Source organism: Mesocricetus auratus, unplaced genomic scaffold (genome assembly GCF_017639785.1).
Source record: "Mesocricetus auratus isolate SY011 unplaced genomic scaffold, BCM_Maur_2.0 Super-Scaffold_100004, whole genome shotgun sequence".
Taxonomy (NCBI): Eukaryota; Metazoa; Chordata; class Mammalia; order Rodentia; family Cricetidae; genus Mesocricetus; species Mesocricetus auratus.
In genome coordinates this window covers 85581079-85867264 of record NW_024429189.1, presented here as the reverse complement: position 1 = coordinate 85867264, position 286186 = coordinate 85581079, and the positions used below count along the sequence as shown (strand labels likewise).

At 43.7% G+C, this 286186-nt stretch overlaps 10 protein-coding genes and 1 non-coding gene across 16 annotated transcripts in view; 5 read left to right on the top strand and 6 right to left on the bottom strand.

Annotated features, from left to right (window-relative positions):
* The window catches only part of Ppp1r14d (protein phosphatase 1 regulatory inhibitor subunit 14D), a 13607-nt gene extending 752 nt beyond the window's left edge, over positions 1–12855 (top strand). Inside the window, exons 2-5 of the mRNA XM_005064726.4 lie at positions 1–45; positions 12075–12155; positions 12352–12384; positions 12582–12855. The exon at positions 1–45 is cut by the window's left edge and continues 232 nt beyond it. Coding sequence (XP_005064783.4) covers positions 1–45; positions 12075–12155; positions 12352–12384; positions 12582–12647 — 225 coding nt within the window. The 3' untranslated portion in view covers positions 12648–12855. The remainder of the gene's footprint in view (positions 46–12074; positions 12156–12351; positions 12385–12581) is intronic.
* Positions 12856–13898: 1043 nt separating this feature from the next.
* Zfyve19 (zinc finger FYVE-type containing 19) lies at positions 13899–20099 on the bottom strand. The gene is made up of 11 exons (XM_005064729.4): positions 19820–20099; positions 18571–18692; positions 18354–18404; positions 17913–18031; positions 17670–17815; positions 17227–17335; positions 15513–15722; positions 15075–15154; positions 14665–14763; positions 14472–14572; positions 13899–14384 (listed from the first exon to the last, which is right to left on the bottom strand). Exons 1-11 carry the CDS (start codon positions 19871–19873, stop codon positions 14306–14308), a joined length of 1170 nt encoding a protein of 389 aa, XP_005064786.1. The 5' UTR covers positions 19874–20099; the 3' UTR covers positions 13899–14305.
* A 49-nt stretch (positions 20100–20148) lies between these two features.
* On the top strand, positions 20149–55819 carry Dnajc17 (DnaJ heat shock protein family (Hsp40) member C17). Of its 2 annotated transcripts, XM_005064731.4 has the most exons (11): positions 20159–20312; positions 43629–43698; positions 43973–44031; positions 44286–44373; positions 45749–45834; positions 46069–46165; positions 46691–46734; positions 47751–47828; positions 48310–48390; positions 48912–49022; positions 55626–55819. In XM_005064731.4, exons 1-11 carry the CDS (start codon positions 20235–20237, stop codon positions 55743–55745), a joined length of 912 nt encoding a protein of 303 aa, XP_005064788.1. In that variant the 5' UTR covers positions 20159–20234; the 3' UTR covers positions 55746–55819. The 2 variants fall into 2 exon arrangements, with proteins under 2 accessions (XP_012976990.1, XP_005064788.1); XM_013121536.3 differs by lacking the exon at positions 48912–49022 and having other exon boundaries at positions 20149–20312.
* Positions 50688–54632, bottom strand: CUNH15orf62 (chromosome unknown C15orf62 homolog). The gene is made up of 2 exons (XM_013121541.3): positions 53451–54632; positions 50688–53380 (listed from the first exon to the last, which is right to left on the bottom strand). The coding sequence occupies exon 2, from the start codon at positions 53136–53138 to the stop codon at positions 52611–52613; it is 528 nt and encodes a 175-aa protein (XP_012976995.1). The 5' UTR covers positions 53139–53380; positions 53451–54632; the 3' UTR covers positions 50688–52610.
* Positions 55820–56124: 305 nt separating the features above from the next.
* On the bottom strand, positions 56125–60438 carry Gchfr (GTP cyclohydrolase I feedback regulator). Its single transcript, XM_005064732.4, has 3 exons — positions 60306–60438; positions 58201–58295; positions 56125–56557 (listed from the first exon to the last, which is right to left on the bottom strand). The coding sequence occupies exons 1-3, from the start codon at positions 60339–60341 to the stop codon at positions 56434–56436; spliced, it is 255 nt and encodes an 84-aa protein (XP_005064789.1). The 5' UTR covers positions 60342–60438; the 3' UTR covers positions 56125–56433.
* Positions 60439–72733: 12295 nt separating this feature from the next.
* Positions 72734–94695, top strand: Rmdn3 (regulator of microtubule dynamics 3). Of its 3 annotated transcripts, none has more exons than XM_013122112.3 (13): positions 72734–72831; positions 73111–73304; positions 76875–77067; positions 77357–77500; positions 84956–85241; positions 86084–86186; positions 88784–88844; positions 91116–91191; positions 91330–91407; positions 92118–92216; positions 92641–92694; positions 93187–93267; positions 93945–94695. In XM_013122112.3, the coding sequence occupies exons 2-13, from the start codon at positions 73118–73120 to the stop codon at positions 93996–93998; spliced, it is 1416 nt and encodes a 471-aa protein (XP_012977566.1). In that variant the 5' UTR covers positions 72734–72831; positions 73111–73117; the 3' UTR covers positions 93999–94695. The 3 variants fall into 3 exon arrangements, with proteins under 3 accessions (XP_012977566.1, XP_021086557.1, XP_040601986.1); XM_021230898.2 differs by having other exon boundaries at positions 73111–73316; XM_040746052.1 differs by lacking the exon at positions 92118–92216 and having other exon boundaries at positions 73111–73316.
* Positions 94696–96320: 1625 nt separating this feature from the next.
* Positions 96321–127140, bottom strand: Rad51 (RAD51 recombinase). Its single transcript, XM_040746051.1, has 10 exons — positions 126908–127140; positions 122156–122244; positions 115846–115983; positions 108155–108272; positions 106846–106937; positions 104033–104127; positions 100333–100446; positions 97646–97775; positions 97381–97502; positions 96321–96795 (listed from the first exon to the last, which is right to left on the bottom strand). The coding sequence occupies exons 2-10, from the start codon at positions 122240–122242 to the stop codon at positions 96672–96674; spliced, it is 1020 nt and encodes a 339-aa protein (XP_040601985.1). The 5' UTR covers positions 122243–122244; positions 126908–127140; the 3' UTR covers positions 96321–96671.
* A 10761-nt stretch (positions 127141–137901) lies between these two features.
* Positions 137902–199768, bottom strand: Knl1 (kinetochore scaffold 1). 2 transcript variants are annotated; one of them, XM_040746050.1, is made up of 26 exons: positions 199660–199768; positions 193587–193638; positions 193167–193206; positions 192122–192181; positions 190588–190649; positions 185035–185087; positions 183310–183343; positions 179739–179776; positions 178068–178120; positions 172639–176445; positions 166870–167008; positions 165734–165801; positions 163346–163444; positions 158595–158710; positions 157601–157691; positions 156513–156629; positions 154997–155084; positions 149841–149918; positions 149562–149601; positions 147514–147615; positions 145964–146064; positions 144490–144558; positions 143491–143600; positions 142277–142395; positions 140523–140645; positions 137902–139000 (listed from the first exon to the last, which is right to left on the bottom strand). In XM_040746050.1, the coding sequence occupies exons 2-26, from the start codon at positions 193619–193621 to the stop codon at positions 138901–138903; spliced, it is 5742 nt and encodes a 1913-aa protein (XP_040601984.1). In that variant the 5' UTR covers positions 193622–193638; positions 199660–199768; the 3' UTR covers positions 137902–138900. The 2 variants fall into 2 exon arrangements, 1 of the variants encoding a protein (XP_040601984.1); XR_005877337.1 differs by lacking the exons at positions 137902–139000; positions 140523–140645 and having other exon boundaries at positions 142380–142395; positions 143491–143550.
* A 321-nt stretch (positions 199769–200089) lies between these two features.
* Positions 200090–200171, top strand: Trnas-gcu. Its single transcript has one exon. It is a non-coding gene; the product is annotated as a tRNA-Ser (tRNA).
* Positions 200172–207071: 6900 nt separating this feature from the next.
* On the bottom strand, positions 207072–211605 carry Rpusd2 (RNA pseudouridine synthase domain containing 2). Its single transcript, XM_005064736.4, has 3 exons — positions 210943–211605; positions 209235–209531; positions 207072–208476 (listed from the first exon to the last, which is right to left on the bottom strand). Exons 1-3 carry the CDS (start codon positions 211585–211587, stop codon positions 207754–207756), a joined length of 1665 nt encoding a protein of 554 aa, XP_005064793.1. The 5' UTR covers positions 211588–211605; the 3' UTR covers positions 207072–207753.
* A 5162-nt stretch (positions 211606–216767) lies between these two features.
* Ccdc32 (coiled-coil domain containing 32) lies at positions 216768–228067 on the top strand. 2 transcript variants are annotated; one of them, XM_013117844.3, is made up of 4 exons: positions 216768–216907; positions 218932–219175; positions 223383–223539; positions 227132–228067. In XM_013117844.3, exons 2-4 carry the CDS (start codon positions 218944–218946, stop codon positions 227268–227270), a joined length of 528 nt encoding a protein of 175 aa, XP_012973298.1. In that variant the 5' UTR covers positions 216768–216907; positions 218932–218943; the 3' UTR covers positions 227271–228067. The 2 variants fall into 2 exon arrangements, with proteins under 2 accessions (XP_012973298.1, XP_012973305.1); XM_013117851.2 differs by having other exon boundaries at positions 216827–216907; positions 218937–219175.
* The last annotated feature ends 58119 nt before the right edge of the window (positions 228068–286186 follow it).

Genomic DNA, 286186 nt, shown 5'->3' with positions numbered 1-286186 from the left:
GAGATGGAGCAGTGGGTAGATGCTCAAGTTCAGGAACTTTTCCAGGTGGGTAGCTCAAGGGAGGCTGCAGGAGACAGATGCAGAGAGCTTGCTTAGAGACTTCCAGAGGAGCTGGGGGGCTGATGTGAGATGCTCTCATGGAGTGTGCTGCTTCTTCAGATGGAAGAAAAGTCTTGGCTATGTCTTTAACCTCTTTGTGCTATGGAAAAGGCCTTTTAACATTGTCTGGACTATTTCTGAGCTACACAATGGGGCTATCTGTGCCTGATGTATCTCTTTGCTAAGACTTTCTGAGATTCAAATGACAGATGAAGAGTAAATCCTTGGCCAGACTGTTTTTATGTCTCTTTGACGCATAGAGCTACATTGTCCAGTACTGTCCCTATCAGTACTATGACTATTAGCTTTTTTTTTTTTTTTTTTTTTTTGGTTTTTCAAGGCAGGGTTTCTCTGTATTGTTTTGGAACCTGTCCTGCCTCTGCCTCCCGAGTGCTGGAATTAAAGGCGTGTAGCACCAACACCCGGCTGACTATTAGCTTTAAATGAATTAAGATGAAGTGAGCCGAGCAGTGGTGGTGAACGTTTTTAATCCCAGCACTTGGGAGTTCAAGGCCAGCCTGGTCTACAGAGTGAGTTCTAGGACAGCCAGGCCTGTTTCACAGAGAAACTCTGTCTCCAAAATTCAAAACAACAAAACAAGATGAAAGCTATGAAATTTAAAATTTAGGTCCCGGGTCACATATACTGTACGTGACTGCCTCATGTACCACACTGACAGCACAGAAGCAGGTCAGCTCCACTCTCTGTAATGGGCAGGGCAGAGCTGGAGGAGAGAACAGGGGAAGCACTGGTAACGTGACCCCGGCTGGCTCTGATGTGTGGCTCTGACTGCTTCTCTTCAGCAGAAGCCTGGGAGAGGAGGGGTCTTGCCCTTGGTCACAGGAAGGAATACTCTTTTAGACTCCGCTGTCAACTCTGATCCCAGAGCAGTAGCAACTGATTCCTCAAGAATAAGATTTTGACCTTTTAACTTAACTGCAATGCAAGCCCAGGCAGGCATTATTTGATTTAACCCTCCCCCCACAACTCCATCAGGTAGGTGCTGTCTTACAGCTGAGGGAGACTTAGGGCTGGAGAGTTCAGTTGGTAGAGCATGTGCATGAAGCCCTGGCTTCAGTCACCAGCATTGCATTCATGGTTCATGGTGGCACGTTCCTATGGGAGGTATAAGTTGGAGGGTCAGAAGTTCATAGGTATCCTCAGTCAGCTACCTGGTGACTTCAAGGCCACCTGGGATACATAAGTGACTTGTTCAAAGTCATACAGCTAGGATGCCATGGGACTAGGAGTATAGTTTGACTCCTGACTGGAGAGTTTGGGCACTTATTTGAACAGGCAGTGAGAATTTAAATCTACTAAGGAGGGTTCAAGCATGGGGCAGTTATAAACCCCAAGGTTGGTTCTAGGAGACCAGGAATTCTCATTGTTCACACGAGTATTTGTTAGTCTGCCTGTCTTCCTGCCTGCCTGCCTGCCTGCCTGCCTGCCTGCCTGCCTGCCTGCCTGCCTGCCTGCCTGCCTGTCTGCCTGTCTTCCTGCCTGCCTGCCTGTCTTCCAGCCTGCCTTCTGGCTGTCCTCTTCCTTACCCTGCTCCCTTCTTTCCTTCTTTGGGTCCTGTGATTCTTGCAAATAGAAGGCTGTTCTACTATAGGAATAGGAAAGGATGGCAGATGGGGTCTGGTGAGTCTTGCAGCTCACTGTATCCTGTGTCCATTTAGCCTACTCGTAGACGGTAGTGATGCCCCTGACTTGGGACTAGAGAGTTAGTCTTTCTTGGTCCCCATCTGTGTGGTTTTGCAGGGCACCTCTGGCCACGCCCACTTTACTACTCCAGCACCTCCCCACTGGCTAAGTTTCCATTTCAAAGTGTTTCTTGTGTACTCACATGAAAAGTCTCGAATTTCACACACCTCAGGGCAAGTCTTGCCCGGTAGCAGAGGAAAGCAGCAGCCAAAGAACCTCGTTTTATAGGGTGAAGATGGAGGTGGGGAGGGAGGAATGTACCCATTAATACTGGAAAACAAGCCTGTGGGAGGACCGCTCCCAGGCAATGACAGGCATAAACAGCCTGGTATGTGGTTTCCATGGCAACTGTCCAAAGGTGCCAGCAGGAAGCAGCTAGGTGCCTGGGAGCTCCAGGTGGCATCTTAGGCAGAGGTCAGGGTGAAGCTGGGTTTCAGTTCTACTGTCACTGCGCCACTGCCTCCACGGCTCTGACCGCCTTGTCCTGCTGCACCAGTGGGAACCGTTACAGGGATGTGGGTGCCACTCGTGTAGCTTAATGACACTCAACCTTCCTCAGAGGGCCAGTGTCCCCCTGGGTGTGGCTTGGCCTGGGGTCTGTGGGGAACTAAATCTGGGGATGCACACAGATTTAGAAGTAACCTGAGGATTTGGCTTCTAGGCAGGGACTTCTTAATCAGCTGTACATTTAAAAAGACCCCTGTTTGACACCTACCTCCAAACACTATTTCTATCCCCTTGAAGGGTTTGTCCACATTCACTACCGTTACTGACTTTTCCCATTCCCCCGTACCACACAGGTCCCCGAAATCTATGGAGAGCTCTGACTCAGGTCGCTATCCTCTGCATTAGGGCTAAATCTAATGTACGTATCAGTAGGGGACACCATTGACCAGTAGTGAAATATTTCCTTCCTTCCTGCAGCTTCCTTGATACTGGGTTTTCTTGGTGACAGCAACAGCACATTTCAGTTGAGATGGTGGCATTTTAAAGGAACAATCTATTACAAGTTTTTACTCTTCTTTTCTTTTTTTTTTTTTTTTTCTTTTTTTTTTTTTTTTTGGTTTTTCGAGACAGGGTTTCTCTGTATTGTTTTGGAGGCTGTCCTGGAACTCGCTCTGTAAACCAGGCTAGCCTTGAACTCACAGAGATCCTCCTGCCTCTGCCTCCCGCGTGCTGGGATTAAAGGCATGCACCACCAACGCCCGGCTACTCTTCTTTTTTTTTTTTCAAGACAGGTTTCTCTGTGTATAGCTCTAGCTGTCCTGGAACTCTGCTCTGTAGACCATGTTGGCCTTGAACTCACCTGCCTCTGCTTCTCAAGTGCTGGAATTAAAGGTCATGTGCCACCACTGCCCTATTGGTATATCACATTTATAAGAGGATAAAATTTCATAAATCTTCCCGAATGCATGTTTCTGCTTTTCTCAACATATATATAATGCAAATGGTCTTTTTGTAGTCCCAGTCCAATTAAAGATTAAAGTTGGCTTTGGAGTTGGAGCATGGCTCTCTCCTTCTCTACACCAAAGTGTGCTTTTAAAGTAAGATCCACAATCTCTGTCCCATGTCAGAAGAACCACCTGATATGGGACAGAAGAAAATGTTTAAGGACTATTTTATTGCCACTAATGTCATAATCCTTTGGTTTTATAATACTATCTCAACATATATATATACACATATATATATATATATGTTTTTGTCATGATATTACTGGCCACATAGAATACTAACTAATTCTAGAAAAGGGTTTCATCTACTTCCCTGTACATGATTTCAGGTTTGAGTCTTTGCCAGTTTTTAGCATTGATCCGTGAACTTGCCTGGTAGTGATCTTTGAAGTCTTCAAAAAGAGACTGGGGCACCACAATGACAATTCCACCAGGACTATGATAATACCCTTAAGGTGAACAATACCAACTAAAGATCAACTTTAGACTACAAACTGCTCAGGACAATTTTGAGGTGGCTAGCTGAGATGATCCAGCCTCACAGAGTGCTCTAGCCAGGACTTGCGACAAGCCCTGCACTTTCCCATTATGACTAGACTGGACAAAGATGAAACAATTTGACAGTTAACCCCAATTTTTCTTTTCAGGATCCCCTAAAGATGCCATCACCCCCAGACAGCAGGAAGTAACTTTAAGAACATGACACCCAAGAGGTGGGGTGGGTGGTTTTGGGTCACTCATTGGGTTATGGATATTTGTCATTGTTTAGGAGAACTTGTTACAAAATATTGTTGGTTACAGTCAGGAAGAAAGTTGAACAAAAATGTTTAGATTCAAGGATTTTGTTTTTTAAAAATATAGATATGATAGGATAAAAAGGGTAGATTATTGAATCTACTCTGAAAAGAAAAAAGGGAGGCTGTAGATATAAGATAAAAGGTAGATTAATGAATCTACTTCTTCTTTTTTTTTTTTCGAGACAGGGTTTCCCTGTGGCTTTGGAGGCTGTCCTGGAACTCGCTCTTGTAGACCAGGCTGGCCTCGAACTCACAGAGATCCGCCTGCCTCTGCCTCCCGAGTGCTGGGATTAAAGGCGTGCGCCACCAACGCCCGGCTTAATGAATCTACTTCTAAAATCTGATAAGATAAAAAGGTAAATTATTAAATCTACTTCTAAAAAGCAACGACCAGTTTTAAATATTTTACATTGGATTAGACTTCTGTATATTGTATACAAATACTATATATTGATACAAATTTGAGATTAATTTGGTTAAAACATGTTGTACATATGCTTCTAATATTGTTCAAGATATTGTACTTATACAGCTCATTTAACAATGTAATGCAAATTTCTGGTCCTTGAAAGTTATTATTACCAACTATATAGGAGAATAAGGAAATTTGCCTTAGTAATTAGTCAACTATTAATCAAACTTGTAGTGATATTAGGTAATGTTTTCAAGGTCAAACAGATATATATTTTAGAAAGACAGTCATCTTTCTTTTTTTTTCTATTTTATATTATTTATTTATTTGTTTTTTTTTGGATTCTTTTTTATTTTATTTTATTTTCCAGTTTAAATTTAGATAAGAAACAAGGTTGCTTCACAATCAGTTCCAGGTCCCTCTCCCATTCCCTCCCGACAGTCATCTTTCTAAATTACATTTTTAACTTTTTAGAAAGTGTGGTTGCCATACCTGGTGGCATAGGCCTATAATCTTAGCTTTTGAGGAGACTGAGGCAGAAATATTGCAGGTTTGATAGTTAGGGTAACTTCGTGAGACACTATTCTGAAATACAAATGCAAAAAGAGCTGGGCTCAGTGTAGGTAGGGCACTTGCTCGGCATGTGTGGGACTTTGGGTCTCATGTCAATCCTGAGAACCACTGAATACATAAGGAAACGAAAAGTATTGTTGGGGCCACTGAGGTGGCTAAGCAGGTAAAGGGGTTACACAAGCCTGATGACCTGAGTTTGATTCCTTGCACCCCAAAAAGGTTACAGGAGAAAACCAACTCCACAAAATTGTCCTCTGACCGTGGCACATTTACTCCCACAACAACAACAATAACAATAAATTGTCAGAAAGTATTATTAGCTGATAGTGCATGCCTTTAATCCCAGAACTCAAGAGACAAAGGCAGGCGGATTTCTATGAGTTCGAGACCAGTGAGTTTACGTAGTGAGATCCTGTCTCAAAACAAAACAAGCACTGTCAGTGTGGCAGACACTGTTAGCTCATCTGGGCTGTTCTCCATTGCCAGCCTTCATGGTTTGGGTGTGGAATGAAGGTGAGAAAGGGATTCAGATCAAGCTGGCAAGAAGCCGCCACATGTGACAGTGTCACATGTTTATCACACTTGTTCTCAGTGAGGTTTTTCTCTGGTAATTACATTGAGGGGTTTGGGTGTAGCTCAGTGGTAGAGCATGTGTTTAACGTGTGCAAGGCCCTGGCATTAGGGGTGAGGAGACTTGAAGGAAAAAGGATTGGGCTATGATACATTCCTTTATAATCAACATTTACTGTAGTGTCAGTCGTGGTCAACATTTACTGAATACATAAATGGTATAGTAATAGTTTGGAGTCAGGAGTCTCTTTATAGAAGCGAATTTCTAAACTCTTTAAAAATTGTGGCTGGACCTGGTGACTCACACCTTTAATTCCAGAACTTGAGAGGTAGAGGCAGGTGGATCTCTGTGAGTTCGAGTACAGGAGCTAGTTCCAAGACAGGCTCTAAAGCTACACAGAAAAACCCTGTCTCAAACCCCTCCTCCCACCAAAAAGAAAGAAACCAAAATAATAATAATAATAATAATAATAATTGTATATGTATGCACACATGATGGATATATTGGGTGTTCATGCCATAGTATGTGTGGAGGAGGCAACTTTGTTGAGTTTGCTCTCTCCTTCCATTTTTAATGTGCATTCTAGGGATCAAATTAGGGCTGTCAGACTTGTACAGCAAGTGCCTTCAGCCACTTAGCTATCTCAAGGGCCCCAAACTTCCAATCTTTATAACTATTTACTTAGTTTGGAGACAGGGTCTTCCTGTGTAGACTAAACTAGCCTTGAACTCTAGACTTGAGAGTAGCTGGAATTACAGGCATGTTGTTTTAAGATAGCATCTAATACAGCCCAGACTGGCTTCAAACTCTCCGTGTAACTGAGAATGACCTTGAACTCCTGCCGATGCAAGCTCCAGTTCCTGAGTGCTGGATTACAGGTTCGTGTCCCCGTGACTGGTTTATGTGGTCCTTGGGATTCCAGCCAGAGCCTGTGTGTGCTGCGTGAGCACACTGCCACTTGAGCTGCATTCCCAGGCACACTATGGCCAGTTTTTTACTTTACGCTTTGAAACAGGGGCTTGTTAAATTCTCCAGACTGGCCTTGAACTCCTGATCCTCCTGCCTCAGCCTTTCTGAGTGCTAACATTTTAAGCAGGCCCCACATGCCTAGGCTCCATGTGGATTTTCTTATCTTCTATATTTCTTTTTTCCATACCTGGAAATTATCTATCCTTTCTGAGATTAGTGGTGTGTGTGTGTGTGTGTGTGTGTGTGTTACTGGGAATCAAACCTAGGACTTTTCACTTGCTAGTCAAGTGCTCCACCACTGAAGTTACACCCAACTTTAGGAGTAGACACTGGGCTCTGGACATTGGGAATTGAAGGTCAAGTAGCTGGATATGTTTTAAGAGTTATTCTTTTTTATTTTTAATTGTGTATGTGTCTCTGTGTAGGTATATGCACATGAATACTGGTGTGCTCAGAGGCCAGGAGCACCAAACCCTCCAGAGCTAGAGTCCCAGGCAGTTCTTAGTTGCCCAATGTAGACTGAGCATGCCTCCTCTACAGTAGCACTGTGTGCTCTTAACCTCTGAGCCATTGCCCCGGTTCAAGTGGTTGCATTAAAAAAAAACCCAAAAACCAAAAACCAAAACTTTGTTCAAGTAGTGTTGGGTTTTATTCTGTTCATTAGTAAAGTTATTCATGATTCAGTTTCGTCTATCTGACACTTGTTTCTAAACTTTGTTGGGATGAGTCCAAAGTTGCTTTTAATCCAGGGAACCACTGACCCTCTCGGTATAGATAGACCTTTTTGAGGTCTCTATTGAATCCGTGTATGATCAAAAATGACTGTTCAGCTCATTGCTCAGACTTGACTTGTGTGTCCAGTCCTAGTGAGACCTCTGTGCCTGTAGTGCCTCACAGTTGGTCCTGAATGTGCATTTAGTGCTCAGCGGAAACTCAAGAGTCCCTTCTGCCCATCACCCCAGCTCTTCCTGCGTAACCTAGACCTTCTCCAGGTATCATCTGTTACATGGCTTCAGTGACACCACTGTGCTTTGCTTGGATCTTCTGGGAAGAAATATTATTTCTATTCTTTTTTGGCTCACAATCCCAAGTTCCTTATTGTGCAATGTCTGAAAACATTGTTCATTTTTGTTTTTTTCTTTTAATTGTTACTTTATATGTATGAGTGCTTCTGTTTTGTGCCTGGAGAGGCCAGAAGAGGTTATTGGATCTCTTGGAACTGGATTTACAAACAACTGTGAGGCACCATGTGGGTTTTGGGAATTGAACCCAGGTAGTCTGGAAGAGCAAACAGTACTCTAAACCACTGAGCCATCTCTCCAAGACCGGTTTTGTTTTTTTGAGACAGTGTCTCCTTCTGTAGCCCAGACTGGCCTGGAACTCATGATGTAGCTCAGGCTGGCTTCCTGTTTTAGCCAAGTGTTGGGGTAACAGGTATGTACCACCATGCCTGACATTTAATTAATTGTCATTACATTATTGTGGTGGTTTGAAAAAAATGGCCCCTAAAGGGAGTCTGACACTATTAGGAAGTGTGGCTTTGTTGGAATAGGTATGGCCTTGTTGGAAAAAGTGTGTCACTGAGCTTTGATGTCTACTATGCTCAAGCTATTCCCAGTGTCACAGTCTACTTCCTGTTGCCTTCTGATCAAGATGTAGCCAGCATGTCTGCCTGCACCCTGCCAAGTTCCCCACCATGATGATAAAGGACTGACCTCTGAGCTGTGTGCCACCCCCTCAATTAGATGTTTTCTTTATAAGTGTTGCCATGGTCATGGTGTCTCTTCACTGCAATAGAAACCCTATTGTGTGTGTGTGTGTGATTTGTGTCTGAATATGGGCTCACATGTGTCATTCATGCACTTGTAGAGAACAGAGCTTTCTGGGAACTGGTTTTCTCCTTCCACTGTGGGATCTGGGGATCATACTGAAATCATCAGCCTTGTGTGGCAAGTGCCTTTGTCTGCTGAGCCATCTCTTTGCACCTCTCCCTTAGCCCCCCTAGACAGAGTCTCACTGTGCAGCATTTGGCAGCCTAGAATTCACTGTATAGAGCACACTGGCCCTGAATCCAGACAGATCAGCTGTCTCTGCCTTTGAGTGCTGGGACCAAAGGTGTGTGCTACCAAGACTGACCAGATTTGTTTGTTTGTTTGTTTTTGTTTTTTTTAAAGGCAAATGTTGCCATGTAACCCTCACGTTATTTCTTTATTTATTTTGGACACAGGGTCTCATTTCAGGCTTAGTAGCCAAGGATGACCTCCTGTGTCTACCCCAGGTGTTGGAATTACAAGTGTACTGGGTTCGTACTGGTCATGTGGACTAAATCTGGGCTCGTGCATGCTAGACAAGCACTCTACAGGCTGAACTACCTAGTATCTGGTTAACTTTTACTCTTCAGATTGCAGAGGCTGCTTCTTCCAGGAATCTGTCTTACCCCTGGCTTGGTGATCTTTCCTTCTCACGTACTCCATGGTCTTTCATCAAGGCATCTGTCTGTCACCATCTGTTGTAATTGCTCTTTCACTTGTCTGTTGGCTTTTCAAGGGCAGGATCATGCTGCCTGTCTTGCTGTTAGGGTCCTAAGACTTGCTGTCATCTTTGACACACAGCATGCCTTTAATAAGCAGGCTGAGTGCTGAATAAGATGAGTTATAGATTGGAAAGGTGAAGGGGTCCTAGAGCCTGGGGGAAAGGAGAGAACTCAAGCAATATTGTTTTTAAAAAAGTGCAGAAGTCGGGGGCTAGAGAGATGGCTCAGCGGTTAAGAGCACTGACTGTTCTTCCAGAGATCCTGAGTTCAATTCCCAGCAACCACATGGTGGCTCACAACCACCTTGAATAAGATCTGGTACCCTCTGCTGGCCTGCAGGCAGAAGGCTATATACACAATAAATAGATTAAAAAAAAAAGTGCAGAAGTCCCCAGGTGTTAACAGTATTACCTGTTAGTGAGAGGCGTGGGGAGGCAGATGAGTGTTCTTTTCCTTTATGTTACATCATGTGTGATCCATTTTACTTTTAATTTACAAAGTCAACTTTTTTTTTGGTGTTTTGAGACAGGGTTTCTCTGTATTGTTTTAGAGACTCTCCTGGAACTTGCTCTGTAGACCAGGCTGACCTCGAACTCACAGAGATCCTCCTGCCTCTGTCTCCCTAGTGCTGAGATTAAAGGCGTGTGCCACCAATGCCCTGCTTACAAAGCCTACTTTGTTGAATATAAACTGACAGAGTAAAATGTGCTCTTTTGCAGTGTGCATAAAAATACAGAGGGGTCAGATGGTGGTGGCTCACACCTTTAATACCAGCTCTTGACAAGCAGAGGCAGGTGGACCCACCACCACCACCAGGCTTTTTCTTTTGTTTTGAGACATGGTCTTGCTCCATACCCTGGTGGGTCTTATACTCTACATATAACCCAGGCTGACCTTGTACTCACAGCAGCCCCATCTCAGCTTTGTAAGTGCTAAGATTACACTGGTGTGCCATTTGGTCTGACCTCTTATCTGTTTATGCTATGACTCATTAACTGCCAATAATACGGAGGCTGTGTGAAGACAAGATCTTTGTTCACTGAGGTTCCCAAGTTCATAGTGCCAAGTTCACAGCAGCTGCTAGCCACATGCCTGAAGAAAGGTAGATTCCAAATAGTCAAATGGAAAAATAGAAACTTTGAAACCACTAAAGAAAAGTACAGATGGGGCTGGCGAAGGGTTTAGTGATAAAGGTGCTTGCTGCGCAAGACTGGGTACCAGAGCTTGATCCCTAGAATCCACGACAGAGGGAGAGAACCAAGTCTGCTAGCTGTCCACCGACCCCACAGCATGTGTTCCTGTGCGTACACACACACACACACACACACTCACACACATGCACGCACGCACACACACGCACACACACACTCACACACACTCACACACACACGCACACACACACACACACACGCACACACACTCACACACACATACACACACACACGCACGCACACACACACACACACTTTTTAAAGATGATTATAAAATACCCAGCTGGGTATTGTGGTATACACCTATAATTCCAGTACTCAGGAGGCTGAGGAGAAGGACAGAAAATTAGGGGTCATCTTGGGCTATCTAGGACTCCTTTTGTTGTTTTTTGAGACAAGTTCTTACTATACAACTGTAGTTGGTCTAAAACTAGCTGTGTGGCCCAGGCTGGCCTTGAACTCTCAGGGATCTGCTTGTCTCTGCCTTCTGAGCACTGGGATTAAAGGCCTGAGCCACCACACTGAGCTTTTTTCCTCCCCAAAAGAGAGGGTCTTTCATTGGCTTGAAACTGACATGTAGGCTAGACTGGCCAGCAGCAAGCCTCACAAATCTACCTGTCTTGCCTTCCCAGTGCTGGGATTACAAGCACTCACTGCCATTCTCCAGGCCTGTTTTAACATTTATTTATTTGCGTGCATCCACACATCTGAGGTGCACATATAGAGATCATAGGACAATCCTTGGGAGTTGGTTCCCTGCTTCCATTGTGCAAGTCCTGAAAATCGAGTCTGAATCATTTGGAAGAGCAGCCAGTTCTTTTAACTCTCCCCCTGCCCTTTAGATGGGGTCTTATGTAACCTGGGCTAGCACTGAAGTGGCCATATAGCCAGGGGTTTTCTTGAACTCTTGATCCTCTGCCTCTACCTCCAAGATGCTGGGATTACAGGCATGCACAACCATGCCCAGCTCCCATCTTATTTTGGGGGAGTTTTTTGTTTTGTTTTGGTTTTGGTTTTTAGAGACAGGGTTTCTCTATGTAGTTCTGGCTGTTTTGGAACTCCCTCTGTAGACCAGGCTGACATCAAACTCACAGAGTCACCTGACTCTGCCTCCCAGGTGCCACTACCACTTGGCACTTTTTTTTCTTTTTTTGAGACTGGCCTCTCTACATAGCTCTGGCTGTCTAGAACTCATTGTGTAGACCAGGCCAGCAGGACTCGAACTCATGGAGATTCACTTGCCTTTGCCTCCCTAGTGCTAGAATTAAAGGTGTTCACCACCACACACAGCAAGTATCTTATTTTATGTGTACAGGTGTTTCACCTGCATGTGTATCTGTTCTCCAAATGCATGCCCTAGAACTGGAGTTGTGGACAGCTGTGAGCCTCTGTGTGGATCCTGGGAATCTAATCCAGGTTCCCTGGAAGAACAGCTAGGGCTCTTATCTGCTGAGCCATCTCCCCAGAGCCATTCCCCCTCCTTTCTGAGACAAGGTCTCACTCTGAAGTCTAGGTTGCTCTGGAACTCATGATCCGGGCTTCCCTCCGCCTAAGCACTGGTGAAGATGCTCTTCCTGAGTAACTTCACACTTCTGTGTAGAACATAGTAGCTGTTTAGTAAATGCTTGTTGGATAGAAAAATTGATGGGCAGAGGAGGGGATCCATGCGGAAGTGAGCAGATGCGGATGGGTCCTTGACAGGAACTGCCATTCTAGCACCGGGTGGTCAGGTCTCTGTCACTCTCAACTAGGGTCAAGAAGCTCCTGAGCCCGAGATTGATCTGGAAGCTCTCATGGAACTATCCACAGAGGAGCAGAGGACTCAATTGGAGGTAGGACGGGAATCTGGGGACTGGAAGTTGGGCTGGGAACCTAGGGACATGAAGAACACCAGCTCACAGCACCACACTAACCACCCGAGCTAACAGCCAGCTGCAAAGAACCAAGTTACAGGGGCGGGATCTTGGGAGACTGATGGGCGCTTGTGGGGAAGTTGCATGTCTCTTTACCTGGCTCTTTTTCACCCAGGCCATTCTCCAAGACTGCCCCTGCGACAGAGAGGTAAGACATATTCTGCTTCTGCAGTACGAGGAGGCCTGCTGGGGGAGGCTAGGATGAATAGAGCAGCATTTGAGAGGAAAGCTTGGCCTTAGATAATTCTTTCCTTTTCTTGCTCTGGGGACATTCGAAGACAGATTAGGGAGAGCAGCATAGTGACTGTGATTTCCTGTTTGATCTCACTGCTCTTTCTCCCTCAGCCGTTCATCTCTGAGCTGCTCAGTCAACTCAAGAAGCTTCGGAGACTCAGCAGGCCTTCAAAATAACACTGGAGAGACCATCTTCTGTAGCCTTAGCCCTGTCCTGGATACTGGCTGAAAGGTCTCCAATATAGACAAGGGATGCCGAAGAGACACTTGTACAGCCCAAGTGTGTTGCAGCTACAGCTGGGCTCTCTCTGCTGGGCTCTCTGCAAGTCAGTTGTGGCTGTTACTTCCCTTGGCAGCCAGGATAAAAACTTTAGGAGGAAACCAATAAGTGTGTGGAGTGTGGTGTCTGTCTATGCTGGGGGATGGGAGAGGGAAGCGGTATTTGGAAGACCAACATCGTAAGTCCCTGGGCTGTGCCCACATCATCCATCCATCCATCCACCACCCTCATCCCCACGCCTAGGCCAACTGGTGTTGGGAATTCAGAGATCACAGCCTGGCTTTGAAGAGGCTGGAATAGTGAGGCCCAGAGGCATGAGGCTAAAGCACACAGCACCGGGCAATCACCAACAAGAGGGGCCCGACTGGTAAAGGTGATCTTTGAATTTCACCCAGGAGGCAACAGGAAACACCTCACTGGATCTGCAGTGTTCAAGGAGGCCAACCCCTCCTCCACTCGGTGTAGCAGGGTCTGCATGGTGCTCTAATCTTGGATTGGTTGCCCAGTCTCTGCCCTTAGTGAATTGTGGAAAATGAAAAAGCAGAGGATATGTAGAGTGAAAAGGAGTGCCAGGGGTTGGGCCAAGTTGTTGGAAGACAGATATTAGGTCTTTGAAGTAGGCAAGATGGGACAGGAATCAGGAGGTAGGTCCTCTGTGAGGCAGGAAGCAGGGCATGTATGGAGTGTTCCTACATTCATTGTTTGAGTACTAGATAGGCAGATATCCAACATGGAAGGGTCTTATGACTAAGCTGAACTGTCCTGAGCAGAAGGTACAATTCACTAAGACAAATATTCATACTTAGTTGGTATGAGGCCAGCAGGATGGTGGGACTGTCCTTACTGGGAGCTTACAGCACAGCGCAACCTTTGCATGAATCACACAGCAGTCTGCTTCTAGCCTACTGTGGTTTAGAGGCCGCAGGGTTCTAGATAAAGATGGTGTTGGGTGCCTGGAGTATAGGTCAGTGGTAAAACACACACAGAGTATATATGAGATGTAGGTTCATTCCCAGTACTGCCAGAAACAAGTTCACAAATGAAAAGGGTCTGGAGCTAGGGATATAGCTCAGTGGCAGGATCCTTGTCCAGCATGTACAAGGGCCTGGGTTCAATCCCCCAGAACAGACAAAAAATTCTGGGGCCAATGACTCAACAATGCATTTTATTTATTTATTTTACATTTTAAATTAGAATAACTTATCAACAACATCTTTTATTAGTTCCACTATAGGCCAGGGCTGGGCCCTGGAACTGGGTTTCAGGGCTCATCCTTAGGTTCAGTCTGGTCTTCCCTATCTGCCTCTCAGTTTCATGCCAGCCTCCAGGAGGGGGCCCTTACTCCTCCTTCCCTCTGGCTCCTCTAGGAGTCATGACCTTCAATGGACTCTTTCTTCCTTACAGGGACTGCAAAGCTCAAAAAAGGGTGTGTTTACCATCAGTAGAGCTGGATCTGCTACCCACTGGATGCCCTGACACTGGGCCTGGGTAGCTGTCCCAGCCTGCTGGCTGCTGCCTGTGGCACTGCCATCTCAGGAAGGCGTCAGGGTTTTCCTCAGTGTTCTTGGCCAGGAGGTCGGGGGTGGTAGGCGGAAGTCTGATGCTCTTTAAGATCAAAGTTATCGTGGCCCTCCCTGGGGAGCAAAGGGGTGAATGGCAGAGATCTTGGCGGCTCTCAGGCCAAGATCAATCTAGCCTCAGAATGTTCTACCTGCACCCACCGGAAGCACCGGGCACAGTAGAGGTCTCCATCGCAGCCGGCACAGCGCAGGACAGCATCCTCATTGCAGATGCAGCACCAGGGGAGCTCTTCTCCCTCAGCCTGGGGCCCAGGAAGAGAGGAATGGGGAGACAACTACAGATGGGCAGACAGCCAGGTGCAAGCGTGGGGATGCCTGTGCGGGCTTTTCTCACCTCAGTCTCTGCCCTGCAGGTCTGGGCCCGGGGTCGGGGAGCTGGTTCCACAGGGATGTTAAAACCACTTGCCTCATCCAGGGCAGCTTCTTCGGTGAGCTGTGAACAGGGAAGAAGAGAACTGCTTCCTGCTCTAGGTCAGGCTGCACTCCTGGCATTTCTGGGTTTTGTGGCCTAACTTCTCAGCTCTTCACCCTTTACCTCCTGCTGTTTCTTCCTGGTTTCCTGAGATAGGACTATGGACCTCAAGTAAAATTGGAGCTGTGGAATGACCACTCATGGGGCCCTAAAGGCCAGTGAATGAGAATGCAACAATGAGGCAGAGGGCAGAGGGCAGGGGGCAGGGGGCAGGGGGCAGGGGGCAGGGGGCAGAGGCAGAGCAAGGGGTGGCGGGTGGGTCACAAAGCTACCTGCTGCAGCACTCTCTGAATGGCTGTCTCTTCATCCTCCTCCTCATCACTGTCTGGTAGGTGATAGTCCTGGAGGGTCACTTGAATGGGGGACAGGAACAAAGGAAGGAGTGAGGTGAGCTATTTCTCCAGATGGCTGCCCTCTTGTCTTCTGAACTGCTGGCCCCTATTCAGAGCTGAGAACCAAGCTCTGTGACTCCCGCCCTACTCTTGCAAGGCTGGGCCATCAGCCCTGAGAGAGGAGGGCAGTCTGAAGGTCCCGCTGCCTCAGAGCCTCATTCTTTACTCTGCCCCATCATAGCTCACGACTCTGGATGGGGCAGATCCTTTGGCACAGGGACCCTTAGTACCCATTTTAGCACTGGCAGGGAAAGTAGTCTGAGGTGGCAGTAGGCCTTGGACAGAGGCCTGAATAAGGAGGCTGGCTCAAGCCTTTACCTCTGTTGGGGTCCTGTCCCTGAAGGACAGCCAATCTTTTGGCAAGAGCCAGGATCCGTTCCTGCCTGGTGTTCTCTTCCCGTAGCTCAACTGCTGCCTGGGCCAGCAGCCTGCTCTTCTCCTCCTTCAGGGATGGGCTGGCCTGCCCCTGGGAATTCGTGTGCTGGTTCCTTGTACCTCCCTTGTTGAGGTCATTCTGGAGGGGGGCCACTGGAAGGGGTAATACAGTTAGGGAGGCAGAAGAGTTCCAAGATCTCACTCCAGAAGCCACTGAACCCATTTCTCAGCTGTTTTTTAACCATATGCTACCAATTTTTTGATCAGTACTAGTCTTATATTTCTTACATTTTCCCATAGATAAAATAATTTGGGGCTTTTTATTGCTTTGATTTTTTAAATTATTATTAAAGATGGGGGTTTGCTATAAAGTCCAGGCTGGCCTGGACCTTTCGACCTTCCTGCCTCTGCCTCACAATCCCTAGGATTACCGGTGTGTACCATCATGCCTGGCAACACTAGTAATTTTAGTTGTGTGGAGGGGGTTTAGCTAGCCCGTCTTTCAGGGCTGGAACTAGTATTTTCTGGGAGCAGAGTGAGAGATCCTGAAGGAAGCAGCAAGATAATGGGCAAGAAGAAATTTTATCAGCATAGATTTGGCTCTGACGTGGTCACCTTGACTCTAGAGTTTCAGAACTGGAGCTTTAAGACTAAGTCGGCCATGACAGTGCACTCTTGTAATGACTGCAGTTGGGAGGCGGAAATAGGAAGATCAGGAGTTCATGGTCATGGCAAGTTTGAGGCTAGCTACATGGAGGCTACATGAGGCCCTGTCTCACAAAATAAAACAAAAACAGTGTTACGTAGAAGGCCAGTTAAGGGCTGAGTTCCTGTGGCAAGTCCCTGAGCTTACCGAGTCGGTTTCCTCCCTTATACATAAGGGTAACAGTCCTCGTCGGATCAGTGAGGGAACCCACTGAGACTGTGCCTATACAGCAGTTTATCAACCTCAGTTCTTTTGATAACTCTCCTTTAGGGGGTGGGGAGCTGGCAACTGCACACTGGGTGCCCAGAAGCATTCCTGTCTTTCACCTACAGATGCCAGTCGTACCGTGAACTGTGATAACGAAAATGTCCTTCAATATTTCCAAAAGTGCCCTAAAGGTACTGCCCTGGAGCCTTCATATACCACAGGAACCTCCTGTGATGTTGGGAACATGCCACAGCATGTCCTAGATTCATGCTGCCCGTATGTTTGCTGCAAGCTCACGTGGGGACCCAATAGTTGAGATGTGACTGGCAGGAGAAGGCAACTGAGCCTTAACTCTTCTAATTTAAGCCTCTTACCCATGATCAGTGTCTTCACCGCAGACAATACTCGCTAAGTCCTTACTATGTTGGGCAGTCCCAAGCCCTTACTGCGCTGTTCCATTTATCCCTCATGACTTCTCCCACAAGACAGGTTTTATCACACATTGCCTGAGCTTACAGATTAGAGATTTAGACAGCTGAAGGAACACATGGAGGGTGGTGGGACTGGAATTCCCCATCTGATTCTAGAGCCAGTGCAAGAGGCCTGCACTGGCTCCCTTTGGAGTAAGCACTCAGTACACAGAAGCTCTTCAGTGTTGGCCATTCTCTGGCTCACATTCGCCTCCCAAGAGGGTGAGCAGAAGAGGCAGGGCGTGACCATGGAGAAGCCAAGTGGACAGGTTACCTGGGGCTCCTCGTTCCCAGCCGTCATCAATAGCCATCTCAGCTGCCAGCTGTGTTAGCAGATCCTGCGTCTGCTGAGCTTGGGTCCTGGCATCTGGTGCCTGGTGTGCCTGTGCAGAGGAGGGAACCTCAGTGGGGAACAGCGGTATGGGGAAGGCCACACCAGAAGTCCAGAAGAGGTCTGAGTCGGGGTGGATGCTGAAGAGTTTTCAAAGCCCAAGGAAAGGGATGAATTCAAGGTCCACACAGGTGAGTAGACTCTTTGCTGACGCACTCAGTCCTGCTGTTTGGCATTTGTCTTTGGCTTGAGAGCAGGCCTAAGGCTCGGGAGGTAGGGGTGGGAGGCTTTACTAACTCCTGCAAAGCATATGATCATACATGTATCTGGGCTTCTGTAGGGTGCTTGCCCTAGGAAACCCTTCTCTCCCAAGCCACAACACTCACCGGTCTCACGGTGTGAGAAGGTGGTACCCTGCCCTGTAATGCTGCGAGCCGATTCTCTATCTCCTGTGTAGAAGGGATGGTGCCCTGGACTTCATCCTTGAGTGCAGCTAGCCGTGCCTCTATCTCTGCCTGTGAGGGTACTGACTCTGCAATTGGCAAGCAGAGTGTTAGTAAGGGCTGGAGGCAGCTCAGTCCCAAGCCCTGCACCCTGACTTTGAGGCCCACCTGCCCACTTAAACTCACTGGGCTTATTTTCCTGACGGAGCCGAGCTAGGCGATCAGCGATGGCTTGGTCTTGCTGGGTCAAGCCCTGGTTCTGGGAAGCACTGGGCTTTTTCTTGGCTTCCAAGGCTGCCACATGCCTAGCAGGGTATGAGGCAGACACTCTTAAGGCAAAGGGGAAGACTGAAGCACCCATCCAAATCAAATGGGCCTCTACAGCCGTCTTCTGTGGCCTCTAATTATGTAGTACTGCAGCCCAACCCCGCTGACCAGCTGTAGGGTACGCCTGACAGAAACAGCTCCCAAATGCCGTTTCTTAGAACAGATTAATGAGCTGCTTTCAGAATCCAAGAGGGAAGCAGGGGCTGAAGGTGGGCATTGTTTTTACCCTGACCCTGTCTGGTCCTGCTGCTGGTGTCCTTACCCTTTGCCATCCCCACCCGTCTTCTCTTCAGTACTTACTTCTTGAAGTTCTGAGGCGGTGACCACTTGGAGGTGTTGTCGGAAGGCCCTCTAGAGAAGGAGCCTGGTGTGAGAAGTCCCATCATCTGACCCATCAGTGATTTCAACCCTAAAGGCTTCCTAGGCAGACCTCTGGCCAGGGAGCACACGGTCACAAGGCCTGGTCACATGCTCACTGTCATGTCTGTCTGGACCCTTGCCCATGCCCATCACTCACCTGGTCAGGACTGTGTGGCACTGCTTGCAGACTTTCTGCTGAGTGTTGCCAGCCCGAGGTACCAGAGCGCTGAAGCTAAGACAGCCATTACAGAAGGCCCGGCCACAGTTCTTACAGCCGTACTATAAGAAACATGGAGCATGAGGATCTGTCTCTCACCCACCCCTGTTGGCCTGTCTCTGGGGTGATGAAGAAAAACAAGCAAAGCCCTGTGAGTCAGGTCACTGGTTAGTCAACCGGAGGGAATCAGACAGTGTAGATACCATGCTTTCTCTGCTCGGGCAAGACGGTGGAAGGTTCGGCTCAGGATAGGGTGGTACCAATAGCTTCAGTTATTAAGTACTTAGTGTGTACCAGGCACACAGCCTGAATCTTAAAATTCATCATCTGATCTGTCATAATTTATACACAGTATCATATTTGATCCTGATGCCCACCGTCAGTATCTCTATTCTAACAGGGGGCAGAGAATTACACGACTTGTTCAACTTAGGTCTTAATGTGCTTAAGGCAGGACAGCTGACTTTGAACCCCACTCCTGAAGTGCTCCAGTCCTGTATACCGTGAACTCATCCCATTTATCCCCACTGTCTGCCCAGACGCTTGCAAGGAGAATCGGGTGAGCCTGTGCTGTGAACAAGAAAGCCTTTCCATGGTGCCCCAGGCAGAGAGGAGCTTTGTAATCCACCTGAGGGTAAGAGGAGGCTGTGATGCTCGGCGGTCACAGGCTATTAAAGGCAGACGCAGAAGAGGGGAGCAGAGAGAAGCAGAGGTAGGTGCCCCACTGATGTAAAGAAGAAGAAGAAATCCGTAGCTTGTGGAAACTGGCAGCAATAAGCTTTATAATTTATGGGGTACTTTCAGCTCCACACCTCACCAAACCCCCTTACAATTTTAATTTTACATTATTCCTTTGTGAGTGTGTGTGTAGACAAGTGCATGCTATGGCACATGTGTGGAGATCAGAGGGAGTTCTCTTGAGGGAGTTCTCTCGTTCCTGGGGCTTGAACTGAGGTCATCAGGCTTAGCAGCAAGTGCATTTACCCGCAAAGTCATCTCACTGGACCTCATCATTCCATCGTCTTAACCCCGAAAGCGAATGGGCATTTGCACCACTTTACAGAAATGTTAACTGAGTTACTTCGTCAAAACCGCATCCCTAGAAAGAAGCCGTCAAACTGGGTCTTTGGCCTGCAAGTCCCTTCGCCCCGCGTCCTCCCTTGGCCCTCCCGCTCCTTAGGACACTCGCCTCCTTCTTGAAGAGGGTGAACTTGACAGCACAGCCGTAGCACCTGCTCTCCATGGCGTCCCTCAGTGCCGCAGATCCGTAGGATAGCCTCTCACCCACGCAGTGAAGGCCTCTTAGACCCTCAACCTAAGCTGCCCAGCACTACACGCCCACCTGAGCCATTCAGCGGCGGCCCAGCGCGGGGAATTCTGACTCTCTCTGCTCGCCACCGCGCAGGCGGCGGCGGAGTGTGGGATTCTGGGAGTTGTAGTTCTTTTTCTGCGACGCGCTCATCCACAGTCAGTCAAACCTGAACCGGATCACGCCGATTCCCAGGGGCCTTAGCGCCGTTGGGCCGGCTCCAAGCCAGTACCTCCTCCCCGCACGCGCTCAGACTCCTGGGAATTGTAGTACCAATTCGGCCAGGGCTGGAACCATGGCGGTGACTAAAGAGCTCTTACAGATGGATCTATACGCGCTGCTTGGCATTGAGGAGAAGGCGGCAGACAAAGAGGTGAGAACCTGAGAGGCACGGCGGCTCTTCGGTCCTCGCGCCTGGCCCGCGCCTAGTCCCGGCTCTCAAGGCTCCGCCCTATACCGGACGGGAGCGAGTACCGGCCTAAAGCCTAAAAAGGGGGGCCTCGGGGCTTTTCCTGAAAGGCTTGAGGACCTCGTTAGGGAGGGAGGCACTGAGGACTCGGAACTGTGTGACTGAGCTGTCCTAGGCCACGGTGTGTGGACGCCGGTTCGAATCTGAGAGCCGGGCCTGCTTTGTTGCGCCTGCGCAGCAGCAGTCTTACCTATGTGTGGAGGTGTTTCGTTTCAGTTTCTAAACTAGTTGTTTTAACTTCAGGTTGATCCTGGGAGGGAAGAAAAGTTAGCTCTCTAGGCTCTTCACTCCCTCCTCAGCATCTCCTCCTTGGATTTGGCGTTGAGATCTAGTACCCAGAGAGCTCGGTTTTCTCTTTCCGCCTTTTAAGTATCAGGCTCCGGTACTGCTCCTCATCGTGTGCTACTTAGTGGGTTAAACAAGAGAGTGAGAAGGTCGAAGCAGGTGGTGTGGCGTGCCACATATTTTAAGTGCCGGTGCCCGGGATGAGACAGATCAAGATGTACTTAAGGTTTCTGTTACTTACCCCTGGATCGTGGTGGTAATTCTAACAGTATAGGCAGGGAGTTCATCAGATAAAAAGTAATGCCCACCGGGTTGGGCATGGCGATGCAAACCTGTAAAGCACTGGGGAGTTGGAGAGAAGAGAATCAGGAGTTTACAGTTAACTTCAGCTTGTAAAGTTCAAGTCCAGCTGGATTTACCTGAGGTCTGTAAAAAAAAAAAAAAAAAAAAAAAGAGGGAAGAGAGAAGGAAGGCGGATCAGGAGTTCAAGAGCTCAAGGTCATCTTTGACTATGTTTAAGGAGTTCAAGCCAACCTGAATTCCAGAGACCCTGTTTAAAAAACAAAACAAATAGTAGAGAGAGGTTACTTAGTGACAGAATTATGTGAGGACTAAAAGCCAGGTCACCTGAGGAACACCAGCACTGCATTTAACTTTCACTTAGTTCTTTCTCTGAATTTCAAAAACATAAATCCACTTGGATGTTTCACACGTAAGCATTTGGACAGATCCGATGGGATGGACAGGGATGGATTAAGCACTCGGGAGCCAAAGTATACTGAGTGTTACAGCTCAGATGGAAAGGTATTCTGGCACTCGGGAATCACAGAAAACTGAGTGTTACAGCTCAGATGGAAAGGTATTCTGGCACTCGGGAGCCAAGGAATACCACATGTCACAGTAGGCATAGCAGCTTACAGCCCTGTTTCAGGGAAAGGCTTCCCTAGTGTATCAGCTCTGCCCCAGGGGGAGAGGGTTTCCTAGCTGGCGATGTTTCTCCAGTGTAGCAGTTTTGCTCCTGCAGAAGAGGGAAGGAGGGAGAGGGTTTCCCTGGTGAAGTTGCTACAGTTCAGCTTTGCTCCAGGGAGAGTGGATAGCAGAGTAACAACTCCACTTTGCCAGGGGAAGGTTGCCCCGGCAAAAGTGTTTCACCCTGCTTGCTCAGCTCTGCCCAGGATCGTCTCTGCTCCTCTGCAAAGGAAGGTCTTCACCCAAAGCTCATCCAAGGGGCTTATTGGGGGGGGGAAGCCTCCAGGAGAGTGGCAGAGGATAGCCAGGCAGCATGAACAGCCACAAGCTGAACAGATACAGGGGGCGGAGTTTTCCAGGTTGGGGATTGGTCAGCTTTCCATCTCTTGCTCAGGGATTAGCTAGTTTTCTGCATAGGGTTAGGGTCAGATTTGGCTCTGGTTTCAGGGCCAAAGTGTGTTTCTTTCTCTGGTCCTTTTTAGTCTTTTTGTCTAGTTTTAGGTGTATTTCTTTCACTGGCTCTGATTCCAGGGACAAAGTGTGTTTCTTTGGCACTGGTTTCAGGGTCAGGGTGCATTTCTTTGGTTCTGGTTGCAGTGCCAAAGTGTTTTTTTGGCTCTGCTCAAGGTGTGTTTCTTTGGCTGACCCCTTTTCCCTACATCACAGGAATCTTCAATCTTCCAATGTCCAAAACTGAACTTTTCCTGCCCAAACCTGTACCCTCCTTGGAATTCACTATCTTTGTAAATGCCACCACCACGTATCTACTCAACTAGGATATTTTATTTATTTACTCATTTTACATTGCTGAGAATTAAACATAGATTCTTTTACCTGTTAGGTAATACTGTACCACTGAGCTGTGTTCCTAGCCCCAGCCACTCTGAGTCACTCCCTATTTATTTATCTATTTATTTATTTATTTAGAGACAGAGTTTCTCAGTGTTGCCCTGGCTGTTCTGAAACTCTCTCTGTAGATCAGACTGGTCTGGAACTCACAGAGATCCGCCTGCCTCTGCCTCCCGAGTGCTGGGATTAAAGGTGTGCGCCACAGCCGCCCAGCCTTTGATGCCTCCTTATCCTCTCACCGCTGTCCTCTTGTCCATTACTGGATCCTAATTATTTAGCCTTCTAAGGGTTCTCACACTTGCTCACCATCTCTGCCTTTTCCACCATCGCTCTAACCCACTTCCCTGCTGCCCGTCTATTCTTCTGTAATCTGTCATGCCTCTCGATCCATTCTCCTCACAGAAAATTAAATGATCCTAATACTTCCTAAAACCCTATAGTTATATGCCTGTAATCCCAGGGTGAGAGGATTTGCAATTCAAGGCTGGACTGGTCTACATAAGGAGACTTTGTCTCAGTAACAATAATAAAACAGAACCACACAACTGTCAATACAATTCATCTCTCTCTCTGTCTCTCTCTCTGTCTCTCTCTGTCTCTCTCTCTCTCTCTCACACACACACACACACACACACACACACACACACACACACACGTCAGTAATGTTCTTCTGTAGACCACGCCAGCCTTGAAGTCCTAGAGATTCACCTGCCTCTGCCTTCTGAATACTGGATTAAAGATGTGTCACCCCATCAGATTGTTAGTCCATCTTGCTTTTACTTATCCTTTAGAACTCAGTTTAAGGTTGAGAGAGTCTTTGCCTAGCATGCTTGAAGCCCCAAGTTTCCTCCTTAGCAACACATAAACTAGGTACTGTGGTATATGCCTGTAATCTCCACATTTGGGAGGTGGAGGCAGGAAGATCGGAAATTCAGTGTCAGTGTCATCCTTAGCTATATAGCTAGTTTGAGACTAGTCTGGGTCTATTTTATGTTAGTCTTCCAGGTAACATTGCTGAGGGGAGTGAGAGCAGGAACTTAAGCAGAGATCATAGGAACATCACTTGTTGGCTTACCCCTTCTGGCTTGCTCGGTTTGCTTTATTATACAACCCAGGATCACCTGCCTAGGCCTGGCACCTCCCACAGTGGGCTGAGCCCTTCCACCTCAACCATCAGTGAAGAAAATGACCAACAGGCTTGCCTACAGGTCAATATAATGGGGGCATTTTCTCAATTGAGGTTTTCTCTTCTCAGTTGTCTCTAGTTTTTTTTTCAGGTTGGCCAAAAAACCCAAAACAAAACCCTAAAACCAACCAAACAACAACAACAAAAACTAACCAACACAGAGACCCCATCTAAAAACAAATAAAAACAACAAGGGGGCGGAGAGATGGCTCTGGTTAAGAACGCATACACTGCTCTCCCAGAGGATTTAAGTTTGGGGCATCTTAGCTGATAGTCTCTGCAGACATCTGCATTCTTTTGCATACATAAGCCCAAGTACACAGACATAAATTTAAAAAAAGAACCCAACTCAGTTTAATTGGCTCCCTCAGAAAGGTTTTGCCTGTTATTCCTCGACCCCATGCTGGATGTGAACCCAGGACCTTGCTAGGCATGTGTTGTATTGAGCTACACCCCAGGCTTTGCTTGTTGCTTTCTTTCATAGCAGCTGGCTCCCCTCCTTTTCAGCACTTTATATTGGCTTGCAATTAGTATTTAGTTGTGTCATTATTGACAAGCCTTAATCATTTCTATGCTTCTGCCTCTGAGAAGCAGATCTGGTTGATCAACTCTCTTCAGTAGTCTGGTGATCGGCACTTAGTAGGCTCTTAATAAATGTTTGCTGAAGGCATAAAGAAAGCACTATAGAGACCACCATAATGACTTGAGAGTCACAAGACTGGAACAGTCAGTGTTGCTCCCTGGAACTGGTTTTTCCCAAATGTAAAACGAAGCATTAGGGCCAGTGACCTGGTCAGAGGAAAAGAATACTTGCTGCCAAACCTGATGATTTGAGGTCAATCCCCAGAACCCCATGTTGGAAGGTGAGAGCTGACTCCTGAAAGTTGTCTTCTGACCTGCACATATGTGCACATACACACATACATAAGTAAATGTAATTTTTTTTTTTTTTTGGTTTTTCGAGACAGGGTTTCTCTGTGGTTTTGGAGGCTGTCCTGGAACTAGCTCTTGTAGACCAGGCTGGCCTCGAACTCACAGAGATCCGCCTGCCTCTGCCTCCCGTGTGCTGGGACTAAAGGCGTGCGCCACCAACGCCCGGCAGTAAATGTAATTTTTTTAAGCAAAGGATTAGGAAGGCTGGAGACATGGCAGAGGACCTGGGTTTGATTCCCAGCAGCCACGTGTGAGCTCACAACCATCTGTAACTCCAGTTCCAGAGGACCTGACTTCCCTTTCTGCCCTCTGCAGACAGTGCATAGATAGATGTACGTGCAGATATACACGCAGGGAAAGCGTTAACATATAAAATAAAATGAGTAAAAATGAAGGACTAGGGCAAATTATGGTTTTAGAGTTCAAATAGTCCATTACTATTTTTAAAAAGATTTATTGGTTTTTCAGACAGGATTTTTTGTTTGTTTTGTTTTTGTTTTTCAAGACAGGATTTCTCTGTGGCTTTGGAGGCTGTTCTGATAAAGTGTTGTTTTTTTTTTAAGATTTATTTATTATGTATACAGTGTTCTGCCTGCAAGTATGCCTGCAGGCCAGAAGAGGACACCAGATCTCATTGTGGATGGTTGTGAGCCACCACCATATGGTTGTGGGAATTGAGTGCAGGTCCTCTGGAAGAGTAGCCAGTGCTCTTAACCACCGAGCCATTTCTCCAACCCAAGACAGGATTTCTTTGTGTAGTCCTGGAACTTGCTTTGTAGACCAGGCTGGCTTTGAACTAATGTAGTTCCACCTGCCTCTGCCTCCCAAGTGCTGGGACTAAGGCTGTGTCACCACCACCCGGCTTATTTAAATGTTTTCTTATTCATCTTTTTTAGTTTTTTTTATTTTGCTTATTTTATATTGAGTTTTATTATTTTTAATTATGCATGTGTGTCTGTGTATAAGTATGTGCCTATGAGTGCAGGTATCCACAGAGGCCAGAGGGGTTGAATTCTTTGGAACTTGAGTTACAGATGTTTGTTAAGTCACCATGTGGGTCCTGGGAACTGAACCAGTTCCTTGGCAAGAGCATCAAGGACTCTTAATTGCTAAGCCATCTCTCCAGTCCCTATTTTAGTACTTTTAATTATGTGTATGTGTGTATGCATGTGAGTGAGATCTAGAATTACAGTTATGAGTCACTTGAGTGGGTGCTGGGAACTGAACTTGTGTCCTCTAGAAGAGCAAATGTACTCTCTTACCTGCTGTGCCATTACTTCAGCCCCCAATGACTGCTTTTTAGTGGATATGTATTCAGAATGGTTTTTACATGTTGAAAGCATTGTATTGTAACAAGAAAGCAAAGAAAACAACCAAACATACCAAACAACTCAATTTAAAATTTAGGTTAAAATGAGGCTGGAGAGGTGGTTCAGAGGTTCAGACTGCAGAGGACCTGATTTGGCTCCCATCACTCATGTTGGGTGGCTGACAACGGCCTATAACTAGCTCTAAGGAGACAAGATGCCTTTGGCCTCCTTGGGTACCCACAGCTCTGTGTGCATATCCACACTCGGATACACCCAGGCTCCATTGGTAAAGTGCTTACCACACAAGCACCTGAGTTCAAGCCCAGCACTTATATAAAAACCCAAGTGTGCCAGTGCATACCTGTAATCCTAGTGCTGGAGGTGCAGAGAGGAGGATCCTGGGAGCTTGCTGCCTAGCCAATCTAGCCGAGTCAGTGAGCTCCAGGTTTAGAGAGACCTTGTCTCAAAAAGTAACTCAAAAAGTATGGTGGGACAGGTCTTTAATCCTAGCACTTCAGAGGCTGAGGCAGGTGTGTCTGAGTTTAAGCCCAGTTTGGTTTACATGGTCTGCATGTCTCAAATAACAAATTATTACTTCCTATCAACTAGGATAGCTGTTATAGAGAAGTAAAACTCCAAAGTCAAAGTAAATACACAGCTGAATTGAAGGATGTAGAGAAATTGGAACTGTTGCATGTTGCTTGTGATATGGCTATTGTTAAATGGTATGATGATTTCTCAAGATGTTAAATATAGGGTTGCCATATGGTAATTTGGTGTCTTTAATGAATTGTCCCTAGTCTTTGGCATTTGAACACTTGGTCCCCAACTGATGGCACTGTTTGGGAAGTTTAAGAGATGTGGCCCTGTTAGAGGAAGTGTGTCAGTGGAGGCAGGCTGCAAGAGTTAAAATACTGGTCATCAACTGGGCAGTGGTGACACACGCCTTGAATTCTAGCACTTGGGAGGTAGACCTCTGAGTCCAAGGGTAGCCTAGTCTACTGATCTATGGAGCAAGTTCTAGAATAGCAGGACTACACAGAAAAACCTTGCCTCAGAAAAACAAAAAATAAAAAACTTCAGTCACTTCAAATGTGTTTTCTCTGCTTCCTGCTTGTACTCACAGTGTGAGCTCTCAGTTTGTTGTTCCAGTTGCCATGCATGCCCGCTGCCATGCCCAAGATGGTGACAGACTCCTAGCCCTCTGGAACCGTAAGCCCAATAAATCCTTGCTTTTGTAAGTTGCCTTAGTCAGGGTGTTTTATCAGGTTCTCATGGAGCCAAAACTGTTCTTGAGCTGATCTTCCTTCTTTTTTTTTTTTTTTTTTTTTTTTTTTGTTTTGTTTTGTTTTGTTTTACGAGACAGGGTTTCTCTGTATTGTTTTGGAGGCTATCGGTCCAGCCCAGCCTCGAACTCACAGAGATCCGCCTGCCTCTGCCTCCCGAGTGCTGGGATTAAAGGCATGTGCCACCACTGCCCAGCGAACTGATCTTCCTTCTACCTCCCAGGTGCTGGAATTCCAGGTGTATGCCTAGCTTCTTTTTTTTTTTTTTTTTTTTTTTTTGGTTTTTACGAGGCAGGGTTTCTTTGTATTGTTTCGGAGGCTATCGGTCCAGCCCAGCCTCGAACTCACAGAAATCCGCCTGCCTCTGCCTCCTGCCTAGCTTCTTTTTATGTTTTAAATTGTGGCAAACAAAGGCGGGCGTTGGTGGCGCACGCCTTTAATCCCAGCACTCGGGAGGCAGAGGCAGGCGGATCTCTGTGAGTTCGAGGCCAGGCTGGACCAACAGCCTCCAAAACAGAGAAACCCTGTCTCGTAAAACCAAAAAAAAAAAAAAAATTGTGGCAAACATAGAAACATAACATAATATCGAGCATTTTATTCCTTTTTGAATAGAATTTTCAGTGGTATTAAGAACCTTCACACCAGGTGGTGGTGGTGCACGCCTTTGATCCCAGCACTCAGGAGGCAGAGGCAGGCAGATCTCTGTGAATTCAAGGCCAGCCTGGTCTACAGACCTAGTTCCAGGACAGCCAGAAGTGTTTCAATGAGAAACTCTGTCTTGGAAAATAAAAACAAACAAACAAAAACTCACATTGCTATCATTTTCCATCTACAGAAATTCTCCATCATCCCAAATAAAACCTTGTACCAAATAAATATAACTCCCATTTCCCCCTCATCTAACCCGTGAGATCCTAGCTGCTGTTCTCCTTTGCTCTGTGAATATGATTCTGTGTACATCCAGTAATATTTGTCATTTTATATATGACTTATTTCACTTAGTGTAGTGTTTACAGGAGTTAACCATGTTAAGGCTGAATTCCATCGCATGTATTTCTTTTTTTTTCTTTTTTTTTTCCGAGACAGGGTTTCTCTGTCTGGGTATTTTGCCTGCATGTGTGTCTGTGCACCGCATGCGTGTAATCCTTGAGGAAGTCAGAAGAGGGCGTCCAATCACCTGAATTGGAGTTTTAGTTGGGAGCACCTTCAGGTGCTGGAATCACACCTAGGTCCTCTGCAAGAGCAGCCTATTTTTATTATTTTGTTTTAAACTCACTTTAACAGACATGTTTCAGGGAGTTTTACATCTAATACTTCTGCTAGAACATTCTTTGCTCTCGGTCGTCTAATTGACCCCTGGAAGAGACTTTTCACTTAGTTGTCCCACACCTTCAATGAGCCTTGTCTGTCCAGGTGTGAGACCTCACAGCTGCGTGTTATGTTAATGTCATTTGCTCACTTTTGGCCTCTTCCATCAGGGTGTAAAAAATCCTGGCAGAGACTTCCTGATTTTGTTTTTGTTTTTTTCTGCAGTTACTGCTTCTAGAACAATGCCTAGCTCTTGACAGATGTTCAGTAAACACTTGGTGAATGATTGAATGAGCATACAGTGTTGTTTTCAGGCAGAGTGAAGTCAGTAGACCAAAAGTTAATGTGTTTACAAGATTATGATTCATACGCAAACTGCCTTGCAGAAAGATTGCAGTGATTTACATTCCCACCAAGTAGGTATAAAGTCACCCATCTCTGCTTGAATCCCTGACATTTGACAGTAGTATACCAGGTACCTAGTGCCTTGCCAGGGCAGACACACCCTGAATCTTCACAAAGTCAAACTTTCTTTTCCTTCCTTCTTGTGTGTTTATAGGAACACACCGTGTGAGGAGGATAGAAACATTTTCTGTGAACATTATTTCTGGTCCTGGGAATCAAACCCAGGACCTTGTACATACTAAGCCTGCAGTCTTCCACCAAGCTGTCTTATAGCCTGGAAATATTTTTGCTAAGTGCCTACTTGGTGTGAAGCTGTACCTGGTGATGATACAAATGTGAACAGAAGCTGACCCTTCTGTTTTGTTTCTAGACTCTGTTGTTTCTGGGTGTCATCATTTTGAAATTCAGAGGCTAATGGTGATTTTCCTCGAAGCTCACATTTTCTTTTTCCAAGGTTTTTAATCATGTGTATGTGTCTGTTTGTTGGGCCTGCACACATAGATACAGGTGCCCAAGAAGGCCAGGGATCCCTGGAGCCAGATTACAGGTGGTTGTGAGCCACCTGATATGGGTGGTAGGAATCAAACTCAGGTCCTCTGCAAGATGAGTAAATGCTCTTAACCACTGAGCCATCTCTGATCCCAAAGCTTACATTTTCTAATCAGATGATGATTTCCTACAGACAAGTGCTGTGCATAGAGTAAGAAGTTTTCTAACTTATCTTCAGTGAGGTCAAGAATCATTGCCTGAGATAGCTGCCGTGGTTTGAAGGTGGATGGATATCAGTGTAGAATGCCCTGCACTGCTGTTAGTTGTGGATGTGTCAGTAGTCTTTGTCCTCACTTGCAGTTGTGGCTAAGGACAGCCTGAGTATGGCTCGTGACTCACCTCACTGGTAACTGAACAAATACTTAACTCTCTGTGCTGTGGCTTCCTCATCTGCCCAGTGGAAATAATGGCAGCCCCTCCTGACTACATTGCTGTGCATGTGGATCCATCCCATGGATCTCAATGGAGGTAGAGGTCAGGATAGAGGGGAGGCAGGATCAAGTGAAACAAAATTGAGCATTACCAGAGTTCAATATTTCATGCAAATCAAATTGATGGAGTTTACCACAAGAGACAGGTGGGCATGTGGGAGGTGAGAGCTGAATAAAATGTCATTTCTGGTTTCTGTCAGCTCAGACAATGTAATAACTCATGAGCTCTGAGGTAGAAGGAGGCTCAATAGAACTATGCCAGGGAAATATTGTAGGAATAAAAAGAAAAACATGATTGACAGGATCAGTGAAGGCTTCCTTGAAAAGGTGTTTTTGTCCAAAGCTTTAGGGAACAAAAGATTATCAGTAGAGTTGGGGTCTTGAGAGATGGCTCAGTGGTTAAGACCAATTGTTTTGTGTAGGACCTGGGTTTGGTTTTCCACACTTATGGTGACTCACAACCATCTATGACTTCAGTTCTAGGGGATTCAGTGCCCCTTTTCTCACCTCCACAGGCACCAGGCATGGTAGGTACGCAGACATAAATGCAGACAAAACCACCCTAAAATGTGATAATCAAACCCAGCAGACAAACCGAAAACCAGAAGGGAATCCTCATGATTATTTACTATGTCATTGATCTACAGAGACTCTGAAACATGTCCAAGACTATCCAGTGAATGTGTGTCAGCCTCAGACCAGGCCTCGGTGTCATATTTTCTCTGGTCACTGTGAATTTTTCCTTTTGTTTTTAGCAGCCTGGCCTCTCATTTGAATAGGTAAAGCACATTTTGATTTTAGTTATTTTATTATGACAAAGTCTCATGTAGCACAGGCAGTTCTAATGTCGGAGACTGACTTTGAATTCCGGATCCTCCTGTTTCATACTCTTGAGTGCTGGGATGACTAGTGTGTGCTATCCTGCTCACCAACCAACTTTCTGTTAGAGATATTTTAAGATTTATTTTCATTTTATGTGTATGTTGCATGTTCACCACATGTATGCCTCATGTCTGTAGAGACCAGGTGAGAACATTGGATTCCCTGAAACTGATTGGAGCTTCCGTATGGGATCTGAGGCCTGAACTCCAGCTCCCTGCCAAAGCTGCTAGCACTCTATACTGCTGAGCCATTTCTCTATATGCTCACTGAAAGTTTTATTAAACCACATATTTCCCTTGTATTGTAGAATGCAATGCATTTTGAAACACATTCACTATGTGGCTCTGGCTGTCCACATAGTTCTATCTGTGGAACTTGCTATGTAGGACAAGGCTGGCCTGGAACTCACAGAGATCTGCCCGCCTCTGTCTCCCTAATACTGAGGTGAAAGCTGTGCTCCACCATGTCCATTGTTTGTTTGGAATCTCCAGCTCTCCATTGTTTGTTTGGAATCTCCAGCTCTACTCCACTCCTCTCTCCAATCCCTGCCCTCTCAGTAAAACCACCAAAAGTGACAGTGACTCTTCCCCTGTAGCTGCTAGTTGCTCAAGACCACGCCTACAGGGTATTTAAGTCCCTTCCTTCAGAAAGGTCATGTGATGTCTCTCCTGCTCCCTTCTCCCACCTCATGGGGGGCGGTGACTGGAAAGGTCACCCAGGAGTACTTTGCCCAATAAAAATGTGGTGGGTTTTGACCTAAATTGGATTCTTTCGATATCTTCAGGTCATTTGTGGATTTGGGGTGTGTCTCCAGAGAGCCCTTCTAGGCTAGGTACTGAGAACTCTTCACTGGAAGACACTGGTTCTTCGTCAAGGTTCGGGCATGGTGGATGGTACTAGTACCTAGCCTCCAGGTCCTAGTGGTCTCTTTGTTTAACTCAATTCTGGCTGAAGTTCTGGAGTTTTGAAACTACTCAGCTGCCTGCTAAAAAAGCAGTGATTCGTTTGTGTTTGGAAGCTGCTCATTAGCATTCACAGTGATGCCTCTCATTTATGATACCAGAGAGCTTTCCCATGTCTAGTTCATTTGATGTGATCTTCAAAACAAGGCTGGGAGGGAGGAAAGGACTATTAACTCCAATTTATAGATGAGAAAGCCAAGTCTCAAAGGGGTTAATTGATTTGCCTGGCATAGGGTAACTAATAAAGGCAGAGCCTCTGCCCAGACCTGGATGCTCTACTTGCTACACTCCAGGAGCAATTATGGCAACCAGAGATGGTCTGTGGGTCCCAGAGATCCCCCCAGCTCTGTATGAGGAAGGTAATGATGAATTTGCTGTGGGGATGCTCAAGCTCAGAGAGAGTGGAGTTCTACCCCCAAGAAAGGCAGAGACTAGGCAGAATGGCTCTTGGTCTGGGGGCCCAGCTCTATAGGGGAGGGATGAGGGTGACAGCAGGCAGAGAGGAAAGTGGTAGCAGCCAGACCAGGATGTCTTGTGGCTCTGGAATTGACAGCCTGAGGCAAGAAGATGAGAAAGGTTTTGGGATCCAAGCTTGAGCCTGAGGTGCTTTAGAAGAGGTAGGAAGAAAGATATGAGGTGGCTTCTGAAGGAGGAAAAGAGGGTCCAGGTGGCCACCTGGAAGTTGAGGACCAGGAAGGAGTGTTGGGAGGGCCAGAGGAAGGGAGAGCCTACAAGCGAAAGCAAAGGAATGGGGAGACCAGAGAAGATGGGCTGAGGACCCTGACCCTGAGTGCCATAGAGGCCAGGCCTCAGGAAAGCCAACCAGGCGGAGCACATACTTTGGTTCCTGTTGGAATAAAAGGTTGCACATGGGCCGTGCTAGCATGAGAGGGCCTTGGTGTGAGGTCCAGGCACCCAAAGAACCATCTGAAACCCACCATGGGCTCACATTTTGGGGACATTGAGCTCAGGAGGCTGTTGTGGAGTTGCTGCTTCCTCCTTGTGTCCAGTAGGAGGGGTCCACGGTCTCTGAGTGCCCAGAAAGTTGAGGGTTTCTAGTGACCAATACTTGAGGCAGAGGAGACGGTTGCTCATTAGTTTCCTTTGTTGTTCTTTTGTTTTTTGAGACCAGGTCTAATAGCCCAGAGTGACCTCCATATGTAGCCAAGGCTGGCCTCGAACCTTTGGTCCTTTTGCTTCAGCATTCTAAATGCTGATAGTACATGGGTGTACCAACATGCCAGCACTCCAGGGGCACAGGCAAATGGATCTCTGTGACTTCAAGGGCAGCCTGTTTACACAGCAAGATCCAGGCCAGCCAGAACTACACAGTAAGACCGTGTCTCAAAAAGAAAAAGAAATCTGTATCTATATGTATGTATTATGTATGTATATTGATGTTTTACTTCCATGTTTGTCTGTGAACCACATGTATGCCTGGTGCCCACAAAGGCCAGAAGAAGGAGTCAGATCCCCGCAACTGGAGTTGCCATGTGGGTGCTGCGATTTGAACCTGAGTCCTCTGTAAGATCAGCCAGAGCTTTTTTTTTTTTTTTTCCTGGAAACATGGTTTCTCTGTTAAATATAGTCCTGGCTGTCCTGGACTCACTCTGTAGACCAGGCTCGAACTCACAGAGATCTGCCTGTCTCTGCCTCCCGAGTGCTGGGATTAAAGGTGTTGCCTCCCGAGTGCTGGGATTAAAGGTGTGCACCACCACCACCACCACCACCACCACCACCACCACCACCACCACCACCACCACCACCACCACCACCACCACCACCACCACCACCACCACCACCACCACCACCACAGCCAGAGCTTTTAACTCCTGAACCATCTCAGTCCTTGTTTTTTGTTTTGTTTGTTTTTTGTTTTTGTTTTTGAGACACGATGTTGGCCTTGAACTCTGGAGTGGGGGGCAGGATTCTTAGATCTGTGTGCCCAGAGCCCTGTGTTGCTTTTCTGCCTGTGACATCAGGCAATCATGTAACCCTGGTGTTCCTGCAACAAGGGAACAAGGAGATGTCTGCTTCTCCAGGCTTGGGGAGAAATAAGTGCCTCGGCTGTGACCACAGACTGTTTCTGAACTGGGGTTGGTAATGATTCATGATTCATCCAGATGGTTTGTTCATTCTGTCCCTGTAGTCTCTGCCTCCCTCTGTGTCCTTGTCTGAGTGCTACCTATTGGCCTGGCTTTTGAGAACTGGGTCTAATTATTTGTACCTCTTACTTACCTGGCTCCAAGTTTTACTACAAGAAAGGACAGCCGCCTTTAAAGAAATAATGATCTGTTCTTTGTAGGGCATCTTTCTTTTTAAGTTAATGATGGCTGTTTCTATTTATTGGATCCTTAAGCCCTTGCTTTTCTGGCTGAGTCAGGAGATCCGTCCCCTCAAGAGACGAAACTGGAGACAGAAAGATTGTCAGAGTCCTGTTGGGTGCCAGGGGCAAAGCACCCTGAAGGTGGCTGGAGGTCCAGCTTGTGGCCACCTCTGCTGGCTGCTGTAATTGTGGAACCAGTTATGGACCTTTGGAAGGGGTTTGAATGCTATTGATTTTTTATTCCTTCTGCCCCGCCCCCTACTCCTGTGATGTGAGCTGTGGGGTTCCCACTGTGGTTGTCCTGGTAGTCTGCGGCAGTAAGTTGTCTTTCCTAGACTTTTTTGGTTTTGTTTTTTGAGACAGGTTCTCACTGTGTAGCCCTGGTTGTCCTGGAACTCTCTTTGTAGACCAGGCTAGCCTTGAACTCATAGAGATCTGCCTACCTCTGCCTCCGAAGTGGTGAGATTAAAGATGGGGGACACCATGCCTGGCTCAGACGTGTTTTTTTTTTTTTTTGGACAGGTTTTAGCAGGTAGAATGGGAATTTGTGAAATAATGGGGAGGCCAGGAGAGCACCCATCTCTTTCTCTTCATCTTTGAGCCTGAGCTAATTGATTTGGTTGAGGCTTTCTAATTGTTTTGGTTGTAAGCAAATGAACATTTGCCCCTTTCATGCAACAGATATTTATTGTATGCTTACTAGATGCTATTTGTTTCATTGTTGTAGGCCCTGTCTGAAAAACAAAATGAACTACCACTGTTAGTTAAACCTGAGACTCTGAAAGAAAAACCAGTTCTACAGTTTTGAGCCAAATTTGAAGTAAGCTTTAATTAAATATTGGCCAGGATGATGGACTCTAGCCAGGTTCATTCTGGGGTTCCCAGGGAATGGTGACGAGTCATGTTTTTGCAGAGGCTTAAAGAAGGTAAAACCATAGAGCCACCGTATTTCCCACCTGGTCCAATCAGGGGCAAGCATACATCCTGATGTATTTCCTTCCCATGCACCTCCTGCCCATATCCAAGCAAGTACATCCAGTGCAAACAAACTTGTTTAGGGGAATGAAATCATGTGGCTTGTTATTTCCCAAGAAGCATAGCCCCAGCATTCCAGGAAGTTATCTGTCCTTGGGTAGTGGTCCTTACAGGTTACTGTTGGTTCTTACTCTACCACCAATAACAATAAAAAACTTAGTAAGGGTCCCTTCCTGGGGGACTGGAGAGATGGCTCAGTAAGAACTTTTTGTACTCCTAGAGGACCCCAGTTCTCTAACAGAGGGTTAACTGTAGCGAGCTGGTGTTCACGGTTTTACAGCCCTGCAACACTTCACAACGATCTGATCCAATCCAATCCGAACAAAGGGCTAAGGATGTAAATGAAGACAAAGACAGCGGCTCACTCTTACAAGGAGAATGGCGTTTATTTTAACAAGAGCAGAGCATTATATACCAGTGGCAGGCGTGGTGGAAAAACCAAAGTCAGAAGCCTACATTCCCAGGGCTGTCTGGCAAAGGGTGGGCCAAAACCAGGGATTAGCATTTAGACGATAAGATGGACAGAAAACGGGAACTTGCATGCAGGCCTTACTGGGAGGAGGGGACGAGAAGTGTTTTGCTAGAAGCTTCTAGTCACAAGCAGGTCAACAGACCCCATGGGGGAAGGGTGCAACAGTTAATGAGCTTGGTTCCTAGCACCCACGATTGCCTGTAACTCCTGCTTCGAGGATCTGATGCCTCCAGCCTGTACAGATACCTACACTTGTGCAGATACATGCTCGGATACACACACAAATTAATAAATAATAAATGATTTTTTTTTTTGGTTTTTACGAGACAGGGTTTCTCTGTATTGTTTTGGAGGCTATCAGTCCAGCCCAGCCTCGAACTCACAGATATCCGCCTGCCTCTGCCTCCCGAGTGCTGGGATTAAAGGCGTGGGATAATAAATGATTTTTAAAGGCACTTGGGAGATGGAGTAGAAGGATCAGAAGTTCAAGTTCATTTTTTAGCTATGTAGTTGAATTTGTTGTCAGTCTAAAATTCATGAGACCCTGTGTCAAAAAAACAAAACAAAACAAAACAAAAAAAACAAAACAACCCAAATCTTCTGCATTGAAGTTCCCTGGGCACGGTGGTGTGTTCCTTTAATCCTGGCACTTGGGAGGTAGAGGTAGGTGGATCTCTTTGAGTTCTAGGCTAGCTTGGTCTACAGAGCAAGTTCCTGGCTAGCCAGGGCTAAATATAGTAAGGCTATGTATCAAAAAGAACAGGAAAGAAGTTTGAAGTCACCTGAGACCTTGCCATTCTGGAGCTGTGCCTGGTAATGGTTGCACAGGGGGGACGGGGACGGGGGGGGGGGGGTGGGGGGGTGGGGAGAGGGTGGAAGGCGCCTGGCTGGAGAGACCAGGAGAGCTAGAGGAAACCTATAGATAGGTAAAAATGAGTCCCCAGTAGCTTGTTGTGCTTGGAGTCCTGCTTTAGCCTACGTCCTTACACAGTGACACCTGTTTCCTTCCGGACAGCTCCTCTCCTTCCCAACCTGCCCAAGCTTGAGAAAAGTCTGTTTGGTTGAACTCTTTCCCTTTTTGGTGTGTGTGTGTGGGGATGCTGGGGGTTGAACCCAAGGTGTTTGTTTGGTTTGGGTTTGGTTTTTGGAGACAGAGTTTCTCTGTGTAGTCCTGGCTGTCCTGGAACTACCTCTTGTAGACCAGGCTGGCCTTGAATTCACAGAGATCCTCCTGCCGACTCTGCCTCCTGAGTGCTGGGACAAAAGGCATGTGCCACCTACCCTCTGGTTGAACCCAAGGTGTTATACATACTAGGCAAGTGCTCAACCAATGAGCTACATCCTTAGTCCTTTGTTGCATTTTAAAAAATTATTTTATTTATGAATTACTTGGGAGACAGCAGATGGATCTCTGAATACAAAGCTAGCCTGGTCTACAGAGCGAGTTCCAGGATAGCTGTTGTATAAAGAAGCCCTGTTGAAAAACCATAGGAAATACATATTTTTTTCGGTAATATTTTTGTATCTGTGAGTATGGACTCACTTGTGCAATTTTGTGTGTGCCTGGATATAGGAGAGAGAGAGAGAGAGAGAGAGGGAGGGAGAAGCAAGCTCCTGTAGGTTCCAGGGATCAAACTCAGGTTGTCAGAATTGCTTGGCAAGTGTTTTTGTTTTTATCCAGTAAGCTGTCTTGCTGGTTAATATTGACCTTCTAACTTGAGTATAGTCAGCCTTCCCTCCTTATTTGCTGCTGGGGATTGAACCGAAGCACCCTTGCATGCTAGGCAAATGTTCTACCACTAAGCTGTATCTGCAGTCATTCATTTTTTTTTTCCTTTTGAGAGGTTTCACAAAGTTACCCATTCAGACTTTGAAATGTATTTTGTCTTTATGAGACAGGGTTTCACTTTGTAGTTCTGAGTCCTGGAACTCAGAGATCTGGCTTCTGAGCACTGAGATTAAAGGCATGAACCATGACACCCAACTATGCCTTGAATTTTTAATCCTTCTGCCTCAACCTCTGAAGGCCACCAGGCCCAGTTTGAATAAGCAGCATTGAGAATTGAGACCAGATGACTTTAGGAGAGTTGAGTTTACCTGGTGACAAATTCTTCAGCTACCAGTCATGTTAGGAGGGCTGGACAGAGCTGGGATCCAGTTTGTAAGAAAGCACCAAAGTCCAGGCCAACTGGTTCACAGTCAAAAGTAGCCTGCCAGCTTCAAACCCAGGGCAGGCTTAGCAGCTAAATATAGTAATAACTAGTTAATCCAGACAGGCATACTTGGCTAGCATTCTTAGACAGTGGGAGTTGGTTCTTGGCCACTTTGGTCGATCTCATACTATTCCTAAGCTCTCTGCTATTTTGGTTAGAGCATTTCAGAGCTTCTGGGGGCCAGCCACAGACTGAACTTTAGGACTAGCTCCAGCAGACTTGAAATCATTCCTGGCCACCCAGACCATGCAGATTGGGGTCACCTGTGTGCTGGGTCCATTCTCAGAGTTCTGCAGGTGGTCTTGCTCCTGAATGGATGAGGACGAAGTTTGAGAACTTGTTTTTTCTTTGTTCATTTGTCTGGGTTTTTAACACTGTGTCACTTTGTAGCCTTGGCTGGCCTCTGCCTCCTGATTACCGGGATCAAAGGTGTGTGTCACCACACCCAGCGCTTCCTTTGTTTATGAAACTATGGTTCAGGCTGGCCTTGAACTTGCTCTTTTATGTAGGGTTACCCTGAACTTCTGCTGGTGTAGGGTGATCCTTCTGCTTCAGCTTCTCAGATGCTAGGATCATAGAGATGTGCCGGCACACCATCTTTGGACTTAGGAGCTTGTACGGAGTGTTAACACTGTTTAACCTCTCTAGTAGCCTAAGGTGTCGGCACTTTAGAGCTGGAGTCCAGGTGAGATTCAGTGATTTGCCTAAAGTCTTGCTGTTAGTATAAAGAAGATTCTGAATTTGGAAATACATGTCACAGTTCTAGAACCTTCTCTTGCTGAAACATGTTGCCTCTTAGAGTAGTGTGGCAAGAAGGCCTATTTAAGTTTTTTCTTGTATTATTTAAACTAACTGTAGAATGTAAATATCAACTGTAACCCTTTTTTGTGTATTTTTTGTATTTTTATCTGTCAGGGGTAAAGGAATGAATGGGCTGGGATTCATTAGTGTTTCATTGGAATAGGTTTTGTGTATGTGTGATCCCAAGGCCTTGCCCATGCTAGGTAATCATCTGCCACTAAGTTCTATCTCCAGCTAGAATAGGTTTTGTGTATGTGTTATCCCAAGGCCTTGCCCATGCTAGGTAATCATCTGCCACTAAGTTATATCTCCAGCTAGAATAGGTTTTGTCCAATATAGTAATTGCATATTTTTTACTGATGAACTTTGAGAAACTGGTATAATGAGAGCTTAGTTATTATAACTATGTACTGAAAATAATTAAGTCCTCATTATCCCAGTTTCTTCATGTGTTACATGAGGGTAATAATATCTACCATGGGGATTTTTTGTTATTGTCCTTGGTGATTCTTTTTTTTTTTTTTTTCCGAGACAGGGTTTCTCTGTGGCTTTGGAGGCTGTCCTGCCTTGGTGATTCTTAATTGTTGAATTTTTAAATAGTTTATTTATTTTTACTTTATTTGCATTGGTGTTTTACCTATATGTATGTCTGTATAAGGGTTTCAGATCTTGGAGTTAGAGACAGTTGTTAACTGCCATGTAGGTGCTGGGAATTGAACCCAGGTCTTCTGGAAGAGCAGTTAGTGCTCTTAATCACTAAACTATCTCTCCAGCCCCTGCTTTTCCATTTTAAACCCAAGCCAGGTGTGATGGCGCACATCTTTGATCCCAGCACTCGGGAGGCAGAAGAAGGTGGATCTCTGAGTTCGAGGCCAGCGTGATCTACAGAATGAGTTCAATACAGCCAGGGATACAAAGAGAAAACCCTTTTCTTGAAAAACAAGAAAAGATAGTAATAAAACGATTTTAAGTGTGTGGGTGTTTTGTTTTGCTTGCATGTTATGTCTGCTTACCATGTACCACCACTGTGTCTGGTGATCTCTGAGGCCGGAAGAGTGCCTGGAACTGGAATTACAGATGGTGGGAGCTGCCTGACATGGGTGCTGGGAATCGAGCCACCGTCCTGGAGGAGTGGCAAGTACTCTTAGCTGCTGAGCCATCTCTCCAGCCCCAGTGTTGACTTCTTAGAGAAACAGTTCCTTGGCCCATATATTCATATTTTATAGTTTAGGATCATAGGTTAGTTATAATAAACATCCATGGTGCTCAATCCAAAAAGTTCTTTACAGTCCAAAATCACTCTGAAAGGTACCACCAAATTTTTCATGGAATTATAATAGAAATCTTGATACACTTCCTTTCCTGGTTTACCCATACCAGACTAAACACGAATGAATGCTCTTCTCAGCTGTGGAGAAGGGATGGCATGTCAGTCAGCAGCACCCAGGTTCCCAAGTGCCCTTCCCAGCCACCCTTTGGGTTAGGGGAATGGAGATGTGTGAAGCACAGAGAGGCCTCTGTGTAAGTCTTAGATAAGCACAGGCTACTACTTCGTTTTGTTTGGTTGGGTCGGTCCCATCCCGTCCCCCCACCCCCACCCCGAGACGGGAGCAGCCCTAAATGTCCTGAAACTCACTCTGTAGACCAGGCTGGCCTTGAACTCACAGAGATCCGATTGCTTCTGCCTCTCCCGAGTGCTGGGATTAAAGGTGTGCGCCACCATCACCTAACTAATTGCTTTTATTCTTTGGGAATTTAAATGATTTTTACTTTCTGTTATGAATAATGCTGTGAATTAACAGCAGCACTAGAGACATTGTATGATTTTCTAGATTCTAAAATCATACTGGGCTGACTGGGCTGAAGAGATGTCTGAGCAGTTGTGTGTGTGTGTGTGTGTGGGTGTTTGGGGTTGGGGGGAATCTGACATACAAATAATTTTTAAAATCTTAGACTCTTAGAACAGGTCTTGCTTGCCAGGCATGGTGACACATATTTATAGCCCTATTACTTGGATCCCGGCTCCAGGTACATGGTTATTGTGAGGCCCTGTCAGAAAAACAAACAAACAAGGAGCTGGAGATGGCTCTGCTGGTAAGAGCCATCTGGAAAGCCAGACTAGCCCTGGCAGGTGTGGGTGTGGGATTGGCCAGCAGGTGGCAGCACAACCCTACAGATTCTGGGCTCCATGACAGATTCCAGAGGTAGTTTGTGTCAGGTACCAGCCTAGCAGCCTCTCCTGCCTGCCTGCCTTTGAAGTCCTCACTTGGCTAACTTGAGTGTAGAAGTTGTATTAGTTCCCTCTGAGAAATCAGGAAGTCAGAGTGTTGAGCTGCTCCTCCAGGAGTTTAAGCAGCAGGCAACCTGTACAGAACACAACTGAGAGGCAGAGACCTCAGAAGCAGAGGCAGATTCTGTACTGGTTTAGTGGAAACATCTAAGCAGGCCATACGGGAAAGAGCCTCTTGGTTTACTTGCTTTATTTTATATGTATGAGTGTTTTTCCAGAAGAGGGCTGGGGGTTTGTTGGGGGTGGGAGGAGGAGGGGAGGGAGAGGGAGCTGGGATTGGCATGTGAAGCAGGCTTGTTTCTAATTTAAATAAAAATAAATAAAAATTAAAAATAAATCAGGATCCCGTACAGATTACACAGCATAAGAGTTCAAGTAAGTAAAATCATAAACATCTTTTTTTAAACAAAACAAACAAAAAGAAATGCTAGAGTTTGACCTGATGGTACACATGTATAATCGAAGCACTTGAGGATCTGAGGCAGGAACAGGTTAAGTTTAAGGTCAGCATGGACTATAGTTGTAAACTCAATCACATCAGACACTGTTGGGAGAAAAAAGAAAGAAAGCACCCCCATCTACCCCCATCCATCCATCAATCTAGAGATAGCCTTTTTGGGGGACGGACAGAATCTCTGGAACTCACCAGGTACCCTAGTCTTGCCTCAAACTTGAAACAACCCCTCTCCCTTAGCCTCCTAACTGCTTGGTTACGGGCCCAAGCTATCCCTGCTTGTCACTTTCTCAGAGCTCTTCTGATCAGATGTCTGTAACTGTTTGATTGCTTTTAGATGTATTTAGATGTATTTTACTCATGGGAGTGCTTTGCCTGCACTTATGTCTGTGAACTACATGCATGCCTGGTACCTGAGAAAGTGGTGAGGCTCCGTGAGAGCCGGGACTCAAACACGGGTCCTTCACAAGAACAGGTGCTCTTAACGGAGCCGACCCTCCAGCCCCCTGGTTGTTTTATTTATTGATTTATTTTCTTTTTAAAATTGTTATTTTTGTTTCATGTGCATCGATTGAGCGCTCTGCTAGGGCCAGGCCCTGCCTCTCTGTTGGGCATCAGTGGTAGCTCCCTCTAGCCTGCATGTCTGTCTGTCTGTGTGAGGTGTCAGATCTCTGGAACTGAAGTAGCAGACAGGTGTGAGCTGCCATGTGGGGCTGGGAATTGAACAGGGGTCCTCTGGAACAGCAGCCTGTGCTCTTAACTGGTGAGCCATTCTAGCCCCTTGATCCCAGCTTTTATGTGGGTGCTGGGGATCTGAATTCAGATCTTCATACTTGTGCAACGGCATTTACAGACTGAACCATATCCGCAGCCCCTATAGTGGTTATTTTGTTTGTTTTGTTTCAATTTGATTTTGAGATAGGACCTAATGTAGCACAGGCTGGCTTGCAACTTGTTATATAGCCCAGGATGAACCTTGAACTCTTCATCTCCTGCTTCTGCCTCCTTAGAGCGGGTCTTACAGACATTTACCACCACACCAGGCTGTTGTAATGTATTTAATGGGCCCCCTGGTGATAGAGGCTTTGCTAGTTCCACTAACTGTTGCTGCATCGATCATCTTTATATATTATTTTGTCATTACTCTCAAGTTCAAATTCCTAGCCTAAGTCAAAGAGAAATATATTTTAAAATGTAAAGATAAAGTCACCGAGATGTCTCAGTGAGTAAAGGCACCTCCCTGACCATCTGGTTTTCATCCCCAGAACCCACATGGTGGAAGAAAAGAGCCAACTCCACACACACACACACACACACACACACACACACACACACACAGGGCTACAAGATAAATTAGAAATAAATAGCCAGGCATTGGTGGCATACACCTTTAAGCACTTGGGAGGCAGAGGCAGGTGGATCTCTGTGAGTTTGAGGCCAGTCTGGTCTACAGAGCGAGTTCCAGGTCAGGCTCCAAAGCAATACAGAGAAATCTTGTCTTGAAAAACCTAGATAGGGGGCTGGAAAGATGGCTCAGAGGTTAAGAGCACTGACTGCTCTTCCAGGGGTCCTGAGTTCAATTCCCAGCAACCACATGGTGGCTCACAACCATTTACAATTCAGTCTGGTGCCCTCTTCTGGCATGTAGACAGAACACTGTATATGTAATAAATAAATGCATTTTATTTATTTGTTTGTTTGTTTCGAGGCAGGGTTTCTCTGTATTGTTTAGGAGCCTGTCCTGGAACTAGCTTGGTAGACCAGGCTTGTCTCGAACTTACAGGGATTCACCTGCCTCTGCCTCCCGAGTGCTGGGATTAAAGGTGTGTGCCACTAACGCCTGGCAATACATCTTTAAAAAAAAAAAGAAAGAAAGAAAAACCTAGGTAGGTAGGTAGGTAGGTAGGTAGATAGATAGATAGATAGATAGATAGATAGATAGATAGATAGGTGATAACGTAGCCTAGCAGCTAAAGTTTCTTCTGAAAGGCTGCTGTGGCTTCCATGCCCACCACAAGTGTGTCTAGTAGCTGTTTGCAAGTGGCTATGTTGAGAGCAGGGTCAAACGCTGAGACTAAGCGCTCTGCCTTTCTGTTGGGCATCAGTGGCAGCTCTCTCCATAGCCTTCACCTTCTTTGTTACAAGTGTCATGGTGGCTATTAAAGGGAGCCACAGACTCTTTTAGGTGTCATGGGATTGATCACCACATCTCTTGGGAAGGCATTCCTGTTGTCCTTCAGAGAGGGTGACAGATTATGTTTCTGACTCTTCTAGGTAAAGAAGGCATACAGGCAAAAAGCACTTTCCTGCCACCCAGACAAAAATCCAGATAACCCCAGAGCAGGTGAGGCCCTCAAGGACCGGGGAGGAAGAGGCCTGCTCACCTGACGTGGCTCTCTGTGTCTGCGCTGTGGGTGTAGACACACATGGTCTGCCTTGAGCAATGGTTCAAGGGCATGGCTTCCTATGTGTGGTGTCCAGTCGGTCGTGGATGTACTTACCATTCGCTGTTGGCTGCCGTGTGCTGATATTGTCTTCCTTGACGTAGTCCCCTGAGGAGCACACGAGCATCGCTACCCAGCTTCATTTTATCCTGTCCTCTTGCTTCTCTTGTGTAGCGGAGCTCTTCCACCAGCTTTCCCAGGCCTTGGAGGTACTGACAGACGCTGCAGCCAGGGTAAGTGGCACCTCCTTTACCTGAGTCGTGCCCAGTGATTCGAGACTGCTGCTAGCTTCCGCATCCCCAATCTCATGCACGGGGCCGGCTCTGCTAGCTAGGACGTGAGAGACCCCAACCCTCTGCCCTGTGGAGCAGTACTTGTTGCCCAAGCCCTGGCAATCCTGATGACTGGGTTGGGGAAGGGGCCAGGAAGATGCCTGGAGCTTTCTTTTTTCTCTGACTGACTCTGCTCTGTTATCCTTTTTTTCCAGGCCGCATACGACAAGGTGAGGAGAGCCAGGAAGCAGGCAGCAGAGAGAACCCAGAGACTCGATGAGAAAAGGAAGAGAGTAAAGCTGGGTAGGTGGCCTTGTCAGGTTGGTGAGCCTCCGGCTTCCCTTGTCAGGTTGGTGAGCCTCTGGCTTGCCTTGGCCCTGGCCATTGGTCTCCCTCACTTGTCTTCTTGGAGCCTTTGCCCAGGTCCTGCCAGAACTGTCTGGGAGGCTGGGTCCTAAAGGCACTCTCAGGAATGATGCCAGTTAGGAGATTTACTATTAAATTTAAGAAACTGAGGGTTCAGGAGCCTGCCTGAGTAAGGACTCCCACTGAGTTTGGTAGGTGAGCTGTGTTCACCTCCAGGCCAGGCTAGCTCTTTCCCACTGACTCCAGCCTCTTCCTGCTGAGTCTCCACTCTGGGAAGCTTCCCCAGAGCTTAAGCGAGCAAATTACAGCTCTCTCACATGTATTTATTTAGTGTGTGAGTCTGCACGTGCATGCCATGGAGTCCTTGTGAGGTCCAGAAGGCAGCCTACAAGAGCTCGTTCTCTCCTCCCACCTCAGCAGCCCAGTACAGCCACTTTTCATGAGTTTACCAAAGAAACAAATGGGCTAGCCGGGCGGTGGTGGCACACGCCTTTAATCCCAGCACTCGGGAGGCAGAGGCAAGCGGATCTCTGTGAGTTCGAGGCCGGGCTGGACCGATAGTCTCCGAAGCAATACAGAGAAACCCTGTCTCATAAAAAAACAAAAAAAAAAAAAAAGAAAGAAACGAATGGGCTAGGGTAGAACATTTGCCTAGCATGGACAAGATCAAACCTGGGCTGGGAGGTGGAGGGATACAAGATAATAAAGTGTAGGCAGGGAGGGAAGCTGTGAACCCTAAGTCTGAAAGAAGGGTTTGTTACAACAGCTGGCTGGCACAGGGCTTGGGGTGTGGGAGTGTACCCATCTGCCTATCTGAGCAGAGGCCACTGGAACTGGGGCCACAGTGACGTTGTCAGAGGAGAGTGAGGAAGGAAACAGTGAGAACCTGACATCAGTGATGGGAACTGAATCAAAGCCAAGGCATAGCCAGGTCAGGCCGTGGTGCCAAACCCCAGTGACAGGGGCTGGCAGCTCCACCCACGGGCATCTTTGACACAAGGCCCTGGGCTGCTGACACAGCACCCACCTGTATGTGCTCTGCTCACTTCATGGAGAGAACCTGCTTGGTCAGTGTGAGCTGTTTTAATTCTTCCAGTCCCATGGCTGCTTGGCTGGAGCCCATATCTCTTCTGTGTATGTCCCTTTGCAATGTAGAGTAACTGGGGCTGTATGGGCCCAGCAAGACATGGGTGGGGTTACTGTGTGGTGCTCATCTTGTTTGAGGTGTTGGGGAAGCAGCCAGAGCTGTGGTGGGCTCAGGCCATAGTAGACATGCAGACTAGAAATTGCACCATTCAACCCTTGTGCCTAGACCTGGAGGCCCGGGAGCGGCAGGCCCAGGCCCAGGGGAGTGAGGAAGAGGAGGAGAGCCGGAGCGCCACAACACTAGAGCAGGAGGTGAGCACCCACATCCCCTGGCCGGAGGGTCATTGCAGCGGGGGAGGGACCTGAGTAGTTGTTGTGTGGGGACAGCTTGCTCCTTTTGTCTTGTGTGGGAGCTGGGCGATTTGTCCCACCCACAGGTTGCTGAGCCCTAGCGTGCAGGTGGAACCTCCCAGGGACCTTCACAAGTGAGCCACCCTGGCATTGGATCTGCACACAATTGTCACCCTCCGCTCCCCCGCCCTGCAGATTGCGCGCCTTCGAGAAGAGGGCTCCCGTCAGCTGGAGGAGCAGCAAAGGCTGGTCCAGGAGCAGATCCGCCAGGACCGAGAACAGAGGCTGCGAGGTGAGAGTGCACGCTGTCCTGTGTCTCCTCCACAGCAAGTGTACCTCGTGGGACTGAGCGGCCATGCTTGCTGCTTCACGGAGTGGCTGTAGAGGTTCCACCTACCCGAACCCCGTGAATACCCACCCCATGGTACTCCACAGCACCCTGTTGTGACACACCAGCTTGTGGGAGCCTGTGTGCTTTTTACAAGTCTCAGTCCCAAGCAGAGGGGGCTCTGTTTTGGAGCAGATTTTGAGGGGAAAGGCCTTGGGGTACTTGGCCTCAGTGGAACTGAATGGTCTGTGTGTCTGTCTCTGGCCCCTACAGTGTGTTCCCAGCTTTTCATTTGAGAGAGCTACTAGATGACCTTCAGGAAGTGGCTGAGCAGGCTGCCCAGGGATGGGATGGGATTGCATCCGCCTCCCACCAGACATTGCCCTTGGATATGAGTAGCCTTTATAGGTCAGGCCCTGGCTTGGTGCCACCTCTCCTTTGGGAGACCTTGAACTCTCTGAAATTTTTCTTATCTTTTTTCCCCAATAGGAAGAACAGAAAATATTGAAGGCCAGGGAACCCCCAAACTAAAGGTGAGTCTGCATGATCGGTGATCACAGCACAGTGGTTCCCAGTAAGACTAGGTGTTTCCTGTGGGAAACCAGCACCACTATCGCATCCTTCCGTTGACCCAGGCCTGGACCCTCCCACTGCCTCTCAGAGCTCATCACATCAGGTGGGTGTAACATCCATAGAAGCCCATTGAATGGGTTCTTCTTTTCCCCGAGACAGCGTTTCTCTGTGTAGTCCTGGCCATCCTGGAACTCACTCTGTAGACCAGGCTGGCCTCAAATTCAGAGATCTGCCTGCCTCTGCCTCTGAGTGCTGGGATTAAAGGCATGAGCCATCACCGTCTGCTTTAGATGGGTTCCCAGAGTGTACAAAGTGTCACTAAGACTAATCAGGCTGCCTCCCCCTCAGTTTCCACAGGAGGCATAGTTTGGGTAGTCTTAGTTTCCAGAGCCTGGAGAGCAGCAGGGGTCTGCTCAGAGTGCATGCTCACTTGTAGAGTCTGATGGTGACAGAGGGTGTGCTCACTTGTAGAGTCTGTGTGGCTGATGGTGACAGAGGGTGTGCTCACTTGTAGAGTCTATGTGTCTGATGGTGACAGAGGACAAGCTCACTTGTAGAGTCTGTGTGTCTGATGGTGACAGAGGACAAGCTCACTTGTAGAGTCTGTGTGGCTGATGGTGACAGAGGGTGTGCTCACTTGTAGAGTCTGTGTGGCTGATTGTGACAGAATGTGTGCTCACTTGTAGAGTCTGTATGGCTGATTGTGACAGAATGTGTGCTCACTTGTAGAGTCTGTGTGGCTGATGGTGACAGAGGGCGTGCTCACTTGTAGAGTCTGTGTGGCTGATTGTGACAGAGGACAAGCTCACTTGTAGAGTCTGTGTGGCTGATGGTGACAGAGGGTGTGCTCACTTGTAGAGTCTGTGTGTCTGATGGTGACAGGGCAAGCTCACTTGTAGAGTCTGTGTGGCTGATGGTGACAGAGGACAAGCTCACTTGTAGAGTCTGTGTGGCTGATGGTGATGCTGTCTTTTAGCTAAAGTGGAAATGCAAGAAGGAAGATGAATCCCAAGGTGGCTACTCCAGAGATGTCCTCCTGAGGCTTTTGCAGAAGGTACTCTGCTGACATCTGCCACTTCCTGTCATCGCAGACCAGAGAGCTCAAATGCCCCTGTGCTTCTAGTGTGGCTGCCTACTCTTTTCTTGTCTGTCTCATAACCATGGGTCAGTCTAGAGATGCCGCTGGCCAGTTCTCCCATCATTTGTCACGTGACCCTTCTTCCCTGTCTAAGCCTAGCCCTTGGCTTGAAGTTCAGGGTTAGCTGGATGTGCAGGGAGAGGAGGTGTCTGTCTGGAATGAAGCCCCTCCTCTTCCTGCTTCCAGGAGCTGAGACAGCTGTGCTGCGCACTTGCCTGGTCTCAGTACGCTGCCCATCTCACCTTTGCTGTCCTGTATACCTCAGGAAATGAAAGCAACTACTCTCCAACCTTGCTTCTCTGGGTCCCTAGTAGTAATTAATCCCAGGGTTGGGCTGAGGTAGAATGGGCTTGCTGTGTGTCCAGGTATACTTACTGTGACTCTCTTGTCTCCACAGTATGGAGAGGTTCTCAACCTGGTGCTTTCCAGAAAGAAGGCAGGCAATGCCATAGTGGAGTTTGCAAGTGTCAGGGCTGCGGTGAGTGCTCTATGGGGTTTGGGGGCCACTGACAAGTCCTGTCATTCTGGGCAGGGGCCCAGTTTCATGGCCCCACACTGCCAGTAGATCTTTAGGCCAGTCCTAGAGTTGGATCTCCCCAAAAGGTCTCCTGGCTTCAACATTGCATGGGACAATGCTCTGACTTATTTCACTCTGTCTGGCTCCGTACCACACCCCCCACCCTGCACCAGCATGTACCTTCCCCTGCTTGCACCAACATGGTCTCCCACCCTGTCCCAGCATGGCCTCTCCACCCTGCCCAAGCATAAGCATGGCCTCCCCACCGGAATATTCTTTTTTGTTTCTCCAAATCAGAAGGTGCATTTCCTCCACACTCCCACAAGAGTCAGAACTTCAGCACAGCATTGTTTGCAGGATGCTAAGGTTGCCTAGATCTGCTGAGAGGAGGCCTGAGATGTTGGTTTTTGTCTTTCTTGGGGTAGAGAGAGCCCCTTATGGCTAGATCAGATGGGACAGAGACTAGATACTCTGTTTGGCAGGAGCTGGCTGTCAGAAATGAAGTGGGCCTGGTGGACAACCCTTTGAAGATTTCCTGGTTGGAGGGACAGCCCCAGGGCACAGTGGACCCCAGTGACACAGGATTAACAAAGGTAAAAAAGCCAGGAGTCACCCAGCTGGATCTGCTTGGGGTCTGGGACCTTCTTCAGCCACTTTCTCAGGCCCTTTATTACCAAGTCCAGATAAGAATAGAATGGGGTGGGTGGGCTTCCCAGCCCAGGCAGGAGGGCTGACTCCCTGCTCTCCCTGAGGTGCCAGAGCCTCTTATCCTAGAGTCCTTCCTTCCTTCCTTCCTTCCTTCCTTCCTTCCTTCCTTCCTTCCTTCCTTCCTTCCTTCCTTCCTTCCCTCCTTTCCTTCTTTTCTTTCATTTTATGTTTGTTTGTTTGTTTGTTTTGGAGATAGGGTTTCTCTACATAGCCCTGGCTGTCCTGGAACTCTATAGGCAGGCTGGCATCAAACTCAGAGATCTCCCTGCCTCTGCCTTCCAAGTGCACCACCACCCGGCAGGTTTTTTATTCATTTTTTTCTGGCACTGTATCAAACCCAGGGTCCTGCTCATAGTTAACCCATATGCTTCCACTGAAGTACACCTCTAGAACTACACAAAAGTTGGCCCACACCAGACATGGTGGCACATACCTTCAGTCCCAGCACCCAAGAGGCAGAGGCAGGTAGATCTCTGAGTTGAAGGCCAGCCTGGCCTACAGAGTGAGTTCTAGAACAGCCAGGATTACACAGATAAACCCTGTCTTGAAAAACCAAAAAGAAATAAGGAAGTTGTCCCTTGCTTACCCTTCATGTGTGTGTCTCCTGTTGGAGCTCTCATCCCTACCTGGGGGGGCTTCTGCCTTCTGCTCTTGGTCATGGTGTAAAGGATCTGGAGACTAGGCAATCTAGTGTTGGGTGAAGAGGCCAGAAGGCAGGTGACTAGAGCGACGGTGTCAGGGGTGTCTCCACTCCCGACTCACAGTGACTCTGACGGGCACGTCTCCTCTAGAGAGAGCGCTGTGTCCCTGATAGAACCTGGAGCGCTCTATCTGCCAAGTCTGCCCTTCCAGCCACTGTGCGCCCAGGGCTGCCTCTTAGTCCTTACAACTCTGTCCTTCATGGTTCAGTTTTTTAGAGTGACCAGCATAGGCTCCTGGAGCTTCACTTCTCTGAAACAGCCTGGGTACCTGCTGGCATGTCCCCAGCCTCCCAGAGTTATCAGGGTCTCTGCCAGGTTACCTGTCCCTGTACCAGCCTGAGAAATTGGGAGCTGCTGGGGAGTGTGCCTGTCTTAGTTACTTTTCTGCTGCTGTGACAGTTTTGTCACCATGACCAAGGTAACTTGCAAAGGAAAGCATTTAATTTGGGGGCTCAGGGTTCCAAAGATTATGAGTCCATGATCATCAGGGTAGAGGGTGTGGCAGCAGGCAGGATGCTGGAGCAGTAGCTGAAAGCTTATATGCACAAGGCAGAGAGAGCGCTGAGTGGGAATGGCTTGGGCTTTTGAAACCACAAAGCCCACCCCCCAGTGACACATCTCCTCCAACAAGGCCACACCTGCTAATCCTTCCCAAACAGTTCCATGGGCACCAAGCATTCAAACATATGGGTCTATGGGGGTCATTGTCATTCAGTCACCACAGTGTCCCAGACCCTGGCTAGAGGAGGGACATGAAGTGGTGTAGGTCAGCTCAGGATCTTGACTTAAAAGAAGCCTTGTTCCTGTGCCATTCAGTTTCAGCATTCTCCATCCCAGGCCACACTCTAGTTGTTTTAGAAAACCTTTATTCATTGCCTCCTGTAGCCAGTGCAACCTCTCAGCCTGGCGCTCTGCACAGGAGCAGGAACGATATCATGGATGTGGCTCTGTGGAGGCAGCGTGTGTCACAGTGTCCCTCTACCCTCCTTTCCCATCAGAGAGATCTGGGGACCAGACCCACATGGCCCAGTGCTTCTGTATTCTGGGTTCAGATGTGGCCAAGCCACAGACCGGGCAAGGCAGAGCTCCCCAGGCCTGGCGGAGGGTTCCGGAGCTGCTTGGTGCTTTGTCCTCTCCCTGCTCTGGCGTCCCCCTGCTGGGAAGGAAAGCTGCTGCTTTTAGAGCCTTTCCCAGAGGCTCCCATACATAGTACTTGTGGGAGTTCCCAAAACACCCCTCTGCAACCTGGTGATTCCCTGAGCTGCCTCCTCCCTCACAGAGATTGCTTGGGGGTCTGTGGGATGCTGGAGTCTCGTGCTGTTTTGCTAATGATTGTTGGGCATTTCCCCTGCTTTTTCCTCTGCCTGCCCCTCCTGCTCTGTCAACCCCTCCTGCGCTTGAAGCTCAGGGCCAGCATCTTCCTTTCCTTATCCTGGCTTCTGGCATTTCCACACTGGTGTCTGGACAACACTGTCCAGTGGACTTTGGTTTATTTTCTGTCGGCCAGTGTGGTAACTATGAATCAGATGTGGTTGCCTGTTGGTTTTAAATATGGCTAGGTGGGCTGGAAAGATGGCTCATTAATTAAGAACACATACTGCTCTTCCAGAGGACCTGAGTTCAATTCCTAGCAACCATATTAGGTGACTCACAACTACCTGTAACTCTAGTTACAGGGGCATCTAACACCTTTGGCCTCTGCAGCCACCAGTATATATTTGCATACACAATTAAAAATAAAATTTAAAAACATCCTTAAAATGTGGCTAGAGTGCTGGCATGTGGCTTGTTTTGGTAGAGTACTTGCTTAGCATGCATGAAGCCCTGAGTTTGATCCCCAACCCCACTGGGTGTGGTGGTGACACATACCTGAAATCCCAACACTCAGGAGGTGGAGGTAGGCGCATCATAAGTTTAAGGACACCCTCACTACATAAGAGACCCTGTCTCAAAAGTAAACAAAATTGGCTAGGATGAAAGGGAACTGAATTTTTCTTTTTACTTGTGTCTATATGGTGGGTGGGTGTGTGTGTGTATCTGTATGTGTGTGTGCGTGCAAGTGGAGGCCAGAGGGTGATGTCAGTTGCTCTCCACTTTTTATTACTGATACAGGGGCTCTTGCTCTTGCTGGACCTGGAGTCTGCAAATCTGAGTAGTGTAACCAGCCAGCCTGCCCCTGGGATCCCATGTGCCTGCATCCTGAATGCTGGAATTCCAGGCAGACTGTCACACCTGCACAGCTTTTTATGTGGGCGCTGGAGGTCTGAACTCAGGCCCTCCTGCTCACAAGCAAGCACTGAACTTTCAGTTTTTGTTTATTTCAGTTAAATCAGTCATAGGAAGTGAGTGGCCGCTATCTATCTCTGTCCTCTCCGGCCTCCCCACGTTCTCTTAAACTCAGATTGCTTCTTCCTAGAGGTGTTTTATGATTGCTCTGTTGACAATGGCTTGGAGAGGCTGGTGCAGGGCACTGTCTGTCCTGTCCAATCAGAGTCCTACTCCCTGACTTGCCCCATGCCACCCTGTCTCTCCACTGACCTCTGACCGGTTCCTGTGGTTGCAGGTGTGGCTTCCTTTTCCTGACCTTCCCAGCTTCCTTCAGGGCTCCTGCCAGAAAGCGACCCCATACATTCCCAGCTGGCTTCTGTCCCTTCACTCTGGGTGCCTTGGAGGATTGAGGGCAGGCTGAACTGCTTCTTAATCCACACTGTGCCTTTCTCCCCTAGGTCCCCCAGGCTTCAGTCACCCCAGTTCCCTCTGCCCTCACCGGGGTCAGAAGTGGGGCTCATTAGGGAACTGCTCCCTTAGCATCTGTAGGACTTCCTCCAGAAGTGAAATCCCCAGGTCCACTTTGAAGGAAAAGAAAGGGTCATTGAGGTCTGGAGCAGGTGTCCTTGGGAAAGGGGGAGTGTCCAAAAGGTTCTCATCTGAGCATTGGTGGAGGGGGCCTGTCAGGGAGATTGCTGAAGGCAGGGTGGCCGAGTAGGCAGTGCTGTAGGTTGCTGGGGGCTCCAGAATGTTGGGGCAACTGGAACTCTCTCGGTAGAGACGTGGGGGCTTGGGTGGGGCCAACAGGGTGGCTCGGGGCTGCTCATCCCCCCACAAGGGCAGACGCCTGCCATCTGGCCTCCCTTGAAGTTCCCGGATGACCTCTCGGTTGCTGTACTCTTCGTGGTCACCACCAGCAGTGCTGGCCTGGCTGAGTATGCTGCCCTGTCGCCGCAGTCGCCGTGGCCGCCCCAGGGTCATCCTCTTGAAGAAGGAGGCATTACGGAAGGAGCCTTTCCGCCAAGTCTCCATAGAGCTCCTCAGCCAGCCAGCAGGTCTGGCATCTGAGAAATCCCAGAGGGACTCAGCGGCAGCTTGTGACCATTTGCTAGAGTGCTGGAGGCCAGGAAGCGGGGAGACAGCCCTCAAGGGCTAGAAGCAGAGGCTGTAGGTCTCTGCTCAGTGTGGCCCTTGTCTTGTTACATCTTGGATGGGGAGACAGGACTAGCAGGAGGGAGATTTTGTCCGGGAGATCAGAGTGCTGGGAGTTCCACCTAGGTAAGAGTGGCCTGGTTACTTGATCAGCATGTAGGGAAGAAACACAAAGGAAGCAGCAGTACTTACAGAGCACAGCAGGGGTAAAACAAGGCTGAGGGCCGGTGGGCAGGGCTGGACCTCCGGGGAGGAGCGGCACTCCTACAGGCAGGCGGCAGCTGGGTTCTGTTCACCCTCTCGCTGGTGGCTCTGGCCTCCGCCGATCTCCTGGCAGTGGAGGACTGTGCTCTCCCTGCCAGCATCTGGGGACTCTGATTAGTGGCTTGGGCTGTTTGTGCCAGCGTGTGGTAGAGATGTGTTTTGTTTTCAGCTGACTCAGTCAGGTGGGAAGCTGGTTTCATGCTCTGAGGTAATTGCAGCATCTGCTGGCTGGGATTGGGGCAGCTGGGACCAACACCCCAGGGCAGTAGGACGCTTCAGATTCTTCTAGGGACTGGTCTGGGTGTGTCACTAGATTACTTCCTTTCTAGTCAAAGCTCCATCGCTGTAACCCCAGCAGGCCTGCCTGCCTCTTTAGCCCCAGATGTCTCTGGGAAGAGCCCAGGGAGCTAATTGAAAGGCAACTTTCGAAGCGATTGTTGGGGAAGGAAGAGGGGAGGCCTGCTGGTGTGGGTGACTCACCCTTGGGCAGGCTGACAGGCTCTCATTAGCCAGGCCACAGGAATGGTGGGGAAGGATGTGGAGGGTGTGTTAACAGGGAACGGCCCATGCCTGTGCAGGGCTTGCTCCTCCCAAGGTGCTGGGGCATGCCAGGGGTGACTTGAAGGTTTCTTGGTAGAGCAATATGAACTTGAGGAAGGAGCAGTGCCCTCCCTACAGTTGGGACATCAGTATGGCCTCCCAGCTTTTTACTCCTTCTTCACCCCAGAAGGCCAGTGCCCCGTGCTCCTATGATGCTCCAGTCCTTTCCCTCTGGCTGGTGGCCTCCTTTGGGGACCTTCTTGGAGAGGGGCCAGGGTGGGTGAGGCTGCCATGAATTGCCAGCGGTTGGGGAGAGGGTGGCTGGAAGGGGGCATTCCTAGGGGTCGGGGAGGTATAAGGACAGGGTACCAGACTGGGTGTCACTTCCTGTTTATCTGCACCCCAGACTCCAAATTAGCCAGGGCCTGGCAGCCTAACTTCAGCCACTCCCGTGTTATTCCCTGGGTCATTGACTCCCAAGCTTTTTTTTGTTTTGTTTTGTTTTTTTTTTTGGTTTTGTTTTTCGAGACAGGGTTTCTCTGTGACTTTGGAGGCTGTCCTGGAACTCGCTTGGTAGTCCAGGCTGGTCTCGAACTCACAGAGATCCGCCTGCCTCTGCCTCCCGAGTGCTGGGATTAAAGGCGTGCGCCACCAACGCCCCGCTGAAAGTATAGTCTTTACTCCCAAGCTTTCCACCAGTGTGGGGTGCCCAGCAGGACTCCACGACCCTTGTCACAGACGGGCCACCACACTTGCAACCGCTGTCCTGGCATGCCTCGTGCCAACTCTGGTGGGTTTCCCACCCTCTATCAGCTGTAGGCTCAGAAGTGGTGTCCCAGCCCCAGCTGTGCTACAGGAGGAAACGGTCTCTGATTCATACCGTGGCCCTGACAGACTGTGGGCTTGGCTGCCTCACTCCACAGCCTTGGCCCAGTGGTGGCTGTCTGTTGTTCTGGGGTGATTAAAGCTACCCTCCTCACTCCCCTGCATGGCTGGCAAGGTCAAAAAGGAGGGTTTTGTGTCTTTGGAGGCAAGTGGGCTCATGCTTGCTTTTCTAGAGCGGGGCCATTTGAGGCTTTGTGGGGGGCAAGGCCCCCTTCTGCATGCTCAGCAGGAGCCAGACCACAGGGGGCAGTGCTCTGGTGAGAACCCCTGCACCTCACACAGCCTCTCTGTTGGGAACCTGCCAGGCGGAAGCCATGGGTGGAGGAAAGAGCATCAGATAAGGGCTGAGGAAGTGACGTGGGAGGCCAGGCCAGCGCATAGGAAAGTGAGTCACAAGGAAGGACTGAACCAGAGCAGGATGCGGATAGATGGGACATCCTGGGTAAGGGGACACTGGAGGAGCGTAGGGATGAGCTGAAAGGAGCCGGTGGAGAAGCAGCCTGGGGAGGGCAGGCCTGCTTTCTCTGAAGGCTCCGGGATCCAAGATGTCTGGGTCCTTCCTCTGCACTTCTTCCTCTTGGACTTTTAGACTTGGCTCTGTCTGGATCCTATACAGAGTCTGTAATCTGTGGGGCTGTGCCCGCTAGCGTGACTTCTCTCTGTCCTTTCTGTCCCCAGGGCTCAGTGCTGTCAGAAAGGGACTATGAGAGTCTCGTCATGATGCGCATGCGTCAGGCAGCTGAGCGCCAGCAGCTGATCGCCCAGATGCAGCAGGAAGATGAGGGGCAACCCACGTAGGCCCAGTTCCTGCTCTCCCACCCCACACCCTTTACTGAGTCATCACCAATAAACTTTTTTAAATTAAAAAAAAAGTCTACTTTTCTTATCTTGTGCTGGGCTTTATCTGAGAGAGCTCCACTGGCGCCAAGGGCTTCACCTGTGGATAGGAGCAGACCAGTAAAGAGTGTCACATTTCAAGAGTCACTGCACGCTGGGCAGTGGTGGCTCACGCCTTTAATCCCAGCACTCGGGAGGCAGAGGCAGGTGGATCTCTGTGAGTTCGAGGCCAGCCTGGTCTACAGATCGAGTTCCAAAACAGCTTCCAAAACAATACAGAGAAACCCTGTCTCGAAAAACCAAAAAAAAAAAAAACAAAAGAGTCACTGCACAGCATAGCTGAGGGACATCCACTCATGAGAGCCTTTAATTGGCTTGGACTACCTGTGCAGGATCCAGGGTGCGTCCTCTGGGTAGCCTGCCAGAGCCAAGGTCAGACCTGGGGGGGTGTGCTGAAAGCACCAGGGCAAGGGCCCGCTGTGCCCAGCCAGCTGGATCAGGTTCCTCAGCTGTACAGCCCATCAGGGTTGCACAAGGAAGTTGACGATTTGGAAAGAGATGGCAGGGTAGACAGTGTTGCAAGGATCGGGGGTCAGGGCACATGCTAGGTCCTCCAAAGAAGAGGTGCCCTGTCCACGGCTCAGCCAGGTCACTCCTTGTGCAGGCACCACACCAGCGTCTGACCCACCCCCGTCATGCTCAACACACGGAAGCCCCTGAGTTCCAGCTTGTCCAGGACTATTCGAGGAGGGTCGTTGACATAGTATTCATAACTGCAAAGAAACCGGGAGAGCAGGGTGAGGAGACAGTGCAGGCACGCTTACAGAGCTAGTTCTCTTCGTGCCAGGCCTGTTTGCTGGACACTTGCTGGTGACAGGCTAAATGTACACCTCTGCTCTGTCTCTTGCTACACACTTCATTTTCTTCTCACCCCATCTGTTCCTGCCGATACGTGAGAAAGCAGGCTGGTTAACTCTGCCGGTCGTGAATAGCAAGCCCATGGTAGCCCATTCTGTGTGTGTTAGTCTAAGCACCCCACTAGGCAGTCTGCCCTCTCTAGCTGCCCTGAAATCCTGGAGCAGCAAATAGGTTAGCACCTGATAGCGCCTGGATCCATGTGCCCTTTTCTGGCACAGAAAGTCTGATTTCCCTTGAGCTGTAAAAAGTGTGAGGTGAATAAAAGGCCCAAACCCCAAGCTTAGCATCCTTAGCATCACGGAAGAGATGGGATTGGCGCCTCCCTGCATCGATCAGGGGGCTGCTTGTCTTCCCGCCCCTTCCGGCACTCGGGACTCTGGCAATTCTGAGGACCCTTGAACCCACTTGGTTTTCTTCCTCATAGTAGGAGAGTGTTGGCTTGAATAAGAATGGCCCCCACAGGCTTGTATAATTGAACATTTGGTCTCCAGCTAGTGGAACTGTTTTGGGAAGCATTAGAAACTGTGACCTTGCGAGGAGGCGTGGCACAGGAGGTGGGCTTTAGTTTTCAAAAGGCCACTCCAGGACCAGTGTCTCTGCTTTCTGCCTGTGGATCAGATGTGAGTCTCAGCTACTGCTCCAGTGCCGTGCTGCTGCCATTTGGGTTATGGGTTCACTCAATGCAAGTCCCCAATTAAATGCTTTCTTTTATAAGTGGCTGTGGCGGCTTGAACGAAAGAGCCTCCAAAGCCTCATATGTGAATGCTCAGTTACCAGGGAGGGAGTGGAACTGTTTGAGAAGGATGAGGAGGTGTGGTCTTGACATTCTAAAGCCCATGCCAGAGTCTCTCTGTCTCTCTGTCTCTGTCTCTGTCTCTGTCTCTCTCTCTCGCCTCCAAATCAGGACATAAAGCTCTTCCCTACTGCTCCATCACCTGTCTTCATCCTGCCACGCTCCCACCACGATCATCATGGACTAACCCCCTAAAACTGTAAGCCAGTCCCCAATCAAATGCTTTCTAAGAGTTGCCTTAGTCATGGCGTCTCTTTACAGCAGTAGAATTCTAAGACGTAGAATGAGGAAGCAGGAAGGGAAGTGGTGTCTAGACACAGAGATGATGTGAAGGATGCTGAGGGGAATGACCAAATGCCAGGCAGCCAGGAGCTGCAGAGAGGGCCCAGATGTCCTGCTCTGTTTCTGGGGCTGGGCTCTGTTACTCAGCCAACTCTTAATGGGATCCGATTTAGAGCAGAGAGGGCAAAGCAAGGAACAGTCATTTCTAGAACCCCAGACTGGGGACGGGCTGTCCCAGACTTCCACTAAGGATGAGCCACTCTGTGAAGGAAGGCTGGGGGCGTGTGGGAAACTCATTAAGCTTAGGGCCCTGTGGGGGATGATAGGTGAGAGCAAGCCCTACAGTAGCTTGATGATGGCTGTGAAAGGCAGGAGGAGGCACTGCCGGGGAGAAAGAAGGTTCTGCAGCACGCCACTACTTACAAGTTGTTCCCCAGGACACTTCTCTTCGAGGCCCCCAGGTGCTGCATCAGCTCTGGATCCGAATGCTCATCCCCCACCAGGGTGGGGCCCACCTCCTGTAAGGTAAGCCACAGGAGTTGCTTAGCCGGTGGACAGTCCTCCTTGTTTCCCCTCCCCACTGGCCTTGGGGAAGCTATCGGTAAAGGGGAAGCAGTACTGAAGGCCAATGGAGGTGCGGCACAAGCTAAGAGGAGAGCAGGGTGAGTCCTCCCTGACTTCCTAAACTGCTGCCTATTGGCACCTTCAGGGTGAGTCCTCCCTGACTTCCTAAACTGCTGCCTATTGGCACCTTCAGGGTGAGTCCTCCCTGACTTCCTAAACTGCTGCCTATTGGCACCTTCAGGCCCAATGCCACCAGTCAGGTTTCCTGTGTATTGGTATCACCTGGAGAATGAAAGTACATGTCCACATAAAAGTTTATGCACAGGCATGTAAACTTCCCAATTTACAGCCACCACCAAAATGAAAAACAAAAGGACAACAACAAAGAACTACTCATAACAGCCAAAAGGTGGAAACAATCTTGCAGTGCTTGCCAGTTGATGACCACAAAAGGAAAATGTGACAACTCTTAGCCCGGCAGTGATGGCACACACCTTTAATCCCAGCAAGAAGCTGGTGGATCTGTGAGTTCCAGGTCAGCCTGGTCTACAGAATGAGTTCCAAGACAGCCAGAGCTATCACAGAAAAACCCTGTCTCAAAAAAACAAACAAACAAACAAACAAACAGCGAGCCTGCAATTCTAATAGAAAAGGGGGCAGCAGAGAGAAGAGGAAGCTAGCGTGGAGTGCAGCCTGGGCTACAAGGTGAGACTGTGAAAAAAAAGTGGTGTAGCCTTATGATAGAATCTTATTCGGCAACAATGACATCCTGATACATGTAACAATATGAACGGGCTTTGGAAACATGGACATGAAAGCAGCCAGGCCTAGGAGAACACACAGGCTCAAGTAAAGCTAGTAGCTAGAGCTCATGGACACATGTTAAAATGTATTCCAATGATGGTGCACAACTCTGAATATACTAAAAACAAAACCCCTCACAGACATCAAATGGTATGTTTTCAACCAATGAATGCTTTGGTTGCATATCAATAAAACTATACTTTGGGGCTGGAGAGATGGCTCAGAGGTTAAGGGCACTGGCTGCTCTTCCAGAGGTACTGTGTTCAATTCCCAGCAACCACATGGTGGCTCACAACCATCTATATTAAGATTCGGTGTCCTATTCTGGCATGAACATGCCAGGACACTGTATACATAATAAATACATCTTTTAAAAAAACTATAATTTAAGAGAGCCAAGCCTGGTAGGACATGCCTGTAAATCCAACACTTGGGGAAAAGGCCAGCTTCCAATGCATAACAAATTTGCGGTCAACCTGGGCTACAGGAAGAAAAAGGGAAAGAATTAAAAGAACTATTATTTGAGGGGGACATTTCCAAGCTTGGATTCTCACATCCTCCAGAGTTTCTGAAGGTCTGGGAAAAGTGCCCAGCAATCCATATTTTAACAACTGTACAGGTTCTCAGACCTCTGCCCTGGGCTCTGCCGAGACCTCTCCTGCGACATGAGCCCTGGCTTCCTGCTTCATCCTGCTGGAGCGCTGGAAGGGGACGAGAGCGCGCCCTGCTGTTCATCTCGGGGAGGGGGCATCATGTAGCCTTTGAAAGTTACAAAGGGGTTTTTGAAGCATCCCGCACAGCACCTTTTCCCCCAGCTGAGGAAACTGCATCTAGAGAGGGTGATCTCAGCCTCCAGGCCACCTGCAGCCCTCTCCTTCCCCCAAGCCCCGAGAGGTCTTTGTGCTTCAGAACTAGACCTGCCTAGTAGGAGCTACAGGTGCAGCCGCGGTACGCGCGGTAAGCTTGGCCTTTGCCTTCGTGCGGGGCCCTGGCTGCAGCACTTGTGCAGCGGGTCGTGGGTGTCTCCGCGGAGCTCCCCGCCCACCCAGCCGCCTGACCCTGCTCGGAGTTCGCACCGCGGGGGCGTGGCGGGCGGGTTGCGCGGCTATCAGGGAAGTCCGGCAAAGTGGCTGCCGCAGTCACCCACGCCGGGTACTCACCATGCGGATCTGGGTGCTAATGAGCAGGTAGGGCATGATGCGTGGCTGGGGCGGCCGGCGACAACAGTCCCGTTATCCCCTTCTTTGTCCGCAGGCGGCGCTTGGAGGCGGTGCGGCCACTGCGTGGCCCAATCAGGAGCGCGTGCCGCGGTCCCGCCGCCCGGGAGACCTGGAGGCGGGTGTGTCCCCGCGGACTCCTCCACTCTCAGTTGTGGCCGTGGCGGCCAGGGCTCCTGTCGTCCCTTTGCCCTCTTCCTGCAACATCTCCACGCTCAGGGTCCAAAGTCCGGCGGATGCCTGCCGGTTCCCGCCTGTCCCTACAGTGGTGCAATGTGAAAACTGCTGTGGACCCGGCTGCAGCCAACTGGACTGCGTTCCTTTACCAGGAAGCATCACTGGAGAACTTAAGTGCACGAGGCTAGGCTAGACGCGAGAGTGTCAGGTTCCTGCGCCGTCGCACGTTCCGAGCTCTGTCATTTTCAGTGTGGCTGAGGATCGTTGCACGCCTTCGGCCCTGTACCTTAAGTCTGTGAAGCAACTGCGCGCTTGGCTGGGCGCCAGTCCGGCCCGTACTTTAAGGTCCTTCTGCGGGGAGCCTCGGGAGCACGCACCGATCACAGGGTACCACCTGGGGCAGAGAAACACAGATCCTTGAACCTGATACCCAAGGGAGGGCGATGGGTTCACAGGCAGCTGGTCCACGCCCTCATCTAGATGCACCAGAAGCTGACGGTTCAGCATTCTTCAATCCACACCTTGTGATTGATTCCCTAAAAAGCAGAGCAGAGCAAAACACCGGCTGGAAACTTGCGATTCTTACCTAACTGGTCTGATTTATTTATATCGTCCCTTCCTGCCTGGGACCAGCTCTCTAACCCTAATGATTTAGCTAGAGGAGTAAGGCACATCCATGTTTAGAGTTCAATCCTCAGTATTGGAAAAATAAAAGCCTCATCATAGGACCTAGAAAGAACTCCTACAGGGGCTGGGGATGTAGCTAAGCCGGTTCAATGGTTCAGTGAGTTTGAAGCCCTAGCACCACACAAGGCAGGTAGGGTGGCGCTTGGCAGACTGTGACCTAGGATCAGATAAACCCTTTCTCCCCTAAATTGTTTTTATATCAGAATATTTTATCACAGCAACAGGAAGAAAACTAGGAGAGACGGGAGAGGGGAGATAAGAAAAAAAAGCCTTAAAATTTATTAAGATTGCCAGCTGTGGGTCCTGCTACTTCAGAGACTGAGGCAGGAGAACTTTAAATTAGAAGTTAAACACCAACCAGGGCAACATAGTGAGAGCCTGTGTGTGTGTGTGTGTGTGTGTGTGTGTGTGTGTGTGTGTGTATGTGTGTGTGTATCCTAGTAGTCAGGAGACAGGATTGCTTCCAGTCAAGGCCAACCTGTGGCAAAGTGTGAAATATTGTCTCAAAAAAGACCCCCTGCCCCATGGGACTAAAGAGAGGGCTCAGAAGTGAAGGGCACTTGCGGAGACCCTGGTTCAGTTCCCAGCACCCACATCAAGTGGCTCACAACTGCCTGTAACTCAGCCAATGCCTTCTTCTGGCCGCCACAGGCACCTGTACACTCACCAACACACAAATAAAAATAAACCTTAAAAAAGTCTTTCTCTGCACGCCTTTAATCCCAGCACTCGGGAGGCACAGGCAGGTGGATCTCTGTAAGTTTGAGACCAGCCTGGTCTACAGAGTGAGTTCCAGGACAGCCTCCAAAACAATACAGAGAAATCCTGTCTCGAAAAACCAAAAAAAAAAAAAAGTCCTTCTTCCCTCGAGCCCCAACATGAAGGAGAACAAAAGACTAAAAACCAAGAGTTGGCCCGAGTGCTGATGGCTATCCAACAGTTGAAAATACTTCTGTTGAGATCACAGATTGTGACTGATACAATCAAATTTCACCCCTTGTGACAAAACCAAACCTCCCTAGATAAACCTCAAGACCAGGGGTGATGTGCACCTATAATCCCAGCACTCAGAAGGCTGAGTCTCAGATATGGAGTTGGAGGGCAGTCTAGGTCATCCTGAACACACTTGATCTCCTCTCAGAAGCTAATCAGTCAGGTCTGGTTAATGCTTGCGTGGAAGCATTGGAGGACAGCCTGGCATATATAGTGGGAACCTATCCTATCTAAAAACGAAACAAAATGTACATAACGTTCAGAGATATGTAAAACCAAACAATATTTTGTTTTGTGATTTAAGACAGACAAAAATGTCAGTTTAAGGTTAGAAGGGACAAACATGAAGGAGCCTTATTTGGGGGTCTTGAAAAATGCAATTTGGGAGACATAGGTTTGGATAGGCTGAGTCAGTGTTTCAAAGCAAGTAGGGAAAGTGAAAACTCACGGTGAGCAAAGGGACTTAATTCATCAGAAAATCATTAGTCAGCTTCATGTTGCTGTAACAAAACCTGAGATACTTAATTTATAAAGGGGGAAAAGGTCCTGCATTCAGGAGGTAGAAGAAGGATGAAGAATTGGGAATTGAGGCCAGCCTGGGCTACATAGAAAGAATGTCTCCAGAAAACAAAACAAAAAACCCCAAACCCAATCCCAAACAAACAAACAAATTGGCATAGCATTGGAGAGCATGATTAGTTGCTATGGAATCATGAGAACCTTAGTTAGGATCCCAGAACCTATGTAACTAGCTAGAGATCCCCACCAATGCCTGTATGTAACCCAACTTCAAGGAAGGCAGAGACAGGAGGACCACTGTCTTCCTGGCTTCCAGCCTGCATGAAAAAACATGAACTTCAGGTTCAGGGAGAGACGGGGTCAGAGAAACAGATGACTCGCAATATAGCACACTCAATGACCGACCACCTCTGGCTCTGGCCTCCATGAGTGTACACACACACACACACACACACACACACACACACACACACCAGAAACAGACCATTTTGACTGGCCTTGTGGGATCCACCTCAGGATCTGGTAGCTCCATCACTCTTAGCTTCAGGTGAGTACACTGCACCTTTGTGGGAGCCTACGGGTGGGGTGAAGTACCCGGAAGCCAGGCAGGAGGACAGAGAGGCTGGGACCTCGGGTCTCCACAAGGGTTTGCCTCCAGTAACTGGAGACCTTCCCTAGGCCCCATCTCCTAAATCGTCACCATTTCCCAGTAATGCCACCTTCTAGATCAAGTCATTGACACATAGATATTTGAGGGACACTCAAGCTAATTGTAGCCGTAACTAAAATTGTTTATCTTAGCACTTGACAAGAGGATCATGTGAATTGAAGGTCAGCCTAGGCTACAAAGTGAGATCCTATCTTAAAAAAAGAGAAAGAACAGAAGATAGGTAGGTAAATTAGCAATTATTAAAAAACAAACTACTGAAGCTGAGGAAGAATGCAGAAGTTGTTTGACATGGGCCTTGGCACCTACAGAACCAATGGAACTGTTCCTGAAGCAGGAGTCAGCTGCACCCTAATAAACATCTTGGATCTCTGGGCATGCTGTAATTACCTTCGGCTCAGAGGCTGAAGGGTGGGGTCCAAGTTCTTAAGCAGAAGCCCAAGACGTGCCTAAGCCCTGAGCCCTTGATGGCATCCTGACTTCTTTTTGAAAGCCTCTCCCTTCCCTGATCCCTCTCCCCTTCTCTCTCTTAACAACCCTCCCCCTACTTCTCGTCCCACTCCTTCCTCCCTCTCTCCCTTTCCCTCCCCCCTCCCCCTCTCTTTCTCCATACAGGAGGTCACCCTAGGAAGCCCAAGATGTCCCAGAACCTGTAATCTTCCTGCTTCAGCCTCTAGTGCTAAGATTATAGTTACATGTCAAGAGTCTGAAAGGGTCCTTCGGCATTGCTTCCCTAGTACTGTTCCTTTTATTTCCACAAGTATGTAATCAATTGTAAAAAAGCACAGACAAGAGAGGTTAGTATACTATCCAGGAGCCATTACCTCTGAGAGAGACGAGAAATGGGCACTTATGACTGCTTATTGGTTAGTTTTTTTGTTTGTTTGTTTGAGGTAAGGTCTTATTTTGTAGCTCAGGAAGGCCTGGAGCTCAATATGTAGTCAGGGTGGCTTTGCTTTGAAGTCTCAGCAATCCTCCTGCCTCAGGCTCCCAAATCCTGAGATAACAAGCTTGAGCCACCTGAAGATGGTTTATGAAATGCTGGGGGTCAAACTCAGGGCTCTGTAGGTGCTAAGAGGTCCCTCTACCTATGGAGCTGCAGCTGAGCCCTAAAATTAAGATCATGGTGTGTGTGTGTGTGTGTCTATGCACTTATGTGGGTATTACATATGTGTTTAGAGGGTAGAGATCAAAGCTGGCTGGATGTCTGGGGTTATGGGTGTGCTTGGGAGGCTGACTTGCTAGGGGAGACATTCTGACATCCAAACCCCCTCCTCATGATTGTACAGCAAGCGTTCTTTATTGTGGGATGCCTTTCCAGTTTGTCCACCTTACCTGACTGGCCAATGCGTCCTGGGACCTGCTTCCACAGCCCATTCTCCCCACCAGCTCTACATCACCTTGCCTGGCTTTTACTTGGATGCAGGGGATCCAAACTCAGGTCCTGATGTTTGCACGATAGACTCTTAACTAAGTTGTCTCCCCAGTCCTCCCCCCCTCTGTCTCTCTGTCTCTGTCTCTGTCTCTGCCTCTCTCTCTCTCTCTCTCTCTCTCTCTCTCTCTCTGTGTGTGTGTGTGTGTGTGTGTGTGTGTGTGTGTGTGTGTGTGTGTAAAGAACCTTAGAAATTGGATACTAGGCTAGGCTACCATTGCAAGGCACTACAGTGTCACCTTTTGGGGCTGAGCCAGTCAGACTGGCTGGACTGGGCAGGAGTTTGGGTCTGTTTTGCTTACCTCTCAGCTGGGCTATGGAGGGGTGGGAAGGTGGTCCAGAATGCTGCCAGGCCTTGCTTTATTGCATTCACAAAACCGGTCTTCAGATGCACCTTGAGATAGAGCTCCGTCTGGAACAGCCCATTACAGCGCCAGCTGCCTGGCAGCCTCACTCCTGCCTGATACCATCTTTAATATCCAGGAGGAAATGAATTCCCGCCTGCACTGCCTGGCCTCCCTGGCCCTTCCTTCCTGTCAGCTTTTATGGATTGCCTCAGCAGCAGGGCACATCGGTGCTGGAGTTGAATCTAGTGTATGAACCCACTCTCCTTCCCACCTCTGCTGCTCCCTTCCTTTGTCTTTTTGAGACAGGGTTTCACTATGTAGGCCAGGCTGGCCTTGAACTTACATGAATTCCCCTTCTTTTATCCAGGATTATAGGTATGAGACCCCATGCCCAGCCTTAGCACAGTTAAAGCTTTAGGACAAGTTTCAAGACGGCTTTCAGGAGTCAGTTCTCCCCAGCGTCTGGTTTCCAGGAGTCAGACACAGGTGAACTCAGGTGGTCCTCCTCTGTGGCCAGCATCCTTACCTATTGAACCATCTCACCTTTCCCTTTTGAACTATGGTCTTGTGCCTGCCTGACACTAACCCACACACCTACTAACACTTGATTTTTTTTATAAAGAAGCTGAAGTTATACAATGGAAAAAAGAAATCATCTTCAACAAATGGTGCTGGCATAACTGGATGCTGGCATGTAGAAGACTGAAGATAGATCCATATCTATCCCCATGCACAAAACTTAAGTCTAAATGGATCTAAGACCTCAACAAAATCCAGCCACACTGAACCTGTTAGAAGAGGAAGTGGGGGGTACCCTTGAATGAATTGGTACAGGAGACAGCTTCCTGAACATAACTCCAGTAGCACAGACACTAAGATCGACAATTAGTAAATGGGACCTCTCAAAACTGAGAAGCTTATGTAAGGCAAAGGACACAGTCAACAAGACAAAACGGCAGCCCACAGAATGGGAAAAGATATTCACCAACCCCACATCTAACAGAGGGCTGATCTCCAAAATTTACAAAGAACACAAGAAGCTAGTCTACAAAACGAAATTAAAAAGTGGGGGTACAGAACTAAATAGAGAATTCTCAATAGAGGAGTCTAACATGGCTGAGAGACACTTAAGAAAGTGCTCAACATCCTTAGCCATCAGGGAAATGCAAATCAAAACAACTGAGATATAAGTTCACTCCTGCTAGAATGGCTAAAATCAAAAACACCGATGACAATTTATGCTGGAGAGGATGGGGAGAAAGGGGAACACTCCTCCACTGCTGGTGGGAGTGCCAACTTTTACAGCCACCTTGGAAATCAGTATGGAGATTCCTCAGGAAAATGGGAATCAGTCTACCACAAGATCTAACAATTCCACTCTTAGGCATATATCCAAAAGATGCGCATTCATACAATAAGGATATCTGTTCAACTGTTCAAAACAGCATTATTTGTAATAGCCAGAACCTGGAAGCAACCTAGATGCCCCTCAACTGAAGAGTGGATAGAGAAAATGTGGTACATTTACACAATGGAATATTGCTCAGCAGAAAAAAACAATGGAATCTTGAAATTCACAGGTAAATGGATGGCACTAGAAGAAACCATCCTGAGTAGGTAACCCAGTCACAAAAAGACAAACATGGTATGTACTCACTCATATATGGAATTTAGACATGGAACAGGGGATTTCAGCCTATAATCCCGCCACCAGAGAGTCTGGGAGACAGGGAGGATCCTAAGAGAGATGCATGGTACCCCAGAGAAGGGGAAAGGGACGGGATCACCAGAGGGGATTGGGAGCATGGGGGGAGGGGACGGGAGAGGGGGCTGGGAGAAAGAGAAGAGGAGAAAAGGAGGGGAGAGGAGGACCTGGGGAAGCAGAAAGGTTGAGTCAGCAGACGAACAGAGGAGAGCAGGATGAGAGATACCATAATAGAGGGAGCCATTTTAGGTTTGAGAAGAGATCTGGCACTAGTGAGATTTTCAGAGATCCACAAGGATGACACCAACTGGCAATCTAAGCAATGGTGGAGAGGCTACATTAAATGCCCTTCCCTGATAATGAGATTGATGACTACCTTATATGCCATCCTAGAGCCTTCATCCAGTGGCTGATAGAAGCAGAGGCAGACACCCACAGCTAAACACCAAACTGAACTCCTGGAACCCAGTTGCAGAGAGGGAGGAGTGATGAGCAAAGGAGTCAAGACCCGGCTGGTAAAACCCACAGAGGCAGCTGATCTGAAAAAGAGGGAGCTCATGGACCCCAGACTGGTGACTGAGAGACCAGCATGGGACTGATCCAGACCCCTTGAATGTGGGTGTCAGTGAGGAGGTCTCAGCAATCTCTGGGGCCTCAGATAGTACATCATTATTTATCCCTGGCACACAAATGGACTTTGGGAGCCCATTCCACATGGAGGGATACTCTCTCATTCTGGACACATGGGGGAGGGCCTAGGCCCTACCCAGGATGACATGATGGACTTTGAAGATCCCCCATAGAGGGCCTCACCCTCACTGGGGAGCAGAGGGGAGATGCAGTGAGGGGTTGGGGGACACAGGGGGGAAAGAGGGGAGGGAGAGGGAGCTGGGATTGACATGTCAAGCAAGTTTGTTTCTAATTTAAATTTAAAAATTGTCAAAAAAAGAAATATGGTCTTGTGTTACATTGCATCCCATAAATATGCACAATTATTATGTGCCAATTTTTTGAGACAGGGTTTCTCTGTGGCTTTGGAGGCAGTCCTAGAACTTGCTCTGTAGACCAGGCTGGCCTCAAACTCACAGAGATCCATCCACCTGCCTCTGCTACATGTGCCTCAATGCCCAGCCTTTGTATTTTTTATGTGTACCAATTTTTCTTCCAGATTCATTCCTTTCACAGTATTTTACTCCAGTAAGAGTTTCCTTACATTTAGAATGAAGAATGACCCACGTGCGTGAAAACCACTAGGGCTTCTTCCATCAAGATTATTGTGAAATCGGAATTGTACTTCCATCCATGTGTTATCATCGCACATATGAAGGTCTTGTCTTGAGCACATAGTTCATACTAAAAGGCTGTTTGTTGGTGGGGTGGTGGTGGCACACGCCTTTAATCCCAGTACTCCGGAGGCAGAGGCAGGCGGATCTCTGTGAGTTCGAGACCAGCCTGGTCTACAAGAGCGAGTTCCAGGACAGCCTCCAATGCTACAGAGAAACCCTGTCTCGAAAAACCAAAAAAAAAAAAAAAAAAAAAAGGCTGTTTGTCAAACTCTACACTGATGGGAGATGCCATTCTGTAAATATGTCTCTCTTATTGGTTGTTGAATAAAGCACTGTTGGCCATAGGGAAGCAAGATAGGTGGAACTGGGAGTGGAGGAGTGGACAGTCTCCATGTGATCTCAGGAGGAAAGGGTGCATCAGATGGCATCTTTGGAAAGATATATTAATAATTATGGGTTAACAATTAAGTCAGAACTAGCCGATAAGAAACCATAGCTAACGGCCAACAGCGTTATAATTAATATCGTGTCTTGTGCGTTATTTGGGGGCTAAAGCGGCGATGGGACCTAGGAGGGAATCCTGCAACACTGCACATTCACAGTGGTTTGCTGTTGCCTTAGTTTCCGGATACTATTCCGCCTGATCCCATACTTAATCTGAAAGGCCCTGATGTACCTGGGTCAGCAACATGCACGCTTCTAGTGTCTGGCTTAGAATGCTATCAGGTTAGCTTGTTGATATACCCAAGGGGGGTTTGTACTTCTCCATTACCACTCTCCCATACAGCTGCTCTGTTTGGGGTGGGGGATGGGCTGTGGGGGTGTGTCCAACAGTTGCCACTCCTCCCCGGAAGAAATTCACACAATGATAGACAGAAGAAGCCATTTCATGGTGCCTTCCAGTACCTTGTGAAAGATGACAAGTCCAGCTGAGAGACTATGAAGAGGGAAGCTGTAGCCCCTGTAAGATGGGGTTCATCTCTACAGCTCTGGGTTCCCCATTTCTGCTCCTCAGCAACACTTGAGGTCAGGTATTCACTATGGCTGCTACAGGAGAACCGGGCTAGGTTACAGCCATGGCTCCTCAGATCTAAAGTGAATCTGGGAGGCCAGGAGACCAGGGTTCCTGCAGGGCTGCCCACCAGATCAGCTCTGTTAGCCCAGGACTCCTCAGAGCCGCTCAAAGTTTAGGAAAATGGCCCTTTGGGTGGCCTGAAGACCAGACTGGTTTACTCTAGTCCTGGTTGACTATGTTACCAAACAAAATTGATAGGTCTATTTTTAAGAATCTCTGCTGTGTGGTGGTGGCAGTGGCGAATGCCTCTGATCCCAGCACTTGGGAGGCAGAGATAGGGCATCTCTGTGAGTTCAAGGCCAGCCTAGTCTACAGAGTGAGTTCCAGGACAGCCAGAGCTGTTACACAGAGAAACTGTGTTTTGAAAAAAAATGATTTTATCACAACTTTGAGTCAACTTTTCTTGCTTTTTTTTCTTTCTGTTTTTTGAGACAGGGTTTCTCTGTTAACTTTGGAGCCTGTCCTAGAACTGGCTCTGTAGTCCAGGCTGGCCTCGAACTCACACAGATCAGCTTGCCCCTGCCTCCGGAGTTCTGGGTTTAAAGGTGAGAGCCACCATAGCCTGGTTGAGCCAACTTTTCTATTGATGATGATGATGTTTATAATAATAATAATAATCCCCAATTTAGGGGAAAGTGAGTACAAGTGAGGACAATGGAAGATCAATTGTATACAAGTACAAAAGTGTCATAATAAAACACATTATTTCATATGCTAAATAAAATATTAGTTCTTAGTTCCTCTGTCTTAAACTTCTTGTGAGTGTGCAAGTCTAAGGACAACTTAGGGTTGAGACAGGGTCTCTTCTATCTCCATGGCCCTTCGGCTGGTAGTAGAGCTGAAATTTCAGACACAAGATACTGTGTCCAGTTTTTACATGAGTTCTGAGGTTTAACATGTATTGTTATTGCATTGCAAGTACATCACCAACTTTGCCATGTCCATGGTCCATGAAACCACAGTGTTTTGGTTTTTTTGGCGTGGTTTGAGGCAGGGTTTCTCTGTGTAGTCCTGGCTGTAGACCAGGCTGGCTTCAAACTCACAGAGATCTACCTGTTTCTGACTCCCAATTGCTGGAATTAAAGGCATGCATATTGTCACCTGGCTCAAAATGTTTAATGACAGTGGAATATATAGGTCAGGCTTCCAAAAAGTCCTTAACACAAGTTATCTATTTATCCTTAACCCCGTGTCTGTCTTTAAATTGTGAGATACCTTACATGTGTATGAATACATTCAGAGTCAGGAAAATCTGTAATCCCAGCATTTGGGAGGCCAAAGCAGAAGGTCAGAGAGGCCAGAGCTTGCCCCTAATGCAAAGACTGGTAGTCCCAGCTGCTGGCAGAGTGAGGACTCAGAAGCATCACAAGTTCAAGGTCTGCCTGTGCTACAGAGTGAGTTCAAACCTAGCTTTGGTAACTTGAAATCTGGTCTCAAATTAAAAAGTACCAAAAAAAAAAAAAAGATTGGTGGTGGTGTTTAGTGGCATAGCATTTGCCTAGCATTTGTGAGACCTCAGATTCTGTCTCTAAACCAGAGGTGGGGAGAGGAAGTTTTGGAGGCCAGTCTGGCTATATAGTGGTACCCTGACTTAATAAAGCAGCAGCAAACAAAACAAAGATAGCAGTTTAAACATTCAGAATCAAATGCAAGTTTAAAAATACTGTTGGATGGCCAGGCTTGGTAGCACAGGGGAGGCAGAAGCAGGTGGAACTTTGTGAATTTGAGGGCATCCTGGCCTGCAGAGTGGGTTCCAGGTCAACCAAGGCTACATGGTGAGACACTGTCCACTGACTAGTTTTTTGTTTTGTTTTGTTTTTTGGTTTTTGGTTTTTTCGAGACAGGGTTTCTCTGTATTGTTTTGGAAGCTGTCCTGGAACTTGCTCTTGTACACCAGCCTGGCCTCGAACTCACAAAGATCCGCCTGCCTGGTGAGTGCTGGGATTAAAGGCGTGCGCCACCACCACCCGGCCACTGACCAGTTTTTATGTCAACTAGACACAATCTAGAATCATCAGAGATCAGGGAGCCTCTCTGATGAGAGAATGCCTCCATAAAATTGTATTTTGAGACAGGGTTTCTCTGTATATTACCCCTGGCTATCGAGGAACTCACTTGTAGACCAGGTTGGCCTTGAACTCTCAGAAATCAGCTTGCCTCTGCCTCCCGAGGGCTGGAAATAAAGATGTGCCCCACCACACCTGATTCTGTAAGGCAGTTTCTTAATTAGTGATTGGTGGGGGAGGGCCCAGTCCATCATGGTTAGGGATAACCCTGGGTTGGTGTCCTGGGTTCTGCAAGAAAGCAGGCTGAGTAAGTTATGAGCAGCAAGTCAGTAAGCAGCTCCTCTCCATGGCCTCTGTATCACTCCAGGTTCCTGCCCTGCTTCAGTTCTGACCCCCAATGCTTTCGATGATAAACTGTTGTATGAACTGTGAGTGAAATAAACTCTTTCCTCCCCAAATTGCCTTGGTCATGGTCGTTTGTCATAGCAATAGTAACCATAACAAAGATACCCTGTCTCAAAAAAATAAAAACAACAAAACACAACAACAACAGCAAACCAAAAAAACCCTCATCAGGTAAATGAATTTATCTTTTCTCTATTCTGGATAGAAAACTATTACAGCTCAAGTTGAGCACAGGATCTGCTTGCACTATAGGCAAGTGCTCCACCATTGACTTACACCAGCAGCCCGATGGCATGAGGGGTTCAAGATTTTTTTATTTTTATTCATTTATGTTTTTTTTTTGATTATCTGAGACAGTTTCTCTGCATAGCCCTCCTGGCTGTCTTGGAATTTGCTCTGTAGACCAGGCTGGCCTCGAACTCAGAGATCCACCTGTCTCTGCCTCCTGAGTGCTGCGATTAAAGGAGTATGCCACCACGCCCGGATTTTAAATTCTATCCATCCATCCATCCATCCATCCATCCATCCATCCATCCATCCATCCATCCATCCATCCATCCATCCATCCATCCATCCATCCATCTATCTTTGAGACAGGGATTCACTATGTAGTCCTGGCTAGCTCTGAACTCACAGTTATCCTTCTGCTGCAGCCTCCCTGGCCTGATGCGGTTTATGGAAGCAGCAGAAGTCAGGTTTCGGCGAAGCAGGGATGTCTTGCGGATAACCAACTGACCTACTCTTCTGGCAATGGAGGTGTTATTTAGGGTTTAGTAAATGGTTTGAATAGAAAATCTGCCAACGACTAAATCAGCTGGAAATACAGTGCTATGAAGACAGTGGAGGGCGGCGTCTTCCAGGTGTGGATAGCGTGAGATTTGCGGAACACATTCTGGGCGCAGCACCAAGGGACCCGCGTCAGGGCGGGCAGAGTCCAGGCCGAGGACTCTGGCACTCCCCTGCCCGACCTGCTTCTGCTGGCTCCCGCACAGGTGCACAGTTCCGCCGCGTTGAGGCCCCGCCCCTGGAGCCTGGTGGGAGGCGGAGTCCTGTGCGTCATCTCCACGCGCATTCCCACCGAGCTTCGAGCAGGTGGCGCGGGTAAGACGTCACGATCATTGACAGCGTGAGGCCAGTGTGGCTGCTGCTGCCATGGTGGCTGGCGGCCGGGTAAGGGGCTGAGTTGGTGTCCTGGGGTGCCGGGAGGCCGAGAGTGTGCAGCGGGCTGCGAGGCTGCCGCGTGCAGTGCCGGGAGGAGGCTAGGGGTGCTGTCCCCGGCAGGGCGTCTGTCTGCGCGGGGAGCTGCGGCACTGGAGGGACCAGACCTGGCTGAGGCTGTGGGCAAGGGCTTCTGCCTCGGGGTAGAAGACCAGACTAATGACTCTCCTCTCTCTCTCGGCTCGCTCCCTTTGTTTTGTTTTTTCTTTTTTTTTTTCACGCCGACTGCAGGTGCATTATGTCTAGACTGGGGGCCCTGGGCGGCACCCGCGCCGGGTTGGGACTGTTACTTGGTACTGCCGCCGGCCTTGGATTTCTGTGCGTCCTGTATAGTCAGCGATGGAAACGGGCCCAGCGCCATGGCCGAAGCCACAGTCTCCCCAATTCCCTGGACCATGCGCAGGCTTCAGAGCGCGGTGGCCAGGGTAAGAGCACAGGTCATTACTTACTGATGGCCCTGGGGCTCGGGCTGTCTTTGGAAGAGTAGATGGACTGGGCAGTGGAAGGACTGAGTTTCACTCTTTCGGGAAAACGTATCGAAAAGGAAATCTGTACTCAGGAAAGCTCAGTGCAAGAAGACTATATAGCTTTCTCTTTTAGTTCTGGTCACACTCATGAATATGTACCCAGGGCATTTGCGCAGTTTTGGGTGAGGGGTGTGGTAGACAGAGGGGGCATCTGAAAGGAGGGAAAAGGAATAATCTTGTAAAAATGAGAAGCTCTGGAAGCTTGACTATCAAATTGTGTATAAAGTATGAAGGACATTTGGAGAGTAACCCAAGTTTTTGAAATCCTTTGTATGAAGGAACATTCGGAGGGATTGTGTAACTTTCCCAAGGTTGTTCCAGAGTAAGTGGCAAGGCTGGACCTGGCTTTCTGGTCCAGTGTGCTTTCCACACCACGGGCCGAGCGCACCTCATGCAGCTGAAGCCGAGTGGCTGAAAGCCAGCAGGCGCAGATGAAATGTGCTCCATTTTGTAAAGGCCTTCAGGTGAACTCAGTTGAGCAAGGCACTCAGGGCTTCAAATCGCTCTCCCTTGTCTGGGTACTACAAGCTTGCTTAGATCCTCTCATTTTGTGTGGATTGAAAGTGTTTTCTCTGACAGCTAGTGCAGTCAGATACTCTCTTACTCTCTGCTGACTGGAAATGCTAGTTCTGCAAGAGTGTTCCCAGACTTATCACCCTAGATGGCAGCTGTCAGCGTTTGATGACATGGTAACTTAGCATGGCCAGGGTCCTGTCTTTCTCTCCCTTCCTTGTATCTTGCTCTTTTGTAATTTCTTAGTAGTTCTCCCCTGAGGTTGGGAGAAAACAGACACATTCTAATGTCTTCCTGGCTGTGCTATGAGTACTACTGGTCTAGGTGGCTAATCTCCTTTACTGAGGGGTGCGTGAGGGTCTGCTCTGCAGGCTCGCTGACTCCTTCTCCGGTGCACATTCCAGTCTAGCTGCTTAAAGTGGCTATCAAGTCCCTACATTTCACTGCACTCACTTCCTGCTGAGCAGATTGGACTTGCTAACAATGTTCTGATGAAAATGGCCAGTTTTTTTCCATGGGCCTTTTCTCGGTGTCTGCCCATTTTCTCTTTGCTCCTCTCTGATAGTACTAATTATGGCCTCAAGAAAGGCAGTTTACTATTTGTTGTGAGATCAGAATTTGAACAAATCCAGTTTTTGTTTTACTGTGTAATTGTTACTGACTGCCTATATTTGACACTATAAAGCCACAGACATTTTTTTTTCTTTTTGTATTTTGAGACAGGGCTTCCCATAGCTCAGGCTAGTCTCAAAACTTTGTAGCTGAGCCTGGTCTTGAACACCTGATCCTCCTGCCTCCATCTCTGAAGCACAACCACTCCTGGCCAAAAGTTTTTCTTTGATTGTAGCAGAGCACCTGTCCTGCTTTCTAAGCACCACACCCTCGGAGGCATTTTACATTATCTGCTGGGTTCTAAAGGTTCTTCACGCAGATAGTCTTTCTTTTCTTCTTTCTCTATCTTTTTTTCTGTGACAAGGTTTGTAACAAGGTTTCTTTGTGAAACAGTCTTGGCTGTCCTGGCACTCACTCTGTAGACCAGGCTGGCCTCAAACTCACAGAGACCCTCCTGCCTCTGCCTCCTGAGTGCTGGGGTTACAGGTGTGTGCTGCCATTGCCCAGCCAGATAGTCTTTCTTTAAAGATTGGGGCCTTAAAAGTTATATGTGTGTGTACACACCAGTATGTAGGTGGGGTATGTATGTTTGTGTGTATGCACACCGATGTGTAGGTGGGGTGTGTGTACACTGGTGTGTAGATGTGTGTGTACACTGGTGTGTAGATGTGTGTGTGTACACTGGTGTGTAGGGGTGTGTGTGTACACTGGTGTGTAGGTGTGTGTGTGTACACTGGTGTGAAGGTGTGTGTGTATACACTGGTGTGAAGGTAGGGTGTATGTGTGTATGTATACTGGTGTGTAGATGGTGTGTGTGTGTACACTGGTGTGTGTGTGTACACTGGTGTGTAGGTGTGTGTGTACACTGGTGTATAGGTGTGTGTGTACACTGGTGTATAGGTGTGTGTGTACACTGGTGTGTAGGTGTGTGTGTACACTGATGTGTGGGTGGGGTGTGTGTACACTGGTGTGTAGATGTGTGTGTGTACACTGGTGTGTAGGTGGGGTGTATATGTGTGTATACACTGGTGTGTAGGTGGGGTGTGTATGTACACTGGTGTGTAGGTGGTGTGTGTGTGTATGTATATTGGTGTGTATATGGGGTGTGTGTGTACACTGGTGTGTGTGTGTACACTGGTGTGTAGGGGTGTGTGTACACTGGTGTGTCGGTGGGGTGTATGTGTGTGTACACTGGTGTGTAGGTAGGGGTGTGTGTGTACACTGGTGTGTATGTATGTATGTATGTATGTATGTATGTATACTGGTGTGTAGATGGGGTGTGTGTATACACTGGTGTGTAGGTGGGGTGTATGTGTGTGTGTACACTGATGTGTAGGTGGGGTGTATGTGTGTGTGTACACTGGTGTGTCGGTGGGGGTCTATGTGTGTGTACACTGAAGTGTAGGTTTGTGTGTACACTGGTGTGTATGTATGTATGTATGTATACTGGTGTGTAGATGGGGTGTGTGTACACTGGTATGTATGTATGCATGTATACTGGTGTGTAGATGGGGTGTGTGTACACTGGTGCGTATGTATGTATGGTGTGTGTGTACACTGGTATGTAGGTGGTGTGTGTGTACACTGGTATGTAGGTGGGGTGTGTGTACACTGGTATGTTGGTGGGGTGTGTGTGTACACTGGTGTGTAGGTGTGTGTGTACACTGGTGTGTATGTATGTATACTGGTGTGTAGATGGTGTGTGTGTACACTGGTGTGTAGGTGTGTGTGTGTACACTGGTATGTATGTATGTATACTGGTGTGTAGGTGGGGTGTGTGTACACTGGTGTGTAGGTGTGTTTGTGTACACTGGTGTGTATGTATGTATGTATGCACACTGACGTGTAGGTGGGCTGTGTATGCATACATGTGTGTAGGTTGTGTGTGGAGGTCAAAGGTTAACTTTCAAGAGTTTGTCCCTCCCTCACCATGTGGGACTTGGTTTTGAACTTAGGTCCTCAGCCTTAGCAACAAGAGATTTTACCTGTGAGTCATCTTGTGGTTTGGACTTCTCCGTTTTCTTTCTTTCTTTCTTTTCCCTTCTGCATAGTGACTTGGAACCTGTGCTGTGACTTGCCTGTGACATGTATACTCCATTGTAGTTGAACCTCAGGAGAAGCCAATGGCCCAGCATAGCGGTGCATACCTTTAGACTCACAGCTCGGGAGGCAGGGGCAGGTAGATCTCTGGTCTACACAGTGAGTTCCAGGACTGGGGCTGCACAGACCCTGTCTAAAACAAACCAGAACAAGAGAAGCAAATGCTCTAGAATTCTAGGTTTGTGCCCCCCTCCCCCAGCTGTATCCCATGGATGCCTTTGTCTCCTGTTCCCCTTGCTCCAGCAATGCAATTGCGGGCCATCCCAGGTGAAGCTGGGGATGCCGCGGTGCTGCCCGGCCTCCCACAGGAAGGACAGGAGAAGGTGCTGGACCGCCTGGACTTCGTGCTGACCAGTCTTATGGCACTGCGGCGGGAGGTGGAGGAGCTTCGGAGCGGCCTGCGAGGCCTGGCCGGGGAGATTGTTGGGGAAGTCCGGTGAGTGGCTGGTCTTTTGCTTTGCTCCTACAGCTTTTTCAGTTGGAGTGTGTTCTGCCTTTTCTAAGAGCAGGCCGTTCTAGTGCTGCTCACCCGATGTGGCAGAAGCTGTGTATCTGGTGCCTGTGCCCTGTGCCCTTGGGTCTACTGTAGCAGTGCAGCCTTTGTCTTCCCAATTCAGTCTGCCGAGCAGGGGCCTTTGCTCTCCTGAGAGTCCTTCACTGAGGCAGGAGTGAGGGGGAACTGTATGGGTCCTAATGTGCCCTCTGGGATGTGGCCTGCTTTCCAGATCGCACATAGAAGAGAACCAGAGAGTGGCCCGTCGGCGTCGCTTCCCTTTTGGCAGGGAGAGGAGTGACTCCACAGGCTCCAGCTCCGTCTACTTCACCGCCTCCTCGGGGGCTGCGCTCACCGATGCCGAGAGTGAAGGGGGGTGAGTGACCTCTCCCGAGGCAGTGACAGCGCAGCTGCCCTGAACTTGGCGAGAGATTGTTGATCAAAATCCAAACCAAGGTGCCAGAAATAATGTTTGAATAACAGGAGGGGGACGACTAAATGGAAACAGCTTCCCTGCTGATACCTTTCAGACAAACAGGAATGCTAGCAGCTGTTACGATGTACACCTGTTATTCTCTGCGTTGACTTTTTATTTTTAATTTTATGCATATACGTGCATTGCTTGTACGCCTGGGGCCTGCAGGGGTCAGAAGAGGGCACTAGGTCCCCTAGAACCAGAGTTACAAACGGTTGTAAGCAACCATGTCTGCTCTGGGAACTGAACTTGGATCCTCTACAAGAGTAGCAAGCGCTCTTGCTAAGCCTTCTCCCCAGCCTAGGGCTTTGTTTTCTTTTTTCATAATTTTTATGGACATCTTTGTGTGTCATTACAGGGCTTCCTAAGCATTATTTTATAACTTCATTTCTTTCTTTGAGTGGTGGAGCAAGGTGTGCCCAGTCTGTAAGCCTGTCATGTCCTCCCTCTCCCCAGGCGTCCCTCTCCTCACAGGGGAGTCTGGTCCGCGCCCCTTACATCTGTACAGTGAGGAGGTGACTCTCAAGTGCTCAGCAGATCTGCTGATAGGATTTACCATGAGGTGAGACAGCAGTGGGCAGGACAGTCTCTTTCAAGCTGCGCTCTGAAACTTTGGTCTCAAGGACAGGCCATGCTATTTTTCCTTCTGAGTGCTGCGGGTGCCAGTTACCCAGCTGGTCTGCAAGACTTAGCGGCTGATTTTTCTCCTCTGTTAACTTTGTTCCTCCTCAAGGAATAGATGGGGTCAGAGATCAGCCAGGCTCTGTCAGGTCAGAGCGGCTGAGCTAACTAGAAGTTAAAACCAGCCATTCAGGATACTGCCGAGCAGATTCCTCTCTTTAGCAGGCAGCTTGTAACGCTGGTACCATTGATTTACTTCCTCTGATTCTGTGCTAAGCACCTTAGCGGTGTTTTCTTACTTAATCCTCATGATAATCCTGTGACCTGGGTTCTGTTTCTCAGATGGGGAACTTGAGCTTATTGAGGGTTGACACCCAGACTTGGGTTATACAATTTCCAAGGACAAATTTAGCCTGTCTGCTGCTAATCCCATTGTCCTAACAATCTGGTTTATCTGCAGCCATGTTTGAGTCTGTGATCTGGGGAGTGGCTTGGCCTTCAGAGCATGTAGGGCTATCATGGGCACATTTGTGGCATGTAGCCCTTGGGAATTCTTCCCATTGACTGAGATGCCACTGCTCACTGTCCAGGAGGGGCCCAAGGTGCAGCAGTAGTTTTCTTACTTTAGTCTGTTTGTTTAGAGGGCTGTTATTTTCTCCTGCTTCTTCCTATTTTTTCCTTTTCATGCTGGGGATCAATCCCAGGACCTCCCGTGTGTTAAGCAAGTGCTCTGCTGTAGGCATATATCCCTACTCACTCCTTTGGTTTTCCTACAAAAATTAAGAATAAAATTACTAGCTGGGTGGTGGTGGTGCAAGCCTGTAATCCCAGCACTGGGGAGGCAGAGGCAGGCGGATCTCTGAGTTTGAGGCCAGACTGGTCTACAGAGTGAGTTCTAAGACAGCCAGAGCTGTTACTTAGAGAAGCCTTGTATTGAAAAAAATCAAAAACCAAAAAAAGAAAGAAAAAAAGAATAAAATAACTGTCCCTTTTCATATTCTTGCCACTGGTCTTTAATGGCAGATTTTTTGTTTTTGTTTTGTTTTTAAGACAGGGTTTCTCTGTGTAACCCTGGCTGTCCTGGAACTTGCCCTGTAGGCCATGCTGGCCTCAAGCTCAGAGATTTACCTCTCTGTCTCCCGAGTGATGGGATTAAAGGCATGTGCCATTGCTGCTTGCTTAATGGCAGATTTGATTTCTGCTTAGGTGCCTCTTGACACATGTGAATTGTTTATTTTTTTGGTGCCAGGGACTGAACTCAGGGCTTCATATATGCTTTGTTTAGCCCACTAATGAGTACCCATCCCAAGCAAGTGAGGTTTTGCTGTAGAATTCAAGTCTTTGTTCATTATTGTTGTTGTCTAGATGTCTGATTTCTGATTGTGTACTTGAGGGCTAGTAGAACTAGTCCTTTTTGGTTTTTTTTTTTTTTGAAACAGGATCTTATTATGTATCTTTGGCTTCCCTGAAACCCAGCCCGGCTGGCCTCAAACTCAGAGATCCTCCTGCCTCTGTCTCCTGAGTGCCGGGACTAAAGGCGTGCACCATTGTGCCTGTCTTAGAACTAGTCTTTTCACTTTACCCAATGGTGTCCTGTCAAGAGGTGCTTCCTTTGACTGACAGAGGTGGGACAAAAATGACATGCATTTGGGTTGCAAGAAAGAACTGATAGTGAGCACTGGGATTAAGGGGCATCTCTGTGAAACCTGATGAACTAGGTCACTTGGGTGGGAGACTGATGGTTGAGTTTTTCATGTGTATGATCTGTGTGTGTGTACCCGGAGGCTAGAGGAGGACTAAGGGTACTCTGTCGTGAGTCCATTTTCCCCACACAGGGTCTCACTGAATGGGGCTAGGCTAGTGGCTGGTAAGCACCAGCAAGCTTCCTGTCTCTGCCTCCCATAGCACTGGGTTACAGGTGCACAAACATCATCTGGCTTCTCGGGATTTGAACTGAGGTCCTCATGATTGTTCAGCAAACACTCTTAACTGCTGAGCCATTCCTCCAGCCCTATTGAGTCTTTTTTTTTCTTTTAGGGATTGGTATTTATTTTTGTGCGTGTGTATTTGTGGCTGTTAAGTTTATATGCTCCACCCATATGCAAGAGCCTGTGTGGATTGAAAGGGGGAATTGGGTCCATTGGAACTGGAGTTATAGGAGGTTGTGAGCTGCTGTGTGGGTGCTGGGAACTGAACCAAGGTCAGCAAATGCAGGTAAGAGTTCTTAACTGCCGAGCTATCTCTCCAACTGTTTGAGAATAAATTTTTGTTTTGTTTTGTTTTTTGAGGCAAGGTTTGTCTGTGGTTTTGGAAGCTGTGCTAGAAACTAGCTCATGTAGACCAGGCTGGTCTCAAACTCACAGAGATCCGCTGGGACTAAAGGTGTGTGCCACCACTGCCCAGCTGAAAAACATTTATTTTTATTTTTATTTCATTTATTTATTCGTGTATTTTTTTTTTTTTTTGGAGACTGGGTTTTTCTGTGGCTTTGGAGGCTGTCCTGGAACTAGCTCTTGTAGACCAGGCTGGCTTGGAACTCACAGAGATCTGCCTGCCTCTGCCTCCCAAGTGCTGGGATTAAAGGCATGCCACCCCCCCACGAGAATAAAATTTTTTTAAGGATTTATTTTATGTGTATTAATGTTTTGTTTGCATGTATTTATGTATACCATTTGTGTGCCTGGTGCCTGAAGAGGTCATAAGATCTCCTTGAACAGAAGTTAATGGATGGTTGTGAGCCATCTTGTGGGTACTGGGAACCAAACCCAGGTTTTCTGAACAAGCAACAAATACTCTTAACCACTGAGTCATTTTTTCAGTTCCTAGTTGACCTTTTAAAGAGGGAACAACAGGCTGGGCAAATGGTGGTGCACACCTTTAATCCCAGAACTCGGGAGGCAGAGGCAGGTGGATCTCTGAGTTCCTGGCCAGCCTGATGTACAGGGCGAGTTCCAGGACAGATTCCAAAGCTACAGAGAAACCCTGTGTGGGAAAAACAAAAAAAAACAAAAAAAAAGAAATGATACAGACTTGAGTCAGCCAAGTATGGTGGTATGTGCAGGTAATTCAGGAGTCTGGTGATTGGAAGTTCAAAGCCATCCTAGAAGTACAATATTAATTTTGAGGCTAGCTTAGACTACTTCGTAAGAGCCTGTGTCTTAAAAAGTTACATAAACAAGTTCACCTCATGGTGTCAGTGGGGCCAGAGTGGGTGCCTTACTGCATGGGTGCTCTGGAGCACCCATGACCACAAGGAGCATGGTAGGGCAGCAAAGGGATGGATGGCTTTCTTAATTACAGCGTCACCAGGCTCAGCCCATGACTGACCCTGTGGCATGTGAAAGCTGGTGGTGCAAGACGCTGGCTTAGCTGGCTGCTATCTGGAGCAGTGACCATGGTGAGTAATTTTTTCATCGTGATAGGTGCCATATAGGTCAAGGGGAAATTCTGGGAGGAGGCCATAAACTCTGAAATGGGATGGCTTGGTAGGCAGGTGCCCCGGTCCGTGGCCTTTGATGACTTCACTAGAATCTCTTCATTCTTGCTTCAGACAGAGCCTGCCTCGTGCTGGCTGTTCACTGGCCTAAGATAGGCCACTTTATGCTTCTTGCTCCATGCCTTTGCATATTGTTTTTGTTTGTTTGTTTAAAGCAGGGTTTCTCTGTGTAGCCTTGGCTGTCCTGTGGAACTTTGTAGACCAGGCTGTCCTGGAACTAGAGATAAACCTGCCTCTGAGTCCTGAGTGCTGGGATTAAAAGGCGTGCTGCACCACTGCCCAGCTGAAATCTTTCTACAATTTCTTATTACAAATCTTTTTACAATTTATTTAATTTCTTGTGAGTGTGCATGCACAAGTGTGTGCTGTAGTTGCACAGGTAGAGGTCAGAGGACAACTTTCAGTAATTTGTTCTTTCCTTCATCGTGTGGGTTCTGGGTCTCAGGTTGTCATGCTTGGTAACATGTGCCTTTACTCGCCAAACTGTCTCACCTAGCCTGTATTTCTTCTAACAAATAACAAATTTGAGCTTCCAAGCTGTTGACTGGCAGTGGCAGAAACACTGTACAGGTTTGTGAGTTCATTCCCTGGGCATTGTACCAAGCAACCCAACATGCCTTTAAACACCAGCTTCCCAGGCACCCCAGCCAAGCATTTTCCTCTTTACTCCTGAGCCCTTTCTCTGTTACTTTGGGTCTTATGTGGCTCATCTCTACTATGGAGAGCCCCCTAGGCGTGGGACACAAGCTTGGTCATGTCTGAATGTACCAGGCTCAGCTCTCTAATGGGAACTAGGAGGTCAAATAAAATAACAGCAGGAACAGACATGTGGGAAGCTGAATCTTCAGTTTCTAACTCATCAGCTGTTAGGAACAGAGCACTGTGGGAACTCTGTTTCTCTTGAGTACTGATCTGAAAAGCCTTGGGGCATGGCAACCAAGTGAAAGCCACTCTGGTAGACTTCCACAGGGTTGGAGGTAGAAGGTAAGGAATGTTGTTAATAGAGTAGCCCTGGCACATAGCAACTCTCTTTTCAGGCCCCAAGAAGCCCATGGACTGTTGCCACGGTATGAGGCTTCAGCGTGGTGTGACAGAACTTGACTTGTAGTGAGGTACAAAGCTGTCTGTTAGCCTTCCTTCTCAGCTCTGCAGCTCCTTGGCTATGTGAGTCTGGCTTTAAGGGTCAGGGAAAAGGCAGCAGAGCAGTGCACGTGGGAGTTTGAAACCCCCCCCCCCAGCATATGGTCTCCCCATCTCTAGCAAAGAGAACCACCAAGACTTCAGGCTCTGCATACCAGTTAAATACTTACCCATGGGATCTTCTCATTTGAGCAGGTTATGTCCATGCTCTGTAGGAGTTTCTCTAACTTTCTCTTGTGTGGTCTCACTCATCAGTACTCACATTGGTTATGACGTCTGGTACTTTTCCTTGTCCCTTTAATTTCTAACTGCAAACTGCTAGAAGGGAAGGATACTAGGGTGATACTGGGGTTTTCCCACCCCCCCACCCGACAAGGTTTCTCTGTGTAGCCTTTGCTGCCCTGGAACTTGCTATGCAGACCAGACTGGCCCCGGATTCAAAGATCCACCTGCCTCTGTCTCCCGAGTGCTGGGATGAAAGGTGTGTGCCACCTGGCTTCTTGTAGTTGATGCTCTGGTTGCCTTTTCAAATAGAACTGGGGCACCAACTCTACTTACTCTCTGGGTTCCTTCTGGATCTCACCCGAGGAGCTTTCTAGATGACAGCACTTTTGTCTGCAGCATTCAGCCAGATGTTAGGCTGTCTCGTATGGGCAGAGACTGTCTTGTTTGGTTTTGTGTTGGCCGTAGGGAGCCTGCCTTTATTCTTCACTCCAGGAAGGTTACTCCCAGATGAATTGTAAAATCTTCTCTGTGCTTCTGGAGGGTTCTCTAGTGTTTGTGTCTGGCCCCTGGAAATACTTTGTCCCAGGCCCATTTCTGATTTGGCCTACCAGTTAGGGAAGTGACCTCCTGAGCTGCTGGTGGAGAGAACACTTAAGACACTTGGCTTCCTCTGTGGTGTTGGCTCCTAGAAATCACCTAGCTCATAGCAGCCCCAGAGACATTCTCTTGTAGGGTTGTTAGCAACTAGAAAGGGACTTCCACCACGCTTCCACATTCCCATGGCTGCTTCTACTGTCAATGAGGTTTGGGTGACTTGGTCACAGGTACAAGTTTGAGAAAGAGATTGGGAAATGAATGGCTATTGCTCATGCCTCACTGGCACCTACACAGGTTGGTTCTGGCAGATGTTTGATTGATAAGGATGATTAGCAAATTTAGCTCAGCAGTATAGCTCCAATCAGCTCCACCTGTGTTTATAAGGTCATTTCCTCCCTACCTCCTCCAGTTTTTCTGTTGTTTCAGTGCTGGGGATTGAACCCAGGAACTTGTGTGCACAACCGGCAAGTTATCTAGCATCAACATGCACCCCCAATTATTTTCTGTTATATTAAAGGTTTTATTGTGCATGTATATGAATATGGGCATGTACATGCCATGTATGTGGAGGGCAGAGGACAGCTTGCATAAGTTTGTCTTCTCAGGTCATCAAATGTGTACAGCAAGCACTTTTACTCACCCAGTTATCTCACCAGTCCTGTTTTGGAGAAACTTTTGTTTGGTCTTATATAGCCCAGCTGACTTCAAATATGCTACGAAGCCAAAGGACTACCTTGAATTCCTGGTCCCCTTGTCTTCTTCCCAAGATTATAGATGTGTCACCACACTCAGACTGCAGCCTAGTTTTTTTTTTTTAAAGATTTATTTATATACTTTATGTATATAGGTGTTTTGTTGGCATGTACATCTGCGCACCAGAAGAGGGCGTCAGGCTCCATGGATTACAGTTATTGACTTGTGAGTCACCATGTGGTTGCTGGGAACTGAACTCAGGACCTCTGGAAGAGCAGCCAGTGCTCTTAACCACCTTGCCATCCCTCCAACCCCATGCAGCCTAATTCTTAAATATTTTTTAAATATTTTGCTTTCTGCCGTTTGAGTGGTAGCTAAACCGAGGGATCTTATATTTGACTCTAACCAGCACACATCCCCTAGCTGACTGGATACTTTTCTTCCCTAACCATTCCCTAATAGTTCAAACTTTCTCTTGAAGACAGTTTCTGCCCTTATGTAAGAAACTTGACAATGATGCTGTATAGTTCTAGAGAACAAACCCTAGTTTTGAGCTAAATAATCCTCTTCCTTAATCCTGGCAGTTATACAACAGCCAATGCTGAGTCTGACTATGAGCGGGACTCTGACAAGGAGAGTGAGGACGGGGAAGATGAAGTGAGCTGTGAGACTGTGAAGATGGGGAGAAAGGACTCTCTGGACCTTGATGTGGAGGTAGCTTCAAGTCCAGCGTCTGGTGCCTTGGAGACTGGTGGCTCCTCAGGCCCCGAGGACGTGCTGCTGCTCCTGCAGCAGGCAGATGAGCTGCACCAGGGCAGTGAGCAGAACAAGCGGAAAGGCTTCCAGCTGCTGCTCAACAATAAGCTGGCGGTGAGACTCCAACTGACAGTTTCCCTTCCTCTTTTGCTCTCAGATCTCACACTCCCAGCGAATGAAAAAAACAAAGGCCCACATGGTTTCTAACCCAACAAGGCCACATGGGAAAGGAGATGGGGTCCTGAAGCAGTATGCCTACCCCTCAGTTTCCTGCCCAACATGGTTTTCTTCCTCCTGTAGAAACCCGAGTTCTACCTCTCCGCAGAGGCAAATGCAAAGGCCCCCACCCCACCCAGCTCCTCACCTGGCTTCTTCCATTGTCCTTGAAACAGTCTGAGTCTGCCTGCCCTACTTGAAATTTCTATTATAAGTGACATTGTGTAGGTCATGCAACGATTCCCTCAGGCTCATAAAACCAAATTTACTCTGTAAATTCCTCCCTGAAATTAGAAATCATCCTCCACCCCTTGAGGCAGGTCTCACTAAGTAGCCCTGGCTGGCCTGAAACTAATACAGATCCGCATTCCTCAGCCTCCTGGGTGCTGGGATTAAAGGTGCAGGCTACCGATGCCCAGCAGAATTCTCCCTTTGAGCAGTTTTGTATGTCAGCCAAAGGCTCCTTTCTTTTGCTGTGTCTCATCATATCTTCTTGGAGCTAACCTTCTATCTTGGCTGTATTAGGAGGCCAAATGTTCTTATCCAGCAGTTGTGCAAGCTATCAGCTAGAGCTATGGATTCAGTTAATGTGCATGGTCAGTTGTGGGGTGGGCTATGCAGTACTGCCAGATGTCAGTGATTATACTCCTGTCATGGAAACAAACATACAGTGTGGGGAGAACACCAGGGCCCCACTCCTCATGGGTGAGGAGACTCATTTATTCCTTTTTGGTCTACAGTATGGAAGCCGACAAGACTTTCTGTGGCGTCTGGCCCGGGCCTACAGTGACATGTCTGAGCTTACTGAGGAGGAGAGTGAGAAGAAGTCATATGCCCTAAATGGTAAATGCTGACAGGTACCTAATGGGAGTGCTACTAGCTGTGCAGTTACAACTGGACCATTTGAAGCCCAGATGCCGTCGGGGCAGGAATAGTATAGTCACTGAGTGGGGACAAACTGGCTTCCAAGGTCTCTTGCTCCCTAATGCCCCAGAGCATAGGTGCTTGTTGTTTTTAATGTTTATGTCGTGGTCATATTGTTCTTTGACTTCCCAACCAGAAGAAGGGGCATCCTATCTTAATCGTAGTCAGCAGGACAGATTCTGAGACTGGGTGTACTATGTATGTGCGCACCCAAGAGTAGTAGTTTGGGAGACTATTGCTGGCTTATTTGTCTGTTTCCTAAACTTACTTTGGAAGATGTAATGCACCTGAGCCATGCTGTCCTTTTGACGTAGCCTTGTCAGTCATAAATAAGAGAATGTGGGAATTTTAAACTGAACTGCGTGTAGTGGATCACACCTGCAATCTCAATTCTTGGGGGCTGAGGCAGAAAGACTGCAGTGAGTTTGAGGCCAGCCTAAATTATATTGTGAGCTTTAGGTTCAATTATTTAGTTTTTCTCTTTAAAGGTTTCTTCTTTTAGCTAGGTGTTGATAGCATATACCAGTACCCAGCATTTAGGAGGTTTGAATATGAGGTCAGCCCAAGCTATATGAGACCCTGTCTTAAAAATAAATAGAATTGCCAGGTGATGATGCACATCTTTACTCCCAGCACTCATGAGGCTAAGGTAGGCAGATCTCTGTGAGTTCAAGGCCAGCCTCGTCTTCAGAGAGAGTTCCAAGATAACCAGGTCTACACAGAGTAACTGTCTTCATAAAAAAAAAGAGGGAGCCGGGCGGTGGTGGCGCACGCCTTTAATCCCAGCACTCGGGAGGCAGAGGCAGGCGGATCTTTGTGCGTTTGAGGCCAGGCTGGACTGATAGCCTCTGAAACAATACAGAGAAACCCTGTCTCGTAAAAACCAAAAAAAAAAAAAAAAAAAAAAAAAAAAAAAGAGGAGGGGGGCTGGAGAGATGGCTCAATGGTTAACAGCACTGGCTGCTGTTCCAGAAGACGTGAGTTCAATCCCAGCACCTACGTGGCAGCTCACCATTGTCTGTAACCACAACTCCAGGAATTCCAACACCTTCACGCAGAGCACAAAAACAAAAACCAGATAATTTAAGAAAATAAAAATTAAAAAAAAATAAATTCTTGGACACAGGGTTTTACTAAATAGCTTCAGGTGTTTTGGAACTGGCTATATAGACTGGGCTGGCCTCTAACTTTCAGCAATTCTCTTACGTCTATCCCCCAAGACTACAATACTATACTCGAGAAAAAGAAAAATTTGTGGGGGTTGAAGAGATGTCTCAGCAGTCAATAGCACTGGCTGCTCTTCCAGAGGAAGCAAAACACCCCTAGACATTAAAAGGTTTGTTTAATGGCAGTGCATTTGGGAGGCAGAGACAGGAAGATCTCTGAGTTTGAGGCCAGCATGATCTATAGAGCAAGTTCCAGGACAAGTAGGACTGTTACAGAGAAACTGTCTTGGTGATGGTTCTGATCAGTATTTGTGCTGTTTTGATGTCCTGGTACCAACAACCAAAACATTTCCTCTGACCATTTCTCATTTCTCCCCATAGGGTGTTTTGTTTGTTTCAAGGCAGGGGTTCTCTGCACAGGCTGTCCTGGAACCCACTCTGTAGACCAGGCTGGCCTCCAACTCACAGAGATCTGCCTGCCTCTGCCTAGTGTTGGGATTAAAGATGTGTGCCACCATACAGCAAATAGAATTCTTGGAAGTCAGTTGTGGCAGCAGAAGCACTGGAACATAGTCGGAGCATTCAGAGGCTGAGGCAGGAAGGTCATAGTGTGAGGTTACCTGGGCTACACAGTGAGACTGTCTTAAAAAAAACAAAAAAGTCTGGAAGATCTGCAAGGGGCAGGGCTGATAGCTAAGTAGATAAAGTACTTTTTGTGTGTGAGGACCATAGATTGTGTCCCCAGCATCCATGTCCTGGGTGGACACAGTGGTCTTCCTGTAATCCCAGCACTTGGGAGGCAGAGGTGGGATCCCTGGTGCAGGCCGATCTTTGTGAGTTCAAGGTCAGCCTAGTCTATGGAGCAAGTTCCAGGATAGCCAGGACTATGCAGAGAAACCCTGTCTGGAAAAAAAAAAGTTCTTAAATCAAATGATGAATACTTTTCTATATAAAATATAATCATATCTAAATTTCTATACAACCTTAGTGATAACATGAGCATCCTTAAGCCTGTCTACAGAGTAAGGTCTGCTGGAGAGTTTTTGTTGGTTCCTTTCTCATATTGAAATGCTAAAATTTACTTCAAGAACATCAAGTAGGCATAAAGAGATGGTAGGTTGGAGCCAGGCACAGCACTATTTGTACTCTCAGTACTTGGGGGTGGAGGCAACCTCAAGTTCAGGGCCGGTCTGAGCTACATGGGGAGCCCATGTCTCAAAACAAAAATAGATAGGTCAAGCTAATGGAGATGGGGAAGCTGTATGCAAAGCAAATAGTCATTCTCCCTGCACTGCTTCCAGTGGATGTATGCATGGGAGCCTGTTAACTCTGGGTCTACCTGTCTTCCAGGAAAAGAAGAAGCAGAGGCTGCTCTGGAGAAGGGAGATGGGAGTGCTGAAAGTCACCAGTGGTAATAACACCCTGCAAGCCTTTAGGAAGACCAGAAATAGACCTTTTTCTTTACCCTGGCAAGAGGCATTTGCTTGAAGAACTAGGGTGGGGGGAACTAGTCTGAATTCCTACGTGCTCACCATACGTCACCAGAGCAAGGAAGTGTGCTTTGGGAGATAGTTTGGAGGGTAATGCCAGGGAAAACATAAGCATTACTCTTCTGGGGCAAACAGGAATGAGTTTCTTCCCGAGCGTCACTCTGGCCACACACTTGGTTTTGAGTTCTTCAGGGAAGTGCAGACAACCTGCAATTCCTGTCCTGCAAACGCTCTTTTCCCTACCTGTGATCTCTGGCTGGTATTAGACATTGGCTTCTTTGGTTGGTTTGCATGAGAAAAAGATGTGAGCTTTTATACCTAGGAAATTCAGTGGTCAACTTAATAGCTTACTGGGTATAGTACAGTGGTAGAATGCTTGCCTAGCACACATTAAGTAAGGCCTTGGTGCTACAATCAGCACCACACAAAAATGAACCCAAAAGAATCCCCCAATGAGTCCTTTTGTGGTCTTTTGGGAGACAAGTTTTGCCAGCTGTCTTGTGACAAGGCCAATTCATGTTGTGGGCCCTGATTCCAGCATGTTTTGTTAAACAAAAGCAAAAAAACCAAAACTTCGTTCCTCTTCTACTATCCTTTGCTTTTCAAATCTCTACCCTCAGATTGTAAGATGAGAGGCTGTGTTTTTCCATCTATGGCTGAAACTTTCCGTGCAAAGGGTCTGCTCAGAAGTCAGGTAACTGTTTCTAGGTGTCATTGTTCTCCCTGGGCTCAAGGATGAAAACTGGCAGTTCTTTATTTTTTGTTATTCCCAAGGAACAGCTATTTGGATTGTACATGGAAATGAGCCCAAGTGTCTGATACAAACATACCCTCCCACTACTGCAAGATATTTAGCAACTATATGAGAAAGAAACTCAGGCATGGGAAAACATCGTTGTTAACTTTGCTTCTAGTACTGGGTGTTGCCCACACCGCCCTTAGAGTTTGGGTTGGGGGTGGGGTGTGAAATGGCTCAAGTAGATAAAGGCACTTGGCAGGGCAAGTCTGGGGACCTGAGTTTGAGCCCCAGAATACATGTAAAGGTATAAAGAGAACTGACTCCACAAAGTTGCCCTCTGACATTCACATTGTGATGTGGAATGTTTGTAAACACACATTAAGTTTAAAATTTTCATAGTTCAGTGGCTAGTAACACACACTGCTCTTCCAGAAGACTCAAGTTCAGTTTCCAGATCCCAAGTCAAGTGGCTCCCAACTTATGCCTGTTTCTGGCCTCAATGGACACTGCTCATATGCACATTGTTATCACAGACACATTAAAAAGTCTGGATTCTCCTGGCTTCTCAAATGGCACTTGTCACTGAAGAAAGACCTTACATATGCTAGGCAAGTACTTTATCACTGAGCTACTTTCCCAGCCCCTATAAGACAAACACTAATTTGTTCCTCTGTTCCATTGGTTCCTATGTCAACAAAGGTCCATGAACATTTCATTTGACTATGCTGGAAACATGACTCCTGCCTAATGATGTTTCTTAATCTAAAGACCTTTTAATATACAGGCAGAGGTAAAATAGTAAGAATACACTTAGACATGTGTCTTGTACTTTGGTGCTGATTTCAGATTGTTTGCAGTATTGGAGTCAAACCCAGAGCCTTGCATGATGGCAGGTCACTAAGCTGTAACCTAACTACTCTTCTAAGTTTTCATGATACCTATGACTATACTCTATGAAAAAGGGACATTTAAAGATCTGAGTTGAGACTTTTTGTTTTACATAGGGTTTTGCTATGGTACTTAATGTCTGTCTGTCCGCCTGTCTGTCCATCCATCCCAGCCTGGCTTCAAACTTGAGACAAGCTTTCTGTCTCAGCCTTGATGATGCAATTACTGAAATGTGCCACTACACCTGGCTAAATGTTCGAAAGTATAAAGAAGAGATTTACTTTGTATGTGTGTGTGTATTAGGGGGTGTTCAGCAGGGAGAGAAAGGGCCTAAAAACAAAACAAAATCCAAAAAGCAAAACTTACAATTACTTTGGAGAATTATTGTAAGCCTACTATTATTAACTAAGACCATGATGAATTTAAGAGGAGAGTATTATTTACAGATGAAATACACATTTTCAGTTATACTTACATAGAAGGGAAGTGTGACTACACATGGGTACTACATTCCCTGCACTCATAGTCTAGTCCTTGTCCCTGAGCTTACTGCTTCCCCCCTCAGGTATGCAGTGCTTTGTGGTCAGCTGGCTGAGCATGAGGGCATCTCGAGGCGTATTCAGAGTGGCTTTAGCTTCAAGGTGAGGACAGACTTCTCTTTCCCTTGTGCTGGCCCAATCCCATTTCTTGCTTCCTTAGCCTGGCTTTCCCAGTGTCTTGGTGCTTGGTTCTTTTCTGAGGAACTCTGGGTTTGATGTCAGTTTGTATCTTCTCTTCAGGAACATGTGGACAAAGCCATTGCACTTGAGCCAGAAGACCCCAAGAGTCACTTTCTTCTTGGCAGGTGGTGCTACCAGGTGAGCTGTAGTCCAAGGCCTGAGATATTCCTGTCACAGCAATCCCCAGCATGGTCCTCAGTGTTCACCCTATTGGTAGATGTCCCTGTTGTATGTAGCCCAGGCTAGCCTCAGACTAATGATCTTTCTGCCTCAGCCTCCTACATGCTAGGATTATAGGTGTGTGACACTATGTCTAGATACTGCTTTTAATGTACAATATTCTGTGTATACTATTCCCAAAAAAACTTTTGACAGTGTTGGTGACTGAAATAGGAAATCACACTTGATAGGTACTCTACTACAAAAGCTTTCCTGAGAGAAGTCTCCTTCAGTCTTGTGAGCACTGTTCAGGTCTAGAGTTGGCAGCCAGTGACCTTACATTGCTGAGTCATCCTGGTAGCCTAAAACTTGTTTTTGGAGATGGAAGTTCATGTGGCTCCAGACTGTCTTTGAACTGATTCTCCTGCATCTAGAGTATTGGGATTAGAGGCACATGACACCATGTTTGGCCTAACGAATATCTTAAAACCTTCTATTTAGCCAGGCAGTGTGGCGCACACCTTTAATCCCATCATTTGGGAGGCAGAGGCAGGCTGATCTGAGTTTGAGGCCAGCCTAGTCTACAGAGTGAGTTCCAGGTCAGCCAGGACTGTTACATTGTCTTGTAAAACCAAACAACCAAACTAAAAAACCCAACCTTCTATTCACACTATCATTTTTGGTGGCAGGTCTCTCACTTGAGCTGGTTGGAAAAAAAAACAGCTACAGCCTTGTTTGAAAGCCCTCTTCATGCCACTGTGCAGGATGCGCTCCAGAGCTTCCTAAAGGTAGCAAGAAGGGAATGGTGGGTGGAAGCCACACTGGCTTGTTCTCAAAGTGTGTTTCCTAGTTGGGGATAATTTTGTACTTACCTTATTTTGAGGGAAAGTCAGAACTATGTGGTGTTTATTAAAGTATTGATTTCCTGACACACTAAATCAATCTTATTATTATTATTATTTTTGGTTTTTCGAGACCACAGAGGGTTTCTCTGTGGCTTTGGAGACTGTCCTGGAACTCGCTTGGTAGTCCAGGCTGGTCTCAAACTCACAGAGATCCGCCTGCCTCTGCCTCCCGAGTGCTGGGATTAAAGGCATGCGCCACCAACGCCCGGCTCCAATCTTATTATTATATAGAGCTTTCTAGTATCTAAACTTCAGCTTGAATTGAATTTATGAACCTCTTAATAAAGTGATTTTCTCTTTTCTCCAGGCTGAAGAACTACAGCCAGGATTTTCAAAAGCTGGACGAGTATATATTTCTAAGGTAAATTCACCTTCAACATGGGTGGCAATAATGTTGTATTTCTGGGATCAAAGAGTCTATGCTCTGTCACTGAGTTATCTCCTATTTTTTGAGGGCTTATATTGAGAAAGGCGTGCTAGTAACAAGATTCTCAATAGCTCAAGCTGACCTTTAAGTCATGGCAGTCCTCTTCCCTCTGAATGCCGAGTGAGGTTAACAGCTGTAAGCTACCATACCTCTCCCCCCACGCCTGCCCATTGGATTTTCAAGGCAGGGTTTCTCTGTGTAGCCCTGGCTGTCCTGGAACTCACTCTGTAGACCAAGCTGGCTCTCTGGGATCAAAAGCATGTGCCACCACTGCCTTGCCTTTCTCCCATTTTCTTTGAGACATGGTCTTGATATATAGACCATCTGCCTGTACCTCATGAGTGCTGGGATTAAAGATGTGCACTGTCATCTTCAGCTTCTGGGTACACATAGACATTTTAAGTTTTCCTTGTTCTTTCTTCTCAGTGCTATAGAGAGTTAGGAAAAAACTCTGAAGCTAGAAAGTGGATGAAGTTGGCTCAGGAGCTGACAGATGTCACTAATGAGGTAAGGTAGTCATTTCTTTACAGACAGTGTTTCAAAATGCTTTGGTCTGGCCTCCCTCTGACCATCTTGTCTGAGCCTTCCTCCAAGCACTAGGATCACAGCAATATACCACAACTTAGTGTGAAAATACTTTGTGCGGGGAGATGGTATGTGTGCACCCTGATTCTTGGTCAGAACAACCAGGCCCTAGCCCTCCACCTCCTTTGAGACAGGGTCCTTGTTTTTGCCACTATGCACGTTGAGTTAGCTGGCCAGAGAGCTTCAGGGGATCGAGTCTCCATCTTCTCATCTCCCTTAAGATCACTGGCTACACCAGTGTGTACTGCATTTACATCCTAACGCTAAAATGGCAGATGTTTACTATTGCCCACCTCCCCCAGGATCCAGTAAAATTTTTAAAGAGCCTTTAAATACTGATTTCTGCCAAAGAGTCACCTTTCCCAGGAAAGAAAGTTTACCATTTTATGTGGAGTTTCCTACATACTGTGCAATCTGTCTCCTCCCTTATGTGAGGTGCAAAATGGAGGAGACAGATTGCATAGACTCCAAGCCATCGTGGGGAAAGTTAGGAGGAAGACTGGTAACAGCTCAGTTTAAAGCAAAGGGCCCTTGTCAGGTTCTAGTGATTAGGGGAAAACTTCTGATTCTATACTAGATTTGCTTTCTTTGTCTCCTAGGATGCAGCTTTCCAAAAAGAACTGGAAGAATTGGAAGTAATTTTAGGAAAATAATCACATTTTAATGACATGGGGGCTACTATTTAAATGGAGAAAAGAAAATCAAGTTGCGCTTTTTTTACCCACTGTGACCCCACTGAGTTTAGGAAACCAAGCAAGATTGGTTCAGAGGCTGTCTTGACCTCTGAGGTTTGACTGCTACTACTATCATCCCCCAACTTCCTATGTTATCAGTTAATTTATTATAATCTCTTAATCTAAAACTGAGGATGGACTTGCGGTTTAATCTTCTGCTTTCTTCCTCTTACGTGAATTCCTGAAAAATCAAGACAGTATAGCCATAGGGTTAATTGTGGAGACAGCCCAGAAGGCCAAGAGCTGAGAGGATGAAGTAGCGGAACTGTCTTCCAACTGCTAGTGAGATAGATGAACATCAAAAGAGCCATGGCAACAAAGCATAGGACTATTTTTTGCTAATATTCAACACGTATTTATTGTCCTAAAGTCATACCCTACCCATGAAGACAAGGGAGTCGCCAGCACAGCCCAGTCTCTGCCCTCTTATGACCCATCATGTAGACTCTACCTGTATTCTTTGGGTGAGGGGCTGGACCACATGACTTCCAGAGTTCTGGAAGCTTTTGGGATGACAGCAGTGGCAAAGGGATTATAAATATATTTTGAAATTGACCCAAAGAGGTGCCTGAAATATTTTTTGGTACAAACTGAAATAAACTAAATTTGATTAGAAGGATAATGTGTCTGTTTCCATTATTTGACAACCTCAGAATTTTTTTCCTTCCACAGAGGAAACTGAAAAATAGTACATCAAACACTTTTGGGATCAGCCAGGCCACAGAGAAACCCTGTCTCGAAAAACCAAAGGAAAAAAAAAAAAAAAAAAAGAATATGGCAATTGTTTTGAGCCAGGCATTGGCGGTGTATGCCTTTAATCCCAGTTCTCAGAAGGCAGAGGCAGGGGGATTTCTGTGAGTTCAAGACCAGCCTGGTCTACCATGCGAGTTCCAGGACAGCAGGACAGGCTCCAAAACAATACAGAGAAACCCTGTCTCGAAGAAGAAGAAGAAGGAGGGAAAAAAAAAAAAAAAAAAGACCCAAAACACTTTGGACTCTTTGTTTTCAGAAAAAAAAATTTTTTGACTTACTTATGTGTGTGAGTGCATATCACATGTGTGTTTACCTGAGGGAGGCCAAAAGGAATTGGACCTGGAACTAGAGTTACAAGCTTTCTGAGACACTTGACATGGGTGTTTGGAATGGGACTCAGGTTCTCTGAAAAAACAGCAAGTGCTCTTAACTGCTGCGTTATCCTTCAGCAGTAAGAATAGGAGTCTTTTCTATCAAACACTATTAAAACTTTGGTTTAGGACAAGAAATTCTAATCTCTATCTCACTACTTTCTGAGTTTCTTATGCAAATGTTTTTTTGGTTTTTCTCTGTGGCTTTGGAGGCTGTCCTGGAACTCGCTCTGTAGACCAGGCTGGCCTCGAACTCACAGAGATCCGCCTGCCTCTGCCTCCCGAGTGCTGGAATTAAAGGTGTGTGCCACCAACGCCCGGCTTTATGCAAATGTTTTAATCCTCACCCCACCACCAAACCTGTTTACCTTCCTAAAGTAGAATCATTTGGCCAATGGTAGATCTATGTAACACAAGACTTGGAGGATAAAAACAAAGACCACAGAAAAGGCATAGTAAATCCACCTGCCTCTGCCTCCTGAATGCTGGGATTAAAGGCGTGTGCCACTACACCTGGCCTTTGCCTCTTTCTTGATCTATCAGGTTTTTACCCCAATATCTGACTCCCAAGTTTTTATTAACTAGAACGATTTAGATAAGTGCTTCAAGAACAAGATGAGCTGAAAGTCTCACTATACAGTTGATGCCTCATGCAAGACTCCTTAACCAAAACAAGTTTTTAAATTACGTGAGAGTTCAGTCATATAATTTTAAAGTTTGCATCTTACGTATTGTAGAGAGAAGCCTTTTCCTTGCCAGCAGCTTTGGTTTATCCCCCGCCAGTCTCCTGGGCTCTGCCGTGTTGTAGTCCCCAAATAATACACAAGACGCTGTATTAATTATGAAGCTGTTGGCCTTGCTTGTTTCTCACTGGTTATCTCTGACTTAAGTATTTACCCCATAACTGCCAATCTAAGTATTTCTCTTACCAGAGAAGTTTCCGGGCTTTTATCCCTATGGCAGTTACATCTTGACTCTCTGTGTTTCTCCTACCCAGAGTCCTCCTTGACTCCTAGTCCCACCTATCTTGCTTCCCTATTGGCCAACAGTGCTTTATTGACATATACACAGGACTTCCCCAACAACATATAGAGAAAAAGAATGTGGCAAACACTTATTCCCACTGTTACACATCTCAGGCATTTTATTTTACCATTATTGAGAAGTGAGAGAAAACTCAGGTCTTTCCAGTTTTGAAACATAAGACTGATAGCTGTTATTTCATATCTTTCCTCCAAACACCAAAGAAATCAGACAATAAACTCTATAAGAAGTGAACATTTCAGAACAGTTTGAATACTGACCTGTCCCCTGTTTCTGCCACCAGAAACTGATACAATAATTGTTTTTCTGGAAGCCATGTCCTAGCAGTCACATCAGAAAGAGCCTGAAGAAGCCCAGGGAGCAGTCCTCTTCATTAGGCTATATAGCATTTAAAAGTTTATCACAGAAAAAAGGCCCTGATGAGTCAGTCCTTGGCATCTCCCACTCCATCTGCATTAATGGCAAACATGGCTTCAGCTTCAGGAAGACAGGGAGAGTCGTAGACTTTGCAGATTCTGGTTTCCCCTCTTCCTTTCCTCAGGTACAGCCTGATCCATAGACAGACCAAAATACCAAGTTATAAACATTTCTATTCCCATGACAGAACTAATTGTTTCAGACATGTGTAACTTCCTAAAAGGATTTATAGGATCTTTTTTAGTGTATTTGGTTACCTCCAACTTAGAGGAATCCATTTCTGCCATGACTCCCTTATTGAGAAGCTTGAAGACGCAAACATTATTGTATAATTAGGAAGGCATATCAATATTCATGTATTTTCCTCACAAGTGAGAGACTTTATTATATGGAGATGTTTGTGTCTATACATGGCTATGTGCACATGAGGGTGGGTGCCTGTCAGAGGCTAGAATTGTTGCATCTCCTGGAGCTGGAGTTACAGGTTGTGAGCCACTTGATGGAGGTGCTGGGAATTGAACTCAGGCTCTCTACGAGATCAGAACATGCTCATAATCACTGAGCCATCTTTCCGTCTGCACAACAAATTTAGTGAGGCTTCCTAAGTGTCTATGCTGTAGCAATTTTAATGGGGTTTAAGTGGAAGTGTTTTACTTTATGTCTATCATCATAGTTTATATGACATCCACTCCAGAAAGCCTCTGCCACCACCTTACCTGGTTGTTGAAGCATGGGCAATGATGTTTCCTCCAATAGGTTTTTTGGGATCTGCAGCAAACATGGCTGCTCCATCCACTTGGGCTACTACCTGGTTGGTGATTACCACTGCTACACCAAACTGATAAGGGAAAGAATGTCAGTTTGGGACCACAGACATACCAAAACATTAACGTCCACAACAAAGCAATGGCTAACTAATGTCCTCAGAAGGTTCCTACAATTTGTAGCCACTGAATTCTTGGTTTCTTTACTACAGCTTACCTCATCAGCAAGTCGCAGCAGCATCCTCAGAAATCTGGCCAAATGCATTTGCCTGGCTGAAAGCTCTCCTCGACCTGAGTAGTCTGTTCTGTAGAGGGCAGTAGCACTGTCTACAATAAGCAGTGCATATCTACAAAGAAAATAATTCTTTGTCAAAATCTTCTCCCTTCCCCACCACTCTAAAATTTGACATGTATTGCACACTTTCCACTTTCTTCTTTTTGAGACGAGGGTTTGTTACTTATATAGCCCAGGCTGTTCTGAAATTTATGATCCTCCTGTCTCAGTCTCCCAAGAGCTAGGATGAAACACAAGAGCCAATGACACCAACTTCCTAGTTAAACACAAACACACACTTTTTTTTCTTTCAAAACAGGGTTTCTCTGTGTAGCTTTAGAATCTGTCCTGGAACTTTGTAGACAAGGCTGGCCTCAAACTCACAGAGATCCACTTACCTCTGCCTCCTCTGAGTGCTGGGATTAAAGGTGTGCACCACCACTACCTGGCAAATACACATGTTTTATTAAAATGCTTATAAAATGTCCAATCTGAGATGCCCTTTGGTGGGTATCTTCTGTTTTGTTTTTGGCAGGTGTCTCAGTGTTTCTGTTGCTGCAAAGAGACACCACGATCATGGCAACTTTTACAAAGGAAAACATTTCATTGGAGTTGGCTTATAGTTTCAGAGGTTTAGTTCACTATCATCATGACATGACACGGTGGCACACAGGCAGACTTGGTACTGAACAAAAAAAAAAAAAAAAAAAAAGAGCTGAGAGTCTTGATCCCAAGGCAGCAGGAAGTGAACTAAGACACACTTCCTCTAACAAGGCTATAACCACTCCAACAAAGCCACCCCTCTTAAAAGTGCCACTCCTGTGAGCTACATTTAAACTACCACAGCAGACTTGACCAAAAGTAACTCTGGGTTTTTTTGTTTTTCTAAGCACAGGCCTCATTTGCTTAGAAAAATGCTATACCAGTCACAGCTTCATTTTTCACTATGACTTGACTGAAAGCCTAAAGAAACTGTGGCAAAATACAAACTGAAGAGCAGAGATGGCATAATGGGCAAAGCACTTGTCTGTCATACAAGCGGGAAGACCTGACTCCCCAGGGCCTGTGTACGCCAGTCAAGCACTTGTCTGTCATACAAGCGGGAGGACCTGACTCCCCAGGGCCTGTGTACTCCAGTCAAGGCAGCATGTGTTTATAATCTCAGTGCTTCTATAACAAGATGGGAAGTGTTTCTAGAAGCCTGTGGACTTGCTGGCCTGCTATGCAAGGCAGAAGACAATAAGGAGGTGCTGTCTCAAATGAGGTAGAGAGTGACAACCGATGTCCAAATTTGTCCTCTAACCTGCACATATGAGCCATTTCATATGCATGGCCACACACATGAGTGTGTATACATAAACACACAGGTAACACAGGTGATGGGGGGAAGTTCTATGTTTATGTTTGTCTTATTTGTTAATAAATAAAGCACTGTTGGCCACAGAGAAGCAAGATAGGTGGGACTAGGAGTCGAGGAGGATTTGGGAAACAAAGGCAGTCAGTTACCATGCAGGATGCAAGAGGAGTAAGAGGTCCAGACCCTTTCTCTGGTAAGAGAAGACCATGTGGAAATACTCAAATTAGCAGGTATAAGTTAATAATTAAGTCAGAGTTAGTCAACAAGAAACCATAGCAAACAGCCAACAGCTTCATAATTAATATGGCATCCTGTGTGTTCATTTGGGACTGATGCAGCTCTAGGACCAGGATGGCGGGAAGGATGCTCGTTACAGGCAGGTGTTTCAAGATAGGGTTTCTCTGTGTAACAGCCCTAGCTGTCTTGGAACTCACTCTGTAGACCAGGCTGGCCTTGAACTCACAGAGATCTGCCTGCCTCTGCCTCCCGATTGCTGGGATTATAGGCAAATCCCACCACCGCACCACCAGGCACACAAAAATATTTTTAAAAGAAAGGAACTCAGGGTTAGAGAGATGACTCAGCTGTTAAGATCTCTTCCAGTGGACTCAAATTTGTTTCCCAGCACCCATGCCAGGAAGCTCACAATGGCCTCTAACTGTAGCTCCAGGGAATCCTAGTCCTCTTCTGATCTCTATAATTACCCCCACACATGAGGTATACATGCACAGAAACACACACATCAGTAAAAATAAATCTTAAAAACATACAAACAAGCCGGGCGTTGGTGGCACACGCCTCTCATCCCAGCACTCGGGAGGCAGAGGCAGGTGGATCTCTGTAAGTTCGAGACCAGCCTGGACTACCAAGGGAGTTCCAGGACAGCCTCCAAAGCCACAGAGAAACCCTGTCTCGAAAAAACCAAAAAACAAACATACAAACAAACCAAAAAATCACTACATTAAAAACAAACAAAGATGGGCAATACTGGTATAAACCTTTAATCCCAGCACTTGGGAGGCAGAGACAGATGGATCTCTGAGTTCAAGGCCAGCCTGCTCTATAGAGTGAGTTCCAGGACAGCCAGGGGTACACAGAGAAACTCTGTTTTAAAGTACTCCCCCAAAACCCAAATAAACAACCCACAAACCAAACCAAACAACACCCCTCCCCAACCCCTTAAATTTAAATGTCTCCATTTCTATTCAAATTATTATACAGATTCAGGAAAGGGCTATGGGAATACATTTAATGTCTTTTATTAAATGCATACCTGGATTCTACCATCATGGCTGATGCTTGATAAAGGAGCTGGGTTTGGTGGTCTGTGTTGAACCCTCGAGCATATGCTACATTATCTAGGACATCACTGCCAGAGAGACCATATCTAGAAAAGAGATTTTTAGGCTTCAGATATAGCTCAGACACATGTGAAATTAATACCTAATATTTCTACTACCCAAAAAGATAAGAGGTAGTGTTCCCAGTGGTTTCAATACCTACAAATATGATTCCCTTTCTATTAGAGGCACAGGCAAACCATTTATAAAGATGACCAAACCAACTATTTTAGAATAGAAGCAAGACCTAAGGATAAGTCAAATTTCTTCTTTTGACCCCCTACTTACAATGAGAAATTTTGAAATATGAGGTAACAATATTCTGGAAGAGCCAAGAACTAAAGACAGAATTAAGATAAACAAAAATAACAAATCATTCAAAGATTAGTTATGTTACATGAATGACACTTTAATGTTTGTCTCAAAGATTGTTTTCTTTTTCATTTAAAAAGAGCAAATTACCTATTTTCATTAATGATCTGTATTTTCTTAACTTGTAATTGCTACCTAAGAAATAAATGCTCAAGGTCGCTCAAGTAAGACAGTTTCTTTCTTTAAGGCCTCACTATGTTTCACATTGGCTGGTCTTGAACTCACATCTGCCTGTCTATGCCTGGAGTGGTAGAACTAAAGAAAGGCATGCCTCACTATGCCTGGTCCAACAATTTCATTCTTACTAAGTATGTAACAACAGGAGAGATTCCGTCTTTGAAGGCTCTAAGTTTGATTATTCATCTGTGAGGACTCAGCCAAATGGAGAATTTTTTTAGAAGGTGTATGACTATGTTTCCTAGGATAGCCCCAAAACCCTGGTCTCTAGGAATCCTCAAGACTCTGTTTCCCAAGCAGCTGGATAACAAGTGCCTAAGATACCATACTTCGTCAGCTTCTCCTTACCTCCAAAATAGATTTAATTCTCTTCCTTTTGTACTTCTAAAACTTGGCTTGAGTCTTTACATTGGAGAAGAAAAAATGGTCATAAAAATTTGTTTTCTCACTTGCTCTGAAGGCTAGCCTGGAACTCAGAGATCCACCTGCCTCTGTTTCCCAATTGCTGGGATTAAACACTTGTAATAACATGTCCAGCCCTTGGTTGTTTACTACTTGCTTACAACTCTTAAGTAGTCCAGGGTATCCTGAAAGTCAATACTCTTTTCTCTGCCTCTGACGTGATTAGATTATGAGTGCATTATTATACCTACCTTGTTTGAGACATTCTCTTAGTCCAATATGGATTTGAATGTACTATGTAGCTGAGTTTGGCTGAGAATTTCTGACCTTCCTGCTTCCACCTTCAAGTATTGAGCATTATTATAGGCTTATACCACCATCAGCCCAGCCCTCCTTGTTTCCTTTTTTTTTTTTTTTTTTTTAAGACAAAGTGTCTCTGTGTAGTTCTGGCTCTGTCTGTTTTGGAACTTCTCTTTAGACCAGGCTGGCCTTGAACTCAGAGAGATGTCTGCCTTTGCCTCCCGAGTACTGGGCTTAAAGGCATGTGCCACTATGCCCAGCCCCTGGTTTTCTTTTTTGAGACAGTCTTACTATGTAACCCCACTTGATCTTGAACTCAAGATTCCCCTGCCTAGGCCTCCCCAGTACTGGATTACAGGTATACATTATTATACTCAGCCTTAGTCATATGTATTTCCTCCTTTATTGCCATGATTTAAATGCAGAAAATACATATCTAGTTACTATACTATTTGACTCCCACCCCAAGATAATACTCTTTATCCTTATGATCAAATCATGAACACAAATTCCCAAAGAATTAGAGGCCATTAAATTTCATTTAAATACCTTTTAAATTTGAAAATTAAAAAACATATTTTGCATACTACATGGCACAAATGTGGAGGTCAGAGAACAAGCCACAGGAGTATGCTCTCAGTGAAGAAACCCCAGTGTTTTAGAGAACTGCCTGGGAGACGTTGGGGGCTTTTCTTTCTTTCTTTTTAATTAAAATCATTCTAATACGCTGGATATATGTGGTGGTGCATACCTTAAATTCAAGTTAGGAGGCAGAAACCAAAGGATCTGAGTTTGAGGCTAGCCTGGTCTACCTATCAGTTTCAGGATAGCTAGACCTACAAAGAGACCCTGTCTCAAAACAATGCCCCCCAAAACCAAAACAACAAAATTGATATTTAAAAAAATCAGGTGGTTGTAAATTAAGTTTTATTTTGAAATTTATATTCAGTTCCATTGATCTCATTTATCTTTTTTTTTTTTGGAGACAGGGTCTTATTTATTATGTAGCCTTCAGACTAGGTCGGCTTTTGGCACACAGGGATGTGCCTGTCTGTCCTTTGACACTATGCTTGATGAGAACTCTCTATACATACCTTTCTTTTTTTCAGTACTTAGAACCAAACCCAGGGTCTCATGTAAGCTAGACACTTTACCACTGAACTATATCCCTAGCTGCTAAACTATTTTTAAGTCATAATCATCTGTAACGACAACTGTCATTTTATGAGTTTTAAGTTGAGTCCTCAGGTTGGAGATGGCTCAGTGGTAAAGAACTGTGGCTGCTCTTATATTCAATTCCCAGCACTCATACAGCAGCTCATAACCATAATACAAACCAAATTCCAGTTTTTGATATCCAATGCCCTCTTCTGGCTTCTGAAGGCACTAGGCACACTATGGTACACAGACATACATGCATACAAAAACCCGCCCTGACAAATAAATAAATGAAACTCTACATTTTTCCACACAAGTTTTATGAATTTGTCAATTTGCAAAATAAATAAAAATCCTAGCACTTAGGAGGCATAGGCAGGCAGACCTATGTGAGTTCAAGTTCAGCCTGGCCTACAGAGCAAGTACCAGGATAGCCAAGGCTACACAGAAAAATCCGGTCTCGGAAGAAAACCAAAACAAATTACTGCCCTTGCAGAGGACCTGGGTTTAGTTCCTAGCATGTACAAGGTTTTGTTTTTTGAACTCAAAGAGGTTCACCTGTCTCTGTTTCCAAATGCTAGGATTAAAGGCTTGTGCTGCCACCAACTCCTGACTCAAAATCATTTACAATTCTAGTTCCAGAGTATCTGACACTCTCTTCTAGCTTCCATATGTAATCCTTGCACACAGACATACATGCAGGCAATACTCATACACATAAAATAAAAATATGTATTTAATATTACGTACACAGTGTTCTGCCTGCATGTATCCCTGCAGACCAGAAGTGGGCACAGATCTCATTACAGATGATTGTGAGTCACCATGTGGTTGCTGGAAATTGAACTAAGAACCTCTGGAAGAACAGCCAGTGCTCTTAACCTCTGAGTCATCTCTCCAGACCCGGATCTTGTTTTTTATACAGACTGTGAGTGTTGAGTAAAGAATGTCTTACATTGCTGGGTGGTGGTGGCGCACGCCTTTAATCCCAGCACTAGGGAGGCAGAGGCAGGTGGATCTCTGTGAGTTTGAGACCAAGCGAGTTCCAGGACAGGCTCCAAAACAATACAGAGAAACCCAGTCTCGGGGGAAAAAAAAAGTCTTACATTATTAATATTGTTCTTTTAAACCACCAACTGGAAGGCAGAATAATGACACTTTCTAGGCAAATAACATTTCTAAATAATAACAGGTTAGACACATTCTTCTAATTTAGTGACCTACCTCTCAGCTACTGCTAGCAGTCGTTCTGGCCTAAATGTACCCTCGGTATCAATGTACATGGCCTTTCCTTCACCTCCACCACGGTCAATGGGAAGCTAGAGGGAAAAAAAGGAACAGTGGAAACCACCACTCTTCTGATACAGTTTGCCAAGTTCCCCATGATAAATCTAATTTCCTCCACTCCAAATAAGGGTCAAAACACTTTAACAAGCCAGGCAGTGGTGGCACATGCCTTTAATCACAGCACTTTGAGGCAGAGGCAGACAGATTGCTGTGAATTCAAGGCCAGACTGGTCTACAGAGCAGTTCCAGGACAGCCAGTGCTAGAGAGACACTGTCTAAAACCAACAACAAAAACAAACAAACAAACAAACAAACAAAAACAAAAACCCAACAAAACAAACAAAACCCAACACTTTAAGCCTGAAAATATATACACACTGTATTATCTCAAAAAATGAGAAAAACAAAAAACCAACTTTAAAATAATGAACTGGGTGGGAATGATGGGTCACATCTATCTGTCTGTATTCCTGTCCAGGAGGCAGAGACAAGAAGATCTCCATGAGTTTGAAGCCAGCTTGAACCACATATTAAGTTCCAAGACAGTCTGGGTCACAGTATGAGACCTTGCACCAGGAAAACAAACAAACAAAACAAACCAGCATGGGGCTGTATAGATGGCTCAGTGGTAGGCACTGGCTGTTCTTCCAGAGGACCTAGGTTCAATTCCTAGCACCCACATGGTAGCTCACAACTGTCTGTAACTCCAATTCCAGGGGATCTGACACCCGCATACAGCCATTCATACAGGCAAAACACCAATGCACATCAAACATAAATAATTTAAAAAAGAAAACAGCAGGGCCTGTATAGATGGCTCTACAGTTATGAGCACTGCCTGTACTTCCAGTAAGTTCATTCCCAGAACCCAGCTGGTGACTCATAGCCCTGTAACTCTAATTCCAGGGGATCCACACAATATTCTGGCCTTCATGGGCATCAGACATACACAGACATAAATGCACAGGCAAAACACCCATATACATTAAAACGAAACAGAAATGACAACCAGAGGCAACAGGATATAATGCAAGTAGATAGCGGACATAAAGCACACAACACTAGTGTTCTGTCAAAGTTGTGCAGCTTTGAAACAGTCCAAAGTACCAGATAAAAACTACACATTAGGACTGATCAGCTCAAATGTCAAACATTTGATAACAGGCAATGATAGCACATCTGTCTGATGTCAGCACACATGAAGTGGATCAGTACAAGGTCATCTATGCAGTAATTTGAGGTTAGGCCTGGCAACATAAGACACTGCTTCAAGACAAACAAATCCATCCTTCCTGAGTATAGTGACTCAAAGGCACTTGTAATCCCAGTACTGTGAGAAGCAGAGGCAGAACTTGAGCTTGTTGACTGCCAGTTTAGCAAAAACAAAACAAAAGAAACAAAACCCCCATGAGTTCCAGGTTCAGGGAGAGATTACCTCAAAGGAATAAGGTGGAGATACAAACATCATTTATTTATCTATATTTGGTTTTTTAAGACAGGGTTTCTCTGTGGAGCCCTGACTATCCTGGAACTTGCTCTGTAGACTATGTTGCTTTGAACTCACAGGGATCCACCTGCCTCTGCCTCCCAAGGGCAGGTGGTGTTTTTAGTGGTACTTTAATACAGAATTCACTGCAGAGCCTATGCTGGTCTCAAACTCATATCTCCTGAGTGCCAGGATTGTAAGTGTGCACCACCACACTTGGCTAGGTTAGAAGTTTTCCCATAAACACTTAATACTGTAATTTATCTCTATTTTATAGAGAAGCACGGTATCTATCACTTTTACTATTTTAATAATGCTACGGTATAAATTCTTCACACATTTATTCTTGGACAAATGTGAAATGTTCTAGAACTTAAGTTATTAGAGATCTAATACAGTGAAGTTTCATTTCATTAAGTTAAGAAAATATGAACAATAATAACAAATAATTTTTTAATTTAAGTAGTGAGCTAATGCTGTTATATTTTTGGTTCCAGCTATTATATTACTGACATGCAATTTTTCCAACTGTTAATGAATTAGCATTCTGTAAAAAAAATAACAAAGATCTATAGCTACTGAGCACCTCAGAATATTTACAAAATGGCTATTATTTAAGACTTTGTTTATGGCCAGGTGGTAGTGGCACACGCCTTTGATCCCTTCAGACATGCACTATGTACACAAAGTAAACTACAGAGAAAACATTTCTATGTAAAAAGACCAGATACTGTGCTTAATGAATCTTGTCAGGCTATTATTGTTACACATTTGTTGAGACATAAAGTTGTTATGCATATTTTTTGAGACATAAATGTAGATTGCAGGGCTAGGGAGATGGCTTATCAGTTAAGTGCAGTGGCTATTCTTTCAGAGAACCAGGGTTTGATTGCCAGCATTCAACATGGTGGCTCACAACTACTGTTAATTCCAGTTTGGGGTAGTGGCAGTGGTGATGATTTGGTGCCTCTTAAGACACCAGGCATGAACATGGCACACAGACATGCATGCAAGCAAAACACCCATACATATATCCACACAATTAGACCAATGAAGAAAGGCAGATACATCCAGAAAAATGGTAGGAAAGAATCAGTCATCTGAAACTTTCTATGATGTGGAATGATTCTTAGTAGGAATTATCTTCTAACTAGCTATGAGATTCTAGAGAAAGTACCTTTTATGTCCATCCGTACAGATGCACACAGATATCTTGGTTAACTACTGCCTGCTGATCTGATTAGCCTGAACCCCAACAACTCACCTGGCATGTTACAGCCAATGTATGACAGATCTGTGTCTTCCCAGTTCGGAATTCTCCAAACATCTCTGTGATAGATCCAGTCTCAATTCCACCTATCAAAGTCAAAGGTTCTTCACATAACATAACTGTTTAGAAACTATAATCACAGAATGTTCTTGGAGCACATGAATGTTCCCATAAAACTCCCATTTTCTTTTTTCTTTTGGTTTCTTGAGACAGGGCTTCTCTGTGTAACAACCCTGACTGTCCTGGAACTGGATTTGTAGACTAGGCTGGCCTTGAACTCATAGAAATCTGCCGGCCTCTGCCTCCCTAGTCTTGGGATTAAAGGTGTGCACTACACCACCCTTGTTTTTAACTTTTTGTTATTATCAGTACTGTGTGTATGTGTGTGAGTTTGGGCAGGCATGTGCCACAGCTCACATGTGGAGGACAGAGGACAACTCTGGGCAATGGGTTCTTTCCCTCTGTGGATTAAAGGTTTCTAACTCAGGTCATCAGAGTTGTCATGCAACCACTTGCTGAGCTATTTTTCTGCCTTCCTCCACTGTATTTAACCAGCCATCAAATTTCCATCTTCTGTTAGAATACACATGCATGCACGCATGTGTGCGCAATCATACTTATTCCTTAAGCAGTGGGAACTTACACTCTAAATACAGTAACAAAGATTAAATTATTTAATTTATAGCCAGAGCTACAGAGACACTATTTCAAAACCAAACCAAATGTTATATAATTTGCAGATAATTCTAGTACTTTATAAAGCAGTGCCAGCATGACTAATTCATGCCTATGATCTCAAATCCTAATACTTGGGGGGTAGGGGCATGGAGACCAAGAATTTAAAGACATCCTTGGCTCCTGATCCAATTCCTAAAACCACCAAAAATAAGAAAAAAAAAACCACCTTAAAATCACTGCTTATTTTTAAAATAATGTTAGATTTATAGAATGTTACAAAGAAGTATACAGGGGAATTCAGTACAGTACTGTTCACCTAGTCTCCTCCACTGTTAACATCTTTCCGAACTATAATGTATCATCTATGAGAAAGCCAGCATCCCTATAATCCACAATACATTCAAATGAATCAACAAACAAACAAAAACCAAAATCCTAAACTAAAAAATTTTTACAAAAACAAATCTACAAAATCAGCCAGTCAAGGCCTTGAAGAAATCTACTGTTCATACTTCTCTACACCATACTCACATTTCGCATGAATTCTATACTAACATTCTGATTTGTTCTGACCTCCAAGCTGTGTTGATTAGAGTTTATAGAATAGGATAAGTGATTACTATACCTTGAAGCAGTTTGTCAAGCTCTTTGGAGCCAGTAGTAATCTGTATGATTTCTGAACGCCTTTGGTGAAATTCAGTTGCAGTGGTGAAACCCATTGGAACTAATTTCGCGGCCTCAGCCTAGGAAAAATTAAATCAATCACGTAATATAGGTAAAGGAACCAGTATCTGGAAAAGCTGGGATTCAAAAGGCTTTAGACTGTGACTTTTGTAGATTTTGGAGTACTTGGATAGACTTTACCAACTGAACATCCTTCACTGAAAATTCAGTGACTATTCCAAAATCTGAAACTTCTCGAGTGTGAGGTTTCTGATAAAAAAAAAATTTCAGACTTCTGCACATCTCACCTCTTATTTTTGCATTAGAGATATCAACCTACATGTACAGTAAGACAAGCTCAAGTACATGGCAAGAAAACATTTGTGTGTTGGGGTGACAGGAGTGCAACACCACAGGAGCTTTAAAAAAAAACTTTAACATATGTGACTTATCTATTTTGTGACAGTGTGATGTCTTTATTAAAAGATCTACTTTCATTTACTATGCATACAGTGTTCTGTCTGCAGGCCTATAGAGGGGACCAGATCTCATTATAGATGGTTGTAAGCCAGCACCTTGTTGCTTGGAATTGAATGCAGGACCTCTTAATCTCTGAGCCATCTTTCCAACCCAATGTTAATATATCTTTATACCTTATTTCCTCTTCTGTCATCCCTTAATATTCTGCCTTGCAAAACAAGACACATACCATTCCAGACTTCTCTCGATTCATGTCTAATTCTTCATTCCATCAGGTATACATTTTTGTTTTGTTTTTTTGAGACAGGGTCTCTCCGTGTAGCCTTAGCTGTCCTGGAACTCATTCTGTAGACCAGGCTGACCTCAAACTCAGAGATTCACCTGCCTCTGTCTCCTGAGAGCTGGGACTAAAGGCACGCACCACCACCTTGTCTGTTTTTGTTTTCACATGCATTGGTATTTTGCCTGCAGTTATGTCTGTGTGAGAGTGTCAGATCTTGGAATTACAGTTGTGAACTGCCATGTGGTCCTGGGAATTGAACCTGGGTTTTCTGAAAGACAGTCAGTGCTCTTAGCTATTAAGCTATCTCTCCAGCCCCACATTTTCTATTTTAAATACTTGATTATTTAATGATATGGCTTAGCATATAAGCATTTACAGTTTAAGGTTATTATTTATGTGAATAACCAAAGAATATACTAATATCAGAACAAAAGTGACCAATATATGACAAATTATTTTTTCTAAGTATGCACTTAGAAAATAACATCTATATCTCACCTTAGCAACAAAAACTATACTATATGTAGAAAAAATCAGTTTTAATGGGGCAATAAAAATAAAACATCTAGGTGTCTAGAGATGGATCAGTGGTGAAAAGCACTTGCTGCTCTTGCAGAGGCTTTACAACTGTCTATAATTCTAGTTGCAGAGAGGACTCAGAACCATCTTCTGGCCTCCATGGGCACCAGGCAAGCACACACCAACTTAAAAACATGCACACAAATCATACATATAAAAGCAGTACGTATTTCTAACAATAACAATTAACTATATATCTACAGGCTGGAGAGTTGGCTCAGTAGTTAAGAGTACTTGTTCTTGTAGAGGGCCCAGGTTCAATTCCTAGCACCCACCTGGTAACTCACAACCACCTAAAGCTACAGTCCCCTTAGGGACTGACCACCCTCTCCTGACACCTGTAGGAATCAGGTATGGGCATGATGCATATACATACCTGCAACCAAAACACTATTATACATAAGTCTTTAAAAAATGTAAGAACAAAATAATACATGTATATAGCATTTGAAGGTTAAACATGAACTTGAGAGGGGACAATCACACATATAGCTATCACCACACTTGCCTTTAATTTCCTTTTTGTTTTTTTGAGACAGAGTCTCACTATGTAGTGCTGGCTGTCCTAGAACTCACTATGTAGACCAGGCTAGCCTTGAATTCCAACTGTCTCTGCCTCCTGTCTCTGGGATTAAGGCATGCACTACCATATCCAGCTTTGATTTCCTTTTTTTCCTTTTCTCTTCCAATATCTCTGTCAACTTCTCCTATGTTCAGATACCCATAGGTTTTGCTTAAGTCTGAAAAGGAGTCAATCAGCTAGCTTACTAGTCCAAGAAAACAAAATTAACTCTAAAACATAAAGCTCCGGTATTAAATTCTCATGTGAGTAAAGAGAAGGAGTTTGGGGCTGCATAGATGGCTCAGTGGCTAAAAGCATTGGCTGCTCTTCCAGAGGACCTGCATTCAACTCCCACAACCCAAGTAGTAGTTCACAACTATCCATAACTCCAATTCCAGGCAATCTAATGCCTTTCCCTGGCCTCTCTGGGCACAGCACAAATGGGGTACATAGATAGATATACATGAAGGCAAAGCACCCACATACATAAAAGTTAAAAAATAAAAAAGGAATAGGATTTATTTTGGCAAGTGTCTTTAATCTTAAATTTGGCAGAGAAGTGCTCTAAACTATCAGTATCTTCTCACACATTTGCCCTGAGGGCAAAAGGTATATTTATAGCCCTCATCCAGAAAAAAACAAAATCACCAAATTTGTACATGTTCTCTGTCTCTTGTTCTAACAAATCTCTGTGTGTGAATTACAGGAAGTTTTAAACTACTTGACATAGGTCCTGGGAAGATGACTATATACTCTTAACCACTGAGCCATTTCTCCAGCCCCCTCCATACAGGGTATGATTTATTTATTTGTTTGTTTATTTTTTTTTTTCCGAGACACCATTTCTCTGGAGACTGTCCCAGCCCCCTCCATACGGGGCTTTTATTTATTTGCTTTTTTTTTTGTTCAGGACACCGTTTCTCTGAAGACTGTCCTGGAACTCGCTCTGTAGACCAGGCTGGTCTCAAACTCAGAGATCCTCCTACCTCTGCCTCCCAAGTGCTGGGACTAAAGGAGTGTACCACCTATGACAGGGTCTCTCACTGGGACCTGACACCAGTTAGGATATACTGGCTGGCCACTGGACCTTGGGGTTCCTCATCTCTACATCCCTAGTGCTGCTGGGATTACAAGTGCACCCTGGCTTGAATGCAGGTACTCATGCTTTCGTGACAGCACTTTAAAAGCCAAGCTATCTCGACAGCCCCAAACTTGTAAATTTAAAACTTCTCACACACACTCACATTTAACTATGTTAGTATTTTTCTTTTTCTTTTTTGTTTTTATGAGACAGGGTTTCTCTGTATTGTTTTGGAGGCTGTCGGTCCAGCCCGGCCTCAAACTCACAGAGATCTGCCTGCCTCTGCCTCCCGAGTGCTGGGATTAAAGGCGTGCGCCACCACCACCCGGCCGTTAGTATTTTTCTTTATTCTTTTTCTTTTTTGTCTTTTTGGGGACAGGATTTCTCTGTGTAGCACTGGCTGCCCTAGAACTCTCTCTGTAGACCAGGCTGGCCTTACCTTCACAGATCTACCTTCTTCTGCCCCCAAGTGCTGGGATTAAATGCGTGCACCACCACTGCCCAGCTTGTATTATTTTCTAACCTTTTCTATAAAAATATATCCAATACTTCAGTTACACATTCCCTAAAATGTGTACATTTTACTTTGTACACATAATTTACTATAAAACTAAATGGTATACTAAAATATAATTACTTCTCTAAAGTTCCAGTATTGTCAATCATACATTTTCAAGAGTTTCTATTGTCAAAAGTCAAGTAAAACCATAATGATTACCAACCTGAAATTCATATGTCTACAAGCAAAGGTGACAGAAAAATGACATCTAAGTCTACAGTATTTTGCATAGCTCAAATCACCTCTTGTGCTACCACTTCTGGTTGATTTCCTTATTGCTAAACAGGAAATACTGGTTCTGTGTTATTCTGTAGTGCCATTATAAAGGCACAACAAGGAAATGAGAGATGAGATGTGGCTCTGTTAGTAGAGAGCTCACCTAGCATGCGTAAGGCCTTGGGCTCCCTCCAGTGGTGCATAAAAACAGACATGATGGGGGACCCTTGTACTCCCAGAACCAGGGAGGTAGAAACAGGAAGATGACCAGCTCAAAGTTGTTTCTAATTACCTTGAGTTTGAGACTAGCCTGAGCTACATAAGACCCTGTCTAAACAATAACAGCAGCAACATAATTAAAAAAAAAAATCTGATAGTATTGAATGCATTATATACTATTTTAAAACAGGTTAGTGAACCCCATATACAGTTAAGACAATAATAACATCAGCGGTTTTTATTTTTATGCATTTTTGAAGCAGGATATTGCATAGCAAGCCTCCTCCAACTCACAACTCTCCTGCCTCAGCCTCCTGAGTGCTGAGGTTATAGGTGCCTATCACTACACCTAAATGTTATTTTCTATGTTTTTTTTTTTATAAGATCTCCTTCTGTAGCCTAAACTTGCCTAGAACTACGTGGCCCAGGAGGAATCTGAATTCTAGGCAATCCTCCTACCTCAGCCTTCCAAGTGTTGATATGTTCCACCCAGTTCAATAAAAACACTCGTCATTTGTTAGAGTTAACACAAAATAAATAAATAAAACAAATGGGGATGGTAGTGGCAAAGCATACCTTTGATTCCAGCATCTGGGGGTTGGAGGAAGGCAGAAGCAGGCTGATGTCTGTGAATTAGAGGCCAGCCTGGTCTACAGAGTGAGTTCCAGGACAGCCAAGACTACACAGAGAAACGCTGTCTAGGAAACCCAAACAAACAAACAAAAACAATAATCTAAGTACATTATAGGAAGATACTGTCTATGATAAATTAAGCTACAGAGAGTATACACTGGAACTTAATATAAGACTTTAATAGACAAACAATAAAATACTTTTGGGTTTAAAAGTAAAACCTAATTTTTTTTTTTAAGACAGGGTTTCTGTGTATAGCTTTGTAAACCAGGCTGGCCTTGAACTCACAGAGATCCACCTGTCTCTGCCTCCTAAGTGTTGGGACTAAAGGCTTGCACCACCACCACCTGGAGAAAGTAAAACCTACTTACTATGGAAAATGTAAATGTCAGAAAATTGTAATTAAAAAAAAAAAAAAAGGACACGGGCAAGAGATGGCTCAGGGGTTAAAAGAGTACTTGCTGTTCTTGTAGAGGACTAAGTTTGGTTCCCAACACCCACATGGTGGCTCACAAATGTCTTCAACTCCAGTTCCAGGGAGATGAGACATGCTCTTCTGGCGGCTGCAGACAGCAAGCACACATATGGTGCACATATACATGTAAATGGATTTTTCTTTGGGCCACCAGCTCACAAAAGAAGGCACAGAGACTTATTAATTATGAAAGCTCAGCTACTAACGTATATTTGTTTCTAACTAGCTCTTTTAACTTAACCCATTTCTATTCATCAGTTGCAAGTGACTTGTGGCTTTACCTCTCATCCTTCATGTCTGTTTCCTCTCAGTGAGCTGGCAGCACCCCTGGCATCTCCACCCTTCTTGTCCCAGTGTTCTCTGTGCCTGCAAATATTGCCTAGCTATTGGCTATTCAGCTTTTTAGTAAACCAGTAACAGTGACACATCTTCACAGTGTAGAAAAAAATTATTCCACAACATATACACTTGCAGGAAAAACTCATACACATAAAATAGATAAAATTTAAAAATGCAAGAAAAGTCTGGAGCACAGATCAATAGCAGAGTACATACTTAAAGCCTACATGAACTCCTGGGTTCAATTCCTAGCCCAGAGACAAAAGTCAAATCAAAACAGTATCAAGCTCATATTCTTACTACATGGGAATAAATAACATTAATATTTTAGTGCATTTATCCCTAGTACACATTCTATACAAAATACACACATTTTAATGGGGCTCTACCCCTGTTCCTAGATTTATATACGGTTAATGGCTAATGGTGGAAAGAAGTATTTTCATTAGTGGTGTAGCTACTGTGAACAAATGCTCACCATGGTACTGTAAGCAACTTTAATAAAATTTACTGCATCACCTCAACACCCAAGGCCATGAAAGTATGTTGTTCAGGGGGAGAAGAGGATCAAGAGTAGGAAGGAGACAATTGAAGGTGATGGGGTATGATGCAAATATATATATATGAAAATGTAGTATTATATATTAAAATAGGCTAATAAAAACATTAAAATATGTATGAACGTATATTGTTAGCTAGACTTTGTTGTTGTAATTGAACCTGTAGCTTTGAGTACAACAAGCTATCACTCTATCACTGAGCTACATTCCCAACTCTCACCTGCCTTTTTTTTTTTTTTTTTTTTTTTGGTTTTTCGAGACAGGGTTTCCCTGTGTCTTTGGAGGCTGTCCTGGAACTCGCTCAGTAGACCAGGCTGGTCTCGAACTCAGAGATCCGCCTGCCTCTGCCTCCAGAGTGCTGGGATTAAAGGCGTGCGCCACCAACGCCCGGCTCACCTGCCTTCTTATATCAACATTTTTCCAATATCATTACCTCTATTTTTTTTTGAAGTACTAATAATTAAGCCAGGGTCTAGCACATGCTAGGCAAGTACTTTCCACTGAGCTATTTACCCAATCTCTCTTTTTACTTTTTACTTTGAGGCAGGGTCTCACTAATTAAGTTGCCCAAATTGGCCTTGATGAATTCATTCTGTCAGACACTGACCTCCAACTTCCTGTCACAGATCCCATACAAGTTTGAACTATAGACTTGTACCTAATGATGTGACATCACTATTCTTCTAAATTGTTTTAGTGGCTACATACATAATAAACGTATTTTGGGTCTGGAGAAATGTTTCAGTGGTTAAGAGCACTTGTTGTGCTGCCAGAAGACCAAGGTTTGATTCCCAGGACCCACATGTTGGCTCACAAACATCTGCAACTCCAGTTCCAGGGGATCTAACACTCTCTTTTAGCTTCCGAAGGGCACAGACAAGCATGCAAGCAAAACACCCACACACATAAAACAAAATAATCTCAAAAAGGAAAAACCTTTATGAGGAGAAATCATACTCAAAATAATAAGGTGCACACCAATCACTTCTAGTGGGAATGTTAATCAGTATTTTTGGCACCATTTTTTATCAAATTTCATGATAATGCAATTCTCTATAGGAAATCTGAATTTAAGATAAAAATTCCCAACAGCCAGGCAGTGGTGGCATTACCTTTAATCTCAGCACTCGGGAGACAGAGGCAGGAGGATCTCTGTGAGTTTGAGGACAGTCAGGGCTGTCACACAGAGAAACCCTGCTTTGAAAAACAAACAAAAATTGCCAACAGTCACTTCTAGAAAGATGACAAGCAAATGAAAGAGGCAAATGGTGGGATAACTAAGTCCCGATGCGTCTGACAGCCGACCTAGACAGATAGTAAGAGCATGTGCAGTAGATACTTCCTGACAGCCAGCCTGGGTCTGCCAGAGGGCCTTGACACAGCAGCCAAGTCTGATGAGAGATAATGTGGACCTATGGACAGAGACCACATGCTCAGCAGATGCCAGCTCAGTGGACCCACCCCTGGGGCAGAGTGGGAGGCATACAAGGCTTACCCCTTCCTGAAATAAAGTTAGCTTGTTGTTTCAACTTGAGAGTTCCTGTGTTGGTGTGTATGTGTACCACCCTCAAGGGACACCTGTCAGAGCCCTGCAACAGCAAAGAATCTTTCACTATACCCTGTTTACTAACACGTCTGCTCTCCCCACCATCCACAGCTATACTTACCAGAATTTTGTCAGCTTTGGCTTCACTAATTCCCTTAATATTTATGAGTTCCTTCTTTGGTGCATAAGCAACAGCCTCCACCGTATGGAAACCGGCTTCTTCTAATTTCTTCACATCATTGGCACTTACGCCACATTGCTGTAAGAAAACAAGGAGTAACTTAGACCTCTTGTCTAAAATGGATATTACAACTTACAGAGGTATTTGAAGACCACTAATACATGTAAAATCTCTACAAAGCTTATCTACATATGAATTATTAAATAACAAGCTATATGCTTTTTCATTATCAAAACTAAGTTTTGGGCTAGGGAGATAGTGTTTGCTCTTACCCTGAGGAGGTTGAGACACGTGGTTCCCTGAGACTCACTAGTCAGGCAGCCTAGCCTAACCAGTAAACTCCAGGCCAAAAAGTGTATATGTTTAAAAAAAAAAGGCAGATGGCTCCTGAGGAAAAAATACTGCAGTTGACCTCAGACTCCCATATGCATATGTACTATTACATGTACATATGAGTGTGTGTGCACGTGTGTACAGAGTTTTAAACTAGCACTATGTTTTGGGTTTTTTATTTTATTTTATTTTTTATTTTTCAAGACAGGGTTTCTCTGTGGCTTTGAAGGCTGTCCTGGAACTAGCTCTTATACACCAGTCTGATCTCAAACTCCCAAGAGCTAAAATTAAAGGCTTGCACCACCACTGCCCAGCAATAATACTATGTTTTTTTGTCTTTTTTGTTTGTTTGTTTTTTCGAGGCAGGGTTTCTCTGTATTGTTTTTTTGGAGGCTATCCTGGAATTAGCTCTGTAAACCAGGTTGGTCTTGAACTCACAGAGATCCGCCTGCTTCTGCCTCCCGAGTGCTGGGATTAAAGACGTGCGCCACCAACGCCCGGCTTGCAATAATACTATGTTAATGCATGTTAAAATGGACTTAGAAATTGAGATTAAACTACTAGCAGGGCATGGTGGTGCATACCTTTATTGCAGCAAACATACGGAAGAGGCAGGCAGAACTCAAGTTCCAGGCCAGCCTGGTCTACACAGTCGAGTTCCAGGATGGCCAGGGCTACACAGAGAAGCCCCATCTCAATAAACCAAAACCAAACCAAAAAACTAGTAACTCCTAACCTTTTGTACTATGACTTGAAATGACCTTTGGTATGCTGAGCCCCCAAACAACTTTAAACCAGCATTTTCCAATGCTTTCCAAACATAAATTGTTATTTCACTCAATGCTAGGCAAACAGATAAGACTGCCTCAGAGTAAGAGCTACCTTGGCATAGCAATATCCTTTTGGAAGAACAATGACTGGAAAGCTTTGTCCTCACAACTGACAATAAGGAAAGAAAACAGGAGGCTGGAAAGGGCTCAGCAGTTAAGAGCACTGGCAGAGAACCAGGGTGGGTTCCCAATATCTACAAGGTAGCTTACAACCACCAATAATGTCAATTACAGGGGATTGGACACCCTCCTCTGGTGATATACATGCAAGCAAAAACACCCATATCTATAAAACAAAGAATAAATAAAACTTAAAAGGTGAGGTGGCTCTAAGCCCAGTTCAAACCCTAATCCTATGACGGTAGGAAAGTTGTCCTATGACCTTTACATGTGTGCTGTAGCACATGTTTATCCACAACAATAAACAAATAATAAGCAAAAATCTTAAATGGGAAAAATGGTTAGGGAAGGGATCATTAGGCCTCAATCCCTACCTCCCGAAGCTATTTGTAGTTAATGGTTACTAGGGAAAAGAGAAGACATTTCCTTCAGCAACACAGCCACTGACAATTGCCTTTATCCCTGTAAATAACCCCTTGCCTAAGCTCATGTAAACAACCCTAATTAAACACATTGGATCAACCAAACAAGCTAAAACACACAAAAGGGGGACCAGGTATAAAGAGAAAGGAGATCAGTAGGAGTGACATGTGAGGGTAATCGGTGACCATGACCAAAATATATTTTACATATACCTAACAGGTGCTAATTAAAAAATCAGCCCCCCGCAAAAGGGAAATATGGGAAAAAGGCATGGTAGCGTATCTCAGCTACACAACGGCTTTGGGACCAGCCTCAGTTCCTAGCACCTACGTGGGTGGCTCACAAGTGCCTGTAACTGCAGTTCCAGGAAGATCTGATGCCCACTTCTGACCTCTGAGGGCATTAGGCACATAGGTGGTACATACATTCATGAAAGCTAAATACATATACGTAAAATAATAAAACTTATATAAAAAAACACAAACAAAAACAGCTATGCAGCCGGGCGTTGGTGGCGCACACCTTTAATCCCAGCACTCGGGAGGCAGAAACAGGCGGATCTTTGTGAGTTCGAGACCAGCCTGACCTACAAGAGCTAGTTCCAGGACAGCCTCCAAAGCCACAGAGAAACCCTGTCTCGAAAAACCAAAAAAAAAAAAAAAAAAAAAAAAAAAAACCAGCTATGCTGGTACATGCCTATAATCCTAGCACTTGGGAAATAAAATCAGAAGGATCAGGAATCAAGGTTATCTTCAGCTACATAGAGAATTCAAGGCCATGGTAAACTTCATGAGACCATGTCTCAAAACTAAAATAAATATCTAGGCTGTGATAAACACCATAACCAAAGGCAACTTGGGATAAAGTGTTTATTTCAGTTTACAATGTATAATCTGTCCTGAGGGAAGACAGGTCAGGAATCAAAGTGGACTAGATATTTTTCTCTTAACTTGCCAAATGCAAATGGATTAGATATTGCTGACTAACTTATTGCTTGTGTATATTGTACTTACTTTTATAGTTTTTGTTAGTTGTAGCCTTCTTTTTGTATTAGACAAAAAAGGGGGAACTTTAGTGATGTTATTTATGGTATATTAAAGCTTGCCTGAAGATTCAGAAAGCAAAGTCAGCCACAAGTCATAGAAGCCAGGAGCATACCTTTAATCTCAGCAACCAGAAGCCTTGAGGTGGTGGCACACACCTTCAATCCTAAAACTCAGGATTAAGAGGTAGATGGATCTCTGTGAGTCCAAGGCCACCCAGATCTACACAAGATAAATCCAGTCCTAAAGAGAAACAGCTCGTGCCTTTGATCCCAGGACCTGGAATCACACAACTTTAATCCCAGAATTAGAGAGATATGTAAGACAGGAGCAAGGTCAGTATCAGGCATTCCTTCTCCAGCCATGTTGAGAACAGGAATGCCCCAGCCTTGTTAGAGGAAAGAGCTCTCTGGTAGCTCAGCTGTTTTGCTTCCCTGATCTTCAGTGTGAACCCCAATATCTGTCTGTGGGTCATTTATTAATTCATGTTACATCAAAATACAGACCTTGGAATGCTTACTGGCTTGTGCCTAGTGGCTTCCTCAGTTTGCTATTGTATAGAACCCTGGACCATCTGCCCAGGAGTGATACCACTCACAATGTCCTTCCACACCAATCACTAAGAAATGTCCCAAAGACTCTAGGTTGTGACAAGTTGATTAAAAACTAACCAGTATACTTGTTTTGAATGCCAGAAGGCCCCAGGTTCAAAGCCTAGGACTACTAAAAAGCAAAAACAAAAGCATGAAAACATTATGGGGGATGGGGTCTGTAGAGGTAGCTCACTGGTTAAAAGCACTTGTTGATCTTGCAGAGGACTCAAGTTCAGTATCCAGAACCCACATGGCAGCTCACACTACCTGATAATGCCAGTTCCAGAGGATCCCAGGCCCTCTTCTGATCTCCATAAACACCAGGCATCCACGTGGTGGACATACATGCACGCAGGCAAAACACTCACATAATGTCTTTGGGTTATTATATATGACAAAAGCAACACAGACAGGAAAGGGTTTATTTGATTTACACTTCCTTATCACTGTTCATCACTGAAAAAAGTCAGGACACAAGTTCAAACTTGGACAGGAACCTGGAGGAAGGAACTGATGCAGCCCTACAAGCTGCCTGCAGCTTTATCTTCTGGAGGCATTTTCTCAATTAAGGTTCTCTCCTCTCAGATGATTATAGTGTGTCAAGTTGATATAAAACTAGCCAGCACACACATTAATACAAGGCCACATAGTAAGAACCTGTCTCATAAAAACAAAAAGGAATCTCAGGAGGGAGAGGCAAGGACATCTCTTTGAGTTCAAGACCAGCCGGGTTTATATAGTGGGCTCCAGGTAGAGACCCTGTTTCAAAAGAAAAATAATAAAAGGAGCAGGACAAAAACACAGTAAGATGAATCAAATAATCTTGAGACAATACAACCTATTAGAAGTAATAATAATTTTGCATTATTTATAATGAAGAGCTAGGAACTAAAGTTGTTTAGCTAGCACCATTTCCTTCAATAAACCTTCATTTCAATATATTAAACTTGGATTGTGCAGAACTAGCCCCAGTATCTTTAAAGGTCTTACTATAAAATTACTTGGTGGAAAATTTATTTCATCTTCCTATTAAAAAATTAATAAATCAATCTTAAACAAAACATTATGGAGGCTGGAGAGATGGCTCAACAGTTAAGAGTGCTTGTTACTCTTGTAGAGAACTGAAATCCAGTTCCCAGCATCTAGGTTTGGTGGCTCACAACCCCCTCTAACTCCAGTTCCAAACAGATTTGACCCCCCTTCTGTCCTCCTTGGGTATGAGCACCCATGTGGGCTTACATGAATATACACAAATAAGCTGGGCGTTGGTGGCGCATGCCTTTAATCCCAGAACTTGGGAGGCAGAGGCAGGCGGATCTCTGTGAGTTCGAGGCCAACCTGGTCTACAAGAGCTAGTTCCAGGACAGCCTCCAAAGCCACAGAGAAACCCTGTCTCGAAAAAAACCAACCAACAAACAAACAAACAAAAAAGAATATACACAAATAACCTTTAAAAAAGAAGTTATGACCATAACTTTGAAGGGTGATCCCAACCCCATTCAAGTCAAGGTGGAAAGAGAGAAGCAGTGCCACAAAGTTAGAGAGAGGGCCTCATGCAGCCCACACCTGATAGGAGCAAAGAATAACCGTGAACTCCTGACTCTTTTTGCTCCGCCATGGAAGCAAGTGCCACCAAGTTCAGCTCATTTACATAGTTTCCAAAGTCTTAAAGTTTGGGCAGATTGGAAATGTATAGAAACAGAGACAGAAAATCAAGGTGTTCCTCCCAGTGGGGCTTTTGTACAACCTGAAGAAATACTACACAGATTTAGTACCTGATAGTCTTTGTTTTGCTTTTGGGTGTGTGGTGTGTATGTGCATGTGCGCATGTGTGCTTGAGTGTACATGCATGGAGGCCAGGGGGTGATGCCTCAGTCACTTTAACATTACTTTTCGGGACAGGCTCTCTTACTATACCTCATTCTAAGACTGACCAGACTGGCTGCCCAAAAAGTCCCAAGGATGCCCCGTCTCCACCTGCTCAGTGCTAAGATTACAGGCATATGCCATTCTGCCTGGATTTTATGGGTGATTGGGATCCAAACTCAGGTCTTCATTGTTTGCCCAACATGAACTTTATCCTCGAGCATCTTCCAAAGCCTCTTGTTTGTTCTGTTGCTTTTTTTTTTTTTTTTTTGGTGGCTTGTTTGTTGAGACAGGTCTCACTATGCAACCCTTGTCCTAGAACTTGCTATCTAGAACAGGGTGGCCTCCAGAGATTCTTCTGCCTCAGTCTTCCAAATGGTAGAATTATGGATGTGAGCCACCACATCCAGCTAATGCTTAGTATTCTTAATGTTGAGTCTTAAAACAGAGCTGGGTCTTATAACAACCTACACCCTTCAACCTGCCTTACAACAGCCTTCTCAGTAGTATCTTCCACCTGGGTCAACGGTGAGAAGCTGTTCCCTTTTCCTACATGCACTCCTGGGTTACACCACTAAGTCCCTCTACAGCATTTTTATACTTGGTGTAAGCAGCACTGAGATTCTACCATGGGATCCCAGACCCTTGTTTCTAAATAAAGTTCAGCTATTAGGGAGAAAACAGAGTAGGAAGACAATTCATAATATAAGTCGTTATAACACTCTAACAATCCTGTACTTTTTCGTAGAAACTGACAACCTCCTGAAACCCCAATCTAATTTCTGTAAAGGTTAATTTGTTCCATTACATAGAAGAATGTATTACAACATTGTAAGTAAATACTTAGCAACTAAGAACATACCTCTAAGCAGGAAGGTAGTAGCACATGCCTTTAATCCCAGCACTCAGGAGGCAGAGGCAGGCAAATCTCTGTGAGTTCAAGGCCAGTCTGGTCTACAAAGCTACACAGAGAAACTCTGTCTCAAAAAATTAAGAAACAAACAAACAAAAGAAAAAACAAAAACAAAAAAATAGAACATACCTCTAACCGTGAAATAGGTTGTGGACCAAAGCTTTCTTCTTCCACTGAAGTATCTGCATTTGCTTCAAGTTGCATCTGCATAGCCATTACTGAAAAATATAGATAGGCATCAATAAGACTGAACTCTAAAGAAATACTTTTGGGTTATAAAGTTAGTTTTCCAACAAACTCTACCCATAGGTAAAGAACAATTGCTACTCTTGAAGAGGATCCTAGGTTCAGGTCTTAGCAGTCATATGGAAATTCATAACTGTCTATAGCTCCAGTTCCAGGCACTGAATATGAATGTTATGCTTACAGACATAGAAGCAACACATTTATACACATAAAAATAGCTTTAAAGTCAGGTATGGCAGGGCGGTAGTGGCGCATGCCTTTAATCCCAGCAGAGACAGACAGATCTCTGAGTTCCAGACTAGCCTGGTCTACAAGAGCAAGTTCCAGGACACCCTCCAAAGCCACAGAGAAACTCTGTCTTGAAAAACAAAAACAAAACAACAACAAAAAGGAAATAAATAAATAAAAATAAAAAGTCAGGTGTGTCTAACCTAAAACTGTGGGCTGCATGCAACAAAGGACAACTTATTCAAACAGATTTTTTTTAAGTTGTATTTTTACAAGGCAGCAAGTTCTAAGCAAGTGAGTAAAATTTCAAAACAGAATATTTTGGGTTTTACTATTAATTTGTTTATTTTTATGTACATTGGCATTTTGTCTGCATGTATGTCTATGTGAGGGTGTCAGATGCCCAAGAACTGGAGTTACAGTTATGAGCTAGGAATTGAACTTGGGTCCTTTGGAAAAGCAGCCAGTGCTCTTAAAAACTGATCCATCTCCCCAGTCCAGAATATTTTTATGTTCTTGGGATGATACACAAAGCAACAATATTCTAATAGGAAAACACAGGCTAGAAATATGGCAAGTGGTACAGTTCTTGTCTAGCTTAGGAGAAGAAGGCACTGAGTTGAATCCTCAATATCACAAAGCAAATAAAAAACTGACTATATTTTATTTTCAGCACTAAAGATTCAGGTTCCTGAAGAGGTTAAGTGATGGGGGAAGTCCTGTGTATATGTCAATAAAGCACTGTTGGCCTATAGGGAACCAAGATAGGTAGGACTAGGAGTCCAGGAGGACTCTAGGTAGGAGAAACACAGGAAGTCAAGATGGAGCTACCATAGGGGTCAGAAGTCCGGACTCCTTTCTCTGGTAAGAGAAATACTTAGATGGGTTAAATACTTAAGTCAGAGCTAGCCAGTAAGAAACAAGCAAGGCCAACAGCTTCATAATTAATACAGCCTCCTGTATTTTTATTTGGGACTGATGCGGCTCTGGAACCAGGCTGGCGGGAAGGCTTCCCTTTACAGTTAAGTAACTACTAAAATGAACTTTAAGCCTTAGGATGTACATCAATTAGTAAAATGTTTGCCTATCATGCATGAAGCCTTGGGTTTGATGCCATGCACTTGTATAAAACCAGACATGAGGTTAGCCTGGATTACCTAAAACCTTGTCTCAATAAATAAATAAAAATAAAACTTCTACCCACCAAAGACATCAAGAACACAAAAAATCAAATCATAACAGTAGAAAAAATATTTGCCACATACATAATCAGAGGGAAATAATCAGAATACAAACATAAAAACTCCTTCAAATAAGAAAAAAGGACAACAGAAATCAGATAATCAAAGATAAGGTATCTCCACAAAAACAAACAAACAAACAAACAAAAAAACACGAACATGTAACCAAGAAAATTAGAAACACAAGTTCAAAGACAGGCTGGGCTACACAATAAGACTATCTCAATAAGCCTCCACACCCACTCCAAAGTTAGTAAGATACTACTAAATACCCATCATAAAATAGCAATCGTTGGCAAGCATATGGAACAATGAAACATTCATTACTACTGGTGTATTTACATGAAATTTAAAAACAGGCAAAGATGCACTAGGGAAACAGAATCAGGAAACGAAGTTCAAGGTCAGCCTGGGCTAAGATTCTAAAAAAAATAAATAAGGCAGTTGGACGTTCTCCGCCTCGGAATGCGCATTCGTGGTTTGGGAGGAGAGGGTCGCGCCCTTTCCATAAGGTTCCTGCCAACCTTGCCATGGGGCACAGCCTGTGTTATCCTGAGATGGGGTCTGGTCGCCTTAAGCAGCTCCCTGCTGCTGTCCCGAGTGACTTCACTGAGGGGCCCCAGCGAGGCGCCTTCCCAAAGCCTCCCATCCAGGCCGTCAGGATCCCACGACTGGAGCCCATAGTTCTGGGAGGTTTTGTTGCTTCTTTGCCGTTGGAATCATCCATGCACATGCCACAGGAACAGCGAATCCCAAGTTAACTTGCCCACACTGGGATTCTTGTTGCTTTCCCATTTCCCCCGTTTAGAGGGAGTATGTACAGCTTTACCCAGCCCATACCTAGGTCCCTGCCCTTAGCTCTCTGGGTCTCTCCTTTCCACTGTCCAGTCCCCAACCCAGAACCGAAGAGCACTTGTTGGAAGCGGTCTCTGGGGTCCCAGGCCCAGCCCACAGGGCTTCTTTTGCTAGCACCGGACTACTTCCACAGAAATTGCTGCTCAGGCTGGAGAGATGGCTCAGAGGTTAAGAGCACTGGCTGCTCTTCCAGGGGTCCTGAGTTCAATTCCCAGCAACCACATGGTGGTCCACAACCGTCTATAATAGGATCTGGTGCCCTCTTTTGGTCCTGCAGACACACATGTAGGCAGAACACCGCATACATAATAAATAAATAAATAAATAAATAAATAAAAAAAAGGCTGGAGAGATGGCTCAGAGATTAAGAGCACTGGCAGCTCTTTCAGAGGTCCTGAGTTCAATTCCCAGCAACCACCCGGTGGCTCACAGCATCTGATGCCTTCTTCTGGCATATAGGTATACATGAAGCTAGAGCACCATATACATAAAATGAATCTTTTTTTTTTTTTTTTTTTTTTTTTTGGTTTTTTGAGACAGGGTTTCTCTGTATTGTTTTGGAGCCTGTCCTGGAACTCACTCTGTAGACCAAGCTGGCCTCGAACTCACAGAGAGCTGCCTGCCTCTGCTTCCTGAGTGCTGGGATTAAAGGCGTGCACCACCAATGCCTGGCATAAAATGAATCTTAAAAAATAAAGTTCAGTTGAAGAGAGGGAGGAGGGATCATATGAACAAGGCAGTCAAGAGCATGATGGGAAACCAGAGTCAGCTGAGGAGGGCTAGTGAGAGCTCTTGGACTATGAACTGACAGCTGGGGAGTCTCTGAATGTAGGTGACTGTTACGTGGCTTGACTTGTTTTGGGAGGGGGCGAGTTGTGGGACCAAGACCAATTACAGGTGCATAAACTGAATTTTTGGAGCCCATTCCTATGGTGGGATACCTTGCTCAACTTTGAACAGCGGGGAGGGGCTTGGTCCTGCCTGGACTTGGTATGTCAAACTTAGTTGACTCTCCAAGGAAGGCCTTCCAGGCTCTGAGGAGTGGATGGAGGTGGGAAGGGAGGGACAGGAGAAGGGGAGGGAGGGGGAACTGGGGTTGGTATGTAAAGTGAAAATTTTTTAAATTAAAAAAAAAGGAAAAGAAAGTATTTAAAAGTAAGGAAATAAAACCAAAACATGGATTGCATGGTGGCACTCTCCCATAGTCCCAGAACCTAGGAGGCAGAAACCATAAGATCCAGAGTTCCAGATCGTTTCTGGGTTACGAAGTCAGACCCTGCCTAAATGAGGTTTTGTAAAAATAGTCAAGTTAGTGAATAGCTATTAGGGTGAGGGGGAAATATTAGACAAGGAATGATAACAGAGGTTTTTAAAATGACGACAACATTTGATTTCTTTTACTTGGTGATTACACAGATATATTCATTTTGTAATAATTCAGGTATGCACTTATTGTGGATTTTGTATTTTATACTTGACTTTACTATTTCTTGAAAGTTCTTTTTAGATTTACTTTTTGTGCATGAGTATTTTGCCTGTATGTATGTATGTATGTGTATTACAAGCGTGCCTGGTGACGGTGGAGGTCAGAAGAGGGCGCTGAATCCTCAGGCACTGGAGTTATGGGTGGTTTCAGGTGGGTGTTGGTAACTGAACTCAGGTCCTTTGCAAAAGCAACAAGTGCTATTAATGGCTGAACCATCTCTCCAGCCCCCACTTCACTTTTTTCCTGAAGCATGTTCTTCCACATGCAGCTCAGGTTGGCCTTGAAAGTGCCATCCTCCTGCCTCTCCTCTCAAGTGCTAGGATTACAGGATAGGTGTGAGTCATCTAACTAGGATTCTCTTTAGAAATCTGCGATTTTTAGTCTTTACTCTGTTGTTTACGCAATCTTTGAACTCCTCCTACCTTAGTCTCCAGAAATCACTGGCACCAACCACTATGCTCCAATGAAAAAAAAACCCTAAGTAACAAAGAATCTATTAATTAGCCTTGGCCCTGAGATTAACAGCTGTGGGCACTTAGCTCAGGCTCTCGGCTCCCTGCGTCGGGGCCACAGAAATGAACGTGAAAGTCTTAATTCCAGCCAGCCCAGGCTGGACTAGGGTGTGAGCCAGGTCTCAAAACAAAAGCCTGAAGTACGGTTCTCCACAACGAGTTCAGTAAATCAGTTAGCGTCGGCCGGTTGGGCCCAGGCAGATGCCCAGCTCCGCCATCCTCGCGTTTCTCAGCGAAGAGGGGACCCCCAAGCCCTGGCCTTCAGCTGGGGAGCCCGAGCGGCAGTGGGAGTGACGCCCGCGCCCACACTCACCCGTCCCCTCCTGCGGCGGCCGGGTCTGCACTCGCCACGAGAACCGCCGTCACCGGCTCGAACCCACTTCTCAGCTCCTCGGTCGGGTCTTCTGTGAAGAACAGGAGCAAATTTCAGCCTTTCCAGGCGCGTTTCCGGAGAACACGGTTTGACCAGGAACCCGTCTGCGCGCACTTCGCCCAGTGACGCGCGACTTTCAGAAATCCCGCCAAACGCTCACAGACGGCCACGCCCGCATCCCTGCAACGTCATTACGCCTTTCTCGGACCCGCCTATAGCCACTTCCGCTGAGAGCCTGAACGATTTGCCCTACGACTTGGAAGCTGGGTGATTCCCTAGGTCACTTTTACCTTTATGACAGTTCTGACTCGACCCTTCTAGTTAACTGACTGAAGATTACAAGGCCCCAAACGCGAAGTGATCGGCCCAGGACTACATCACCCAGCATGCACCGCTGCACGCGCAGCTCTGTAAAATTCTTGCACACCCGGAAAAGGTCTTTGAAGTGTATTTGTCGAAATGCCGACCTTTTGCCGTTGGGGTACTTTTCGGAACCAGATGCTTTATAGGTCCCTGTGGGCGAAGACTTGAAGAAGCTGGAGTAAAGGGATAAAACCTGCTAATAGCCAGCCACTAGCAAATGAGTGTGGGACTCAGCGAGTTGTGCAAAAAGTTCTTTTAGGTGGGCAGTTGATGGAGCGGGGAGATGTAACTTATAAAACTAGCAAAAACACTCTTTCCCGCTGAAGAGGCAGACAGGTCTTTGTCTCTTTTTTCTCCCTTCTCTTTGCTCACTCCTTTCTCTTCCCCTCAATAAAATTTCTCAAAAAAGAGTAAAATAACTCATTCTGTAGGGTTTTTTGTTTTTGTTGTATTTATTGGAACTTTAGAAAGAAGTCTCAGAATTGAAAAGTAAACGTTTGTCTAGTTTGTCAGCAACTTTGACTTGTAACCAGCTTTTTTTCTGTTATGTATCTATGTGTTTTGAGACAGGATCTCACATACCACTGCCGAGAATGATCTTAATCCTTTGCCCCAACTTGTTTTTCTATGATAGGATTGTGGGAGTGATCCACCACTATATTCTGTGCTAAAACTGAATCCAGGGCTGCATGCCCAGCTGGCTATTATTTTCAGACAGGTTCTCTGTAACGCAGGCTGAACTCAGCTTCCCAAAGTCTGGGGTTACAGGCATAACCCACCATGCATGACATTTGGGGGGTTGGGGATATTTTATTGTTTTTGTGTTTTGAGACAGGGTTTCTCTGTGTAGTCCTGGAATTCTCTGTAGTCTAGACTGGCCTCCAACAGAGATCCACCATCCTCTGCCTTTCCAGTGCTGGGATTAAAGTCATGGTCCACGATGCCTGAGACGCTTTGCATGTTTCTCTGGATAACTTTCCCATCTTCCTGTCTCAGAATTCCATATAGCTGGGTTTATTAGGCCTTACAGGAATGTGCCATTAGGGCAAGTTGTGGGGTGCTTTAAAGTTTTTATTTAATCCTTACACTATTGTCATATCAAGACAAGGACAACAAAAAACCAGGAAAGCTTTTTCTGTGCTTCAGAAATATTATGTACGTGTATGTATCAGGGTGGGCCCTTACTTGTGAAGGGCAGAAGACAGCTTGAGAGTTCTTTCCTTCCACCATGTGTTTGGGATTGAACTCAGGTTATTAGGCTTGGTGGCAGCTACCATCTCCTCCATGAAACTTTTAAAATGATTTCAGGGGAGAGACAGAGGTTTGACTTAAATAACTGACAATGATAACACTTCAGGGAGCGTTTGGCAGTAGAAATAACCAAACTAGTTAGCAGGTGAATAACGAATTGCTCCTGGAAATATAGAATTGGCATCTAGGCAAATCTAAACTTAGAAACATGAGGCAAAGGACACCTGTGACTGTGTGGCTGTCAAAGAAAAAGTTTATTCTCAGCGAGGTAAACTGAGAAAGTGGGAGCAGAAATCCCCTCCACCCCTGCAAAATCTGTTTTACATTGTTGAAGTCAGATCTTTCCATTTCTTCAGAGGCCCAGCAACATGTATTGTTCTTGAGATCAATGAGATATCCATACATTCCAAAATAGTAGAGTGAATCAGTGGACTCTTAAAATGCTTAGACTGAGTAGTTTTGTTTTTTGCTTGTTTGTTGGATTTTGTTGTTGCTTTTGTTCTCAAGATAGAAGGTTTCTCTGTGTAACAGCTCTGGCTGTCCTGGAACTCACTCTGTAGTTCAGGCCGGCCTCAAACTCACGATATCACCTGTCTTTGCCTCCCAAATGCTGCGATTAGAGGTGTATGTCACTACTGCCCTGCCTAAACTACATAATCTTAGTGATGTCTGTTTTCTTTTAAAACAGGATATATAATCTGGGCATTGGTGTCACAGGCCTTTAATCCCAGCACTCGAGAGGCAGAGGCAGACAGATCTCTGTGAGTTTGAGACCAGCCTGATCTACAGAGTGCCAGGATAGGCTCCAAAGCTATACAGAGAAACCCTGTCTCAAGAAAACCAATAAATAAATAAATATGTAGCCCAGGGGATTCAGCACTATGACTGGTTTATGTGATGCTGAGTTAGGGAACCAGGAAGCCAAACCAAAATGTCTGAATGCTTAACAGTCTAAGTTTTATGGAGAAGGGATAAACAACCCAATATTAATTCCATTCACTAATGTTAGTAAAAAAAAATTCTGGCTAGATGTCAAAAAACAACAACAACAACAAAAAACAACCCTGGGGTTTAAGGTTATATGGCCAAATCAGTGGACCAATGGAAAGTGATCCAGGGCATTGTTATCCCTCCTGTGACACATTCAACTCTCACCCCCCAAGGCCAACATTATACGAATCTGAGCATGGCCATAAGAAATCACTTTTCTTATTAGCTGGGGTAGTCCTCCACAATAAAAAGGGGAATAGACTAGCTGTTCCTCCAACATGGTGAGGGGGGTGGAGAGGGGTTTGTGTGTGTGTGTGTGTATAATTATGCATGTTATGTTGTCTTTGAAATTTCTGACTACTGATGAAGTAGATTAAAACGACCTATATATTTAACAAATATCTTGAATTTAAAATAGAAATCAAAAGGTGTGTTGCTTTGGGGGAGAGGTTGTGCTTTTATTTCCACAGGAAATGAGAGTCTGAGGATTCATTCCAGGTTGATATGGATCAGGTTTGATCAAAGAAGGCTTCCTGAAAATCCTGGCAACAAACAAAGAAATAAACCAAAACCAAAAAACTACAAAACACATGACATATTTTACCTGATCAAACATAATACAAAAAAATAATCATCTTTGGGTAACTTGTTTAAAATACATATTTCATACTTGTGCTTAGACATATATATATGTTACCTTTAAATGTTTATATATTTTCAGGCTGGGCAGTGGTGGCACACATTTTTAATCCCAGCACTTGGGAGGAAGAGAGATAGGTGGATCTTTGTGAGTTCAAGGCCAGCCTGGTCTACAGAGTGAGTTCCAGGAAAGAGAGACAAGACTACATAGAGAAATCCTGTCTTAAAAAACTAAAACAAGTCGGGGTGGTGGCACATGCCTTTAATCCCAGTACTTGGCTGGCAGAGACAGACTGATCTCTGTGAATTCGAGACCAGCCTGGTCTACAACACATAGTTCCAGGACATCTTCCCAAGCCCAGAGAAACCCTGTCTCGAAAAAAAACCATAACAAAACAAAACAAGAAAACCTAAACAAAAACAAACAAAAAGTTTACATATTTTCAGAAAGGTAACAGATTCAGCCTAACAGACTACTCCAGCCAAGACTTAACCATTATCCTAATTTTCCCAAGGTTCCCTTCAAATATGCCATTGCCCCCCCGACAACAAGAAGCAGTCTACAGAAAACAACAACACTCACATTCCCAAAAGATTGGTTATGGATATTTGTCATAATTTAAAGGGGGTTGATTTTAAGTTTTTACTGGTCATTGTCAGGAAAAAAAGCTAGACTAAGGAGTTAAAATCAAAAAATTTCTTTCTAAAGAAAAAAACGGGAATATGATATACAAATGATGACATAAAAGGGTAGATTATGGAATCTAATAAAAAATAACTATTAATCTCAAAATATTTTACATTAATATGGATTTTGGCTTACTGATACATGTATGTTTTTACTCTTGTTTGAGGTATTGGGCTTATGCAGCTCATTTAATATGTAATGTATAATTAAAAAATACAGGTTAGTAGTTAGTCATCTATAATGATCAAACTTGTAGTCATATAAGACATGTTTTCAAGGTTAAACAGATATATTTAGATAGATAGATGATAGATGGTCTCCAAACACTTCAAAGTCCTACAGAATTTAGAATGTATATGTTTAATAATCTAAGGTGTACAGGGAGACACATCAGCTCCTGACAGCACTAATTTACTTCAAAGATGGTGGGCATCAAAGAACCTCCATATGGAGTATGCTTTCTTTATGGCAAAAGAAAAAAAAAACTGCTCTTACCTCAATTGCCAATGGTATACTGTCTAAACTGGACCAGCAGGATGTCAAAAAAAGTGACAGCAAAACTTTACCAAGACAAGGTAGGACAGTTCTTCATAATCCCCTGCTTCTCAAAAATGTCTTTCAGATATACTAGGCCTGTATGCCAAAGTTGGATACCCAATGTAGCAGAAGTTTTGGATGACTTTCCAGGCAGTCAGATATCCCTGGAAGGTAACATCACACCCTTCTGGGGTCTTTGATAGAGTTAAGGACTAAATAGGTAAACTTATAGCTTTCCTTAGTTTTGACAAAAGGAAAATTAGGTATAAAACTTTAGACTCAAATATATGATAGTATTTTCACTAATTTTGCCTAATACAAATGTACTGGATATTTTAACTGTAATTATTACATGACAACTGTTTTGTTATATATATAATTTTACTATGTTAAAGTTAAAATGCTGTGGAATAATCCTTCTGTACACTGTGGAAATGTGTTGCTCTCATTGTTAATAAGTAGCTGATGACCTATAGCTAGGCAAGATTTTCAGGGCTGAGCGAACACTGGAGAGGAGAAGGGTGGAGTCAGAGGAGACTCAAGCCCTTTGAAGAAGGAACAAGGGAAGTTCATAGATGAGATAAAAAACCATTGGGGCAGCAAGTAAATTAACAGAAATGGATTAATTTAAGTTGTAAGAGCTGGTTTGAGACAAGTCTAAGGTATTGGTTGACATATATATTTAATATCAAGTCTCTGTGTGGTTATTTGGGAACTGACTGGTGGGAGAGAAAAGTCTACCTACAAGCACATATAGGAAGCAACACCTGCCAAAAGAAAAAGCAAAGACCTAATCCATCAAAGTACAAAATGTACTGTTCTTGCTGAGATGTGCAAACCCAGGGTGTAGTTTCTGTGCTTAAAAATCGACTCACCCTGAGGGCTAGTGAGATATTCTAGTGTGAAGTGCCTGAAGGCTTGAGTACGTGCTGTAAAGAAGTGTCTCTAAGATTCAGGGAAATATTTGACACCAGCCCTTTATACATAATAGATACCTTCTGTCATTGCCCACAACTTTGGATGGTTAGTCAAGATGATGGAACAATAAACCGGGCCTTCTATATTTACTGGGAGCCTTCCTGTTATGACCAGATGTCTCTGTCTCGTCCTTGGCACCACTGGATAGCTAGGACATGCCTTGTCTACACTCCCCCACTCAGGGTCCGACCTGGGGCTGCTCGGCTGGTTCTGATCACAGTCCTAAAGACATTAGTCCAGGATAGATGGCCCCTAAAGTGTGGGGCTACTACAGAGCAGACCACGATAGACGTCTAGTTTTTTCTTGGGGGGGGTTTCAAGACAGGGTTTCTCTGTATTGTTTTGGAGGCTGTCCTGGAACTTGCTCTTTAGACCAGGCTGGCCTCAAACTCACAGAGATCCTCGTGCCTCTGCCTCCTGAGTTCTGGGATTAAAGGCGGGCACCATCAACAACTGGCGATATCTAGTTTCTTTAGTTCTTTGTGTATTTTGGAGATAAGTGCTCTGTCAGATATGGGGTTGGTAAAGTTCTTTCCCATTCTGTAGACTTCTGTTTTCTTGTTGACCTTGTCCTTTGCTTTACAGAAACTTTTCAGTTTTAGGAGGTACCATTCATTCATTGTCAATCTCAGTGTCTGTGCTACTGTTGTTGTGTTTAAGAAGTGGTTTCCTGTGCCAATCAATGTGATCAAGCCTACTTCCCACTTTCTCTTCTGTGAAGTTGAGTGTAGTGGTTTTCTGTTGAGGTCTTTGATCCATTTGTATTTGAGTTTTGTGCATAGTGATAGATATGGATCTATTTCTATTCTTCTACATGTTAACATCCAGTTATGTCAAGAACATTTGTTGAAGTTGTGTTCTTTTTTCCATTTTATAATTTTAGCCTCTTTGTCAAAAATCAGGTGATCATAGGTGTGTGGTTTGATATCAGGTTCTTTGACTGGATTCCATTGTTCCATCTGTTTGTATGCCAATAGCAACTGTTTTCAATATGTAGCTCTATAGTAGAGTTATAAGTCAGGTATGGTGATGCCTCCAGAAGTTCCTTTATTGTACAGGATTAATTTGGCTATCCTTTTTTGGTTTTGTTTTTGCATATGAAGTTGAGTACTGTCCTTTCAAGGTCTGTGAAGAATTTTGCTGAGTATTGCACTGAATCTGTAAATTGCTTTTGGTAAGATTGCCATTTTTACTATGTTTATCCTAACTATCAATGAGCATGGCAGATCTTTCTACTTTCTGATGTCTTCTTCAATTTCTTTCTTCAAAGACTTAAAGTTCTTGTCATACAGGTCTTTCACTTGTTTGAATTAGCCCAAGATATTTTATTTATAGCTATTTTAAAGGGTGAGTTTCTCTGATTTCTTTCTCATCCCATTTATCTTCTGTGAGGATGGTTACTGATTTTTTTTTTTTTTAGTTAATCTTGTATCCTGCTACATTACTGAAGTTGTTTACCAGTTGTAGGAGTTCCCTGGTAGAATTTTGGCATCACTTCTGTATACTTTATGTCATTAGCAAATAGCGAAGTTTGACTTATTTTCCAATTGAATTCCCTTGATCACCTTTTGTTGTCTTACTGCTCTAGTTAGAAATTTGAGTACTATATTGAATAGACACGGAGAAAGTGGACAGCATTTCGTTCCTGATTTCCATAGGATTGCTTTGAGTTTCTCTCCATTTGGCTTGATGTTGGCTGTCGGCTTGTTGTATATTGCCTTTATTATGTTTAGGTATGTTCCTTGTTGAAGGCTTTTCCAGAAACTAATAAGATGATCATGTGTTGTTGTTTTTTCAGTTTGTTTATATGGTGGATTACCCTGACAGATTTTTCATATGTTAAACCATCCATGCATCTCTGGGGTGAAGCCTACTTGGTCATGATAAATGATTTTTCTGATGTGTTCTTGAATCTGGTTTGCCAGTATTTTATTATTTTTTGCATCAATGTTCACGAGGAAGATTGGGATGTAATTCTCTATCCTATTTGTGTCTTTGTGTGGTTTGGGTATTAGGGTAACTGTAGCCTCATAAAAAGTTTGGCAATGTTACTTCCATTTCTATTGTGTGGAACAATTTGAGGATTATTGGTATTTGCTCTTCTTTGAAGTTCTGTAGAATTCTGTGCTGAAACCATATGGCCCTGGGCTTTTTTGGGTTGGGAGACTTTTGATGACTATTTTAATAGGGGTTATAGGTGTATTTAATTTCTTTATTTGGTCTTGATTTAATCTTGGTACATTGTACTTATCTAAAAAATGGTCCCTTCAATTTTGTGGCGTACAGGTTTTTGAAGTATGACCTGTTGATTCCCTGGATTTCCTCGGTGTCTGTTGTTATGTACCCCCTTTCCATTTCTGATTTTGTTAACTTGGATATTCTTTCTCAGTCTTTGGTTAATTTGGTTAAAGATTTGGCTGTTGTTGACTTTTTCACAGAACCAACTCTGCCTCATCAATTCTTTGTATAGTTTTCTTTGTTCTATTCTGTTGATTTCAGCTCTCAATTTGATTGAGATGAGTTTGCTTCTTTTTATTCTAGAGCTTCAGTTGTTCTGTTAATTTGCTAGCGCAGAATTTTTCCAGTTTCATTATATAGGCATTTAGTGATATGAACTTTCCTCTTTTCACTGCTTTCATTGTGTCCTACAAGTTTGGGTATATTGTTCAGTCATTTCCATTGAATTTAGGGAGTCTTTATTTCTTCCTTGACCCAGTGGTGTTGAGCATTGTTCAATTTCCACGAGTTTATGGGTTTTCTGCAATTAGCGTTGTTGTTGAATTCTATGATCCAATAACATACAGGGGGTTATTCCACTCTTTTTTTAATCTGTTCAGGTATGCTTTGTAACCGAGTATGTTGTCAATTTTAGAGGATTTAAGGTGCTGAGAGGAAGGCATATTCTTTTATATTTGGGTGAAATTTTCTATAGATATTTGTTAAGCCCATTTGAGTCATACATCTGTTAGTTCCTTTATTTCTCTGTTAAGTTTCTGTCTGACAGACCTTTTCTAGTGGTGAGAGTGGGGTACTGAAATACTATTACTGTGTGGGGCTTGATGTAGGCTTTAGTACTGTTTTTTGTTGTTGTTGTTTCGTTTTGTTTTTTTACAAATGAGGACCCTTGTATTTGGTGCATAGATGTTCAGAATTCAGACTTAATCTTGATGGACTTTTCCTGTGATGAATATGAAATATCCTTCATCTCTTTTGACTTAATTTTAGTTTGAAGTCTATTTTGTTAGATATTAGGATAGCTTGTTTCTTAGGTCCATTTGATTGGAAAATCTTTTCCCAACCCTTTACTCTGAGGTAATGTTGGTCTTTGAGGTTGTGTTTCTTGTAGGCAGCAGAAGGATGGATTCTATTTTCATATCCAATATGTTATCCTGTGTCTTTTTATAGGTAAATTGAGTTCATTGATATTAGTGGATAATAATGACCAGTGATTGCTAGTCCCTGTTATCTTTATTTTTGTTGGTGACACTGTATGAGTGTTTCTCTTCTTTTGGATTTGGAGGTGTGGGATTATCTACTGCCTATGTTCTTGTGGGTGTAGTCCAAACTTGCTATCTAGCCAAGGATAACCTTGAACTTTTGATATTTTGCCTCTACTTCCTTAGTGCTGGGATTACAGGTGTGCACCACCACAGTAAGTTTAGACAATATCTGGGATCAAACTAAGAGCTTTTGCATGCCAGATGAGCACTCTCCCAACTGAATTAAATCCCTAGTCTTGGTTTTTGAGAAAGGATCTCATGTAGCCCACGCTGGCTTCCATCGTGGTATTACTGATATGTATGGGTTCAGTGGAGTTCATGGGAGGCTTGACTGAAAATTACTTACGGAACCCAGATTCACTTTCAACATGTGATACTTCTTAACTATCCCAAGCAAACACAATTACAGATGTGTACCACCAGACACCTTCTACAAAATACTTTTCCATTTATTTGTTTTTGTTTTTTGAATCAGGATTTCTCTGTGTATGTAGCCCTGGCTATCCTGATACCTGACTCTGTAGAGCAGGCTGCCCTCTCAAACTTAAGAGATCCACCCATACCTTGGGCTTCTGAGTGCTAAGAATTAAAGGAAAGTACCACTATTCCTAGTGAGAATATCCTTTTAAAAAAGATATGTATATGCGTGTTTTGCCTGATAGGTATGTGTGTGTGTTCCTTATGCATGCCCAGTGCTCATGTAGGCCAGAAGCGAGCCATGGATGTCCTAGACCTGACGTTATGGACAGTTATGAACCACTGTGTGGTGCTGGGAACTAACTCTGCAAAAGCAGCAAGGACTCTTACTGCTGAGCCACCTCTCAAGTCCCACGACAAAATACTTTTTATTATAGAGATACTAATTATAAAGGATTTCATGTAATCAATACACTTTAATAATAAAAAAATCCTTGAAAATGAATAAAAGAGAAACGTAGGAAATACAAAAATTGTCAAAATTTTAAACACAGGAAAACACAAAAACCTACATAAATACAATTACACACTCCAAAGCCAGATACCATCATTAAAATTCAAATCACTTGGAGTAGGTTTTCAAGTTTTGAAAACATAGAAAATAAAACCTATAGACAAATAGGGAAAAATAATTTCAGTCAGAAGGATGAATTAAATTTTATGGGAAACAGATAATACTGGTAATTTTACACGCTTTTTTATGGATCTCTAACACTTAATTTAAATCAAAAGAGTCCCACATTGACTTCTGAAACATAAAAGACTGTGTGATATTTTCATGCATAGTTCAGAAGTAAAAACTATCAAAAAAGTAAGATAATATTTGAGGAACCAAAAGGACTTTACCCTGATATAAAAAGTAAAAAAATTAGAACAAATGAACTTGAACATAGTTTAGAATTAAATATAAAGAAATAAAAGGCCGGGTGTTGGTGGCACACGCCTTTAATCCCAGTACTTGGGAGGCAGAGGCAGGAGGATCTCTGTGATTTTGAGGCCAGCCTGGTCTACAGAGCGAGTTCCAGGACAACTGCCAAAACCATACAGAGAAACCCTGTCTTGAAAAACCAAAAAAAAAGAAAAAAGGAAAAAAAGAAAGAAAGAAAGAAAGAAAGAAAGAAAGAAAGAAAGAAAGAAAGAAAAGTTAGCATGATTAGGATTTGACTAGAACTTGGGGGAAAGTTCTTTGACATTTGTCTGCCTCAATACTATTAATTTACTAAATAATTTACATATTGATTTTATATTTTTAAAAAATGTGGTTTCAGGAAGCAATAGGTTTTTTTTTTGAGACAGGGTTTCTCTGTATGGTTTTGGAGGGTGTCCTGGAACTAGCTCTGTAGATCAGGCTGGCCTCGAACTCACAGAGATCTGCCTGCCTCTGCCTCCCGAGTGCTGGGATTAAAGGCATGTGCCACCAACGCCCAGCTGGAAGCAATAGTTTTTTATGATTGTGAGAAACTAGTGTTGCAATGTGGTACTGTTTGAAATGTCACTATTTAATAAAAAAAATTAAAATTCTAGCTGTAAAGTATGCTTTACAGAGAAGGAAATAGCCTACACTGAAGGCATATTATCTCTTTACTACATATATCACAAATGCAAAAACATTCAAATATTTACATAATATGAAAAAAATGAATGAATTTTCCTTAGAAGGAGTATATTTTAGAAAACATTAATAGGCACTGCAGAAAAAAAACCAAGACTCTCAAGAAAAGATGGCAATCATTCCAATAGCTAAGTGTTTCTGCTTTCTCTTCATAGCATTTCTGAAGTGGAGAAAGAGGATGAGTAGTTTATGGATAGAGACATTCTATTGTTTTTATTGAGACAAATCTCACTATGCTAACCATACTGGTCTTGAAGTCATGAGATCAAGTCATCCTCCTGTTACAGTACCACAAGATGACAACATGTTTCTACTTTAGACACATCTGCTAGGCAAACGTCATAAAAATACAGAAGCTCTAAATAGGAGAAAATGGGTAAATCTTTGTGTCAGAAGTCCTATCTTCTCTGACAAGTTATTCCTTAGAGCTTACAGTAAGGGAAAGATCACCACTATTAAGAATTGTTTTTGTGGCATTAACCCTAGGGCTTCATGCACACAAGGTAAGTGCTCTACCGGTGAGTTACATGAGTTACATTATGGCAAATTTCCCACATGTCTTATCACTTTACCTTTAGTATAAGGATAAGCAAGTCGATACATGGTATTTTAAAAATAATGATACAAATTAACTGTGATGTCATCAGGAGGCATTCTGCTAGTTTTATATGATGTTAAAACAAAGGATAAACAGCAATGGTGACCCTAATGTATCATTTAAGTACTTTTTCTGTTTGTCTGTTTTTCCACCAGGTCTCATAGGCAGCCCAGGCTGGCCTTGACCTTGTGATCTTATCTCACCCGAGTCCTTTGATTACAAGAGTACACCTCTATGCCTGGGTAAAGCATTTTTCCTTAGTTGTTACAGCTGTGATCTGTGAGTCTTATGGTAAAAGTTTCAGTCCTTAAGTACATCTTGGTAAATTTGCTTGACTACATTCTTCAGGTAGTTGTCCTCTAAAGGCACTTTAGATATAATTGCAGCAATTTCTTCATGGCTAGAAAGGACAAAAAGGTATTAATTACTTTTCCTGAAAAACTTACACCTGTCTCCGATTCGGGGCTATTCATTTCCTTGGATACCACCTCTTAAGTTCCTAGGAAGCACAAGTGGATATATTTCTGGAAACAAGCAGACTTTAATAGAAACTCTATTCTAAAATAAGACTGAAAAACCAATTCTGAATGTAATTACAAAGTATCTTGACCTGGTTGCTTTTTAGTTGTTGTTTGCCTACAGTGTTAGATATTAAACATAGGCCCTTGTTCATAGGCAAGCATTCTACTGCAGGATTTTTGTAAAAACTTTTTAGATTTATTTATATACGTATTTTATGTATATGGGTGTTTTATATGCACATTTGCACACTGGAAGAGGAAATTATATCCCATCAGACTACAGTCAAAGACAGTTGTGAACACCATGTGGATGCTGGGAATTGAACACAGGTCCTTTGAAAGAGCAGCCAGTGCTTTTAACCCCTGAGTTATCTCTCCAGACCCTACCACTGGGTTTTAGCTCCAAACTCCCTAATTGCTTTTAAAGTAAGATTTATTTTATTTTTAATTATGTGTATAGGAATGACACATTTGAGGACAGGTGCTAAAGGAGGCCAGAAGAGGGCATTGGGTCCCACGGGGCTAGAATTGCAGGTGGTTATAGGCTGTCCTATGTGGGTGCTAGGAACTAAACCCAGGACTTCTGGAAGAAGAGCAAGCATTCTTAACTATCGAGCCATCTCTCCACCTCCTGTTTTCTCTACCCCACAATGTTTTTGTGTTTGTGCATGCATGTACATGTGTATGTGTGTGTGGATACAGACCAAATGTAGACAAGGTGTGTCTTCCTTATTACTCTCCAACTTATTGTTTGAAATGGTCTTTAACTGATTGGCTACACTGGCTGGCTAGTGAGAAGTGGGGTTGTGTGTGTATACCATTGTACCCTGCTTGATAAGTGTGCTAAGGGTTGGAAGACAGGTCCTTATAATAATGTGGCAGGCTCTTTACCAATTGAGCTATCTCCCTGGTCTCCAAGTTAATTTCTTTAGCTATAAAACTCTAATATGCCATAGTGTTGTCAAAAAAGTTACAAAGTAGATCATGATCTAATTGGGGGTGATCCTGAACTTCTGATCCTGTTACTTCTTCCTCTAAGGTTGGTGGGATTACAGGTGTGCAACACCAATTTATATGGTGCTGAGAATGTAACCCAGGCCTTGGTGCATATTACCAAACTAAGTTATACTTCCAGTTCTAAAATTTTAACTTCTTGATTCCTGTCTTAGGGAGAAGTGTTGAGAAACTGAATCCATCATAAAAGACTAGACTGGACTCCAGCATCCACGGGCCACAATAATAATATCACTCACTTTAGAAGAACAAATATGGGATAAGGAAGTCTGAAAGAAGTGACATTTATCTCTCAATGTGTTTGCTGACACTTTCAAGGACATTTGAAATGAAATAAGAAGTGTACCAAAGTAGCTGGAATAACTATCGAGGTGGATATTTACTTACCCAGTGTTCCCAAGGTGATTTTGAATGGTGAATGGTAGTGGGGCCAAGGGATAATGGGCTGAGAGAGAAAAAGTTATCTCAAATTTTGCAAATGCTGCAGAACTGGAGAATAAAAGTCTCAATCTATAAAAGACAAGATACACAATTAAAAATATAAAAGCAAAGTAGATTAAATCATGAACATATTTTTCTTTTATACTTGCGTATGAAATTTAGGTGGCTGTTATTTCTTGCCCTTATCAAACAGAAAGGAAAGTAAAACTCTGGAACAAGATATTATAAAAAAGATAATAGTTACTTCCTAATTGACAGTAATGAAATATATTAAGAGCATGAGTGTAGTGTGTGTGTGTGTGTGTAAAAGAGTCAGAGAGGGAGAAAGAGGAGAGAGGGATAGTACAAGTATGCACATGAACAGTATGTGTGGAGGTCAACACCTTGGGTACTGATCCTCAAGTATCTTCCATCTTTTGTGTGAGAGTCTCTCTATAGTCAGGAATATCATCACAAAGGCTAGGCCAGCTGACTCTCAAGATTCTGAGGATCCATTTCTCTCTGCCTTCAATATTGCCACTGCTAGGATTACAAGTCCAGGTTATAACACTAGAGGTTTTTTTTCCTTTCTTTTCTTTTTCTGAGACAGGGTCTCTTTATATAACCCTGGCAGTCCTGGAACTTGTTATGTAGAAAAGGTTGGTCTTAAATTCAGAGATCCTCTCGACTCTGTCTCCATAGTGCTGAGATTACAGACATGCACCACCATGCCTAGCTAATACTGGACTTTTTGAAGCAAGAGTTCAGAAAATCTGAACTCAGGTCTTCACACTTGCAAGTCTAGTGTTTAACTGACTGAACTCTTGAGTTTGTTTTTTGAATCACAATCACATGCTATAGGTGGTAATTCTTGGCACATTCTGGAGGTTAAGGCAGGAGGATGACAACACTTTTGAGGTCAGTTTGGGTTACAATGTGAGTTGTTCCAGGGAGAAGGGAGTGATGGTTCCCTGATTAAGGTATTTCCTGCTCTTCCAAAGGAATGGAGTTAGGTTCTCAGCATTTACATCAGGTGGCTCACAACTGCCAGTAACGCCAGTTCCAGGGGATACAATGCCTTCTTCTAGCCTCTTCAAGCATTTCACAGGTGTGACATACATTTACATATATACAAATACATGCAAATATAACATAGAAAGAAGAAAACGCTAAGTGAGATGATGCATACCTATAATCCCAGCATTTGAAAGGCAGAGGTAGAAGGATCACTGCAAGCTGGACAGTAGACAACATCTCAAAACATTAAGTTCTTGAGTTATCTGCTGTCATTGCTTGAAACATATCCTTTTATATTCGTATGTGGAAATCCTAACTTTGATTATCTCAAATGTGACCATCCTTAGAAATCAGGTCATTGAAAATTTAATGAGTTAAGATGAGGTTCTACTGCAGTAGAGTGATCCTTTTTCTGGTATGACTGGCATTCTTATCAAAAGGAAAATTTAGACATAGACATAATGAAAGAATACCATGTGAGAATGTAGATAGCCAAGTTACAGATTTAGGTTCCCAAACAGCCAGTAAACCATCACAAATTTGGAGAAAGGCATGGAATATTCATTTACCGCTCTTATACCACCATCCCTACGAACACTGACCTTAGAGTTCTAATCGCCAGAACATTAAATCAGTTAATTTTCTATTTAAGTCAAACAACTTAGAATACCTTATATCAGCTTCAGGGAACTGAATATACTCACTCAGTATTATTCATGTTTATATCCATTAGGCAATAATTTGGCCCCCATCTCTTTAAAAATTCAATCTCCTCTCCAAGAAGTCTGCAACGGTTCACTACCAGTGAGAATTCTTGAAGCATCTGGGAAAAAAAAAGAACAAAAGAACAAAAAATGACTTTGTGTATGTGTGTGGTATGTGTAGGGATGCAGCTCAGTTAGAACTTCAGGCCTAGTGGCTGGAGAGATAGCTCAGTAGTTAAGATTTTCAGAGGACCTGGGTATGAATCCTAGCACCCACAAGAGATGGTGAACAAATCATCTGTAACTTTAGTTTGAGAAGAATTTGATGCCTTCTTCTGGCCTTGTCATGCAATACACACATATACTCACAAATATATATGCAGGCAAAGTATCTATATACATGAAATAGAAAATAAATCTCATCAGGTGGCGGTGGTGCATCCCTTTAATTCCAGCACTGGGGAGACAGAGGCAGGCAAATCTCTGGGTTTGAGGCCAGTCTGGTCTACAAAGAGGAGACAGAGCGAGAAAGAGAGAGAAAGACAGAGGGAGAGAGGGAGAGAGACAGAGAGAGAGACAGACAGAGAGAGAGAGAGAGAGAGAGAGAGAGAGAGAGAGAGAGAGAGAGAGAGAGAGAGAGAGAGAGAGAGAGAGAGTCTGGGCCTAGCATGTACGAAGTTTTAGGTTTGATCCCCAGAACTGTATAAATGAGGTATGGTGGTACATGTCCATAATCCCAGCAATTGGGCAGTGAAAACAAGCATGTAGATAAGAAGTTCATAGTTATCCTTTGCTATATAAGTCAGATTAAGCTACTGAGAGCCTGTCTCAAAACAAAACAACAACACCCACATTATTTTAAATGTAAACTAAAAATATTAATTACAAAAACTACTAGGCTATGATGGATCATGCCTTTAATCCAGCAGAGGCAGACAGATCTCTGAGTTCACGGCCATCCTGGTCTACAAAGCAAGTTCCAGGACAAGGGCTACAAAGGGAAACCCTACCTGAAAAAACAAACCAAAACCAAAACAAACAACCCCCCCCAAAAAAAAAAAATCAAAAAACTTTTCAATGTTTAATAATACCAAAAATATTGGACAGTTAAATACATTGAAAATTTCAGGATACTATAAAGTTTACAGAATTTGAATTCTGTTGTTTGGGATAAATAGTGTAAGATTTCCTTTAAATGCTTTATCAGACTTTACCTGGGGTACCTGATGTTGTGTTGTGCATGTCTTCTTCCAGGAATCCTGTTCCTCAATGTACTGAAAAATAAGTTTATGAACTAAAAGGGAGGAAGGAGGAGCTTTATCTTCTGAAGAAGGAAAAAAAAGGATATTATTTTATTCATGTATTTTAATAAGGTATATTACATAAACTACAAATATTTTCAAACTACTAACTGCACAAGATTTTTTTTTCCTTCCTTCTTTTCTTTTTTAAAATCAACACAGGGTCTCTTTGTGTAGCCCTGGCTGTCCTGAAACTTGCCCTGTAGATCAAGCTGGCCTTGAACTCACAGAGGTCTGACTGCCTCTGCCTCCTGAGTGCCACCACCACCCAGCTTTTTTTTTTATTTTCAAACAAGTCTATAAGATATTCAGTTATGGGGCTGGAGAGATGGCTCAGCGGTTAAGACGACTGGCTGCTCTTGCAGAGGACCCAGGTTCAATTCCCAGTACCCACATGGCAGCTCATAACTGTCTGTAATTCCAGTTCCAGGGCATCTGATACCAATGTACATAAAATAAAAAAAAGATATTCAGTTATATAAGATATTCTATAAGGCTTTATACAAACATATAGAACAGTGCTTGGTGAAAAGTATGAATTTAAATGGAACATATTTCTGAGTTCAAATCTAGGCTTTCTTTACTATCTAAGTAATTGTAAGCACAACATTTAATTTTTCTGATCTGTAGTTCCCTTACTGATAAAACAGAAAATACTATCTACTTATATCATTGATACAAGTAATACATGAGTCTGGTATAGACTAAATACCTATAGAGTTAATTCCAAATACAGAAATAACTTATTAATCATTGTTCAATATCTAATAGTAATAAAATAATTTCTTTTAAAATCTACTCAATATTTAGAAGACCATACAAGTAGTTTTATGTCTAAAACACATTTTAAAGACAAATTTTTATACTTATAAGCTACCAACAAAATTGGAGGCTTAAATGTTTTGAACTTACCATCTAACAGAGACTGAAAACTGAGCTCATTAATCTTCCTGTAATCCTTGTCCAAGAAAGGGAGACCAACTAAGGAGAATCAGAAAAAGATTTTCTTTATCTTCTCTATTATTTCAAAGTCCTATGTAGCCGACACTAGCTCTGGATTTTTGATTCTCTTTTCCTCGATCCATCTCCTGAATTATAGGCATTTATTATCATACCTGTTTATGCAGTGCTGGGGACTGAACCCAGGGCTTTCATGAATGCAAGGCACCAAGCTATATCCCTAGTCTCAAACATTTCTTTTCTCTACTTTAGAATTCTCTTCTTCTGAGGTAGCAGGATTCTTATCACTGGTTGATCCTTGAGTCATATTATTTTCTATATATGGTAAAGGCTCCCCTGACATTGTTCAATGACATCAATTTAGTAGGCCTTTGAAGGAAATTAAACTGCAGAACCTAGATATTTTTTTAAGTTTATTTTCTTTTTAAAGAAATCAGACTGCTTCTGCCTCCTGAGTACTGGGACTGAAGGCATATATGCCACTATGCCACTACTACCTGGCTTATACAGAGAACTTTTTTTTTTTTTTTTTTGGTTTTTCGAGACAGGGTTTCTCTGTGGCTTTGGAAGCTGTCCTGGAACTCACTTTGTAGACCAGGCTGGCCTCGAACTCACAGAGATCCGCCTGCCTCTGCCTCCCGAGTGATGGGATTAAAGGCGTGCGCCACCAACGCCCGGCTATACAGAGAACTTTTAAGGGGATTACTTTTTTCCCTCCTCCCTACAATGTTCAGATGGAACCCAAGGCCTTAGTATACCAGGGCAAGTGTTTTACCACTGAGCTATATCCCCAGGCTAGGACTTCATTATTAAGCACAAAAATTAAATCAATTAAGAGTAACAGCTGGGGCTGGAGAGATGGCTCAGAGGTTAAGAGCACTGACTGCTCTTCCAGAGGTCCTGAGTTCAATTCCCAGCAACCACATGGTGGCTCACAACCATCTGTAATGAGATCTGGTGCCCTCTTCTGGCATGCAGACATACATAGAAGCAGGATGTTGTTTTCATTATAAATAAATAAATCTAAAAAAAACATTATTTAAGAGTAACAGCCATTCAAATAAATTCATACAGAGAGACACACACACACTAAGTAGGGAGGAGAAGAACAGTATATGGATACAGAGAATTTTATCATCTGAGATGATATCATTTATTGTTTGTCCTGCCCCAGCCATGCCAATATGCTCAGCTCTTTCGTGCTAGGAGAGCAGTAGAGTATAAACTTGGCATTCAGAAGTCCCTGGGTCAAACTCTAGCAAACTTCCCCAAACTATTATCACTAAAGTAACTGACCCTTCTAAGATTCTCAGCAGTATTACCATTTTGTCAGTAATTATTATAATTAAATACATGTTTCTATCTTTAGTGAGTGCAGTCATGCATTTCTCTGAAGAGGATTATTTATTTTAGCTTTGCTACTTACCAACTGGTTCTCCAAAGGTGATGGTAAGCTCTATTGAGTCATAAACAAAGGTAAATAAAGCTTGATCATCACTCCACTCAATGACATCCCACTCAGAAAAACTAGAGAAGGATAAACAAGAAAAACAAGTAAATCTATCATTTCTTTCATTTCTTTCTTCCTTCCCAATGCTGGGGATTAATCCAGGAAATGACTAGCTCAAATGAAGGAATTCTGATACCATTAAAATAGTACCAACAGCAGCTACTCTTTTTGTTCCCCACTGGATTGGAAAATAATATTTCAATTTAAATAATTTGATTGGCCAGGTGGGGGGTGGTTTACAGATCATTTTCGATTCTAGTCCTTGAGAGGCTGAGACAAGGCAGATTGCCTTGGGTTTTAGCTCAGCCTGTGTTATACAGTGAGATGTCTCAAAATACAAAACAAGCACTCACTTGGCAACACATATACTAAAATAAGAAGAATACAGACAAGACTGGTCTGACCCTTATGCAAAGATGATACAAAAATTTGTGTAACACTGCATATATACACATGGAGACTGATCACCAATAAAGACCTTTTGAGGAAAAACAACATAAACCAAAACCCAGAGAAATGATGATTGTACAATCTTGTACTTTGTTGGCTGCTTGTTCCTTTTTGTTTTTTTGTTTTTTTTTTAGTGAAGTTCTTTCTGTGTGCCCCCTAGTTGGCCTACTACTTGCTATGTAGATGAGACTAATCAAGAAGTTATAGTAGTACTCCTGCTTCTGCCTTCCAAGTGCATGGATTACAGGTATGTTTAACCATACTTGATTCAATTTGACTGAGTCATATATTGGGGGGGTCTATTTTCTATGTGTATATGTATGTGTCTGAATATATTACGAGTATCACATACATTCAGGAAGCTGCTGGGTCAGAGGACTGGAATTAGAGTTACATGGAGTTGTGAGGGTATCATGTGGGTACTGGGAAGTGGCCTGGGACTTGTGTAAGAATAGTCAGTGTTCTTAACCGCCAAACTAGCTCTCCAGCCTCAAAAAAGAGTTCAAGATATTTTGAACTCAACCTATGGCCCTAAATGTTCTTATCATAGTTTTGAAGTACACTAACTTATTTTTTAAAGGCTGCAGCATACTATAGGTCACTCGTTCTCAACCTATGGGTCTTGACCCCTTTGGGGTTAAAAAAGTCTTTCATAGGGGTTGTCTAACATCATTGGAAAACACAGACATTTATATTATGATTCATAACAGCAGCAAAATTAATTTTATGGTTGGGGGGGTCACCACGACATGAGAAACAATACAGTTTAACGGGTCATTGGGAACCAATGGTACAGGTTTTTAAAAGTCCATATCATTTGTTGGATGTTTGAGTGTGGGTGTTCTTGAGAAGCTGAGGTACAACGATTGGTTGGACCCAGAAATTTTAGCCAGTCTTGGCAACATAGGGAAAGCCCAAGCCAAAACATTAAAAACCTGAAAAACCCTCCAAAGCTCTATAGCAGCATATAAAGCACAAGACAGAACAGAAACTGGGTGACACCTGCTTTTCCTTACCTTGCTTGATCCAGTAAGTCTTCAGTTTTATTTGTTTGTTCTTTTATAAACTCTATCTGAGCAAGGGTCTGTGTTTTCTGTGCCTCCACTTCTAAGAACTTTCTGCAAATAAAATCAAGTATTCACAGAAAAACAAAGTATTTGTTAGTTAGCTCAAAACAGGAAAAAATGTTTTGGGGATGAGGAGATGACTCAGGTAATAAAAGTTTCCTCGTGACAGCATAAGGACCCAAGTTTGGATCCCTGGCATCCAGGGAAGGCTAAGCAAGGCTGTGAATGTCTGTAACCTTAGTGGTGGAGGCTCAGAGAATGAGGGATCCTGGTGTTAGCTATCCAGTCAGTATAACCAATTATTGAGCTCTGAGTTCAATGAGAGGCTTTGTTTTAAAAGCTAAGGTAGAGGCTGGCCACGGTGGTGCACATATTTGACCCCAGCATTCAGTTGGCAGAAGCAGGCAGATCTTTGTGGGTTCAAAGTCTGTCTTATCTACCTAGTAAATTCCAAATCTGTCAGATTTACATAGTGAGACCTAGTTTTAAAAAAAGTAAGGTGGCTGGACAGTAATGGCATATAATCCCAGCACTTGGGAGGCAGAGGCAGGCGGATCTCTGTGAGTTCGAGACCAGTCTGGTCTACAAAAGCTAGTTCCAGGAGAGCCTCCAAAGCCACAGAGAAACCCCATTTTGAAAAACAAAACAACAGAAAAGTAAGGTGGAGAGAGACAAAGAGATACCTGATGTTACCCTCTGGCTTCCACATATATGCAGGTACACATGTACACACATATACTAAAAATACATAAACTATACATTAAATGTCTTATGATAAGGAGTTATAAGCTGGACAGCTGTCAATGAGATGATTTTTTTTAAAAAAAACATTAATAAGCCGGGCATTGGTGGCACACGCCTTTATCTCCAGCACTCATGAGGCAGAGGCAGGTGGATCTCTGTGAGTTTGAGGCCCGCCTGGTCTACAGAGGGAGGGAGTTCCAGGACAGCCTCCAAAACAATACAGAGAAACCCTGTCTCAAAAAACCAAAAAACAACAACAACAACAACAAAAAAAAACCAACTACATTAATATAGGTCTATTTAGAAAAGATATATATCATTGTCTCTCAATTTCAGATCAAAGAAGATATCTTTGGGGTTCCCTATTTTTAAAACATAATTATTAAGCTTTTACTTTTATTAGAAAAATAAATGCAACATCTTAAAATACAGATAACCTTTTTGCATTTTTGATTACTAGAGTTAAATGTATCTAACAATTCTGAAAGTCTTTTTTTCTAAGATTTTTATTTATTTTTTTTATGTATATTGGGGCTTTGCCTGCAGTTGTGAACTGCCATGTGGTGCTGGAAATTGAACCCAGGTCCTTTGGAAAAGCAGTCAGTGCTTTTAACCGCTGAGTTATCTCTCTAGTCTGAAAGTCTTTACCTTTAACATTTGGTAAAAGATTTATTATTTTTAAGTGCACATGTGTGTACCTGAGTTTACAAGCACCATCACATGTGTGCAGGAGCCCAAGGAGACCAGAAGAGGACATCAGAATCCCTAGAACTGGAATTACAGGCAGTTGTCAGATTCCATGTGGGTGCTGAGAATCCAACCAAGGTCCTCTGGAAGAGCAGACTTAACTGTTCCTTGCTAGCACTTAGAATGTATTTTTAATTTTTTTTTTTTTTTTTTTTTTTTTTGGTTTTTCGAGACAGGGTTTCTCTGTGGCTCTGGAGGCTGTCCTGGAACTCGCTCTGTAGACCAGGCTGGCCTCGAACTCACAGAGATCCGCCTGCCTCTGCCTCCCAAATGCTGGGATTAAAGGCTTGCGCCACCAACGCCCGGCTTAATTTTCTTTTTTTTATGCACATGTCTGTGTGTGTGTGTGTGTTTGAGATAGGATCACTATGTAGCCTTGGCTAGGACTAGCCTGAAGCTCCCCATGTAGACAAGGCAGGCCTAAAATGCACAAAGATTAAATCACAAATCACCACATCTAGGAACTGCGTTTTTTTTTTTTTTTGAACATTCAACTGTCAGCTGACCTTTGGAGTTCCTCCTCTTCAGCTTTCAGCTGTTCTAGTTCTGTGGAAACAAAACAAAACAAAGCAAGCATAAAAAGGACATCAGCAGAAAGTTGCCACAAAAATCATTTAGTTTACTGGAAATTCTGACCTAATCCTATTTAAGGTGTTAATGAACACAAAATTGCTCTCCTCATTGGACTCATCTTTGTTTTTTGAGACAGTCTCCTGGAGTGCTGGGATACAGGTATGCACCACCACTAAACCCACTGAACTTATCTCCTTATCTAAGTTAGTTACCTTTCTCTGCATCTTTCATCTCAGAGTCCCATTCTTCCATAGGGTCATCTTTCTCTTCATTCTCCAAATTCCTAGTTTCTAAGGTAAACATCAAGCATTAAAGAAACTCCAGGTAAAAGTGACACATTAAATATTGGGAATAAGACAGTAGATGGCTCAAGATGAAATACTGGGAATATTTACAAATATCCATCATCCTCTGCCAATTAAGCCCTGAACTATAATTTTGTAGACATCTGGTATTGGACGAGGTCAGGCAGGTTTAGGGTGGTATGGTCGTAGACGACTTCTGGTATCAGATAGGTGAACTCTGAGCTAATGATAGTGATTTGTACTTAAAAAATAAAAATCCAGTGTGTGTGTGTGTGTGTGTGTGTGTGTGTGTGTGTGTGTGTGTGTGTGTGTGGTGTAAGCACTTGGAGTTCAGAAGACAACTTTTGGGAGTCAGTTCTTTCCTCCCTTCATGGGTTTAAAAGATCAGAATTAATCAAGTATTGCTGGCCTTTCTCTAGTACTTTTCAGAAGGGTTTTGCACAGACACTGCACAAGCCAGCTATAAACTTGTGACCTTACTGCAGAAGTCTCCCAAGTAGCTAGGATTACAGGAGTATCACCATGCCCAGTTTGTTTCAAGTTAGTATCTAAAACAAAACAACAACAACAACAACAAAAAACAACTTTTATTTATTTATTTGTTTGTTTATGATTGGAACAGGGTCTCCTGGAGCCCAGGCTGACCTCACTGAGTAAGGTGATGATAACTCTTGATCCACCTGTACCTTCTAAGTACTGGGATTAGAAGCATGTGTTACTGTGCCTACTCTAAGCTTAAATTTTACTTCAACAATTACCCCCCCTAGCATTTTTTTCTTAAGGTAGGGTTTAATTATGTAGCTTAAACTGGCTTAGAACTCATTATGTAGAATATATATATATACATATATACATATACATATATACATATACACATACATATATGTGTGTGTCTGTGTGCTTGCAGATACATACCATGACAACCAGCTTGCATTTTTTTTTCAACTAATCAAACCCTTATACCATCATTAGTGCTTAATATACACATTACGGTTCACTGGTCATGAAAATTTTTAGAACTCCTTATGAGACTGCCCTATATCTAGCCCTAATACTAAATCTAGTTTTATTTGGATCACATTTTGTTCTCTATTCTAATCTGGCTCTATCTTCAAACCCATGTAGTCGGTGTATTTTCCACATAAGACTTTTTGTACATATTAATTCTGAATAGTCTGTTGTGTGTTCTTTCTGTGTGTACGTACACAAGTGCAGGCGCACACATCTGTGGTTTGTTTATTTGATGTAAAATTTCCTGAAACTTGATATGCACACCAGGTTGGTTTTGAACTAACAGAGATCTGCCTGCCTCTGCCTCCTTAAGTGCTGGGATGTCTGGCCTGTGTTTTTTTGTTTGTTTGTTTGTTTTTCTTTTTTTGGTTTTTGAAGACAGGTAGTTTTGGCTTTTCCTAGTAAGTTATATGTTTTAAAAGAAAGGGTTTTACTCTGTAGCTTAGGCTGGATTCACACTCATAGCCTGGCTTCTCTTATTTTTTACTTTTTATACTCCTATTCATCTTTCAGATTTTAACTGAAAAGTCTATTCTGTATAGGGAAGACTGCTTTGATCTTTTAATCCTAGGTCAAATTTCTATTGAAGTATCATCACCTTTAACATCTTCTACAAAATTTACTATAAAATTACTTTTTGGGGTGAAGGTGCTTTGTTTTCTTGAGGAAAGGTCTCATATTACATAGCCTCAGACTCCTAATTCTCCTGACTCCATCTCTTACAGGCTGAGATGCCAAGTGTATAACACCACACCCAGTTTATTTGTTTAGTGTCTACTCTTGCTTCTGGATTAAAAGTTCCATAAGGAGCTGGGCATGGTAGTACATGTACTCAATCCCAGTAGTGGGGAGGGGAAAGAGGATCAGGAGTTTAAGGCCACTCTTAACTACTTGTTTAGAGGTCATTCTATATTACATGATATCCTGTCTTCGTAAGAAAAAAAATTGGTCCACAAGGGCACAAACCATGTTTGTTTTTGTTTTCTAGTGTGTTTCTAATACTGAGTGCTACATACTAAGCACATAAAGGATACAAACAACTAAGCAAATTAGCTAATGAACAATTAAAGAAGAAAAGGGTAGACATTTATTGCTACCTAACAACCACAGCTGTTGGGTTTTTCTTTTTCTGTTTTTGTGGTTTTTTGAGATAGCTGTCCTGCAACTTGCTCTGTAAACCTGGCTGGCCTGGGATTAAAGGCTTCACTGCCAATGCTCTCTAGTCCCTCCCTCTCCCCTTTTTTTATGGATATTATACTATTGGGGCTAGCCTGGAACTCAAAAATGTAAACCATGCCAGCCTTGAAATCAAGGTACTCTACCTGCCTTAGCCTCTCAAATGCTTCGATTACAGGATTTGAGCCACCCATACCCAATCTTTTTTGCTTTTTTATTTTTATTTTTATTTCTTGAGACAGGATCTCAAGTACCTCAGGTGGCCTTGAACTTAATATGTAGCTCAGGAAGACATTGAACTTTTTTTTTTTTTTTTTTTTTTTTTTTTGGTTTTTACGAGACAGGGTTTCTCTGTATTGTTTCGGAGGCTATCGGTCCATCCCGACCTCGAACTCACAGAGATCCGCCTGCCTCTGCCTCCCGAGTGCTGGGATTAAAGGCGTGCGCCACCACCGCTCAGCGACATTGAACTTTTGTTCTTTCAGGCTCAACCTTTAGAGTGCTGAGATCATAGGCATGCATGTACATTCATATCCGACTTCATGAGTTGGTGCTGGAGATGGAAACACTTAACACGAAGTAAACTACATCCTAGCTCTGGTTTTTTGTTTTTTCCGAGACAGGATTTCTCTGTATTGCCTTGGCTGTCCTGGAACTCGCTGCGTAGACAGATCATGCTGGCCTCGAACTCACAGAGGCCTGCCTCTGCCTCCTGAGTGCTGGGATTAAAGGTGTGTACCAACAACCCCCGGTTCCCTTAGCCCTTTTTTAAGGATGACTGTTATGTAAACAAGTTCAATGGAAATGGAGACATTAAATATATGATAAAAAAGAAATCAGTAATATAAGATTCCTGAGAAGACATAATAGGAATCAAGTTTATTTATTTTATTTTTTAAAGATTTATTTATTTACTATGCTTGCAGGCCAGAAGAAGGCACCAGATTTCATTGCAGAGCGATCTCATTACAGATGGTTGTGAGCCACCATGTGATTGCTGGGAATTGAACTCAGGACCCCTGGAAGAGCAGTCAGTGTTCTTCATCTCTGAGCCATCTCTCCAGTCCTATTTAATTTTTTTTTTAAGAGCCAGGATCTTGCTATGTAGCGCTGGCTAGCCTAGTACTCACTACGTAGCTAAGGCTGGCCTCAATAGTCAGCTTCTCCAGTGTTGGCATTACAGGGTATGCACTATCACACCTGGCAGAATCAGTTTAGATGGAAAGACTGGCCTCAGGAAAAAGAAAAGAAGGATGAAAGAATGAATAAACATTCATTTGATTTCTTTGATATTAGAAAGTTTGGAAGTCCTAGTGTGATGGCCTCTATTTTATTGTGAAATAGAAAATAAAGTAATATGCAGAAAGTTATTTTAAAATTATTATATTCATATATTCATTTTCAACTAAATGCAGGACACATGTATTAGACACTTTTACTGTGCAATACGTAGTGCTAGGGACTTAAAGAACATGGAAAAAAAAACATGCCTCCATGGAACTTATAAATTTTTAAAGATTTATTTTATGTGTATGTGTATGTCTCTGTGTGTGTGTGTGTGTCTAGACAAAGGTGTGCACATGTGTGCATGTGCCTGTGGATGCCAGAAAAGGGTGTTGGATCCCCTGAACTAAATTTATATGCAGCCATGAAAACCTCACCTGGGTGCCGATGGGTTAGTATGAGTAAGAAAAGACAACACAGGAGCTAAAAGGAAAACCCAGTAATAAAGAACAGAATCAGAGTCAGGTTGTATAATGTCATAGAGGTAAAGTAAGATAAATGTTTGAGGAAGAAAAAAAACCAATCAGCAATGTAAAACAAGGAAACAGACTAATGACTAGGGAACCAAAATTTGATGAATATGTGGAATTTTGTGATCCTAAAGGAGACAAAGGAAAGTAAAACTAATTTAGTTGGGATTCTAAGAGGCCAAAGAGGATAGTTCCATAATTTCGAGAGGACCAGGTGGATACCAGGACTTGTTGTGAGCTGCAATGTGGGTGCTAAGACTTGTGATTCCTAGTACCCACATTCCAGCACTTACAACCATCTATAACTCCAGTTCCAGGGAGGTCTAACACTCTCTTTTGACTTCCATGGGCACTGTATGTACATGGTGCACATGCAGGCAAAGCACCCATACACTTAAAATAAAATATAAAAATAAATATATCTCAAAAAATAAACCTCGTATTAACACACTCAGAAACAATGAAACAAGCAAGTGTGATTACAAAACAAAAAACACAGACTACTGGGCACACAGGCACCCACTTGTAACTCCAGCACTCAGGAGGCAAGGAGAAGGATCATAAGACTAGCTTAGATAAATTCCAGGCCAGTCTGGGCTACACAGAAAGACAGTCCCCAAAATAAGCAAAACCATACAAGACTATGGTATAGGTTATGAAGAGCTTTGAAAACTGACTTAATTTCTTGGGCATCTCTTCTTTATTGTATTATGGATGATTATAGCAAACAAGGTTTTACTATTACTTTTCATTATCTTTACTTTGTGTGAGGGGTATGCACTACAGCATTCCTATGGAGGTCAGAGGGAAAACTGTGAGAATCAGTTCTCTTCTTCCGCCACATAGGTCCCAGAAATCAAACTCAGGACATCAGGCTTGGTGGCAAGAACGTTTATGCCCTGAGCCTTCTCATTAGCCCAAAAAAGGGTTTAAATTTGCCTCATTTTAAGAACTGAAGCTGCTAAAATAGCATAGTAAGACCTAATTTTATACCATATAGAAGCATTTATAGGAAATCACCCTTTAACTTTGAGTAGTTGCAGGGACTGAGCCTAGGGCATGGTAGGCAAGCATTCTATCACTGAGCTCTATCCTCACCCAAGGAAAACATGAATACTTTACCTATTTCCACTTCAGTGAGACAATTACTGATCTTCTTAAGTATGTTGTCCATCTCATTTATTTTTATCTGAAGTTTCTTCTCCTCATTCTAAACATAAAGTATTATAGATTACAAAGGTTAATAATAGTTCAATTACTATAGTATTTCAACTTTATAAAAGTCAATTATTGTCACAATCATAAATGGCAAACTTTGTTTTCCTTTTTTTTGGCAGTACAAGAACTGAACATACTGGTCATATGATCTACTACTGCTCTTTATTACTATCCAATTTTTGTTCACTTTTTATTTAATGACAGGGTCTTGCTAAATTGTCCAGGTGCCTTGAACTTGTGATGTGCCTATCTTAGACTTTCAAGCAGCTGGGATTACAGGCCTGTGTCACCATACTGGTATAAACAGGCAAATCTTAAAATTAAGGTCAAGACATTTAATCTGGACTTAAATTTTATCAATTTAATTTTAAAAGATTAATGAGTTAATTCTTTATTTCTTTTCATCATAGCATTTCTTTTCTATATGTGTTTCATGACTATGGATATTAATATTACTTAAAAAGGTTTTTTTTTTTCTGTGACCAGGTAGATATGGGAAACACTGATCAAACAGAATTACAGACTTTTTAGTGTTTTTTTGTTTGTCTGTTTTTGTTACTGTTGTTGTTGAGACAGGTTCTTGTGATGTGGTACAGAAGTTATGATAATATTCCTGCTTCAATTTCCTGTAGGTATGTTGACCAGACACAAATATTTTTTTAATCTCATTTACTTTTTATGTATGAGTGCTCTGCATAACAGAAGAGGAAGTCAGATCCTACCATGTGGTTGCTGCAAATTAAACTCAGGACCTCTGGAACACCAGCCAGCACCCTTAACCCCTGAGCCATCTGTCCAGGCCCTATTTTTTAATTTTTATTTCTGTAAAAGAAGATACTGTATACAACATTTCTATAGTTATTTGCCAATAAAGCGTTTTATCAAGCAGAGCTACCTTGCTTGTTTGCTCTTGTGTACAGGCTTACATGCCCGAGATCACTGGCAGGAACACCCTACTCCTGTCTCTCAAACAGGAAATTGAACAAATGCTAAGCAAATGCTCCTGAACTACATTCTCAGCCCTACATAGAGCTTTTATAAACAGAAAAGGATAAACATATACACATGCAACTGGTTATGAATATAAGGGAGATAATACTGCCGTATGTATGAATGGGGAAGACAAAATCACAGTTTATTTCAAAATGTAATATGGATGACAATGAGATGAGACATATATTGGGTTTTTTGTTTGTTTGTTTGTTTTTTTCAAGACAGGGTTTCTCTGTAGATTTGGAAGCTGTCCTAGAACTAGCTCTTGTAGACCAGGCTGGTCTCAAACTCAAAGTTGAAGCTTTTGATTAATATAATCTCACTTTTTATAAACACGCTTTTATAGCAATCCTCATTTATGTGTCTCCTAAGAAGCATTCTTCAATTTCACACTATAAATTGTTATATATTAACTATCTCGAATTACCTCAGCTGAATGCACCAATTTGTTATACAGAGCCACTTTTCCTTGGTGAGTGAAGACTTTCGTCATCTTGGTATAACGTGATTTTATTTTGTTAAGGTAAATCCCGTAGGTCTTTAGCTGTATGAGAGAGTTAAAAAGCATTTTATATTAAAAAAACAAGTCAGATAAGATAAGTAAGGTCTGGGAAGACAGGTTAGACTGCCTGTCCTAGGCTAATCTAGATTCTGATTCCTAAAGCAAGAACTTCTCTGTCTGATCTGGAACTCATTATACAGACCACATTGGTCTTTTTTCTTTAAATCTGTGTACATGCTTGTACACCAGGAGAAGGCATCAGACATCATTATAGATGGTTGTGAGCCACCATGTGGTTGCTGGGAATTGAACTCAGGACTTCTGGAAGAACATGCTGTGCTCTTAACCTCTGAGCCATCTCTCCAGCCCCAACAACATGGTTTTTAAAATGTGATCTTCTAGCTTCTGTCTTTAAAGTGCTGGGATTATAGGTTGTGCCACCACACCTAATATCTATTCTGAATATCTATTTAAAAATATAATCAAAGATCTCAGATCTGATTTAATTCACTTATTCATTTTACAGACTAGAAAAACACTGGCTGTTAATTAACAAAATATTACTATATACTAGTGTACATGTAAAATGAATTAATAAATAGCTAATAAATTAAAGAAAATCTTTATTTAAATCTATGGTAAATGCCAATAAAAAAGAAGGAACATGGTATATATTTTACATGCTAAATTAGTCATTACACATTGGAACAGCTACTTGGTAATAATTAGGTAAGGCTACAGTAGCACACTATATCACTAAATTAAAGAACTCCATACCATAAAATAATAGTTTCTTTCCTTTTTTTTTTTTTTTTTTTTTTTTTTTTGAGACAGGATTTCTCTGTGTAGCCCTGGCTGCCCTGGAACTGGCTCTGTAGTCTAGGTTGGCCTTGAACTCAGAGATCCACCTGCCTTTTCCTCCAGAGTGCTGGGATTAAAGGCATGTCAGGCTCAGTAACAGTTTCTCATCTTGAAATTTGTCAGTTTTTATTCAGAAAATGACATAAAAATACCTCTTCGTCAGAGTAGTCTTTCATTTTTTCCCACAAGTTCCTATTTACATCAGGTAATAGTTTATCTTGGTTCAATGCAGATATCTTTAATCTAAAATAAACAAAAAAGTTAATATAGGATTTAGAATTCTGCTTTAAAAAGCCAATTTAAACATACAGCCAAATTTAATGATCTTCATTTTTTTTCTGTCATAAAAGGGGGAATTCACTCAGGAAACATAGCAAGCATGATTCTTTAACATTTAAAGAACAGCAGTTAGTGTCACAATGATGCTGGGAAGTGAAAAGAATCAGAGTCAGAAGCCGGGCGGTGGTGGCACACGCCTTTAATCCCAGCACTCCGGAGGCAGAGGCAGGCGGATCTCTGTGAGTTCGAGGCCAGGCTGGACCGACAGCCTCCAAAACAGAGAAACCCTGTTTCGTAAAACCAAAAAAAAAAAAAAAAAAAAAAAAAAGAAGAATCAGAGTCAGAGAGGTCAAAGGGCATTCCCCACCCCCAGCCCACCCCCCCACCCACCCCCACCCCGGCGCACGCAGGGAGGACATGGACAGGGAAGGGGATGGACTTGAGGATGACACAGAAGTCCCTGGTACCTTTAGGGAACTGAGGAGGCAGAGATGGGGGAGGTGCTGAATTCTTGAATGAACAGACTTGATTCTGAGTGTTAGGATAGGTCTAGGCAGACTCTGGGACTTTCTCCCCCACTAGTAGATCAGACCATGAGTCCCAAACTCTAGACCTCCCACCCTGGGAGGGTTCCCCTCCTCCTCCTCAGGTTTTTTCCAAGAATGTCTGGCCCCTGGTTCTACATATCCTACATTGAATACTCTAAATTGTAGACAGAACTGGTTTTCCATTCATGTCATACTGCCAACTAATTCTATCCATTTTTTCCATGCTGCTGTTATTCTAATTAAAATACCACACAGACCATTTGTTTATTATAACCCTCCAAATACAATCACAAGGGAAAAAAAATTAAAACTTTCTTACTCTTCAATCTTTTGGCGAAGAAGCTCACAATCTTCTCTGTAAATCTGTATCTTGGGTCCATAAACATACTGTCTCAACATCAGATCTTCTGGGGTAGGTGATGTGTTTATAGTAAACTTTAAAAAAAGAAAAGAAAGAAAACTAAAGTAGTCAATCAAAACCGGTACATTTTTCTTTGAAAAATCTAAAAAAAAGAGCCTAACTATGTAGTTTAGGCTGGTCTGGAACTTGTGATCTTCTTGTTGGATTACATGCTTATGACACCATGTCTGGAAGAACCAGATGTTGTTTTTTGTCGTTCCCCCCCCCTTTTTTTTAATGTACAGTGTCCTAACTGCATATATACCTGCAGGCCAGAAGAGGGTACCAGATCGTATCACAGATGGTTGTGGTTGCTGGGAATTAAAGTCAGGACCTCTGGAAGAGCAGCCAGTGCTTTTAACCTCTGAGGCATCTCTCTAGCTCCCTCCATTTTTTTTTCAATTTTATTTATCTTTTTTTTTTAAACATACCAATCCCAGTTCTCCCTCCCCTTGCCACCCCCACTTCCCTAATCCTATCCGTCATCATCTTTGTTTCCTTTGACAGAGGGTCTCATATAGCTAGGCTAGTCTAGACTGGAACTCATTACACTGACCTCCTTCCTGATCCTCCCAAGCCCTAGAATTACACAAGTGAGTGCACCAATACCTGACTAAAACTGGCATTTTGAGGATAAAACCACATACAAAAACAAATTCAGTATTAGAATGACCCTGGCTTTTTTTTTTTTTTTTTTTTTGAGACGGGTTTCTCTGTGTTGTCCTGGAACTTGCTCTGTAGACCAGTAAGCCTCAAAGACACAGACTGTCTCTGCTTCCTGAGAGCTGGGATTAAAGGCATGTGCATCATCACCTCCTGGCTACAGTGCCTATTTTTAAAAGTTATACAACAGGGCTGGGTGTGTAGCTCCGTATAGGGTCTGAGGTTCTGGGTTCAATCCCCAATACTGTGGAGGAAAAATTATACACAGAAACTTTAAGTGCTACACAAAGTTTACACAGTAAGTTACAAGTTCAACCCTCTATTCGTATCTCAAACTTCAAAGTCCACTCTTCCCCAGGTGTTCAGGTGAGCTAAGGATATTGACCGAAAGTGATTTTAAAATGATTACGAACTATTTTAAGAAAACTGAGGTAGCAAGGTGGCTCCAATATTGTCCTGTGACCTCTAAGCATCCACATGTATGTATACATACACATATATACATAATACATGTATACTTAAAAAAGAAAACCAACACTTAAAAATTAAGCTTAACAGAATAGAGTCCATCTTGGAGGTATGGGTGAGCCAGCCCTGAAGTTGTAACATGAGAGAGCTGTCCCCATTACTCGTTTGTCATGTGGTGGCATGGGAAGGGGAGAGATGCCTTCCCTCACCTCCTCAGCCCACCCCTGGCCCTGGCCCTGCCCCTCATCAGCTGCAGCACTTGAGAGGGTACTTCAGTAGAGCTGGCCCTGAAGGTGTAGGTGTGGGAGAGCTGAGCCTGGGGACATGAAAGCTGGAGAACTGGGTATGCTCCTTGCTCATCTCTGCAACTAGCTGAGGCAATGAAGGAACGCTCCCCCTGGAGGTTAGGACAAGGAGAGCTGGTAAGCTGACCAATGCTGCAACTATCTAGGCCAAAACCAGGGCATGAACCGGCTCACCCCAACATCCACTCTATCTGTGATCTGCTGGAGTGCCTGAAGGGACTGGTCCTGCAAACCCAAAGCTACAGGATCTCCATGATACAGAGCAGCAACAGGATAACCAAGAGGAGTTCCAGCCAGGATCCAGCACCGATTGCATAGCAAAAGCCAGAGGCCTCGATCCACACCAATGACGCTTACAATGAACATTGCAAGTAAAGATATATGGATGAAGGGTTTACTATGTGACTCACTGTGTCACACCATAGGTTCCATGATGAGACTGGTTTCTTCTTTTGTTCTCTTAAATTTTATTTTATTCCATGGGGGCGTATTGCAAGGCCAGAGGATGGATTCGAAGGAATGGGAAAATGGATGGGATAAAATACAAAGATGTGAAAGATACAAAGAATAAGAAAGTAAAAAAAAAATTAAGCTTCCTAGGAACCACTTTATTTAAAACACAAAGGAAAGAAATTCAATGTAGTGGGCTCATGTCTGCAATCCCAGGAACTACATGGTAGCCCACAACTGGTGCCCTCTTCTGGCATGTAGGCATACATGCCAACAGAACACTGTATGCATAAAAAAATAAATGTTTTTTTAAAAAAAGAAATGAAGTTAGTAGTTAACCTAAAATAATTAAAAATGCAGTCATATTAGGTATGTTTTCAAGGTTAAACAAGTATATTTTAGACATATATGATTTTCAAACACTTCAAAGACCTACAGAATATGGCATTTAAGATGTTAATAACCTAAGGTTTTTCATGACAATGAGACATATCTGCTCCTAGAAGCACCAACTTACTTCATAAAAGAATGATGGGCATTGAAGAAACTCCATATGGAGTTTGCTTTCAATGTGGCAAGGCTAGCTATTTGGGCAAGAAATTGCTCTTGCCTTCATTGATGACAGTATGCTATACATACTGGCCAAGTGGGATAAAGAAAATGACTGTTGAATATTGAACAAGACAAGACAGTCCTTCAAGATTTCTACTTCAAAGAAGAGTCTGCCAGATAATTCTGTAGAACATAGACAAAAGTGAATGACAAACTTTACCAAAACAAAAACAGGACAGTTCTTCAAATTTCTTGCTGAAAAGTCTGCCAGATACTTTCGGCCTGTAGGCCGAAGATGGATGCCCCAATATTTCAGAAGAACTTTGGTTGACTGTCCAGGCAGCCAGATGTCTCTGTTGTTAAATAATATTACATCCTTCTGGGGTCTTTGATGGAGTTGAAGACTAGATAGAGTTATAGTTTTTCTTAATTATGATAGAAAGTAAGTTAGGTATAAAACTGTGGAGTCACTAAGATGGGATGGATAATGGAGTATTTTCTCTGAATTTGCTAAATACAAATAGCCTGAATATTGTAAATGTAATTCTTACTTAATAACTGTTTTTTGTTTGTTTGTTTGTTTTTTTTGGTTTTTTGAGACAGGGTTTCTCTGTATTGTTTCGGAGGCTATCAGTCCATCCCAACCTCGAACTCACAGAGATCCGCCTGCCTCTGCCTCCCGAGTGCTGGGATTAAAGGAGTGCGCCACCACCGCCCGGCAATAACTGTTTTTGTTGTATATAATTTTACTATGTTAAAGTTAAAAAACTTTCATTTTTATTTAAACAAAAGGGGAAATATTGTGAATTATTTTAACTGTGTAAAGGTATGTTACATTTGTTTCTGCTGATTTTGTTAACAAAGATGTGTTACATTTCTTTGATTAAATAAAATTAACCTGGGGTCAAAAGGCTGAGTCAGCAACTAGCTGACAGGAAGGAACTAAGTGTAGGGAGGGTTCTTTGGTGGGGGCTGAGCAGAAGGACGGCCTCTTTTTTGCAAGATGAGCAGAGAGAAAGTTACCCTTTGTGACCTAGCAGGATTTTCATTTCAGCCTTTGAGTACTGAGTCCTAGAGAAGGATAGAGATTTAGATAATGTTTCCTTAGCAACCTTGCAGTGCCTGAGGGAACAGAATTCCCTCCTGGCTTTAGCTCATGTGGCCAATCCACTGCTAGTAGCTGCAGAGTTGCAATTGCCTGTTGGGACAGCCACTGTACTGAATGAAAAACAACAGGAACTGATGCGCTCTTCTGGCCTCTTTGGGCATTATACACACACGATCCACAGACATACATGCAGACAAAACATCAATACATATGAAATAAAAATAAATTTTAAAAAGGTGAAGCATATAATCATGTGTCAAGTGAAATACCAGCAATGTCAATGGATAAAAGGTTCATGAACCGAGAAACATAGTAGATAGCTATTACTGTACTCAATGGGTAGATTAGTTTTTGCATCTTGAATATACATTTTTTATTCATTTTGATTAAGTGTCCACCTTAATCAACTTGGATTCTTCAGGCCAAGGAGTTATTAAACCTAATCATACTTTATGAGTTTGAGTACTTTAGCTTCAACCATTTCACAAACATGCATGGTTCATGCAAGGCTATAAATATACCCTCTACCAGTGAAGTCAGCTGATATGCTACAATATATATACATATAAAGGAGCTGTAAACATTGTCTATGAAGACTAGAACACCTCTGCTTCCCACCAAATACATGTTCCCTACTTCTTCTACTCTAAAAAGTCATCCAAGTCCTGGGCCAGATGCCCACAGCTACAAACCTCATTTCCCATGATCTATATATACTCCATCATTTGATCTCTCTCTACTTTATAGACACCAAGACTTGAAGATCTTGTTAGTTATACCACTGAAGTAAAAGAAAATCTTCATGGATATGAAACTGGGAGTGTTGCCAAGCTGGATAATTTGAGGTCTCGCCTCCAAAGGCATCACTGGAATATTTTACAGTAGGTACAGCTGATATTATAACAAATACATCAATGCAAGGAAAAAGTGCATTGCCAGGGTATACAAACTCAGGTTGTTAAGGCGTGGCAGCCAGGGCTTCAGGCAGGCCCCTACCAACAGAGCTACATACCTGGTTCATGGTTTTGTCTTTTAATAAATGTTTGCTCTGGTTCAACTTAATTGTTTTGTAAGTATGACATATTTTAACTAATATTAATACTTTGCCAAGAAACTGCACTTACTTTGGCTGGGAGATTGCTCTGCCTGGGTTTCTGTATTAAAATGTGGACCTGAAGAAGTATGAAGAACTCCTTTATTGTAATTTGTCCATCCTTGAGTTTCTAAAAAAATAAAATAAAATAAAGACTTTATATGAACAGTCAAAGTAAATGCACTGTGACTCTTTATGATTCATTTCTAAACAGCTTAATCTACTGAGTTATGGAAACAGTCAAACATTAGTAAACTTTTAAGTTGATTTTTATGCAAGATTACTACAACTGTTGTTATTAAACAAGGTATCCCTCAGTAGCTCAAATTTGCTATGCAGACCAGTATGGCCTGGAATTTACAATCTTAGTCTCTCTAGTGCTAGGATGAAAAATGTGGACCATCAGACCCAGTCTAACATTTTAACATTATTTAATATAATTTTCAAGATGGGCAGTGGTGGTTCACACCTTTAATCCCAGCACTTGGGAGGCAGAGGCAGGTGGGTTTCAGTGAGTTTGAGGCCAGCCTAGTCAATAAAGTGAGTTCCAGGACGGCCAGGGCTGTTTCACAGAGAAACCTTGTCTTGAAAAACAAACAAAAAATTTTTTTTCTCAAAACACAATTTGTCCCTTAGTATTAATTTATGCTTACTAAGGGCTAGGTGTATGATCCCTCCAAAACTCACATTAATTCCCATGGTTATATGTTAATAGTATGTGGTGGTAGATAATTGGATAGGGTCATAATGTTAGGGCCTCCAGGATTACATAAGTGGCTTCATAAGAAGAAAACTGACTCAACTCAGAAAGCCTGCTCTATTGTCATGAGACACTGAGTCACCCTGAGATTCTGCAGAAATTTCTCCAGCCTGGCAGCATCAGCATATACTGAGCTTGTAGCAATGCTATGCTTCAAAAGCCTAAAGAAACACAAACTGGTCCGTATAAACTACCCAATTTGTGGTATTCAGTTATAGTAAGAGAGAATAGACTAAGATAATATTTCATATGATTACTACGTTGAATCCTTAACAAAGAAAAGTAGCCTTGAGGCTAGAGAGATGGCTCAGGGGTTAAGAGAGCTGGCTGCTCTTCCAGAAGTCCAGGGTTCAATTCCCAGTACCCACGAGGCAGCTCGCATGTCTGTAACTCCTATTCCATGGGATCTAATACCCTCACAGAAACACATTCAGGGAAAACAATGTACAGAAAATACAAATAATTTTTTTATTTGTTTTTTGAGATAGGGTCTCTCTGTGTAGCTCTGGCTTTATTAGAACTTGCTCTGTAGATCAGGCTGGAATTGAAATCACAGATATCCAGCTACAGGGCTGGAGAGATGGCTCAAAGGTTAAGAGCACTGACAGATATCCAGCTATCTGTGTCCCAAATGCTGGGATTAAAGGTGTGTGCCACCACTGCCCAGCAAACGAATTATTTTTTTAAAAAAGAAGAAAACTATCCTTTTCTATACTTGAAATACTTTATAATTAAAAAAAATTCTAGGACTGGGAATATAAAATGGTTAGTAGAACATTTGCCTAGCATTCATAAAGCTCTGGGCTGGATTCGCAGTACCACATAAAATTGAGCATGTGGCCCACCTCTGTAACCTTAACATTCTGAAGGTAGAGGCAACAGCATCAAAAATTTAAGCTTACTTTCATATACATATCAAGTTTGAGCGCAGCTAGGATACATGGGAGCTACCTTGAAAACAAAATACCTAATCCAGGTGTAGTGGCACTCATCTGTATTTCTAGCACTTGGATGGTGAAAACAGAAAGATCAGGAGTTCAAAGCCCGGCACTAGTTACATAGAGAGTTTAGGGCTAGCTCAAATGCCTGACATTCTATCTCAACAAAACAAAACAAAAAACAGTAAGCTCAAAAAGAAAAAAAAGGGGTATATTAAAAGTGAGAAATAGCTGGGTGGTGGCACATGTCTTTCAGGTGGATCTCTGTGAGTTAAGAGGCCAGCCTGGTCTATACAGCTAAGGCAAAGCAGAGAAACCTTGACTTGAAGAAAAAAAAAAGTGAGAAATAAGCCAGGTGTGTAGTGGTATATACCTTTAATCCCAGTATTTTGGAGGCATATGCAGACAGATCTCAGGGAGTTTAAGTCTAGCCTGGTCTACATTGTAAAGTTTAAAGCCAACAAGGGCTACACAGTGCCTTGTTTCAACATACAGAAACAAAACAAAAACCATAGTGACAAGGAGTGGCCTATGGGATGGCTCAGTAGGTAAGGGCACTCAGCACCAAGTCTGAGAACCTGAGTTCAATCCCTGAGACCCACACGATGGGTCTGCAAGCTGTCTTCAGACTGTCACATGTGTACTATGTCATATATAAACTCACACACATACACTTTAAATACATGTAAAAATAATTAAAGTGAGAAATGCTTTAACATACCTCCCTCAAACTCTCTTCACAGATACTGTCACTGAGAAACTGCGATTCCATTTGGCTATTGCGTTGTGCTAGAAGCAAAGCAAAATTTATGTAATAAACAAAGCTAAACTATAAAGCTTGGAATAGTGGTATACACCTCCAATCCCAACACTGGATAGGCAGAAGCAGGTTTAAGACCAATTGTATGCAGTCAAAGCTACATAGTGAGACCCTATACCAAAAAACAACCAAAACTTAATTATTGTGGTGGTGTGAATAGGTATGTTCTCATAGACTCATGGGTTTGAATGCTTGGCCCATAGGAAGTGGCTCTATTAGAAGGTGTGGCCTTGTTGGAGGAATCTGTCACTGAAGAGGCTGGATTTGAGGTCACATATATGCGTAAAGCCATGCACAGTATGACAGTTCACTTCCTGTTGCCTGCGGACCAAGATGAAGGCCTCTTAGCTCCTTTTTTTTAGCACCATGTCTGGCTGCATGCCGCCATGCCCTGCCATGACCTTAATGGACTAAACTTCTAAAACTGTAAGCCACACCAGTTAAATGTTTTTATGAATTGCCATGATCCTGGTGTTTTTTTCACAGCAACAAAAACCCTAAGACAGTTATCTTACAGATTTACGTGCTATTCATGATCATGATGCTTCTATCTACTAGGATGTTTCTAGGAAACTATTTACTTAGTAAGACAAAATATCTGTAATGTAGTTTTAAGGTTCCATTCAATGTTTCCCCACTAATTAGAAGCTTTTGGAGGAAATGAGCTATTCCTCTGCTGCAGTATACCACTTCCCATTTCATTAAAAATGTTAAAAAAAAAATCACATGGAAGTGAAATACTACTTTACTTATCAGCTCTATAACACTGAAAGGGTTGATATAGAATTCAAATATTTGCTAAACTGAAATATACTTATTAATCAAGGATTCAAATAACTGTTATTATTTAGCCTTCATAAAGATCTTACTGCTAACCAGGTTATAGAGGTGGTAGTGGCGGCGAACACCTTTAATCCTAGCACTCAGGAGGTAGAGGCAGCCTGGTATATACATAGTGAGATCCAGAACAGCCAGCTTCACAGAGAAAACCTGTCTCGGGGCATGGGGGGAAGGGGGACAACAGGGGAAGACCTTACTGCTGACATCCAGAGAGATTCCATCAGCCTTGATTGAATCCTGATCGCTGCTGCAACTAGATGGGGTCCTGCTCAGGCTTCTTATCAATGCATTGTTGACATTTTTATTGATATCCCCTTCAGTATGATGATCAAAACTCTGAAATTACCAAAGAAGCATCAGCATTGGGGCAAGTGAAATGGCTTAGTAGTAAAGGCACTTGCTGTGTAAGCCCAGTTACCTGAGTTCTATTCCCAGAACCCATGTAAAAGCAAAGATTACTGACACCACAAATTATCCTATGACATCCACGTGCATGCTGTGGCATGTTCCTCTTGCCACGTTATGTGTGTGCACAAGTGTGTGATCAGGTACACACTACATTTTACATACATACTTAAAATTATCAGCATAACTTTATGAACTTAGAATTTACAGAGACTAAATGCTGAACAACAAAAATACTATTTTTTTTTTTTAAGAGACAGGGTTTCTCTGTATTGTTTTCGAGGCTGTCGGTCCAGCCCAGCCTCGAACTCACAGCGATCCGCCTGCCTCTGCCTCCCGAGTGCTGGGATTAAAGGCGTGCACCACCACCGCCCGGCTACCAAAAATACTATTTCTAACAAAATTTATCTATATAATTCATATACACTAACTTATATAAGCAGAATATCGAACAATTTTGGCCTTTAATGGTAGCTTATGTGCTATACAGTATAAACAAACTATTTCTTAGATATACCTCAGTTATAGAAGGATACCATTAGTGTCGGGCATTGGTGGCGCATGCCTTTAATCTCAGCACACGGGAGGCAGAGGCAGGCGGATCTCTGTGAGTTCGAGGCTGGGCTGGACTACAAAGCGAGTTCAAGGACAGCCTCCAAAATAATACAAAGAAACCCTGCCTCGAAAAAAAGAAAACAACAACAACAAAACGAAAGATACCATTAGCTACTAAATGTCAAATTTTCTAATTATTTAGCAGCTAGCCACCAATAGGGAAGCTACATCAGAAGAGGAAACTAGAGCCTGGATAAAGGTGCTTGCTGTGTAAGCATGAGGACTGGAGTTCAGATCTCCAGTGCCAATATAAAAACTGGACACATGGGCATGAACCTGTTATCCCAGGACTGGAGGGCAAAGAAGGGAGGAGGTAGAGATAAGCAGACCCCTGGACTCACTGACCAACATAGCTGAACTGTGGTGAGCTCCAGGTACAGTGTCAGGCTTGGTCTCAGAATAAGGTGGAGAATGACAGAGGAAGATACCTGAAATTAACTTCATGCCTATACACACAGGCACACATGCCCATACAAACATGTATCCCCCAATACACAAAAGAAATGCAGACTAGAATATTTAGTGTACACATTAGCTATGAGAGTAGACAGAAGAAATACATTTCTGATATCTAGCTCATGAAGACTCATTTGGTTGAAATCAAATAAATCATAATTGTCCTGCTTTTATCACTTAAAATAAGCATGGTTGTTTTAATCTCAGTACTCAAGAAGGCAGAGGTTTGAGTTCAAAGTGAGTCTTTTCTATACAGGAAATTCCAAGCCAGCCAGTACTATATAATGAGACCATGTTTCACAAACAAACAAAAAATAACCCTAAAATATTTGATTTAGCTTCAAATATCATTTTCACACCCCTCCTCTTTCTTTTTAAAATAGGATCTTGCTGTGTGGCATAACCCATTCTCAAGTTTACAATCCTTAGTCTCTCCAGTAGCTGAGATTAGGCACTGACCACTGTCTCCATCAATGCATGTTTTCTGAAGGCAAAAATACTTGCTAGAATAAAAGTCTTATTATTCAAGATTTTTGTTGGTGCATGCTCTCAGAAGTACTCCTAGTACCTCCAACAGTATCTAAGGCAGGCAGGGCTAGGAATTTAGTTCAGTTGTTAAGACTGCATTAGGTTCCAGCACCATATAAACTGGGTATGGTGGTGCACATTTGTAATCTGACCTTACAGAGGTAGTGTCAGAAGATCAAATGTTCAAGACCATCTTCAGCAAGTTGAATTCTAGGCCACTCTGGGTCACATGAGACTCTCTCATAAAATTGAAGTATCTAGGGGCTAGAAAGATGGCTCAGAGGTTAAGAGCACTCGCTGCTCTTGCAGAGGACTGGGGTCAGTTCCCAGCACCTACATGGAGGCTCATAATCATCTGTAACTCCAGTTCCAGGAGGATCTGATGCATGCTTCAGGCTTCTGCAGACTCAAGGCATGCATTTGATATACATATATGCACACAAGCAAAACACTTGTACACATAAAATAAAATAATCTTTAAAAAGAAAAAGGAGGAAGAAGAAGAAGAAGAAGAAGAAGAAGAAGAAGAAGAAGAAGAAGAAGAAGAAGAAGAAGAAGAAACTAGTAGTATATAGCAGATACCAATATTTGAACAAAATACTAATTTTCATAAGATGTAGTCAGATTTAAGTGTTATATTACTATTATTAGTTTCTCACACCTTTGGCTATTTCTCATCACCTCACCTCAGAGCCAATGAAAGTATCTTCTATGCCTATAGATATTGGTTTTGTTTAGTTTAGACCATATATCTCCCAAGTTTACTTGAAATCAGCCCAGGTTGGCTTTAAACTTATGGTCCTTCCACTTCAGTCTTCTGAGTGCTGGAATATTAGGCATGTGCTATCACACCTAGCTACTTATGTGGTTCTTTTCCTAAAGATTTTCATTTTTAATTATGTACACGTGTTTATATCTGTGTGGGCACATACACATACAAATGCAGGTAGAGAGTGTTGGATCCCCTGCACCTGACTGATGGGGGTGCTGAGAACAACTTGTTGAGTACATTACAAGAGTAGGTGGTCCTAAACACTGAGCCAACTCTCTAGTCCCCTTTTATGTTTTAAAAGATTTACTCATTTTTACATGCATTTGTGCTTTCCTGAATGAATGTCTGTGTGAGGGTATCAGATCACCTGGAATAAGAGCTAAAGTTAGTTGTGAGCCACCATATGGTTGCTGGGAATTGAGACCTGGTTCTCTGGAAGAACAGCCAGTACTGTAAACCCTGAGCCATCTCTCCAGCCCTGTCCCCTGATGTGGTTCTTAATAAGAGTTTACAAATCTCAGAGCATTTCTAATGTTTATTTTCCCACCTATAAAACTGGATTTTGAGCTGGGTTTCTTCACCTTCTTCTATCCCTACAATACCACCACCAGAGAGTCAGGGAAACAGGGAGGACCCTAAGAGAGATATGCATGGTACCCAAGAGAAGGGGAACGGGACATGAACTCCCAGCACTCGGGAGTTCGAGACCAGCCTGGTCTACAGAGCTAGCTCCAGGACAGCCTCCAAAGCAATACAGAGAAATCCTGCCTCAAGAAATAGAAAAAGAAAAGAAAGAAAAAGAAAAGGCACATAGTTGGGTGAGGAACTCTTTAAGGTCAGGGAACAAGAACAAAGCAGCCCAATTATCATTAGGTGTGCCTTTCTTGCTAGGATTGGTTGACTGACGATCAAAGGTGATGGTTAATTCCTTATACTCATTTCTGCCCTCAATCTCCTGATATAAAAAAACTGATGAGTGAGTATATACCCTAAAGATTTAAAATAGGGCTGACTGATTCTCTTTCATATATAAAAGTTTAGATTTTTTATTCCTTTAAGATTCTTTCTAAAATTGCCTTTCAAGACAAGTAATAAAGTGATCAGTCTTTTCTTTGTAACCACAAAAAGTACCAGCCAGTAAAAGAATATCTTGTTTACGTACACAGTATTAATCTATAATAGGATACTTGGGTATGAATGTACATAGGTTCTCTGGATAATTTGTTTTTCACCTGTAAGATGTAAAATGTTTAATTATGTATGGGATATAGAAAACATGCTGTTTTTTTTTTTACTTGTATTCACTGTAATCCTTCACTTGAAAAACAATGTAACTACACTGTAATTTTTATATTGCTGGGGTATATTAGCTGTAAGGGAGAGAACAGAGTTAAAATGAGTTAGAAAGAAAACATCAAGAATGAGAAATAAGGAAGAATAAAGACAGAGTTAGAAGGAAAGCATCAAGAATGAAGATTGAGCGAGAAGGAAAACATCAAGAATGAGAGAAAAAGAGAAGGAAAGCATCAAGAGAGACAGAAGGACATTTCTGAGTAGAGAAAAGAGAATGCAAATACAGAACCAGAATACAAAAGAAGAATAAAGAAAAAGTCTGAAGGAAACCATGAGGAGAGTGTGAGTGTTTTTTCCTTTAGCCCCCTTAGATAAAAAAGGCATAGTGGATTCCCTTTGAGCCCTGCACTGCTGGAGGCTGTCCCCTCAGGCAGTGATAAGTGAAAGGCTTTTTATTCCTTAGATACTTATAAAACAGAAGATCTTTTCAAGGAGGCATATGCCTATAATCCCAGCACTTAGAGGATGAAGCCAGCATGGACTACATAGACATTATTTTAGAAAAATAAATGAGTATGAGCCTGGCATGGCGATGCATGCCTTTTAATCCAGCACTCAGGAGGCAGAAGTAAGTGGCTCTCTGTGAGATTAAGACCGGCCTGGTCTACAGAGTGACTGAGTTCCAAGACAGCCAGCACTGTCTCGAAAAACAAAAGAGGAAAAAAAATGTGTCAAATAACTCAGTAAGTTGCAAGCTTGATGACTTGAACTTGATCACTAGAACCCACATCAAGGAGGAGAGAGGCAACTCCACTAAGTTGTCTGACCTTCATATGTGTGCTGTGCTCTATCACACTTGCACGCGGGGCAAGAGGACTGCAAGTTTGAGGTTATTCTGGGTAATAAAGTTAAGATGCTATCTCAAAAAGTCAAGACACAGTTCTAATCCTGGATAATATTTGCACAACTTTTTTTTTCTTTTAGAGACGGTGTTTCCTTGTATCTATAAACTCACAAAGATCTGCATGCCTCTGCCTCATGAATACTGTGATTAAAACGTGTGGACCACTGCCTCCAGGTTTATTTATACATTATTTAATTCCATTTTTTTGGTATTTGCCTCTACAGGTAAATACCAAAAAATACAGATTTTTTTTTTTTTGAGGATAGGGTCTTGTTCTATAGCCCAGGCTGGCTTCTAAGTCACAACAATCTTCCTGCCTCATCCTTCAGAGTGATGGGATTACAGAAATAGGCTACCACATCATTATCTTAAATTCTTTTACCAAATAACCCCTGAAAATTCTATACAGAAATATTTCTCTAACCTATAGTAAACAGAAATAGTTTCTACTTGCTTAGAAATTTCAAATTCAACAACATTCATAAGTTTTAAAATATATACAGCTGAGTATGGTAGTATATACCTATAATCCTAACAATTAGAAAGTTACAGCAAGCTGGGCATTGATGGCCCACGCCTTTAATCCCAGCATCTCTGTGAGTTTGAGGCCAGCCTGGTCTACAGAGCAAGTTCCAGGACAGCCTCCAAAGCAATACAAAGAAACCCTGTCTCGAAAAACCAAAAAAAAAAAAAAAAAGAAAGTTACAGTAGGGGCTGGAGAGTTTGCTCAGCAGTTAAGAGCACTGGCTGCTATTTCAGAGGACCTGGGTTCAATTGCCAGAACGCACATGGTGACTCACAACTATAACTCCAGTTACAGGGGACCTGACATACTCACAGACACACATATAGACAAACCCCAAAGTATATTACATAAATCTTTAAAAAGGGAAGGAAGGAGGAAGGAAGGAAGTTGCAGCAGCAGGATTCTAGAGTATCTATTTCAAAAGCAAAGATACAAAATTCAACATTTTTTGGTTCTGGACAACTTACCTCCTGATCTTGTGTAGTATCGTATGTTCTGATTTTTTTCTCATTTGTAACATTATCATCTTCTTGTACCCAGGTTCTTTTCTGGGCACTGCAAGTTTCTATCTTGTTTTCAGATAGTAAACTCTCTTTACAGTATGTGTCAATCTGAGCCTTTTCTTCCATGTCTAGGCTAATAGAATCAGAGGAAAGAATCTCACCAGGATATACAGGGAGATTTTCCTCATTTATATACTGAGATGGACTCAAATCCAGTCTGGCTGCAACAGATCCAATGCCTGAATCTTTACTAGAGGCTGGCTGAGTTTCTAAGGGATCTAAGTTAGCTGCATCTGTTGGGATCTGCTCCAGGTCATCAACACCAGTGATATTACAATTTCTCTTGCTTGGTAATTTGGGCAAAAAGATTCCCAATGAACATCTTCTTGTTTTGTCTTTGACAACTGCCTTTGGTGGTACAGAAGCAGTTTCAGCTCCATTATGAAGATTTTTACTTTCTTCATCTCTACCATCATTGGAATCTAGGTTATATATTCCTGTAGCTTGCAGTATACTCATGTTACTATGTGCATGATCTCCTACTTCAAGCAACTGTTCTGCAGGAGGTAATATATGAACAGTCTGAAAGTCTAAAACCTCCTCAGTTTTTCTATTCAAATTACTCAGACTTGATTTGACATTACTAAAACATGAAACATTAGATGTAACTATAGAATATGATGCTTCTTGAATACAAGTATCACCTTCAAGATCATTCAAGCCTTTTGTTCTTGACATTCCCGATTTAGTACATTCATGAAGTACTTTGTCTTTGGCTTGACAATCAATGAAAACAGTATGAGACTTGGTAACATCCAGATCACCAAAATTATCTACAAACATTACAGTTTTGTCTGTAGGTATAGTAGTTATTTCATCTGCTGGGTCAGTTTTATATTCTGAAACAGTGGTTTGACTTTTAGAGATCTCCATGTCCTTTGGACTGTCTGCAGACAAAACTGGTGTAGAAGTTCCTGACAATGGCACAAAACTGAGGTCCTCTCCACCTTCCGGGCTAATTTCATTACTTGTTTTCACCACAGAATTCTGAGTGGTATCTCTATGATTTTTATCATTTTCTGGAAACATAATGGTCTTGTTGTTTTTGAGCCTAAGGCTTTTTTGTGTCTGAGTTTTGCCTGACAGAAGTTCATGCAGAAATCCAGGTTTTTGTACATCACTGGCATTTTTCCAAGTGACTAATTTAGACGCATCATTAGTGTCTTCTCTAGGCCCACTATGAGACCCTTCCTCCAGTACAATTTGTTGGCTACCTTTTGTTGGATGGTTGCTTTCACTACTTTTTGAAATGGAGACAATCTCTACATCAGGAGTAGGCATCCCTTTTGGCTTCTGCAGGTGTTCATCCTTGGATAATTCAAAGTTAGGTCTTTCTGGAAACACACCTTTTGCCCCTGCTTGATAGTCAATGAAAACAGTATGGGACTTTGTCATTTCTAGTTCTTCATGGCCTTCTGTAGACATCACAGTCTTATCTAGGCAGCTAGGCATTATTTCATCTGGTGAAATAATTTTACATTCTAAAGCAGTTGTGTGACTTCTAGTAATTTCCATTTCATCCTGTCCACATGCATACAGAATGGTTTTAGAAGTATCTGCCACAGGTTTATCTAATAAAGATCTATGGTTTATTTTCACTGTGTAACTCCTGGTGATATCCATATCATTCTCATTATCCTCTGAAAATAAAATAGTTTTATCAATTTTTAGCCCACAAACACTTTTTCTTCCATTAATTTCAATATTTTGCTTTTCCTTCAGAAATTCAGGCTTCTGTATACTTCTGTCCTTTAAGGTGCCCATATCATTAGTTGTTACTACTCTAGTTTTTCCTATAGAAATGTTCGCATCTCTTTGTCTGTTTACTGTTGTAAGTTGGCTGTTCCTGTGTTCTGAATTAGACTTACTTTGTTCTTGTACTTCAGGACCAAACCCAATTACAACAGTGTGGCTCTTGGTTAGATCCATTTGTTGCTCCTCTGAAGAAATTACCGTCTTATTATGAGAACAGTCAGGTGTGGGATCATCTAAGTATTTCCTCTGTGGCCCTAGAGGGTTAGAATTCTGGTCCTGTACTGTATGTCCTACCATTACTTGTTTATCCAGAGCTGTGCCAGAAGAAGATATATTATGGTTTGTTGTTACGTCCTGGTTATAATCGACTGACAGAGGAGACTTTTTATCAAGACAAGATGAAATCTTCAAAACTGGATGTTTTTCTCTACTTTGGATGTCAGTTAGAATGTTTTTGCATACAATGCTTGTTTGCTGGAAAGGTTGGGTAAGACTTTTGGTCATTTTTTCCCACTCCTCTGAAGGGCTTTTGCTGTGGGAATAAGATTTAGTGACATTCTTTGAGGCTAAGTCAAAACTTGTAGGAATAACTTGATTTCTTAACTTACTTGTGTGACTTATGGTCAAATCCATATCTTCAGCTGCTAAGAGTTCAATCCTTCTGTCAGCCAAGGAAACAGATAAAGTATTTGTCGGGCTCTGTTGTAATCTTTCCTTAGATACTTGAGGAACTGACATATAATTTACATTCACTTTCTTATCTTCTGACATAGTTATATGATTTTGGAGAATCATCTCTTTTTCAAAGACTGGTATAGCTGTAATTTCTTTTTTAGTGTTTTCTTCATCTTGTTTGAGTATCTCATTATCTATTATAACTGTGTGACTCTTGGTAATGTCCATGCTATCCTCTTCTGAATAAATAGTTTTCTCTATTAGTGGGCTAGCAACTGGATTGGTACACACTTTAGTATAATTAACATGAGGCTTCAGCAAATTTTTTTCTTCTCTCATACTTGTTAGACACTTAGTCAGTTCCATTGCATCATTGCTACTAGAATAAAAAATTGTCTTATAACCTTGAGTAGTTGGACTAGAATATATAGATTCTGAGGCTTTAGCCAATGTGCTGACACTTTGATTCAAAGTCTGTGTGACTATATGAGTATCTGACTCCATATTATGACTTTTGGTAACATGGATTTTATTTTCAGGGTTTGGAAAAAAAGCTTGAAAAGCAGCATTGAGCTTATCCGTATGGACTGTTTTCTTCTCTGGAGCTTTAGTTTCATCAAGTGTTGTAACATCCATCATGACATTTTGAGTTTCAGTTTCTCTTTCAGATGGTAAAACCTGTATTGTAGAGCTAGCTGTCAACTCCATACACTCATTGCCATAAATTATAGTATCTCCTTGAAATCCTCCTAATTTGTCCTCCCTGGATGGAGGAATCCAAGTCTGAATGTAGCCTGTATGACACTGGGTCAAATTCATCCCATCATCTTGTTCTCTAAAGATTTTAGTCCTATTACTAGTATTTTCATCTACATTAAGAGATGCATGCATGTGATATGTAGAAGAGGCACTGTTTGATTCTTTGGAATAAATAGGCATCTCAGAATTTTCCTTATCAATAGAAGTACTGTATTTTCCTGTCTTCAATCTCTTTATGAAATTGTCAGAATTTATCTTTTCTGAGAAAGTATTTTGACTTATGGAAATTATGGGGCATTCTAATTCATTTTTAATTCTTGAATTCTCAGCATGACGCTTTAAATTTTCCAGAAAGGATGTAGTATCTATCTTTTTGAAGTTTTCACTTTTGGTACAATCTAAAAGGCCTTTAGTAATCACCACAGTGTGACTTGCTGTCAGGTCCATTTGGTTTTCATCTGAAAAAATGACTGTCTGGTCATTTGCATGCTTCCTTTCATGGTTGTAGTCTATAGCTGAAAACTATAATGAAAGAAAAACAGAAAAAATAAGACCAAATATAAGGTTTTGTAATTTTTTATTTTATTATGTGCATGGGTGTTCTGTCTGCATGTATGCCTATGTACCACTAGAGTGCCTGGTGCCCATGAAGGCCAGAAGGTGTCACATTCCCTAGAACCTGAGTTACACATGGTTGTGAGTTGCCATATGGGTTCTAGGAATCAAGGTTGTCTGGAAGAGCAACCAGTGATCTTGTCAACTGAACCATTTCTCAAGATTCAAAAATGTAAGTTTTGAAAAAGGTAGTTTATATTATGTACTATATAAACACAATTAGTAATGGTTTCAAACTATATTGATTACTTAAATCAGTGGTGTAGTATATTATATGTAATTTGTTATTACATTTTTTTCCCCTAAAGCTAGGGATGTAGTTCAATTGGTGGAGTACTTGGTTACCATGCACAAGACCAATCCCCTGCACAGCATAGACCAGATACGTTAATCCACACCTATAATCCTAGTACTCAGGAGATACAAGTAGGAGGATCAGAAGGCTGAGGATCAGACGTTGAGGTAGCTGGGCACAGTGGTACAGGCTGTTGATCTCAGCACTCTGGGAGGCTGAGGTAGGGGATCAATGTGAGTCCAAGACCAGTCCAGTCTAGATAATGATCTCCCGGACAGCCAATGCTATACAATACAGTGAGATCTTTTCTCAAACAACAATAACAAAAACATGAAAGGCCAGACTGGGCTGAAAAACCTGTCTCAAACGTAATTTTTTTGGGGGGTAGTGCTAATGCCTCTCAATAAATTACTTTTTGTTTAGGAAAAATTAAAATTCAAAATTAATCACATGCCTTCCAAACTGACTAAAAAATAAAAAGCACTGAATATATGAAATGTAACCACAATGAAAATTCTGTACTAAGTAGGTCACTCCAACTCTAAATAAAAAGTCTTAGAAAGACATAGGTTCATGATGGCTAATTCATAATATACTCTGTACTTTGGAGGTTTTGTTTTTGAAGATAATACAGTCTGGACATCTGCTGCCAGTATCATCTAAGAGATAGATATGACTCAGCAGTTAGGAGCATTCAGCTCCCAGCACCTGCAATGCAGCCAGCAATGGTCTCCAGTTCAGGAGATTTGGTGCCCTCTTCTGGCTTCTCTGGGCACAGGCATACACATGGTGCACATACATCCATGAAGTGAAACATTCATGCACAGTGCAAGAAAATATTTAAGAAATGAGAAATCCCTGAAGAGTTTACTCTGTTGAACTGGACACAAATTCATCTGTCTATCTACACACAATACATACACACATCTTCTGTTTGCATGATGTTGGTTATTGAATATAAAACCTTGCACATGCTAGACAAGGTATCACTGAACTATATCTTTAATTTAAAAAATCTATATTTTAATGAAATTCTGAGGTATTTCATGTGTTCATTAAAATTTGAGTGGTCTTGGTATTATTCAAATTGGAGCTAACTGTCATCAATTAATTGGAAATATAAGTTTTAATAGGCTATGATAATTCACTTTGGTAAATTACCTCAAAATTATACTTTGCCATTAAATTTTCTGTTATTTAACAGTGAGATTAAATAAAATACATGATCTCATACCTCCTTTTGTTGTATCTGGGTCTGAATAGGAGCACAAAGTAATGTGTTCATACCTATGGAGCAAACAGAAAAGTATTATAAGAAAAACATAATGCAGGAGTCTGATTCTCTTATTTAGTACCTACATTAGTTAGATGTATTTACTAGTGGCCTGGCTGCTTGGTTGTCAACTTTACACAAACTAGAGTTATCTGTGAAGAGTCTCAGTTGAGAAAATACTAGTCATAAGGTATTTCCTTAATAGAACCATTCCTGTGGGAAGGCCCAGCTCAGTGTGGTAGGTGGCATTCCTGACCAGGTGCTCTTGTTTTGTATAAGAAAGCAGTCTGTGCAAGCTACATTGAGCAAACAAGTAAGCAGCAATCCTCCATGGTCTCTGCTTCAATTCCTGCCTCCCTGTTGTTTCTGTCTTGAATTCCTGCCTTGACTTCCTATCATAATGGACTATAATTGTAAACAAAAATAAACCCTTTCCTCACCAAATTGCTTTTGGTCATGGTGCTTAACACAGCAATAGAAACCTTACAAAGACAACTAGTTACTAATCTCTTCATAAGGACTTATGGATTAAACACCTTTAAGACTTTGAATATATATTTTCCTTCCCCCATGCTCCTTTTCCAATGCTGGAAATCAAACCCAGGACTTCATACATGCCAAGCAAGCATTCTATTACTGAGTTATTATGTGGTCCTTAAAAATCTTGTTCTAATGACAGAGGACAGTGATTATTATATTCACTTTGGAAATAAAATATTTACCTATGTTAGTAATTTTATCTATCTTTTTGGTTTTTTGAAGCAGTGTACATGTAGCCCTCGTTGACCTGGAACTTACTCTGTAGACCAGACTGGCCTCAAACTCAGAGATCCACCTACCTCTGCCTCTCAAATACTAGAATAAAGGGTGTGTTAAGAATATGACACAAGGGGGACCTTGGTGGATCCCATGGTGGGTGAGGGAAAAATGGCAGATTAGACCTACAGACAGAACTTAAGCTGAAGTTTATTGGGGAAAGGTAAGGGAGTTAAGGCTAGAGAAGAGAAAAAGAAAGAGAGAGAGAGACAGATTGACAGAAAGGGCTGCCTCCTCAGAGAAAAATCAGAAGAGACAGGAAGTGGGCAGTCCTTGCCTCTTCAAGGGACTTCTACACCTGTGTACAGAGCCAGGGTACTGCCTGCCATGTGTGGAGGGGTAGACACTCTTTGCCAAGTCCCCAAGGGGCAGGGCCAGGTGTGCCTGGATTACAACAGTGTGTGCCACCACACCTGGCATTATTATTATTATTATTATTTTTGGTTTTACGAGACAGGGTTTCTCTGTATTGTTTTGGAGGCTGTTGGACCAACCCAGCCTCGAACTCACAGAGATCTGTCTGCCTCTGCATCCCGAGTGCTGGGATTAAAGGCGTGCGCCACCACCACCCGGCTGGCATTATTTTTTATATTTTGTCTCATGTATCCCAAGTTGGACTTGAACTTACTATGTAACCTTAAAGTTCTGATCCTCCTGCCTCCACCTCCAGTGTGCTAGGGTTACAAGTGTACACCATATCTATTTATTAATTTTTTAAGATTTATTTATTTTATGTGTAAAAATGCTTTACCTGCATCAAAGAATCTAGGTGAGGAAAAGGTGTATGATTAAGAGAAGTATTTTGGTCATACTCACCAGCAATTTCACAATAATTATCCTCTAAATTCTTATTCCTAAAAAAAAAATTTTTTTAATTAATTAATTAATTTTAAGAAAAGAAAGAATTGTATCGCAAGTAATTATGAAGAATCATACAATTGAAGGAGTAAGGAAAATAGCTGGGAGTAGTGTGTATGCCTTTAATCATAGCACTTGGGAAGAAGAGGCAGGCAGATCTCTGTGAGTTCAAGGCCAGCCTGGTCTATATAATGAGTTCCAGGATAGAGCTATACTCAGTGAGATCCTGCTCCAAACAAAAATAAAAATAAAACAAAACAAAAAGACTAAGGAAGATAAAAACTAGCAGAAAATTACAGACCTTTATTTACTTGAATGGTCTTAATAATGTGAACACCATAAAAACATGCTTTAATATATACTGCTCTCTTTTTGTTATTTGTTGAGAGAGTCTATATAGTCGTGGCATGCCTGGAACTTATGATGTAGACCACACTGGCCTTAAATTCAGAGATCCCACCTGCTCTGTCTCTTGAGTGCTGGTAGAAAAGGCTGGTTCCTTTCTGACCATCCTACATTCTGCATATATACCTAGATGACAAAAGAGGGCATCAGATCCTATTACAGATGGTTGTAAGCCCCATGTGGTTGCTAGGAATTGAACTCAGGTCCTCTGGAAGAGCAGTCAGTGCTCTTAACTGCTGAGCTATCTCTCTAGTCCCCAAAGACATTTTCTTTTTTTAAGACCTGAAAATCAATTCATTTTGTAAAACCTTACCATTAAAAAATGCAAAGAAAAAAAAAAACAAGTGTCTACAGTAAAAAGCTGACTATATACTATTAAATAATGTAATTTATGATGCTTTTCATTAAAACTAAAGATCACACGGGGCGTTGGTGGTACACGCCTTTAATCCCAGCACTGCGGAGGCAGAGGCAGGCGGATCTCTGTGAGTTCAAAGCCAGCCTGGTCTACAGAATGAGTTCCAGGACAGCCTCCAAAACAATACAGAGAAACCCTGTCTCGAAAAACCAAAACAACAACAACAAAAACAAAAACCTAAAGATCAGCATGTAAAGATCACTTGTACAAGAAGACTCAAAATAACTGTCTGTGAGAAATGGATCATCTGTGGAAAAAGGATCATCCAAAGGAGAAAAAAATTGCTTACCTTTCACTTTTTGTTCTTTGTAACATGAATAATCAAAACCCAGAGACAAATATTAGAATTAAAGCTGAAGATCAGAAAGCAAAGCAGCCTACCACTAGAGATTTCTTACTTCTACTAAGGCTCAGATCAAATAGGGGTAATCCTGTCCTTAACCTGACTACAGACTGCAATGCTGTCCACCAAACTTCAGACTGCACTGAATCTACACTAAATTCCTGCCTTATATTCCTCTTTAATACTGGGATTAAAGGCATGTCATCCCAAGTGCTAGGATCAAAGGTGTGAGCTCTGTTTCTGTTAGACTGATTCACTCTCATGCAGCCCAGGGTGGCCTTGAACTCACAGAGATTCATCTGCCTGTCTCCCAAGTGCTGGGATTAAAGGTATAACTACTGCCTGTCTTCTGTGGCTAACTAGTGGCTTAGCTCTGCACTCTGATCTTCAGACAAGCTTTGTTTGTTTGATTACAAACAAAATATCACTATATTCTCCCTTTCTTGTCTAAAATAAAAAGGCTATAACTAATACAGGAAGAACTATATATAATAAGTACAATAACAATTGGGCATTGGTGGCGCATGCCTTCAATCCCACTACTCAGGAAGCAGAGGCCAGCCTAGTCTACAGAGCAAGTTCCAGGACAGGCTCCAAAGCAATACAAAAAAGCCCTGTCTCGAAAAACCAAAAATAAAAAAAATAAGTACAATACCTATATACAATATATACAGGTAGCAAGTACATCAACAATGTCTAGTCCGTTTGCATTTGACAAATTCAGAGAAAATACCCCATTATCTATGCTCCTTGTGAGTTCAAAATCTTGTACATAATTTACTTTCTATTATAACTTGTATTACCATCCAAAACTATCTTTTGATACTCTCAACCTTATACCCTTTATACCTTTTTAGTGAGTTTCTTTTCTGAGTCTGGTAAACAAGGAAAACTATAACTATCTAGTCTTCAACTTCCTCAGAGACCAGAGAAGGAAATAATATTAACTGAGTAAGCAGGAAGTACGAGCAGGCAACTTCCAAAAAAATGTGAGAAATGACAAAAACAGCTAAAGCCTGGACAGTCACCCAAGGTTCTTCTACAACATTGGGGCATCCATCTTCAGCCTATATGCCTAAAATATTCGACAGACTTTTCTATGAAGCAGGATTTCTGAAGGATCGTCCTGCCTTTTCTTGGCAAGGTTCAGCAGTCACTCTCTTTTGTGACCTGCTTGTCCAATTTGGACAGCATACTATCAGCAGTCAAGGCAAGATGAGGTGATATTTTGTTTATCAAATAAAGCTAGCCTGAAGATCAGAGTGCAAAGCTAGTCACACTAGTCAGCCACAGAGGCCAGGCAGTGGTGGCACACACCTCTAATCCTAACAGACATTAATAGTTAGCCATAGAGGCCAGGTGGTGGTAGTGGTGATGCATACCTTTAATCCCAACACTAGAGAGGAATATAAGGTGGGAGGGGACAGGAGTCAATCAGTCTGTACTCACACTGAGGACAGGATCACCCCTGTTTGGTCTGAGATTTGGTAGAGGTAAGAACTCTCTAGTGGCTTGGCTGTTTTGCTTTACTGATCTTCACCTTTAACCTCAATATCTGTCGCTGGGTTTTTATTATTCATGTTACAGTTCTTCACTATTTCAAAACCATGGCTACTATTAATTTGATTCACTTCAAACAATTTTAATTTTAGAATCTCAATAGTTGGGGTAGAAAGACAGTTTAGTAACCTTCCAGAGGTCCTGAGTTCAATTCCCAGTACCCACATGGCAGCCTACAACTTTCTATACCAGTTACAGGGGATCTGATACAAATATGTATCTTCTATGAAGGCTCTCTTCTTTGTTCACATTTAAACAAAGTTATTTTCAGAGATACGTCAAGGTGTATTATACATACAAGTTAACAGAAATGTATGTATAAATATATTCACACACAAGTAAATATAAACACATATGTACATATTGTTCTAGCTGAGCAATTACATGGAAAGGTATAATCTAATCAGTTCCTTTATTCCATTATAAAGGACCTTTACACCTACGCCATCTTAAAAATCTTTCACATATCTTTTGCTATTATAATAAAAGCTTTGGTAGTCATCATTTAAAACATTACAAGTAGATTGGTGAAATAAATTCCCACATATAAGTTATACTAGGTGATAAACTTACGAATTTATATATGAAAATAAAAATGGAGTTTATCATCACTACTAAAACTGTAGTTATAGTGTACACTTATTTTTCAGATATAGCAGTACATATACTAAATTCTAGTTTGTATTTTGAATTGATGAAAAGTGTTTGACAGAAGGGATGCTAAAATAAAAATATTTAAATATTTTTCATTTCTTAGGAATAAACAACCATTTAAACATAATGAGTGCATGCCCCTTACTTACTGTAGAGTCTGCACATTTTTTCTTGCCTCTGTCTCTAAAAATGAAATAAAATAAAGTTGTGCAAAGATGCTTGATCAAATATAAGAAAAGTTATATAAGGATGTTAACAGCAAAATTTAAAAAAGAACACTTGTAGTTGGAAGCTTTTCCCTGTCTCATCCAGTCCCGCTGGACTCATTTTTCTCCCACCCCCCAGTCCCTGCAGTCACTTATTAAATAATCATTCTGAGGCTTAATATTAATTATAATTGTTTGGCAATGGCTCAGACATATTACTGACTAGCTCTCACAATTAAATTAATACATTTCTATTATTCTATATTTTACCATGAAGCTCATGGCTTGCTACCTTACAACTTGCTTCCCCAGTGACTACATGGATCTCTCCGACCCCACCTTCTTTCTCTCTAGTAACTGTTTGGATTTTCCGTCTAGCTCTATGCTTCCTGGTCATTGGCCAAAAGAGCTTTATTCATCAACCAATAAAAGCACACTATTCACAGTATAAAGAAGGACATCCTATATTACTATTTAACCTTTCTGTCTCCATGACTAAAGGTATACTTCATTTCCTTTTTTCCCTCTTTTTTTTTTTGCTGAGGGGTGAACTTGCTATATAGCTCAAGCTGGAGTTGAACTTATTATCCTTCTGCATCAGTCCTAGGAATGCTGGGATTATAGGTGTGGGTCCCCACATTTGGCTAAGAATATACTTTGTGAGTGTGTGTATATATATATTCATGTATACATATATGGGCATGTATGGTAAGCCAGAGGTCAATGCTATATGACATCCTCTGTCATTTTCCACTTTATTTTTCGAAACAATATCTTTCACTTAACCTGAAGCTTACTGATTAGGTCAGCAGTTTGCCACTGAGTTTCAGGGATCCTCCTGTCTTAGCCTCCTCAGTGCTGAAATTAAAGGCAGATTATATTTTGAATGATAGATGTTCTCCATATTCTTGGGCATTTGAGTAATTGATCCCCAGTTGCTGGCAATGTTTGATAGGTTTAGAAATGTGGCCTGCTAGAGGAAGTATGTCTCTAGTGGCAGGCTTTCCTAAGTAAAAAAGGCTCATGTACTATCAGTTTGATCTCTACTTCATGTTCAAAGTTCAAGATGCAAACTCTCAGCTCACTAGTCCCAATACCATGCCTGGTCACTTTCCTGCCACAATAGACTCTTATCCCTTTGGAACCTAACCCCAAATAAACTATTTCTTCTATAAACTGCCTTGGTCATGGTGCTTTATCACAAAAATAGAAAAGTAACTAATACAAGACATGGACTCCCACACCACCTATACCTACCTGGCTTTTAAGTGGGTACTAGAGATCCAAACGCGGGTCCTCATGCAGCTATGGCAATCATCTTACCAACAAAGCTACTTCCATATCCCTTAGGATACATTATTTAAATAGTAAGATAGGGCTGGCAAAATGACTCAGCAGGCAAAGGCATTTGCTGTCAAGTAGGAGCCAAATTCAATCCCAGGAGACCACGTGGTAGAAAGAGAACAGAATCTCAACTGTCTCTTGACACATGTTTTATGATGCATGCATTTCTCTCCTCTCTCTCTCTCTCTCTCTCTCTCACACACACACACACACACACACCCCTACTCAAGTGAATGCACAAAGATAGATGAGAAGTTATGAGTATGTACCCAAAGAAAGACTGTAAATAAAACAGATTGCCAGGGTCTGCAATTATATATTTACCTGCAAATTCTGCATTTCTCTCTGTTTTCATAAGAGACTCTGTCTGGAATACTCTAGAAGAGAAAAAGTAAAGAAAACTGAGAAACTTCTTTTTGTAAAAAAATATTACTATAGTTTTATTATTATTGACTTGTGAAGTTCTTTTTGTTAGTGTGCAAATTTGCTTTTCACTTTAAAAATGGTAAAATTCTATGTATGTATGCCAAAGAACTGTTTTATTTCTTTATTTCTTTATTTTTGAGGTGGGCTTTCACTATGTAGCTCTGACTAGCCTAGCCTGTAACTCCCTATATAGAACAGGCTGATTCTGGTCAAGGTGGCAAACACCTTTAACCCCAGCACTAAGGAGTTCCAAGCCAAGTTGGTCTACAGAGTTCTAAGATAGATAGAACTAAACAGAGAAACACTGTCTCAAAAAACAGAAAACAAAAACAAAAGCAGGTTAGCCTTGGACACAAAGCAATTGACCTCCCTCTGCCTCCTACTGGCCATATGTAGCTAAGCACACCTTTAATCCTAGAGTTGGTAGGGGTGGTTCTGAAGCAGGTAGATCTCCATTAGTTTAAGGCCAGCCTGGTCTACATAATGAGTTCCGGGAGAGTCGAATTACAAGGTGATATCCTGTCTCCAAAAAAACATTTTTTAAAGGCATATGGCTAGCAAATAGATAGATGTAGAAATAAACTACAATTTTACAAGCAGTAATGTACTACAGACTGGGGGGGGGGAGAGGAGGGGGTAGGTGTCCAGAACCCTCTTCAGACTTCTGGAGGAGCAGCTACCTCAGGTTCCAGCAACCATGACATTCTGTATTCCCTCAATCCATAAACCAAAACAAACTCTAGAATGCAGCTGTTCAAACTCTTAATTTAAATGATACTCCAGCTGGGCGGTGGTGTTGCATACCTTTAGTCCCAGCACTTAGGAGGCAGAGGCAGAGGCAGGCAGACCTCTGTGAGTTTGAGGCCAGCCTGACCCACAAAGCTATACAGAGAAACCTTATCTCAAAAGCCTCCCCCTCCCCCCAAAAAATGATACTTCCAATAGCACTTAGCCAGCAATATAGTACCTCTACCAAGGAACTGATACCTCCTGAAGTTTGCATCTAAGTAGCCTTTTATGAATTTCTCACTGCCTACCCAACTCTACTCTCATTTTCTTTCTTTCTTTCTTTCTTTTTTTTTTTTTTTTTTTTTTTTTTTTTGGTTTTTCGAGACAGGGTTTCTCTGTATTGTCTTGGAGGCTGTCCTGTAACTTGCTTTGTAGACCAGGCTGGCCTCGAACTCACAGATATCCACCTGCCTCTGCCTCCCAAGTGCTGGGATTAAAGGCGTGCGCCACCAACGCCCGACTCTACCCGCATTTTCAAAACTTGTGGGGGTTTAGTTTTTGTCATTTTGAAATGAGATCTTGCTTAGTTGTCTATATTAATCTTAAACTTTAGTCTCAAGTAAATCTTTCTACTCTGTGTGCCAAGTATTTCTCCATTTTTACTAATAAATTTTTTCTCCTTGCCTCAACATCCTTGAAAACCTACTTGCTTTACTTTGGTTTGCATGTTCCCATTATAGTACTCTGTTACACAGAACAAATATTAGTTTTACTTCACTTTTCTTGAAGACAAAGTCTTAGGCTAGCTTCGAACTCATGATCCTCTTGTCTCCACCTCCCCAGTACTGGAACTACAGACCTGCACAACACACTCAACATAAATAATCATTTTTTTTTTTTTTTGAGACAGGACTTCTCTGTGTAACAGCTCTGGCTGTCCTGGAACTCACTTTGTAGACCAGGCTGGTCTTGAACTCACCGAGATTCACCTGCCTCTGCCTCCTGGAGGCTGGGATTAAATGTAATATAAATAATATTTTTAAAAATATATAAATAATCTTGCCAGACGTTGGTGGTACACAACTTTAGTCCAAGAATCTCCATTTTTTATCTAGGTAATTTATGTTACATGTCCAATAAAACTATGCATATAATTAACATAGTATCTGTCACACTACAAATGTTACTAGTGACTTTATTTATTGTTTTTTTGAGACAGAGCCTTGAGACTGTAGCCTTTGAACTCACTATGCAGACAAGACTAGCCTTCAACTTGGAGTGACCCTGGCTTCCAACTCCTGAGGGCTGCAATTATAGATATATGCCACCATACCTGGCTTAATAGTGGCAATTGATAATAAATCAAATGATATATTTAAATGTTTCTTACATTTACTTATTTTATGTGAGTATGTAATGTATGCACATGCACAAATGTTAGTAAGCATATGCCATAGCACCCATGGGAAGGTCATGTAGATCCCAGGTACTCCAGGTCTGCTAAGGATATAAAGTAAGTTCAAAATAAACCATGGCAATGTGGTGAGACTCTATCTTTTTGCTTTGTTTATGTTTTTTTAGACAGGGTTTCTCTGTGTAACCATGGCTATCCTGGAACTAACTCTATACACCAGACTGGCCTCGAACTCATAGATTTCCGCCTGCCTCCGCCTTCCAAGTGCTGGTATTAAAGGCATGCACCACTGCTGACTCTGTCTTAAAAGACAAAACAAAACAAACAAAAAAACCACCAATAACAACAAAAAAGTACAGACTTTAAAAAGTTTGGAGAAATATAAATGAGGGATGAGAAAGAACGCAGCTCAAACCCCAGAACTCTGCTAAGGTTTATAAACATGAAGCAATATGGCCTCATCCATAAATGTTTAGATTACTCTAGTTACCTCACAAAAGGTTAATATGAGGCAGTCTAAGGTAAACAGAAAATAAAATTTTAAGAATTCAGCATTTACGGTGGGCATTGGTGGCTAGCGCCTTTAATTCCAGCACTTGGGAGGCAGAGGCAGACGGATCTCTGTGAGTTCGAGACCAGCCTGGTCTACAAGAGCTAGTTTCCAGGACAGCCTCCCAAGCCACAGAGAAACCCTGTCTCGAAAAATAAAAACAAAAACAACAACAACAAAAAAAGAATTTAGCATTTACATAAAAGTGTTATCCTAAAATAACCTCTACTCCACAGGATTTTCTAACAAATAGCTGGATTTAGAACATTTCAATCCATTCAATGATGAATAAAAAACAGAATCTAGAGTTATGTCTGGTATCTTACACTCAAAAGGTAGAATTATAGCAAGATGGCACATGTCTTTGATCCCAATACTCAAAGTCAGAGGCAGGCAGATCTCTGTGGTCTACAGAATGAGTCCCAGGACAGCCAGGACTACACAAAACCCAGTCTCAAAAAAAAAAAAAAAAAAAAAAAAGAAAAAGAAAAAGGTGGAGTACAGGAGTTCAAGACCAGCCCAGTCTACACAACCCACCTACAAAACAACAACAAAAAAGCAAAACCACAGTTCCACAAAAGGAACCATAAGATTTAAAAGAAACATAATTCATTAACAAAAAGATCAATATTCCCAATATTTAATCCTTTAATCCTGTCACTCTGGAGACAGTGGCAGGAGGATCTTCGTGAGTACATGACCAGCCTGGACTTCAGAGGGATTTCCAGAGACAGGCTCCAAGGCTACACAGAGAAACCCTATTTTGAAAACCAAAAAAAGAAAAAAAGAAGAAGAAAAAATAATACCCAGAACTATGCACCAAAGCAGTTGTAAGTTGTATATATAGTTTGTTATGATTTCAAAACATAAAGCAATTACTTCTATGAAAGAATACAAAAGAAAATATGCTAGAAACAAAAAAAGGGTTAAGATAGCAAAAATGAAACTTATGAAACAGAAGAAAAAAAGAAAACCACACAATTAAGACATAACTGGGAAACAGTACAATTAATCTGCACAGGCATTAAGCTTATCCCATATTTCTAATTTTTAAGCTTTTTCTTTATGGTCTGTGTTTTGCCTGCAGGTATGTTCAGGTATCACATATGTGCCTGGTACTCATGGAGACAAAAAGAGGACATCAGTTCTCCTAGAACTGGAGCTATAGACAACTATGAGCAGGTATGTGAGCAGGGCTGGACATGGGATCTGAATCTTCTAGAAGGACAGCGAAGCTCTTAACTGTGGAGCTATCACTCCAGCCTTGATATTTCCAATTTAAAAAAATTTTTTAAATTTATTTTTCTTGCCAGGCATTGGTGGCGCATGCCTTTAATCCCAGCACTCGGGAGGCATAGGCAGGCGGATCTCTGTAAGTTTGAGACCAGCCTGGTCTACAGAGTAAGTCCCAGAACTGCCCAAAACAATACAGAGAAATCCTATCTCAAAAAACCAAAAAAATTTTTATTTTTCTTTTTGTGTGCATTGGTGTTTTGCCTGCACATATGTCTGTGTGAGGATGTGGATCCTCTGGAACTGGAGTTGCAGACAGAAGTGATCTGTCATGTGGGTGCTGGGAATTGAACCCAGGGTCCTATATAAGAGCAGTGAGTGCTCTTAACTGCTGAGACATCTCTCCAGCTCCAATATTTCTAATTTTTAAAAGTCTGTTTCTTCTTCTACTGTCATTGGCAAGAACCTCTACTACAATGTTAACTAGCAGCAGTAATAATAGTTATCATTGCTTTGCTATTGCTTTTAAGGAATTATTCTGCTTTTCTCATAAAGATAATGCTGAGCAACACCCTTTAAAATAACAATTTTGGACATGTGGTCTACAGAGTGAGTTCCAGGACATTAAGGATTACATAGAGAAAAAGAAAATTGTAGCCACACATTCACTCACATCATTGTATACACAACACCACTACTAATAACAAGAAATACATTTTAATATTTTATGTGTACGTGTGTTTATGCACCACATGCATGCCATACCCACAAACACAAGAAGAGATAGCTCAATTCCTTGGAACTGGAGTTATAGCCAGTTGTGAGCTGCCATGTGAGTGCTAGGAATTAAACCCAGGTCCTTTAGAAGAACAGCGAGTGCCCTTAACTGTTGAGCCATCTCTCCAACCCCGTAAACACATTTTTAAAAAAAAGTGTGTAGCAAGATGTTTCAGTAGATAAAAGTACTCGATACACAAGCTAACAACCTTAGTTCAATTCCCAGAACTCACAGTAGGAGAAAACTGAAATGCCAAAAGTTATCCCCTGACCTCTATACACATGCCAGGGCAAGCATTATTTGCACTCACACATACACATAATATGTGCACACACTAACCTGAGTTTGGACTCCTAGTATACAATAATAAATCTCCCACAGCTGGCAAGGTAAAGAGAGGAGGATCCCTGGGACTCATTAGTTAGCCAGTCTAGTTGAGTCAGAGTTCTGTGTTCAGAGAGGGGGGGGGGGGAAGGGAGGGAAAAGAGAGAGAGCGAGAGAGACAGACAGAGAGAGAGAGAGACTGTCTCAAAAAGTAAAGTGAAAAGGAAGATACCTGAAATGACCTTCAGCTTCCCCTTATGCCTGCACGCGCACACACACATGTACACGCACACACACAATCAATAACTATTCTTACATGTTTATTTAGGCAAAAAAGATTACCCAAACAAATTACCACCAAAATATTTGGCACAAAGAAAAGCATTACCTATAACATTTTACATAATTATCCTTTCAACTTACTTTATAGTATCTGCAAAGCTGACCCGACGAGAGCTTTTTCTAGTTTTTGGAGCATTAGATTCCTAAGAGAAAAGAATATAGGACACAATAAAAATTACTGTGATCAAATATTATTAATGATATAGAATTCCTCCAAACAACCCAATGTAGAAGCACTTAATGAACATAAATATGATTTTCCATGTACTTCTCTGGGGGAGGGTAGTTCTAAGGATTGACCCTGTGGCCTCATGTAAATCTGATCTTCTTTTGTTGTTGATTTGTTCGTCTCAATATATAATCCATGTTGATCTCAAAGTCATGATCCTTTTGTCAGCTTTCTGACCACCAGAATTAAAGGGGTGCACCACCACTCCTAGCCTAAGTGTCATTTTCACATATTATTATTGCTTTTGGGCTTTTTGGTTAAAGTCAAGAGTACATAAGACACACACATGCAAAATTAAAACAAACAAACAAACAAACAAACAAACAAAACATACACATTTAGAGCCTCCCTCCAAATCCTTGGCAACCAGTGTTCTATTTGGTTTATGTCAATTTGATTAAATTTCATAATAAGTGATAACAAGTAGAATTTGTCTTTTTGAATTTTGTTTCTTTTTTTTATTTAGCTCTTCAAGATTCTTTTTTTGTTTATTGTTTTTGTTTTTTTTGATTTTTCGAGACAGGGTTTCTCTGTGGCTTGGGACGCTGTCCTGGAACCAGCTCTTGTAGACCAGGCTGGTCTCGAACTTACAGAGTTCAGCTTGCCTCTGCCTCCCAAGTGCTGGGATTAAAGGCGTGCACCACCACCACCAGGCCTCTTCAAGATTCTTTCATGTTGAAGTATATGTCAGACCTTTAATACCGAATTTCATTGTATATAATTAGCATATTTTGTTTATTTAGACAAAATGGATGTACACTTAGATTTTTCCCTACTTCTTGACTACTATGAATAATGTTGCTGTGACCAGGTAATATCTCTGTCTGTCTGTCTCTGTCTCTCTGTCTCCTCTCTGTCTCCTCTCCTCTCCCTCTCCCTCTCCCTCTCCCTCTCTCTCTCTTTCTTTCCTGGCAATAAAGGCAGCACACGCATTCTCTTAGTACAAACAAGTGGATATCTGGTCTTTCTTTTCCTGATACCTCGGAGTTGTTTGTGGCGTGGGTGCCGCAAAACCCTGTCTCAAAAAACCAAAAGAATAAAATTAAAATTAATAAACCCCAGTATATTCAAGAATTTGGATTTTTTCATTTGTTTGGTTGGTTGGTTGATTTTTTGTTTTTTGAGACAGGGTTTCACTGTTTAGCTCACATTTAAATGGGAATCATTTATGGTATCATCTTTTCATGTAGCTAATAAAATTCATGATGATCACTGAAGCCAGACATGATGATATATGTCTTTAATCCTAGCGCTTGGGAAGCTCAAGCAGGAGAATTGCCACAAGTTCAGGGTCACTCTGGGCTAGATAAGTGAAACCTAATCTCAACAAACCAAGTGCCTCAACAAAACCACTGGAATTGTAAAGCATATATATTAGAGACTTACCTGAACTGTTTCATTTCCACATTTGAGGTCCTGAAGAGGACTCCTTGGGGGTTTCAAAATCTAGAGGCAATAATTAGAATTAATCAAGAAAATCTAATGTAGCTCCTAGTCAATTTAAGTTATATGAGTAGAAAGATAAAATTTCCACTAAAATCCCTGAAATTCCTCTAAGTCATACTGTTCAGTGTTATGTGGCTGACTTAATATTAATATGCCTTCTCCTGACCGACTCTTCCAAATTCTTTTGCACAAAATCATCTCCAGTGGTCTAGGTAAATCTCCACACTTTAACTCAAGGGTACTGAGACCATCTAACAGTCTGAAATTTCTTTGTTCAAAATGTTCCATTCAGGAATGAGGGTATGCCCAAATAGGATAATCACACTAACACAATTCAGTTCTAAGTCTTGTTTTCCTATCTTAAAGAAATACACAAAACTCTTCACATAGAACTTAAACATAAAAATAAGAAGAGCTAGATATATCACAGCAATCAAGAGATAATCATATAAATTATACCTGCTAGCAAAAACTACCCAAAATCAGTCAAAATAGAAGAAAAGAGAAAAATCTAGCAGGGTTATGCTAGAATTTCTTATGGGTAAGTTTTGTATATAGGCACCCTAAACTGTTGCACCTTTTTAGTTTCATAATATAACATGAATTAAACATATAGATCAACTTGGGTGAACTTATGGCTTACAATAGTTCCAATGTCAGATTAAATATATATTTTTGGAGGGAAAAATACATTTTGAGCATTTATAATAATGAAATATAATTTATATGGAATAAAATTTATTAAATAAACACATTTGAAAATATGATGTAGAAATATGCTAGTAAAAGTTTATTAAAATATTTTAAAGTGCAAAAAAATGAACTTTAGCATATTTACTGGATTGTATAACCAAACTATTTGAGTCTTTATCCAGAAAGAAATAAGAAGCTGGTTGGGATGCTAAGGTAAAGCCACAATCAAAATTACTATAGTTATATTCATTAAAAAGTAACAGCTATTAATTTAAATAAAAATATTTCTTACTGAGGAATGACGTCTTCTAACAGGCTTCTGTATATTGTCACTAAAAAAAAAGGAAAAATTATATATATGTAGATTAACAACTGAATTTCTAAAAGTTATCATCACTTCATACGTTATGTGCTACAGTATAAGACTTCAGTGTTGCTGGGTAGTGGTGGTGCACACCTTTAATCCCAGCACTTGGAGGCAAAGGCAGATGGATCTCTGATTTCCTAAGGCCTTAATGAGATGAAAGGCGGTATCAATGAAAGTCCTTCTAGTCCTCAGTTATTACTCTAGTGAACTTTTACAAAGATATGGCACTTTCTTTTACTTGAAACAAAATAGAAAACTATTTCAAACATCACTGATAATTCTTAACTAGTTTGAAAAGAATCTTTCTTTAATAGAGAACATTTTAGCAGTACTGAATGAACTTACTTCTCTTCATTAGCTTCTGAAGACATTCCATCCATTTCTGAAAACGATTTTTCTGTAAAAAATACATAGTGTTAACAAGTAAGAAAGATGAGCCGGGCGTTAGTGGCGCACACCTTTAATCCCAGCACTCGGGAGGCAGAGGCAGGCGGATCTCTGTGAGTTCAAGACCAGCCTGGTCTACCATGCGAGTTCCAGGACAGCCTCCAAAGCCACAGAGAAACCGTCTCGGAAAAAAAAAAAAAAAAAACAAGTAAGAAAGATGAGAAAAATTATAATCTATGGGAGATTGGGTGCATCCATGAGACTTTATAGTAAAGGCCACAAATAAGAAGCAAAAACCACGAGTTCGAGGCCAGCCTGGTCTACAAAGTGAGTGCCAGGACAGCCTCCATAAGCCACAGAGAAACCCTGTCTCGAAAAACCAAAAAAAAAAAAAAAAAAAAGAAGCAAAAACCACATTGTGAGTTCTAAACCATGAGAGATTTAGGACAGTTTAAGTTCCATGTTATACACACACACCCCCATCTCCTTTTTTTTTGCTTTGTGTCTGTGGCACAGAAAAGCAGGGACTTTGCCTCCACTTTGCATTTGGTAGCTATGGTTTCCCAGCATGACTTTCTGGGAGGTTCTTTTTAGGTTCAAGCTGTTGTTCAAGTTGACCTAGAATTATAGTCCAGTGCTGATATTCCAGGAGTAGTTGCCACATACACCCTTTGTTTATTCATTCTTTCCATGTGTGCATGCTTGCATGTGTGTGTGGTTGCATATCTATGGTGTGTATGTGTATAATACAAAAGAGGCTGACAGGTGTCTTCCTCTGTCTCTCTCCATCTTAGCTGGACAAGGCTGCACTGAACCAGAAGCTCACTGTTTGGCTAGGATGGATGGTCATAGGGCTCCAGGATCTCTATTCCCCAGTGCTGGGCTATTGGCACACACAACTTTATGTGGGTGCTGGGGATTAGGTCCTCATGCATGCAGAGTAAATGCTTTACCCACTGAGCCATCGCCCCAGGCCCCCATATTATACTTAATACTGGAAATTTTTCATACTCAAGGTATAACCTAAGCCAGATTTATAGTCATCCCTATAATCCTAGCACTTGGGAGGTGAAGGCGGGAGGATCAAGAGTTCAGAGTTAGTCTCAGTTACATATCAAGTTCCAAGCCGGCCTGGGCTATATGTCTAGAAGCCATTCCTCTTCCCTCTTCACTTCCCACCAAAACAAAACAAACAAACAAACAAAAAAACACACAAGATAAAATCTGTAAACTATGAGCATGATGATACGAACTTTCCAATAAAAATATGGTCTATTTTGCATAATAAATAATATATAATACTTGAATTGCATAATAATTCAATCCTAAGTGGAAGTCGAATGAATACCTAAAATAGTGAATTCATCCTTAAAAAATTAAATTATGCTAGGTATCCTGTGATCCCAGCACTCAGGAGATAGAGGCAAGGGGAATTGTTGTAAGTACTAGGATTAAAGGCATGTGCCAACCACACATAATTTTTAACATATACATGATACTTAATTTTTTACTTGATTGCCCAAATTACAAAAATCTCAAGATTTCATACAATAATTAGATGGTCAGTTTTTCTTGAAAAAAAGGTGGCAACACAACTCATGTTCTCTAACTTGCCTGGTGGTCTTGAACTTTTGAACCTGTCTCCATCTACCAAGTAACCTTGATTACAGGAAAGCACCACTACTCCCAGCAATGTTAACATTTTACATACTGTACTTGACTATTAAAATTGGAATTCTACTCAATGAGTAGTTACCCTGGGAAGAATGTGAAATAGAAAGTTAGGGGCCACTGAGGCAGCTCCACATGTAAAGGCACTTGTCACCAACTTGACTACCTGAGATCAATCCCTGTAAGATATATGATAGAAGGAAAGGACCAGAACTGATTCCCATTAAGTTAGCCTCTGACCTCCACATGTGTGGGGTGTGTGATGGATACACAATACACTGAATGCGTTAACTAGAACCTTACTTCCAGATAAGGAAAGATATCATCTCAGGTTTAAAAATAATAGCTACAAAATTTGATACTAGTACTAGCATTTCTACTATAACATTAAATGAATACCATATACATGAACTATTAGCAGTACATATTCTTACTTTCAATAATAAGGAAAAATAGATACCTAAAAGATAATACCTTGCCGGGCGTTGGTGGCGCACGCCTTTAATCCCAGCACATGGGAGGCAGAGGCAGGCGGATCTCTGTGAGTTTGAGGCCAGTCTGGTCTACAGAGCGAGTTCAAGGACAGCCTCCAAAGCTACACAGAGAAACCCTGTCTCGAAAAACCAAAAAACAAATAATAATAATAATAGTACCTTATTTCACACAATTTTTTTCATATATAATAAAAGCCAAATGTTAGATGTAGGGGACAGTGATTCACAATAAGTCTGAATTTAAATCTGAAATAAGTATGTGGGTTTGAGTTTTGTTGTTTATTTGCTTTTGGTTTGTTTTTTTGTTTTGTTTTGTTTTTTGTTTCCTGAAACAGGGTTTCTCTGCGCAGCCTTGGCTGTCCTGGAACTCGCTCTGTAGACCAGGCTGGCCTCTAAGTCACAGAGATCCACCTCCCTCTGCCTCTCTAGTGCTGAGATTAAAGACTATTTTTGGTTTTTAAAATAGTCTTGCTGTAATCCTACCTGGCCTGGAACTCATCACTATAAGGACCATGCTGGCCTGAACCTCATGGGTTTCTTTCTGCCTCTGCCTCTGCTTCCTGAGTGCTTAGGTAAAGGCAAGGACCAACACAACTGCCTTGGCTGCTTTAAAATATATATATATGACTTTTATTATATATACATATATGTATTTGAGTGTTTTGTTTGCATGTATATCTGTGCACCACCTTTGTGTCTAATGTCTGTGGAGGTCAGATAAGAAAACTGAATCCAGGGGCTGGAGAGATGGTTCTGTAGTTAAGAGCACTGCTATTCTTCCAAAGAACCTGGGTTCAGTTCCCAACAATCACATGGCAGCTCACAACTGTCTATAACTCCAGTCCCAGGGGATTCGACACCCTCACACAGACATGACACCCTCACACTGACATGTGTGCAGGCAAAACACCAATGCACATAAAATATAAATAAATTGTATATAACCTGAATCCCCCAGAACTAGAATTATGGGTGATTTTGAGCTGTCATGTAAATACCAGAAATTGAATCCAGAGGTCTTAACTACTGAACCATCTCTTCAGCTCATAAATGTATTTAAAAGCAATTTCCTACTTAAAATATTTCAATTGCTTGCTATTGTACTGACATTCTTCACTGGGACCTTGCCCCAAGACTTCATTATCCCTTACTACTTCTCGATTTTGGTAGTCACAATAGCTGTTTCTATGCAGAGATCTTTCCCAAATTAGTGTATTTAGAAGTGCTATTCTCTCTTGGAAAAAAGATAGTTTTCTTGGTAGCACTATGCATATCTTCTCTGAATATGACAGTAATTTAAAATTCTATAATATAAATTAACTGTTTCTATCAACTCCCAAACTTACCTTTGCCACAGCAGAAAATTATGAAAATAGGGTGGTGTGTCTGCAGTTTGCTGTTGTAGTCTAGCTTAATAACTATTGCTGAATGAGTGCCCTTCACAAGTACACATTGACTACTAACTAGTACATCTTCTCTTTCATAGCAGCAGTGGTTCTAAAACTGTAGGTCGTGACCCCTTTGGGGGTCAAATGGCCCTTTCACAGGGATGGCATGTATCTGACTTGTTTTACAATTTACATTATGATTTTTTTTACATTACTAGCAAAATTACAGTTATGAAGTAGCAATGAAAAAAAAATAGTTTGGGTTTTTAAGACAGGGTTTCCCTGTGTAACCCTAGCTGTCCTAGAACTAGTGCTAAAGTCCAGGCAGGCCTCAAACCCACCTCTGCCTCCTGAGTGCTGGAATTAAAGGTGTTGTGCCAACTTGCCCAGCTGTAACAAAAATAGTTTTATGGCTGGGGGTCACCACAACATGAAGAACTGTATTAAAGGCTGTAGCATTAGGAAGGTTGAGAACCACTGCTCTATAGGAATAGTTTCAAGTTCTGTACTCAAAACAGATAAAAATACTAGAAAATATTAACCCTAAGGTAAACTAAACACTGTTGTTTGAAAGTCTTTGAGAATCATTCTTTTCTACCTTGTGGACTAGTTAGCATTTAACTGATGAGATTCCAGACTTACTGGAACTTGAAAAACCAAAGGTGGGGGAACCTTACTGGGCGTCTCTAATTCTATTAAATGTGTATTTTATTATATAACCCATATGTTACACCTTTAACAGAAACAGGCCACTCCCCTAGACTATTACAATAAGCTTTGATTATAAAATGCTTTTTGATTATATTCATACTGATTATTGAGACTGGTTCCAAAACTGTGCATTTGACATTTAGGAGTATACTTATAGAAGTGTTTGGACACTATTTGTTTTTTAAACAGCCATTCTTGAAATCAGGCACTGTGTGAACTACTAATTCAAAATAGTACCTAGATAAATTACTGTCAATTATAATAATGTATCATTGAGGAGTAAGAGTTTTAACACAATATTATCTGTAAGACATAAAGGAAACCTAGCTGGGCGTTGGTGGCATTGGTGGTGCATGCCTTTGTTCCCAGCACTGGGGAGAGAGGGTGACAGAGGTAGGCGGATTTCTGTGAATTCAAAGCCAGCTCTGGTCTACAGATCGAGTTTCAGGACAGGCTCCAAAGCAATACAGAGAAGCCCTGTCTTGAAAAACAAACAAACAAACAAACAAAAAAAGGACGTGGAGGAGACTCAGGGTTGCAGAAATGGCTCAGGGGCTAAGAGCACTGGCGCTCTTTCAGAGAACCAGGGTCCAATTGCCAGCTCCCACATGGCAGCTCACAACTGTCTGTAACCCCAGGTCTGGGGGATCCAGCATCGTCACACAGACATATACGCAGGCAAACCTTCAGTGCACATAAAATAAAAATAAATGAATAATTTTTAAAAAAAGAGACATAGAAGAACCCAGCTGAACCATCTAACTGAAGTGAAAACTAACTTCAACCTTTAGTGTTTAGAATGAACTGTCGCTTCTGTTTTTAGTCACACCCTTTATTTCTGTTAACTTCTGTCTTCGGTACTGTTCTATTGCTGTGAAGAGACACCACGACCACAGCAACTCTTATAAAGGAAAGCATTTAATTGAGGGCTCGCTTATAGTTCAGAGACTTACATAGTCCATTATCATCACGGTGCGAGTCATGGCAGCGGCAGAGAGCCTAGGTTTGGTATGAGCTTTTGAAACCTCCAAGCCATTCCAATGCCACAACTCCAACAAGGCCACACCTCCCAGTTCTTCTATTTCTTTCAAATAGAGTCACTCTCCAGTGACTAGACATCCAAATATATGATGCTATGATGGCCATCCTTACTGAAATCACAACGTCTAATACAATTTTAAAATTCCAGTCAGCGATATTGTCCTCCCACCCATGGGTCTTAAATCCAGAGCCTGACAATAAAGGGAGTTTTATAATCTAATTTGTGCCACGCTGATACTGACTTCATTAATGTTGGACGTGCAGAAACTTGGAACTCAACTTGGAACTCTACTATTATTGTGCTCAGACGAGACTACAATTTAAAATTCACTCACTGCCTTCAAATCACTGCAGCCGGGAGCTTCGGTGAGAAACACACCACAGGGAGATCGCGGATGAGAAGCAGTGGTACAGATCCTGGAACTCTGACCGAAAAAAGGCGGGTGGGACGAGCGCGGACGCGGGCAGCGGGCCGGGCCTACACTAGGAACCCACGGGAGGCTCCGGGGCTGGGGGAGCAGCGTTAGGAAAGGGGAAGCGAACCAGGTCGGTGCAGGCGGAAGGAGGAGCCGGCCGTTGGGGCTCGCGCGTTCACCAAGGGGCAGGGACCTTCCGAGGCAGCCGGGCTGACCGAGCGATCCTCACCAGGCCGCGTCGGCCCGACAGCGCCCAGACACGAACCCAAGGCCTCTCTTAGGAGCCCAGGACGAAAAGGAGCATTCTTACCCGCCACGGGCCGCCTGTTTGGGGTCCGCGCGCTGCTTCTGAATTAGACGTCACTTCACAGGGACCTGAGAGTGTCTGCGAAGTATTCAAATCTAACCGCCGGAGTGACGCGCATGCGCGGCGCGCAGTGCTGCGCGCCATGACGACCCCGCCCCTTAGGCTTCAGACCGGCCCCTCCCCTAAGACCTCTCTAAACTCTTCTATCATCCTCTGCGCTAACCTAAGTTTCCTCCAGTTTTTCTCGATTTCTACAGAATTTTCCTCGCCTCTCTCAAATACAGATCTCTTATCCTGAGAACGGCCATCTTCTTTCGATTGCCTACAGACACTCGGACTCTTGGCTTCCGTACAAAATGGCGACTTCCATGACATTGCGTCACACCCCTCTAGCACTACTCCCTATAGGTGCCAGGAAGGACTGAGCTTCTGGGACGAGGTGGCCGAGTGGTTAAGGCGATGGACTGCTAATCCATTGTGCTCTGCACGCGTGGGTTCGAATCCCATCCTCGTCGAACGCACTTTTTTCTTTTTCTCTGGGATTTCCACTAATTAGCATAATGTGATCCATAATTTACAATTCGGGGAATAATTAAATATTTCATCGGGTTTCAATTTCTTCACTTTTTTGTCTAACGCCATTAGCCTTAGCATGGAGGTGTTTTGTTTTGTGGTATTGGTACTGGAAGGACATATTTGAAAAGCAGCTTTTGAAACGTTATGACCTCACGGATGAAGAAAAAAGCTGATAGTTTTCTAGGACTCAGAAAATGTACTGGGTTTAATGTCTTACGAAGAGCAGCACAGCGAATATAACTACAGCTCTCGTGTCCAGTGGTGGTCTGGAACATGAAGTGACCTAGCTGTGAGTTCAGTTATTTAAAGAGCTCTTATTCGGGGGTCGTTATTGTTGCCTTTTAATTTTTTGACACCAGAACTTTATTTTATGACTTATTGAAATCCTCAAGATGAAATGGATGCTCCTGACCTCGTTGGGTTAGGGTTAGGGTTCATTCACGAAATCCTTGTCTGAATCTGCGATAGACAATTTTAGGTGCCTCATCCGCCCTGTCCGGGAGTGTTTGGTCTCTTAGCTTGGGCGCTCCAGTTACCCTTTCTCTTGAGCTTGGCAGGGTAGCCACATTTGCCACAGGTCGACTTCTGAAGGTGGTAGGCAGAGAGCCAAGCGGTGGTGACACAACGTGTGCGTCTTACGGTGATGCTTTCCAAAGGGTGACGTTCCTTTCCCCATCGTGCTGAGTGATGTTTAGAGACACAGTCTCATCGTATAGTCCAGGCTGGCCTCAAATTGAAAATCCTCCTCCTCATCTTCCCAAATGCTAGGATTACAAGGCGACCGCACCAGTCTGGCTGTCTTGGGTTTGTAATGTCCAGATCGGGAAGGATCACATTGCATTACAAACGCTACCTCGTCCAGTCCTCAAGCAGGTTACGGGTTTGGTTCCCAATGTATTTATTGAAAAAGATGCCTATGACATCTGAAACCTTGGTAAGAACTGGAAACTACTGAGCTGGAACATGACTGCCTTTCTGGAAGACTTGAAGCTGAATCTTCTAGATTTAACCAGGGAAGAGGATTAGGAAGCAACAAAAGAACAGAGATTTCCTCTCTTGTGAAATCACGTTTAACAACCTTTATTTTTTTATACATAAATAAAAGCACCATACATTTTATTTGGGTTATCTGAAGAATCCTGTGATCATGTAGATATTTTTATATTCTATTTTATTAAATTATTTTACATGGAAAGGTTAACTTGTCCAAGGCTATATATACAGTTTCTTCTCTGCAGACAGGACAGTGTAACCCAAATCTCTTTATGCCATGACTTTTAACCACCATCCTGTGTATGGTACCATATAGGATCTCTCTCACGGTGATGGGGTTCACAGTCCCCAGTGAGACCTAGCACTGTTCAAGAACCGACCGCCTGGCAGTGCTTCAGCAAGATTTGTGGCACTGAGAATCTGAGAGTTGGAGCAGGAGCCTTTCTCCTGGCTCCTACATTTTCGGTCCTTGTGAGTTCTCTTCAGCTATGTCTTCCTGTCCATTTTCTGTCCTGGTAGGACAGAACATCTCTTCAGGGGCTTTTCAGACAATTCAATAGCATATTGGGAGCACAGGTGTGAAGGGGAGAGAGGAGGGATTTTGTCTTTATTTGCATAATCTCTCACTGAAAACACTTTTTTTTCAATAAAGCAGTAAGCTTTATTAACCTTGCCTGTGACTTTACCACCAACAGAATGCATGCATTTATATATTACATTGTTACTGCTTTAAATTTTCTATGGTTTGAATGTGTCTGTCAACTTCCTGTGCTGGAAATTTGATCCAGTGAAGCAGAGTACCATTCTCTCAGATTTTCCAGCTTCCAGAACTGTGAGACAAACCCACTTCCTACAGCCTCCCTGTTTAGAGAGCTGAGGGTAGCCTGAAACTCACTCTTTAGCTCAGGCTGTCTTCTAATTGTACATCCTGTCTCAACCTTCCCAGAAGTGGGATTACAGGAGTGTGCCGCCATGCCCACACCCAGCTAAATTCATAGTCTTTTAAATTATCCAGTTTCACAGATTTTGTTGTAGTAGCAGAAAACAGCCTAAGACAGTATTCACTACTTCAAAATTATGGTCATTTTTAAACTTGCCATTACATTTTGTAACATTGTACATTTATTTTTAAAAAATGGATCTGGGTGTGGTGGCACATGAGAGATTAGGACAGCTAGTAAGCCATGAGCGAGAGGCTGTTTTCTGGAGCCTGGGCAACTTTTCAGTGGTTAGACTGAAGAAACTGGCATGCCCTCCCCCAGCAACCATTAACTGTCAATAGTCCTTCAGGGAGGGGTGGCCCCTTGTGAACCTCTCCCTCACCCATGTTGAAACGTTGATGAACTCAGTCTTGTGTTGGTAACCACAGCTAACCACAGCTGTACTGAGAGCAGCAGCCATGGCATTCCTAGAAATCTTTTTAAGGCACCCTCCTTAACTTCTGGCTCTTAAATTCTTCCCCTTTCCTCCAGAAGCTCTCTGAGGCTTGGAAGGTGACTGTGATGCTCTCATCCAGCTTCAGGAGGCTCACTCTTGAATGCTGATCTCCTGATCCATAACTACCGTTACTTCAGCTTCTTTCTTTCTTTGATTTGTTTGTTTTTGTTTTGTGTGTGTGTGTGTGTGTGTTTTTTGTTTTGTTTTGTTTTGTTTTGTTGATTTTTCGAGACAGGGTTTCTCTGTATGGCTTTGGAGCCCATCCTGGAACTCACTCTGTAGACCAGGCTGGACACAAACTCACGGAGATCCGCCTGCCTCTGCCTCCTGAGTGCTGGGATTAAAGGTGTGCCCCACCACTGCCTGGCCCAGCTTCCTTTTTTTTTCTAAGGGAGTGAGAACAATCAACAAAGCCACATTATTTTAAAGCCTGGGAGGGGGAAAAGTAATAAAAAAGAAATTGGAGTGATAAAAGAGTGTGAGGCGCCACCTACTGGATCAGTTGCAACTTCCAAATTTGGATGACAAAAATGATTGCAATTTATCTTTAAATCCCATCAGCAGGCCTCTGCTGAAAAGAACACTCTCCATCAACACAGGTTTCTCCTCACATCACCCTGAACTATTACAGGACACTCCAACCCCCAGGATCTAGAAAACTATGAGGGAAAACTGATGCACAAGTCGTAATCAAGACATTAACAGCGCTCACTGAGTGCCAAGAAATGGGTCTTCATCCTCCCGGCCCAGCTTCAGGAGGACTCATTCCCTCTGTTGACTATGAAGTTATCAGGGAAGAATTGTGTTTAGCTGGCAAAGCTGCACAATGCTGGGTGATTACACATCTACAACTCTTACATGACTTAGTTCTGAAGGAAGAACATTCAATGAATAGTTTGTGTGTGTGTGTGTGTGTGTGTGTGTGTGTGTGTGTGCTTGCTTACATTCTACGTCTTACTATACATAAGAAATCTGGAGTGGTGGAACATGAGTTTAATTCCAGCATTTGGGGAAAAAAATCTGCAAGCCAAACTTATAAATGGTTATCCATGACTCAAGCAATTGGGAAGCTAAGGAGGAAGATTGTGAATATGAGGCCAACAGGAATACGTAGTAATTTGGGGGCTAACCTGGGCTATATAACAAGATTCTTCAAAAAAAAAAATGAAGAGAAAGCCGGGCGTTGGTGGCACATGCCTTAAATCCCAGCACTCGGGAGGCAAAGGCAGGCAGATCTCTGTGAGTTCAAGGCCAGCCTCCAAAACAATACAGAGAAACCATGTCTCGGAAAAAAAAAAACAAAAAGAAAAAAGAAAAGTGAAGAGAGAAGGAAAGGAAGGTTGGAGGGAAAAAAGAAGAGAGGGAAGAGAGAGAGAAGAGAAAGAGTCTTCAAGACTTGCAAAACTTAGTTTTGTGTGTTTGGGTTTTCTTGTTTATTTGTTTGTTTGAGATGGGGTGGTCTCAATATGTAGACTAGGCTGGACTAGATCTCAAAGAGATCCTTTAATCCAAAGGTGTTCTCCACTATACCCAGGGAAGATTGGTTCTGAGTGGTAGATGGATAGGAGTGAGCTTGGCCTCTTCCTTATCTTTAGGAAGAAGTGGATCCTACAGGAGAATGCCTCAAGACTGAATTCAGGTGTTCTCTGGAACTGCTCAAATGATGGAATGTTTGCAAGGAGAAAAAAAAAAACAGACTAATCAAATCATTTGTATTTTAATTGGATTACTGAAGTGTATTTTTTGTTTTTCAAGACAGGGTTTCTCTGTGTAACTCATTTTGTAGACCAGGGTGGCCCCGAACTCACTGAAATCCACCCATACTCTGCTTTCCAAGTGCTGACATTAGAGGTATTAGCCACCACTACCTGGCCAAATTACTGAAGTGTTTTTAAGATCCTTATGACTCACGATGTCTCATGAAGTAAAGGTGCCTGCCACTAAGCCTGGGAACTTAAGTTCCAGGTTTATAAATGTGCATGGCAGTTTGTACACACACACACACACACACACACACACACACACACACACACGAAGCTTAAAAAATAGAAGGACATTACCCAATTCTTTTTTTTTTAAATCCTTGTCTTTTTTTTTTAAGATTTATTTATTTATTTATTATGTATATAGCATTCTGTCTGCATGTATGCCTGCAGGCCAGAAGAGGGCGCCAGATCTCATTACAGATGGTTGTAAGCCACCATGTGGTTGCTGGGAATTGAACTCAGGACCTCTGGAAGAGCAGCCAGTGCTCTTAACCTCTGAGCCATCTCTCCAGCCCTACCCAATTCTTTTGATGTGGCTAATGGCTGATAAAACACGGCTTTGAAAACATGAACAAGCTTCACATGAAAAGAGGAGAGTTAAGGAGAGTTAATGGGCTTGGAGTGGAAGGACACAATCATAATCACACATACTGCTTACTTTGTGGAAGGCAGGGGCTCTGAACAGAGTAAGTGCCATGGTGGTAATAGCCCTGACTCTAGTGAACATGTCATTCTAGAACCTGGTCAGTTTCGTTAAGTTGTACTGCTTCCGTCTTTGTTGTTTTGAGACACAGTCTCACTATGCAGCCCTAGCAGAGGTCAGGAGAGGGGATCACATCCTCTGATGGTGGAATTTCAGGTTGTAAGCCACTCCAAGAGCAGTTAACATCCCTTCTTTGATGCTTGCGTGTGTATGTGCTAACCCGAACCCTTTCACACATTTTTAAATTGGGCTGTTAATTCCCTTGTTGTTGAGAAAGATCTCATGTCTAGAATAATAATAAAAAATACAACAAAAAGACTAGATTTCACATGAGCTGTTAATTCACATTTACTAAGAGAGATATGATCAACAGAACATATAGAAAACAGTAAGTTCCCTGGGCAATGGTGGCACTCACCTTTAATCCCAGCACCCAGGAGGCAGAGGCAGATGAATCTCTGTGAGTTTGAGGTCAACCTGGCCTACTGAGTGAGTTCCAGGACAGCCAGGGCTACATACACAGAAAAGCTCTCTCAAAAACAAAACAAAACAAAAAAACAACAAACAAAAAGAAAAGTGTTGGCAAGAATATGAGGAAACTGGAACCCTCTATACAGTGCTGGCAAGAATATAGACTAGTTTAGTTGCCATAGAAAACAGTTTTGGGGGCTAGAGAGATGGCTCAGAGGTTAACAACACTGGCTGCTCTTCCAGATGTCCTGAGTTCAATTCCCAGCAACCTCATGGTGGCTCAAAATCATCTGTAATGAGATCTGGCACCCTCTTCTGGCCTGCAGGCATATATGCAGACAGAATGCTGTATACATAATAAATAAATAATATTTAAAAAGTTTTGTGCTTTAATCAAAAAGTTAAACATGATTACCATTCACACCAATACGATGAGTACTGACTGAAAACAGGCACTTATACATCTTGCATTGTACAGATGTTCACAGCAGCACTGTTAGTAACAAATGATGAATGAACACACAGAATTTGGCATATCCATGCAATGGGACACTTCAGTCACAAGAAAAAAGAATGAAACACATACTATAAATTAGTTCAATCCTAGCCAGGCGGTGGTGGTGCACGCCTTTAATCCCAGCACTCGGGAGGCAAAGGCAGGCGGATCTCTGTGAGTTCGAGGCCAGGCTGGACTGACAGCCTCCAAAACAATACAGAAAAACCCTGTCTCGTAAAACCAAAAAAAAAAAAAATTAGTTCAATCCTAGAAATATTATGCTACACTAATACACAGACGATTGGGGCTGGAGAAATGGCTCAGTGGTTAAGAGCACTGGCAGGGCCGGGCGTTGCGCACGCCTTTAATCCCAGCACTCGGGAGGCACAGGCAGGTGGATCTCTTGAGTTCAAGGCCAGCCTGGTCTACAGAACGAGTTCCAGGACAGCCTCCAAAACAATACAGAGAAACCCTGTCTCAAAAAACCAAAAAAAAAAAAAAAAGAGCACTGGCAGGAATTCCAGAGGTTCAATTTCTAGCACCCACATGCAGCTCACAACTGCTATGGGGTATTTCTTTATACTGTGTGAATATGTGTCACTGGCCAATAGCTGAACAGAATAAGGCAGGAGAGCCAGACTAGGAGAATGCTGGGAGGAGTCAGGAGTCGCCAGTCAGACAGAGGGAGCACATGAATGTACCATGCTAATAAAGGTAACACCATGCAGCAGAGCATAAGGAATATGAGCTAACTTAAAATGCAAGAGCTAGTTAGTAATAAGCCTGAGCTATTGGCCACGCATTTATAATTAATATAAGCCTCAGTGTTTTGGAAGCTGCTGGCAGGATAGAAACTCCCACCAACACATAACTATCTGTAACTCCAGTTCCAGGGAATCCAAAACCCTCACACAAAGTAGATACAGGCAAAACACCAGTGAACATTAAATAAATCTTTAAAAAACAAGACACCGAAGGTTATGAGTCCATTTATATGAAATGCCTAGAACACACAAATCCATAAAGAATAGACTAATATTTACCAGTTGAGAGAAGAGAAAGGGGAATGAGTGTTTAACAGGTATAGATTTCCTTTAGGGGTAAGAAAATGTTTGAAATCATGAGATAATGTTGCTCAAGTTCGTGAACATAGTAAAGGCCAATAAAGAAGTGTATATCTTAAATTGGCTAATTTTATACTATGTGAATTTTATCTCAATTTTTAAAAGCAAGGCATGGTGCTTCATGCCTGTGTTCCCAGTTGGGTAGCAGAGGTAGGATTCACTGTTCAAGAGCAGCCTGAGCTACAAAGAGAAACTCAAAAGTACTAAGGGTCTAGGAATGGAGTTCAGCTGTAGAGCACTTGCCTTCCTTGTGAATGGACCTAGATTCTATCCTAAGCATTGGGGAAGAGGGGAGGAGGTGTAAAAAAAAGCCAGTAAAAACTGATATACAATGTGTTAGAAAAAAATGATATATTTACAGACCTGAAAGTCCCCAAAAGAGCGAAAAGGAAGGAGGTAGCAGGAGCAGGTTCCTTTACAATGAAACCTCATCTTCTCCAAACCCTGAGAATCAACCAATGGGACCCGTCCCTGCCCCAAGGCCCACCCTTGTTCCAACCTGAGAAGCCAGTCCTCCATTGGCCACATCCCTCAGTCTTCCTGCCAGTCATCCTGTGCCCAGGCTGGCATGGGTGAGACATACTCAAAGTCTGGCCCTTTATAGCGGAGGGCATGCAGGAACATCACAAGATCCTGGGGCAGGGGATCCTGTCGCAGCAGCCGGCACTCTGCACAGAGTGGGTCTGTTTCTTGATTCACAACATCTGCTTTAGCTGCTTTCTCTGGTGTGTCCAGATCCTGAGAGGCTGCTTCAGCTATTCCCTCTGTCTTCTGGGCTACTGAAGCCAATTCTCCAAGGCTGTCCTTAACCAACTCTGAAGAGGGGGCTGTAGAATCCCCAAGTCCTGGGGCCAGGTCACCCTCACAGAGATCTAGCACATTCAGGCTTTCTTTGGCCTGATGCTCTGCAACCAGGTCCCGGAGAAGCTCCTCATCTGTCTTTGGAATGTGGCCACCCTGACCTCGAGACGGACCCCAGGCAGCTGAATTGTAGATGGGGTCATTGAGAATGGGGTGGCCCAGGAACTGCAGGTGGACTCGGATCTGGTGAGTACGGCCTGTAAGCGGTCGGCACTGTACCACACTGGAGTGGCCATTGTAGCTCAGCCTCTGGAAGACAGTCTCACAGGGCTTGCCCCTGGGGTCCACACGGCACACTCCTACTTTGTAAGACACCACTAAGATGGGTTCCTTGCAAATTACCTCCTTGTCGGGGAACTCCCCTTCAACCCGGCACACATACTCCTTCTCCAGCTACAAAGGAGGAAAAGGGGTAAAGTCAGTCCAAAGCCAAATCTCAGAGTCTGAACCCTCTACAGAGTGCACCAGTGCATCTGAGAGATGATGATTCAAACCCTAATGCCAGCTTTGTCAGATTCACCACCCTAGGTAACTTCAACTCTGTACATTCCCATACGTCATCTAGAAAGTATGAGATGAGGGGCTGGAGAGATAGCTCTGCGGTTAATATCGTGTGCTGCTCTCTCAGAGGACCTGGGTTCAGTTCCCAGCGTCTATATGGTTATTCACAACCATCCCTAACTCCAATTCCCCTTCTGACCTCTGTAAGCACCATGCACACATGTGTGACACATACACACATGTAGACAAAACACTCATATCAAATAAAATGAATGCATCTAATAAAAAATATAAAATCAGAAAACATTTACCTCACAGAGCTGCTGTAAGCATTTAGTAAATTTGTTTCTAATGTGTTGGGGATTAAGTCTGGCAAGTGCTCAGTAAATAATGATACAGATGCAGAATTCCAAGTCTCAAGATCATAATAAATACTAGACAATGATCTTACTCTTCCAACTTTATCTAGTCTTCCTGCCAACCAAGCTCTCCTCAAAACCTGAGACACACAGGATAGTCTGTCTTTCCCTTTAGGTACTGAGCCTTTTTAAAGTAGGAACTTTAGACAATCTAGAACTTCATGACCTCTTTCTAACACAAAGCGTGTGGGAGCCCAGGAAGCAGTCTCCAGAAGACAAAGCCCGGCTCACCTGCCGGTCCCGAACTTGCTCGTGAATCTTCTCTGAGCCTGCAGCTGTCTTGGCAAACATGAGCACCCCTGAGGTGAGGCGATCAAGCCGGTGCAGTGGGTGGAGCTCCTTCAGCTGGTGCTCCTTGCCTAGGATGAAGATGACTGTGTTGTGTCGGAATCTGCCACAGGGGTGGACAGGAATGGAGGATGGTTTGTCTATCACAACCACGTCTTCGTTCTCAGCTAGAAGGCGAATAGGCTCTGCTGTGACTGGTGGCTCATGTCTGTGCACTGTGTTCCGCAAGAAGTCATTGTCCTGTCAAAGAAAAAAGTAAGCAGTCAGTCTGGGGCCAGCAGCTTATAAACAGTCTACTATTCACCCAGCTTCCTCTGTTCCTTAGTGGCATGGAGGAATGGTCGCAGCAAAGCCTTGGGCAGAAAAACAAGGTGTAGTATGATCTCATTTTGTAAAAATAAAATAAACACAGGCATACACCTAGTGTTGAAAAATACCTAGTCGATGAGATTACAGGTGTTTTCTGGTCTTGCTTCTTTGTATAATCTGTACAGTAAAGTTGTATTTAAAATACATTTTTTATTTTTTTATTTTTTGGTTTTTTGAGACAGGGTTTCTCTGTATTGCTTTGGAGCCTGTCCTGGAACTCGCTATGTAGACCAGGCTGGCTTTGAACTCACAGAGATCCGCCTGCCTCTGCCTCCCGAGTGCTGGGATTAAAGGCGTGCGCCACCAATGCCCAACTAAAAATTCTTTATTACATTTACGTGTGTGTATGCATAAAGGCACATGCAGAGGCAAAAGGTTGTGACAAGGACCTTTACCTGCTGAGCCATCTAGCCATCTAATACGAATATATTTTGAAAGCAAATGTTCTTCAAATGGGGGAACCTCTATTTGTTACCGGTTATAACCTTCAACAAACAACACCAAGCTGTAAGCCTAAAACTCTAGGCTCTACATCTACATTTGACACTAGATCACTACATAACCTCTCTGGGCCTCAGTTTTCTTACCTGTGAATGTGAAGGTTATGACAGACCGGTGGTTTTCAAAATCAGTATAAGAGAGGTTGTTGCCAAATCTGAAAATTACCTTATTCTTCTTACCATCGTGGTGAGTCAATGTTAATGACAGGGGTCTCATGGAAAAAAAAAAGTCTCAGCACCTGGCTAGTATCTATCCCTGAATTCCTAATTCTATAACATCAGGATCCATGACCAATACTTTAAGCATTAATACGAGCACACACTTTGGAAATTGCACTGTTGCCTTACTGTGAGGTTCAGTTCTATCACAAAATTGAGTAGCAATATGTTACTCCATGTTAGAGCGCACAAGATACTTAACTTGGTGCCTGATACAGTTAAGAACACATGAATGAGGTATCTACTATTATTCTTTGTATAGAGATCTATCATGCAGGGTAGAGAGCAGGCAGCCCCCTTGCCACAAGGCAGATGTAAAAGGAACATGAAAATTTCCATTTCAGTCTCTTAAAAACAAACCACCTTGCTGGGGTGAGTTCTACAGCATGGAAAGACTGTCTACTTGAGGATGTGGGAAGCGGGAACTAAACGAGTCCCAAGGGAAAACGAGATTATTCCGGGGTTACCATCATTTTACTCCAGCATTTAAAAGCTGAATCCGGAAAACAACAAAGCAAAACCTTTCCTCCTTTTCTCAAAGCCTGATTCTAGCCGGACACCACCTTGAGCACGATGTTGAGGTCCTGAACTGGTTCCTCGTTGAGATGCAGGCGTCCCGCCCGGACTGCAGCCTCGTAGTACGCCAGTGGCTGGGATCGGAACTCGGTGCTGAAGACGTGCAACAAGCTGCGGCCCACCCAGCGACCTTTACAGTAGGTCTGGAAGTCAAAGTAATAGGGCCGAACCTTGCGCAGGCCGCCCTCGAAGTAGTAGGTAGTCTCTGCAAAGTGCTCATCGCCAAAGCTGACCCCAGTCCGCCGTTTCTTCGGGGGCGGCACGACCCGTTCCCCGGTGGCACCTCGCCGCTTCTTCCTCTTGCCTGAGTCGGCGACTGGAGCTGGGGCCTGCTCCCCGCTCCCCGAGACCTGCTCTTCGCCTCCCTGGGCCGGCCCCCGGCTCCCAGGGACCTGTTTCCCCACCGCCGCCGGATCCAGGCCCTCCACGAGCGGCTCTCTGCTCTGGTCACTACCAGAGTCTCCATTTTGCTGAACCAGAGCCTTCAACCCGCCTGTTGCTTTGGCCTGGGTGGACAGTGCCTCAGCCATCGCCTCCTTATAGCCACTCCAAGTGCTGGCAAAGCTATGGGACCAGAGCGCCGCCCGCCACTGCACAAGGATGCCTAGGCAGCCGTGGACACCCCGCCACATGACAGCCCGGCCAACTGCTTCAGGGTCGCAATCTGATGGCGTCATATGGAAGCAACCAATCAGAGAGACCCAGACAGGCGGGGTTAGCAAGAAGGGAGCGAGTGAGTTGTGTTGGAAAAGTTAGGTGTCTGAGGATGTGTTCCCTCCAGTGGCGTGTGCAGCAACTGACTGTACACAGACTCCCCTCATCAAAGAGATCAGAGGTTATTTTCTAAAGGAAATCTTCGGGAGGGCGCCATGTAAAAGAGTTGGATGGAGATGATGATACAAATTCCATAGGGTGAGGTACTACTTCCCCGGGTCTGTGAAACAGTTAAAAGTTTACCTAAAATAGGCAGAGTGGGCAAGGCAGCGCACACCTGTAGTCTCCGCGCTCAGGGGGCAGAGGCAGAAGCAGCGTTAGTTTCAGTTCTAGGGTTACGCAAGAGCGTGTCTCAGAATAAAAACGAACAAGCAATATAATAATAATTGTTGTCTTTTCTTAAAAACAGACAAGCCAGGCGGTGGTGGCGCATGCCTTCAATCCCAGCACTTAGGAGGCAGGTGCAGGTGGATCTCTGTGAATTCGAGGTCAGCCTGGTCTACAGAGTAAGTTCTAGGACAGCCGAGTTACACAGAGAAACCCTGTCTCGACAAACAAAAACAAAATGAATGAATAAAATAAAAACAAACAAGTAAATAAGCAGGGGAAAAAAAGAATGAAAGTTGCTACGACGGTTGCATGGCAAGTACTTTATCAACCGAGCCATCTTCCCAGGGTGCTACAGTTCTTAAATGAGAAATGCTGAAATCTATGTTGGCTAACTTCCTTGGAGAGGGAATTATAGAAAGGATATTTGTGCCTTTTAGGATTCATAAAAGACCTAAAGTATAGACTCAACAAAGAGACCAAGTCAGGGGAAGCAAAGTCCTCTAGAAACTTCCTGTTGCTGGAGAAGAAACCCAGTTGGGATGCTGGCACCGTGAGGTGTGCAGTTGTGCCAAAGGACTTTCTGCTCCATACCCTTTTGTCTCTTGAAAAATCTCAGCCTCTTTGTGTTCCTATGTCAAAATCCAGAATCCTATAAGGGAGCTTTCCTTCTACCAAGAAGGAATTAGTTCAGTCTTTTCTTTTTACAAAGTGCCTATAATAATGGACTATAACCCTGTTTAGTCTTCACAGTGGGATTCCATAGGTAATCATTTGGATACCAGTGTCTAAAAAAGCTAGACAACTGTCTAGTCCAATTCAAGAATGCGAGCATGAATTTTTCATGGGCATTTATGATATTATGATATAAATATAATGTTGGTTTAGACTATTCTTATGTATTAGCATTCTGGAGAATATCAAAAAAGTTTTTTAGCTGAATTCTATTGGGAGGTGAATGTAGGGGGTTTGGAAGTTTTAGGTCATCTTTGAACACATAGTGAGCTCAAAGCTAGTCTAAACAAAGGTCTTATCAAACCAAATGAAGGACTGGAGATGTTAGTCTTATTCCAGAGCAGACTGAGGTATCTCTGCAGCTCAGAAGTCCTTATGATGAAATGCTAGATTCCTAATCACCTGCTTTTAAAAAAGAGGTTGAGTTTTTCACTGGTTGTGGGTACAGAACAGAATTGTTTCAAAAGGAAAACACTGTCTCTTGAATGAGTGCTCTTATTAAAAAATTTATGGGCTGAAGAGATGGCTCAGCTGTTAAGAGCATTGACTGCTCTTCCAGAGGTCTTGAGTTCAATTCCCAGCAACCACATGGTGACTTACAGCAATCTATAATGGGATCTGATGCCCCCTTTTGGTATGCTGGTATACATGCAGACAATGCACTCATACATGGAAGGGAGGGGGGAGGAAGGGAGGGAGAAAGGAAAGCAGGAAAAGAGAAAAGAAATTTACAATAAGGGCTGAGCACTGAAGTTGATGCCTTTCAACACAGCACTAAGGGGGCAGGTGGATCTGTTTGAGTTCAGCTTGAACTACATAGAGAGTTCCAGACAAGCCAGGGCTACACAATGATACTCTGGAAAGAGACAGACAGACAGACACACAGACAGAGAGAAACAGAAAGAGGAAAGGAAAATAATCTTACAATGATGGTAACATTTTCCCCAAAGAAATTTGTACATAAACAGGCTTTCTACATCATAGAGTTTGTGCAAAGTCAGCTTGACCTAATCGAAGCCATCTTGAGTCATAACCATGGTTGCCTCTGAGTAACTTTAGTTGGCTTTCCCCAAATGATTCCTGGTACATTGTAAGTAAATTAAATTGTATGTGGCGCTTTATAACTGGATCCCAGCACAACCAATGCCTGATGTCCTTCATTTGGGTTAGATAAAACAGGGATGTCCTACCTTGAAGTCACTTTTGCTTTTACCAGAATAAGTTCCCTTTCTTCTGACTGAAATTGCAGGTGTCCATCCCTTGCTGTTGTTGCCACACTTCCATAGCAAGTCTCATAAGCTCCATACAGTCTGGGATCTTTTCGCCTCTCTCTTCAGCCTATTGCAACCTGGAGCCCATTTTTCATTCCAGATTGTTCTGGCACAGAGCTGGGAGAATTAACAAATTAACCCAATTAAAACACAGAATAGTGCTTAGCAAAATTGTTGGCTGTAAAAACAAATCAAAATCTCATTCTCCCACTCTTCTTGACTTTTGAACAGAAATCTACACTTGAGCCTGATTGTTGCCTGATTTCTCCGGAAGGCTGGAGGAGCACTAACACAGAGCATGCCAGTATTCCCTGTACTTTATGGCTAATTCAGAGCATTCCAGCATTCCCCATACTTTATGGGCATCTGGCATCTTCCCAACACATTTAAAACTTTTAAAGCAATTGAGTTTTTGTGGTATTGGAGATCAAACCCTGGGTGTTGCACATACTGAGAAAATGTTCTACCACTAAACTATACTCCCAGAATCTCTCCCCTTCTTTTTTTTTTTTTTTTTTTTGGTTTTTACGAGACAGGGTTTCTCTGTATTGTTTCGGAGGCTATCGGTCCAGCCCGGCCTCGAACTCACAGAGATCCGCCTGCCTCTGCCTCCCGAGTGCTGGGATTAAAGGCATGCGCCACCACCGCCCAGCTTCTCCCCTTCTTTTAAGCAGAGAAACTTCTGAGATTACATAATTGCCTCCAAGAGGTAGAAGCCACAAACTGGCTATGATGGTTCCTTTTAACTGCCAACCTTACTGGATGGAGACATACCTAGGAGAGTATTCTTTACTTATCCAGCATCTTCTGAACTAACCAATCTGTGCTAGTCTAGCAGACTTCTGGGTATGTCAGTGAGGGCATTTCTGGGGGCAGGGTTGATAATGTGGTGCAGAAACAGAGGTAAAGACAGGCCTTCTCAAGATGGAATAGAAACAGAAAAAGAAGAAAGCCCTAATCATCACTGGTGGACACCAAGGTCCATCACATGAATCAGATTTGGAGACTTGAATGAATTAGTTGTGTTCTAAATTGTTAATTTGTGGTTGTAAATTTAAGAAACTGTGATTTTTCAGTTTCTTAAATTGGTTAAAGGTGCCTTCTTATCCTGGCATCCAGATATCTGTTAGACCAAATTGAAAATCAAGAATGTGTTTGGAAGCCAGGCAGTAGTGGTGCATGCCTTTAATCCCAGCACTCTCGATGCTCACACAGTCAGTCAAGAACACACAAGTGCTCATTAGCTGTCAGAACAAGAAGCTCCTGGGACGGGTGAAGACCTTTGATAGGCATTGCAACATGGTGCTGGAGAACACGAAGGAGATATGGACTGAGGTCCCCAAGAGCGACAAGGGCAAGAAGTCCAAGCCTGTCGGCAAGGACCGCTACATTTCTAAGATATTTCTGCGCGAGACTCAGTCATCGTGGTGCTGTGGAACCGCTCATCACTCATCGCAAGTAGAGAAGAGGCCTCTTCCCTTTATGAGAGCCTGCTCCCCACCCTGCCAAGGCCCGCCGAGGCCTGCCCAATGGGATGGAAACAAAAACTCTGTTTTGTTGTTGTTATATATATAAATATATATATATAAAAGAGTGCTTGCAGCTCTTCCAGAGGACCAGGTTCAATTCCCAGCATCCCCATCAGAACTCTCACAACCACTTACAACTCCAGCTCCAGAGCATCCAACACCCTCTTCTGACTTTTACAGATGGAAAATATACACATAAATAATTTTTAAAAATTGGGAACAAGGAATAACTAAAGGAACATGTTGATAACATTTCGAGGATGTGTATGATAATTTTACTTTTAGATAGGCTCTTTCCTTGTAGTTCAGGTTGAACCTGGAACTAACTATATACCTCTTGCTGGCCTTGAGCTCCACAACCTCCTGCCTCAGCTCTAGAATGCTGGGGTTACAGGTGTCCACCACCAAGCCTGGCTATTGCAGGTATGATAAAACTGTTTCTCTCTCTCTCTCTCTCTCTCTCTCTCTCTCTCTCTCTCTCTCTCTCCTTTCTCTCCCCTCCCTTCCTCCCTCTATCCATCTCCCACTCTTCCTCCCCACACTACCCTCATCCTCCATAACTCTTTGGTGGCATTGTAAATTTGTCTGTGTCTCTGGTGGAGCCTCTCCTGCACTGAGCTTTAAGGATCTTTGGGGCACATGCCCAGTCTTGTGTGTCCTGAATTCACACTCACAATACCTATAGCAGAGTAGGAGCTTGGTATTTTTCAAATAAATGAAGGAAAGTCTCAGAAGTTAGTGAATGAGACTAACTGATGTTCTGTGTCACTGACATGTTCTAACTTGGGGTAGTCAGGGGATAAAGGCAACACAAATATTCAGAGAATTGTCTGGAAGGTAAATGATACACGATTTACTCCCCCCAAGAGTCCGTATTTTTACCCAAGATTGGGAAATACACTGAAAACAGTCCAGGCAAGGACAGGTGGAAAGGGCTGAGCCTAGAGCCTCAGGGCTTTGCGAACCCCCTAGGTAAATAAGACAGGCAGGCACCTTCTTTCAGAAGGGTTTTAGAAATCAAGACCTTTGGGAACCAAGAAGTCTAGAAAACTGGTTTCCCTATCCGAATCGGGATGGCTGGGTGGAAAGCTGGAACTCTGGGACCTGCTAAGAATCAATCCTGTCTTGGAGAGGAAACTCTGGATAAGCGATTCCACCGTTCCCTGGCAACTACTAGTTCCGCCCACCGACTGCCCGCCCTCTGGGCGTCACTAACTCTACTCTACCAATCAACTCACAGGATGCCAGAAAATTAGGCATCAATTGGAGAACTCCTGGACTCCGTCATTCAGAGACTCCGCCCCTCACTGCTTCTTCCTGACTGCCAGCGACAGACCAGAGCCGGGCGTTTGGAGGCTGCCCGGCAGGTGATTGCGGTAGGTGAAGGGCCACGGTGTCCGGTGTTTAGCATCTCCTATGGCCTGACCCCGGAACACAACTGAAGTTATTAGGACCCGGATCTTCAAGGGCAGTCAGTTCTTGAGGCCGTGGGTGACTGAGGCCTGGGATCTGGACACACGGTTTCCTCCGCTGTTTTGGACGTTCCGGGGTCAGGGAGAGGCGGGCTCCCTGGTGAAAGCAGACTTGGGGTTTGGGTGTGTTCAGAGGACCTCGATGGAGAGTCTAAGGACTCCGTGACGTATCTGTTCCTCTTACTTTGGGCCCTCGCGCTGTCTAGAGTGTCTGCTGGAATTTTTCAGACTTTGCCCTCGTCAGCTTTCCTGATCTTTAAAAGCCCTCTTACAAGAAGCTGTGGACCTAGTCTATAAATCTAGATGGTTATGGAAATCCCTAGGCTGTGCACATAGCCCTTCTCATCGATCTCAGCGTGGGCGGCTCAGTGTATTTCCGGAGCAGGCAGAGTGGTGCTGGGTAAAAATAAGGATTTGGGGAGCAAAGCATCAAATACCAGCGATGCAGCTTTGAGCAAACTACTCGTTTGATCTTGTTATTTCGTCTTCCCGCTTCTTCCTCGCCTTTTTCCTGCGCCTCTTCCTTCTTCCTCACCAGTTCCTGGAGTTGACAATCTTTCGACCCCAGACTTCCGAGTGCGGGCGTCACAGATGTGCCCTGCCACACCTAACTGTGTCTGTAAAACGATGAAAGTGCCTCTCTTTCACTGTTTGTATTCAGTGCTAATTATCTGGGAGATTACACATTGCATACATTTGTTGAATTATCACACTTACCCACATAAATATGGGCAGCTAACATAGTAACCCCAAAAAGTGGTCAAAAGTATGGATAGGAAGCCGGGCGTTGGTGGCGCACGCCTTTAATCCCAGCAGAGGCAGGCGGAGTTCCAGGACAGCCTCCAAAACAATACAGAGAAACCCTGTCTCGAAAAACCAAAAAAAAAAAAAAAAAGTATGGATAGGGATGCTGAGGAACTTGAAGTGTATAGCCCAGCTGCTACTGTAGTGAGTGAATGCCCTTGCATTAGGATAGGACTCTTTGACAGGCACTTTTCACCAAGCAACGGTTTTGCTGTTTTCTTATGTAAGACTGTCTGTTTGTGCCCTGCTGAAGACAGGCTTTAACTGACTGATGACAGAACAGCTGCATGTTGGAGATCTGTAGGGAATAGTGTAGCTAGCTACTTGTGCACAGTGGAAACATCACAGACATTCTTGTGTTTATTGATTATATAACATGCAGGGCTGGGCTATAGCTTCTCACACTCCTTTATGGGTTCTCACCCTGCAGGTGTAGGCCCTCTGGAGGCAGCAGAATCTTCTGCCCAGCCAGCTATAAAACCCTGGGCTCCTTTAATGCACTTCTCAGTCTCCTTCACAGATTTGGTGTGTGTGTGTGTGTGTGTGTGTGTGTGTGTGTGTGTGTGTGTGTGTGTGTGTGTGTGTGTGAATTATCTTGACACAGAGTCTCACAATGAAGCCCTGACCTGGAACTTGCTATGTAGGCCAGCGTAGCCTCAGATTCATAGATATCTATCTGCCTCTGCCTCGGGAATGATGGGATTAAAGGTGTGCACCACCACACCTGGCTATACTGTATTATTATTTTATTTTATATGTGTTTCTCCTGCATGTATGTATGTGTACCACATACATGCATGGTGCCCGCAGAGCCAGAAGAGGGCATTGGATCCCCTGGAACTGGGTTAAAGATGGTTGTGAGCTGCCATGTGGAGGCTGAAGACCAAACTCTAGACCGCTACAAGAACAGCCAGTGCTCTTAATGTCTGAGCCATCTGTCTTCTTTCTTTCTTTCATTTATTTAGAGACAAAGTCTCACTGCGTATTCCTGGCTGTCCTGGAACTCATGGAGATCTGCCTGCCTCTGCCTCCTCCCAAGTTCTGGGTCTAAAGGCAGTCGCCACCACACCCAGTATTATACTGTATTTGAGCTAATCTTTACTCACTGAGCTTCTCTTTTTCAGCTCAGAGTCCAAATGAAAATGTTTGAAAGCCTTGACTCTTCAGCTACAAAATCTGGCCGGGATCTCTGGGCTGAAATCTGTTCTTGTCTGCCTAGTCCTGCCCAAGAAGATGTTGCCAGCAATGCTTTCTCAGACTCTTTTACGGATTCACATCCTGCAGGTGAAGGCCACGTGGAGCCGGTCCAGCCAGCTGTAAAGCCCTGGGCTCCCTTGCAAGATTCAGAAGTGTATTTAGCATCTCTAGGTAAGTTCTCCATCTCTCTGTCTGTCTGTCTCTTTTCCTCCCTTCTCTGTCTTCTGCCCTCACCCCAGCGTGTTTTTTAGGGAGGCAAGTTCTGCTATATTGTCTTTAGTTTTCATATATATATAATATATGTATGATATATATATATATATTCCTTGCTATTGTTCTTTTGTTTCAGTTACAAGCAGAGTAGATGGAACAGGAAACCATGCTTTGGTAACAGGTAGATGAAAACAGAACCATGAGACTCAACAAATCCATGTGGAGTTTATTAAAGGGAAAGGGAAGAAGAAAAGGAGGAAGGGGGAGAGAGGGAAAGAGAGAGAGGAGAGAGCGAATATGTGGAGTTGTTGGCTTAAAAGGGGAAGTTTGGACATGCGTACTGAGTCCTTACTCAGCCCCATAACGCGTGACAAAGCCATGATGTGGTCACACAACACAGGGCCCTTTGAGCTGCCTAAGTATCTGCCTGAATGCTAATATTCATGTCCCACACATTGTCAGGGGCAGGGGCAGCATAATGCCAGGTTCCAACACTTGCCACATGTGGGCCAGATGTAATTCTAGAAGATGTCTCAAGTTATTTGCTGGAAAGGAGTCCCACACCCCACCCCTTTTCTTTTTTGTCTTTGTTTGTTTTTTGAGACAGGGTCTCTCTATGTAACAGCCCTAGCTGTTCTGGAACTTGCTTTGTAGATCAGGATGGCCTTGAACTCACAGAGATACACTTGCTTCTGCCTATCTGAGTGCTGGAATTAAATTCATACACCACCATACCTGGAGCCTTTTTTTTCTAAAAGACAAAAATTAGTTAAATGTTAGATATTCATCACTCCTTTTACTTCCTTCAAGAAAAATGAAAATCCCTTAGTTACTAACCTATATCACCTACAGGGTGTTTTTGTGTGTTTGTTTGTTTTGTTTTGTTTTACAGGTGAGTTCTTGCTGGTAATTTAAAGGACCACGAGGTATTTATTGCTTTGATTAGTAGCATGTAATGTTTCATTTCATCTATACAATGTGTACTGTTTAAATCAGGATAAATACATTTCCCTAAATGTTTTTCATTATGGTAAAATCCATGTGTCCCAAAACCAAATCTAGTAATTACTATTTGAAGAAGTCCAATACTAATATATTTATGATTTTTACAGTGGGGGTAGTCAAATCTAAGCCCTCTGTTAGGCAACCAGTCTGCTGCTGAACACAGGAAGGAGGACACCCATATAGAAGGACACAAAGAAGAGACAGCTTAGGTGATTGCTAACAAATATCTTGGGAGAACAAAGGGAGTTTCATTAATGATGACTAGAGGAAAAGTTACAAGAAAAATGCAGGTGGAAGGAAGGAAGACATGATGTGGGCTCCATGTGAGATTTGTAAGGGAGCCAGCTGAGAAGAGTAGTGCCTGCTGTCATGGCCAAGGGATGGACGAGTTCTGTTTGTAGCAGACAGAACATCTGCCCCACAGTGATAAGAGGCAACAGCCTGGGAAAGAACCAGACCCTTTGGCTGGTAGGTAGCAGGTGACCAGGGCTTATAAGAAACACTCTTGGATCTGGGTGGTAGTGGCCCATGCCTTCTATCCCATCCCAGCTCTCAGGAGGCAGAGGCAGGAGGATCTCTGAACTTGAGGTCAATATGGTCTACAAGTTCCAGAATAGCCAGGACTACACAGAGAAACCCTGTTTTGAAAAACAAAAACCAAACCAGAAAGAAAAAAAAAGAAACACTCTTGGAGATGATGATGATGTTGATTGGTGAATATTGGTTGGAAAGTTAAAACTCTACTGGCCTTTTCTAAAATCTGCTAAGAAACTAATTGGTAACCACAAATTTTCTTAAGGAAGCTGAGAGCCTTTTTGCAGCCCAGGAAAGGTTTAGGTGATAATGGTAAGCTGGTTTGGAGTGTGCCACATGCCTGTTAAACCACACCTGCTTGGGAGCCTAGCACATGCAAGCCCATTCTAGCCTCAAAGAGTACTTGACAACTAAGGCCAGACAATTTGAAGATTGTTTTCATTGCCAAATAAACTTGTGTCAAAAAGAATCCACTGAGAAGAGCGACAATAAAAAAATTCAGCTAAATAAATGTTAGATGCGCCGGGCGTTGGTGGCGCACGCCTTTAATCCCAGCACTCGGGAGGCAGAGGCAGGCGTATCTCTGTGAGTTCGAGGCCAGGCTGGTCTACAGAGTGAGTTCCAGGACAGCCTCCAAAACAATACAGAGAAACCCTGTCTTGAAAAACCAAAAAAAAAAAAATGTTAGATGCACATTATCCTTTTTATATACTTAAGGGAAAAGAAACCTTAAACATTAATGTTTATCAACTTCAGGTGTTTTACATGGGCGAGCTCTTGCTGGTGTCTGACAGAAATACAAGGTGTTTATTGTTTTGGTCAGTGGCTGTTAGCTGTTGTAACATTTTTAGAAATGGAAACAAGACTGCACATTATAAAAATTTCCATTGGTCCCAAAATCAATATCCATCATCCAACAATTGCTTGTTGTTTTGAGTATTCCTTTCCTGGGGAGACAATGTCTACCCCTCCCTTATGGGGTCCCAATGACAAGACTAAGTCCTGTAACACCGAAGTTTACCCTGGGGAATCAAATGGTTTGCTGTGCTTGTTTACAGGGCATAGGTGAGGAGACACTTACAGGAGCATAGGTGACCCCAAAGCAGCTAAACTTGAAAGATATCACCCAATATGGATGATGACTTCCCCCAATAGCTGCATAGATGGAGTCCCCTCAGTCAGCATCTCCCAGCCCATATAGTGCAGCACCTCTTGAGGGTACCCACATGCAAGTAGGGCCGAATGGCTGGGGACAGGAAGGTGGAGCCAGAGTCTCAGGTGGAAGTCCAACAACCACCTTCTTCTAAGGCAGTGGTTCTCAACCTGAGTCCAGACCCCTTGGGCAAGTCTCTGTATTTATTTTGGATGCAAGCCTCCAAAAATATCTACATTATAATACATAACAGTAGCAAAATTACAGTTATGAAGTAGCAACAAAAGTAGTTTTATGGTTGGGGGTCACCACAACATAAGGAACTGTTTTAAAGGGTGTCAGCATTGGGAAGACTGAGAACCACTGGTCTAAAGAAACATCAGCAGTGGGCAGGCTGCTAGTGATGATCTCCAATTTGAAGATGGCTTTGCTGTGACATCTGTGCAGACTCACACACTGCTGCACAATCAGGATATTGTCTGAGAAATGTGATGTTAGGGGCTTTCATCAGTGAACCTGATAGAGTGTACTTACCCAAAGTAAGAGTTGTGTGACATCACTTTTACCTTAAGAAATCACCGTGACATATGTGACTTGTCCTTGAATAGAACTAATTTACATTGTATGTAACTGAAATATACAGTTGAAGACTAAGTTAAGGCAGAAAGTAATGGTGATGTCATTTCTTGTGTGCTTCAAAAGAGGTCTCCTCGACAATTAAAATGCAAAGAAGAGTAATTAAAGATCTGTCATCAGGAAGCCCTGTGAACCACTCTCAAAGGGATTACAAGATATTTGTTTTTATTAGGCTCCAACATCCAGGCCACAAATTGAGAAACTTTTTAAAATGTTGGAAGACATTTTTCTTTAATCAAGAATTTAATTCCACATAGAGATCCTAAAGGTCTCTTATTATTGTATTCCCATCAAGTCAGTTTTAGCATCTAATGAACCATTGGGTCTCTCATCATTTTCTCTAACTCTTTCTCATGAGGGTTGGAAACCACTTCATGTCCTTGTAACTAGAAGAAAAACCATTTACTCCTTAGAGATGTTACTTTCAAGGAGTTGAAAACAGGAGATGGAACACACATGCCAAGCTAGGGAAAACAAGCATTCCTTAGAGAGACACCTGCTGGGTTTCTGTGATTCCAAAAGAAAAAAAGCATGCCACTGATTTATTCGTGAGAGCCTATGGTTCTTCCTTTTCCAGGGTTAAACATTTACTCAAGGCAGTGCGGGATTGGAAAAGAAGCATATTCAGTCAATTTTCATTTTGCCCTTAAAAATGAGGGTTTGTTTGTTTGTTTTTCTCAGGGACTGTGGACATGCTCATCAGTAAAAGGGTTTTTGATGTTGCTTTCTGGTCTGTTTGGTTGGATATTTGAGACAAGGTCTTCTTTGCTTGGCCTATCCTTGAACTTGCTGTATAGCTGCTACAGGCTCATAACTCTTTTCTCCATTTCTCTTCAGAGAAGAAACTAAGGAGAATCAAAGGTTTAAATGAGGAAGTAACTTCCAAGGACATGCTTCGAACCCTGGCTCAAGCTAAGAAGGAATGCTGGGATCGGTTCCTCCAAGAGAAGTTAGCGTCGGAGTTTTTTGTGGATGGACTTGATTCTGATGAGAGGTAATTGACAGCTGGTTTCACTGAGCATACTTTCATTCACTAAAGAACTCAAGGACAAGCTGGGAGTTGGTGGTGCACGCCTTTAATCCCAGCACTCGGGCTGCAGAGGCAGGCAGATCTCTGTGAGTTCGAGGCCAGCCTGGTCTACAGAGCTAGTTCCAGGACAGCCTCCAAAACAATACAGAGAAACCCTGTCTCGAAAAACCAAAAAAAAAAAAAAAAAAAAAAAAAAAAAAAGAACTCAAGGACAGGGCTGGAGAGATGGCTCAGGGGTTAAGAGCAGTGGCTGCTCTTCCAGAGGTCCTGAGTTCAATTCCAGCAACCAATGGTGGCTCACAACCATCTGTAAAGAGATCTGGTGCCCTCTTCTGGCCTGCAGGCATACATGCAGGCCAATTACTGTGTACATAATAAATAAATTAATTAAAAAAAAGAAGAACCCAGGGACAGTGATATCACAGTACTGTTATCAGTATCAGCGCTTGGAAGGTTGTCTTGCCCTTAGAGCAGCAGGATGACAAATACCCTCAGCTACATCTCAGCCACAGATTTAGTATGAGGATGAACCACCCTCTTCATTTCGAAGGATATGGTGCACTGGAGAAGGAAGTGATGAAGCAGTAGCTGGAACCATGTTTTCTTATCTCCTGTCATTGCCATAGAGCTTCTGTCATGACCCAAGTGGTGGTGCACTGCTGTAATCCCAGCACTCAGGAGGCAGAGGCAGGCAAATCTCTGAGTTCAAGGCCAGCCTGGTCTACATAGTGAGTTCCATGACAGCCAGGATTACACAGAAAAACTCTGTCTTGGAAAAAAAAGTGTGTGAATCAAACAAATGTATTTTTAAGCATCTTTTATGTGATGACACTGCTTGGTGCTTAGAGTATGGTGTATTGGTTACTTTCCTGTTGCTGTGATAAGACTTCATGAGCAAGGCAACTTGTAGAAGGAAGAGTTTATTTGGGGCTTCAGTTCCAGAGGGAGAAGAGTCCATCACGGTGGAGAAGCATGGCAGCAGGTGGGCGTGGTAACTGGAGATGGAAGCAGAAAGCTGAGGGTTTACATCGTGAGCCACAAACAGGAAGCAGAGAGAGTAAACTTGGGATGATGGGAGGCTTTGAAACCCCAAAGCTCTCCCTCAGAGGTGCATATCTTCAAGTAAGATCACACCTCCTAATCCTCTCCAGACAGCATCACCAAGCTCTCCCTTAGTGGTGCATATCTTCAAGCAAGATCACACCTCCTAATCCTCTCGAGACAGCATCTCCAACTGGAGACCAAGTATTCAAATGCCTAAGTATACGAGAGACGTCACTCAAACCATTCACTCCCTGCCCATAGGCGCATGACTATATCATAATGCAAAATGCATTTAGTCCAACTTTGAAAGGGCTACAATCTCAACACTGCTTTAAAGACCAAAGTCTCTGAAACCCAAGGCAGTCTCTTAACTGTAGCCCTCTTTAAAAATCACTGACCTACTCCAGGTTCAGTGGGAGACCCTGTCTCAAAGGAATAAGGTGGAGACTGATGGATCAAGACACTGGGTGTCTTCTTTTCACACCTCTGGATGTATACCCAAGGGCCTTGCTGCACACACATATACCACACATGTGCATCGCGCGCACACACACACACACACACACACACAATTTTAAAAATTGGTGGGAGGAATAGTTAATTTTTTAAGTAAGGTCCTTAGGGAAATATGACTTTAGCTCACAACACACAATCCCATTGTGTCATGTGAAGATGCTACTGGTGGAATCAAGGCCAATATCTGAGTAAAATGTCATAGTCATACTTCATTTAATTTACAAAGCATTTTCACTTGCATTCTCTCACATTTTGTGTTTGCATTCTATCACATTTTGAATCAGCATACCCTCAGATCCTTCAGAAATCAGTGTAGCATTTTTAAGGTCATCCCAGCTACTCTCAAAAGACTTACAAGATAATATGTTTTTTCTATCTGTAAAGACTCAATGTAAGTCTGTCTTCCAAAAAACCTCCCTCTATTCCAACTCTAAGAAGATGAAAGTTTGGCTAGGAGTGATGGTGCATGTCTTTAATCCCAGCACTTGGGAGGCAGAGGCAAGTGGATCTCTGCATTCAAGGCCAACCTGGACTACAGAGCGAGTTCCAGAACAGCCAGGGCTACACAGAGAAGCCCAGTCTTAAAAACAAAAACAAAAACAGAAACAAACAAACAAACAAAAAACAAAAAGCACACACACACACACATAAAAAGAAGCCAAAACTTTCTCTTGCATAGTCAAGAATTCCTTTTTTCTGAAGTCAGACTGCTCTGCTCATGTAATCACACATAAAACTAAGTGAGTGTCCCCTTTTGTTTTGGCTTTCCCTTTCTATAGAAGTAATTGGACAGTTACATGAAAAGGGTGGTAGAGAAGGGTAAATGCTCTTCCCTGATTCCCTGAGTCAACCTCCTGCTTATTCTGACCTCTAGGCTCTGTTCCTCTGACATCTGTGCGAATGCTTCTGTCATTTGGCAGAACGAAATGGGAAACAGTAGTTATGCTTTTGTTTTCAAACTTAAAATTTGCATTTTAAACAGGCAATTTTGCATTCTCTCACATGAGGTAAGAGATTCCTCATGTGAGAGATGCTACTGTTTAACACATAATCCTATGGCTTTATGCTTTTAGTTTGTTTCTTTGGTTAGTTGGTTAGCAATGTGGTCTCTTTCTGTGGTCCAGGCTGGTCTTGAACTTGTGATAGTCCTGCCTCAGCCTCCTGAGTGCTGAGAACTGTGGGTGTGAACTACCAATACTTAGCTGCTGCATGTCATTAAAGAGCATAGCATGGAGTTCATATTATATCCTGTCATTTATATGTTACTGTGAATGTGTAATAACTGTTGGTATAGGATTCTGGGTGCTTGAGGGAGGTGAAAGGGAGCCAGGAACCTGACAACTGACCAGCCCCCCCTCTCTCCACAGGCAAATGAAAAGAGCCCTTGGTGGAAACACTGGATTCTTAGATGTTTTAATCTAGTGTCTTTTTTTGGACAGGGTTTCTCTGTGTAACAGCCCTGACTGTCCTGCAACTCACTTTGTAGATTAGGCTGCCTCTGCCTCGGAGTGCTGGGATTAAAGGTGTCTTAATCCTCCCTCTCCCAAATTACGGTTCTTACAAATAAACTCTATTAGTGTAATTGAGCCCCACACTGTCTTAGGTAGAAAAGATCTGTTTTTCTGTCTCACCCATAATTTGGTATTTGTTTCCTCCCCTTGACAATTTCTCTTCTTTTCAGATTTGAGGGGAAAGAAGATAAAACTGAGGCACAAGCTCTTTAGCTCTTCTCCACAAGCCTTTGGAGGTCCTGCTTTGAAGGGGCTTTGGCGCTGCTTAGAGCCAAAGCGCCCACTAGGGGGTAAAGGACGCTGTTGAGCGGCCAGGGCGCGCAGCTGTCAGAGCAGTAGCGATGTCTGTTGTCCCCGCACCTTAGCAGGGAGAAGCGGGGGTGGGAAGCAACTGGTGGTGGGCGGGAAGGCAGTATTTGAGTAACTGAGCTAATCGTTAAGTAATTATCGGCCAAGTCTGACCTAGCCGTTCTGCTCTTTTGCAGCACGCTGGAACATTTCAAAAGGTGGCTTCAGCCAGATAAAGTTGCCATCAGCACCGAGGAGGTGCAGTGTCTCATCCCTCCAGAGTCGCAGGCTGAGAAGACAGAGGCAGGGGACAAGCCAGCGGCAGGAGAACAATAAATTACACACACACACACACACACATAAGCCAAGCAGCTGTCTGGGGCCCGGGGGAACGATGGAGAGCTTGACGGCACAGCAGCAAAGAGAAATCCAGGGAGAGAAAATGCCCAGACTTCCTATCCACAGAGCAGACAGCTGCTGGCCCCCAGGGCTTGCTTGGAGCTGGCTTGTGTGATTGGTTGAAGTGACTGACCCCATGAGTGCTGGATCACAAGCTTCACTGAGCTCTGTTGCTGCAGGTTAGAGGTTTGCAAGGATCCAGCAAAGAGCAGGGTGTGAAAGTGCTCGGAGACGCTGGAGCTCTGGTACATAACCGTAAACGAGCCATATTTTTTTTCTCACTTCCGGGTCTTCATGTGTATGTCTCACGCATTCCATAGCTAAGTAGTCAGGAGCAGGTGTAGCCAAGGAGAGTGAGGTCAGCCTCCTGGAGTCCAAGCCCTTGTGAGGCTTCTCACATACTCATCATAAACAGAAGGCCTCAAGGGAAACGGGCTTTTCCTTTTGATTTGTTCCTTGTGTCAAAACTGGGAAAAAAAAGAAGTGTGAAAACATGGGCGTTTGTATCTGTGTAGATATATTTTCTATTTCATGGCTTTTCCCCCAGCTTCTTTTTGTATCAAGTTCCAAATTAGACTTGTAAATATGGTTTAGTGTTTGACACAACTCTGGATTAGTTCCAAACTTGCTCCCTGTGGCAACTTTCCTGACTAAACGTGCATTTACTCTTTGTTTATTGTGTTGTTATTCGTGTGAAGTTTGAGTTGTCCATATAAAACTCTCATTGGAACAACGGTGTCGTGTGGATGGTATTGTTGCCTGGGAAGGAGGGAAGTAAGGACAGAGGTATGCTATGGCAGGGGGCTAACAGCCTGTGCCATCATCTCGTTTTGTGTGCTTGCTAAGATGTACTTATTTGGTCAAGCATGGTGGCACAGCTTCAATCTCAGGACTCAGGAAGGTAGAGGCAGGATTAACTCAATCTATGAGTGTGAGGCCAGCCTGCCTATATAACAAGTTCCAGGACATCCAGGGCTGCATACAGAGGCCCTGTCTCAAAAAAGAAAATGAAAGGATTGTGTTATTTATTTTATTTATGCATATGTGTGTTTGCTTGTGTGAGTTTATATACATCACGTGTACATAAGAGCCCATGTACATAAGAGCTACCAGAAGATGTCAGATCCTTTGCAATTAAAGTTACAAGTGGTTGTGAGCTGCCATGTGGATGCTGGCAACTGGACCCAGGTCCTCTGCAAGAGAATAAATGCTCTTAACTGCTGTCCATATCTCTTTTTTCTCTCTCTCTCTCTTTTTTTTTCTAGACAGGCTTTCTCTGTGTTAATAGTCCTGGCTGTCCCAGAACTCACTTTGTGTTTTTGTGCTTATAATACATGCCTCCGACAGTCTGACCTGAAATGTTCTATGGTAAGGTTCTGGGGCTGTGGCTCCTGGGTGACAGTGAATCATAATATCCATAATGATGAGCAGTGTGGCTAAAATCCTCAAAGGACACTTGCTCTTTTGCTGTTTGTTTTTGTTTTTTGTGGGGTTTTTTTGTTTGTTGGTTTGTTTTGAGACAGGGTTTCTCTGTGTAACAGTGCTAGCTGTCCTGGAACTCTCTTGGTAGACCAGGCTGGCCTCTGCCAAGATCCACCTGCCTCTGCCTCTTGAGTGCTAGCTAGGATTAAAGGTCTGTGCCACCACCATCAGGCCACTCTTACTCGTTTTTTGTTTTTACGAGACAGGGTTTCTCTGTATTGTTTTGGAGGCTTTTGGTCCAGCCCGACCTCGAACTCACAGAGATCCGCCTGCCTCTGCCTCCCGAGTGCTGGGATTAAAGCCACCACCGCCCGGCCTCTTACTCATTTTTAAGTCAAGTATTTGCCTTATTGAGAAGGATATATGCCAAACAGGCAATACCATATACTTAATGACAGATACTTTATAATTTCCAGACACACCCTGCTCACCTCTTTTTGTCATTGACTATCAGGGTTAGCTTTAGTCCTACTGCTATCAGTCAGTAAGATATATCTGACATAAAAGGTGGCCTTTGGTGGCACCCTGGGGAAGTCTGAACAATGATGGAATCTGGCACTTAACCGAGCTGTCGAGATGCCACCTCTGTCCATGTGTCAGGTGACAGACCTCACTACTCCTCCAGGGCCAGCTAATGGCTTCAACTAGATGGAGAGGATTAAAAGAAAAAGGCTAAGATTTTTCTTCATCCTGTACGATAAACGAAAATCATTCTTCCTCAAAGTGGCAAGGTCCTGAGAAACTGCCAAAGAGCAGCTGGTCCTAGGGTGGAGAGACTGTATTCTTCTATAGCAGAAAGTAGAGTTTCTGTAATCAGCACAAAATCTTAGCCTGTTCTTACCTCCACCTTCTAGTTTCTACCTCAAATATAGATATTTGGGGGCTGGAGAAATGGCTCGAATTAAGAGCACTTGCTGTTCTTGCAGAGGACCTAAGCTTAGTTCCTGGTGTCCACACCAGTCAGCTCACCATGCCTGTAACTCCAACTCCAGGGGATCAACACCTGCTTGTAGATTCTAATGGCACCTACACACACACACACACTTTGGTACAAGAAGGCTAAAGGTTGATTAAGAGGAAACCTGGCTGACAGAGGTAAGAGAGGAAGGTTCCAGATCTCCAATCATCTTGATTAATTCTGAGGCAAGTCTCCATTAAAGGGCTCCAGTAAGTTTTAGCTATGGGCTCTTAGATGTTTTAGAGGTGACATTTTGGGTAATTATTCTTTTAAAAAGGTGAAGCCCCAGCCGGGCTTTGGTGGCGCATGCCTTTAATCCCAGCACTTGGGAGGCAGAGGCAGGCGGATCTCTGTGAGTTCGAGGCCAGCCTGGTCTACAGAGTGAGTTCCAGGACAGCCTCCAAAGCCACAGAGAAACCCTGTCCCGAAAAACCAAAAAAAAAAAAAAAAAAAAAAGGTGAAGCCCCATTAAACTAAACTAAACCAAATCTCATATGAGCTCCAAAGCCAACTCTATATTCATAGAGATTTATCTAGGCTCTTGAAGTGGAACTACATTTGAAACCAAGTGTTTGGGGTGCTATCTTTGTCCTGTGGCTTGCTGTGTGGTCATGAATAAGTCAAACGACCTCTTTGTGTTCCAGTTCCCTTTCAGTAATTAGACTAACCATAGGAAAAATAAGATTGGCCTGAGATGCTGGTCTGTTTCCTTTCACCCTGAAACCCTACAGGAACTTCCTCAAATCGTTGAAATGTGTGAGTTGGGAGAGCCTTATCACCCCAACTTCCTTCCTTCCTTGTGTCCTTACTGAAACAGATCAAAAGGTAAAGCAAATTCAGTGACCGTGCTCAACCTCGAAGCCAGCAAAGGGTAATTACCCACCAGGGATAAGAGAGTAATGACCTGGTGGAGCCAGGGAAGGTTGAGTGGGAGCCAGGGAAGTAAGCTAAGTGACTGCCACTGTTTTTTCTGGCACATGCACTCATCACCCAGGCCTTGGCAAGGTCAGGTGGAATGGCACAGGCTTGCATCCAGTACCTGTTCCAGAAATAGGCTCCGGACACATTCACACAGCATAAACAAGTACCTCACCAACTGTTGCCAAGGTGTGTCCCTTCTAGGCAAGCCTGCCTAACTGGGTGATTACTGGAAGAGAAAAGATGCCCTGAGCCATTTCTTAGATACTGTGTCTCCAAGTCACATGAAACTGCTAACATTTCCTTGAGACTGTCCTATTTAGTATTGGCTCTACTTCAGTTGAAAGATTCAAGACAGGACACTGTCATCATAATCATAGTCTGTAAGAGCACTGTTTACTTGAGCCTTGCAGTGGACTATTTAAGGCAGAGGTTTATTCATCTAACCAAGGTGTGCTGTGCCTCTGCTATGCTCCAGGCACTGGATGTGGTAGAAATAATAAGACCTCAACAGAAGGAAGTGTTAGTATAGGGCACTTTGGGAACATCTGCCAGGGAGAGAGGAGAGCCCTAGGCCAGCCGGTGGGAGGGGAGAGAGAGGCCACTTAGGGAAGCTGGTCCAGAAGAACCAGTAGAAGCAGAGAGAAATAAAGGGTCAAGAGTACGGGGGCCTAAGTGTGTACAAAGACCTAAGGCAAAAGGGTGTTTGAAGGATCTTGAGAAAGTTGTTCAGTGGGGCTGAAGCGTAGAGGACAGAGAAAAACACACTAACAAGGACTGTTAAGCAAGGCCACCGTGAAGGCCTCATAACCATAGTAAGGCACTAATGGCCATTGAAAGAGGCCAGTGACAAGATCATATCTGCATCTAGAAAGATGGCTCTGGACATGACCTGGTTAAGTTGATAGGAAATGTACACATTTCACTTTTGGCGGTGATAAATTTATCTGCATGAGATGAAACAAGTACAGGGCTTGTGTTTTGTCTTGTTTTCTAACTTGATTTATTTTAAATTCTTTCCCTCTGTTACAGGACAAGTAGAATTATGCCTGGCAAGTTGTATTTTCCCATGATGGCCAGTTCAGTATTTCACAGCTCACACATTGACACTACAGGGCGATGTGTACACTCCTCCACTGAGATGTCAGGCCCACATTCCCTCCCTTTGAACTTGGTAGATCTTTATGTCGCTGCCTTGGTAATGGAGTGCGGCACAGGAATGTAAGCCTGAGGCTATTACTGAAGCCCTCCATCTGCTTCTCCCTCCCTCCCTCCCTCCCTCCCTCCCTCCCTCCCTCCCTCCCTCCCTGTAGCCCTCTTCACCCACTCCCCCACCTTCATTCAAGTTATTTTCATTCCTGGTCTTTAATCAGGCCTACTCAGCACTAAGTGCAATTAAGACAAGTGGGCTCTGCCAAACCCTGAAAAATGTATGGGCAATCCAAATGTACACCTTAAATCACTAAGTTTGGGTTAGATTTGTTACTCAGTCATAGTCCGTGGATGACCATGATTTAGACTTCAGATATCATATAGTTAATTTCAGCTACTCTGTCCTAGTTTCTGATGATTACAAAGTTTTAGTACACTGGCTACAGTATGGATAGAGGAGGAAGTCTATTTTGAAACAGTTACATTTGTGTTAAAAAGACATGGTAATGGCTTGAGGACTTTTTTGTTTTGTTTTGGTTTTTTTTTTTTTTGTTTTTACGAGACAGGGTTTCTCTGTATTGTTTTTGAGGCTATCGGTCCAGCCCAGCCTCGAACTCACAAAGATCCGCCTGCCTCTGCCTCCAGAGTGCTGGGATTAAAGGCGTCTTGAGGACTTTTATTTCCACTTAAGATGTGAAATGGTGGAAGGGAAATGTCTTCTGTAGCCTAAGGAAGAGAAATAGTCAGATATTCTACATATTCTCTTTTCATTTCTTTTTCTTTTTTGTATACCACTCCAATTACAACCTTTCTTCCTTCCTTCCTTCTTTCTCTCTCCTTCTTCTCCTTCTTCTTCTTCTTCTTCTTCTTCTTCTTCTTCTTCTTCTTCTTCTTCTTCTTCTTCTTTTTCTTCTTTTTCTTCTTCTTCCTCTCTGTCTCTCTCTGTCTCTCTCTCTCTCTCACTGTCTCTGTCTCTGTCTCTCTCTCTCTCTCTCTCTCTCTCTCTCTCTCTGTTTCAGAGACAGGGTCTCTCTGTTATGTAGGCCTGGCTGTCCTGAAACTCAATATGTAAATCAGGCTGCCAGCCTCTACCTCCTGAGTGCTGGTATTAAAAGTGTGCACCAGCCGGGCACACGCCTTTAATCCCAGCACTCGGGAGGCAGAGGCAGGCGGATCTCTGTGAGTTCGAGGCCAGGCTGGACCGACAGCCTCCAAAACAATACAGAGAAACCCTGTCTCGTAAAACAAAAAAAAAAAAGTGTGCACCACCTCACCAGCAAAGGTTGTTTATGTTTGGTGTGTGTGAGTGTGTGTATTTGATGCTAGACATTGAACCCAGGACCTTCCACTTGTGAAGCAAGTCTCTGCCCCAGCTTCACCACAGGTTTCCTTAAACTGATCAGAAATCTGTGATCATAGGCACGCAAGGAAAGCTTCTCTCAAGAGCCCTAGGTACACTGGGCATTGGGGGTGCATGCCTTTAATCCCAGCACTCGGGAGGCAGAGGCAGGCAGACCTCTGTGAGTTCGAAGCCACCCTGGTCTACAGAGCGAGTTCCAGGACAGCCTCCAAAGCAATACACAGAAACCCTGTATCAGGGGAGAAAAAAAGGGGCCCTAGGTGCACATACATGAACTACAATAACTCTGGCAAAGATGTAGCATGTCATGCAGTGGGTAAGAAGAAATGTACAAACATGTTAACAAATGTGTAAACGCTATGTGTGGATGATCATCTCCATTTGGAACAGCTTGAGACTGCCTTGGGATGTACCCCAATGGCTGAACACTTGAGCAGCATGCACGAGATCCTGGGTTGGATATTCAGCACCGGAAAGAAAAAAATATGAGATACCATTTCAGACACAGGAAATCTACACTCACCAGCAGCCGTGGTTCAAGAAGCCTGTCTCCTGGGGCCCTGAGAGAAAGCTGGAGAGAGCTTCTCCTCAGAGGCATAGCCCACAGGACTTGTCCAGGTGGTGGCTGTAGGAAAAATAGAAATTCTCAACCATCTTCACAATCATCTCCTGTAAGAAAAAGCCTTAAGTCACTGGGGAAAGGGGCAAAAGCCTCTTGCTTCAGGAAGAGAATAAAGCAAGACCCATTTGTTTTTAGCAAGTACAAACTCACTAAACATACTCAAAGATCCTTTGCTTTTGCGAGGGGAGTAGAAAGCAAACACACACACACACACACAGACACCAGTGAGCTGGGTATGGGGGCGCATGCCTATAACCATAGCATCTGTGAGGCTAGGGTACAGAGTCTGAGATACACAGTGAGTTCTGAGTCTCAGACCTTAAGAAGAAGAGGACAATGAAGAGGTAGAGGAGGAGGAGGAGGAGGAAAAACAGTGATAAGAAAAGCTCTGCCCCAGGGTCAGGAGCAAGAAATTGTAGGTTGTAGAATCAGCAAAGAATTTCTGTGTTTCAGGGGGGACAACAGCTACGGCCATCCATAATCAGCTATAGGTAGAAGAGTTTGGTAGCCATGGGGAGAAGGAGCAGAAACTGGGAAAGCCCTAACTCTTATTGTTTGGTATTAAGGTATTTTTTATCTATGTGTGTGTGTGTGTGTGTGTGTGTGTGTGTGTGTGTGTGTGTGGTGTGTGTGTGTGTGTGTGTGCCTGCTTGAGTTTATGTACATCATGTGCATGCAGATTCCTGCTGCTGCCAAGAAGCTGGCAGTAGATTCCTTGGTATTGCAGGGACAGGCAGTTGTAGCTGCCATATGTGGATGTTGGAAACGGGACCCGGGCCTCTGTAAGGGCAGTAAAGTGCTCTAACTTCTGAGCTGTTTCTCCAGCCCTAGACTCTTGAAGCTCAGCATTATAGGACTTGCTCAAAACTGGATCTGAGAGCAAGTGAGATGGCTCAGTGAGTAAAGACAACAGCACCATGACTGATCTATTAGTCAGGGGTCTTTAGAGGAACAGAACCGATAGAATGGATCTGTATAGCAATAGAAAGGGGATGTATTAGCATGGCTTACAGACTGTAGTCTAACGAGTCCAACAATGGCTGTCTACCAATAGAAAGTCCAGGAATTTGGTAGTTGTTCAGTCCACGAGGCTGGATGTCTCAGTGGGCCTTCAGTATATGCCAGGATCATGAAGAAGCAGGCTCTAATGCCATCAAGAGGGGGGGGGGGGCAAGCTGACAGACAGACAGACAGACAGACAGACAGAGAGCTTTCTTCTCCCGCGTCCTTTATACAGGCTGTCACCAGAAGGTGTGGCCCAGAAAAAGTAGACCTTTCCACTTTGAGTGTCCTAATTAAGAAAAAATCCCTCACAGATGTACTCAGCCCCCCCCCCCCCCCCCGAGTGTTAGTTAATTTCAGGGGTAGTCAAGTCAACAACTAAGAATAGCCATCACACCTGATGACCTGAGTTCAATCCCCAGGACCCACATGGTAGGAGAGGACCAACTCTTGGAAGTCTTTGTTTTTCAAGACAGGGTTTCTCTGTGTAACAGCTTTGGCTGTCCTGGAACTCTCTCTGTAGACCAGACTGGCCTTGAACTCACAGAGATCCGCCTGCCTCTGCCTCCCCAGTGCTGGGATTAAAGGTGTGCACCAGCACTGCCTCACCTGAAAGTCATTTTTATGTGTTGTGAAAGGCCCTGTGGTGCACAAATGTGTGAGATCATGCACAAATAAATGTAACTCTAAAAATTATTAAGTCTGGAGCTGGAGAGGTGACTCAGTGGGTAAGAGTACTTATTGTACTTGCAGAAAGCCCAAGTTCAGCTCCCAACACCTACATTGTGGCTGACACTAGTAACTCCAGCTCCAGGGGACCCATGCTCTTTTCTGACCTCCACAAGCTCTCACACGCATGCAGGCACATATACTCAGGCGCACACACACATGAAGTAAATGCGTTTCTTTTCAACTGTTATGACTAAAGATAAGTTAGAATAACAAGGACCCACACTCCATCCTGCCTGCATGTGGCTAAGAGCCTGGCATCAAATAAGCAACCACCGATTAGAGGGGCAGCAAGTGGGGACAGTTGAAGAGCCTCGGAGGTTAGCACAAGAACACAGATGTCCCTACCATCTGCCCAGCCTAAGCAGTCCCACATAGAGGAATTTGGAGCCCAGGGTGCATGAGAGATAATGAGAGCAATGAAACCCAAACTGCCTGACTTCTGACCAGATTGTCTTAGCCCTCCTACACCGGCAGGCTGTAGGCAGGGACACACACACTTTCAAGCTTAAATACTATTTGCCATTGGCCTCAGTCTCCACTGTTCTACACACCATGGGCATTCAGGGTTGCTTGTTTTAAAGTAAAATAAAAAAACAAAAGAACACCCCCAAAACAAAAGAACACTACCCAATCAACTGAGTGAAAGGGTGGAGAGTGGCAGGAGCAGAGTATGGTACCCTACGTCTGCCTGTGATTCAGCAGAATGGCAGCGTCTTTGTCCTGGTGTCTGACGGAGTCACAAGATCTAGGAAGATGGAGGATATAGTCTAGAAAACAGCATGGTAGAGTAGATCAACAAGGTTCTAGAAAAGCATCCCAAAAGTGTATGTGTATGTGTGTGTGCACATGTGTGTGCACATGTGCGTGCGCGCGTGTGGGTAAAATGACATACCGCTGTTTTCTTCTTTAAAAGCATTTATTTTATTTGCGTGTATGTGTGTGTGAGGGCCTGCAGGTACCTTCAGAGGCCAAAAGAGGATCCCCTGAAGCTAAGGTTTTGCTGGAACTGGTGTTACAGACAGTTGTGAGCTGCCATGTGGGTGCTGGGGATTGAACCAGAGAGCTCTGGAAAAGCAGCCAGTGCTCTTAACTGCTGAGCCATCTCTCCAGCCCCCTTTATGTATTTCTGGTTGCTTTTGTTTTAATTTTAAGCGAAGGTCTTACTATGAAGCTGTGGCTAGCCTAAAACTCTGCTTCTTGAGTGCTGGGAGTGAAGGGTGTGCCACCACCCTAGGCTACTTCAGGTATTTTAATCACAGTGATGCGGAGCTGACTAACACTAGTCAAACTACTCTGAAAGCATCATGTGGGACCCACACTATAAAAGGATCATTAAAACATGAAATGTCGCCGGGCGTTGGTGGCACACGCCTTTAGTCCCAGCACTCTGGTGGCAGAGGCAGGCGGATCTTTGTGAGTTCAAGGCCAGCCTGGTCTACAGAACGAGTTCTAGGACAACCTCCAAAGCAATACAGAGAAACCCTGTCTCGAAAAACCAAAAAAAGAAAAAAAAAAGAAATGTCTTCCAGAAAAGAGGTTCAGGATAAGGCTCAAATTATCAGGTCATTCCAAAAAGGACAAAACAGTAGAGATTATCTTGTCTAAGGCTGGGGATGTAGCTCAGTTGGTAAAGTGATTGCCTAGGATGAATGTGGCCCTTGGTTCAGTCCCCCAACACCATATAAACTGGGTGTGGTGGTAAACATTGGTAATTCTACCACACTGCAGAGACAGGAGGATCAGAAGCTTAAGGTCATTCTTGGCTAGGTAACAAGTTCAAAGCCAGCCTAGGATACATGAAACCCTTTCTCTCCCTTGCTAGGTTTTTACTTATGTATATGTGTAATGTGTAGTCTTCCCGCCAGCTGCTTGGATCCCGCTGCTGTCTCAGCCCCCAAATAACACATGAGATACTGTATTAATTATGAAGCTGTTGGCCATTTGCTTTGAATTCTTATCAGCTAACTCTGAGTTAATTATTAACCCCGTAACTGCTAATCTAAGTATTTCCACATGGTCTTCTCTTACCAGAGAAAGGGTCCGGACCTCTTACTCCTCTGGTGTCCTAATTGTGACGGACTGTGCCTCTGTTTCCCAGAATCCTCCTCGACTCCTAATCCCACCTATCTTGCTTCCCTATTGACTGACAGTGCTTTATTCATTAACCAAAGAGAGACACATACACAGAAGGACTTCCCCCATCATGTATGTCTGTGTGCCCATGTGAGTATGTGCCGTGTGTGCAGGTGTCCATGGGGACCAGAAAGGGGAGGTGGGTTTCCTGAGCTGGAGTCACAGGTGATTATGAGGAAGTGCTGTTAGCCACTGAGCCATCTCCAGCCCTGAGAGACTATCTCCTTTGTTTGCTTGCTTGTTTGTTGTAGCTGTGGAGCCTGTCCTGAAGCTCGCTCTAGTGGTCCTCTCCCTGTTCTTTCAGTCCGGTTATCTCCCTCCAGTTCTCTGTGCCTCCCTTTGTTCCTTTTCTTGCTCCCCCTCAGATCATTTGAGTCTGCTCAGTCAAAAGTCCTGAGTGGCTGGAGTCACTTTCTTGTTTATTCATATCTTTGTGCCTTCAACTATACTCATCTCTGGCTTTACCAGTAAGTAGGTCTTTGACCAGATCTGTTTTTTTTTTTCTGTCTCTCTGTCTGTCTGTCTGTCTGTCTGTCTGTCTGTCTGTCTGTCTGTCTTCCCAAAGATCCTGGAACTCCAGAGCTACTGATGAGAGGACTTTTCTGAGAATAGTGCTTGGGGTAGCCACTCAGTGTGCTGGTAGAGATGGCTAAGGACATTTCCAAATCCAGCAGTTGTCATGGTAACAGCCAGGGCGGGCCAGGCAGGGGATGTGCAACCACATGTGTTTGACCTTTCCGTGGGTGTCAGGTTTGAGTGGGAGCTAGCAGAAGGAAAAATACCAAGAAGGCTTCCCTGTGGCCTGGTCCTCAGAGCTTCTGGCGGGAGTGAAGGGATGACTAGGATGACTAGCGAGAGAGGGAAGAGACATACAAGTGTTGCCATAACCACCCGGGGAAACGGGAAGAGAGCTCACACACAAGCTGGCATGCATGTCCACGTGCCTCAGATCTCACCAATGGCTCCTGTGGGAAGTGACCCTTGGAGGGCAGTGAGCCATCGTTTCTGGAAGCCCCCTCTCACCTTGTCACACCGTGGCTCTTGTGGAAGGGTATTTAAGGTCAGTGCTTCAGACACAGAGACTCTGAGACTTCTTCAGGTCAAGTGTCACTTCTTCCACAAAAACCTTTATGGCTCCAACGAAAACATGCTAAAATTAAAAGACCCAAGTGACTTACTCGTTTATTTTATTATTATTTTGTTTTTCAAGACAGGGTTTCTCTGTGTAACCCTGGCTGTCCTGGAACTCACTTGGAGATCCACCGGCCTTGCCTCCCAAGTTCTGGGACTGAAAGTGCACATCACCACCGCTTAGCTACGTTTGTTTGTTTGGGTTTTTGAGACACAGTTACTCTGTGAAACAGTCCAGGCTGACCTGGAACTCAGTCTGTAGATCAGGCTGGCCTGAAACCCACAGAGATCTGCCTGTCTCTGCCTCCCTAGTGCTGGGATTAAAGGCATGCGCCACCACCACTAGGCTAGATTTTCTTCTTTAAATAGATATATAAATGCAAAAGTCCAAAGACTTTGAAAATAAAGGGCATGACGGTCCTCTCCCAGCTTTCCCGGCTCTCAGGTTCTTTCTCATGTCTGCCAGGTTAAGAGAGAGATACAAACGCCAACTTCTCTGATGAAAGACAGGAAGCCTAACTGGTGAATGTGAAGGGGACTTGGACTCCCAGGCTTTTCCCCACCTCCTACCAGTAAAAGAGTTTCCTTTCTCCTATTGGGGCAGACATTTTAGGAACCCATTATGGTGCCTAAGATGCCCTGCAGCCCCTGAAGAGGGAAGCAAGAAGGATACATGGCATGTTTTGGTGATCTCCATCGAGAACATGTGTCTCCTGGGGATCTAGGCTGTTAAGTCACATCCATGGAGAGATCTCAAGATCTCCTAATGTGTTTGCTTCCCTACAGGTGACAAAAAGTGACCCTGAACCCACTGCTTGATTCTCTCCTTTTCTGATCTACTTAATGTCCTTCCTCCAGCTCTGTCTTTTTTGTCAGGCCGTTGACTCTGATCCCTCCTTCCAGCTCAGCACCCTGGGCTGGGAAAGCTTCTCAGAGAATGCAATGATAAGGTTGAGGGGCATCTGCCGCTTACCTGATGGGAGTAAGCAGGGAACATGGGTCATCCTAGCCATTGTTCCTGCCAGCCCCTGGCCTCTGATGACTTCACTAGAATCTTCCCTTTCTTCCCCATGCCTGCTTCAGACCAAGCCTCTCACATATGCTTTTGCCTCACAGACCTAAGACTGGCCACTTTCTGCTTCTTGCTCTATGCTTTGCCTAATCTATTCCCTTTGCCCCCAAAATGCCACCACTGAGTTGCCTTAGCAACTCTGTGATCCCATGGAACTTTTCCTTTGTTACTATCTTAGTAGGGGCTGCTTTCACACCTGCCCCTCTGTTGAAGTGAGTGCTCTGTAGGAAACGGTAAGTAGGCCTGTAGACCTCCAGAGCCCCCCAGTGTCACTCACTGACATGTTAATGATGTTGACCCAGATTGGAGAGGCCTTAGGGTCTGAGGTGTGATTCAGAGTGGCCCAGACTTCCCAGAGACAACAGGCACGCTTGCCGGCAGGGAACATCTGTGTCATGTATCCATCCTTGCTCTTCTCAGATCACATTCTTCCTGCATTCTCATCCAGTGCCAGGCAGATTGCAGGTGCCTGGGACAAGGGCTGGAGCAGCAATGTCTGCCTGGCAGCTGTCTTCTAAGCTGCATTTCCACCCCATGGCTTTACCACACCTTCAGATGGTCCTGGAGAGCAGGCTCTGAGCACAGAGAGAAGGCAGAGGGCATCCTCACTGTCCTTCCTCCCCCCCACCCCACTGGCTGCAGCTGCACTGCGTGATGTGGAACTGAGCACAGTCTTAATTACCGCTCAACCCTGCTCATTAGTGCCTCTGGAAGCCAAAGAAGCCTCGAGTCAGGAAGCTTCCACTGCTGCAAAGACCAGGGCCTTCAGCCCCCTGAGCCACACTAACCCAACAATTTCTCCGTGACTTGATGCTAGCATGGGGGAGGGGCTGGAGCTGGGGGGAGGGAAGGGGAGGCTTTGGCTCCCCTCGTGGGCTCTCACTCAAGCCTGCTGAGAATTTCAGGGACAGCATATGGTGAAACTCCACTGTGATCAGAGAGAGAACAAATGATTAAATAAACCAAGCACACTCAAAGCCAGTGCACTGATGACTTACCTGCCTCAGAGGGACATAAGCATGGAGCCTGGTGTGTTCAGCATGCCCCCCCCTCCTTTTTTCTGCTATTGTGAAATGAGATGACTGAGCAGAAGGAAACTAAATGGAGGAAGAGAGAGGGATGGGCCCTGGAAATTATAAACTCATAAGTCCAATTTCAATAGCTAGCAAACATCCTTCACAGAGAGCAACTTGTAAACACCCTCGAAGATCAAATGAGATAATGCGTATGAAAGCACTTTTTGAACTATAAAGGGCTCTAGAAATATAAGATGTTATTCTGTAATATTTCTGCTCAGATGCTGCAGGGAGCCCAAAGATTTATGATAATGGCTCATCACCCACAAGGTACTCACACAATTTGAGCTGTTTCATTTAATTAGTCATTGCCTCTCATGTAGACTACTGCAGAAACGGTCTAAGTGGTCTCCCCACCTCTGCCTTCACCGCCCTCATCCATTCATTTTGTGTGGCACTGCCAGGTTAATCTTCCTGATGCATAGCTCTGATCAAATACCTGTAAGGTTTCCCTTGCTGACTGCACTGAGCCCAGAGCCCTCGGCTTAGCAGTCCAGAGCCTTCAAGATCTGGCCCACAGGATTTCCTCTAGCTCATTTCTCTTGTTCCTTTGCATCAGAGGGAAGATCAAATCACTTACTCAAGGCCACACAGACCCTAAGGGGCAGATGGTGAAGCCAAGCTCTCACACCCAGGTGCCTGAGTCTGAGCCATTGTTCTTTCCAGCATATTGTCTTACAACTCTGATATTGTAAAGACTGAGCATTTGTGTCTTACTAAAATTTATATGTTGGATGCTAATCCCATCATGATGGTGTTCCAAAGTAATTTACTTCAGGGAAGTAATTAGTGATAAGTCTGGAGCCTTTATGAATGGGATTAGTGAGTGTCCCTGTTAAGAGCAGACCTGAGGGCCAGCTATCTCTCTCAGTGAGAAAATGATATCAGAAACCCAGAGGACAGTCCTCTCCAGAGTCTGTCTCTGCCTCCACACTAATCTCAGACTTTTTGCCTCCAGACTGTGAGGAATAAACGCAACTGTTTAAGCCTCCAGTTTATGGTGTTTTGTTATAACCGCTGAAACAGACTAAAACAAATGGATGTAGCTGCCACAAAGACCTTCCCACATAGGCCTTTCTTCTTCCTCAGAAAATTTCCTGAGGACCAGTTCCCAAGCACATGATTACTTGACTCAAAGATAGCAATATTTTTTCTTACCATACTGGGAACCAAACCCAGGACCTCAGACATGCTAGACAAGTGCATCGAGCTGCACACAGCCCCAACATTAAAATTTTATCTGCTAGATAAATTGGTATAATGCTTCACAAAAAGGTTGGTTTCTATTTTAGCCAGTAAGGTAAATTCATGCAAACTTCAATCAGCTTTGAATGAATTGCTAATTGGATAAGGATTTTCCTTTCATTTCTTTGTTGAGATGAGGCGTTTTCCTTATTATTTTTTTATTTTTATGGTACTGGAATTAAACTTAGGTCTTTTTTTCTTTTTTAAAGATTTGTTTATTTATCACATATACAGTGTTCTGCCTACATGCCAGAAGAGGGCACCAGATTGAATTGTAGATGGTTGTGAGCCACCATGACCCCTGGAAGAGCAGTCAGTGCTCTTAACCTCTGAGCCATCTCTCCAGCCCTAAACCTAGGTCTTTGAGGAGGATAGGAAAATGCTTTGCCACTGAGCTACATCTCCAGTCCCGAGGTGGAGTATTTTTCATGTGTTAGTATGCACTTTGTGTTTTGTCTTGTGTGATTTATGTCTTTAACAATCACTTAAGTCCTTACATTTTAGAAGTGTTGATTTCAAAAAAAGAAGAGGCAATCTTGAAGAGCTGTTGCAGTGAAATCACCACAAGGCCTAGATAAGATTATGTTTACAAATTCAATCCCAAGTAAATCTTAGGGGCTGGAGAAAGGGCTCCGGGTTAAGAGTGCTCGCTGCTCTTGGAGGTTTAGTTCCCATCGCTGACGTTAGATGATGGACAACGACCTTGAACTCCAGGGGCTCTGATCCTGCCTCCTGGCCTCTGTGGGTACCAGCATGCACAAGTACATACCCACACAGACACGCACAGTGAATTTTTAAGATTTGAGAGTAAATCTTTTGAAAGACTGAGATCAGTTGAGAGCATGCTCAGTGGTAGAGTGCCTGCCTAGCATACACTAGGCCTTAGGTTCAATTCCCAGCATTAAAAACATAGCAAAATAAGATTTAAAAAGAAAGTGACCAGGCAGTGGTGGTCCACGACTTTAATCCCAGCACTTGGGAGGCAAAGGCAGGCAGACCTCTGTGAGTTCGAGACCTGGTGAGTTCTAGGACAGCCAGAGCTACATAGTGTGAGGCTGCTTTAAAATAAAAAGAAGGAAGAAAGGAAGGTAAAGTAACTTTAAATACCAGTCTTTCCTTAAAGGGAGAACTTGGAAGACACATCACCCTGGAATAAGAAATCCCCCCCACCGTCCAGCCCCCTCCCCCCACCCCCGGTCAGTGTGCCTTAGCAGAACACACACAGTTTTCAGAGTCATTTTTCTGACTATACAGTGACACTGAAATAGTGTGATTCTTATTTTCTTATGTGGTGCTAAAGTATTTTTATTTCTACTGTCTTTTTTGGGGCGGGGGAGGTTCGAGACATGGTTTCTCTGTGTAGCTTTGGAGGCTGTCCTGGAACCCACTCTGTAGACCAGACTGGTCTTGAACTCACAGAGATCCGCCTGCCTCTGCCTCCCGAGTGTTGGGACTAAAGGGGTGTGCCACCACCGCCCGGCTCTACTGTCTTTTTATCTTGGCAGTACTGGAGATCAAACCCAAGATCTTGCAGTGCTAGACAAGCACTCTATCACATAGCTATATCTGCAGCCTTCCCCCCTACAATTGTGTTATTTGACTAAGTAATTGAAAGAATATATGGTGAAAATAAAAATGTCTTCCACTTTCTCTGTATTCCAGGTATTTTGTTCCCCTCCCTGGTGATAAAAGCTATTACCGATCCCCTGTGGAAACTTCTAGGATATTGCATGCATCTATAAGCTTCTATATGCGCTTCTCTTATTTTTATTTTTATTTGTTTGTTTGTCTGTTTGTTTTTGAGGCAGGGTTTCTCTATGTAGCCCTGGCTGTCCTGGAACTCCTATAGACCAGACTGGCCTCAGCCTTCCAAGTGCTGGGGTTAAAGGTGTGTGTCACCACTGCCCAGTCTATATTTGTTTCTAAGAGAAACAAAAGCAAATAATACGTGACCTATACTTTGTTATCTTAGACACCATTTCCATTGACTGTGTCACCATGCAGATATATTCCACTCTGAGAGAACTCAATGAACAAAATTCCAATTCATATCTACAAAACAAACTTGCAAAGAGGTATTGATTTCACAAAAGGAATCTGTTTCCCTAGAAATTCTCTAAGTGTTAAGCTACCTTCACATGTCCCAGTTATCATTCATTTCACTGAAATTATGCATATATATCTATGACAGAAATAGTCCACAAAAGCAAAGGCCATTTAAGCTGGAAATGATTTATTAAGTAAGATAATTGTTAAGGATTATACTTCATTCAAAATAATACATACTGTAATGGCCTGGTGAAACAGTGGATTCCCAGAACACAAGTTTAAAAAAAAAAGACCAGGACAGGCTCCAAAGCTACAACAAGAAACCTTGTCTTGATAAACCAATAAATAAATAAACAAAATAGATAAGATAGATAGATAGATGGATAGATAGATGGATGGATGGATAGATAGATAGATAGATGGATGGATGGATGGATGGATAGATAGATAGATGGATGGATGGATGGATGGATGGATGGATGGATGGATAGATAGATAGATAGATGATAAGCAAGCTGGGCAGTAGTGACTCATGCCTTTAATCCCAGCACTCATTCGAGGTCAGCCTGGTCTACAGAATGAGTTTCAGGACAGATTCCAAAGCTACACAGAGAAATCCTGTCTGGAAAAAACAAACAAACAAACAAACAAACAAGTAAGTAAGTCATTCTTACTCAAACCACCATACCCAATTACCAGAATCTTGTGTCCAGACATGGGACATGATTTTTACCCTGCATCACATCAAAAGGGACAAACTAGTTCCTCAAACTAGCATTCATGAATTTATTGAAAATGTTCCAGGGGCTGAGCATGCCTTTAATCCCAGGACTCCAGAGGCAAAGGCAGGTGGACCTCTGTGAGTTCAAGGCCAACCTGGTCTACATAGAAAGTTCCAGTCCAGGACTACAAAGAGAGACCCTGTCTCAAAAAACAAACAAACACAAAACAAAACAGAAAATAAAATGTTCCAGAGCACTGACATTTGAGGGCAGGTTTTTTTATTTTGTTTTAGTATTTTATTTTCACTGTATGAATGTTTTGCCTGCATGAATAGCTGCTCACCTCTTGTGTGTGCCTAGTCCCAGCGGAGTTCATAAGAGGGCATCAGAGCCCCTAGATTTGGAGTTACAGGCAGTCGTGAGTTGCCTTGTGGCTGCTGGAAATTGAACCTGGGCTCTGCAAGAAAATCAGTGTTCTTAACCACTGAGTGATTCTTCCTGCCCCTGAAGGCAGTTTTTTTTGGGTGGTCTTGTTTTACTTACTCTTTATAAATCCATACAATCTTAATCATATTCTTTCCTCTCGCCCAATCCTCCCAGATCCTCCCGACCTCCCTACCCATCCAACTTCATATTCTTTCTCTTGCCTAAAAATAAATAAATAAAAACACCACAAAATATATGGAGTACCTGGCACAGTGGCCCATGCTTTAATACCACTACCCAGGAGCAGGGGATCTCTGTGAATTTGAGGTCAGTCTGTCTGGTCTGCATATTAAGTCCCAGGACGGCTGCAGTTACATGGTAAGACCCTGTCTCAAACAAAATAAAACAAACAAACAAAACCCAAGGAGTCCAGTTTGCAGTGACCAACCACTGAGCATGGGGCCTGCCCTACTGTGTGTTAACATACCTACTGTCACTCCACTGAAGAAAACTGATTTTCCCTCTCACCACAGCTATCAATAGTGAATGGCTTCTTGGTTAGTGGTGGGACTTGGTGCCCACTTCTTTGAGGGCAGTACTTATAGGTGTTAAGAGAAGCTTTTTCCTTGCTAGCCGCTTTGGTTTATCCCCCGCCAGTCGCCTGGGCTCTGCCGCGCGAGCCTGTTTCGAGATCCGCATGAGTCCCAAATAAACACACAGGAGGCTATATTAATTATGAAGCTGTTGGCCTTGCTTGTCCCTTACTGGCTAGCTCTGCCTTAAGTAATTACCCCATAATTGTTAATCTAAGTATGTTTCTTACCGGAGAATAGTTCCCGGCTTCCTACCCCCATGGCGTCACATGTCGACTCTCTTGTGTTTCTCCTACCCAGAATCCTCCTGGATTCCTAGCCCCACCTATCTAGATTCCTATTGGCCAGACAGTGCTTTATTAGCATAAGACTTCCCCAACATCTCCTCTTTTCTGTTTAAACAAAAAGAAAGGTCTTAACTTTAACACAGTCAAATTGTATATAACAGAACAGTTATCAAGTAAGAACATAGTTACAATATTTTAGCAAGATTTAAAGAAAATATCATCCATCCCATCCTTGTGAGTCCAAAGTCCTATATGTAGCTTATCTTTTATCATAACTAAGGAAAACTATAATTATAACTATCTGTCTTCAACTCCATCAAAGACCACAGAAGGATAATATATAAACACTAGGATTGACAGAGACATCTTACTGCCTGGACAGTCACCCGAAGTTCCTCTGTAACGTTGGGGCATCCATCTTCAGCCCATAGGCCACAATGTGTCTGGAACACTTCTCAGCAAAGCAGGAAATTTCAAACTGTCCATCTGCATTGGCAGTCTGTCAGTCATTTTTTTTTGTCCTGCAGAAAGTCTCGTAGACTCTTCATCAAGCAGGAACCCTGTAAGACTGAGTTCAGTAGTCACTTTCCTGTGGGTCCTGCATGTCCAGATGATACAACAACAGTCAAACAATCTAGGCAAGAGCAGTTTCTTGCCCAAATGGCTAATCTTGCCATGTTGAAAGCAAACTTTATAACGAGTTTCTTCGATGCCCATCTTCCTCTCAGACGTAATTGGTGCTGCCAGGAGCAGACATTTCTCATTGTCAAGAAAAACCCTAAACCATTTAAATGCCATGTTCTGAAGGTCTTTGAGAGGTTTGAAGACTGTCTATCTCAAATATATTTCTGTATATCTAGAAAACCTAACTTACCTAACTATAAGTTCTGACTATTATAAGTAACTATCTATAATCTGTATTCAATTATGCATTATATTTTAAAAGATCAGTATAAGCACAATACTTAATCAAGAGGAGAAATATAAGCATCACAAAATTGACCTTGAATTTGTATCAATAAATGAAAAACAATACCCATACCATAATTCCCTTTTTACCATTAAAAAAATATTGGCTGTGATCATTAGCCAATTATAAACAACCCCATTTAAATGAAAACAAAGATTTATAAACAAGATGGGAATTAGGACGTCGCTCATTCCAAACTGCTTCCTGCTGGAAGGGGGCGCTGTTCACACCATGGGGATCATGACAAAACTCAGAAACCTGTATAAGTCCATATTTTCGGGGTCTGTAAAGCTGCATCATCTTAGCTGTTTTGATTATTGGAACACCTGGTCCACTGCTTCCGGGGGTCTTGGTTCGTTGAACCACAGAAGTCTGGAAGGAATCCTCAGCCTTTCATTTTCTGTGGAAACATAAACTAAAACTCCTTTTCCGAGTAACATATCCTTATACTTAAATTTTGAAGTCAAGGCATTTTCAAAAGATATAAGTTGAATTAATTCAGCAGCATTTATAATCAAGTGTACTTTAGCAGCAGTTCCTTCCTGAGCAAGCAAAAAACTGAAAAACACAATAGCATACAGTATCCAGACTCTCTGTGTATTTTCCATCTTTACGTGGCTTATTTATTTATTTATTATTACTTTATTTCTTTCACTTTTATTTATTTTTCTTTGAGACAGGATTTCTCTTTGGAAATCTGCCTGCCTCTGCCTCTGCCTCTGCCTCTGGAGTAAATCCTACCGGCGTGCGCCACCGCAACGCCGGCTTTTGCATTTATATACCACTTTGCCGTTTCATTTTCTCTCTCAATCTCACATATATTTTTAAACACACTGTAAACCTTTAGAGGTTTTTCTTCATTTAAGTCTGACTTTACTGTAAATCTTTATGTTTTTCTGGCCACATGTCTTATCTGTAAAACCGCGACTGTTTTAAACTGCCTCTTTTTTTTTTTTTTCCAAGATGGCGGGCGTAAGCATGATTCCATCTTACCTCCTCAGTCCATGCTGACCTCCAGCAAAGCTGCCACTTCCAGCTGTACATACACACTTTTCAATCGTTAGCAGAGTCTCTTAAAACAATCTTGCTTTTTTTTTTTTTTTTTTATGCCGAGTCAGGAAGACTCCCGTAAGCGAGCCACGTGAATCTCGGCTTGTCGTTAGCAAAACAGAGCACACCTGAGAAAAATGCTGCTACCAAAATCTGTGCTTCTCTCTGTTCTTCTGTTTTTAACATTCCTTTAAAGCTTTTGTTATTTTGCGTGGAAATTCATGATCCCACTCCTGATCACCATTATGTTAAGAGAAGCTTTTTCCTTGCTAGCCGCTTTGGTTTATCCCCCGCCAGTCGCCTGGGCTCTGCCGCGCGAGCCTGTTTCGAGATCCGCATGAGTCCCAAATAAACACACAGGAGGCTATATTAATTATGAAGCTGTTGGCCTTGCTTGTCCCTTACTGGCTAGCTCTGCCTTAAGTAATTACCCCATAATTGTTAATCTAAGTATGTTTCTTACCGGAGAATAGTTCCCGGCTTCCTACCCCCATGGCGTCACATGTCGACTCTCTTGTGTTTCTCCTACCCAGAATCCTCCTGGATTCCTAGCCCCACCTATCTAGATTCCTATTGGCCAGACAGTGCTTTATTAGCATAAGACTTCCCCAACAATAGGAACTGATTTGTAATGAAGAGGAGACAATGCACACTCTCAAGGGCCTGGACAGGCCAGATCTTGTGGGTAGGTGGCTTCTCAGGCTTAGAAAAATCAGTTAGGAGCCACTCAGTATGTCCTGCCTGAGCAAGATCCGTGACCCAGGGAAAGCCCTAGGTCTCTATAGTCAAAGCTAAGAGAAAGAAAGCATGTTAGGTGGGGTCATCTGAGGACTTTATGATACCCCGTGACCTGCCATGGTAGGCATGGCGAGGCGTCACTTAGAATAGCAACAGCAATCCATGAAAGACCTATTGTAGTTTAGGGAGGGACATGCATCCAGGATGAAGTCCAAGTGACTGCAGTCAGTATAGCTCACAACCTCTCTGGCCAGCAAACAAAGAGCATCCCTTGGACACTGGGTGAAGCCACAGAGGTAAAGGTCACAGCCAACCTTCTCCAGCCTCTCAGAGGGGAGACAAAGCCTAACCAGCCTCTCATCCTGCCCCAAGGATCATCTTGACAATGATTCCTGGAGGTGGCTGTAGCAAGCCAAGATGCTATCAGGGAAGAGCCATCGTGGGTGGTGATGCAGGAGGGTAGGTCAGGATCTTAGGGAGACCAGACAACCGGGAAGACGGGAAGATCTTGGGCTTCCTTGTAAAGCCCTTCGGAGTGGTACACATCACAGCTGGACCTTACAACAGCCTTGACAGGGGCATCTATTAATTTTTTGTTAATTCATCTTTATTTTCACCATGTGTTGGTTAGTTTTGGTCAACATGACAGAACTAGAGTCATCTGAGAAAATGCCCCCAACAGACTAGCCTACAGACAAGCCTGGGGGACGCTTTTTGATTGATGATCAATGTGGAGGGCCCCACTTACTGGGGGCAGTACCATCCATGGGAAGGTGGTCCTGAGGCACATAAAAAGGCAGGCTGACAAGCCAGGGGGAGCAAGCCAGTAAGCAGCACTTGTCAGTGGCCTTTGCTTCAGCTCCTGCTTTGAGTTCCTGCTCTGACTGCCCTTCATGATGGACTATAAACTGTGAGCTGAAGGAAATCCTTTCCTGCCCAAGTTGCTTCTGGTCATGGTGTTTATAACAGCAATAAAAGCCTAACTAGGACACCATGGAAACCATATTTCTCACATTCGTTTTGATAATTAGCACCTAATACAGAAAAGATACAGAGATATCCTGGAACACCTCCCACTGGTACCACCTGGAGGCCTTTAACACAGGATCTCTGGGAAACATCCAAACCTTAGCATCACAGAAAAATGAAAACTTTCCCTCCTACAAAACTTATACATGAATATTCATTGCTGTATTAGTCATAACAGCCCAAAGTGCTTTTAACTTGTACTGGCTAGTTTTATATCAACTTGACACAAGTAGAGTTATCTGAAATGAAGGAACCTCAACTGAGAATATATCTCCATTAGATTTGATATCTTCTTTTCTTACATTTTATGTACATTGTTGCTTTGCCTGCATGTGTGTGAGTGAGGGTCCCCTGTAACTGGAGTTACAGACAGCTGTGAGCAGACATGTAGGTGCTGGAAATAGAACCTGGAGGGTCCTCTGGCAGAGCAGTCAATGCTCTTAACCTATATTTTTTAAATTAGTGATTTCTCAAGGAAAGCCTACCCCCTTATGGGCGGGGCCACCCCTGAGGTGGTGATCCTGGGTTCTTTTTTGTCAGTTTTTTATTTTTTAAGATCTATTGATTTTGCTGGGTGGTGGTGGCACATACCTTTAATCCCAGAGACAGGCAGATCTATGTGAATGAGGCCAGCCTGGTCTACAAAGAGTTCCAGGACAGTCAGGGATACACAAAAAAAAACCCTGCCTTGAAAAAGCAAATAGCAAAAACAACAACAAAAAGTGTGTTCTTAGTGTTTTTACCCTCAGACTTTTCACATTTTAATGTTAAAATATTCCTTTATAGGGCTGGAGAGATGGCTCAGTGGTTAAGAATACTAGTTGCTCTTCCAGAGGTCCTGAGTTCAAGTCCCAGCCACCATATGGTGGCTCTCAACCATCTGTAATGAGATCTGCTGCCCCCTTCTGGACTGCAGGCATGCATGCAGACAGAACACTGTACATAATAAACAAATAAATCTTTTAAAAAAATGTTCCTTTACTTCAGAGGAATGTGGACGGAAGACTGAAGAAAATGCATTCCCTTCAGACTTGACACTATATGCGCTTTCTTCTGCTCCTCAGCCACGTGCTGCACAGGCTGTCTCTGCTTTCAGGGCTGACTCCATTTACCGGGACAGAAGGGCTGTTACTAAGGACTCAGACAAGGGTGTGGCAGAGGGTGCAAACTGAAGGCGGGCACCACTGCATGCTGCACTGCCCCCTGGTGGCCGGGCATGCTCCCACCTTTGTAGAAGGCACCAGAGACTTTGGCATTGTTTTGAAGAAAACCTTTAATTCAACAGCATTCCTTCAAACATTGTTCTTTTCTTTTTCTTTTTCTTCTTCGAGACCAGGCTGGCCTCGAACTCACAGAGATTCTCCTGCCTCTGCCTCCCAAGTGTGAGCACCACCACTGTCCAGCTTTTTTTTTCTTTTCTTCTCTTCTCTTTCAAGCATTATTCTTGTTGTTTTTTACTATTTTAAAAATATTTCAGAAAAGTGAAATAAGGAAAAAGAAAATAATAAAAGTATTAAATCCTAGGAGGCCTAGGTAATCTACTGAGCCTTGGGCAGTAGATCAGTACTCATCCCGAGTATACACATGGACTTTGGACTCCCATCCAACAATGTGAGATGCACTCTCACCCTGAACTCTTGGGGGAGGGTCTAGGCCCTGCCCTGGATGAAATGACAGAATATGGACACCCCCAAGGAGGGCCTCACCCCCCCTGGGGAAATGAGGGGATAATGGGGGGGGGGGGGAGAGCACGGGAGGAGGGAAGGGAAAGGGAGAGGGACCTGGAACTGACTTGTGAAGAAACCTTGTTTCTAATCTAAATTTAAACTTAAAAATAAATAATGAAAAATTATTAAATCCAATCCCTAGAGATAACCAATAAAGGTACTTGGGTATATATTATTCTAGGCTTTTTCTAGTTCTGCCTTTTTTTCATTCTTTCTTTGAGGAAAAATAAGATCATAAGATATATATTGTTTTTAATAAGCTATATATATTATATGAATATCTTTATACCAGCTAAATGTCATTCTGCAACATCAAAAGTTTTTCATTTATTTATCTTTAACTATATAATTATTTCAAATTATATCTATGTGTGTGTATATATGGGTATGTGCATGGGAGTGCAGGTGCCCATGGATGCCAGGGGCATTAAATCTCCCTGGGCTATAGTTACAGGCAGTTGTGAGCCATCCCACACTGGTATTGGGAATCAAATTCAAGTACTTCAAAAGAAGTACCTGTTCTTAACTATTGAACCATCTCTTCAGCCTCTATTTATTTATTTATTTGGTTTTTCTAGACAGGATTTCTCTGTGCAGTTCTGGTTGTCTTGGAATGCACTTCGTAGACCAGGCTGGCCTCAAAATCACAGCGATCCACCTACCTCTGCCTCCTGAGTGCTGAGATTAAAAACATGCACCACCATGCCCAGCCTATTTATTTATTTTTAATAAAATTTCTAGCTGGGTGGTGGTACACAACTTTAATCTCAGCACTTGGGAGTCAGAGGCAGATGGACCTCTGTGAGTTCAAGGCCAACCTGGTCTACAAATTGAGTTCTAGGACAGTCATGGCTGTTACACAGAGAAATGCTGTCTTGGAAAAAAAAACTTTTCAAAATTTATGTGACCTTGTATGAACCTGCATGAGTATATGTGCTCTATGGGAGTGCAGGAGCCTGACAGTCACAGATGTCCAATCACCTAGAACCAGAGTTAGGGAATGGTGTGAGCATCCTTTGGATGCTAGGGATCAAAACTGGTCCCCTGGAAGAGCAGCCAGTGAGCCCCCTCTCCAGCCCTTAACCTTCACAATTAACACAGGGCTGATCTCATAGCATCATGTTTTTTATTTCATTCTCTTTTTTTCAGACAGTCTTGCTATGTGTTCTTTCCTGTTGGATGTCTGTATGTCCCCTTCCTTTGCAGGTGACGTGACTTACAGCCTTCTGCTTTGCAGGGGAAGTAGGCTTCATTGACCATGTGATTGTGTGCTTTAGTCACTGAACGGCTAGGGATGTGACCTTGTCACTCCCTGCAGACCCTCCGTTAAGAAAGAAGGCAGCTTCCCCCACTTCCTTTTGCCCCCCTGCTGTGAGGTAGGCAGATTCCAGACACAGGTTGTGTCTGATGCCTCATCTGAGACTGGAGGCAGTAACACAGTGTGGGGCCACCAAGGACCCTGTCTGACACACAATGCACACTGCTTATTGCTGACATATAATAAATGACAAGATAATTAAAAGACAGTTGTAGGAGTGTTATTATTTATGACATCACAAGAAATTCTTTTTTTTCTTTTTTTTTTTTTTTGGGTTTTCGAGACAGGTTTTCTCTGTGGCTTTGGGAGACTGTCCTAGAACTCGCTTGGTAGTCCAGGCTGGTCTCGAACTCACAGAGATCCGCCTGCCTCTGCCTCCCGAGTGCTGGGATTAAAGGCGTGCTTTTTTTTCTTTTGGTTGTTTGTTTTGTTTTGTTTTTTGAGACAGGGTTTCTCTGTGTAGTCTTGGCTGTCCTGGCACTCACTTTGTAGACCAGGCTGGCCTCGAACTCACAGGGATCTGCCTGTCTCTGACTCCTTAGTGCTGGGATTAAAGGTATTTGCCACCCTTGCTGGTTCACCAGAAATTCTTGGTGGGAAGATTGGAAGAAAGGGGTCCTTGTAGCTCCTGAGTCATAGCACCAGATCTCCATATCCAATCCAGCCTCAAGCAGCTCAAGACATGACCTTGGGAGACATGGGCTAGGCTAGTCCATCCAGATCGAGGGGCCAACTGGAGAAGGTGGGTGTGGAATAGGGCTTGTCGTACACACAGTACTTTAGTGGCTTGTCTGGCAGATGGGTAATCTGTGTGTGCTCTTGTACAGAATCTACTTCCTGACTCTTGAAGATAGAAAAGACAAAAAAAATGGGGATGTGGATGACATCACATAGTGAATTTATTATTATTAAATTAATTTACATCATCTCTATGTCTGGGCATGTCTGTGGGCACATGTATGTGGAGACAGGAAGTTGATGTGGGGTATCTTCCTTGATTGCCCTTACTGGAACCCAGGGCCTGCTGTCTTGGCTCTTCTGTCTAACCAGCTTGCTCTGGAAAGCTCCTGTCTCTGCCTCCCAACAGGCCCATCTGGCTTTTATAAGGGTGCCAGGGATCCCAACTCTGATTTCTCAAATGGAAGTGACAAGTACCTACTGAGCCATCTCTTGAGCCCCCCATAGTGAATTTTCTTCTTTCTTTTCTTTTTCTTTTTCTCCTAGATAGGGTTTCTCTGTGTTGCTCTGGCTGTCCTGGAACTAGCTCTGTAGACCAGGCTAACCTCGAACTCACAAAGAACAGAGATCCACCTATTTCTGTTTCCCTGGTGCTGGATGGGATAAAAGACATGTGCCGTCATGCTTGGCACTCCAATTTTTTTTGGTGGGGAGGAGATTTGAGACAGGGTTTTCTGTATAGCTGTGGAGCCTGTCTATAGACCAGGCTGGTCTTGAACTCATGGAGATCTGCCTGCCTCTGCTGGGCTTAAAGGGGTTCACCACCACCACTTGACTGGCACTCCAATTTTTAAGAGACCATTTTATTTCACTTAAGAGATTTGCTGCTGGAGGCTGGAGAGATGAGAGGTTAAGAGCACTGACTGCTCTTCCAGAGGTCTTGAGTTCAATTCCCAGCAACCACATGGGGGCTCACACAACCATCTACAATTCAATCTGGTGCTGAGTGTGGTGGCATATACATCAAATCCCAGCCTTCAGGAGGCAGAGGTAGGAGAATCAGGAGTTCAAGACCAGTCTGGGCTCCATGAGACTCTAAAGAAGCAAAAAGTTGTTATTAATATGGAAATGCTGTCATTCTTGTTTTTGGAATTAAGAAATGTGTTTATAAATAAATGGATAATGATAATAAATGGTAGTATTTTCAATTAACTTACTAAAAATACAGCTGTCCTCACTGGCCCCTCCCCTAATGCTTTCCTGGTACAAGAAATTCTGAAACTCAGGAAGTGCTATTTCAAGTGTGAGAGGATGAGGCATTAGGAGAGAGGCACAGTGTGTCCTCAAAGGTGGGCCAAGAGCAGCTCTGCGGAGGCCTCAAGGGCAGCAAACACCTATAAACACACACCAACTCATAGCGAGCATTTCGCATTCGGAGAGCTCTGTGAAAGGAAGCCCAGCTCTATGCCACCCCCCCAGCATGTGATTGGCTGTCCTGACTAAGGTGTGGTAGGTGACCAGAGAAGCAGAGTTAACATCACCTCCTTTCTGGAAACATTGCTGACAGAGTGTGAAAACTACAGTTAGCGATAAAGGCGGGCTCTAATTAAGCCCTGGGTTAAGTGGGGCTTGATGCAAGGGTGGAACTTAGCTGGATGGGGGCAGTGTGCGTGCATGCGTGTGTGTGTGTGTGTGTGTGTGTGTGTGTGTGTGTGTGTGTGTGCGCGCGCGCGTGCGAGCGCGTGTTCGTGCGTGTGAGCGTGTGTGCGCGCGTGTGTGCATGTGTGTGTGTGCCTGCGTGTGTGTGCATATGTGTGTGTGTGGTCTTTAAGCCACTCAGCAGGTGCTCAGTGTGGACGCTCACTATCCACAACAGGAAGCAGACACAATCATGTTGGCCCTGATTTCATCACCAGTTCTTGGTGTGGATGAACCAGCAGAGTCTCTGGATACACCAGCAGGAAGAATAAGGCGAGCTCCCTCCTCCTTCACTGTGAAGGGTTATTGTGGCCTGTCCTAGGAGGGTTCAGTAACTCCCAAGGCAGAAGAGACTGAGAAACAGAGGTCAAAGTCCTTGGATAGAAAATGCTTGAATTTGTCCTGTAGTCCTGTAGACGGCAATCGTCCTGTTGGGCTGTAAAAGCGGAGCCTGCCAAGCCTCGAGACTCCAGGAACTGTCCCCAGAGCACCCCCCTGTCACACACACTCCATCAGGCCCCATCTGGAAACCGCTCTGCTCTGGACTGAGATGGTGAATCTAGATCCTAGGAAAGGTTGGGTCTGAGTCAGGCACAGTGATGACAGTGGGGAGGGCAGCATTTGGGACGCGTTAAGGACAGGAATTAGTGACAGGGTGGTGCAATAGACAATCAGAAATAGCCTAGAATGTGAAGATTGGGAACCAAATGAGAACAGAGATGAGAGTTGAATACACGGGTCAGAGCTGCTGATGTTCTGTTAGCCTAAACTGTAACTCTAGCTAGGAGTCAATAGAGGGGTGGATGGAGAGTCTGGGGGAGAGTGGGCCACTGGAGGAAGACAATGGTGACAGGAAGAGGAGGGGAGGGGAGAGAAGGAGGAAACAGCTAGCATCAAGGAGCTTACTTAGTATGGTGGCACATGTATGTAATCCCGGAACTTAGGTGGAAGTTGACAGAAGCAGAGTTTGGAACCCTACTCAAACAAAAAGCGCCAGAATCCGCGAAAGAGCAGGTCAGAGCAAGTATAAGTATGGCAATCTCAGCTCTGTACAGATAAAAATACAAAGTCATTGGGGGATGTCATAGTTTGTCATGCTTGTCCTCAAAACATGGGAAACAGGGGAGGTTGTTAGCGTAGAGATCAGAAATTCCTCCATGTCTGCACCGCTACTTTATAACAAAATGAGCCTGCTGTCCCACACTTCTGTCCCGAGGCAGACAGCCTCGGAAGAGCCATCCAAACCTAAAACGCTGTTTGTCATAAGGCTGAGCTCAGACTCGCACAGGGCTGGTGCGGAGCACACCCTGGGCCTGTACCGTACCCGCACCGGGTCCACCCAGAGCTCAGTCTCCGCCCCGTGGGCGGTGGCGGCACTGGCTGCCCCAGGTTCACGCTGTAGCGACCCGCAGGTTTCCTCCGTCTCAGTGCCAGGGGGGCGGCGCGGCACCCGGAGCGAGACCTTGACCCTGACCCGGCCAGGAACGCGCCGCCGGGCACTCCGGTGCTCGCCCTGGCGGAGAACTGCAGTCTCAGAATCACGAGCAGGGGGCGCTCGAGAGATGCCCCGGGTCAGGGCCGGGTGGGGCCGAATGCACAGGTCCTGCCACCCGCCCGACCACCCGGTCACTGTGGTAGCTCCCTAGAGGTGCAGCGTGGGCGAGAAGCCACAGGAGGGAGTAACGAGGTCCCCGCGAGGCGGCACAGCTACTCGCTGCTCGCCCGGCACTCGCCTGGCGCCTGGTATACCGGCGTGAAGCGGAGTTGAGAGTAGCAGGGAGTCATTTGTGTTCAAAAGATTATTTTCCGGTCTGTAGAGAGGTAGAATTGGAGCCCACTATAACTGCATCGCTACCACACAAGCGCCCACCAGAAGGCGCAAAGACCCCTTTGTCATTATACAAACATTTGCCCGGTGAGCCCACGATAGCCGTATCCCCCACCACATAAGTGCCCACCAGAAGGCGCAAGGACCCCCCTTTGTTATTATACAAACACTTGTGCCGGGGCACTAACGTGAGCCCACAGCCGGAGCCAAGCAGTTTTTTTTTCTTTTTCTTTTTTTCTTTTTTTTTTTTTTTGCCAGAACACGTACACACGTACACACAAGGTGCCACCTAAAATGTCTGTCACTCATTAAACACATACCCCGAACCCAGGACTGTGCCAGACACATTCAGGGTAAGGTAGATGTGGGTGTTTGCAACCTGACTTTCCTGACTATGCCCCTCAAGGCAGGGCTTGGTAATTCTCCCACTCCTCCCTAGAAATCCACTTACACAAGCGCTTTAGTAGATCACGTGGATTTTATTGAAGGCTTCTAGAGGAGCGCAAAGAAAGGAGATTTACACATAGGGCAGAGGGTGCAACTGCATTCTTCCAGGAAGTTCTTCCCATTTTGCTTTTTTTGGCTGTTTTTTCTGGACCCTTTATTTGAGCAGCCTCTGAATTTTGCCTGCCTTTGGCTGCACCCTCCACGACTGTCCACCGGGTTTGCCGCATCTTCCCCCGTTGTCCATGCAGAGAGGAGTGGCTAGCTATTGAATCTCCTAGATTGCTCATAGGAATGCACCCTTGCTGACACCAGGCAACCTGCTCAGCAGGCTCCCATCACCAGCATTCACTTCAACAAGTTAGTCGACAACAACAACCCGCTTCTCCTTCCTTCTCTTCCTTTCTGTACGTGTACATGGATGTGCATACCCATTCGTGTGCACGTGCAGGACAGAAACCAATGTAGGTATCTTCCTTTATCACTTTCCACCTTAATTTTTATTGCATTTATTTGTGTTTGTGTGTGGGTGTGCACAAACTCACACTTGTAGAAGCCAGTGGGAATCACTCCTCTCCTTCTAACACATAGGTCCTGGGGTCAAACTCAGGTACTCAGTCTTGGAGGCAACAGCCTGTAACCATTGAGCCATCTTACCAGCCAACACCTTATTTTTGAGACAGGGCCTCTTACTGAACCTGGACTTCACCATTTTAACTAGACTGGTTGGGCAGTAAATCCTGGGGATCCGCCCAGGGCTGGGATTACAAATACCATTAGTGAGCACTGGGGATCTGAACTGTGGTCCTCCTGCTGACACAGCAAATACTTTACCTACTGAGCTTTCTCCCAGCTCCAATGTGCCCCCACCCTCCCCAACCCACAGCTTCTCTTCCAACTAGCCAAGAAAGCCCCATGAGGTAGGAGTTATTCCTGCTTTGCAGATAAGGCAACTAGGGCTTAGGAAGGTTAAGTAACTTCCTCAATTTCACACGTAGCAAGTGACAGAACCAGTAGGCCCACTCGGGCAGTCAATCTCCTTCCTTTCTACAAGGCACAGAAGAGAGGGTCAGACGGAAAAGCCACTTCTAGCGCAATGTCCTTGTGCATCTGTGAGCACTGGTCACTGCAGATGTGAGTGCCACATCAGTACAGAGTGTGTTGTCCCTTGCTAAACTCTGTGACTCTTTGGCATTTAGACTTGAAGCACTGTTTCTCAAACATAGAAATTACATTAGGTCAGGCATAATATTGCATATGAGAGTCTGAAATAGGAGAATTGTGAACTTGAGGCCGGTCTAGGCTACACAGTAAGATGCTGTCTAAAAGTTATAACCAGCAGTAGTGGCACACACCTTTAATCCTAGCACTCAGGTGGCAGAGGCAGAGGCAGGTGGATTTCTGTGAGTTTGAGGCCAGCCTGGTTTACAGAATGAGTTCCAGGACAGACTCCAATACTACACAGAGAAACTCTGTCTTGAAAAACCAAAATATAAAGTTATAATCACCAACAACATAAAAGAAATTATGTCAGAAAGCTAAATTGAATAACCCAATTATACACATTTGTATTCCTTTACATTGTTCAAATACAAATGCAAGTGTGAGGCTCCATTTGAGTCTCTCAGCCCTTTTAAGTTAAGACAGTGGTAGAGCAAGTCTTCCTTTCCCACTGGGGATTTCGCTCATGGAAACTTCTGACCTGTAGTACTTTTAAATTGTGAAGTCTTTCTCCAAGCCTGTCAGATTTTGGACTAACTGTAAGTATTATATGTAAGTGCATATGAGCATAATGCAGAAACTTTTATGGTGGCATGTAGGTTCCATATACTACATCTTAATTTTGTGTGTGTGCATGTGTGCACAGATGGAGACCAGAGGTCTACCTCAGTATTGTTCTTTTTTGTTTGTTTGTTTGTTTTTCGAGACAGGGTTTCTCTGTATTGCTTTGGAGCCTGACCTGGAACTAGCTCTTGTAGACCAGGCTGGCCTTGAACTCATGGACATCTGCCTGCCTCTGCCTCCAGAGTGCTGGGATTAAAGGCGTGTGCCACCAAAGCCAGGCTAGTGTTGTTCTTCAGGAGCTAATCACCTTATTGTTTTAAGACAAGGTCTCTCTCTGGGTTGATAAGGAGGCTAGGCTGGACAGCTAGTGAACCCCTGTCTCTCTCTCCAGCAAGGGGCATTATAAGCACTCATTTTTATTCTATTTTATTGTTGTTTTTTTCTCCAGACAGGGTTTCTCTGTGCAGCCTTGGCTGTCCTGGAACTTACTCTGTAGACCAGGCTGGCCTCAGACTCACAGAGATCCACCTGCCTCTGCCTCCCAAGTGCTGGCATTAAAGGTGAGTGCCACCACTGCCCGGCAAACACTCATTTTAAAACCTGGGTTCTGGGATTGAATTTATACTATCGAGGCAAATACTCATTTTAAAACCTGGGTTCTGGGATTGAATTTATACTAGCAAGGCAAACACTCATTTTAAAACCTGGGTTCTGGATCTCTGTGAGTTCGAGACCAGCCTGGACTACCAAAGGAGTTCCAGGACAGCCTCCAAAGCCACAGAGAAACCCTGTCTCGGAAAAAAAAAAAAAAAAAAAAAAAACCTGGGTTCTGGGATTGAATTTATACTAGCAGGCAAACACTCATTTTAAAATCTGGGTTTTGGCCTCCAAAGCCACAGAGAAACCCTGTCTCGAAAAACCAAAAAAAAAAAAAAAAAAAAAAAAAAAAAACCTTGGTTCTGGGACTGAATTTATACTAGCAAGGCGAGCCCTTTTCCCGCTGAGCCATCTCCCAGCTCTCCAAACGTATTACATAAACATAATCATTATAAGAACCTATGAGATGAGTACTATTATTTTTCAAAAATATTTTTAGTGCACTCCTACATTCTCAGTACTGGGAAGGTAGACACAGCAGGAGTTCAAGGACAGCCTAAGCTACATTACAAGCCCTGGTCCCAGGTTTAATGTACATTTTTGAAATCCACAAATCTTCTAGTTTTTAACAAGTATATGAACTCACATAACCATCATGACAGTCAAGACACAGAACATTTCCACTACTCCAGAAAGTTCCTTTCTTTCCACAGCAGTCAAAGAACCTAGCATTCTGATATATGTCATGAATTACTGCTGAGGGGTACTCCACTACACAAATGTATCTGTTGTGTCTTTTCATGTTGATGGGCATTTGGCTTTCATGCATTTGGCTATTATTACACTACTCTGAACATGGACATAGATTTTTAATTTCTTCTGAATAAATACTCAGGAGTTATTCTGAGTGCAGAGTAAACACACACTGAATTTTATAAGATATCACCAAATGTTTTTTTTTAAGAGTTGTAATTTTAGTATTATTAGAGAAAAAAGGAAAAACTGAGTCCTAGGCAGTTTAAATTACTTATCTCAGATAACTTGCACAAACACAGCGTTCTGGATAAGTTTTAAAAGTAAGCCGAGGTCGGGAGAAGAAAAGGCAATGGGGTAATAGAGACAAAAAGCCACCTTTGAACTCTGTGTCCTAAGTGAGGGCGTCTCCGGAGCAGTCAGGGGCCGGCTATCCAGGCTGAACCCTGGGGTTCAGACACTCCTTGTGGTCTTCTCAGGCTCCCGGCCCGCCACTGCCTGCAGCCCAGACCGTCAGCCCGGAAGCGGCGTGCAGGCGAGCCCAGAAAGCAGTCAGTAGCCCTGTAAAGCCGTGACTCCGGGCAGCATGAGGCTGGAACGTCTCTCAGAGCAGTTCTCCGTCCGTCCTGCAGGGGGAGCCACGCGCCCCGCCGGAGGCCGGTCAAAGACGGCTTTGCATCTCAGAGGGGAGGCTGGGAGCCCACTCTGGCTTTTGGCGCGAGTATTTCAGAAGCCTGCGCGCAGCCTCCCTCCCCAGCAGTCAGCCCAGCACACATTCAACTATCCTTTTTCTCTTTTGTCCTCTGAGTGATTTTTTTTTTAAGCGACGCTGCTCATAAAGAGGAGCAAAACCAAACATCTCGGCTAAGCTATCTTCGGCTCGAAAAGCACCGACTTGAAACACCGACCCGAAGATTCTAATGGAGTTGTCGACACTGAAATAGAAGTGGACGAAAAAGATTTTTAAATGTTGGTATTTTACACAGACAGTCATTCGAACCAGAAAATGCCATCCGATGTACAATGGGTAATTGAGTAGAAAGCAAACAGGTTTTCATCAATAAAATGGAAACTGCCTTCTTTTTTTTTTTTTAAAGATTCACTCTTAGGAGGTCCAATTACTTTCGCTTGTCCTTTTGCTCTAATATTTTAGTTTACTTGAAAGGAAGAAGTGGAAATCTTAAGTGGCCGCGATGAAAGGAAACGAAAACTCCACCACTAGTCCTCAGGTATCTCTTGGATCTCTGGCTAAACACTCCAGAATCGAGAGCTGGTGATTTCACTGGGGAGACCAGACTAAGGGACTAGAGGCAGATTAGAGAGCCCTACAAAACGCAGGGTCACGAAATACGTCACTAGTTGTGAAAGATCACATTTTCTTTTTTCTTTTCTTTCTTTCTTTTTTTGTTTTTTTTTTTTGTTTGTTTTTTGTTTTTTTGAGACAGGGTTTCTCTGTGGCTTGGGAGGCTGTCCTGGAACTAGCTCTTGTAGACCAGGCTGGCCTCGAACTCACAGAGATCTGCCTGCCTCTGCCTCCCAAGTGCTGGGATTAAAGGCGTGCACCACCAACGCCTGGCTTGAAAGATCACATTTTCTCAAGACTGTCATCATCGTACAGCAGTGAGCACCTGTAATTCCAGCACTCAAGAGGCTGAGGCAGGTGGATCTTCAGTTCAGGTTGACCTCAAACTTATCATATAGCTGAGACTGCCTCTGTGCTGGGATTATAGGTGTGTACTATACAGGCTGGCTGAATTAAAAAAAAATATATATATATATTTGTTAGCTGGGGCATGGTGGTGCAATCCCAGCACTCAGAAGGCAGAGGCAGGCGGATCTCTGTGAGTTTGAGACCAGCTTGGTCTACAGAATGAGTTCCAGGTTACACAAATAAACCATCTTGAAAAACCAAAAGAAAAACAAACAAACAAACAAAAAACACCTGTAGCTGAACTTTTTCATCAGGACCATCGGCTACCCAATAATGACATAGAGACTTACTGTTGGTTATGAAAGCTCAGCTTGTAGCTTATGCTTGCTTCTAACTAGCTTTTATAACTTAAATTAACCCATTCCTATCAATCTATGTGGCTCCTGAATGTCTTGCTTGTTCTCTGGCTCTCAGTGACTCCTCCTTTCTTTTCCCATTGTCCTCTGTGCCTAGAAATCCTGTCTAGCTATTGACCGTTCAGCTTTTTATTAAACCAGAACCAGGAGAAGGTGTTGCGTGATCTGGAACTGGAGTCATGGACAGTTGTGAGCTGCCTGATGCAGGTGCTGAGAACTACTACTGAGGGCTTCTAGAAAAGCAGCCAGTGTTCTCAACCACTGAGTCATCTATCTCTCCAGTCCTGATTGACTGGCTAGGTTTTTAATTTTTTTTAACTAGACTGAGGATCAAATCTAGGGTTTTGTGTTGGTCCCCTGTCACAGGGCTACATCTTCTGCCCCAAACTTAACTTTTCAAATAGACAAGGTTAAAACAGCAGAAAACCAAAAAAAATCAAAAAAAAAAAAAAAAAAAAAGCCGGGCGTTGGTGGTGCACGCCTTTAATCCCAGCACTCGGGAGGCAGAGGCAGGTGGATCTCTGTGAGTTCGAGGCCAGCCTGGTCTACAAAGTGAGTTCCAGGACAGCCTCCAAAGCCACAGAGAAACCCTGTCTCGAAAAACAAAAACAAAAACAAACAAACAAAAAAAAACAGCAGAAAACATCTGCAACATTTTCTTATTTCTTTTATTGCGGGGAGGGGGGGTGGGAATGGGGTGGAGACAGGGTTTCTTTGTGTAGCCCTGGCTGAATTCAGTCTGGACCAAGCTGGTCTGGAACTCAGAACTCAGAGATCCACCTCCCTCTGCTTCCCCAGTGCTGGTATTAAAGGTGCACACCATCACTGCCCTGCTATCTGCAACATTTTCAACAAAGTGTTCCTTCTAAGGCTTCTCCCAGGGTTAGGCTCCCACAGGCTCCACTGTGAGTAAATAAAGTTTCTTCAAGTGTGAACGTCTTCGTTTTTTGTTCACCTAAAATGTAGCACTCTGTACACTGTTCCTCATCTTGATTTTCCTCTTAATGTTTATTTATTTATTTAGAGACAGGATCTCACTTACAGTCTTTGTTTGTCTGGAACTTGCTATGTAGGCTGTCCTGGAACTCACGAAGATCCTCTAAGCTTCTGTCTCCCTAGGGTTAGGGTTGTAGGAGCGTAGGAGCAGGACACTAACCCAGCCTTACCCCCACCTTGATAACTTGAAGGTCTCACCTCACAGAGAGCCACTTCACATCACTTTTTTTTTTCATAACATTACATAAACAAACTGCATGTTATCTAGTCCTCTTATCTATGGGCATTCAGGTTTTTCAAAGTAATTTTGCTATTACAAACTATAATAGCTATTATGCATGTCTTTTTTTTTTTTTTTTTTTTTTGAGACAAGGTTTCTCTGTGTAGCTTTGGAGCCTGTCCTGGAACTTGCTGTGTAGACCAGGCTGGACTGAAACTCACAGAGATCCACCTGCCTCTGCCGCTTGAGTGCTGGGATTAAAAGTGTTTGCCACCACCACCTGACTTAAGCATGCCATTTTGCACTTACCTTTTAGGTAAATTCCTAGGATTGCAGTTTGCAGCACAGCAAGCCATGCATTTAGAGTTCTGAGTGATACTGTTAAATTACTCCCTGTAGAGACTATCCCATGCTGCTCTCCTATTTCCCTCATTCCCTCACCTAAGGAGTGTTATCAAAGGGGTCGCTTTTGTGGAAAACTCCTAGTGAACGCGTTTCCAGTTACTTTTATCTTTAAAAATGAGGTTAGACACTTCTCTCGATATTTAAAGCTCACTGCATTTCTATGTATGGTCTTTTATAACCTTTGCTTATTTTTTGTTGTGTTAGCAAATTTGTAGCACAGCTTTGCTTATTTCTAGGAAGTTTCATAGGTAGCTTAGTTTTTTGTGGATCAAGTTTCAAAACTTTCCTAAATTTTGAATTATAGGGTTTTTTGTTTTTTTAGACACAGGGTTTTATGTAATTGAGGGTGGCCTTGAACTCCTCATTCTCCTGCCTTTCTCTCCCAAGTGCTGGCTGGGATTACAGGCATATGCTATCATACCCGATGACATTGTCTTTTGATTTGGCATATTTATTGCTATTCTTGCCTTGTAAGGTTGTTTTGTTTCTTTCTTCCTTTTTTTTTCTTTCTCTGTGTGTGGGGATTGGAGGTAGGCATTAGTGTATGCTTTTTTGTTGTTGTTTTCAGTTTTCTTTTTTTGTTTTTCAAGACACTGTTACTCTGTATTCCTTTGGAAGTGTCCTGGAACTCTGTAGACCTTGGTGGCCTGGAACTCAAGAGATCCACCTGCCTATGCCTCCCAAGTAGTGGGATTAAAGGTGTGCGCTACCAATGCCTGACTACTTTTGGTTTTCAAGATGGAGTTTCTCCGTGAAACAGCCCTGCCTGTCCTGGAACTGACTCTGTAGACCAGGCAGGCCTTGAACTCACAAAGATCCACCTGCCTCTGCCTCCGGAATGCTAGGATCAAAGGCATGAGGACCACCCCACACACTTAGCACTCCCCACTCCCTTCACTCCCCCCAGTCTCCTGACCTCCTACCCCCACCCCCATCCCAGCAATGATGGAGTTTTCTTATCACTGCCTGCAGTGTGATATGTCACAAAGGTGCCACAGGCCTATAATCCCAGAACCAGGGAGTCTGAAGCAAAGGGATTTCGAGTTCAAGGCCAACCCAGGTTACACAATCTCTAAAAAGAGGCTGGGGATGCAGCTCATAGGTACCAGTGTTCGGCAGAGTGTTTGCCTTGTGTTCAGGAAGCTCTGGGTTTGCTCCCCAGGGCTGCAAAAACTAAGCAGGTGCCTGGCAATCCGGGAGACACAAGGATCAGGAGTTAAAGGTTATATCCTTGGATACATGAAGAGTTCAAGTAAAAAAATAAAAAGCTGGGTGGAGTATCGAATGCCTTTAGTCCCAGAACTTGGGAGGCAAAAGCAGGCATCTGCAGGTTCAAGGACAGTCAGGGCTACATAGAGAAACCCTATCTTAAAGAACCAAAAACCAAAAGAAACAACAACAACAAAAAGAGTCCAATGTCATCTCTCTTCTCTCTGAGTTCCAGGTCAGACTTGTCTATAAGTCTCAGGACAACCATAGTGAGACCTTGTCTCTAAATAAATAATAATAAGTAAAAGTGTTCAGAGCGTGTGTGTGTGTGTGTGTGTGTGTGTGTGTGTGTGTGTGTGTGTGTGTGTGTGTGTTCATTCCAGGTAGATAATCTATCATGTCAAGGAATCATGGCAGCAAGGAACAGGTATGGCAGGGAGCAGGAGCAGAAAACCGAGGGCTCACAAAAAAGGCATGTAGGAAATAGAGAGAGCAAACTGGAAACCACAGGAACATTTAAACTCTCAAGGCCAGCCTCCAGAGACACTGCATCCAACAAAGCCTTGGGTCCTAATCCCCAGATAGTGCCACCAACTGGGAACCAAGCATTCAAATGCCAGCCTGTGGGGACACCATTACCCTCAACACTCAACCCTGCAGGTACCTTCATCACCCTCCACCCTGCAGGTACCTTCATCACCCTCAACCCTGCAGGTACCTTCATCACCCTCCACCCTGCAGGTACCTTCATCACCCTCCACCCTGCAGGTACCTTCATCACCCTCCACCCTGCAGGTACCTTCATCACCCTCAACCCTGCAGGTACCTTCATCACCCTCAACCCTGCAGGTACCTTCCGCCCTTTGTTTGTGGGTACATTACCCTCAACCCTGCAGGTACCTTCATCACCCTCCACCCTGCAGGTACCTTCATCACCCTCCACCCTGCAGGTACCTTCATCACCCTCCACCCTGCAGGTACCTTCATCACCCTCCACCCTGCAGGTACCTTCATCACCCTCCACCCTGCAGGTACCTTCATCACCCTCCACCCTGCAGGTACCTTCATCACCCTCCACCCTGCAGGTACCTTCATCACCCTCCACCCTGCAGGTACCTTCATCACCCTCCACCCTGCAGGTACCTTCATCACCCTCCACCCTGCAGGTACCTTCATCACCCTCCACCCTGCAGGTACCTTCATCACCCTCCACCCTGCAGGTACCTTCATCACCCTCCACCCTGCAGGTACCTTCATCACCCTCCACCCTGCAGGTACCTTCATCACCCTCCACCCTGCAGGTACCTTCATCACCCTCCACCCTGCAGGTACCTTCATCACCCTCCACCCTGCAGGTACCTTCATCACCCTCAACCCTGCAGGTACCTTCCGCCCTTTGTCTGTGGGGACATTACACTCAACCCTGCAGGTACCTTCTGCCCTTTGTCTGTGGGGACATTACACTCAACCCTGCAGGTACCTTCCGCCCTTTGTTTGAGACAGGATCGCTCAGCTCATTGCCTGGAACTTTGTCAAGTAGACTAGGCTAGCCAGAGAGTCTCTTGTCTTTTCCTCCAGTCTTGCCCATTTTGGGATTACAAGCATGTAACACAATACACATCTCTTTACATGAGTTCTGGGGATTCATATTCAGGTTCCCACCCTATAATGGCAAGTGCTTTCCTGACTGAACCATCTGCCCACCTCCTTGTCTTTTGTTATATTATGTATTATATAATAATATAATTTGTACGTGTGTTCTTGGTTTTGGGGGGATTGTTTCTGTTTTTGTTTTTTTGGTGCTGGGGATTAAACCAAGGCCTCATGTGGGCTAGGCACACACTCTACCTAAGCCATACTCTTTGCTTTCTTAGTGCTTTTTAATGACCTGGGGGCTGTGGTAATGGATAGTATTGATGGTACAGTGTGGAAACACATCTCAATATTTTGCATTCACCCTTAAGGGAATAATTTCCATTCATAAACTGAAGCAGAAGCGGAGAACAGTTCACCGGCCTTCATGCTCCTCTTGGATAGCACTGTGCAAGAGAGACAGTGTTACGGGAACTGGATTTCCAGCTCCCTTATATTTCAGTGAACCCGTGTGCTAAATTCGTATTAATGGCATGGAATAGCAGCTATCCTGCCCCACTTTCAGGCCCAGTTAGAAATGGGCATGCCTCTTCCAAGTGTTCTCTGTGCTAATTGGCTACAGAGGATGGCCTGACCTTAGAGGTTGGCAGAGTCAAGTGATAAAAGAATTGCTTGAGCCTCGACTACCAGAAAGAGGACAGCTCCACTGCCTGGGAATGCTAGCTCCAAACTGTTCAGTGAGAAATAGCCTTCAGTTGCAGAAAAGCTCTAAAATGCTGAAGCTACTGTTACAGTAGCTAGTGTCATCCTAAAGTAATACTCCTCTCCCAGCTTATACTTTTCTGGGATGTAACTTGAATGCGGAACACAGATCGATCTTCAAGGTCAGCTCTGTAAATTTGATCCCCTGTCCTTACAGAGATTATAATTTAGTTGACTGTAACATTTTTAGCCAATTCTTGTTTTAGTATTCCGGAAACTGAATGAACAACACAAGTCTATGGTGCAACTTGCAGAAAAGCACAGAGCCGAAAGGAATAGCATGGTACTCAGTGAGAAAAACCAAGATTCAAAATTATCTAGTTGGTGTGATGGCTCAAGAGCAACAAGCTGAAATTTAGGCATGATTAAAATGATACGGTAGCTGGATGTGATGACACACGCTTTTAATCCCAGTGCTATGTAGGCAGAAGCAAGTAGAGCTCTGTGAGTTCAGGGTCAACCTGTTATTAATGGGGTGGCCAGATGCCGTCTAAGAAAATAAATGCTCTCCTGAATAGTGGTTTGAAACCACTGTAATGGATGTAGCCGTTATTATTAGTTGAGATATGCAGCAGTTGATAAGTAATGGAAGAAAAGGGGCTGTTTCTGCTACCTGTAAGAAAGAAGGGACTGTGATTCTCCATGAGATACAGATCACTCCCAGGCCAGGTGACTGTTGCGTCCAGAACTGTGAGGAGCTCAGTGGCAGAATGCTTGCCTGGTATAAGTGAGGCTCTGGGTTTGGTGGTTCACACCTCAGGAAGTTGAGGTATGAAGATTCCTTGAGAGTCTGAGACCGGTTTAGACAACCTAATGAGACCTTGTGTCAACAGGAAAAGGAAAGCACAGCTCGTGGGTAACAGTGTTTTAGACCGTCCTGCGTGCTCCTGAGCGTCCTCTTGGGATGAGCCTTTCTGTGTACCGACAGCTCCCAAATAACGATGTGGAGAATTTTTTTTTTTTTTTTTTTTGGTTTTTCGAGACAGGGTTTCTCTGCATTGTTTTGGAGGCTGTCCTGGAACTCACTTTGTAGACCAGGCTGGCCTCGAACTCACAGAGATCCGCTTGCCTCTGCCTCTCGAGTGCTGGGATTAAAGGCGTGCGCCACCAACGCCCGGCTGATGTGGAGAATTTTTATTAATTATGAAACCTTGGTCTTAGCTTAGGCTTATCCCATTAGCTCTTATAACTTTAAGTCTTATAACTTAAATTAACCCATTTATTTTACGTGCTGCTGTGTGGCTCATGACTTTTACCTCTCCTACAGGTCCTCCTGGAGATCCCGACTTTCTTCCTCTCGAAGTCCTCTCTGTCCCCAGAAGTCTTGCCTATACTTCCTGCCTAGCTAGCGGTCATTAAGTTCTTTATTAAACCAATCACAGTGACATATCTTCACATAGCGTGAAGGAACATCCTGCAACATTCTGAGTCTAGTGAGTCCTCCAGACATAGATACTCCCCTTTGTTTGGAAGAGTCTATGTACTTGAAAACTAGCATTAAAAACAGCACTGTGAGCCGGGTGGTGCTGACGCACGCCTTTAATCCCAGCACTCAGGAGACAGAGGCAGTTGGACTTTGTGAGTTCAAGGTCAGACTTCTACAGAACTGATCTATTGATTTACAGCCCAGGACAACCAGGGCTACACAGAGAAAACCTGTCTTGAAAAACTAAAAATCAAGCAAAGAAATGAAAACCAAAAAAGCAGCATTGTGGACTATACCTGTAATCCCAGCACTCAGGAGGCAGAGGCAGGAGAATCAGAATTCAAGGTCATTCCCAGCTACATAGTAAATTAGCAACCAGCTTGGGATAAATGAGATTCTGTTTCAAAAAGAGCCAAGGGGAAGGGGCAGGGACCAGAAATAATACATTCAAAACTTGAAGGCTATACTGATAAGCAAACAGGACCTCACTCTAGGTCCGACTCTGTCTAGGTTCTGCCCTCAGTGGTGAAATGGAATATGTTCTGAGTGAAACCACCTTAACAATAATTATTTTTAGTCAGACGTTAATTTTGCATGCTTTTGGCAGAAGCAGGCAAATTCCTGTAAGTTTGAGGCCAGCCTGGTCTACAGAGCTAGTGCCAAGATAGGTTCCAAAGCTACACAGAGAAACTCTGTCTCGAAAATCTTGGGAAAAAAAGTATTATTATTATAGGCCTCAGGAGGACAGCATGATGTACCAAAATAGAAATCAATGAGCCATGTGTAAATTTATGTTTCTAATAGCTATGTTAAAAAACAAAAGTAAAGGGGCTGGAGAGATGGCTCAGAGATTAAGAGCACTGATTACTCTTCCAGAGGGCCTGAGTTCAATTCCCAGCAACTACATGGTGGCTCCCAGCCATCTGTCATGAGATCTGGTGCCCTCTTCCGGCGTGCAGACATATATGGAGGCAGGATGTTGTATTCATAATAAATAAATCTTAAAAAAAAAGTAAAAAGAAACAAATGGAGAATGGAGAAATGGCTTAGCAGTTAAGAGCAGTGACTACTCTTCCAGAGAACCCAGGTTCAATTCCCAGCACCCACAAGGCAGCTCACAACTCCAGGATATGACATCTTCACACAGACATGCATGCAGGTAAAATACCAATGCACATAAAATAAAAATAAATAAATAATTTAAAAAAGAAACATGAACTTAATTCCAGCAATTTTTTCCCTTTTTCCTTTTTCCTTTTTTTTTTTTTTTTTTTTGAGTTAGGGTTTCTCTGTGGCTTTAGAGACTATCCTGGTCTCAAACTCACAGAGATCTGCCTGCCTCTGCCTCCCGAGTGCATGGAAAAACATTAAGCTGTTTTACATCCTTCTTGTATACTATTTTCATATCATGCACCCTTATGGCTGTCATTCATTTCAGATGGTCAGAGTCCAAGCTCAGTAGCTACACTGCACATGGTCAGAGGCTGCCACTTTAGAATGGTCTTAAGGACTTCAGCCATGCGTCTCTAAATCTTCACCAACTCTCTGCCTCAGGGTTATCATTGATATCTGACAGACAACTATGCTTTTTAGAAATGACCCTGAGATACAAAGCTGTAATGGAAGGGTCAGGCTGAGACTCAACTTTCCTAATAGCCACTGTACCCCAACTCCACAGGCGAGTGTGCAGATACAGGGTCAAACAGAACTGCTTCGGAATCCTGTTTATGACATTTGCTAGCTAGCATACCTCAAGCTTGTCTTGTCACAATGACACTTGGTTCCGTTGCATGAAAGATGCTGATAATAAGAGCCCTTCGAGATTATTGCAGGATTAAGTGAGGTAATGCATGCAAAGTGCAGCAGGTACCCATCGTAGCAAGTGCTGCTCAGAACGGGATGGTTATTACCTTGACAACCACCAATGCTCACTCCATCTTCCACACAGCTTGCCAGGAGCTCTTTCTTCTACTGCAACAAGGTTGATTCTTGGTGTGTGACTTTTTGCTGAGAACCAGCGACCTGGATTGTTGTTCTGAGTCCATGACCAGTCTTGTCCCTCTACATGGTAATATTATCTTCCAATGCCAGGGTGTGATGGCGTGACAAACATCAAAACAAATCTGGAAATGTTTGAAGTCAGACTACACGGTCCCATTGTGAGACCCCTCTCAAGAGCCACCCATGCCTCAAGGTTCATAGGAATTCCTGTCACTTGTCTCTGGGACTGTTTACCCCTTTGTACCCCCTACAACCTTCTGAAGCAGAGGATGCAGAATGTCCCCAAACAGGACCTGAGTGTTCTTACAGCCTCCTCTCTGCCTGCCACCAGTATCCTCAGTTAACTGTTGTGTTGGTAACATGACCCCTTCCCCTAGTGCCAGGCTCAATCCCACAAGCCAGTACCAGAGTGTGTTTAACCACCCTGAAAGAAATACTTTAATAAAATATGTGACTGGAGTATCAAACCCTCGAGAAGAAATATGTGGTGTCCATCTGAGCACTCTCTCCTGGAAGTGACTGACCTGTCCCTCACAGTATGTTGACATACATGCCTTCATAGAGAAATAGGTTACTAAAGACTTGTCCACAAAAGATGGATGCATGATGAATTAATTATAGTTTCAGTCACACATTCATCACGCATCTGCTGAACCCTTCCCACAGCCAGGGCTTAAGAAGAGTGCTGGGACAAAGGAAAGGGACAGAACTGCTGCTTTCGTTGTCCTTATCCTCTGGAGGGGCTTGGAGTTAGCAATCAGATATAGAATTACAACTGTAGTTAGAGCTACAGAGGAGAGGGACGGAGTGATGGGGAGCAGGGTGAGGAGGTCTGATCTGGCCTGTTGGAGAGAGAAAGAAGGCTTCTGATCTGGCCTGCTGGAGAGAGAAAGAAGGCTGTTCGGAGAGACCCACAACCAGCTGAGGAGCACAGCTGCTCTGATGGACGCGGCAGAGGGACTGATCTCGACAGAAGGATCCAGTCAGCTATCTTGGGTCTTGAATTAATTAGCAAATGACAACATCTACCCCTCCACACACCCCAAGACATGGTTTCTGTGTGTAGCCCTGGCTGTCCTGTAACTTACTCTGTAGACAAGACTGGCCTTGAACTCAGAGATCTGCCTGCCTCTGCCTCCTGAGTGCTGAAACTAAAATCGTGTGCTGCCATTCCTGGCTTAACAACAACATCTTAGAGAGAGAGAAATAGAGTTTGGGGCTAGAGAAACAGCTCAGGAGGTAAGAACATGTACTGTTCTTGCAGAGGACCTGGGTTCCCACACCCATGTCAGGCAGCTCCCAACCATCTATAACTCCTGCTCTGGGGGGTCTGACATCTACTTCTGCCTTTGTGGTCTCCTGCATGCGTGTGATGAATATATATACACTTAGGCACACATATACATGGAAGATAAGTACATCTTTGTAATAAAAGAATTGTTTTATGTCCGTGAGTATTTTGCCTGCATGGAACTGGAGTTACCAATGGCTGTGAACCACTGTTTGGATGCCGGTAATGGAGCAACAGCCAGTGCTGTGGACCACCGAGCTGTCTCTCCAGTCCAAACAACAACTACTACAACTACTACATCTCCTCCTTCTCTTTCTAGATTTTAATTTTCACCAGGTGGTGGTGGCCCATATCTTTAGTTCCAGAACTTAGGAGACAAAGTCAGGGTCAATCTCTGTGAGTCTGATGCCATCCTGGGCAGCCAGGGCTACAAAGGGACTCTGTTCAAGAAAAGACTTTAATTTAACCATCTCTCCAGCCCCCTGCTGTCCTTCCTTGACTCTTCCCTTCCCTTCCCTCCTTTTCCCTCCTGCTTTCCTAATGTTCCTCCCTTTCCTTTGGGAGAAATCATAGGTTTGAGACAGGCTGAACTGGAAGTATCTTTTAAAAAATGTAATTTGTTTATTATTATCATGTGTGCGTGTGTGTATTCTGTGTGTGGCATATGAGTGTGGCACATGTGGGGGGATATGTGTGTGTGTAGTCTGTGTGGCATGTGGATGTGTGTGCTGTGGTGTGTGTGTGTGTGTGTGTGTGTGTGTTATGAGTGCCAAAGACAATGTCTAGGAGACAGTTCTCTAGCTTGTCTCCCTCATGGGTTCCAGGGTTTGAACTCACTCAACAGGCTTGTACAGTAAGCATCTTTGCTCACTGAGCCATCTCATTAATCTGGAAGTAGCTTTGAGACACCTGCAAGGTATGTAATTCTTTTTCGGAGGTCCAGTTTTAACCCAGTCTAGCTATATTCCGATCCCCAAGCACAGGAATTTCAGCAGAGGGTGTTTGAACAGAGTGTGGCCAACAGAGAGGTCAAGCATGAAGCCTGAAGATGCCCAGTGGACCCAATGAGTCAGAGGTCATTGGCAACCATGAGAAAAGATGTGCCTCTGGGAGGCTGGAGTCAAAGAATGAATAGGAGTTAGGAAAGGGGGCAAAGAGTACAAGCAACTCCTTTTGGAAGCTTAGTTATTCTCTTAGAGCATGCAACTAAGATGCTAAAGCCTCCATGTTAGAATTCACAGAAGCAAGTGTCATATTTCAATAAAAGGAAAGTCATCGTTTGTCAATGAAAACCCACATACTACAGGGGAATTGGTGCCTTCCCATCCCCCAAAAGCCACGGAGCTGATTCTGGGAGATTGCTGCGTATATCACAGAGGCAACAAGATGAATGTTCTTCATTTTGGGTATGCACCTATAAACCTAAACAGCATGATCTGTGTGTGCAGATGGTTTGGGAGACAATTACTGATATGGGGCCTTTTTGGCCTGCTGATCTACTAGGAGGAAGTGGTAGGAAAAGAGACTAATCACCATGATGGATGTTTGCATCAGAATTTGTGACTCACAGCATGCATCAGCACCGGGGTCTCCCCACACTGCCTGTGACACTTCAAACTGTGCTGAGGCCACCATAAAGCCAAGAAACAGTGTCTGCTCCTGAGGCAGAGGCACACGCCTCTGCCTAAGAGCTACAAGGGAAGGAAGGTGACTCGGGGAACTGGAACACATACTAATTCACGACTTTGACATCCTTTGCCAGAGCAGACTATTATGTTAGTCTTTATAGAGCTCAAACATTTTGACCCATTTCCAGACACCAGTGTCATTCATTTGGCACATAATAGAAACCACTACATATGTCCAAATCTAACCCTAACTGTTGACTTCTAAAGCCTTCATTCTGGGAGCCTGGGCTGTAGAGTGTTTACCGGGCATGCACAAAGCCCTGGGCTCCATCTGTGACACCCTGAGCTTGGTCCCTGGCACAACGTAAAACCATAACAGTAGGCCGGGCATCGGTGGTGCACACCTTTAATCCCAGCACTCGGGAGGCAGAGGCAGGTGCATCTCTGTGAGTTTGAGGCCAGCCTGGTCTACAGAGTGAGTGCCAGGACAGGTTCCAAAGCAATACAGAGAAACCCTGTCTCAAAAAACAACAACAACAACAACAAAAAACCAATAGTATTCGTATTTGTGTTAATGGAGGATGAAAGCTAACAAATTCAAGGTCATCCTCAGCTACATAGCAGTTGGAGGCCAGCTTGGGCTACATGATATCTGCCTCCAGAGTGTGTGTCTGTGTGTGTGTGGTACCCATCCATGTCAATTCTCTGCCTTCTAATCCTTTACTCCTGGCAAGAAGCAGATCCAGAAAGGTCTGGATACACATGTTGGGAAAATAATGTCTGAAACTTTTTTTTTGAAGGCCGGATTTTTCTGTATGGCCCTGGCTGTCCTAGCATTCACTATGTAGATCAGGCTGGCCTTGACCTCACAGAGATCTGCTACCTCTGTCCTGCCAAGTGGTGGGATTGAAGGTGTGTGCCTCTACGTCTGGCAATAGTGTCTGAAACTTTCAAGTTGTTCATTAAGATAAATTCATCACAGTCAACAGAGATGCTTCAACAAGACCAAGAGCATGGGTGCTTCCTCACAAACAGTGCCCACTTTTTTTTGTTTTGACACAGGGTGTCTCTGTGTAGCCCTGACTATCTTGGAACTCCATCTGTAGACCAGGCTGGCCTCAAACTCAGAGACCAGCCTTCCTCTACCTCCAGAGTAACATCGAACACTTTTAATCCCAGCAAAGAGGCAGAGGCAAGTGGATCTCTGTGAGTTTGAGGCCAGCCTGGTCCACATATCAAGTTCTAGGGCAGTCAAGGCTACATAGTGAGACCATGTCTCAAAACCAAACCAAACCAAAAGCTTCACTTTGGACATACTTAAAATATTCTGCTTCCTGGATCTTGGGGCTGTCAGAGGCAGGGTTCAGGTCTGGGTATTGGTCGGTGCCTGCTGTCTATGAACAGACATCTAATACTTCATCATTCCATTCCTCACTCAGGTTACCAAAGACCCCAGGCCCTGGCGTATGGCATATGGCTTGATAACTGCTATTAATAACAAGGACACCAAGTGTGGTGGTGCATGCCTTTAGTTCCAGTAAGGGGGTGGTGTATAGGCAGGCAGATCTCTGTGAGTTAGTTCAAGGTCAGCCTGGTTTACAGACTGAGTTCCAAGACAGCCAGGGCTATATAGAAAAATCCTGTCTGAAAACAAACAAAAATAACCAAGAATAATGACAATATTTTGTACATTTGAAATTAGCTAAAAGCAAATCTTCAAGTGTGTTTACCACACACAAAAAGGTATATGAGTGGTAAATATGTTAATTAGTAATAATACTTAGTTCACATATATGTATATCAAAACATCATATTGTGTAACACACACATATACATGTGAATACATGCCCTTTTGAGGCAGATCCTCAGTATGTAATTCCAACTGCCTGGGGGATTACAGGCATGCACCACCATCCCTGCTACATAAACAACTTTTATTTGTCAATTATGCTGCACTATAACTGGGGTTGGGAAGATACCTGGGTGTGGATGTTTCTGGAGGAGAACTGGGCATACAGACCCACAATGCAGGATGGCCACGTGGACTGGATCAGCCGACCTGGAGCTTCTGCAGGAGCCAATCCTTACCTGGGGAAGGCAGCAACCTCTAGACTAGCAGGACCTGGGGGGGGACATGTCCCCCCCAGCCATGACCCCCTGACTGGAACAGTACAAATTACAATCACAAAACTAACCCATGGAGCTGCCCGCTGAGAATCCCTAGCCAAGGAACTGAGGATGAGAAAGTAATAAAAGGCTACTCTGCTTTTCTGCTTTCTGAGGTGTTTATTCCCAGGTATAGAGGGTGGGCCTAAGGGGATGGAGTAAAAGACAATGCAGGAAAGGGGTGCCACAAGAAATGGGGGCACCGATTAGAGTCATAGCCCACAGAGTGACTTTGGTTCCTGGCTGGTCCTGAGAAGGAGGGAGAGGGAGAGAGCAAGCCTATTGTGGTTTTTTTTGTTTTGTTTTGTTTTTTGTTTTTTCGAGACAGGGTTTCTCTGTGGCTTTGGAGGCTGTCCTGGAACTAGCTCTTGTAGACCAGGCTGGCCTCGAACTCACAGAGATCCGCCTGCCTCTGCCTCCCAAGTGCTGGGATTAAAGGCGTGCGCCACCAACGCCCGGCTGCCTCTTGTGTTTTGAGACAGGGTTTTTCTATGTAGTCCAGTGGCTTTGTTAACGAGAGCCTTGGGAGCCCTTGATAGCCCTTGGCTCACCTTGCTGCAAGTCTTGGGCTTTGGTTTGAACACACTGCCTCCAGAGCCTTTTCATTGGTCTGGACAACTGTGTGTTAGCATCTTAAGACAATGTACACATTTTCAGTATCTTAGAACATTTGTTGCTTTCAGAGTCAGTTCTCTCTCCCACCATGTGGCTTATGAGGAGAAAACTGAGACCCTCAGGCTTGACAGCAAATGCCTTTACCATCTTGACAGCTTCCAATGATGTCTTTTAAAATGAGACCCCAGTGTTCCTGGACCCAGATGACCAGAGTTTAAATTCCAGTCATCTGTTTGCCAGCTTTGTGACCTTGGGCAGTTCCTAAACCCCTCTGTCTGCATGTTCCTTGTCTATAAAGTAGTCGTGATAATTGCATCTGCTTCATGAGATTTTATGAAGATGAAGCGAGGTCACACACAAAAAGTCAGACCAACCACAGGCATGCAGTGACACCTAATAAATGTTAGCCATTTCTTTTGGGGTGTGAGGGTTTGGCTTTTCATATCTTCCCAGCTCCCTTGGAGGGTCTGTTCTCTTTCCTGCAAGTTGGTAGCTGGTCAGGCCACAGGTGGGGTGATGAGGAAGGGCATGGGACCTGCCTCAGGTTGGATGAGATCAGTCGCAGCCAGGGCTCAGAATCCATTTCCATTCATTCTATCCATTCCCATCCCATCCCCCCCCCCCCCCCTTTCTCTCCTTTTGGCTGTGCTTGAACTCTGGGCCTGATGCCTGTCCTACCCCTGGGCTATACCCTCAGCTCCATTATTTCTATTTTGTTTGTTAGTTGGAGTTCCTTATTTCAAATGTGCTTTGCCTTCTATTTGATTACACAATGATAAAACTCAACAGTCAGAATGAATGCTTACCTCTTTATTTACTTGTTTTCAAGATGTCTACTGTATTCTCAAGCTTTCATTGATTTATTTAACTTTTTCATTATTTACTTAATTTTTGGTTTTGGGGTTTTTTTTTGGTTTTGCCTTGGTTTGGTTTGGTTTTTCAAGACAGGGTTTCTCTGCGTAACAGCCCTGGCTGTCCTGAACTGGCTCTGTAGACCAGGTTGGTCTTGAACTCTCAGAAATGCACCTGCCTTTGCATCCCAAGTGCTGGGACTAAAGGTGTGCGTCACCATTGCCTGACTTTGTTCTGTGTTTTGAGACAAGACCTCCCTATTATGTAGCCCTGGCTGTCCTAGACCTGGTTATGTAGACAGGCTGGCCTAAAACTCACAGAGATCCACCTGCCTCTGCCTCCTGGAATTAAAGGTGCAAGCCACAACACTTAGTCAGCCAGTTATATAATTTTTTCTTTTTGGTTTTTTGAGACAGGGTTTCTCTGTATTGTTTTGGAGGCTGTCCTGGAACTCGCTCTGTAGACCAGGCTGGCCTCGAACTCAGAGATCTGACTGCCTCTGCCTCCCGAGTGTTGGGTTTAAAGGTGTGTGCCATCAATGCCCGGCTCAGTTATTTTTTTAAATAGAGATACGAATGCAGGAATGAATACCGCTAATAATCCCAAGCAGTTTCTTTCCTTCCTTCTTTCTTTCTTTCTTTCTTTCTTTCTTTCTTTCTTTCTTGGTTAAAACTGTCTTATCTTCAGCAGATGGGACCCTTTTTTAGTGGCTCCTGAATTGTTTTTGTGACTTGGGCCAGTAAAATGGTGTCCAGGATTATTGTGTACATGGATTATATAACGGAACAGAGGGAACCTTACCCCCCAGGAAGGGGTTGATTGGTCTCTCACAGTCGCATTTGAATTCATTCTAGCCATTGTCACAAAGCTTTCTATAAACAGAAAGATGGTCAATGGGCACAGCAGGGAGGAAATTAGATGTCTTCCGACCCCTCCCCTCTGTTTACCCAAACTAAAGAATCCGCTTTCCTTTACCAATTTTTATTTCCTGTAACAGGGTTGGCGGGTCTATGCATTCTGATTTCTGGTTAGGAAGTGGGACCTCAGGACCACAATTTGGGTGCTATACTTGCTGCTTCCTTGCTTGGATACTACTTCTAATATCTTCAATTGACTCAACGCAGACAGCTGTATAGACTGATGCACTGACAGATTCAAAATAGCTTATGAATTACTACTGATGCGTCTAATGCAAATGGCTTTGAACTAAGGATGGCCTTGAACTCCTCACCCTTTATACCTCCATCTCCCGTGTCCTGGGATTACAGGCATCTTACTACAGTCAGCTACAATAGCACACTTTCTTCTTTATAAATTTTTACATTTATTTATTTGTTTTGCACGTGAGTATGTGTAGGGGGAGCACGTGACACAGCACACATACGGAGGTCAGAGAACTTTGTGAAGACAGTTCTTTCTTCCTTCCTCCTTTACACAGGAGCTGGGGCTCAAACTCAGATCGTCAGGCTAGTGTGGCAAGGCCTGTTACCTGCTGAGCTGTTTTTTTCCATTTCTATTTCTCTCTTTGATCTTTACAAGATAAATTTCCCTTTGTGATCCTCATTTTTAGCTCTGTCACTGTATATTTAATACTTCCCACCAGTCCTCAGCTTGATATTTCTCTAATCATTATGGCAGTCTTAAATGAGTTTTAAGACTGTCTATCAAAGTTAAATTAATCAGTGTTCTTCAGAGAAACAGGCCCAGTCTGATATAGGTATAGTATAGGAAGATGTATCACAGCATATCAGCACACATGGAGCCAAGAAGTCTCAAGATCTGGACAAGCTGGAGACCCAGAGAGTTAAAGCTGCAACTCCAGTTCAAGTCTAGAGTCTTGACAGGTAGAATAGGAGCTGGGAGTCTAAGCTCTGGCCCTGGACATATAGAGCTCTTGGAGTGGGAAAGCAGACATGCTAATCACTTCTTTAAAGGTGATGTTGTAGCGTCTTATTTGGGCCATCCACGCTAGTAAAGGCCACCTGCTACTCGGGCTGCCTATTCAAATGTTAAAGTCCTCCAAACACATCCTGAGAACTTCTCAACCACTCAGTCAGACTGACAGAAAATTAGGCAGGACTGAGTTTGTAATTTAGTGGTAAAAATGTTTGGCTAGCAAGTATGAAACACTGGGTTCAATATCAAGCACCTGTCCCTTAAAAAAAAAATCACCACTCTGGAGTCAGTGGCTGCTGGAACTTGTTGTCTAACTCTTGTTCTACAGAGACAGAATGGAGGAAGCAGGAAGTGACAGAATCTGACTGGGGCCACACAGATGCAGAGGGACCAGGGTGAAGGTGGACTTCTGATCCAGGCCCCGCCCTCCCTCCTCCCCTAAGCTCTGCTGGAAATCCTGGGAGGACAAGGTTCACACCAAGAGAAAGACGTTTCCTACTCTGTGGTCCATGGCTGTCGGACTGATTTGTACAGACGTTCAAAGCCTCACAACCTCTCTATGAATACTTTGGTGGAGCAAACCCTCAGATTTAGGATGGCACATAAGGGAGAGGAGAATAAGGCGGTTTAGACTGCTTTACTATCATTTAAAACTTCTGGATGCTAGTTTTTCCATTTCTTGAGCCAACAAATGATGCTATTGGACTTATCAATGCCTATGGTACATAACATCAAAGCAAGAGAAAAAAGTAATAGGAAAAACTGCAAACAAAAGTGGAAATATAAAATAGACACACAAACAGCAAGCCTGCTGCTCCAGTTATTTGAGAGGCTGAGGTAAGAGGAATCCTAGAGCCAGGAGTTTGAATACCCCTCCTCCAACAGCAAACTGCACTTCCTTTTTATTGTTGTTAAAAGAAGTGATCTTACTATGTAGCCCTCACCGGTCTGGAACTCCATCCACCACATCAACTAGGCTGGCTTCAAACTCAGAGACTGCCTGTGTCTGCCACCACTCCCAGAGAAACTACCTGCGGGCCTGTGAACCCGGTAGGGGAGGCTGCAAAGGAAAAGAAAGGAAAGACGCAGGTGCGGTGGCTACATAATTACAACACACTGGTGACTAAGGCGGGAGGAATGCTGCGAGGCCAACCTGGGCTAGCTAGTGAGCAAATTTGGGGGGACAGATAAACCAAACAATGAGACAAAAAAGTCAAACTAAACGCCCAAACAAGGCAACAAATAAATAGATAAATAAAAAAGAAGGAAAGTAAATGATAAATGTTGAGGCTGGAGAGATGGCTCAGAGGTTAAGAGCACTGACTGCTCTTCCAGGGGTCCTGAATTCCATTCCCAGCAACCACATGGTGGCTCACAACCGTCTACAATTCAGTCTGGTGCCTTCTTCTGGCATGTGGACAGAACACTGTATATGTGATAAATAAATAAATCTTTAAAATGTTTAAGGAAAAAATTTACTAAAGCTGGTATATATGTATATAGGGGTGTGTATATGTGTGTGTTCATTAAAACATTATGTGCTATCTGACACTTGGGAGGCTGAGATCCAAGGATTATGAGTTTGAGCCAGTTTTTGGGATACATAGTAAACTCCAGTCCAGGCTGTGCTATAAGAATGTGTCTAAAAACAAAAAAACAACACACTGCTCCATTAATATGTGTCATTTTAATCTTTTCATGTATTAGCTTAAACTTTTAATTTGAAAACTACAAGACAGTCGGGCATAGTGGCACATACCTTTGATCCCAGACCTATGAAGCAGAGGCAGACAGATCTCTGTGAGTTCGAGGCCAGCCTTGTCTACACAGTGAACTCTAGAACAGCCAGGGCTGTATAGAAAGACCCTGCCTCAAAAGACAAACACTGCGTGAGCATCCCAGAGGCCTGTCTCCTAAATCAGGTTCAGAAGGCCCCACCCATAAAAAAGGGATTCTATAGCCAGGTTGTATGTTCAATTTTTCCCTTCTTTTATTTTACTAAAATATTTAATTAGCATACAAAGTAGTCAGTTTCATTATGGCATTATTATACATAATTTGTTTATCATTACTGTATGTGTGTGTGATCAAAAGTGTGAGGTATACATGTGTGTGCACATATGTGTGGTGGCCAAAGGATGATCTTGAATACTGTTTCTCAGGACCTGCTCATCTTATTTGTTTGTTTTTGAAACTGAGTCTCACTAAATAGCCCTGGCTAGTCTCCAGCTCATAGAGCTTCACCTACCTCTGCCTCCCTGAGCCTGGGATTAAGGGTGTATGCCACTATGCCTGGTCTGCCCATCTTGTTTCATAAGACAGAGTCTCTCACTGGTTCACCAATTACACCAGGCTGGCTGGCCAGTGAGCCCCAGGGATCCTCTTCAGCATCCCCTGCCAGGGCACACTGGGATTATAAACACAAGTCACTGTTGCACCCTTCCCCCATGGGGGTCTGTCTTTTGACCACTTGTTACTAGGAGCTTTACTAAACACTTCTCATCCCCTCCTCCCGCACACCAGCAGCTCCCTCCAAGTCACGAGTCACTACACCCAGTCTTTTTTGTTGCTCTTGTTTTGAAGCAGAGTGTCACTATATAGCTCTGGCTGTCCTGGAGCTCACTATGTAGACCAGGCTGGTCTCCAGAGATTCACTTGCCTGTCTTTCCAGTGCTGGTGTTTAAAGGCATGCACCGCTATGTGGGGCCCATGCCCAGCTTTCTTCATATGTGTTGGGGATTGACCTTCTTCATGTTTGTGCTACAAGCTCTTTACCCACTGAGCCATACCCCCAGTCCTCAATAATTTATTTTTGTTAACCCTCTTCCCCTCCTCCCAATCCCCTTGCCTTCCACTTGTGCCCTTCCAGCTCCCTAAACGTGTAAGACATATTAGTATATCTGAAAAAACTTCATGGAGAAATCTTCTAAATTCAGCGTGGATCTGAGTTTGTCCACTAAGTGGGTCGTTAGGCTGAGGCTCACTTCTTTAAAGAAATCCAGTGGGCTTCTTTTGGATCCGACTCGACAGCAGCAGGCATGACCAGACAATCCAGTGTGGTAATAAAAAGTGTCTCCAGCCACCTGAGTGAAGTGTGATTGAGGGGAAAGAGAGGCAAACAAGGCCATAGACACTTTAGACAAAGTGAGGACACAGGACAGAGCAGACGCAGGATAAGCAAATTTGTTTTGTTGGCCCAAGAAACAGTAACTTCATGTTTGCAGTTCAAGTGAAGTTTTGCAGAAGGCAAGGATCATGTGGATTAGGAAAAACAGAACCTAATATTTTGTTCCTTGATACATTCCTTTAAAAAAAGATTCAATGGGTGATGGTGGTGCATGCCTTTAATCCCAGCACTTGGGAGGCAGAGGCAGGCCGATCTCTGTGAGTTCGAGGCCAGCCTAGTCTACGGGGTGAGCTCCAGGACAGTCAAGTCTACACAGAGAAATCCTGTCTCAAAAGACAAAATGAAACAAAACAAAATACTAATAATAAAATAAATAAAAATAAAAAGATTTATCATATTTATGTATTTTGGTTTTTTGAGGCAGGGTCTCTCTATGGAGTCCTGGCTGTCCTGGAACCCACTATTCAGACCAGGCTGACTTCAAACTCACAGAAATCTGCCTGCCTTTACCTCTCAAATGCTCAGATTAATGGAGTGTACCACATTGCCTAGCTCTTTTTTTTTTTTTTAATTTATGTGTATGTATCAGGGTACATGGATGCTGGTGCCAGCAGAGGAGTGGTCTAGTCTGTGGATCCTTGGAGCTGTAGTTACAGGCAATTGTGAACTGCCTGACTTGGATGCTGGGATTAAAGGTGTGCACCACCACCACCACCACCCCCACCCCCACCCCCAGCTGCAATATGCATTTTTAATCATTGAGACATCCCTGTAGCCCTTGACTGGTATTTTAATAGGTAGAATCTCATCAATGACAATTATGTTAACAATTATATTTTATGTCTTTGTTATCTCATTAGCTGCTGGGGAATTTCGTGAACAGGCTGTGTGTGGTTCTGCACGTCTGCAGTTCCAGCTCTTGGGAGACTAAAGGGGGAGAATCGCTTTGTGTTTGAGGTCATCTTTGCTACATTGTGAGTTAGAGGCCAGCCTGGCTTGCATAGTAAAATGCGGGGGGGGGTGTCAACCGATTGTGAAACTGTCCCCTAGCTGCTGGTGTTCTCTGCTGTGTGTTTCCTGTTCCTTTAAGATGTAAGGAGTCACAGCTCAGAGCTAGCTGTCCCTTCTTCCTCAGCTAAGCCTTCCTTGCCTTGAAGGACTGTAGCTTCAAAATGTGAGTCTGACAGTCAAGTCCTTCCTGCTAGAAAGACTTTAAAAATCTGAGAAGAGGGGCTGGAGAGATGGCTCAGCGGTTAAGAGCACTGACTGTTCTTCCAGAGGTCCTGAGTTCAATTCCCAGCAACCACATGGTGGCTCACAACCACCTTGAGTGAGATCTGGTACTCTCTGCTGGCCTGCAGGCAGAAGGCTGTATACACAAACAAAAACAAAAAAAACAACAAAAAAAAAATCAGAGAACACAACGGTCTAATCCTTAACTTCTAAAATCTTACTTTCTTTGCATTATTATTGTTTGTGTAGCTGTGTGTGTCCGATGCATGTGTGGGGTATGCCTACAGTGTGCGTGTAGATTCCCCTTTGTGAAATCAGTTCTCCTTTCCCACCTCTCCAAGGGTTTTGGAGATCAAGCTCAGGTCTCCAAGGCTTGTAGAGCAAGCACCCGTCCCTGCCAAGCCACCTTGCTGGTCCCTGGAAGCTGCTTTGTCCCAGGTGTTTTGTCCCAGCAACAAGAAAAGTAGTAATTGCCGGGTGTTGGTGGCGCACGCCTTTAATCCCAGCACTCGGGAGGCAGAGGCAGGCGGATCTCTGTGAGTTCGAGGCCAGCCTGGTCTACAAGAGCTAGTTCCAGGACAGCCTCCAAAGCCACAGAGAAACCCTGTCTCGAAAAACCAAAAGAAAAAAAAAGTAGTAATTATTACGCACTGTCAGAGAAACGGAAAAGCTGTGGAGAATCAGGACTCTGCACACTGTTGGTGGGACTGTAAAATGATACAGTTGCTCTGAAGACCAGGCTGGCCTTGAACTCACAGGCTCTGTCTGCCCCTGTTTCTGGAATTGCAGGCCTGTGCTACCGTGCCCAGAATGAAATCAGGATCTTGAAGTATTTGCACACATACACATTGGTATATTCTTTGCAATGGTCAATGTGGAGACACCTAATGAGTGACTATATAAAGAAAATATGGTGTATCCATCCGGTGGAAGGTTATTGAGCCCTAAGAAAGAAAACAAGAAGCCCAGGTGTGGCACACCTCTGAAATCACAGCTCTTGGGAGCTTGTGGGAGGAAGATTGCAAGTTTGAAGCCAACCTGGGCTTCTAGGGAAACCTTAACTCGGAAACAAAACAAAAAAAGAAATCCTATCAAATGCTATAACATGGATGAACCTTGATGACATTACACAAAGCAAAATAGACCAGTTACAAAAAGACAACTACAGCATGATTCCATAAATATGAAGTAATCAAACTCAGAAACTAGAGTGGTGGTTTCCAAGGGCTGGGTGAGGGGGATTGGGTGATGTTGTACAATGAGATTAGGATTTTGTTCATGCAAAATGAGACCATTAAGGAGATCAATTCTGCAAGAATGGTCTACAGTTAACACACTGTTGTGTGCTTAATATGTTACAGGCCTGTCTTTCTTTCTTTCTTTTCTTTCTTTCTTTCTTTTTCTTTCTTTCAACAGGGAATCCTATAACCCAGGCTGGTTTTTGAACTCCCTATATAACTGAGGATGGCCTTGAACTTCTGATTCTCCGGCTTCCACTTACTGAGTGCTGGGATTACAGGTGTTAACCACCTGGACTGATTGTGTGGCTTGTTTATTTCAACAAGAAGGAGGAGGAGCACAGTAGCTCTGGAAGGATCTCTGCGGCTGCTCTGTGCTTCTCTTGCCTTGCCCTCCAGCCAGAACCCCTAGAGACTTGTTTTCTAAGCTCTTTCTAGGAAAGGAACATAAAGCTGAGATTTCTGGGCACTTCTGAGGCTCATGGCCTTGCATTTATAATAAGGACCTAACAGTGCCAGGGAAAATGGTAAAGAGAGAACACACCCAAGCAGA

Coding starts and splice junctions, on each gene's coding strand:
- Zfyve19 (XM_005064729.4), bottom strand. CDS start 19,873: ATGGAGAGCAGGTGCTACGGCTGTGCTGTCAAGTTCACCCTCTTCAAG. Junction 17,336..17,669: donor CTTCTCACACCGTGAGACCG/GTGAGTGTTGTG, acceptor TCCTCTGCACAG/GCACACCAGGCACCAGATGC. Junction 15,723..17,226: donor CTGGGAACGAGGAGCCCCAG/GTAACCTGTCCA, acceptor TACCCCTTCCAG/TGGCCCCCCTCCAGAATGAC.
- Dnajc17 (XM_005064731.4), top strand. CDS start 20,235: ATGGCGGTGACTAAAGAGCTCTTACAGATGGATCTATACGCGCTGCTT. Junction 20,313..43,628: donor AGAAGGCGGCAGACAAAGAG/GTGAGAACCTGA, acceptor TGACTCTTCTAG/GTAAAGAAGGCATACAGGCA. Junction 46,166..46,690: donor CCGAGAACAGAGGCTGCGAG/GTGAGAGTGCAC, acceptor TTTCCCCAATAG/GAAGAACAGAAAATATTGAA.
- CUNH15orf62 (XM_013121541.3), bottom strand. CDS start 53,138: ATGGAGACTTGGCGGAAAGGCTCCTTCCGTAATGCCTCCTTCTTCAAG.
- Gchfr (XM_005064732.4), bottom strand. CDS start 60,341: ATGCCCTACCTGCTCATTAGCACCCAGATCCGCATG. Junction 58,296..60,305: donor TTAGCACCCAGATCCGCATG/GTGAGTACCCGG, acceptor CTTACCTTACAG/GAGGTGGGCCCCACCCTGGT. Junction 56,558..58,200: donor AGTGTCCTGGGGAACAACTT/GTAAGTAGTGGC, acceptor GTTTCTTTGCAG/TTATGAATACTATGTCAACG.
- Rmdn3 (XM_021230898.2), top strand. CDS start 73,118: ATGTCTAGACTGGGGGCCCTGGGCGGCACCCGCGCCGGGTTGGGACTG. Junction 88,845..91,115: donor AGTGCTGAAAGTCACCAGTG/GTAATAACACCC, acceptor TTCCCCCCTCAG/GTATGCAGTGCTTTGTGGTC. Junction 91,408..92,117: donor TTGGCAGGTGGTGCTACCAG/GTGAGCTGTAGT, acceptor TTTTGGTGGCAG/GTCTCTCACTTGAGCTGGTT.
- Rad51 (XM_040746051.1), bottom strand. CDS start 122,242: ATGGCTATGCAGATGCAACTTGAAGCAAATGCAGATACTTCAGTGGAA. Junction 100,447..104,032: donor CTGCTAGCAGTAGCTGAGAG/GTAGGTCACTAA, acceptor TCTCTTTTCTAG/ATATGGTCTCTCTGGCAGTG. Junction 97,503..97,645: donor TGCTGCGACTTGCTGATGAG/GTAAGCTGTAGT, acceptor TTCCCTTATCAG/TTTGGTGTAGCAGTGGTAAT.
- Knl1 (XM_040746050.1), bottom strand. CDS start 193,621: ATGGATGGAATGTCTTCAGAAGCTAATGAAGAGAA. Junction 176,446..178,067: donor CCCAGATACAACAAAAGGAG/GTATGAGATCAT, acceptor CTTTCATTATAG/TTTTCAGCTATAGACTACAA. Junction 142,396..143,490: donor CACAACATCAGGTACCCCAG/GTAAAGTCTGAT, acceptor TTTTTTTCCCAG/ATGCTTCAAGAATTCTCACT.
- Rpusd2 (XM_005064736.4), bottom strand. CDS start 211,587: ATGTGGCGGGGTGTCCACGGCTGCCTAGGCATCCTTGTGCAGTGGCGG. Junction 209,532..210,942: donor ACCTCAACATCGTGCTCAAG/GTGGTGTCCGGC, acceptor TTTCTTTGACAG/GACAATGACTTCTTGCGGAA. Junction 208,477..209,234: donor AGCAAGTTCGGGACCGGCAG/GTGAGCCGGGCT, acceptor CCTCCTTTGTAG/CTGGAGAAGGAGTATGTGTG.
- Ccdc32 (XM_013117844.3), top strand. CDS start 218,944: ATGAAAATGTTTGAAAGCCTTGACTCTTCAGCTACAAAATCTGGCCGG. Junction 219,176..223,382: donor AGTGTATTTAGCATCTCTAG/GTAAGTTCTCCA, acceptor ATTTCTCTTCAG/AGAAGAAACTAAGGAGAATC. Junction 223,540..227,131: donor GGACTTGATTCTGATGAGAG/GTAATTGACAGC, acceptor GCTCTTTTGCAG/CACGCTGGAACATTTCAAAA.